Genomic DNA, 252900 nt, shown 5'->3' with positions numbered 1-252900 from the left:
AGTAATAAACACCAAATGTCACAAAGAACTTGAACTTTATCCTGATACTTCTTAGTTACGAAGTGTCCTAAAGGACATAGATCATCGCACAGCTAGATCTCGATAACAAACAACTCAGCTTGGAGTTCCCCACAGCAATACCCTCCGTAGAGCTGCCCCTTCCAGAGGTTCATCACTTGTTCCTGCCCATCCACCAAAGCTTAGAGCTTATATATATCTTTAGAGAATAGTGGATAGAACGTTTGTTCAATTTTACAATTTTTCATTATGGTAGTTTTGTATGGTGAAAAACGTACACAAAAGTTGAGAAAATGTTCACTGAACCTTTACATATAACATCACTCACCTTCAACACTTAGTAACACGTGGTCCATCTTCTTTCACCTAGAACCCAAGCCCTTCCAAAAGCAACGAAACCCTGGATTGTTTCAAAGCAAATGCCACATACAATATAATTTTATTTATAAATAATTCTGTACGTATTTATGGATTCTTTCTTTTTAAAATTTTCATCACTACATAATGATGGTAGGCAGTAAATATAAAAGAACTTAAAAATACAACCATAGCATCATTATCATAAAAAGACAGTATCATCAAATACAGTCACTGTTCAACTTTTTCTGATCAACTCATAACTTTAAAAATGTTTTTATTTTTTGGTTTTAGAGAGGAAAGGAGACAGAGAGAGAAACATCGGTTTGTTGTCCACTTCTTTACACACCCGCTGGTTGTCTCTTGTATGTGCCCTGACTGGGGTATCAGCACAACACAGTGCTCTAACCAACTGAGCTACCCAGCCAGGGCTCATCCACTCATCACTGTAAAGCCTATTTGGTCAAGGCAGACAGTTAAAATGTAAAATTTTAAAAATTAAAAAGATCTTAAAAATTTAATGACAATACTATTGTCTCACCTGAAAGTTAACAGTTCCTTAATATTATCTAATTTGTTATTCCATCCTTATTTACTAACATCATCTAATAACTTCCCAATGTTCAAATTTCCCTAATTATTCCCCAAATATCTCATATGTAGTGGGTTTGTTTAAATCAGGATTCAGAGGAGGTTTACAAATTGCATTTGGTAGAAGTCTCTTTTTAAGTTTAATGGGTTTTTTTCTTCTTTCTTGCCATTTATTTGTGAAAGAAATGGGATCATTTGTCCTGGAAAATTTCCCATATTCTGGACTTGGCTGATTGCACCCCCATGATACCATTTAGTATGTTCCTCTATTCTCTGTATTTCTTATCACGTGGAATTTAGATCTAGCGGCCCGTTGTGATTCAGGGTCTTTTTTTTCTTCATAGGTGATGCTGAGTACATTTTGATTATTCTGTTTCTGATTTAGTATTCTAATATTATGATCTTGGAATGTGTCTGTGCTGGGGGCGTGGGGGAGAGAAGAGGTGAGAAATAATTCCTTTACTGCTATGATTAAAGTCAGTAAGGAAAGGAATAGAGTAGAAAGCTGAACAAAAGGAAATAAAAATTGAGGAGTAAACCTAGTGCTCCACTTATGAATTTAAGTCTAACAGTATATTCCCAAGGGATCAAGTATTCTGGTGTGTGTGTGTGTGTGTGTGTGTGTGTGTTTTAAGGTTTAATAATAACAAGTTTTCCCCTGGCTGGTGTGGCTCCATGGACTGAGTGCCAGCATGCAAAGGGAAAGGTCGCTGGTTCAACTCCCAGTCAGGGCACATGCCGGCTTGCTGGCCAGGCCCCCAGTTAGGGGAGTGCAAGAAGCAACTGATGTATCTCTCACACAGCGATGTTCCTCTTCTTCTCATTCTCCCACCCTTCCCCTCTCTGTAAAAATAAATAAATAACATCTTAAAAAATAATAGTAATACCAAGTTTTAAAAGTGCCCTATATACAACAGCCTTTAAAAACAAGTCATGGGTGGTGAACATATAATATACAGGTGATGTATTATGGAATTGTACACCTGAAACCTACATAATTGTATTACCCAACATCACCCCAATAAACTCAATAAAAAAGAAAAAATAAATCAGTCATGTTTTAAAAAGTTAAAAAATAAAAACAAACTCATAATGCATCTTTATGTATAGAAAAATTTTCTAAGAAAATACACACATCTCATTACAATATATTACAAAAGAGAAAGATATAACATTGTTTTGAAGTTTAGACTGATTTCTGGAACCACCCATAATACATGTATCTTATATAATATATTCTATACAAGGCACTCCCTCTAAACTAGCATTCCCATGAGCAGTTACTGCAAGAGTATTTCCTGTCTTTATCTTAAATACAAAAGTGAGAAAGGCTAGGCAGTGACTTTGGAACGTGTGGTTTCTTGATGACAATAATTAATGTTTGGGATGTTATCAAAGGGAACACAATATCCATCGAAAAAATATAGTTTTAATTTCAGTTCATTTGAAAGGTCATTGGGCAAAATATAATTTATTAAATTATTAGGTAGAAATTTTACTTTGTCAAATATTTAGCTAAACTAGGTCTCAGAAATTCTTTATTCTACACATACACATTATTACTAACTGTTCTCACCTTTTAATAGAAGAAATCATATACATACATATGATACAATAAATAGCATTTAAAATATAGCTTACAGTTCAAATTCACATTGATGGGGGCAGAGTCTTAAAACCGTTTTGCCCAGAAATGATAACAGTTCATGGTTCTGGGAAGATGACAGAATCAAAAGATATTAGTGAGCTGGCTACTGAGAATCTGTTGTAATTTACTGTATTAAAAAACAAATCCTTTATGTTTATACCCCATACTTAAAGCGCTGAAGCCTAGTGAATCAAACCAGTTTATATTTTAATTATAGGTGGAAGCAAAGTAAAAAAACAAATGATCCGGTAAAATGCATTAAAAAGGACCTAAGACTAATCTGACAAGAATAGGTGAAGATTTGCATCTGAAATAATGATTCCTGAAGATGAAGTACCTGAGATCCAGGTAACATCACTTGTCTCAGAGGCCCTTCTTTTCTGGAGGGGCTGAGGCTCACAGCTCTGCCACTCACCAGCTGGGAGCCTGGGCGAGGGGTTTAGCCTTGGCCTGGAGCCCTTGCTCTAACACCGCGCTGGAGGAGGGGGTGACAGAGGTGATTGTGAAGGTCGACTGTAATGATGTATGTAGGGTACTTAGAACAATGCCTGGCACAAAGTAGGTGCTATCCATAAAATTTATTTGTCATTATTTTCTAACTGTGCATAGCTAATGTGGTGATATTTCAATGATCATATAGGAATCAATGACTTGCTAACACATACACTTAAAATTAGGAAAAGAAAAACCACTTTTCTAGGAAACACTGAAAACTGGGAAATAATTTCCCTCTAGCGTTAAAACTTTAAAAAGTACGCTGACTGTAGGGATAACTTCCCAAACAGCAAAGTGGCAAATAAGTTTTTATTTTGAAAAAAAGATTAAATAGTCATATGAAAAGTTTATTGGCAAACACCTGTTTGTACAGATATTGTACAAAGCCTCCAAAAGTCATTTACCTTAATTTGTATTATTTTATACAACTGAACTGTGAACATTTCTGTATCATACCCCGATTTTTCTCTCTCAGAGGCACAATTTTCCTTGTCCAAGAAAGAAAAACAATTATTGTTTTAAACTGTGATCACTAGTTTATCTCAGTAACTCCTGGCAAGGATTAAGGGAATTAGGCAATAAAAGTTATGATTTAATTAGGCCCAGTTGAATTGACTTTTTCTTGGTTTACACAGAAACATCTTATTCTGACTTCGGAAGACGGGGAAGTTTTCTGCAGTAGAATGATCTTGAATAGTTTAAATACTATGGATGTTACTTCATGTAGCTTGTCTGTAGAGGATTTTTCATTTTAAAATGTCGATGCCCATCAAAGTGCAAATCTCAAATTGGTCGAGAGCCAAAGCAGATAACGAAACTATTCCATTTCCTGTGAAGTCACCTTGTGCCTGCAGCTGTGTGATCTTGTCTGAGAAGGAAATTCGTCATCCATTCTGTTTCATTCTTTGGGTCAGTCCTTTTAAACGGAGTCCCAGGAGAGACCTTTGAGATTTACATGAATGTTCTCAAGTATTACGCATGCTCTACGGAGCTGATTGCACTTTGGTGAACTCAACAGAGCACGGGAGCTGTTCAGCTGCAGGAAGAAATGATCTCTGAGGGACACTGAATGGGTTTGGGAAATAGGCTGCAGGAGCATTCAGATGAAGTCCTTTTTCCAAGGCAAGGCTTTCCCTAATCCCCTACCATCCCCTTTGGGCTTTCTTAGGTATCTGAGAGCAGTAAATAATGCTCCACACCCCTTAACCATTACTATGCTTTGGTGTTAATTCATTAGCTACTCCTTTGCAAAGAAGAACGTGGACTTGTATTTTTCTCCAGAGGCTGACAATTTAAAGAAAAGACTAAGGATAGGGTTAAGTCATCTCGAGAGTCAACCAAGAACAGAGAAGAAGCAAATATCCATTTGATAGCTAATCTTTTATAAATGAAAACTGGTTGCTAGTTTTTACTTGATAAGTACATTTAAAATCAGTAATTTAGAATTGAACAGTATTGTAGTTATGTGTTTTCGGAAAAATCTGCTTTGAAGTTCTGTATTAATTTTTGTTTTTGTAAACATCTGTTAAACACTGTACATATCAAAAATGGATGGAACCAATTCTTTGTAAGAACATAGCTTTGGTTATCTTTCTTCATATACAATACATACTCCATAAGCGCTGAACTTAAATTGCACACCACTCCGTACTCGGAAGCAATGCCATTTCGTGTGTTCTCTGTACCAGCCGTGTGGGCATCACCTGGGAGCTCGTCAAAAATGCAGAATCTCGGGCTCCACCCAGACCCTCTGCATCAGCAGGAGCAATGGCTTAGCTCTCTAGGTGATTGGGATACCTGCTTTAAAGCAGTGTTGGGAGTCGGGGACTTGTGTGCTGAGAAGACACCTGCCAGGGCTCTGCCGTGGGTGGTCCACGGGGCCTGGAAGAGGCGGCAGAGGCCTCTGCATTTTAAAGAAGGTTCGTGGTGATGGTGAGGCAAACTTCTGGTTAAAAACCCATTCTTCAGAAAGGCTTTAGCCAAAATCTTTAACATTTTTCCCCTTGTCGTCAATAAACCTTACCCTCATTATTAATCCAACTCATTTCACACTACAGGTGTTTGTACCAGGTTAGAAAAACAGGTAGTCTCACTTTTTCCTAAGAAATGATTTCTGACAATTTGCGAAATTTCTTCTTTATTCAAAAGAATTGACTCTTCACTCCTGCTTTTCAAAACAAATTGCCTTCTTGCTGCGTAAACATTTCCATAGAAATCCAAATGTGTCTGTTTCTTTTCCAATCTGGTGCCATTATTGCCCTCCCCCCATGCTAATTCCTGCCTGTATTCTTAGCGTTAATATTATTTTCCTTTAATTTACATCCAATAATTGTTACTTCTTAAAATACTGGTTGGTAAATAAGACAGAATGAGAATAAGTAGCTTTAAATATATATGCATATACTCTTTCTCTTATTCAAATAAGCTATATGGTATTTGACCTTGTTTTCTCCTTGAAATATAAATTTATGATTTCCATGAGGACTGTACCAGACATGTTAATAAGCAAACATCTTGTAAAATTATGAAGTAAAATTCAGCATATGTCCCTATAAATAAATTCAGCATATGTCCCCATAAATTCAGGTTTGTAATTATTATACTTATAATGTTAAACTAAAATCAAGATTTCAGAGAATATTTTGGGGAGTGATTGTGCTTTGACAGGGGCAACATGAAACACGTAAACCTTTCATATTTAATTAAAAGAAACAAATTGAGGCCTACTTGCTTATTTTATGAAACAGATTTATGTAACAGACTTCTGACTTTACTCATCTGTTAAATGAATTAACCCGTAGCATTTTCCCATACTCTGAATGGCAATGCCATTTTGAGCATTTCTTAAAAAAGATTTTATGTATTTACTTTTAGAGAGAGGAGAAGGGAGGGAGAAAGAGAAGGAGAGAAACATCGATGTCCAAGAGATACATCAATCATTTGCCTCTCATAGGCCCCTACTGGGAACCTGGCCCACAACCCAGGTATGTGCCCTGACTGGGAATCGAACTAGCGATCTTTCGGTTCATAGGCTGGCACTGAATCTACTGAGCCAAATCACCCAGGGCCACTCTGAGCATTCTTAAAAGGCTGAATTATACTCAAAATCACTGTGACTTATTTTCTACCTATAGGTAGAAGAAAAGATTAATCTAAAAACATCCCACTTTTTTCCCTACAGAATATTGTAACATGTCAAGGACTGTGGAAAGAAATGCCAGATAATGTGCGTGCTGATACGTAGCTGTGAATAATTTTTTGTAGTTAGCATTTAAAAATGTTATTCCCTCAAAGCAACTAAGTTAGGCATATATAGAGATAGTACTACTTCTCAAAATGATTTTGGTTTTCCTTTAGAACTCTCCATATGTAAGCCACATAAAAAAACTGGTCTCACTAGCCCATTATCACTCATTTTACCAGGATGAAAAATGACATGAAAATGGACTGATAAAAAAAGATCTGAATACATGTTATTCATCCCCTATTTAGCTCTAAATTAGTTTTGGTGGTTTCAAAAAATTAAATCTGTGTTTAATGGAGAAAGCTGTGTCGCTAATGATATTCGAAGGAATGTCCTGTAGGATCATCCCCAGATTATTTCAAGTATTAGAGCATCACCATTGGAATCAGGGTACCACCTCTCCACTTCACTATGACTCAGATGTGAAACATCGCTAACGTCTTACATATCAGTCATACGTTACGCATTAGGCATCCCACAACCCCTCCTCAGAAGCACCTAGAAAATAAGAAGATAAAAATATGTGTTTCTCCTAATAAACAAAGCTAAATTTCTACCTGGGCAATAAAAAGCATAACTGAAGCAATTAAATTTACCTTTTCACCTTTATTTTACCTTTATTAAATAAAAAAATTACACTGATTTTTATACACTGTTGAAATATTATTTAATTTGTCTAAAGGCAGCAGTAATTCCCATTTCTCTCTCATGAGGCCATAGTTAAGCCTTAATTTAGTCTAACAAATAAATAATAGGGTAGATTTTTCATATTTGGATCTTTATACCACAAAGGAATTTCAGGGCATGAAGAACAAGTAAAAGAACATCTTCGATAGATAATCGGTTCTTAGAATTTGGTTAAATTTGGCTTTTTCTCAAAGTTCTCATCTCCACAGAAGTTTGTACTTTGGTGGCCCTTAGAAGGACAGGCCGAGAGGTTATTACCAACAATAGCAAAGAGCAAACGCTTTGGCAAGTGTGAACAAGAGCACAGGTGAAGACACCTGCAGATACTTGTGTAACGCCCTTCTGACGAAAGCATTACGATGATCTGACAGCAGGGTGCTGGTGGGCACTAACAACGAACTCAACACACCTACCCCATACAGAAGATTCATGGGGAAAAGTCAGTCGAACAACGCAGTGGGGGAGAGGAAAACACGGAGAAAAACCCACAAATTTGAGAACATTATATTTTTTGTCTGAAAAAAGGGGTTCCCTGAAGCCTGGAAAGTAATTGTAGGTGGGCACTTCTATTCGGCTGACGGCGGAGGGCTTGCTGAGGATGCTGGCCATTCGTACACATCTGGAAGCATGGAGTCGTATTCACTTCGCCATATTCGTTCTCTAACGTACTTGGCCTTGTCCTCAGGTTCTGGGTACCGGAAAGCCATTTTATTAGCATACAGGTATTCTGTAACCTGAAAAGAAATTAAGATTACTGTACAGACTCTGAGTATTAACCTATTTGAGAGGAAAAAGTACTATTCAAACACACACAAATGAACTTAAAAGAATGGCGTTTTTCTTTTTTCAAAATAAAACATGACATTACTCTGACTCATTTCAAAACATGTTGAGACTATTGAAAGTTTCTGAAAGATGAAATAGAGATCATCTGCTATTTTACCGTAAGTTTGACGTGTTTAAAGTCACCTCCTCACCCTAAATTACTGGCACTGCCTTAACGGGCCAATCTGACAAACACTGTTCAGCTACCCTCTGTCAGTCAAGTGCGCCTACTTGGGTGACATGTCCCACCCATGTCCCTTCTCCGCAGTGTCCTACTGACACCACGTGTAGGAGACTACTCAAACGCAGCTCACTGCGAATGCAGTGAACCCTAACCAAAGTGCGCCTGATGTTTTTGCTGTCAAATTAGAAGTAAGACACATAGAAACTATTACAGATCAAGTTTGGACACTAGAACTAAAGGTCATGTAAAGCAGGCCCGCAACCCACACATGGCAGCTCACTGCCTCCCCAAGCACGGGGCATGTTCTGTGTGCTTCACAGAAACCAGAAGACGTAAGTGCTACTATTATTCTGCCAGTTTACATGAGGATGCTGAAGTATAAGGAGTTTAAGTAACCTGCCAAAGGTGTTATAGTTACGTGAGCTGTGTTTTAAACCCAAAACATTCTGAATTTAGATCCCAGACCCTAAGCAGTTAAGCTAGGCTCTTTCCCATTTAAATGAAGTTGAATGAATTTCTGATCTTTGCGACCAAGCCGCAGACCACGACAGCCAGTGAGCACAAACCCACTGAGACTCTGCTTTAGTGTAAAATGAGGTGGAAGGAAAAGGCTCCTCACAGGGTAGCACAGTGGCCGTCTGTCATCCAGTAAGTCCTGGTCATGACTTTATTTTAACTTTAACAGTGTAGTCACACGTTGTAAAAATATCCAAACAAGTATGTCTTTCTTCTTCTCCTCCTCCTCCAACTCCCGTTCCAAATGCTGACCACTATTAAAGTTTATTTCAGCTTCTTAAAAGAAAAGCTTAACCAAAAATTGTTGTTATTAAAAATAATCCTTGGTCCTAGGAGCTTAGTCTCACTGTATTTTGTGATGGGAAATGTTTCCATTATTTTCTAGACTACGGCTGGAAATGTATTTGCATCCACCAAAAAGACTGGGGGCAGGCATGAGCTCGGAGTTCTCCTTGGCGATGCAGGTGTGCAGGAGGTGACTGGTGGCTGCCGGAAAATGCTCAGTAGCTGTGGGTTGTGGGGGGGGGGGGGGGATACAAAGCACTGCTTACTCTCCCGATTCCTCGCCCTTACAAAGCAAAGCCTTGAACCAATGGAGAAGGACTCTCTGCCCCGGGAATGGGGAAGAGCCGTGATCCTGGGGCTCCGTGCCTATCCCAGCCCCAAACGCAGATCTCCTTCCTCAGGCATTACCTTTCATTTGGACACACCAGGAAATCTCTGAATGGAATGGTATCTTCTAATCTGTGTTGTGCCTGTAATATCAGTCTCTAAGTCCTAAAGTTGAAGTCCACTTAGGCTAGTTCGGGGCTCTAAAATCTCCAGCTGTTTGGCAACAGTAAGGTATTCAGTCAGACTCTTAAGTCTGGCATTTGGGTGTTTACACAAGTTTAAGATAACATCCAGATCTTATCTGAGGCCATTTTCCTACCTATACTGTTAGACTCCAACTCAACTGGTTTGGTTACTATTTCCTAAATATATCATCCTTTACCCTGTCCCCGTCTTCACTTAGTTTACAAGCGTCAAAACAATGCAATGGGAACATTAAGAGTCAAAGGGATAAAATCTTATGGTCATTGGTATAAAAGCTGAAAATGTACTTGATGAATTTGCCTAATCCTAATGTTTAAGAAAATCTTAGTAAACTAGGAATAATAGCCTACTTCTTTAAAAGATTAAAAATTATCCCTGGCTGGTGTGGCTCAGTGTGCCAGCTTGCAGACTGAAAGGCTGCTGGTTCAATTTCCAATCAGGGCTTATGCCTGGGGTGTGAGCCAGGTCCCCAAGTTGGGGGCACACAAAAGGCAACCAATCAATATTTCTCTCACTCTCCTCTCTCCTTGCCCCCTCTCTAAAAATAAACATATAAAATTTTTTGAAGATATTTATCCAATGAAAGCTAGCATCACATATGGTATTAAGGAATACTCTTATCACCCAATTGCTTAAAACTGCTCAAGTATCAACTAATTTAGTAAGGCAAGGGAAGAAAAGAGCTATACATATTTTTTAATTGATTTTATTTTTAAGAGAGAGAGAGAGAGAGAGAGAGAGAGAAACATCAATTTGTTGTTCCACTTAGAACACATTAAGTGGAAAAAAGCACAGTGAGAAACCAATGACAAAAACAAGTACAGGTGCCCGGTATGTGTGCACTTACTGTATATGTTTACGAAGGAAGAAGACTAGAAGGCAACAAACCCAAAATAATAAGGGGGCTCTATTTTGGTAGAATATGGGTGACCTAAGATTTCTTCTTTGCAACCTCTAGTGTTTCAAATTTTTCTCTAATAAACTTGTGTTACATCAGAAAAGGCCATGAAAACTTACGTGAAGAGGTATAAGCTATTACTTACCTTAATAGCAATGTTAACAGAAACTTCCTGAATATTAGCAAGAGGTGGGTAAAGTCTCCCTTGAGCTAGCTCTTCATCCGTCAATTGATCTGTCAGTGCCTAAAGGGAAATACAGCACTTTTGTTTGTTTATGTAACACAGAATAATGAAGACATAATGAAATGGGAAAAGGGCTGGGGGAGCAGAGAACAATAGAGGTAATACAATTCTCCTCTTTCTAGCAGCAATACACTTAAACTACTGCAAAAATTAATACTGTTCTCACCACTAGACAATAAAGAAATAACCATGTTTAAAGACTTACTGACATTTTACAAACAAATTATATAGTTTGGTATAATTACAACAGTTATATGAAAATGGACATCAATATTTGTATTTATGTGAGTTATCCAAAGCCCACATTGCTAAGTTTGGAGCTCCAATTATTCAAATAAATCAGTAGTTGTCATTAAAAACTCACAAGGAGTTATGCTTTACCTATGATGTCACGATGTTACCGTCACACACATGTAATATAGGTACAGTAGTTGTGTTGCAAATATGAAAGGATTCATAGGTTAGCATCAAACATTTGAAAAAGCAGGATAAAAAATAATTTTATGCAAAAGTACTCAGGCAAATTTAAAAAGTAATGGATAAGTAGCTTCCTTTCCATTCATAAGACAGATTTAACCCATTCTTTTTCTTTCTGCTTTTAATCTTTATAATTCATCTTTTATAAAATAACCAAACAATATTTAAAACATTTACCTTTGCAGCTTCTAGGAAAACATGGTCACTAATATGCCGGGTATTGCAGAGAATAACAGCTAAAGCCACTCCTAGAATACATTTTAAATGGTTTATTTAGCAAGTTAACTTTTCAGATTGTGAAAGGAGCTGAGTAAATTCCCAGACTGAAAGAAAGTCACTGGTAACTCACCCCTACCCCAAACACCACCCCACTAAAACACAAAGCAGCCAAGAAAAAACAGAAGTGTTGTATAAAAGTTATCAACTGCCAGTTTCCTTATTAGTCAAATATGATATAAAAATGGCTTTGTTCAATCAGCAAAAGTATTCTTCCCACGCCCTTATGCCTTTGTGCCAAAGAAATGTTGCTGGGTAGAACAGATCCATTTGAACATTATCAAGGTCTAGAAAGAGACTGTCAGTGACGGAGCAGTTTCTATTACAGATGTTAGGTCTCTGAAGTCCAGCAGGGTAGAACTCTACACAGCCACAACTACATGCAAAAAAGGAGCAAAGCTGACCCAGAAAAGCACTCGGGTATGCACAGGCTAGAATCTTCTCTGACTGCCCTTACACGCTCACCAATGGCAGCCTGCACGGGCTGTGAGTCCACCTGTCCTGGAACCTGAATGGAGCCTGCTGGCGGCTGTTCCAGGACGGGCGGCAAGGAGGAAGGCGCGAGTACAAGGGAAATTTGCATCAGATCCCTGTTTTACTCAACACAGTCTTTCACTCAAACAAGCAACTAAGAATCGCCAGAAATTTATGGGAAATAAACACCACAAAGGAAGAAATACTTCAAAGAATCTTAACTCCTAGGAGACATTTGAAAGAATACTGCAACTTTTAAAAACGATAACAGCTTTTATTAAAAAGAGTGATTCTATGATAAAAAAAAAGGTGTTGGGAATTCAAAAAAAACCCCGCTGAACTGACTGAATTGAAGACATATGATATTAAGCAGTTATTATTAATTTCCTTTGATATGAAACCACTAATATGGTTATGTTTAATAAAAATTACTTTTACAGAGATACATACTGAAGTAGCTTTGAATGAAATTATATGATGTCTCTAATTTGCTTTAAAATAACCTAGAGAAGGTCAAGTGTGGGAGAATATGACAGGCTATATGTTGAAAACTGCTAAAAAGTGGGACATCAGAACACGGGATGTCATCCTTCCCTCTAATTTTGTATATAATTAAAATTTTCCATAATAAAAGAAAAAAAGAACAACTGAAACAAAACACACCTACAAGTGATAAAAAACTGAACAGATACAGATGAGTAAATGAAGACTACAGAAATCCCCCACATTACGTAATAAAGTCAGCAGAGGTGAAACTGTGACATAAAATTTACAAGTCAAGGACAACAGAGGGATTTGATCACAGTCTACCACGTGTTCCACAAGGAAAACACAGAAATAATGGAAGAAATGAGGGGGGACACAAGTTTGAAAGAATCCTTTGGAGAAGAAGACAGAGTACACTGGCCCACCAGAGTACACTGGCCCACCCACAGACACACATGATACCTGGAAAGAAGCCCAAACCTGCATGTATCCCCACTAACCTTTCAGAAATTTAAAGATAAAGACAAAAGTTTTAAACATTATAGGGAGATAAAGCTAGTACGTGTAAAGGGATGAGAATCTCACTGATGCCAGATTTCTCTTTAGCAATACTGGCCACTACAGGTAAAAGGAGGAAATGCTTGTAAAGGTCTGCAGAAAATGACTTTGAAGCTACACGTTTCTATCTAACCAACAGGACAAAATAAAGACATTTTCAGAGAAGTAAAAGCTCACAAAACTTTTTCCATGGTTTTACAAAAAGCTTACACAGAGATGTATCCCAGAAAAAAACCCCAAAACGAGACTAACTCAGAGAGAGGCAGCATCGAGACAGAGCCTAGGGAAGCTGGGACCCGGAAGTACTTTGTTGTGGAGTAACATCCAGAAAAAACGAAGCAAGCTGGCAAGAAATTAAAGAATTCATTCTATTTGACCCTTGAAAGATTAAGTATTAAAATTTTATGATATAGAATCCCATATTCTATAACATTTATCAAGTTACACTCTGGTTTAGATGAATAAAATTTACATAGTCATTTAATTTCAAGGCCAATCCGCAGACGAAGCATGAAAGACAGCGTACACAACACACATGTCTAAAAAGAGCTCTTTACCACGAGTAACCTTAACTGACCAAAAGTGAGGGATGAAATAAGAAACACAATTTTTTTTCATTTTCACTGTGGCAAGCTAATGAAAACTGTCTTGTTAACAAAACCTCTTTAACTATGGCACATAAAGATAAAGGTAACTCCTAGGAAAACTGAAAGCCGTAATAATACAAAATGAGTGGTAGAGAGGAAGCAAAGCATCAGAACATCTGTGATTACTGTTACTTGTATTTCCCCACCAACAGTGGTTATAGCTGAGAGCTGAGATAAGGCGGTACCAAGGGAAAATAAAAAGGGTTATATCCTTTTACGCCATACTGTTCCTTCTGCATTCTTTTGAGCCATGTACTACATTATTTCTATAATAAGAACAAGTTTAACAAATGATCTGAATAAATTTTCAGGGGAAATAGAGCAAGGTGGGTTTGCTGAGCTTCTTGGGCTTCCCTGTACATCATACCAGAATCCTATAAATACTATTGTGCATTCTAACCTTAGATTCTAAAGCATTTCACGAAGTACTTATATGTCATTAATTACTGCTCTGCAACGTACATAATAGTGACATGTACCTGGAAAAATATACACGTTGTTTCCTTGACCTGGCGTAAACAGCTGCCCGTCACTTAGCTTCACTGGCCCAAACGGACTGCCACTGGCAAACAGACACCTTCCCTGTTAAGAAATTATATCACCTTGATTTTGTTACTCTCTGTGGTCTAAAACATGGAGGTTAATGTAAACAAGATTAAATCCTGTAGTAAAGTAGAGCAACGTGTTATTTGCAAACAGGAATGACTTATTATATAACATAATCACATCATGAAAATCCTTATTAGAATGAAGTATATTTTATGCAAGTTGAAAAAAATGTCCATTGATAATTGTTGAAAAACCTTTCACTTCCATTTCCTTTAAAACAACTTTAAAATGTAGATGACCAATGTGTAAGTATCTCTGAATGAAGTGGAAAGCACCCAAAATTAAACTGCTACTGTTTACTGGACATCTGTTGTCTCTGGCTTGGTACCAGGGGCTCTCTGAGTGTTAACTCGGTTCGGTTAGCCTGCATAAAAACCTCGTGAGGTTATTGTTACCTTGATTTCACTGATAAAAATAAAATCAGAAACCTAAGGCTTAGCCATTTCCAAGTACTCCATACAGAGTCACATATCACAGCTGCAGCAGTCAAACTGGAATCTAGAGACTTACAACTTCAAAGCCACGGTCTTTCTCTGTTATGCCCCCATAATGTCCCCAAGTGAGCCAGTTTAGACAAGAGGCCTTGAAACAACCACATTATCAATCCAAGGAAAAAAGGCATGTTGCCTGTTAAAACAAAAAAGTCTCCAGATTTGTTGTAATCATTGATTTCAGTAGTGTGTTCTATAAAGGCCTACAACAAATGTCACCGGCACACTGTAGTTATCAGAGAAGGACAGACCTACGAAAAGAAAAAGTATCTGAACATTATTTTATAAAACAAAACCCTTTATATATAATTGCCCCCCCCAACAAATTTCATCGCCCCTGCCTTTCCCTGGCAAAAAGTAACATAAAGATCAAGAAGAAAACAATAGTTTTCTAACAGGGTAACCTCTTACAATAATATATAACATATACATCATGTTTAAATAGCTTCTCGGATTAAGTTAAAAGGTGATTTACAAATAAAAACTGAACTATGTCCACATGGAAGGATGGACAAACTGCCATGGACACTTGACCATTTGACAGAATTGTCTAATAATCTAAAATACAAGTTATACCAAGAGTGTAATGCCTCAGTATCATTACTTGAAGTGCAGCAACCCTTGGCATTCGTGCATTTAACACTCAAGAATTTGACCTGTGGGATGATCTGAAGGTCCATAATGTACAGTAATTACAACTTTTACAGGACATACTTTCAATTTCGAAATGATACAAGATTTAGGTGTTGAAGCAAGTTAGCAACATGCTTAGTGGTGGGCTCAGGTGACTAGCTTGGAGCAGCAACTATATCATTTTCTACAGACAGCTCTCATCATTCTCTCTCTTTTTTATCCTCCCCCTAGGGCATTCTTTTTTGTTTGTTTGTTTTTAGAGAGAGGGGAGAGAGAGAGGAGAAGACATCAATGTAAGAGAAAAACATCCACTGGTAGCCTTCTTGTGCATGCCCCGACCAAAGATCGAACAGGCAACGGAGGCATGTGCCTTGACCAGGAATCGCATCTGCAACCTTTTGGTCTATAGGACGATGCTCCAACCAACTGAGCTACCTAGCCAGGGCTTATCATTCTCTAGGCATAGCTCTACTTGTGACAAAAATGTTGTTTCTTTGAAGATTAACGTTAGTTCCTGGTTAATGCCATACGTGTTACCACAATAATAATAATGTATAAAATAATATTATTGTGGTCCCATTAATTTTAATAGCTTTATAAAGTGAATTATACAATATAGTACTTCATGGGAAAAGTGATATGTCCCCATGATATCAGTAAATTTGACGATTTAGAAAGATTTTGGGAATGTTCTCTAGAATGGCAATATTCTATAGCAGTTCATCTTCTACAACCTGTTGATTTTTGTTTTGTTTTTTATCATAATCCACCTATTGCTTAGATGTGGCCAGATCTGAATGATAACAGCATCCTCAATCCGAGGGCCAATCAGGCCTGTTTGTTCTCTGGCCACCATGGCTCTCACTGAGCAGGGGAGTGTCAGAGTAACACCAAGGCATCTCTCCGCTGAAAACAGGAGGCTAAAAATGTAAGAGGGCACTGCCAACTCACAAATATGTCATTATCTTATGTAACACTAAGAAAGAAATTACATAAAATTAAACTACGATGAAATGCTTCTTTAAAAATTTAGTCTTTATTGTACTTTTTCCCATTACCATTTAGTCCCCTTATACTCCTTCCCCCAATGAAATGCTTTTTATGACTTTTAAGAGATAACACAATTTCAAAATTATAAAAACTGTGAAAAAAGTTTTATTTCAAAACAGTACATGAAACTCATCTCCTGGGGGGGTTATTCATTCCAATAATGTATGTCTATTAGAATAATATTTATTCTTTAAAAAATAGAATTCTTAAATGGTTGAACAACCTTCTAATGACTTACTACTACTGCTCAAAACATTTATAGTTTTTGTATTTTGGAAATGCCAAAGGCATGCTACATTGAGTGTATTTATCCAACAATCACTGAAGATGTAACTGGGGGAGGGTAGGGGCAGTAACCAGTAGTTCTAAGTAGTAAAGACCAGTGAACAGGATGAGCAATCAAGTTCAAAGTAATGCCATGCTTTGGTAAAAGGTAAGACTATACTAAAGAGACTGATTTTTATTTTAATATCTATATGCTGACTTTGAGGAAGATTTCAAAAGAAAAGATTTCAATAATGATTATAACTGTTGGAAATCAATACTTAAGAGACTTCATTCTGACTAACACAGGGTGGTGATAGAGAAGCAAAGAAATTTAGGGAGAATAGGTGTCAAAATAAAATGTTTAACAGGGAGAAAAAGAGAATGCTAAGGATATCAAGTGCATGAATATTAAGTTTGACAAGTTCTGAGGGTGAGTTCTGCTTTGGAAAGGTCTTCAAGGTTGTTTCACACCAACTCTCCCTCTGGTAACAATGAGACAAACTGAAAAAAATGTATTGAAAATATTTTTCAAAGAAGTGGGAGTGCTATCAGGATAGAGAGAGTCTGGAGGTGGGAGACATTTAAGATCCAAAAGAAGTTAAAAACAAGATGTGAAAGCATAGCATCTGAAGCCTTCCTCTTCAAGGTGACTGCTGATGTTGAAAACAAAATCTGTGGCCGAGAGCATAGGCAACAAAGCTATCAGTAGTCTCATGATGTCAGAGAGAAAGTGAAGGTCAGGGATGACTAGGCCTGAGGGGTGCTGATAAATACCCCAGGGCTTCTGACTCATCCCCGAAGGGGTGCGCATAGGGAGAAAGGGTAAACTGGGAAAACAGACAAGGCCTCCTGGACTGTGTCCTGATGGGACTGGGAGGAACTGTCCCCAACTAACAGCCACCAAAGGAAAAGGTAGAGCCCCTCTAGAGGAAGATAATTTTATTCAGAGACTCAAATTATTGCAACAATTCTTCATTCACACTATCTAGAACTCCATAAAGAAACAAAAAATAGAAATAAAACTAAGCTTACAAAAAGATAAGAACTGGGTAACTCAGAGAAAAAAGAAAGATAATACAAATGAACTCATGGAGAATTGGATATTTATTACTACCAGGCTTTCACTTTAATTATGATTCATATATTTAAGAAATTAAATGACAAGACAGAAAATTTTAGCATGAAACTGCAAGTCAAACAAAAAGACCATGTAAGTTTTAAAAGGTTACTGTTAAAATGTGAGATATGAAAATGATACTGTAGTTATGTTTTTAAAAAATCCTTAACTTTTGGGAGGTATAATATTTATAATGAAATTATCTGATGTCTGTGATCTGCTTCAAAATAATCTGGACTGGGTACAATGTGTAAGAAACAAAATTGTTGAATATTTGATTACTTTTGAAGCTAGGTATTAGTATGAGAGTTAATTATACTATTCTCTCAACTTTTATATGCTTTTGAAATTTTCTATAAAAAAATTTTAATAGGGTGGAGACAAAAACATTTATCACAATTTAGTAATTATTCCCATGGGTATTAGGTAACAATGATTACTACTAGATCATTGTAAATAAGCCTTTAAAAATCACTTCCTAGAGCCACTTAAAGATCACTAACAAGGACAATACAGAAAGTGATTATACTGCAGAGATGACAAACATATTCTACAGAATAGTAGGAAAAAAGCCAACTGTCCTAATGGTACATAGCAGATACTTATACCTGGGATATAACCCAGTGAGTAGGTGTGCCAAAGAATTTAAAAGAACTAAATCTTAAACAACTTGGATGAAAATAAAAAGTAGTTCCAGACAGCTGTTAAATGATGCAAAATAAAAAAAGGCTGTCATAAAGACAAACACTAGTGAATAAGAGGACAGAAAGAATTATTTCATGAAATATGTGGGCAAGAAAGCAGTATTTGTAAATTGATTATTTTTCTAACATGCAATTTTAAGTCTCATTAAATAATTACTATAAAAACAGTGAAATACTAATTCTACAAACAAAAAATACAATAAAATTAAGAACCTAACAACAGATTAGCACAGCTAAGAAGCAAAAATGCAGATTGGAAGGTGAGCACAAAGGAAATCACCAGACTGGGATGCAGTGAGCAAACAGGTTGGAACACAGAGCACACAGGGTAAGAGAGACACGTAACATAAGGCAAAACATTCACACTATTGGATGGAGCGACAAAGAGGAGGGAGAGTGTGGCCAGATCAGAGATGCTGCCAAAGTTAACACTTTCCCCCAAAGGACATTAGGCCACAGATTCAGAAGCTCTACATCCTCAGATGGAATAGAAAGAAAACCCGCCTAGGTCCACTGCACTAAACTGCTTAAACCCAAGACACAGTGATGTATCCCAAAGAAAGCAGAAGTCAGAAAACAATAGAATATCTTCAAAGTGCTGAAATAAAGTATTTACCAGAGTTTACTTCTATGCACACTGAAACTATCCAGCAAAATAAAGACCGTATCGAGAGAATCCATCTTAGACAAACATGAAGGAAAGTTCCACTGGGAGGTTCTTCTGGCTGATGATTGTAGACTGAGGCACAGAAATGCAGGGAAAGCAAATGGCAACAAAAAATATTAAAATACGGGTAAATCTAAATAAATAATTTTTGTTTAAAATGGACAATTACAATGTACAACAACATCACAAAAGGAATAAAGGTGCTAAAAAAGAAGTTATGAGGCGATCACTTTCTGGAATTGTTATAAGCAATAATTAACATCGGAATTTGATGGTTTGTGGACACATGCTGTGATCTCCACAGTAAGTAACCATGAACAGTTTGTAAGAATGTGTAACTAACAGGCTAACAACAGGCTACAAAGACATAACCAATTCATTCTATTATCATTTATTAGTACCTGTGTAAGAGTGTATGCTTCTTCCGCCGTGCACTCAGCCTTTGCTGTAGGGTTACTTAACGCAAATATTATAGGCCTTTCATTGATATCAGCCATGGCTTTGATTACACCAGGAGTGAACAGTCTGCCAGCTCCTGCAACTCCTGTGATAAATAGGGGGAAAGCGAGCCAAGTTCATTAGGAGTAAAATACAGCAATTCTTACCAATAACATTTCTACAATAGATTTAACATAACAAAAGCACAGGTTACCTCCCACTATGAAGACAGATTTTGCATTGCTGAGATAATACTGTAGGAAAACAATCTCAAATGTGAAAAGACCAACAGTCCCAAAACATCAGTTCAAAAGAACTCATGCACCCCTATGTTCACAGCTGCACTACACAACGGCCAAGCATTGGAAATGGCCTCAGTGCCCATCAGTAGATGAGTGGATCAAAAAACTGTGATTTAATCACACAATGGAATACTACGCAGCAGAGAGAAAGAAGGAAATCCTACTTTTTGCAACCGCATGGATGGAACTGGAGACTATTATGCTAAGTGTAAGCTAGCTGGTGTAAGATAAATGACGTATGATCTCACTTATAAGAGGAATCTAATGAACAAAATAAACTAACAAGCAAAACAGAGGCAGAGACATGGAGCAGACTGACAGCAGCCACAGAGGAGAGGGGAGGAGGGAGATGGTGGGAAGACGGGAAAGGGACTAGTCAAAGAACGTGCATAAATGACCCATGGACATGGACTGTGGGGTGGGGACTGACTGTAAGAGTGGGGTGGAGAGGTGGGGGGTTGGGCTGGGCAGAGAAGGGCAAAAGGGGAAAAACTGGGACAACTGTAATGAACAATAAAAATTAATAAAAATATGAAAAGAAAAACAATAAAATGCAAAGTTTTCACTTAAAATATTTATTGTCCACACCAGTCATAGTAAACTGTGAGAGACAAAAAGTGTAAGACTACCTCTATCACTATGTGGAATTAAGCTAGAGCTTGCTACAACATGGATGAAATATAATGCTAAGTAAACGAACCAGTCACAAAAAGACCAACACTGTATAATTCCAATTACATCAAGTACCTAAAACAGTCAAGTTCATAGATACAGAAGGTGGAGCGGGGGGCAGGGGCTGGAGTAAGGTAGCTGCTGTTTACTGGGGTGCAGGGTTGCAGTTTTTCAAGATGCAACGCGTTCTGGAGAAGGCTGCACGACAGTGGGACACACCAAACCCCACTGAACCGCATACTTGGAAACGGTTACGATGGCCAATTTTAAGTTAAGCGTTTTTAACAATTAAAAAATCTTAAAAAGGAGATAAAAAACTTGCAATTCAAATTGTTAAAGTCCGTGGTCCATGGTACAAAATAATAGGAATTCAGAAGTACTGAAGGATCATCGTGACTAAAGCAATCCACTCTCTTGATACAGTTCAATTTAATGTCTTTACTAAGCACCTACAGTGCCTTAGACACTGTATCAGGCCATCAGGACATAAAAATGAGTACAGTGCAGGCAGCTTAGCATTGAGAGAAAAACAACAAAGTAAACAGACAATCAGAAAACCTGTAATGAGCCTAGTACGCAGTGTTAAAGGAAGCACAGAATGCAGGAACGATACTAACCCACGGTGGGAATCTGCTGACGACTCAGTGATGCCTCCACAAAGCTCTGACCCAGTTCATCCAGTAAGAAGACTTGCATCCAACAGTCCAAATAACTAACTTTAATTCTGTTTTACATGTAATATAGAATAACACTGATCTGGCTGGAGACCAGTTTTAGTGCTTGCTGTTACTCTTAGCTTTCTGAAATAGTCACAAACCTTGAGCAACTTGCTTAGTATCTCCATGCCTGCATTTCTTATATAAAAAGGGAATTTACATTCAGTGTTTCTCTACATGGATGTTCACAGACATATTCTTAGAAGTTCATGAGTTCTAAAACAATTAAATTTTTTCTTGATGTTTCCTTGACCCTCCAGAGATGGAGTGAATGGACAGGTTCTCAGACTGGATGACCTTCAACACTTCTTGCTCTAAAAATTATGAGTTCTAATCCATGAAGAAACTAATACTGACATACTTTTTCTGATCATAGAAACTTACTGTTTGTGACTGTTTTGCTATTTAGCGTTCAACAGGGTTCCTACACGAAACAGATAAAAGAAAAATTGTGCATTCAAACCTTACGGCTACACTGGAAATGAAACAGTTCCCCTTGTAAAGACTGTCACATTTTCTGCTGTGAACTTAATGCTATGTCGGCAGAGTCTCACGTCAGCTATGCAACGCCTGGCTCAAAACATACCAAAAGCTTCCAGCTTTGTTGTCAATGAAAACCTCTGACTCTGCATAGAACTTTCTGGGCATGGTACGTCAAATGCGCTTGGTTTTTTTAGGATTTGACCCATCAGTTGTGCCAACTCTAAAAGCAAAGCACGACCCGTCCCACAGCTTCTAGCACTTAAAAACACGAACGACATACATTAACTGAACTCTCTTTACACGCAATAAATAAAAAAGCTAGTGCAAAAATGTCATAAATGCTGAAAGCTAGGTAAAATCTATCACTTCGTTTTTAATAACCTTGCCTGTAAGTTATGACTGGCAACATACAGTTAAGTAAGGTCAGCAACTTTACTTACCGATTATAGCTGAAGGTTTAAGTATATTCACCGCATCTTCAAAAGTATTAGGTATGTTCTCTGGGGCCAAGTGAGCATATGGTTCCTGATGACTCTCTATCTTAGCTTTTCGCCCCTGAATTTTTACATAAAACACAGTGTTTTGGGTAAGTGCACACTGAAAAGTAACTGACAGGACGTCACTGTGAGTCACGGATTGCTTCTACAACAGGAATGCATTTTCATTTACTTTTCTCTTCAACCCACATCTGCTACTCTGCCTCCACTGTGTCCAGAAATCCAAGTATGAAACACAAATCAAATTCCTTTATAACCAGAGACTTCGTAATCCCTCTAAAAACTCTGTGAAGTCCTCCTAAATTCAATGTGACAGGAAGTTCTACAATCCCTTTACTGGGCTTGATGCATTTTGGAATTCAGAATTTCTCCTATTTCAGAAACTATGGCGGCAATACATCAAATATTACAAATAGTTCCCAGTGGGTGCTCCACAACTGAACCAAACCTGTGAAGAGCCACCCCAAGTACAAAAGGTCAGACTGAAAACAGACTCTGGTTTCGTCAGCAGGTAAGCTCAGCTCAGTCACATTTGTTACTGAGTGAACTTCAGAAAACCCTTTTGGACTTCAGAGCTTTTAGAATTTCCGAATTGCACGTATACTACCAAGGATTTGGAAACAAGAGAAACAGGGAAGTCTGGCTCAGTGAAGAAGCATGCTTTCCTCCCCAAATATCAAGCAAAAAACTGTAAAAAAACAAAACAAAACAAATCCTTAATACAAGAGAGGTACCAGTGACAAATTAGAACAATGAAATATTCTCAGCATATTAAATGCAAAAACTAACCAGGCTGAGAAATCCATATCCTTATTTTGGCAAAAGAGAAGCTGTCCCCTGCAAAGGTGAATTTTTCCATCAGAGCTCCAGAATAACCCCAGATAAAAACCCGCAGGGGCTGGGCAAAGCCATGCGCCACCATCGGTTGGCCGGGAAGCTAACTGTGGGACTGAAACACAGCCTCACCAGACTGAGGTTCTCAGAACAACAGCTTCTCGTGCTTGTCTGCAGGAGGACCAACCTGTCCAAATATAGCAGTGGTTCAACAGGAAGATCTCAGAAAGGAGGGCAGTGTTTTGGGTCACCAGGAAAGACTAGAAGCCTAAATCTATAGGCCAAGCTACTTACAGATGAAAAGGAAAATTCACTCTGAACCTGTAGGTAAACGGGATTCTCACTAGTGCTAATACTATATTCATTATAACCTGACTGATTACAAATATCATTAAAAAAATCACAAAACATTTGTGAAAACCAACATCACAAAAAGAAATACCAAACTACTTGTGCACCAATAAAGACACACGCCGTTCCCACGGCCTTTTGAAGTATGTCTCACGGTCTGCGCACCTTGTATACAAATGAACACAGCACTACGGCTTACCTGAGAGGGAACGTGAATAGCACAGGCTTCTCGGCTACGTCGGCATCAGTCCTACCTCCATCACTAAGAAGCTGATAACCTTAGAAAAGTCACCTGACCTTTTTCAACCTCGGTTTCCTCTTTTGTAAAAAGCCATAGGGCTTTTGAGAAGTTTGATGAAATAATAAACGCAAAGTTTTAGCATAATGTCTGGTGTGTTTTAAACAACTATTATTTTAAATCATGTATAATTGAAGCACTCAAAAATTTTCACTCACTTTAACTTTTTTCCTTTATCTTTTGTACTAATAGTGGTACTAATTAGGAAGAAAAGATTTCAGGACTGGAGCAAAGTACGCTTGCTCCAGAGATAACAATGACAAGCAACTGCCATAAAAGATACGCTTATTCCAGAGATGTAAATGACAACGGCTATATTATCCTCTAAGGCAAAACCACAACAGCACCGTGGACAGGGATGGGTCCGGTTATGAAGCAGTTTACCTCGTTCACTGGGTGAGAGTAGAAGTTCTAAGGCATTTCTTAAAGCAATAAAACGGCAATCAGTGGTAGGAACGCAGGCCTGTCCAAAGGACACTAACGCAATCTGAGATAGAAGCTCTTTATTACCCATGAAGGCTTTAGATTCTGTACCCTTTTCTGGAGAAAGTGTGCACAGGTTTCTGTTAGGTTGATAAGAGGATTACGACTGCCGCAAGGATGATGACTGCCAAAGGGTTAACAATGTTTTGCTCAAGTATCTTACGTCCTGGTAACAACTAAGTTCTGAGTTCCCATTAAAAATCTAGTATTAGAAGGGTCAAGGACAATTATCATTTGCATTATTATTTGATCTCTTAACTAACGGTCAAGGATCATAGCAAGAAAGAATAGGTTTGGTGCCAAGACAGAGATTATGATTTGAACGAGAAGAGTTTTTATAAAAGACAGAAGTTCAATGCTGGAAGATTTCCGTCGAGAATATGTAGGAAGGTCACCAGCTAGTACAATTTGGATAGTCCACTGAGAGACCAAAAAATTGATAATGTTTTGAAAATCAAACTAAAAGTATCGTTAAAACAACATACTTTTCCTCTCCCAGTTTTAAACATCTTATTGTGGCCCTGGCTGGTGTAGGTCAGTGTGGGCTGAGAACCAAAGGGTCGCCGGTTCGATTCCCAGTCAGGGCATGTGCCTGGGTTGCAGGCCAGGTCCCCAATGGGAGCCACGTGAGAGGCAACCACACATTGATGTTCCTCTCCCTTTCTTTCTCCCTGCCTTCCTCTCTCTAAAAAAATAAATAAAATCTTAAAAATCTTACCTTAAACAATAAACCAAACTTGTCAACCATCCAAATTTTCTCACGTGCCTCTTCTTCTGAGACGCCATTTTCTACCATAGCCATAACTATAAGATTGGCAATTCCAAGAGCAGCCTGTCCAACAGAACAAAAGTTTAAAAAGACTAGAGTGCACTGCAATGCTTGACTTGCTTTACATGTTCATGTTTGAGGAATTCCCTTACGAACCACACAAAAGTTGATTCTTTGTGATATTCTCTAAGCATATTTTAAACTACTTTACAGCAGAGATCTTGAATTATAAGATCTCCCCATCTATCTCAACAAAATTATAAGCTCATTATGCCCCATTTTCCAATTCTAAAGAAGAGTGGTGGCTTTAAATTCAAAATGCTTATAAAAACTCACCTCTCAAGCCCTGGCAGGCCTGTGAACCACATGATTGCGGTTCGATCCCTAGTCAGGGCACATGCCTGGGTTGCAGGGCAGTTTCCAGCAGGGGACTCATGAGAGGTAACCATACATTGATATTTCTCTCCTTCTTTCCTCCCCTTCCCCTCTAAAGATAAATAAAATCTTAAAAAAAAAAAAACCTCACCTCTCCTGCACCAAGAAATAAGATCTTGTGTTCTGAGATCGAGTTACCAATAACTTTTTGTGCTGCAAGAAGACCCGACAGAGCCACCGCAGCCGTCCCTATAAGAGAAAGAAAGATTTTTAAATAAGAAATGGTCACCTAAAAAGGGTTTAAAAAGTAGAAGTCAAAACCTCTCAAGTTCTCTTTTTACTTTACCTTGAATATCATCATTGAAGGTACAGTACTTTTCTCGATATTTTCTCAAGAACCTGAAGGCATTATGATTTCCAAAGTCTTCAAACTGAATAAGTGTGTTCCGTCCATATCTGGAAAAACAGCAAAATCTATAATGGCTGCATTGAAAAACCGCTACTGAAAAGCGTTCTTGTCTAATATTCCCCATGATAGCATTAAAATATGTATTGTGAGTTCATTTAAGGCCATCTGGCAATTTTCAGAGTCTGTGAAAGACTAAATTAAAAATGTAGAAATCTACTTCTCATTGCAAAAATTCTGAGGGTGCTTAAAATGAATGAATATTTATTCTTATTCAGACCCACCATGGTACCACTGCATAAACTATTTCCATGTGCCTAGGAGGGTGTCCGGCACATATAAACACTGAAGAACTTCCTAAAGAAAAGAAATTGTCTCTGAGTCTCAAAAAAGTATATATTGGCTATGTATATTCTCATTTCATTAGCAGTTAAACAGCAACACATGAAGGACACAAATAAAAGGTTAAAAAATTATTCATGGGCATTAGAATAAGACGTCAATCATCTTGGGGAGATGGGCTAATAAGCAAAGGTTTGAAAAGGAGGCGGGACTTTATTTGAGGCCTGAAAGTAAAACAAAAAGTCAAGAGGTAGGAAGAAAATCAGGGTCTATTTAGGTGACCCTAAATTTTCAATAACCTGGCTATGTATTTCAGAGTGTCTATAAAAAGATAAGGAGAAATGGTTAAGGTAAGTTGGGGTCAGATAAGGGAGATTGTTGAATGGCAATTTAGGGAATGGGGACTTCATTCTGTATCTGATGTAGAATCAGCGAAGGCCTCATAAAATGGAAGAAAGCAGGTAAGACTCCCTTTAGAAACGGTAAGCCTGCCACCGATGCGCAGCACACACTGGTGGGGGGAGAGACGAGAAGGATAGGAGAAGCAGCCAGGTGGCTGCTGCAGCGTGAGGACCACAAGATCGGAAGCGGAAGCTACAGAAGTAAGAGACCATTATGAGACATCAGAATAAATCAACAGAACTTGATGCTGAGGACCAACTGGGAAGTAAGGAAAAAGTTTTTTAAAACACCAAGGCAACCTGAATCACTAAGAAGATACCATGTGACTGTCTACGGTAGAAAGTGGGACCCTGGCCGGTTGGCTCAGTGGATTGAGTGCCAGCCCGTGAACCGAAAGTTCGCTGGTTTGATTCCCAGTCAGGGCATGTGCCTGGGTTGTGGGCCAGGTCCTCCGTTGGGGGCATGTGAGAGGCAAACAACTGATACATCTCCAGCACACCGATGCTTCTCTCTTTCTCCTTCCCTTCCCCTCTCTCTAAAAATCAATAAATAAAATCTTTTTTTAAAAAAGTGGGGGAGAAGGCAAATTCTAGGATGATGAAGAATTTACATATAGATATGTCAACTTGGACTCTGAGAAGAAATTAATTTTTAATTTCTTCTATGTATCAGTAATTTAAGAGTGTAAATTAAATTTACACTCTTAAATAGGGCAGGGCAGGGCTAGGTCATAAAAAGTAGAGTTTGCACTTTACCCCAATGGCAATAGAAAACCAATGAGAGAATTCAAGCAAAAAAAGACATAATGAAGTACATAACATGTTTAAAAAAAACTAATCTGGTGGTAACATGGAGATGAACTGGAGAGGAGAGAAACTGGAGACAGGTTGAGAAAAGTCGAGAGAGGGGAGAATGTGCGGAAAGGCTGTGGAAATAGGAAAGATGTCTATTTCTGAGGCATATAAGTGGTCCCACCAACTGGATCTGAGGACTGGAGAAGGAGGAAGAGTCAAAAATAACACCAAGATCAAAGGTCTGGCAACGGGGTCAATGTTAGTGCCTTAACGGAGGCTGCATGCATGGAAGATAGGCAGTTTAGAAGGGGAAGGAGTTGTTCTGGACGTGAATATGGAAGAGAATGTCATGATGGAGAGTTCCAGGTGTTCGAAAGGCAGGCATCAGAGTGAGTGAGACTGCACAGGCGGGTTTCCATGGGGTTAGGAGTCGCATGCATAAAGGTCGGAGCTTATGTGACGGGAAGAGACGAGAACCACGTACTCATTCCCATTTAACAAAAGTGAGCAAGGCCTATCCACCGAGGATGACTAAAGACAGGGAAAGGTGGGTGGGAAGACCAAGTGAGGAAAATCTCAGTCCTCGAGAGGAGAGGGAATTTCCAGGATGTGGGAGCGGAAAACCTGGTCAGATGCCGCAGACAGATGGAGAGACAGGAGGACCCAGTGGTGAGTGAATTTACAGCACGCGAGCGGCACAAGAGCTTCGCTGGAACGGCAGAGGTGAGCCTGACGCCGAGGGCTGAGCGAACTGGGCAGTGAGGGCGACATGGAAGCAGTGAGCGCGGGCGGGCTGCCCCGAAGATGTCGGACAACTCGGGGCAGCGGGGCAGACCAGCCGGTCACCACGTAGCCGCGCATCTGATCAGCAGGAAAGAACCGAAGTTCTCAAAAATGTAATCTCCTACCTATCTTCAGAAGAGATAAAGGAATAAAACAAAATTGTTATTTTTTTAAAGATTTTGTTTTTATTTATATTTAGAGAGAGAGAGAAAGGGAAGGAGAAAAACACCAATGTGCAGTTGCCTCTCATGTGCCCCCAAGTGGGAACGTGGCCTGCAACTCAGGCATGTGCCCTGACTGGGAATCGAACCAGCGACACTTTGATTTGCAGCCTGCGCTCAACCCACTGAGCTACGCCAGCCAGGGCTCAAAATTGTTATTTGTTATTTAAAAAAAAAATCAATTGGCTGCCTCCCGCATGCCCCCAACCAGGGACCTGGCCCACATCCTGGGCAAGTGCCCTGACCAGGAATCGAACTGTGACCTCTCACGACGTTCAGTCCACTGAGCCACAGCAGCCAGGGCTGTTTTTAAATTAAAGATGCTTTTATGTACTTGAACTTAAAAAAAATACCTGTCAGTAATAGCTTTCATAAACTCGTCAATCAGATCATCGTAACGTTGTGATCGATCTCTTTCCTGATATAAGCCCATGTAAAATGGGTCTTTTAACAGTGCCTATAAAATAGATCAAATGCAGAAATAAAATTATTTTGTTATGCAATCAGTTTAAATCTTTAAAACAAAAATTACAAAATAAAAAAATTACTGATATAGTTTCTTAAACCTTATTGCCCTTCTTCAAGAAATTTTTAATAGGTTTCATTTACTATTATTTATATAAATATTAAAAGCAGAGTTTAAGACAAAGACCAACATGCAATCACAAACATTTCTCTCCTGGTATTATCTTCACAAGAAGAATGTAACACAAAATAAGTTTTTAGTGCTGTTGGAGGACCAGAGTGGGCAACAGCCTTGCTCACCGGATTGTCCGTTCCCACGTCGATGCACACGGGCAGGCACCGGTCGGGCCGTATCCCCGCACAGGCCGTGTACAGACAGAGCTTCCCCACTGGGATGCCCATTCCATAGACACCCAGATCTCCAAGGCCCAGAATCCTCTCTCCATCAGTCACCACCACAGCCTTCATTACAAAAGAAATAAAAATAAAAGTACTCAATTAATTTAAAGTAAAAAATGGGACATTAAAGAAAAGCATTTTATAAAAAGAGTTTCTTGATAGTTTTATTTTCACTCTTAAAAATAAAATTACTCCTTGACTAACTTCCAAAATAAACAAGCCAAGCATACTTAAAATTCTAGGGTTTCTAGAATGTAGATGTCAAAAACAGAATTAACTAGATTTGATTTCCTGTCTTTGGTTTAGGAACAGGATGCTCCTGACTGGAGAATCAACTTAAACATCTCACAAAGAATAAATAGGCGGGCAGAGAACAAACTTTTGATAGAGAGATTAACTATAGGAGAAAAACAGGAGTTTAAACATAAACATGCTACTCCAATGTAATAAATAATATAGGCCAAACAAGAAAAACCTTAGCAATGATGAAAGAGAAAAAGATCTAGAATAAAAAATACACCTACCTACAAGGTTTGAAGATAACACTGAGTTTAATCATCTGACCAAATTTTTTTGAGATTACTAGAACTAATGATTATTCATTAAAGATTACTTAGGTGAGGAAGATGTGATAAAAGCAAGTAAGATTACTGCATGTAGTAAACATTAAAGCCTAACAGAAGACCTTAAGTCATTAGATTTTATTTTATGAAAGACAGCCAGGTTGACCAACATATTTGCTAAATTTGAAATGCCAAGAGTTTTATATTTGCTTAAGGATTTAAATCTATCTTAGATTTAGAAGAAAAAAGGCCCAATGAATCCCCTCCACTGCTCACCAAGTAAAAGTTTTACGTCATTTTAATAATATAGTATTATTCATTGGTTAATATTAATTACAACAGAAAGTATTAATACTAATCAAAGTAAAAAAGAAACATAGAGAAGGCAGGAGATACCAGTGGTAATGACAGTGAGCAGGCTCAGCTTGTGTAGCAGGAGCTCCAATTTCTTTCCCAAAGTCAAACTCTGCACCAGTAACCCAGTTTGTAGTTATTACCATCACGGTCTCAGAGCACTAAGTCTTCATGTATATAAGTGCAAAATACATCAGAGCAACAATGAAAAACTATTCTTGGAAATTTAGAGGTAACTTACAAGGAAAGAAATAACATTGTGAAAAGGAAGGTTGTGCTATTAGTACCTTAACATGATTTTCTGGCCAGTTATCCACAATTGATCTAACATGACCTCTGTCTGAGATTGAAATAAATAATCCCCTGCAACAGAACAAAAACACCTTTGCATTTCACAGGAGTTTTTTTGTTTGTTTGTTTTTCTAAGTCTTTGTCATAACTGGAATAGTTAGATATTTTAATAAAACATCAAGACACAGTATAATTTCCAGGCAGATTTAGCAAAGTCACACTGGTTTATTTTCAAACATTTTCAACTACTTCAAACTGAAATTGCAGTGCTCACACAGTAGTTGCAACAAAGGTTATTAGTAAATGATGTGATTATTTCACACAAGGAAAAATGTATCCGCATGTCATTTTCAAACAAACCCAATATACCCCCAACAAAAAGGCAACATAAAAATTAACACCAATGCAGCATAATAAGGCTAAATAAACTACTGCGAAAACTCACTGAAACTGAAAAATTAAAATCTGAAAGAACAGGAAAAAAAGAAAACTACAGTAGTTTCACATAAAAGTTGTCATCCTTGATGTGTTAGGAAAAAGTGAAGTTATTTTAAACACACAACATACTGTTATCCAACTATAATTGATGCAGATTGCAAAAAAGGAAAAGAGGGAGGGAAACAAAACAAAACACAGGTTCTAAAAAGTAGGTCCGGGTAGAGATGAGGACCAGCAGCCTGCTGAGGGCCTCCAAACTGAGTCTTCACCTACCTTTCCTCATTGGTACCTTAACTCTGGCATCACTCTCCTGGCTCAGATCAGTTTATAAACAGTTTCTGCACAACAGCTGCATCTGATGAGCTTTTTAAAAATGCTGGGGTCCCACCCCCACAGATTCTGACTGAAGTGGCCTAGAGTCTCAGATCAGACTCACTGACCGGCAGAAATTCTGTAATGCAGCAGTGCATTACAGAAATGATACACGACGGTATCTGTCCTCACCCCAAAGCCATGCGCCTTGTGTGTCACATCAGTTCGGGATTCTGGGTGCCCACTGGAGTCACCCGGGGGATTCTGTGAAACACCAGTTCTTGGGCCCAACTCCAGACTAACGGTCTCTGGAAGTGAGGCCCAGGCACCAGTGTGTTTTAGTTTTCCTCTGGCCTTTAGTCTGGATTGAGAACCGCTGCTCTACAGGAAAAAAACTATGAAAGAGCCGAACAGCTGGCTAGTGTCACAGAAATGTTCCAGACACGTCAACTGATGGCAGCACACAGGCCAGAACCGTGTTCTCACAGAGTCTCCGAGAGGATCCCGGCACCACCACTGCCGGTCGTGGTCGCTAAATCCAGACCCCCGACCTTTCTCGTTTCATTGGAATCTTGGGAATGAAAAGGAGATACAGCTGGCAGGGATCGACATTTAAGTGAGTCCCCCAGGCGCTGGATATCTGACAGCCGCTAGACTAGACGAGGGCAGACTGGAGACAAATGCTATCGCACGCTGTTTGAAGTCCTGCATTTGTATCCACAGCAAGGAGGGCATGGGAATGGCATCAGGATTGAGGAAAACAACAGGTTCAGGGAACAAGACAAGGAAACTCAAATTAAGTAAAAATCGCATTTATATAATGCTTGTAACTTTAGAGACAACCAACAGTCACATCGGTGTCCTCAACTGACCTTTGATGGGTACTGGTCTCGCTACCTTATGATGACAAAACAGACTCAGAGGGATTAAGCCACCAAATGCAAAGACTTGAGTCAATGCTCATTTCGGTCTCTTTCTACTTAAAAGATCTGGAGGTGCCAGAACTATGTGAAATTAAAATTTATAAAAGTTCAAAAAATTAACAAACAACAAAAATGAAAGCTGACGAAAAGTGAGAATCAATTTCTTTTCAACATTTAAAATTGATTTTAGAGAGGAATAGGGGGTGTGGGGAGGGAGAGAAAGAGAAACATTAATTTGTTGTTCCACTTATTTATGCATTCATCAGTTGCTTCTTGTATGTGCTGTAATTGGGGATTGAACCTGCAACCTTGGTGTATCATGGCTACCTGGTCATGGCTAGAATCAATCTCTTAATTTGTCCAGATTGTCAAAAATATTAATGGTAATTTTTGAGACTCTGCCACCAGTTTTTAAAAAAAAGAGCAAGTACCTTTACTTTTGGTATAAAAATGCAAATTTCCACCAATGATCATAATTTGACGAAGGTCAGAAAGAATGACGCTTGTCTAACGGAGGTGGCTCAGTGGGATGGGTGTCATTTAGCACGGTGCAGAGTTGCTGGTTTGATGCCCAGTCAGGGCACTGCCTCCTGGGTGGCAGGTTTGGTCCCCAGTCCAGGTGTGTGCAAGAGATAGCTGATCAATGTTTCTCTCTCATACCGATGTTCTCTGCCTCCCTTCCCCTCTCTCTGAAAATTAATAAAGAATGATGCTATTTCTACAAAAATAAAAGATATAAATGTGTTGGGTTTTTATTAATCCCCTTTTGTTCAAATTAAGCTTTTGTGAGGTGGGAAATGTGGTGGAGATAAGACCGCAACAAATAAAATAGAAATGTAATCGATGTCATGGAATGATATTTTTTCCTGCACAATAATCATTTTCAAATATATTTTTTAAAAAAATAAGCCTTACTTAGGTCTTCTAAAGATATGTCCGTACTGGGAGCAGGCCAGACCAACTGTGGGTGTGTATACGATTGGCAGCAGGTTTTCGATATCATCCTGCAGTATTCTATAAAACAGTTTCTCATTTCTTTCTTGTATTCCCATTATATAGATGTATCTGAAATTAAGCACAGTAAATAATGTCTGCATCAGCCAGGATTACAAAGTTTTGTCCTTTGAAAGTTAAATGTAACCATCTAAAATTGAGGACCACCCCTCCTGGAAAGCAAAACCCTCAATTATTATTTAACACCCAGGAGCAAAAAGTAACAAATTAAAATGTACTTAAATGGTAGATAATAATGACAATGATTAAGAGAGTAATACAGAAACCACGGCTAACTTCTGCTGAGTCCTTGCCGTGAGGAGGCTCTGGGCCAGGCACTGGCAATGCAGAGATTACCACCAGCACCCCAACCTCAAGGAACTAACCTTCCAGGTAATTGACATGTAAATAAGGAAGCAAAATACACTGGCATTCACTCAGATATTTACTAAACACTAACTATGTGTCGGGCACTATTTCAACTCCAGGCATGAGGGGAGCGAACCCTGTCCCCATGGAATTTAAACATTATCAGGTCTAGATAGAGCACAGAGGGAGCACAAAGGAGACAGCGGTCAATTCATAAATGTATAAATAACAGCTTCTAAAGAATAAAGGTTAGAAAACAGGGAACTGTTTGCCTGAAAAAGAGATAATCATCTTGAATTAAGTATGTCTATAACTGACTCTTTACTCTTTTCCTTAAACGGGACTCTCCTGCTGTTACCATCTGAACAAATAGGAATTGCAAAGTCCGTTGGGTTTCTTCCCTCCCCTCACCCCCGCCTGCCCTACTCCATCTAGTAAATTGTCAAGTCCTACAGAGTCTTCCTGCTAAATATCTTTCAAATATATCTATTTCCTTCCTCCAACCCCACCCAGTCCAAGCCACCATCATTTCTCAACTAGGCTGCCATAGGAACTTTCTAACTAGTCTTTAGACACACAATCTATTCTTCTCTGATCTAGTCTCTTAAAAACATAACTGTAACATAATTCTAATTATTTCTATTCTCCTTGAATGACTTCTGAACATTAGTTAAATAGGCTTAAGGTCCTAAAATAGTTATCGGGATCTCTGCTTTCCACCCTTATCTTCATAATGAATTTACTTCAATTCCTCTGAGTATCAAAACCCTTGCTTTGCAGTTTCCTCGAGTCTCACCCTATAGTCATGCAGGGTTCTATATTCACGGTCTCCCAAAGCAGCCCGGGTAGAAAGCTCTCTGTCTCCGCCCCCGTCGCTGGGTTCAGCTGCAGCATGTGCTGGCCACTCAGGCAGGAATGTTGCTTTTACTTCTCTACTCAGGGCTACAGAGAGTGCTTGCTGCTACCTGACTCCTCCCCTCTCCCAAGACTCCCAGTGAGCCCAGGGCTGCCTCTAGGGCTCCCTGTCCCACCCCTCACTTTGATGGCCCACCTTCAGATGTTACAACGTGCAGATCTGCCAGATGTGTCTGTGTTGAGAAGGAAATCCTTTGTTGAATTACAGCTGTTCAATTTATAACTTCAAGGGGAGAGACCAGGGCCTGCTCACAGGGCCATGCTTCTGTCCTCACTCCCAACAGGCATTTTAAATCCTGTATTTAAACGGATCCTGCTACCCATGAGACCTTGCCCCTCTTTCTCATTTTGCCGGAGAGCTGTAACATATTATTTAAAACTCAGCTAGGCATCACTTCCTCTGGGAAGTGTTCACTGATTCTCCAAGTTGGATTCAGTGCCCATCTGAGCTTTCGGAACATACTCTGCGTGTAGCTTTTGCTCACTGGCCTGCAAACTGCAGCATTCAGTACAACGACAGACACACAGCACATTCCAGTCTGCCTGGGTCAGGTTCAGTTCTTCCTTGTTCACTTCCCAAAGTGTCCTGGTCTGAATGATACAGTATACGGCCACCCTATTTATTACCCACTTCTATCCTCAGTGGCTAGTATGGGGGCACGCACAAAGTAAGTGACCCATAAAAGGTGTTGAGCTGAATAGATGCAAATTAGACAATAGTTTTTGCTTCTAACATTCCAATAAAACCTGAAATGCTCTGTGATTTTTAGCGTAACAACCTGATTCCCACTAAACCTTACAGGAGGGAAAACAAGTGAAGTATTCCCTGTGGTGAAGAAAACATCATCGTTACAAAATGATGATATAATGAAGAAAACATATTCATTACCAGCTGGCTGGCTGCAGCACAAATTTCATTTGTAATGAAGTTTGATTAAGGCTGTAAGATTCTCAGGTTGTAATAACCACACGCTCCCAATTTTTCTGACCAGAACACCAATGAACAGCAAACATCTAATCAATTCTTACTTTTCCAAAGGGCCACTTAATTTTTTCACGTTTCGATGAAACCGTAAGGCTTGAATGTCTTGGGTCTCGATTTTGGGAGGCAGCAGCCCTTGAAGACCAAGCATCTGCCGTTCTCGTAATGTAAATGCCATTCCCTAAAAAGGAGGGTTAAAAAGATCAAAAAGCGTTAAAGTGTTACTAGGGGCACAGGAGGGACGTCCCAGAAGATGTAATTTAAACATACATTTTTTTTAAAAACCAGAGACCTATCACTTTCGCCCAGACTGTCAAAAACTTGTAAGACTGATCATGTCTAGTATTGGAGAAGGTGTAGTAAAAGAGGTACTTTCACATATCATTTCTGGAAATGTACATTTATTTAGGTCTTCTGGGAAGACAATTCTAAAGTAATCTTAACCTTTTCAATTCACCTGCTCTATCATAAAGCAATGCTGCTCTAGAGAGCCAGCCTAGATAAACACTCATGCACAGAGTAAAGAGGTTTGTACAAAGAAATTTGTCTCAGCACTGTTTCCAGTTCTCCTGGCTACTACGAACTACAAGTCCATCACTTATGGAACCGTTAAGGGACCTATGGTATTTCTATACCACGAAATACCATCACAGCTAAACATCTGTGTGTCATAGAAAGATCTCACAGACACGCAGTTAAGAAAAAAAAAGGCTGGACCCCACCCTGGCCTCTCTTGGAGCCCTGAACCTGTTATGGAAGGAATTGGCTGTGACCTTCACCCCTGGAGAGTGGTTAGGGATTGTGGCAGGGAAAAGGGTTCAGGAGGATCCCAAGGCCTCCTCACAGACAGAATAACAGGTATACCTTCAGTAAATGGTGATTACAGACATAACATTTAAAAGAATTAAGAATTCTGCACCACCTTTAATTACTATTTTATTAATCACAGCAGCAACATGCTCTTAAGACAGTATTTATAAACATTTAAAAAATTGTTAATTTAGTTTACAATGTTTGAAACATGAACCTGACTTCTTTACATCAAAGTCTCCAAGGAGTTCATGACCCTGAAGTTGGGAATCACTGGTCTGTGTTCCTCCTTAAACATACAACTGCAACAAAATGCTTAAGGGATTTCCAGAAGTGGTCCTTCAGTGAGCTAACCATACGGATGCTATTCAACCTTAGAGATTTCAGAAGGCTGGGCATTAGATTATTATTTAACAAAAATACTGTAATGCGGCCCTGGCTGGTGTAGCTCAGTGGATTGAGCGCGGGCCCGTAAACCACATGATCGCGGTTCGATTCCCAGTCAGGGCACATGCCTGGGTTGCAGGCCAGTTCCCAGCAGGGGATGTATAAGAGGCAACCATACATTGATATTTCTCCCCCTCTCTCCTTCCTTTCCTCTCTAAAGATAAATAAATAAAATCTTAAAAGAATACCGTAACGCATCTAGACTATTCTCCTCCTTAAAGATTCATTTCCCACAACATACTTTATAAATTTCTTACAACCCCCACAAAGTAGGCTTTATACAGCTTCCATAATAAAATAAAACCAACATATTTATCGAAGGTCTACTATACCCACAGCATTATAAAAGAGACAAAGAAATTTTGAATGGTCCCTGCCCAAAAGGAATGGGAAATACAGTTAAAGAAAATATCGAATCGTGAAAATGTAAATACTATCAACTATTTCCATGGCAGCTGAAGACAGGAAAAAGAAGCATGAAGCAGCATACAGATTACTTGCCACAGGGAGAGGCAGATAAAAGCTGCTACAGGGTTTCAGAGAAGGGAGCGATTATCCCCCTCCACGGTGGTGTGAACAGGCTCTACAGAACTGGATTTGGAATGAGCTGCAACTTGAAGAGCAGGCAAGATTTATGGAGATGAGGCAGAAATAAGAGAGAATTAGAATACCCCCTCATTCAGCTTCATCTACCTTGCTAACTGCTTGTTGAATTCCCATTCTGACCAGGTACCAAAAATGCAAAGATAGGCTGGTCTGCATGACCCTTCGTCAAATTCCCCTTTCCAGGCCTGAAACCCCTCAAAACACGTCATGTTATCCAATTACTGTATTTTCCCCCGAACCCATAATGGGATAAAGAAATGGGATTGGCACATTTTTTTTTACTGTGGTTTTAAAATAAACCACCTTAATCTGAACGCACCATTCTCAAAAGGCAAATTACTTATACTGCAATAAACCTGTGTATCCTCTTGCAAGCTTCCTGTGAGAAATCTCCAGAACTGTGTTTACTCACTGTTGCTCCTAAAGAATACAGAGGGGCAGCCCACTGAACCCAGCACAGACAAGGAATAAAGGCACAAGCAGATCGTCCATCGCTTCTGCCCCAACACTGCAAAAAGGGTCAGAGGTCTCTCTCTTTTGAAGCAGTAGTATGATTAATGGGCACAATTAACTGCAAGTATTGATTTGTGTCCAAAAAGCTGCGTGGAGGTGCGGTGGGCATCTGATTAAATGTCATTTTAGACTTTTGACCGCATCTTCCAAGGGCCCAACTGATCAGTCTGTGATGAGCAGCTGATCTGAGCAGGGTAAATCGAAACTCTCCAAACCTGGCCAAAAGTCCTGGCCAGAAGTGCTGGCCAGACCGCTTTTCCAGGTTTTACGGAGCTAGAACTAGGAACACAGCCAGCCCTTTCCTGGTGGCAGGCAGTGGTGAGGGGTGAAATTCGAGAGGTGTAAAGCAGCCATGACTCCCGCCACATGGAAAAAGGAAAAGTTCGTACAGAAAAAGCAAACACCACCAAACAGTTTTAGTATAAAGCCACAAAACAGAAAAGGTTACTTCATCGGTCTAAAATACATCAAATCAAACCACTAACAGGACAAGGAAAAGGCGTTTTGGCCATAATGTCGCTAACCTTGTTCGTGCGTGGGTTCAGCATAAGCGGCTTGCCCTTCTCCTTTGTGTGGACGCAGCGGCGCGCCAGAGCGCAGGGGGCGGCCACTGCTCTCAGCCGGGACAGCATCTCTCCTTCCACCTGGAAGAGCAAAGCAAAGAAACAGCTGCTGAGAGACACAACTCAGAACTAATGGCATGGGCATTGGGTGTCAGCTTCCAAAAGCAGATTTAGAAAGCTTAACTTTACACCGTGAGAGATCTTTTCCAAGCGCATCTACGTTTCTGTAGACTGTGATGGTGGCGGAAGGGTGACGACGAAGCAAAGGCAAAGACTGACTTTTCCATACGAGACTCAGGTCCTTGGTAATCAGCACTGCCACTCTGAGGTCTCTGCTGCAGCGCGCTGAACCAACACTTCCCTTCTCCTAATCTGCACAAGTGCGCAGGGTGTGTATCTCCCACCAAAAAGGGAAAGGAATTAAGAAAGGCAACATCCACTAAAGAGGGACCTGAGTTCCAGGCAAGTGACTGTGGGAGTTTCACTTGAAGCTGGCAAAGTAAACAACAGGAAAACCTGGAATCTATACAAGCTGAGGGAGACAAGCTACCCAGATTCTTCCCTAGACTTAGAATGTTAACATACTGTGGTGTAGTTCATGTTCAAATTTAATGTACTCAAGTTTTCCTGTTTTTAGAAAACTTGTTTAGTATTTAAAATATCATTCAAATTTGATAGAAAACATATTTTTGTCTTTTCGCATCCATCCAAAACATGAGAATTTTTCAAAATGGAAAACTATACATAATACATTAAACCTTAAATATTCACTGACGGGAACATAATAGGTTTTTTGGCATATCAATTCTCCCATCAAAAGTCAATTTGAAATTCCTTATAAATCATTGTAATTGTCATACAATAAGTTTATTTTTTTAATATTTTATTTATTTACTTTTAGAGAGAGGATAAGGGAGGGAGAAAGAGTGGGAGAGAAACATCAATGTGTAGTTGCCTCTCGTGTGCCCCCCACTGGGGACCTGGCCTGCAACCCAGGCATGTGTCCTGACTGGGAATTGAACCAGCGACTCTTTTCTTCACAGGCCTGTGCTCAATCCACTGAGCTACACTAGCCAGGGCAATAAGTTTATTTCTAAAGATTTTATTTTTAGAGAGAGGGGAACAGAAGGAGAAAGAGAAGAGGAGAAACATTAATGTGTGGCTGCCTCTCCCACATCCACAATGGGAGACCTGGCCTGCAACCCATGCATGTGCCCTGACTGGGAATCAAACCAGCAACCCCTGAGTTCACAGGCTGGTGCTCAATCCACTGAGCCACACCAGCCACAGTGCAATAAGTTTTTTAATGGAATTTCTACCTGCTGAGAAATCTTTGGTCTGTATGTGGGGGTGTAGCAAGCAAAGACATTTAAACACTGAGATTTTTTAAAGTTAATTATTAGGCAAAATTCATATAACATAAAAATAACTATTTTGAAGTGAAGAATTCAGAGGGATCTAGAAAATCTGCAAGTCAGTTGCACACAACTGTAATGGGGTAGGTCAGAGCAGAGCAGACCAGGCAGATGCCGGGCCCACCGGGGGCTTAGACCCGGTATGGTGGAAGCCCATCCCTGAAGGCAGGGTCCCACGCTGGGCTGCCTGCCTCCCTGGGCCCCAGCCTCTGGGACACTACGCACAGCACACGGTTTTTGTACTACTGCATGGAGACTGGGAGTGGCACACCCAGATCTTGAAAGAGAGCTGCTGAGAGAGGATATGGACTTTGAAGCCCACAAGAGCACCACGTGCCAGAGAGGATGGGGATCTGTTTGCATGACCGGCTTAAAGACAGATAAGGAAATGGGGATCTTCTGGGCCTGGCTGCAGCCTGCAGTCTTTTGGGGAGCAAGGGAAGTTCTGGGTCTTGTGGGAGAGAAAAGCTCTCTGAGCAGGAGTGCTTTCAGCCCCTGAAGGTTGGAACCCTGTTAATAAACACCCGTTTCCTTCAACACAAATTGTTGGGTCATATGGAAGGGCGACAAGGCCCAGTATGTGCGGTTACACAACCACTACCTCTATTAAGTTCCAAAATATTTTCATCATCCCAGGAGCACACACCACACCCATTAAACACTTTGTCTCCCTTACCTAGTGCCCGTGACCACCAATCTTCTTTCTGTCTTTATGGATTTAACCATGCTGAGTATGTCATATAAACGTGGTACCCAAATATGGCCACAAAAACAAGAAATCATAAGCACATGAAGGATCACAAGGGGTGGGGATGGGGGTGAGGAATAATAGGTCAGAAGCGGTTTAAGGGTACAAACTTACACTAAGCAGTAAATCAGTGGTAGAGAGCTAATGCACAGTATAGCAAATGTAGACAACAATATTGTATTGCAATCGTCAAACCTGCTAAGAGACTGTAACTTCATTATTCCAACCATTAAAATGAAATGATAATTATGCAGTGTTACAAAAGTACTAATTATCACTACAATGGTAATTATAATACATAAATGTATTAAAGGTAGCACATCTTATATTTACACAATATTATTTGTCAAATTTATTTCAACAGTAACAATAAAAGAGTCATGAGACATACCACAATGACTGCCTTTCTTCAAAAAATGTTAATGTCATGAAGGACATGCTAAAAAACCAAAAAAATCAACAGAGTAAATCTGAAGATTCTGAATGGCTTCATTAATTGATGCAATAAGGCACCATCCCAACCAGCAAACAGAAAGGCTCTGAGGAGCTGTACAAAGCAGTGGAGGGGGGTTGGGGGGAGTTTAAGGCAGAAAGGGGGTGGGACAAGGAAGTGATAAAGAAAGGCCCTGACTGGTGTGGCTTGGCTGGCTGGGCATTGTTCCTCAAAGTGAAAGGTCACCAGTTCAATTCCAAGGTCGGGCGCATGCCTTCTCCATGGGTTCATTCAGGTCTGGGCCCATACAACAGGCAACTGATTGGTGTTTCTCTGTCCCATGAATGTTTCTTACCCTCTCCTCTTCCCTCACCACCCCTCTCTAAAAATCAATATAATCTAAATAAGAAAAGAAAGGATAGTCTTAGGCAAGGTCACCTTCCTTTGGGGAAAGGGAAGGGGGTCTATCCTGCAGACCACCTCGCTAATGCTAATTGGGAAATGCCATATTGACTGATTAGAGGTCATAATCCCGGGAAAGACTGAAACTGCAATTAAATCTTAGTTTGTTTTCCTGGGGGCAGGTGACTCCATTAAGAGTCTCTTTGTTTATGTATTTTTAAACAATTTCTTCCATTCTGATCAGAGTCTCAGCCTGAGAAATATGATTAAAATTTAAGGGATTTGCACCACTCTCAGTGACCACTCGGAGAGTTCTCAAAGCTTTTACTGGTCCTGGACTTCCAGCCAAGATGGAGGCATAGGTAGACACACTGTGCCTCCTCGCACAACCAAAAGGAGGACAACAATAATTTAAAAACAAAAACCAGAACTGACAGAAAATTGAACTGTATGGAAGTCTGACAACGAAGGAGTTAAAAGAAGACACGTTCATCCTGATCGGTAGGAGGGGCGGAGATGGGCATCTGGGCAAAGAGAACCCACAACAAGGCGTGGGCTGGCGGACCCAGTGAGGTGGCAGATTGTACAGCGGGGCACAGTGAGCAAGGCTGCAGCTGACCCACAAGGCAGCAGCGGGTAGACGGGGCGATCCCACGTTTGCACACAGAAAAACCAAGAGAAACAACTAGGGAGCGAAACAGACTGCGCGACCACAGGCTCCTGCCCAGGGAAATAAAGCCTCAAAACTCTGACTGAAAACACCTGTGGGCTTGAGGCGCCAGGGGAGACTACCAGCTTCACAGGAGAGTTTGTTGGAGATCCACAGGGTCCTAGAATGTACACAAGCCCACTCACCTGGGAACCAGCACCAGAAGGGCCCAATTTGCTAGTGAGAAGTGGGGAAAGTGACTGAAATCCGGCAAAGAGTGGGGCAAGCATCATTGCTCCCTCTCTGACCTCGCCCCCACATACAGCATCACAACCCAGCCACTGGTTCCCGGCAACCTAGTGAGCACCTAAGGCTCCGCCCCTCACTAAGTAACAGGCACAGCAAGACAAAAAATAAAAAAAGGCACAAATGAAAGATGAGATCAAAGCTCCAGAAAAAATACAACTAAGTGATGAAGATATAGTCAACCTACCAGATACACAGTTCAAAACACTAGTAATCAGGATGCTCACATAATTGGTTGAATTCGGCTGCAAATTACATGAAAAAATGAAGGCTATGCTAAGGGAAATGAAGGAAAATATACAGGGTACCAATAGTGATAGGAAGGAAACTGGGACTCAAATCAACAATGTCAACCAGAAGGAAGAAAGAAACATCCAACCAGAAAAGAATGAAGAAACAAGAATTCAAAAAAATGAGGAGAGGCTTAGGAACCTCCAGGACATCTTTAAACGTTCTAAAATCTGAATTATAAGGGTACCAGAAGGAGAAGAGGAAAAGCAACAAGTGGCAAAGTTATTTGAACAAATAATAAAGGAGAACTTCCCCAATCTGGCAAAGGAAATAGACTTCCAGGAAGTCCAGGAAACTCAGAGAGTCCCAAAGAGGTTGGACTCAAGAAGGAACACACCAAGGCACATATCGTAATTACATTAGCCAAGATTAAAATGAAGGAGAGAATCCAAGAAGCAGCAAGAGATAAGGAGACAGTTACATACAAAGGAGCTCCCATCAGACTGTCAGCTGATTTCTCAAAAGAGACCTTACAGGCAAGAAGGGGCTGAAAAGAAGTATTCCAAGTCATGAAATGCAAGGACCTACATCCAAGATTGCTCTATCCAGCAAAGCTTTTTTCATTTACAATTGAAGGGCAGATCAAGTGCTTCTCAGATAGGGCAGATTGACCTGCTCAGAAGGGCAGGTCAAGTTCAAAGAGTTCATCATCACCAAGCCCTTATTTTATGAAATACTAAAAGGACTTATCTAAGAAAAAGAAGATAAAAAATATGAACAGTGAAAGGACAGCAAACTCACAGTTATTAACAACCACACCTAAAACAAAAGCAAACTAAGTGAACAGCTAGATCAGGAGCAGAGCCACAGAAAATGAGATCACATGGAGGGTTAGCAACAGGGGAGTGGGAGAAGGAGAAGGGGGGAGAAGGTACAGAAAATAAGTAGCATAGATGGTAGGTAGAAAATAGACAGGGGGAAAGCAAGAACAGTATAGGAAATATAGAAGCTAGAGAACTTATGACACATGAACATGAACTGAAGGGGGGAATGTAGGTGGGAGGGGATGTGCAGGGTGGAAGGGAGTGAAGGGAAAATGGGACAACTATAATAGCATAAGCAATAAAATATATTTTTAAAAAATTTAAGGCATTTGTACCACTCTCAGTGACCACTCTGAGAGTTCTCAAAGCTTTTATAGTCGTGTGTGTGTGTGTGTGTGTGTGTGTGTGTGTTCTTTTCTTTTTTTGCTGATTCTCTAGCACAGGTGGCTAACACAAGGCCCATAGGCCGAATCCGGACCTTCACCTTTTTTCTACAAGGCAGCAGCGCCAAGCTGCTTGCCCCTAGTTAAGGAGCAGCTACATTTATACAGTCCTAAAATTACATTTGGCCCTTTCAAGGCAACCTCAAGGCTGATGTGGCCACCTGTGAAAATGAGTTGGACACCCATGGTCACGGTCATGACTTCAGGTTCACCATTGTTAAGTCAGTCATTCTCTTCAATCCTTTTCTGATGCTCCAGTCTTAGGAAGATCATCTGCTTGGTGGTGAGCCTCTGAGAACATGCATTAAAGCCTTTTTGGGAATGCACAGTGCCAGGATGGTTACTATGAGCAGAGTAACTCCCACTCTCTGGAGTGCACTTGGGAGCCACATCATAGCCAGATGAAACGAGAAGAATTCAGGATCCAGCCCAGTTTACAGGTATATAACAAAACCTCAAAGATAATCAACAGGACTAGAAACTAGTATCTACAAAGGTGCAAATCTAATTTTTCTTTCTACAAGTACTCCCATTTTTAGCAACGATAATCACAATAAAACTAATTTGTGTGCATTAAACTTGGCTTAAGTAGTTAACACAGTGTAGCAAAAATTGTGATCGACTATATGCCATATTTTGCCATGTATATTGTACTCCTGTGTATAATGTGCACCCAAGGTTTTGTGTTCATTATACACAGGATTATTATACACATGGTATGTAATCATTATACCTACATATAACATGCATCCTTATTTTTCCCTCAAAACTTTGGGCAAAAAGGTGCCCATTATACACAGCAAAATACAGTAATCTCTTCCTAAGACTGCTTTCTGGACCCTTTCGAAAGGAACCTCAGAGTGAACTCTTAAAGCCATCGGACTTTACCTGCGATTCCGTTTCAGTGAAAGCCTTGGTAATGTAGCTACATTTCCTGGATCTCAAATAAATGTTGGTGCTTAGAACTAGTTTTCTAAAATTTTTTGGTGATTTGACACTTTCAAGTTTGCTGGCTAAATTGAACAATGGAAATTTACTGAATGTTTAGATCATTTCCAAAGAAAATAAAGTACTGAAACATTAATTGTGCAATAAAGCCTACCTACTTCTTTGGCTTCTTAGAGAATCTAAAAGATAAATTTGGATTGAAAGACTGTACAATTAAAAAGGGAACATGTTTCTGAAAATAATGAAACATATTTGCAGTAAAAGAACCCATGTTTCTAGAGGTTCTGAAATGTATTAATTTGCCAATCTAAAAAAAATCTGATATAACAGTTTATAAGTACTTTTCAATAGAAATTGGGACTTTTGAGAGTTAAAAATTTCAATATTGAGTCGCCAATTAAAAATACTAGGAATTTTTCTTACTGGAGCCGCCCTGGTCAGGTGGCTCAGCTTGGTTGGGATGTTGTCCGGTTCACCTAAAAGGATGTGGGTTTGCTTCCCGGCTGGGATGCGGTTGGGATACGTACAGGAGGCAACCCACTGGTGTTTCTCTTTCTCTCCTCCCCCGCCCCACACCATTTTCACTTCTGTGGTGCCCGTGTCTGCCTCCCCCTGGTCCCCCCCCCCGCCCGCTAGCTTTTCCCACACTCAGTGTAGGAACCCCCTCCTGCCACCATCTTGGCCAGTGCAGGAGACCCCTCGGGACACTGACCTACTACTTTATAACACATAAAATTAAATTTCAATATTATTTCATCTGCTAAAAAGGACAAAGTTTACCTGTACAACTGGTATGTTAGTAATAAGAGACTATAAAGAGAAAGCAAAAATTCTGTTTTATAAAAATGATTCCCTGTGCTCTTTATTATCAGATCTTTGATTGCTTAGGTGAACCAAGTTTTAAAATTAAAAGAGTAAAACTGCTTACAACTATAACTTTCTATTATTTGCCAGGGAAATCTTTGTCATCATGATAATTACTGTTTCACAGTAACCTATGATGCTACTTGATCAAGTTTGCTAAAACTTTTGTATGTTCAACAAATTCAAAAATTAAAGAGTCTTTTTCTTAACTCCTGCCCCATTTCAAAGGAGCTCGCTCTCTCCCCCTCTCCCTAAGGGGAAATGACTGTTATTACAATAAATGTTTCAGAAATTACATAAAATTTCTGAAAATCCAAAATGTCCTGATATAACGTTTTCATTTATAATTCTAGCTTCTGTTTTAAAATGGCCTTTTAGTTTTAGATTAACAGTTGTTCTTTTATAATAAACTGGTAAACATAAGTAAAGTGTAGCCCTGCATTCTGGGAGCCGTTTTAGCAAATTATCCAACCTGAGGAGGGTACAGTGGGAAGCCCTGACTTGGAGCTGGCTGGTCGGAAGCATAGCTCACAAGTGGGGGCTTGCATTGTGACTGGCATCTGAAGTTGGGGAATCTCTTGGGACTGAGCTCCTAACCTGTAGAATCTGAAGCTATCTCCAGATAGATAGTGTTGGAATTAAGTTTAATTGTAGCGCATCCTGCCAGTGTCTGCTGAGAATCAAAGAATTATTAGATGTGGGAAAAACACCCACATCTGGTGGGTAGGGAGAATTTAAGTAGTTAAATTAAATCAACATTCTGAGATATGAAATCTTTTCTTTTCAGCTCTGCTTAAAATTGTGTTTTGGTCAAATGCTGAATTTAACCTGTATAATAAAGATGACCCTACTTGTCAAATCTACCCCATAACTGTAATAATCAAATGAAAGAATATAGGCAAAAAGTAGCAGAATTAAAGATTTTATTAAAGTAGTTATAGGCATAACTGCTTGTCTGTACTTAGAGAGCACTGTTCTATCATTCAAATTATTACCTTATTAGTAAGTGACAGAAAGTAAACTGAAATATAAAAGTACAGACGATGATTGAACAAACTCATCTAAATCCAGGATGGCTTTTATAACTCGACCCACACGGTTCAAACCTGAGTTGTTCAAGCCAGGGCCAATGTTATTTTTGACTTGTGGTTGAAAATCTGCTCATGTGAAGTCCAACTTAAGTTATACGTGGATACTCAGCTGTGTGGGTGGTCCACCCCCCCCAAGTCATTCGAGGGTTGACTATAATTTTTTAAAGTTATTATTACTTTTTATCCTCACCAGAGGATATGTTCACTGATTTTTAGAGAGGACGAGAGAGGGAGGGAGGAGAGAGAGACAGACAGACATCAATGTGAGAGAGAAATAGCTACCTATCGGTTGCCTCTCATAAGCAGCACGACCAGGGATCGAACGCACCATCTAGGCATGTGCCCTCACCAGGAATCGAACTTGCTACCTTGTGGTGTACCGGACAATGCTCCACCTGATCCACCCAGCCAGGACAGGGTCAACTGTAATTTTAAGTGTCTTTAAAACAAGCAGGCATAACCAAAAACAAATAACTTAAGGCAAAAGCCAATTTCTGCCAAAATCAGAACCAACTCAAGACAGACAGACAGACAGGCTTAAGACTAGATGGAGGCAATAAGATAAAAGATAAAATGGGGGGGAGGAAACTACACCTAACTTCTATGTTATACCGATACATGATGTAAAAAGAACTGTGAAAATAAATGAGGTAAACGCAAGAAACAAAAGAAGTTGGGGCTTCTAATTTTGAATAAATAAGTAAAGTCCAGCTGCTTCCTTGAGCGTTTCTGGGATATCGAGACATGCCTGCGGTTTCTCCCCTCCACGCATCACTCCCAGTGCCCTGCCCAGGGAAGCAGCAGCACTTACTCTCTAGGGGCTGTTTACAAATGGGACTGGGGCTGACTCTGCCAGGCGCCTGTCTGTGGGAGGCTACTCTCCCCTGCCCCCTTGTCTGAGAGTGAAGGAAGAAGGTCAATGCACTGGAGAGCAAAATTAGAGAGGTCATGAACCATTACAATGAGCACGAACTCTGCAGTTGGAAAGACTTGAATCTGAATCTGGACTCAGGTAGTTGCCAGTCTGGAATCAGTTGTGCCACCCAGGCATCCCCAACACTTCCTGAATGGGTGTTCATCTGGAACACGTGTTTTACTGGCCTGTGACCAAATGAGAAAAAAGAGGACAATGGAATATAGTTTTTATAAGACTAAATTTGCCTTTGTTTTCATGTTGTAATTATGATGTTCCTACTTTTCGGTGGTAAAAATGTCCTTTTTTTAAATGAAAGGATGGGGGTGGTAAATTGTTAGTTGTTTTAAAAAAGGTCCTTAACCTTGAACAGAATCAAGTTAGCAATCTTATGTCTGGTCCCAATGGCTCCCTATACGCAGGCTTTTTCTTTTAACTTGCCCATGAAGTCCAACAGTCTGGGCACTACTGACTCAGAAGTCTCACTTTTCTCATCAATAAAATAGCAGAGGGGAAACTCTTTTGCAGAGTTGGTGTGTAGTGCTGATGATACATATAAAGCAAAGCCTCAAGCCTTGCAGGGGTGTCCATATTTCTGGTGTCTCTGGGCCACACTGGAAGAAGAAGAGTTGTCTTGAGCCACACATTAAATACATTGTGACACAGTCACACAAAAATCTCATAATGTTTTAAGTAAATTTACAATTTGGGGTTGGTTGCGTTCACAGTCATCCTGGGCTGCAGGTTGGACACCCCTGCTTACAGCTTTATCATCATCATAGGAAGCCTGACTACTTGACTTGAAGATTCATTCAATAAAATCCATATCCAGGCAGTTCAGCACAATCATTAAAAGCAAACTATGGAATCAGACTGCTGGATTTAAACCCTGGCTTTGCCACTGCCAGCTCTGTGAACTTGAGTAAATCAGAGTCAGTTACAATCTCATCACTCAGTTGAGGATGATAAACAACAGAACTGATTAACTACAGCTTTTTAAAGATTTAAACTAAATAGTCTATGTAAAATACTTATTACAGTGTTCTCTAAATGCTCTATAAATGTTATCTAAGCATTATTGTTATTAGTAATAGACTAAGTGGTCAGAAGTGCATTCAAATGCCTGTTACTTTCTGCATCAACATCTTCTAATGCAAAATACTTATTAAGAGGCAATGAGGATTTATTCAAACTTTCAGATTAAATCTCTAAGTCAAGAATGAGAATTTGGATGACATACCGACCCAGGCACTATCAAATCTCATCCTAATCAATACCTGCAGGATCAATGTTTTTCATTACTTTTGAAATCTGTACATATTGATGAAAAAAGGTATAATATACAGTGATATAATCAAAATAGTGACTTTCAAATTAAAAAGGTAGCTTAGTATTTACCTTTTTATAAAATCAAATGTAATTTTTATATTTAGTATCAATTTATTCCTCCAACACTCATTCTTAGTAAATAAACAAACTATAAGTTTCAGTGTTAATTATGTTTTTAAACTATGGCTGTTAAGTTTTTCTGAAATTCACCAACATAAATTAGAGTTGATTTTAGTTTATATAAATTAATTTACAAAAGAAATTCTCAAATGATAAATGACATTTTCCTTTATGAATATTAATGTGCTTTCATAACAAATATTTAAAAAGACAAAGACATTATTATACATAAACACCTTCTAAGGGTGAAATCCATAAGCAGTTCTTTCTCAGGAATTACTATTGAGCAAAAGTGTGTTTTAATTCTCAAAAGAATAAAGAACTTCTACAAAAGCACAGCCCAACATTTCCTTCCTACTAACGCATGACAAAGATTCTATCAGCATTTCTGGTCTTTATGTCTAACTTTGAAGTCTTTATAACTACCATAAAACTGTCAGATACAGGTCACAAATCAAAACTCACTGATTATTTAAAGTCCAGCATTAGAAGATAAACTATTTTTTCTTTATTCCTGCAAACCATGTAACATAGCAACATGAAATTCAAGTAGTTACACAATAAATGTTTAACTACCTTTTGTGTAACTAGTATGTGTGTATATAAAACTATATATATATATATGAATGTTTTCTCTAACTTACAGAACGCTTGACAAAGAACAGAATTTATGAGTACAACACTGCTATTAGCTTTACGGGGTTAAGAGGGGCTGGGGCTATTTGGATTGCTGGGTCTGAATGCAGGCTTTGCCATTTAAAACCTGTGATCTTGGACAAGTTACTTAACCTTTCTAGGCTTTAGTTTCTTCATTTGTAAACTGGACAGAGTAACAGTACTATCTCCAAGCATAACTTGCAGACGATTTATGCATTGAACAGTGCCCAGCCCATAATTAACAATATGTGCTTCTAATTGTTATCATCATCAATTGCAACACTGGACGTAACAATGCTGTTAAATGCTTTGTTTAAAAGTGATTGATTGTCCCAAGTATTAGGAAGGTATAAATTGGACATGAAATAATTTTCATATGACGGCACTTCTGTTGAGATTTAATATTTTAATAAGCTTCTCATCAAAGGGCAATGCATATTTTCTAGAATTATCTTCGGAACCAAGAAAAAAGTCAAATTCAAGACTTTTGAATGCGACAAGACACAAGCAGAGATGGATGGTTACCATCAGTGCCAAACACCTGCCAATCCTGGTCCACAGATGACATTTCATATGAAAGGACAGAAGCGTTCCTATCTTAGAACTTTCTAGCCTGCAACGAACTTCTTTTAAGCGAAGAACAAACACAAACACACCAAACGCCTCTCGTGATCAATTCATCCCTGCAGAAAAAGAGATCTATTTGCCGAAGGGAGCTGGAGCCACAAAATCGGTCTTTAAAGGGCAGGGGAAAGGGGGAAAGAAGAGATGCTCGCGTTTTGGAGGCCACAGGGCCTCCATCCCGGACTGGAAAGGGGTCGCCCTGGGACTAGCGAGAGGAGAAACGGAGAAGTCACGCCCCAAACAGGACGCCGGGGTACAGGCCTTGAACGGTCGAAATGGGGTTCCGCGACTTGTCCAGCTCCCCGCCCTCAGTGAGCCCCTACCCTTCACTCTGTCGCCCCATCCATCAAGCGAGGAGCTGCCCGGCCGCACGCGCGGACTCCGGTGGCAGGTTTGTGCTCAGAGTCCGGGGCCAAGTGGCAGAAGGCCGACGCAAGCTCTCCTTCCCGAGCTCCCGCCCCGGGCCCAGCAGCAAAGAGCCTTACCCCAGGTCTCGCTCCGGGACAGGTGGTGCTGCTGGCAAAGAGGCCGAGGACCTGCCGCTCTACCAGGCAAAGATCAGCTCCCACCCAGCCAGGCCCTCCCCTTTTTGGAGCTTCTCGGGGCCAGCGCCAGGTCAGGATCGGACTAGCAGGAGCAGCCAGTCACTGGCCACACGGGCAGTAAAGCAACGTAGTGAGAGGGTGGGATCCGAAGGCAGAGGGGTCGCGAGGAAGCCGGGCAGGGCCCTTGGGCGGAGACTGACGGGCACAAGGGCCAATACGGAGGCAGGAAGTTGGCCCTGAGGGGCGGGCTCCACCGCTAAGCTTCGTAGCCCGCGTGTTCTATTCCTGCACCGCAAGACTCTTCCTTCGTCCGGATCTCTCAAGTTACTGTTTCCAGGGCCCACGCGCGCGCTGTGGAGGCGGTTCCCAGGAATGTGAGAGGGGTCAAGCAGAACCAGAGTTGTCTTACAGCGGACCTCGCATCTGGGACTGGAGGGGTTGTCGCTGGTGATGGCTGCACCTTCGCGCGAGAAGCTCTGCGCAGGCGCGGTTGGGGCCGGACCGCAGCGGCGGCGGGTACCAGTCTACCTGCCAAGCTGGAGTAAGGCTGGGAGTTTGGTACCATCTTGAACAGCCAGTGGAGGTTGGGAGAGGATGGCGGAGAGATATAGGAGCTGGATAAGGTCAGGCAATGGAGAGTCAGAAGAGGGAGGACCCAGGAAATACGAGGCTTCCGCCCTTTAGGAACGCTTTCACTTCCTGAGCTATTTTTGTTTGTCTGTGATTGCTCTTCTGCATACTACTTCGCCAGTCTCCACTGCTACTGGCACAGTTACTGGCTGGCAGGGAATTTACTAATGATCCCTAGCATCACAGTCACCATGAATAGGTATTCCGTGGTCTCTGTCAGGAAAGCAATAGAACACTAAATTGTCATCTTCAAAGAAGCGGGGACCTTAACTTAACATTTGGTTAACCAAAAAGTTTGTTTAGTTTTTTTCGAGATGATGGTCTAGTAGTGCTTAGTTGTCATTAACTTCATTTGAAACAATTTTGTTAGATTATATTGTGACAGCTGTTATATCGGCATGCATTTAAAAAATATCAAAATTGGTGAATTTTTGTGCAGCCATTTTAATATTGAAGATGGAAGAAATGTGACATCATCGTTGTATTATGCTTGATTATTTCAAGAAAGGTAAAAATGTAAGTGAAACACAGAAAGATTTGTGCAGTGTATGGAGACTGTGCTGTAACTGATAAAATATGTCAAGAGTGGTTTGTGAACTTTCTTTGTACTGTTGACATTTTGGCCAAATAATTCTTTGCTGTGGGCCTGTCTTATGTGTTGGAAAATGTTTAGCAGCACCCCTGGCCTCCACCCACTAGAAGCTGATAGTGGGAGATAGCCAACATACTCAAAATATACAAATCAATAAAGTTACTGGTGAAAATGAAAACTGTCTCTTTTAAAAATAATTATTTATTTATTTTAGAGAGAGGGGAAGGAAAGGAGAAAGAGAGGGAGAGAAACGTCAATGTGTGGTTGCCTCTCACATGTCCCCCACTGGGAACACAGCCTGCAACCCAGGCATGTGCCCTGACTGGAAATCAAACCAGTGACCCTTTGGTTTGCAAGCTGGCACTCAATCTACTGAGCCACACCAGCCACGGCGAAAAATGTGTCTTTCATTTTATGGAGAAAACTGAACAGACTTTTTGGCCAACCCAATATAATATATCTGTACCCACCCACGGTTATGATATTGGAGGCTATTTCTTTGCTTTTTTTTTTTTTCAGAAAAATATTATCACCAAACATTCTTTAGTCATGTTTGTGTACTCTTAAAGTATGGTGATGATAGTTTAAATATAAACATGTAAAGGATAAAAGAGGTAAAGTAAATGGAATAAGAAAATTGAAAGTGATAGGAATATAAGACAAAACTGAGCAGAGGTAGAGAGAAAATTGCCCCCTCCTAAACACTTTGACAATGATGTAAAATCTGAAGCAACAGTGCTGATCTGAGAATGGAAGGGCAGGGCATGTTGGTGAACACTGTAATTAGATGATAAATGGTAGATATGGCTGCTCTAACCACTGCAGTAAAAGAGGGACTATAAATAAGCATGACCTACAATAACCTTGCAGGCCCGAAATTGTCAAGATGCAGCAGGCTGAGTGGAGGAAACTTCAAACACTATGCTGTAAATGCTTCATTAACAGAGGTAAAAATATTTTGCCTTTGAAAGACAGTTTGTCCTACATTAGAATAATTCCAGGTTGAAGGGTTGTAGAGAGCTATCGTGGATGGAATTTATTTTGGTGAAATTGAGGTCAATTTATTCCCTGAATGAAGTGTCTGTTAATGTCAAGGGGTCAGACACTGCTATTTGGCTGATCCACCCCATTCACTTAATTCTTAGTCACTTTGGTGGTCGGTCTGATTGGTTCAGTAACCAAACCTGATGCCTCTTTCTATCCCTGACCCAGTTTTCTCTGGATTTGGAACTTGGCACCTTGTTTTATGTGATCCCTTCCTTGTAGTTCATCCTTTCAGGAAGAGCTTATGTCTTCTTTCTGGCTCAGCAGTATTTGTATTGTCTGCATGGTGGGGAGCTATTATATACTCTGGGAAGCCAAGAATGGTCCCCCTTTTTCTGAGCCGGTCCAAAGAAGGGCACTAAAGAAGAAGCCTATAAGGAAATCATTGGATCTACAGCTGTTTCAGGGCCATTTACTCCAAAAAAAAAAACCCAACCCAAAAACAAAAAATCAAAACAACAATAACAAAAAACTAGCAATGCACAATGCAAATGGTTTATTTTATAAATTGATTGGGATGGATATAAAATTCGTGCAGTGAGGTGTGCAAAGTACCTCATTCAGCTTGACGAAGTTTTACAGATGCACGCACCTATGTAGTCATTGTCCAGAGGGAGATACAGAAAATTCCTTGTGCCTCTTTTAACCCACCCACTCCCCCTGAACACTAATTACTTTACTAACACTGGTAACTCTGGGGAAGGATGTCAGTATGGATCAGTTTGTTGAGTCCTGCATTGTTGAGAGTTGAGGCTACTATTTCAGGCTTTGTCTACGTTTTGGCCAGTTCACCTGTGAAGTGGGAAGAGCCTCGAATGGAATGCTGCTGGCGCACACCTGGCAACGTGACTTCGCTGTAAAACTCTTCAATGAGCAGAGTTTAAAGTGGTGTGTACGCCAGTTAGCTCCAGTGGACACACATTCACCCACCTTTCTCGAACTCAAAGGAAGATACTTGGAAAAACTTTCATATCAATTGCTATGAAAATAAGGTAGCTTTATACCATCCAAACATCATAATGTTTCCTTAAGGAAAATCCATATTATTGAGCTTCAGAGAATTGTGGGAGGTCATTCTTCTAATGAGAGTGCAAGTGAGTAGGATCATTGGCTTGAGGCCAACACCTCATCTATAGCAAAAGCAGGTGGATTGTGCCAATCACCTGTTTAGATTTATACAGCTCCATCTGCCTGAGAATAGAAAACATTAATAATGAATGCTGACTGCACCAGTGGGAATTGTCCTCTAATAAGTTAGGGTCATTAAAAATGCAAACTCTTTAAAAATACAGGAGAAAGGAAGCAGTGTATCTAAAGGCATTCGTGCTAAATTGCAGAAACAAACTTCCTGTCAGCCTCATGGGGAAGTGAGAAATAAAGGCATTGGTGTAGGTTAGTACTATCATTAAGGAACAATAATGTTTTTGTTCTTCCCAAAATACGATGAAGTGCTAATGATGATAATTACATCCAAAAAAGTACTAACAATTCCTTATATAATTAAAATAAATATAACTTTTCAGGCTATCTAACAGCCTGAAAATAAGATCTAACATCTTATTATGGTAAACTAATACCATAATAAGCCATGTCTTTGTTACCAAATATTTTAAGGAAAGTTCTAGAAATTTTTGTGAAGAACAAAGAAGTTAATATCATAGGTTTAGTAACAATAGAACATTTACTCCCCAAGGAAAACTAACACTTTGGTATTTGTAGATATTATTATACCACACTTGATTTTTCTCTAGGACTTTTAGGTAACCTGGAAAGAGCAAGGCAAACAGCACTCGACCACTGAGCCGCACCAGCCAAGGCAGTGCGGGTCATTTTAAATCTTAGTTTTGGCTCCATCGTTATCTATAAGCCTTTAAGAGAAGGTCCAAGGAATAGCAACACTGGCATCATTAGCAGCAGTGTTGGACTTTGGTTCAAGAGTTGGGCAAAGAAAGAACTTAGAGCCAAGAACTCTATCACAAGGGGAAGTTTATGTAGCAAGAAAAGCAAAAGTACACTCAAAGAGAATATTCAAGTGGGCTGCTTAGAGAGCTGTCTTGGCCTTTTGGAAACTTGAAAAAGAGTTGAGCCGAGGCATAGCTGCCTTGGCTCTTTAGAAAGAAGGTCACGGAGGCAGAAGCCATGAGCCAGCTGGGCTGCATGAACTCAGGAAACAAGTTACAGAGGCAAAAGGAGGGCCTGTGGAGATAGGTTCTTAAAACCTGTGGAGGGCTGCTCCCCTGGTTTTAAGTCTGGGAACCGTTACAGCTTAGGAGAAAGAAAAGCAAGGATAGGCACGGGGGGGAGGCCTAGGTGTGTTCCAGGGAGAGTGTACACTAGGTCCTTTGTCTTAATGCTTAAGGGAGTGGGTCTTGCAGGAGAGAAGAGACAGGTGACACGGCGTGCTGGATGGGGCAGTTTGAATCAGCCACCTGTCGGTTTCCTCCCTCCACTTGCCAAGGCATTTTCTGAGCTTCTTACTGTCTCACCTCAGCATTACCTGGGAGCTTATTAGAAAAATGAAATCTGGATCCCAACCCCAGACCTACTACATTAGAATCCACCATACCCAGGGGTTCCATGTCCATAAACTTTTGAGAACCTTGGAGGAACCCTGAAGTTCTAGATGCTGTGAACTCATGCTTCTGTGAATGGATCTTTGCTTATAGATATAGAATAATAGGAATCCCATGATACTTTGTTTACCTCCAAAAAATCCCTGTGCCAAGGCAAACACAATTGTTCTTTCCTTTCCATGCTTAAACTATGAGCAATAATTTTAGCAGATGTGTCATTATGAACTAGACACTGGATAGAATGTTTGCACCAAATAGAATGGATGCAAAGTCTCTGGCTGATACCTGGAGAAGAAAAACTCCCCAGAATGTTTGCCTTGATCAACCAACTAGAGTTTCTGCTATCTTGAGCGGAACTGAACATACAGATCCTTAACAGACCCTGCGGGGTCCCTAGTTCTCAAACTACATCTTTCTAAGACTGCATAAGCTACCTCTGAGATTCTATCTCTTGGGGGAAGTACAAAGGCATTTTTCTATGAGGGGTTCAAGATTTCTCTGCCAAGAGAATAACTATAATTGATACAGTAATTTAAGGGAACTAAGTTTAAAAAATGGCTTAGATTACCCAACATATTTTCCTACTGAGTAATACATGAGAGGTTCTCTGGTATGCATGAGGTATCCAAATCCTAAAAACAGCTTTGGTTGAAAATTTCAGCTCCTTTACATCAAGGAGACATGGTCTAACCACAAAGGAAATCTCGCAGATGTGCTTTTGCTCCCAATGCTGTTTGACTTTAGACTTGCTAGCATTCTGAAGCACTTTCCAAAGTGAATCAAGTCCCGCACCAAGCTTCACTTCTGGGCTGGGAATTCTTCCAGATGTGCTTTCCGTGGCCATTGGTTTTCTTAGGAATGTCTAGGGACCTCCAGCACCTACCAGGAGGGCTTGTTTGTTTGTTTGTTTGTTTTAGAGAGAAAGGAGGGGAAAGAAACATCAATTTGTTGTTCCACTCACTCATGCATTCTTTGGTTGACTCTTCTACGTGGCCCGACCAGGACTGAACCCACAACCTTGGCGTGTTGGGATGACAATTTGACTGACTCAGCTACACAGCTGGGGCCACCCTGAAAGTTTGACTCAATTCCAGTGGTTCACATGAGGACTTAGCCCTCTTGAAGTCTGTGCCAGCTACAGCAATTAATCAGGAACATTCTGTTTTAAGAGGCATCCAAAAGGAAGTAGAATAGCTTTACTTCCTTATACCTGAAAAAAATTTTATTGCACAAATATGGAATAAATGATTAGTCCTAAACAACACAACCTTGCAAAAATTATATATGGATTCCAACTTATTAAGGGCACCAAATGGTGCAGACTGAATCTGTTATTCATGTGCATATCTTTATGCCTGCAAGTAGAAATGATGAACCATGAGTTTTGTTCATAAAATACCAGATCGAAGCTTCTTCATCTTTGTTGTGCGATGGACACCATTGGCAATCTGGTAAAGACTGCAGGCTGTCTTTTTAAGGGCAGAGAACAGAATACATAGAATACCCAACAAATCCAATTAAAATGAAATGAAATTATCAAAATATTTTTAAACCCCAAACATCTGGATAATAATGCATGTGCTACTTTACAATGCATGAAATCAAATTCTAATGGTGGATATACTAACTAGTACTGATGAGTATAAATGCTATTTCAAAGTTTCTGCCACCACTGTGAGGTGAGACGAAAAATCCGTGATTTCATTAATCCGATATTTTATTAATTCTAGAGGTTTACTGCCTACATTCATGATCAAAGAAAAAGGCTAAATTCCACTTAGAGATTAATGAGTATAAATATGTTTTTCTCAATCCAAGTTCACCTACTCTCTGTACTAGGCTGTTTTTATCTAAGTTCAGATAAGAACCTAGGTCCACCTATTGGCAATTTATGAGTTCAACTTCTGATACTGAAACATTTGGTCAGATCTCTAATTTTAAGGTTATGTGGAGACATTCTCTGGCATCCTGTCTTTTGTGACTCTCAGTAAATTCTACTCTACTTTAAGTTATTGAGCTTTGCTTAGGACAGTGTTACCTGGGCTTTCCTGTCACCAGGTGACTCAGCGTTCTGACGCAAATGCAAGTTCTCGGGATTAGCATTGCAGAGGTTGCTTTTAAGTTGAAAGTGGGTCAAATTCCCCTGCCTCCAAGGTTTATGATTTAGGAAGTCTCTCTTCCTTACCTCTGTTTCTTGTTAAGAGGAATTTGTTGGTGACTTTCCTTGTGCCAGGGGCAGATACTGTTAGACATGGTAAGAAGGTGGTGTCTTACAGCATTCTGACTCTTGAAGTATTTGCTGTAGAATACATTTTTGAAAGCTTACCATGGGGATTTTTTTCAAGTATTTTATTATTATTTTTTGGTAGAATAATGTACAAGATCTGGTACAAATAACAACCCTTTTTATTACAACATCTTTTATTACAAAATCGTAAGCATGTAATTCTGTAACATAACAACATTATACTCAAGCACACCCTATGACATTTTAGGTGAAACGTTCAAATTAAAACCATAAATCATCACACCCATGCTATTACCCTATCAACCACAATCAAGCAGGCTTTACTTCTGCCAGACCCTGTATTTTAACTCATGAAGAAAAATGCCTTTGTATAGTCATATTTCATTTGCATTCTCTGAATAGGCATGAAAAGCAACAGTGATCTTTGTGTAAGTTTGAGGAAGGAATATAGTTTTATTTCATGCCAGCTGTGAAAATTACATTCAAAAAGCATTATGCCAGTGGCGAGAAAATGACAATTGAAGTGTTCCATCATGATTTTAGCCCATTTTGTTTTTATTAGGGCAGAGAGGAGAAGTGAGAAGAAAATACGACAAGAAACATTCTGGGGCTCTTTTCACTCTGTCCAACTGGGGAGCTTGACTCACCTCCCTGTTTACATGCCCTTGGGACACAGAAGCCTGCAGCTCCGCTCTCCCCAGTGAAGCCAGTCCCCTCCTCATCTTGTACGACTTGGCTTCCATCTCCACAACTTCATTAAATCTATGCAAACCTTCCTCTTCGTTGGTGGACTTTAAACCTTTTGTCAGTCCCCAACTTCCTTATTCTTTGAGCAAAATTGTTGCAACTGACCTTCTCCTGCTTCCTGGAGTGCTTCCTGCTGTGTCCCTGCACAACACTTCTCTGGATCCCAGTCCTCGCCTTTGCCGTCTCCTCTCCCTCCTGCTCCACAGTGAAGGGCGATCCCCAAGGTCCAGTCCTAGACGTGATCCATCGAAATGTTTGATAGTCTCTGCCTGTGGTGTAAGCCCTGACGGGCTTTTTTCTTTTTTGTAATGCAAGTGCCTGACTTAAGCCGTGGCATCCACTTCAAGGGTGGCTACCTGGACAAACACATCACCAGCCACACAGCCAGGTGAAGAGCCCAGGCCACCTCTCCGGACAGGGCTGCTTTGTTTTAGAGATCTTGGTTGATTTCAGTGACTGGCCATTTGGGTCATTTATCCGCCTGCCACACCTGACATACCCACTCTTATGTTTTAAATTCTTCAATAAAGAGTGAGCCTGAGAAATCATAGGCTCCCAGCTGCTTTATTTATTCAAAGTTCCTTTGTGGCGATTGCTGAAGGGCATTTCACAATCTCAGTGCAAACCACCAGGGCTGCTGCAGCCACATTGGTTATTCATAGAGGGAGACTGGCACAAAATACTGCACTCAAGGAATGTTCGGGTGGTTCAGTCCGCAGGTAAAGGACTGAAGAGTGAAGAGGGGTGGGAGGCAGACGCTTCTACAAACAGTGAAGTCAGTGCAACTATAGAGGTGAGAACTGCAATGCATCATGGGGCTGTAAGTACAGACATGGAACTGATCTGAGTCGGGAGTGGAGAAAACTCATTAACTGTAATTCAACAAACATTAATGAACATTCATGCAACAAACAGTAGCGAGGACCTATTATGTACCGGTTTTAAGCGAGGCTCTAAGACTGTAAGAGCGCCCAGATGGGCCTTGTTCTTGCCTCCATCGAGCTTACAGTCAGGAGAAACAGGCATTAAATGAGTCATGCAGTTTTGTAATTGTGGTATATGCCACAGAGAGACTTGCACAAAGTGCCAGACAGTGTGCAACAGAGAGATCTCATGGGGCCTAGGAATCACTGAAGGCTTTCCTAAAGAAATGTCACTGAAGCCGAGCTCTGACACTGCGGTAAGAGCAGGCCAAGTGAGGAAAGACCGTGACTCGGAAGAAGGAGCTAACCGGGGCCTGTTTGATTTGTACTAAGATGGGGAGGGGATAGGCAAAAGGTGATTTACAGAGCCTTGTAACTAAATAATTTAGCCTTTATCTTAAAAGCAACGACCAACCCTCCAACAGTTTTTAAACAGGTGGTTAACAAAATCGTACTTCCACTCAGAAAAGGTCAGTTTGGCTACAGGGAGGTGATGGATTGGAGAGTGGGCAGGAGCCAGTGAGGAGAGAGCTACTGCAATCTTCTAGACGAAAGTTAAGGGTGGCTTGGTCTTGGGTGCCATAGAGATGGGAGAAGGGGAAAGACAGGAAATGTGAGGAGGGAGACTCTACAGGGCCTGGTGATTGGATGTTGGTGGTGAGGGAGGGATGTAAATAGAAAATCTCAGAAGCTGCTTTTAGAAGAATGTAGAGGAACAGTGATTGAGAAGTGCCATTGCGGGGTAGAGTGGTGTGTGTTCAGGCTGCACGACTGGACTTTAGGGAGTCCAGTGCTGGCTGTGGCTATGACCGTGGTGGAGGAGCAGCCTGGAGACCAGTGGCTTAAGGGTTGGAGATACTGCTCTGCGTGCCTTGCCACTTGTCCTGTCTGGTAACTTGAGGATCTGTTATCTGAGTGTTGAGAAGATTTGGAGGGGGTAGGCATCTGACCTGAGTCTTGAAGGATGAGTAGGGTTAACTCAGAGTAGGTGTGTAGAAGGAAAGGTTTTCCAGTCAGAGGGAACAGAATATAGAAATAACATAGCTCAAGCAATTCAGAATTGCTGGAGCTGGGGACAGGTCGGGAGGGGCAGGGATGAAACTGGAAAGGAGGCAGGGCCAGGTGAGAGGAGGATGGTAGGAAGCTACTAAAGGGTTTGTTCAAGCCAGGGAGACACGTGGCCATTTCTGCATTTTGAGAAGGTCCCTCAGGCAGCTGTGTGAGTTCAAGGGGGGCAAGAAGAAAGCCCAAGAGAACACTGAGGAGGTTGTGGGGTACACGGGGGAACTGCATGAAGGCCTATATCGGGGTTGTGGGGCAGTGATGGAGCCCGGGGCGGGGACACTGAAGAAATATTTGGGAGGTTGAAGGAGCCAGTGAAATGAGGGGACATCCAGGCTTCTAGATTAGCTAATCGGCATAGCTAAAGCCACCAGCTGAGGTAGAGAACAGAGCAGTAGAAGCAGTTTGAAAAGGAAAGATGGCAGGGGCACTTTGAGGCTTGTTTAATTGAAGGGCCACCAGGGTAGAGATTTCTAGCAGGCAGCTGAAGAAAAAAATGCACCTGAAGTTTGGGTGAGAGGTCTGCATTGGATGGGTGGATGTGGATGTCACAGACGTAAGTCATGGTCAGAACCATAAGGGTTTACTCCTAGAAAACAGACCACCCCAGAAAGGGTGTTCAGTGAGATAGTCGGCCCAGGACAGAGTCCTGCGCGGGTCATTTGCTCAGCGTCTCTCAGCACCGAGCCCACCCTTCTAGGTAGACTCTGCTCTTTGAGGGTACAGCCAGGTTTGCAAACTGCTTTCCTGCCTCCTTTACCACCTGGATTCCTGCTGGCTTCTGCCAACAAGAGCCACTTAAGAGAGATGGGAAGGCGTGACGAAGGCAGAATGGACTTTCTTTCTGCTTCTAATTGTTAAGACTGTCACTCAAGTCACAGAAGATGCCACAGCACCAGTCTTGACCTTCTGCATTCCCTGGTAGCACTGGCCCAGGTACCTCCCTCAGAGCTACCAGCATCAGCCAGCTGAGCACCCTGGGTGAGCGGTGGGCGTCCAAGTAGCGGCTGTGCAGTGGGGGAGGGGCTCTCCCATCACCTGTCACTCCCTAGATCTCACCTCTTCCTTTGTTCCCTAGCCCTGGGGTGGGAATGGATTCCTGTAGTTGTTGATCTGAGCTACCTCAACATTCCCTTTCATAGTTTTTCAGCTTTCTAATGTTGGGATAACCAAGTCTTTGCATCAAACATCCTTTCTTTGATAGGAGGTTTCTGCCCTGGCTGGGTAGTTCAGTTGGTTAAAGCATCGCCTCCATACACCAAGGTTGTGAGTTCAATCCCTGGTCAGGGCACATAGAAGAAGCAACCAATGAATGAATGAATCAGTAAGTAGAACAACAAATTGATGTCTCTCTCAAATCAATAATTTAAAAAAGAACAACAATAAAAAAAGGCGGGTTCTGTCTTTCTTATTGGACCTTGACTGAAGCAGACCCCTAGGGCCAATGGAGGGAGACAGAGAAGGAGGGGCACTGGGAGAGCTGGGAGTGAAAATGAGGGCAGCGTCCCAGGGAACAGTGTAGCAGAGAGCGGAGGAGGAGATGCTAGGCCGCTGAACACTGAGCAGCTGGTATTATCCAGTGATGCTGCTCCTGGGTGTATGTCCGAAAGAGTTGAAAGCAGGGTCTCAACCAGCAGCACTGTTCACAACAACCAAAGGTGGGAGCAACCCACGTGGCCGTCGGCGGACGAATGGATAAACAAAAGGTGGTTTAAACATACAATAAAATATCACTTGGCCGTAAAAAAGGAAACTCTGGCACAGGCCACAGCATGGGTGAACCTCGCAGACATTGTGCTGGGCGAAACACGCCAGGCACCAAAGAGGGCTACTGCATCGTTTCACTTGTAGAAGGTTTCCAGAGTGGCCAGACTCCTGGAAACAGAGAGTGGGGTGCTGCTGTGGTGCTGAGGGGTGTGGGGAGTCGTCCAATGGGCACCAAGGCTCCATTCTGTAAGATGGCGGCACAGCAACGTGAATACACTTAACACTGTTGAACTACAAACACTTATAAATGGCCCAGACAGCACCTTTTACGCGGCGTGTATTTGACGACAATTAAAACGACAAATAGAGCAGAGAGGTCCAGGAAGGTAAGACTTGTGCATGTCCTTTGGAAGGCATTTACGATCTTAGGAATGTGGTTTCAATAGCCAGTTGGAAGGCAGACTGCAGTGGTCAGAGGAGCGAGTGTGAGGTGAGGAAGCAGAGACTGAGTCTCTTCTGAGAAGTTCAGACAAGCAGGGGGAGCAAGTTGGGCAAGGGCTAAGGGGGAAGGGAGGCCCAGGAGGAGGGGCTGGAGCACGTTTTGAGGTGGAAAGAGGAGCCTGAGAGGAGGAGAGATGACCTATTTGCTATGAAGGAACAGAGTCCTGAACAGGCAGAGGATAGTGGGGCCTGGCCTTGGGCGGAAGGGACGCTGATTTTCCATTGTGGGAGGGTGTCAATACTGTTACAGATGGGGGGGTGATGGGGAGAGCGTGCAGGATGATATCAAGATTCTCTCCATGATGTAGGAGCCCAGAGAGACAGACCCCTGAAGGAAAGGATTGAGGGAGGTTCTGAGGGCTTCGTTGAGGTGGGAGATCATGGAATTGTGACTGTTCTCTACAAGGCTGACAAAATTTTCTCTGGCAACTAAGTAAGAATGAGGACAGATTGTAACACTGAGCCAGGCTTGAGGTGTTGTTTGAGTGATGCTACAGAGGGATGGGGTGTGAGGGGAACAAAGGTGCTGGTAAGAGCAGGACTTGATGGTCAGTCAAGGATTCTAGGGTCACTGGGGGAAGTGGAGAAACCTGGAAGAACTAATAAAAAAAATTGGAAGGAAGTAAAAAGATAGAGGGGCCGATATTTCCAAAATATCAAAGGTGAATGAGGTAAGGGGCGTGATGTAAGGGGAGTGAGGGAACTGGAGACCCGGGCGGCCGGGGTGCCGTGGACAGGAAGGAGGGTGCCAGTGAAGGGTTTCCTTGGTGGCAGGACAGTGTGACCCGGAGGAGAAGTGCGCTGCAGGTGAGCTGAGGGTCACAGGCTCTGTGGAGAGGCTGTCATCTCACAAACTGGAATGGGAAGAGACTGTGAGCCAGGTCAGTGCATGTCAGAATGTCAGGACAGGTCAGACGGGACAGGTCAGAATGTGCCCAGGCGGATGTCCCGCCATAGTTCGCATTTGTGGGACCCAAGTGAAACTCAGCACATCTCCCCTTTGTGGGCCACTCCTCCCAAACGTGCGGTTGCTGGACATGCCCCGTCTCCAGATCCACGATATCATGATGAAGACATGGCACTGGGAGTTAGGACACCTGGACTCAAATTCGGCTCAAGGATTCTCTCAATATTTCTTTTTTTCCTCCTAGAAGTTAAATAATAACAAGTACATTGTTATTTTGATGTGAGATATATTATTCCTTAACTATCTCGAAGATTGAAAAGTCTTCTTACAACCAGTTCTGACTCACTGAGCCTAGCAGAAAATGCTACCTGTCTCATTGTCACCGCTGCAATCAAATGACTGCGACAGAAGCGTAACCTGTGTCACAATGTAGCCACGCGACCAATTTCTGGATACCACGTACAAAAACAATGTTCATTTTCATCAATAATTCTTATAAAACTTATCTCTGTGGGTTATTCTGAAGACCAAATTAAGTGAACATGTGAACGCTCCCATGTATATAAGCAGGAATATAGTAACTGCTCAGTACATATTGATGGAATCTGAATGGGATTTTTCCTGTTATTCTCTATACTGAATTTATCGCCAAGTCCTAATTTTTGTTCTGTACATTGGCGAATCTCACTGTACGTTAATCAGCACCTTTGTGGGATGACTCATCAACTCAGAGGACGGGCACCCCGGGGAGCTTGGCTCAAACCTTTCTCTGAACTTTGCAAATCTAATCTCCGCCCTCATTTCCTGGGACCTTGAACATGTTCCTTACTCACCTGGTTTCATTTTTCTCCCCCGATTCACAGGGAATACAAAAGAGTTGGTTCTTGTGTAAAGTGCCAGATAGGTACTGCACTGTTATCACGAATAGAACCCACTTGGATTTACAATTAAATCTCATCCTAAATAGATTAACCTCTGGACTGGGAGTATAGTTACAATATGTGATAAATGATTAACATTACTTCCTGGAAAAATGTACCTCAAAAATTGATAGGCTGAGGTTGAAGTTCTTTAATCAACAAATCTGTTAATTAAGCTTACCACTAGCATATTAATGGATTTCCTAAGAGTGATTGAGGTTTTTTCAACCGAATTTGACTTTGGTGGCAACCGTTGGAGGCAGGGGGTAGCTCCGGCTTCATCCCTGGAGTTTGCAGCAAAGACGGGAGGGGATCCCAGCATCTGAGCTGGCCCAGGGAAGAAAGAGCCCTTGGGGCTGGGCAGTAGAAAGGTCATGCGGATTCCTGAACCTGGGAGGTGGATTACGTTTATCAAGGATTCAGGAACTATACAGAAAAGCAGCCTTGGCCTGTGGAAAGGTGAAGGGCTCCATTTTGAGGTGCTGGCTCTAGGAAGACAGTGTGGTCGTGGGAAGCCAGATCTGGATTGATGGGGCTCAATGGTCAAAACCAACCCAATGTCCAGTGAAAATAACATCTAAGTTGGGAAGGATGGTTGGATAGACAGTATGTGGGTGATAGGACTTTCATCCAATCAGAGGCAGAAGGTTCTGCCCACTGCCCTGCTGACTCAGACTATTTTGTCAGCACAGCGTCCTGGCTTAGGGAGAAACACTCTGGCAGGGTGAGCCCTCAGTTTGGTTTCTTGAAAAAATAGTTTGGCTGAACAAGATATTTCGGTGACTTAGTTCTAGGACCCAATCGGCTCACTTGCAGTGGAGAAATTTCCTCACTTACTCATCTGATTGCGCTCAGAGAGATAGTGCTCACGTTCTAAGAAGGGAATTACTGTAAGTTGGCCCCTTAGAATGTCAGCCTGCCTGTGGTTATCGCCTACGCCTGGCTCTGACTTCTTTAAGGGTAACAAGGGAAGCCATTCAGCTGGACGAGGAGAGTGACAGGTAAGAAAAGGAAAGTCAACTGTGAAGTCAGGTATCACCCATAAAGATAACGTGACCCTTTGTCCTTTTTTAAATTGGATTGTTTATCTTCCTGGTGTTGAGCTTTATAAATTCTTTATATGTTTTGGAGATTAACCCCTTAAGTACATTGCTATTTTGGCAGGTTATCTTGGCAGATGTTTCACTGGCAAATAAGTTCTCCCATATGGTGGATTCCCTTCTCATTTCATCGATGGTTTGTTTTGCAGGCAGAAGCTTTTTAGTTTGATGTTTATTTGTTCCTTCATTGCCATTGCCCTAGGAGACATATTGGCAAAACAACTGCTCTGAAAGGTTTTACTGCCTATGCTTTCTTCCAAGATTTTTTTTGGCTTCGTGACTTACATTTAGGTCTTTCACCCATTTTTAGTTTATTCTTATGTATGGTGTAAGTTGGTGGTCTAGTTTCATTTTTTTTCATGTCTCTGTCCAACTTTCCCAACACCATTGATTGAAGAGACTGTCTTAACCCCATTTTATATTTTTGCCTCCTTTGTCACATATTAATTGACCATACAGGCCTGGATTTACTTCTGGGCTCTCTGTTCTCTTCCAATTATCAACATGCCTGTTCTTATGCCAGTACCAGGCTGTTTTGATTACTGTGGCCTTGTAGTATAGTTTAATATCAGGTATTATAATCCCTTCAACTTTGTTCTTTTTTCTCAAAATTGCTGAGGCTGTTTGGGATCTTTTTTGTTTCCATGTGAATTTTTTGGAATATTTGTCCTATATCTGTGAAATACGTCATTGGTATTTTAATAGGAATTGCATGGAATCTATAGATTGCTTTGGGTAGTATGGACATTTTAACGATGTTTATTCTTCCAATGCATGAACATGGTATATGCTTTCACTTATTTGTATCTTCCTCAATTTATTTCTTCAATGTCCTACAGTTTTCCATCAATAAATCAACAAACAAGAAGTGCTGGTGAAGTTGCAGAGTAAAGAAAACCTTAGTGCCCTATTGGTGAGACTGCAGGCTGGTGCAGCCACTGTGGAAAGCAGTGTGAACGTTTCCTCACAAAATTAAAAGCGGAACTGCCTTTTGACTCAGTGATTCCACTTCTGGGAATATATCCTTAGAACCCCAAAACACTGATTCGAAAGAATATATGCACTCCTATGTTCATAGCAGCGTTATTTACCATAGCCAAGATCTGGAAACAGCCCAGGTGTCCATCAGTACATGATTGGATAAAAAAGCTGTGGTACATTTATTTACACAATGGAATGCTACGTGGCAATAAGAAAGAAGGAAATCATACCTTTTGCAACAGCATGGATGGACCTGGAGATTATTATGCTAAGTGAAATAAGCCAGTCAAATACCATATGATCTCACTTATATGTGGAATCTAATGAACAAAATAAACAAAATATAAACAGAGACATGGATACATGGCACAGACTGACAGCTGTCGGGGGGTGGGGGGGAGGGGACTGGATGAAAGAAGGCGAAGGGCGTACGTATATAGTTCATGGACATGGACAACACTGCGGTGACGGCCAGAGGGAAGGGAGAGCAGGGCCTGGGAGGAGGGGGACAAATGGTGGTGAAATTGGGACATCTGCAATAGTTCCAAAAATAAAAATGAAAAAACAGAAAGAAGACAAACAAAAGATAACATGATCCCAGGCCCATGTTTATCCTCTGTCTGCTCCTTATTTGTTCAGACACAATCCCTTGGCTTTTAACTCATTTCAAGGACTTTTCCTTCCTTTGCTTCAGGACTTTTCCCCGAAGGAAGGCCACTCCTTTATGCAAGAGTCTGCTTTTTCCTCCTGCCCTTGCTTCATCCTCCACTGTACTCACTGAGAACCCAGTTCCTGTGGGATTCTCGGCTAAATGTGTCTGCCTGCATGTGACGTCCCAAGACAGTTCCCGACACCAAGGACTTTACAATCCAGTAAAGGAAATAAGATCTTACATATTTTATTGTAATACAAACATGGAAGAAACCGGAAAGTGCAACAGGATAGAGTCAAACAATACGGAGGAAGTTCAAAAGGAGGCAGATTGCTTTTGGGTAGGCAAGTGAGGAAGACTTCCTGGAGGAAGAAACATTTGCATCGAGCCCTGAATAATGGAGACTATTTAAATATGCAGGTATGGAGCATTATATCAGCATTACATCAAATGTACACACTTAGCCACATGCATGCCTCATTGTAGAGTGCGTAAGGTACTGATATGGGATCTAGAAAGGGAAGCTGGTGGAAAATAAGCGTTTTTAAGCACAGCCAGCTGCTGTTGTTCGAGCTCCCACCTCCAGAATCAGAGATCTGCCCAGTGATGGCTGTCAGTTTGGATAACGGATGGTGAGGTAGGAGAAAGAATGCAAATATCTTTCTGATACCCATGCTTGTATTTAATACGTCTTCCAATGCAGAAATTTTAGATTTCATATTTATAGATAATGAAGTGGTGGTTTTGCTGGTGTCCCTGAGTTGCCTGTGTGGAAGCTGGGTTTGCTGCCTCCTGGCTCACACAGAGGGAAACACAAGTGGTGGCACGACAGCAGATGCTGTCAGCCTATGACCACGTTTACACCAGTCTGGGGAAGAATGAGAAAAACGGGGTGGCTGCAACAATTTTCTACTTTTCTACTAAACTAGTAGAAAAACACTTTTTCTACTAATCTGGTCTTCAAATGGCTTGTTAAAATGACATGGTGGTAATGGTTGGGAAGATGGTGGCATTACAACTAAAACCCTTTTTCCTTTTCAAATTGAAAGCCTTCTAACCCTATGAAGATCCCACAGAAGAACACTGGAGATGAGGAAAGTCCACTGGCCTATGAAAGCTGACAAGTCAGTGCTCAAACTAGTACACTTGGTGCTTTCAGGAGCAGAGGGTAGTTTTTTTGCATACAGAGTAAATTAATGCCAGAATTGAAGGGAACGCAGAGATTACCTGGGTTCCTCATTTTATAGATGAGGAATTTGAGGCCCAGAAATGTCAGGTGCTTGCTCAAAATCACTTATTCTTTTATTTTTATATTTTCAAGTGATCTTATTTATGATGTTTCTGATTTTTGAGTAAGCATACATGATCCCAAAACAAAAATCAATGAGCTGTTATGAGACAGGGTATTCATCATAACCTCAAATTTATGCATTCTTTCTTAAAGCAAACTTTAAGAGAGTTTTATACCAATGCCTCTGAGTCTGTGCTGCTATTTATAAGTTCTCATAAAATAATCGTGTTTCACTGCTTTGCACTCAAGAAGTGTGAGCAGTAAAACAGCACCAGAATGTTACCGGACTTCAGTTCAGCAACCTTGGTACTCGAGTTCAGCAAAGAAAGAATTCAGAGCCAAGGAACTCAATTTATAAGACAAAGTTTATTTAGAAGGTCACAGAGGTAGAATAGGGGAGCAGCTGGGCTGCATGGGCTCAGGAAACAAGTTATGAAAGTAACAGAAGGGCCCCCAGAGCTCAGGAAGGAGCAGTGCAGAAAGGACAAAACTGGGGGAGAAGAAGAAAGGCTCAGTGTGCTCCAGAGAGACACGTCTTGCACCCTGGGGAAAGAAGGGCAGGGAAAGCAAGGGCTTGCTCAGGAGAGAGAAAGAGCGTGCACTGAGCCCTTTGTCTTGAGGGTTTTTATCTGGAGTTCTCAGAGGAGGCTCTCAATAGACTATTCACCAGCTTTCCAGGCATGTCCCTTCAGGGTCTCTACTGACCAGGGCACAGGGTCATTAGTCATTGCGTCTGGTCCTGATGTCAGCCATGTGTGGTGTTGCTCATCTGGTCTGGCTGCTTTTTGGGGCCTGGAGCTAAAACACAGCTGAGGCCTAGATCTCGTCTCTAGTTTGATCAGAACTCTGTCTTTGTGGTCATCAGACCGGAGGCTTTGCTCCTAAGATCATTTGATGCGGGTCAGAACCTCAGTGTCTTGAGGGCTTAATACCTGAGGGAGCGGACATGCAGGGGCTTATGTGGGAGTCACATGAGGCTATTCTCCAGCCCTGTTGCCCTTCCTGTCTGCTGGGGGATGAAAGATCATGCTGGGGGGCGGGGGGGTCCTTGTTTTCCCAGTGTTGCCCATTGCTAGGTACTCGGGACTTTCCGCTCCGGTGGCATTCCATACCAGGTCATTTGCCCCTATTCTGCCCATGCCTGTCCAATGCCTACTACCAAAGGATCTCTTAGACCTTTCGAGATCAGGCAAAGCACTGATGCGTCAAAATACCCTTCTTATGCTCTCACCTGTACAAAAGCAAAACATCCCTACCAGTCTGCTCCGTTCTAGTCCTTGTTACCCAATGGCCATATGAGCTGTTCTGTGGGCTTTAAGGTGTGTCGGTTCATTTGGTGTGAATTTACTCCCTGGCCACTCCATGCTACACACGGTGCTGACTAACAGTTGTGTGTGTGGGGGATCTGCAATACCAGCCTGGCCGTCCAGGAGGTAAAAGTCTAATGGAGGAATCTGGAATTACAGTGGAATATTGATTGATGTCAGGGAGGCTGCCGTTCTGTGTGTCTGCACTGAGGGACGTCTCCCAGGACAGGACATTGCAGAGATATCTGGTGAGGATGTGCCAGGCAGGTGGGGTGCAGGGAAGCCTAGAGTAAGAGCTGTAATAAGCGTGGGGTTACTGACCACCTGCCCTGCCTGAGAACAGAAGAAAGAGGGACCTGAGACTTTTCAAGGACATGAAGCCCAGAAATGGATGAATAAGGGGGCAAAGGAGACAAAAACCGAGAGTGACTCCAAGATGCTCCCCCAAGTTTCCGAATATTAAGTGACTGAGAAATTGGTGATGGCATTAGACAAAGCTAAACTGAGGGAAAGAAACTGTTGGGGTCCCAGTATTTCTGGCTTCTTCTTTAAGATTTTATTTTTTATTTTATTTATTTATCTTTAGAGAGGAAGGGATGGAGAGAGGAAGAGAAACATCAGTGTATGGTTGCCTTTCTTGCATCCCCTGCTGGGAACTGGCCTGCAGGGAACCGGCCTGCAACCCAGGCATGTGCCCTGACTGGGAATCGAACCTCAATCGTGTGGTTCGCAGGCCCGCGCTCAATCCACTGAGCTACACCAACCAAGGCTTGGCTTCTTCTTCTTATTGATAGGAATCTGTCTGTACTTTCAGGGTTCTATATTTCAATGAGTTCATCTGAAAGCCAACTAATGCTGTTTATGGTAGCTTTTTATCTTATTGCTAATAGGTGACTGTATCATAGAGAAGCAAAAATATAAAGTGTATGTAAATTCTGGATTCTTCTTTTAGATCGCTGTCAGGAAGAGACACATTCTGTGTTTGTTTGGGCTGGTGGGAGAGGTGTGCAACCTGGGCAGAGGCCCCTGCCTTTATAGCATTCCTATCTTTTTCTAGAGTCAGGGTGGTTCACATCTTTGGTTCTATTCTTGGATCTTAATAGCTAGAAATTTGGGTGTGGACTGACTTATCAAGCCCGAAGGGGCATGGATTCAAATAGGACTATAAAAACAACTTGTGCTCTGACCTCTGACTCAAGAAGTACTGGGCCTGTTCCCAGATTTCAGGCCTGGAATATTTTCCTTGCACTGCAAAGTAAAGCAAAGTGGAGCTGCAAGCCTATCTCAGGGCTTTGTATTTGACCTTGGTAATTGGACTACAAATTTGAATGCAGCCTCCACACCACAGGTGATTCTGAGTTTACTAGGTTATTCTGCCACCCTTTGATGCGTCTTAAATGTTCTAATAAAGAAAGGACAAAAATACATAGCTGCTTTTATAACATTGCAGAACCTATTGTTCCTAATTTTTGAGGTCATTGAATTTAGTAAACTAGGTTCCTCCCCATAAAAAAAACAATGTTAGTCCAGTTGACAGGGGCCCGCTTTCATTTTCACCAGCATCTAGCCTACCACGATGAGGGGTGAACAGTGTTTTCGGTGTAAGTAAAACTGATTGGCTTGTCTCTTCCAAGTGGGGATACTGTGGAGGCGTTTCTGAATAATTAACCTGATGGTTCCTTGCCAACATTCGTGTTACAGCCTATACCTTAGGGGTGTGAGTAAAGACCTAATGATTTCGACTTGGGCAGCTCTTCATTCCCCAAGAAGGTGCTTTGTGCCTGTTGCCAGGGGGACTGGCATGCTGATGAACCAGAGAAGAAGCAGCAAGTATCTCGCAGCACAATCACACAGTAGGGATAGCCATGGGATGGGTGGATTAACTGATTTTTAGAGAGAGGGGAAGGAAAGGAGAAGGGGAGGGAGAGAAACATCGATCTGTTTGCCTCTTGCACACGCCTGGACTGACCAGGGATGGAGCCCGCAACCCAGGCCCCGGGCCTAGGACCAGGACATCCTGGGAATACGGTGGGACATTGTGACACCACTTACAGGACAAAACACAAGGCAAATCACATCTGCTACAGCGAGAAAATCTCAGCAAATGGTCCAGCTGATGGCGCAGCTGCTGAGGTTGCTCCCTGGTGTTTGTGTTATAAAGGAGCTTCCTTGTCCTACCTACTCGGGTTTTCTGCCATTTTTGGTTATTCTTCCACTCACTCAGCTGGCAAGCTTGCTCCACACACCAGCTATAGCCAAGGTCTGCTCTTAGTACTAGACACTGAAAAACAAACACAACAATCTCACTTCAAACAACCTTGCAAACGATAGTAGGGGCAGCCCTACAGTCCCACGTGACAAGGGCTCCCACAGGGTTTGTGTCCACGGGCAGGGCTGCCAGTCCTCCGGGAGAGGAGGGTGAGAAGAGGCTTTTAAAATCCTCAGCACAATCCTGCAAAGTAATTATTATCCCATTTTACAGAGGAGTAAAGTGAGGTTCAGAGAGGTTCAGTCATTTGCCCAAACATCTCAGGAAGCAGAAGAAAGAGATACAAGCACAGTCTGCCCCGAAGTCTGTGTCCTCCCCACTGTACCGCTATGTTCCTAGTCCACTGTTCTGTGAACAAGCAAACATATGGAAGATGTTGAAATGTGAGCAAAATTTTAAAAATTAATTTTTACTTTGCAGTAAAAACCCAACTCTATAAATGCTATGTCATTTGTCTTTGTCTTAATTACCTTATCTTACTCTCACTAATTCTCATAATTGCTGGTAATAATTATAGTAACAAGTTAACATTTATTGTTTGCTTTACGTCGGATGCTCTATGTTCAGTGCTTACCATACTTTCTCTCAATTGATCCTCATAACAGCCTCACGGGCTGGCTGTGGAATTATCCTCACTTTGTCCATGGAGAAATCGAGGCCTAGACAGTTAGTTATGTGATGTTAAGTGAGATTTGATTCCAGATCTGACTCCAAAGACAAGTTTTTAACCATTTTGTTACAGAGCCAAAACCCAGACCACTAACAGCCTAAAAACTCCTTGTAAGTTCCTGGGGTTTTTTTAATTAAAAGAAAATTCTAGAATGCAATTGATCTTTTCAGTCACCCAGGAATGACCACATATTTCTCTTTAGTTTCTGAGGAAGTGCTCCTTAGCAGCATTTCAGCAATTCTGTTTCATCTGGAAGACTTCTGTGTGCTGTTTACCAGCTGTCCACACCGAGGTGCTGGAGCTCTGGTTTGCTCCTAGAGGCAGACAGACATTGGGATGTTTGGCTTTGGACCACAGCTACCAAGACGGATCCCTTTGCAGACTGGGTAGCATTCCAGCCCACCAGCCACTTGGGCTCTCCACTCTCCCTCCCTGACCACAGAAATCTGGAGGGCCCCCGAAGAGCTGGAGTTTACCAAACAAAACAGGCAGGGTCCACTGGAGAGAGTTTGTAAGGATGGAAAAAAGGGCAAGTTCAGTACCTCCTTGGACAGTTCAGCCCTGGCTGCCTGGTGACTGGGACTCTCTTTGCCTGACTCAGGATCAGAAAGAAGAAGGTCAGGGAGAGGCAGGCAACAGAGGTCCCTGAGGTGCCTGGGGAAGGCCAGGCAGAGAGGAGGAAGGAGAACCAGCCCACAGCCAAAGCTCTGATGGACGGGGAGCAAGGCTGAGAAACACCCACGACTCCACTCACCTTCAGCATAAGGTAGATTAAGTTCAGGACAGAAGGAAAGGTAACTTGTGGAATGTTAATTGCTGAACCTTTGCTTGTTTGTCTGCTGCCTGTTTGAAGTTTGGAAAGCTCGGGAAGAATTTGGTGGAGGTGGTCTGGAGCCCAACTGATCCAGGCTGGATTTTCAAAGGTCACCTGAGCTTTGGAGCTCAGATGCTATGAGCACGTCCCACCTTCAGGGGCTGGGACAGGGACGTGTTAAACCTCTGCTTCAGGAAGCACAGGCACACACACTGCAGCAGACTGTGAAATCCCTCCCAGTCTGGTCCTGCTAATGGGGTCCCCCCAGTGTGCATTCTCTTTGGGAGCAGCGAGGGTGAGAGAGGAGTGGCCTTTTAGAGTCCTGCCCAACCTCCCCTCCCCACCCCAGGGTTGCTCCCATATCTGCAGATCAACACCGTGCCAGGACCTCCACCAGGGCTGCGAGGAGTAGGTCAGAGGCTGTCTTGTGATCACTGTACTGTTGACCAGACGCCCCTGTCACAGGTTGGCCTCCTGGTGCAAGGTCTGCTGAATGCTCAGGAATGTGTTGGAGGATCTGCCGCAAGCAGGCAGGGAGAAGGGGGAACCAACTGTGGAGGCAGCTTCAGGCTGGGCCCAGATCTGGCATGTTGCAGTCCCTCTGGCCCAGCATGGGACCCTCACGGGCATATGTTGGGCACTAAGAACTGTGATGGCTCTGGACAGTGGGGAGCTCTGCGCCCTGAGGGACGGTGACAACCTATGTGGCTTCTAGGAAGAGCAAAGCCCCTGGTGGCCAGGTGATAGGGTGGGGGGTTGTTATGGCCCTGAGAAAGGAGCACTAGGGACTGGGAGCTGTGGTGGCGCCCAGGCTGGAGGCAGGGACACGGTGCGGATCTGCTCTGAGGGCTGTGCCGGTGGGGGGGTGGGTGTTGGGCCAGAGCAGGACTGAAACGGGTCCAGGGCTCTTCTTGCTGACCCTGTGCAACTCACGCCCTCATAAATTTTTTTCTGGATGCCATTTAGCGGTTTTAGGGTCTATTTTATACAGCAGGCGGGAGTTAAGCCAGATTAGAGATTATGAAGCAGTCCAGTAAATGGAATAGTTTATCCATAAAAAGGAACATTTGCTGAATCTATTAAGCTTTTGAGAGCCCACTGGTGTCCTGTGATTTCACGAAATGTAAGTGAGGGGCCGCCCTGGTCATGTACACAGTGAGACTTAATAAATATTTGCTGAGTAAATTCACAAACACATCAGATCCATTCAATTCGACAAATATTTGCTGGAGGGCTAATCAGTGCCCTCATGGGGACAGACAGTCCAGTGGCTTAGCTTTCTCACGGTGGGCAAACTACTGCTTTATTGGGGCATAAACAGCACAACAAGCTGCACACCTCTGAGGTGCAAATGGGCAAGTTTGGACGTAAGTATACACCGTGAGGTTACACATGTGTACACACCACCTGGTGAGGACACACATGTCACTCACCAAAGGCTGCTGGTGCCCATTTATGTTCAGTGTGATAAAAAGGCTGATTAAGTCTCCCTTTCATAGCTACTTGACTTTCTCTCGTTACTTGCAATATTGAAAGGAAGTAACTGTGGTTAGTTTGGCGAAAAATAAATAAGAAGGGTGGTGAAGGACTTCTGGTAAGGATTTTGCTTTCCAGATGAAAGAAATAATGTGGCTGGTGCTACCCTTTCCCGTTCACGCAAACTTGGATGTGGAAAGATACCTGGACAGGTGGTAACAATCTCAGCCAAGCAGGATGAAGTGTTGGTATAATGACAATAGCAGAGGAAGTAAAGAGGGGAGCAGAACAGAGGTCCTTGATGCCACCCCCAAGGGATGGAGCCATGCTAAGTAAACTCTATCTCTGGATTGAATGCCTTGTTACTTGCAGCTAAAAGCATCCCTAATTGCTATGGGATACATGAATGACCAGATCATCTCAGGCCTATCAGCAAAACTTACTAGAACTAATAGAAAAACAATTGGATTTATTTTAATAAAATGCTAATAAGGGGATTTTGGTTTTAAAAAAGTAACTCATACCCAAAATAAAGCTATAATACCAAAATATTAATCTAAAGACATACACAGGCCATCCTTCATGAATCACTGAAAAAGAAAGTAAGGAAAAAGAAACTGATGTTTATTGAGTGTTTTACCAATGGCCTGGTTCTATACTGGATGCCTTCACATTAAATCCTCACAAATCTCACAAGAGGTATTATTTTTTCCATTTGATAGATGACGAACCTGAGCCTTACAGATGTTAAAATAACTTGCCCAAAGTCACACAGTGAACTTCAGAGCCAAGTGTTAGGCATAGAAAATTATTTTAATGATGTCTAAATGAATAGTCCTCAAATGAATAATGTCTTCATTATTATGAAATGAATTTATTTGCACTAATTTGAAGGGGATCTAAATTAAAGAAAAAGTTAAATTATATCATATGTAAAGGAAATGGTTTTTGATTACTTTGAAGTATGTACAGTATCTCAATTAATAAAAATATTAAATTACCTTATAAATCTTGCTTTAATAAATACATAAGATTTGTTTCTAATTAGTACACCAGTCTCCTTTTTGTTTTTGTGAAAAGGATATTCCTAAATACTTGAAGCTGCTTTAAAAGTCTTTGATCTTTTAAGATATTTGAACCTTTCCCCCATTAACTTGTATATATATTAATTGCCGCTTTTTGTCAGAAAAGCCAAACTTCGAATTAACCCTGTCTGCATAAATTCCAAATTATGAGAATCAATAAAGTTTTGCTACTGATGGAAGAAATGTCCCAACCTGAAGGGGTGTCAAACTCATTTTCACCGGGGGCCACATCAGCCTTGCGATTGCTTTCAAAGGGCCGAATGTCATTTCAACTCCTTAACAGTTAAGGAGTAGTTACATTTATACAGTCCTAAAATTATTCTGGCTGAATAAGTCTCTACAGGATTTTTATAAGTTTATTTGAGCCAAACTGATGACACAAGTCCGGGAGCAAGATCTCAGATGCGGCCCGAGAGACTGACACCCACCACGTGCAAAGCTCTGGGCTGATGTCCCTGCCGTGGGGGCGGGTCCCACCGAAACACAGGCTGTGTGTTGTGGGCTCACAGCCTAGGGCTGGAGAGATAGCCTGCTACGGAATAACCGTCGGAATACAAACTGGCTGCTGATCAAGGCCATTGAAGGAGTGCCAAGTGCACAGGGGGACACTGATAAGGCCGCTAGGTCTAGGGAGACCTTTTTGTGTGGGGTGTGAACAAGGCCTGGAAGAAGTGATTACAAGGAGGGTCGCATACTCCCAGGCCTGAAAAAGACACTGAGCATAGATGTTTTTGGAGAAGGGACAGGAGCTGATGGAGATGAGACAGTGCTTTTGTGAGTTGTGAGTGAGGTGGCTGAAGGGAAGAGGAGGCTGTGAGGAGAGGACAGGCAGCAGGGTGGCCAGGCAGCAGGGTGGCCAGGCCAGCCAGGATGAGGGGAAGCTGGAAGCCTGATAGCTCAGCATTGACCATGCTTAGGTGCCGACCCCGCACTGGCACGACTCGGAGAGTGAGTGTCTCCAAGGGATACTCACTCCGTGAGCCGTGAGGAGCCGCTGAAGTGGTGCAGTGGTCTTGGCACTCCTGAAAGAAGGCCCCAGAGGTAATGCGTTGGTGGCTCGGGGAAAAGGGATCAGTCGGGGGATTTCTGCAGGGATGCCCGAGAGCCAGTCCTGGAGCAGAGGCAGGGAGGGGAACAGGCTCCATTCCTGATAGAGGAGGAAAAACACAAAACCAGCAGCAAAGATGAGCAGTGAAGAGCAAGTGGCCTCCGAGCCACACAGCAGAGGTGCTAATGCGTTTGGTACTGCGATGGCTCGGTTTTTTCATCAGCTTGGCTGGGCTGTGGTGCCCAGGTGTTCGGTTAAACACTATCCTGGATGTTCATTATTTGTTTGTTTATGATTAAACTTTGAATGGTGCACTTGGAGTAAGGCGAATTGCCCTCCGAAATGTTGGTGGGCCTCATTCAATCGGCTGAAGGCTGTAACACACAGACGGCAAACGCAAGACACACGGGCCAAATCCAGTCCTCCACCGTGTTTTACTCCGACCAGCACCTTGCTGCTACCCAGCAGCAGCGCTGAGCTCTCTCGCTTAACAGTTAAGGAGTAGTTCCACATACACAGTCCTAAAATCACATTCAGTCCTTTGAAGGCAACCTCGAGGCCGACGTGGCCCCCGGTGAAAACGAGTTGACACCCTTGCACGACAGAACAAGCGCTGACTCCCCCGAGTCAGAAGGAATTCTGCTGGGAGACTGCCCTTGGGTACCAGCCCTCCCCTTGGCCCCCAGTCTGCCAGCCGACCCCACTGGATTTTGAATTCACCAGCCTCCTCCACTGTGAGCCAGCTCCTTAAAATAAATAAATCTCTAACTCTCTCTACACACACACACACACACACACACACACACCCACACACACACACACACCCATGGGTTCTGCTTCTCTGAGTCTAATACACACGGACCCACTATAGAAGCGGGAGCCATTGTCTTAGGCTTAGGGCCAGCTTCTGCCACGTAATGTCCACGTATGTCTAATTAAGTCTCTCTGAGTCTCTGTTTTGTCACGTGTGAAATGACACGGAATGATCTTGCTCTGCCTGTCGTGAAAACTGCCGCACTCAGGGCCAGGGGGAGGGCGGAGCTAGGGGCCTTGGAGATCAGCGCCTCCAAAGACCCTCAGGCCCAGGGCCACCCACGTGGCACGCCTCCTACAGCGTCTCCTAAAATGTTATCCCAGATGTCCCGCAGGTCTTACGTTAGCCGTGGCCCTGACTGCACAGAGTGAACGTGGGGACGCTGGGTAGAGGAGCCCTTGACCTTCCGAGGGCAGGAAACGCGTAGTTTTTATCTGTATTTTTATCTTTATATTCCCAACGCCCTAGCATTTGGCAAAGAGTCTGGCACTGGGGAGATGCAATAAATGTTTATTGAATGAGTGAATATTTGTTTAATGGCACGGTCAGGGCAAGCAAGGCAAATGCGGTCAACAAATAAATAGTGGGGCTCTAAATAATCAGTCTCCGAGCAGAAATTCGGCAAGGTATAAAAGAGCATTTGTTACATTAATGGGTTGAGAGAAGACCTTGCCCAGAAATGAGTTCGCTGCTTGACACCTATTTGCGAGGTGCAGCAGAATGGGATACATGTAACCCGACCAAAATGTGTACGACTTGTCGTCAAAATCTGGGTCCAATGCCCTTGACCCTAGAAAAAATGCCCGATTCAAATTGTGAAACTCCAAGGAGCAAAACATTCTGTAAAATTCATAACATTTAAAATGCTCTCCTCCTACTCCCTTCCTGAAGGGAATTTTTTTTTTAAAGAAAGAAATACAAATAGTTACTTTAAAAAAAAAAGATGTAAAAGTCACTCTATTGCTACATTTTGGGTTGCCATGTTATTTAATTATATTAAATGTCATTTCTCCTCATCCAAGAAAAATCTTTTCATCATCTTATTTTTGAATAATGTATATATAGCCTTAAAAGTGTTCATTTGGGGAAATAAATTATTTGCACAAAATCTGTAATAAGGAATTTAGTTTTACTTTTCTTCTTACAGAGGTTTAAATTTTAGGGACAAATGGAAAGCTAGAATTCTCTTTTCTACCGGGACCAAAATCAAAGAGAGAATGCCAGCTAATCTCTTTCTTCTAGGCCGTTACCCACCCCCACCCCACCCCACCCCCCTCTAATGAAGGAACCGCACAATGACTAGCTTTCTGACAGGCCCCTGGCTTTTAAAATGAAGGCAAAACTCTGGGGGCATGGACTTCCCACTCAAACATGGACTTCCCACTCAAACACTTCATAAAAGTGAAGCTGATGACACTCCTGTTTCGTAATTAAATGTGTTAGTTGCCTAGTAGATACATGGATTTAGTATGTGATTTCAGATGGAACAACTGAGAGGTGAAAATGCTCTAAGAGAACAGAGAGAGAGGACTTGGCCTCTCTGCTTTCCCCTCCCCCTCTGCCTTCCCTGCTCAGCCCCATTGCTATAAAACAAAGCAAAACCAACAAAACATTCTTTAATCTATTATTAAAATAAATTGCATTTTATTGTGCAGGGATGTGCACGGCAGTTAAAAGCACTTCTTAGATCTTTTTTAATGCTTAAAAGTGTAAAAAAAACCAAAGACCTCTAACTGTCTATTATTCCAGTAATCCCTGCTGGTTTTTTGAATTGAAAGCAATAAATGCCTTTGGTAGAAAATTCAAACAATACATAAATGTATGCACTTGAACTAAAAGCTTTCCTCCTCATCCAATTACTCTCCTCAAGGGAAACTCCTTTTAATGATTTCTTGAGATTCTTTTCAGGAAAAAAATTGGCTATCTCAGCATATATTTCTTTAAAAATTTTTACATTCATTGAATTATAATATATTCTCCTTTAAACCCTGCTTTTTCCACCTAATTATATACCTTGAACATCCCTTTGTATCAGCACATCTACTGTATTCTTTTTATCACGTTCCCTGGTATTGATTGTATGAGGGTACTCCAATTTATTTATTTAACCCGTCCCCAGCTGCTGGACATTCGCAACAAGGTTTTGCTGTGGCCAATAGCATTTCAGCGAACACCTCATTACATTTATCTGGATGCAGTCCTTCACATGGGTTCAAAGTTACCTGGGGCCAACCTTCACAGTCGTGCAAGCTGTGCAAGGCACACAGGCGTTTGTCACTGGGTGGGATGCTGCTGGTTAGGTCCAGGGGAAGGAACGTGCTAGGTGATGTCCACCACAAACTTGAACAGAGACGAGGATGGTGGGGGACAGGGGCAAAGATGAGAACAAGGTGAGAAAAGAGAGAGGGGGTAAGAGAAAGGAAGGCCGTGGGGCATAAGTGTGGCCTCTAGAGTGAGTGACAGGACCCACAGAAGAACTCTGGCTGCTCAAAGCAGGAGAGGAAGCAGACCCCAGTCTCGTGAGCTCACTCGGAGACTCTCGGCAAAGTCTCCCCACTCACTCCGCCTGCCCCTCAGCCCCCCTGCTTGTCAGAGAGGCATGGAAGCTGACTAAGCAGCGTGAGAGTGTGTTGGGGTGTCGGAAGCAGGGGCGAGGTGACACAGGGCCCCGTCTGTGGGGTTGGTGCAGTTCTCTTAAACAACGGAGCACGTGTAGCTGCGGGCGCTGCAGAATCAGGAAAGTAACGTGAGAACCTTTAAAGTTGGCAAAGCGGCCGATCTGTAATGTATCTGCAGCTACTATCAGGGACAGATAGCCGGGAACGGTCTTGTTTTGTATTTCCCTCTTGTGATGAAACTAATCTGTTTTATGTTTCATCTTCAAGGACAAAATGCAGCTTGCCACCCTCCCCAGCGCGTTTAAAGGACAGCACCATTCCTGAGGTTAGTCACATGTGCCTTCCTGCAGGATGTATTCTGAGCCTGGAGCCTGCGGGCCGCCCTCCTCTTCGCTTGGCTCAGGTAAGAAAGCCCGCAGCACCTCGGGTTCATCCGATTTCTTTAAACCTTGTAGGTCGAGGCAGTTCATTGGTTGCTATAGATTTAACCAGTGGGGCTGAACATGTTTACATAAGTTTATGACTGTATTGGTGATGGCTGAGAGTAATTAATGTCTCAGGTAGGAAAGGTGTTTAAGCTTGAACTTCCTTTTTGAAAAAAACTTTTATTTGCATTTATTTTATGCTGAGTTTATTCCCAGGCCATATGCTTTTGTTTCTTCAGTTTCTTGGGGGATATCTTTTTCTTCTTGGCAGCAAACTGCTGTTTTTCAGAAAGGATCACCTATTTCGACATGGCAGGAGGGGTTCATGTTAGGGGTTAACCCGACCATGACCTCGATCAGTCTGGAGGCGCATCCCAGGGGCTTTGTTCACCTAGATGAGCTCAAGACGGAAGAGCTGATCTTTAAACTCTTATGCAAAGCATTTCTCTGCATTTTTAAACGGGTGCAGCAACGTCTCTGAACTCCATCCACCTTGGGTCCCGCTGTTTGACTGGGGCTTCCAGCACAGTAAGGATAGATGGCATGCACTGCTTCTGTAAAGTGACATCTTTCAGAGACTTGGTGGCTTTTCAGCTAGCTCAGCATACCTCTGATGGTCTGGGCAGTGTCACGAATGTTCATAAAGTCAACGTGGAAATTTGAACCTCTTGACTTGTGGGGTTTTCTGGGTCAAGTGAGTAGCAAACTCCTCTTAGAGATCATTCCAGGCTGCAAGTGAAAGAACTCAAACTCAGTCTTGCATTCCGGTGCTAATAATAATCGTCAAACAGTAAAGTCAGGAATGGAAGGCAGGACAGCCAGAAGGTGGGTTGGACAACGACAGGGCTGAGAGCAGCTTTTTGTTCAGAGAGTCGGCAGAACTGAGGAGCTTCGGTCCGCTCCCCATCTCGTCTCCTGGGCATCAGGAGGCGAGGCCACAGGAGGCCCCTTCTTCCCCCTGCCAGAGGGTGTCTGGAACCAAGGGGCAAACCAGGTGCTTCTCCACGTGGCATCTCCTTCCTGCAAAGACCGTTGCTTTTATGTGAACATGAGCCAGAGCTGTGTAGCGGAGTGGCAAACACACAGGGCCTGAGAAGGATGTCAGCTTGCAGCAGGCAGCTCTGTGCTCTGCCATCCGTACAGGTGGCTGGTGGAAGAATTTAGGGAGCCTGAGGTTGCTGGCTCACCTGGGCCATCGGCTGGGCCCCGCAGCCGTCCTGTGCCTGCCTCCTCGAGTACCTGTCGTCTCCATGTCTCCCTGCTAAGCTGTCTTTGAAAAGCCCAGGTACAGGTGCTCTTTCCTTCCAGAAGGGTCCCCACCCTCTGTCAGCTCCTCTCTGTGGCACTTGTCGATCCCCATGGGCACATGAGACCACGTCTCAACCCCTGTCTCGGCCAGTTCTGCAGGGGGCACAGCCTGAGTGTTGTCCTACCCAACAAGCGCTCTGCCTTGTTGAAACCTGGATCTCAGTAAACACTGAAAGAATGACAAATGAATGAGCGAGGAGCTGGCACTCCTAACTGGTGGCTGAGGAGGCAGCCGATTTTATTTCTTTTTTGGGAATAAAGATCAAGAGAGGGTATGGCCTGGCCAGGGGGTATACCCAGAACAAAGATGCGAGGGAGAACCTAAAACCATCCCTTTTTGACAAGTTCCCCAGTGAGATGATGCACAATCATGGAAGGAGGGCCTTCTGACGATTCCAATGCGGGAGAGAAACCATTCTGATGGGCGACTGTCATTTGTCTTTCTCTCCCAAGTCTAAATTGAAAGTGAATTATTGATTGGTTGACTTCTGCCATTTTCACAGGGAATGTAAATTAAATCATTGCCCTTCATGACTTTTCCAGTTGCATCAACCACCCTGTACTTCTGACGGAAGGAAAATACTAATTGAAGATGAAAAGAGTTGTTAAACAATCGAATGCGTAATTGTGGTGTGTTGAAGCATGTCACGTCATCTGCATATCAATATGTTGCCATCGAGTTATCCAAGGAACTCCCCTCTTATTCCAGGAAGAATTCCCTAAGGCTACATTAGAAGAGTTTTTGTTGTCTTGGCTGTCAAGTCCTGGTCTGGATGCTTCCCAAGTGTGTGTGGTGTCTGGGAGTCTCTGGGCCGTTAGCTCCATCCACGGCCTTCCTGGGAAGTGTTTAACTGAGGTGAAGCTGGGTCAGAAAGGCTTCCGAGCACCATTTTCTCATTCTGCCTCTGCTTTTCTTTGTGGCTTTAAGCAACACAGGAAGGCTTGTTTGTACTTTAGTTTTCCCATTTGGCAACTGAGAAAAACACTATTTTTCTGTCAAATGCCTTAACGCCAGACTACAAAGAAGCTTCAGACATAAGGAGTGATTCATTGTGAATGTATTACTCCCACTCTTGGCAGAAAATCCACCTCTGGTTTTACTGAAAAGATAAAGACTAATTTGATGACTTGCTCATCTTTCTCAGTTTCTGTTGACACAACTCTATCTCTGTGGTTGTCTGCCGTCTGCAGACAAAAAGGATGCATCAGTCTTCTTCCTCTCCAGAGAGAACCCTTTCTCAGCTCTTTGATCCCTTTCTCAGCTCCTCAACCCCGCCCTTGGCCTCTCCCTGCTTCACTCTTCACTACTCGCCCACCACATCTTAGGCTTCCCTTCAAGTGGGTTTCTAACAGGCCCCAACTGTGTTCTATTTGAGAAAGTACACAAGAAAACCAAAGTGCCTTTTCTTGACCTTGCTGTCTCTTCAAGTCTACTTATTGCTTTCCTTTTGCAGCAAAACATCTCAATTTCCTCTTTCGACACAGCCCCTTAGGTTTGCTAGCTTCCTTTCTCCCTCGATGTTGAAATTGCATTCACAGAGGTCGCGTGGAGGGTGGGGTGGCCTTGTGGGCCCGGTCCAAAAGGGCATTGTTTCGGCCTCATTCTTGTTTTCTCAGGAGCATTAGTTTTCTTTCTGTCCACTTTTTCCCTTCAGCCTTCCCTTCTGATGCACTTGTCTGCTGGTTGGGTTTCCCAAACTTACCCCTGTGTGGCACTGTGGCTAAGGGTCTGAGCTCTGACTTCAGCCAGCCCGTGGGTGTATTCTGACTCTGCAGGTGGCAAAACACATGGCCTGTGGGTCTCGGTTTCCCCATCCTTGAAATGAGGGTCATAATATGTGTGCTTACGTAGGGTTTGTTGTAAGAATCACACAAGGCAGTCTATGTAATATTTATTCTAATGTTTGGCCCTTAGAAATAGTTAATAAATATTATTTATTAGCACAACAACATACTCCAGAGCTTTGAAAATGTAATTTTTTATCCTTTTAGGATATATTTCCTCCTTAACTCAAACAGGGACAAACAATAAATAATTATTGATAAGTGAATTTGTGCACATTGTTGGCATATCCAGAGAAGGAGGAATGATGGGGCGGAGGGAAGTTCCCAAATTCTGCATGTACCATTACCTAAATTCAGGGTTTTTTAGTTTGTTTTGTTTTACCAGTAACTCATTCACATTGTTGAAAGTTTAAATGGGTTCTTTCAGGTCCTGTGTTTGTGAGGAGCAAGGGGCGCCGACAGTTAAAGCTCTAGTTGTTGGTGCTCCAATCAGTCACAATGAGGCCGCCTGGCCCAGAACACAGTGTGCTGTTCTTAGATTAGATGCTGCTCTGACAGGATTAGGGAGACAGCGCACAGCTGCGGCTTTGTGCGCAGGCTGCCTGGAACCCGTCCATTGAGTGATGCCGCCATCTAGTGGCAGCACGGGGGAGCGGTACTGGGCAGAGCCCTTTCCTTTGGGCAAGAGCCTCGGAATTGCCGTCCATTCTTTAGAAAGAGTAGGTGAGACCCGGGACGAGGGAAAGGATATGGGGGGAAACACAGCAAGGGGGAGGAGGAAAACACTTCAGCACAGGTTTGGGGAAGTAAAGGGCACAAAGGACGCCTGTGCCCACCTAGAACAACCTTGTTGATATCACACGGCAATTCCTTCCCCCATCCCAACACCAGCTAAACTTTGATTTTTTTTTTTTTTCTTCTTCACTTTCCAACACTCTGTGCAGACCTGATATCCTGAACAGACCTTGCTTCACCTTCTCATTTCTCTTTTTCTGGGTTAGGAATGGAGGGCTAGGAAAATTGAGCCGAATCATCTCATCTGGCTACCACCCCAGGAGCAGCGGCCCCAGGAGCAGCGCCCCCAGGAGCACCTCCCCACGCGACAGCCGCAGGTAAGGGACAGGCGAGACTGCGGCAGGGAGAGGCTACGGTCCACTGGGGCTCCCCAGTCCTTTCAGGACTGTCATTCTGGTCACTGAAATCAGAGCGAGTTGATGTTCTCTTTGTGAAACTGAAGTGAGCGATGTTGACCATGCAGGCGTCCCCACCTTTCGTTTCTTTTCACAAGCTATTCTAACCCCTAGTGTTATCAATCTGCCTATGATCAATACATGGATTGTATAGGTCATTGTAGTGAGTCAGCACAGCGCTTTAGGGTGGAGGGGACTGGAGGGAAGACACTGACGCTTCCAACTGGAGCGTGTGTAGTGAGTGGGCACACTGGCCGCGTCTTAGAGCGCAGTGATGGAAAGGAGCGACTCCGGGGCTTCGCTCTGCCACCCCCGGCTGGTGGACTTCGGGTGAGTTGTTTACGCTAGTCGAAGCCCCCGCTACCCTTTTCTAAAATGGGCATGATTAAAGCTACTTCTCAAAGTCACCGTGAAGATTATTAAATGGCATACAGAAAAGCCTGCATATTTAAGAGACCAAGACTGTATTTTAGAGCATTCATGGAAGAAGTTGGTTAAAGGAGAGAATGATAAAAGACGATACCTCAAATAATTTATTTTACCTTAAAATATAGAATTTCCCTATCTTTAAAAAACAGTTTATTTATTTATTTATTTTTAGACAGAGGGGAAAGAAGGGAGAGAAACATCAATGTGTGGTTGCTTCTTGCGTGCCCCCCCACTGGGAAACCTGGCCTGCAACCCAGCCATGTGCCCTGACTGGGAATCGAACCAACCAGGTTCCTGGGCCGGCGCTCAACCCACTGAGCCGCACCAGCCAGGGCAGAATTTCCCAATCTTTCATGCAGGGACATAGCCTCTTCTCTGCATATGAATCCGCTCGTTGGTGTGTCCTGAGTTGTCCTTCTTGCACAAGCCACACACGTAATACGTCATTTGTAAGTTCTGGTTCTTTCAGTGTAATGAGAATGTAACGACATCTGGGAAGACGCTGATAAAATCACCTTCTGCAGAATCATTCTAATTCCAATAACCATTCCAGATTATTAAAACTTTTTCTAAACTTTTAGTGTCCATACCTCGTTATATAGCAATTGTTTTAACAGCTTCCCATTGGTGAATCTTCCCAAAACATTCCACCTTGCTTTCATAGAAACAACTTGCTTTGTATGCGCATATGTCATGAGTTTCTGTAGCATTTAAATTTCACAGTTACGATAACAAGTCCGGCTGTCATGAACTGATTCTTGGTAACATGTCAGGATGAGTGCAGCAGAGGTTAGGAGTGAGCACTGTCCACCACAAAGCTTTTGGTGGACCGTTCACAGGTGCCTGGAACCTGGCCTGTTGGTTAGGCAGAGGTCAGCAAAAGCAGCTTCCCCTGCAGCATATGCAAAATGCTACATACAGTACTCAGCATATACAATTGCGCAATAAATGGTGCGATAAATATTGTTGTCACCATCAATATGTTCAGAGTTGAAAGGACTGTTAGAAATTGCAAAGTTCTTCCCCTCCTTTTACAGGTAAGATCAAAGTGTTTTGTAATTTTGACCTTTATAATATACCTTAGGAAAATCTGAAGCATGAGCCAAGATGGTCTATTTGTACGAAAAAGCCACTAGAAAGAGGCAAAGTTGTGGGGGGCAGGGCCTCAGGGAATCACCAGGGTGGAGTGAACAGTGTGAGCCAGGCTGATGGAGTCTCAGATAGAGTGCCTACCTGCTGACTCTGTGGAGGGCTCAGCAAAGGAACAATGGCGTAGCAGCACTTCTGTCTGGGAGAAAGCTGCCCCTCATGTGCTCTCCCTGAAACCAGACAATTCAGTTCTTCCCTGTGGGTCCCTGGTGCCTTTTGAGCTGCTGCCCCAATGCTGGGGCTCAGAGCAAGTGAATCCGAGTACGTCCATGTGCTGGCCCTTTAAGAAGAACACCTGGACTCCAGAAGCCTAGGTCTCAATCAGTCACAGTCCCCTCTGGTTTTTACAGCCAGAAGTTAGGTGGCCTTCTCTTCCCAGCACTGAGACCTTGGGCGGGGGATCCTGGTGTGGGGCTGGGATCACTTGCTTTTCATGGGGCACTTACATCCTTAGTTGTAGGACTTCAGCTAGATTTCAGGCTGTTCCAAATGATGGTTGCTCTGTAGTTTAGTTGTAACTTTGATGTGGTTTGGGGAAGATGTGAGAACCTCATTTACCAACTCTACCATCTGGACCGGAAGCCATTTTGTTTGATTTTTTTTTTTAAAGGAAACTGTTTATTTAAGAATAGCATCCAAGAAGAGTGTATAAATCATAATCTGTACAGCTCGATGTAATTTTCATTTTATTTTGAAAGTGAAATTCACTGTGCTTCACAAATACATGCCTTCAATCCCTTGCTCTCTGCAAAGACCCTGGTGCTCTCCCAGGACTTACCCTGGGTAGGCGGAGCTGCTCCTCTGACTCTGCCCCCTGGCCCCCTTGCCTGGCCTGGGTTCATGGAGTGTGCCAGTTCTGTGGTTATTCCATTTCCAGTGCCGAGGTTCCAGACACCAGCATGTGTGTAGCATCACCAGGCACCTTGTAAAAACATGCATTGTGCAGACCCTGAGCTTCCTGTGATTCAGATCCAATCATTATGAGCCGGGCCTGCAGTTTATAACAAGCACCCCAAGGGCCTCTGGAATAGGAGGTCCAGCCAACTGTGAGAAGTGTGTTCTCTGCACCAAAGATCAAGATGAACCCGACAACCTGTGAGACTGAACCAGATCAGATTTAATCTTATGATGGAGAAGTGGGGAGGTGGGCAGGTGTTTGCTAGCAGAGGTGGTGAGCTAACCACACGCTGAATCTGCCGTGCAGAACGCTCAGCTCTCCTTTACTTTGCCCTGTTTGACAGCTTTTTATGGCATTAAATTCTAGATGTGCCATTAAGAAGCGACAAGGCTGGATGCTTGGTGCCGTCTTCTTTTTCTTCTTTGACTGTCAGTGACATTTTATTTGGGAAATTGCTATGTATTACATAGGTATTAACTTCCTTTCTTTCATCACTTCCCCTAAATCAACCAGAAAGACAAAAAAAAAAACCCCATATAAAGTCTTAGTTTCTCTAAAGTCTTAGGTTTTTAAAAAAAAACTTAAATGGTACTTCTTCTTTATGAGGATGCTGCATTTTAAGGAGGACTCATAGTCTGTCCTTATATTCATAAGCAGGCTTCCTGGGGGGAAAATGGTCAGTGTTCCTGCTTCCTTCTAACAAATCCACTTTGTGATTATGATACATTATCATTCCCCACTGACACCTTCTAAGAAACTTGATTGCTGGATGCATTCTTCATTTGGCAGAAATCCACTGTGGCTTTGCGTGGGTTGCCTAAGTGTCAGAAACAGCAGTGTTGATGTTCTGGTTTTGAGAGGGAAAATATATGAAGATATGTATGGACATGCAGACATTCCTGGGAAGAGCAAATGGAGGAGGGTGAAATATGGTGTGCACAGAGTTCAGAAGGCTGATGGACACTACTTGGTTTTGAATTGTGTGGCCACCAGGCACCAGAGACTGGAGTGTAGGCCAGAAGAGAACTCTTCACGGAAAGAAGTGTATTCAGACCCTGCGGAATGACAGCTTCATTTTGTTCTGAGCAGATGCAGGGAAGAAGGAGCGGCATGGGTTCTCTGCAGTGAGCGGTACCCTGCTCATGGTCACATGTGGGCATTTCTGCAAATGCTCTGTCAGCCTAGGCTCAGGGAGAAGCAAAAAGAAGCATCCTGTTAAAGTACACTTCCACCACTCACTCACCCAAGACCCCAGGCCTCCTTAGCTCTGTGATTTGCAAGGCCAAAGTGAAGTTCAGAGTTCTTTGTCACCGGACTGTCTCAAAAGACCTAGTGTTGCCAAGACAGCAGCAACACCACTCAGAAGGGTGTGTGCCTTGATGATGTTCACATTGTCCACAGGGTGGTCCTGGGAGTTTGCTCTCATTGTTGCTACATGAGTCAGCAATCCTATACCTGGCACTCATGGCCCAAAGTGGTGTGTTTGCTGTCAAGCCACTGGGCGGGAGCTAGGGTTCTAAAGAACTGGCTGCTGTTACTATCTGGCCCTGCATTGCCATTGCAGGAATTCCAGCCCCTGTGAATTTCAAGTCTGGATGAAGTTCATCTTCAAATTGCTTGCCCTACATAGATGTACCACCTTGATCTGTTCCTGTTGGGTCACTTCCCAGGATCATGGAGTCTTAGATGATGCTATGGGGTTTGGTGCCATTGTACTAACCTCAACGCACCAACTCGGCAAAGCGCTTACAGGTCTTTGGAGTGTGCTTGCCCTATAGCCCCAGCACAACGAGCCCATGCTGGGATCCACATGTACCCTGGCCGCTGGCTGCTGGGAGGCCGGAGAGATCGCTGCCGTGCTGAAGATGGAGGGCCCTTTCTTCCTGGATGCTTGGCTTCTGACGTAGGGAAATCTGCCCTGGCTCTGCTGACCCTGTGAGAGGAGTTGAGTATAAAGGACAGGGAACCATGTTCGCTGTCATCCCAAGGGGGACAAGCTTTAAACATGACTTTCTTGTGCCTCAGAACAGAGAGAGGAAGCCCGTGTCCTCCTTGGTGAGCAGCCCTCAGCCTGAGGGAGCTCTGGTGCTTTTATTTTGTTTCTTAAGATTCTTATTTATTTGTTTTTAGAGAAGGGGAGGGAAGGAGAAAGGGAGGAAGAGAAACATCAATGCAGGAGAGAAACATCAACTGGTTGCCTCTTGCAAGCACCCAACTGGGAACCTAGCCTGCAACCCAGGCATGTGCCCTGACCAGGTATCGAACCAGTGACCTTTCAGTTTGTAGTCTGACACTCAGTCCACTGAGCCACACCAGCCAGGGCAGTTCTGCTTCTTTCAAACTTCCCATATTCATTGTCAGGCTCCTGTCAACACTCATCCCGAGCGTTCAGCCTGAAGACTGGCAGGTTCATTTGAAACAGAAGGTTGTGTGCAGGAAACCCCTGGAAAGAAACCTCCAAGCATGCTTTGTTGTTGTTGTTGTATTCTGTTGTTTTGTTTTTGCCCTAGTATAACCTTTTAAGCCCTTGATTCTGGAGCAAAATGGTGTTGCAACACTGGTTTCATCCTCTTCATGTGTTGGTTCTTAAAGTGTGGTCCCGCCTCCCAGCATCCATCACCCAGGAGCTTGTTAGACCGTGAACATCGGGCCCTGCTCCAGATGTGCAGAATCCAGGCCTCCGGGAATCTGTGTTTTCACAAGTCTCCCAGGTGATTCTGATGCACACTCAGATGTGAGAACCACAGGCCGAATGGAGAGCTTATGGGGATGCCTTTACTCAAACAAACAATATATCTTGCAAATTGGTGGGGCTGTAGTCTCCTGGAGTTTTATTTGGGTCCCTCATTGTAGTGGTAAGAGGAGGTCAGCTGACCAGGGAGGAAGGAGAAACAGGGCTGGGGCTGTGGGAGAAGAGGCACTTCTATGGACCTCTCAGTGTCTTCCGCCCGGAGAGCGTTACCAAACCCGGGGGGAGGGGGCAGGGGCGGAGATGATGGAGAAACCAAATCCCTAAGTACCTCCAGGTCAGCCAGGGCCGAAGGCCCAGAGCACAGCTGTGTAGCAGGGCTGGGCTCTACCAGCTACCTGCGTTTACATAAGCTCAAGACTCAGGAACAGTCAGACTCATGGACATGGACAACAGTGTGGTGATTGAGGGGAAGGGCAGTATGAAAAAGATAAATGGTAGTGAAAAAAATACAATAAAAAAAAGAATAATCAGTAGGGTGGCCACACACCATATATAAAAACAGACTCAAAATGGATCAACAATCTGAATATACTCAATACTATAAAAATTCTAGAAGAAAACATAAAAATAAATCTTTATGACCTTGGACTTGGCAATGGATTCTTAGCTATACCACTAAAACCATGAACAACAACACTGAAAATAGATAAATTAGACTTTGTCAAAATGAAAAATGGCTGTGTATCAAAATGAAAAATGGCTGTGTATCAAAAGACATTAAGGAAGTAAAAAGACAACCTACAGAGGGAAAGTGTCTATAGATCACATATTTAATAATGGTCTACTGTCCAGAAACTATAACGAACTCTACAACTCAAAAGCAAAAAGATAAACCATCCACTAAAAAATGGGTGAAGACACTTGAACAGACACTTCTTTGAAAAAGATACACGAGCCACCAACAAGCACACAAAAAGATGCCATTAGTCTTTAGGGAAGTACAGGCCAAACCCACAACGACATGTCACTTCGTACCCACTAGGTTGGATATAATAGTAGTTTACAAGCCTGGAAAACAATGACTGCTGGTGATGTGGAGAAATTGGAATCCTTGCATATTGCTGATTGACGGAAATGTCAACTGGAGCGTTCCCCTGCAGAAAATGGCTTGGTGGTCCCTCATAAAGGTAAACATAGAGTCACCATCTGACTCAGCAAATCCTCTCCCAGGTATACACCCTGAGAACTGAAAGCAGGGACCCAAACAAATCCTTGTATGCCGGTGTTCACAGCAGCTCTACTCACAATAGCCAGCGCATGGAAACAGCCTGAGTGTCTGTCAGCAGATAAATGGATAAACAAAATGTGGTATGTCCATGTACTGGAACATTGTCCAGACATGATAGGGCATGAAGCACCAGTACATGCTCCAACATGGAGGAACCTCAAACAAATTGTGATGAGAAAAAAACCAGACATAAAAGGTCACAATATTAAATGACTCCATTTATAAAGAATACCCAGAACAGGTAAATTCACAGAGACAGAAAACAGATTAATGGTTGCTGGGGAATAACTTCATAATGGGTATGGGGTTTCTTTCCTTGTGGGGCAATAAAAAAGTTTAGGGCTAAATAGAGGTAGTGGTTGTAGGACACTGATAATATAACTGATTGTATGTTATGGGGACTTTACCTCAGTAAAAAAATGAATGGTGTACTCTTATCTACAAAAGACAATTGAAACTAAACTCTGGTGGTCAAAGTCCTTCCCAGCAGGTCTTCCTGAAGCCTTATCTGTTACCATTCTCTGAGTTACTCCTGTTCACGAACCCATGTCAAACACTCTGCGTCTCCTGAAAGCTCACTCTAGTGCCAGGGGAGGCCTCTGCCGGCCACTGCAGCCACAGTCCTCTCTTGATTCTTGCAGCTCTTAACTGCTTATCCTTACACTTGAAGTGTGGTCCTGGGACCAGCAGCCTTGGTGTCCCCTCAGGAGCCTATCAGAAAGGCACCATCTGGCACCCCCACCCTGGACCCACTGAGTCCGAACCTGCATTTTAACAAGACCCTCTGATGATTCAAATGCCCCTTAAAGTCTGAGAAGCGCTGGTTTCTACCAGAAGCCTGCAGTTAGGCTGGAGGCCAGAATCACTTTGTGAGCTGTGTTTATTTATAATACATATTTTAAATAATATATACATTTGGTAGAGTGACAGACTCTAAGTATATATATGTATATATACATAAAGATATATTTTTTAAGTAGTAAAAAACAAACCTCCCTGCTGCTTCAGTTGCTCAGATTTCTTCCCCAGAGGCAATTTTTATTCAAGGTTCTTGGCTACTCTTCCCTGTTCTGCGCACATGCAAGCAAACACGTACCAACTGATTTCCCTCCCCCGCTCTGTGTTTACGCAGATGGCAGTGTGCTTACACACTGAGTTGCCCTTCTCACACTGCCATTCACTACGGAGATCATTTTAGCACGTAGACGGCATAATGCTTTTTAACGGCTGCAAAGTGGCCGTCTGTGGTTGTATAGTTGTCGTGCACATGTGGAAGTTCTCTGTGGTGCAACTGTTAAAGGACATTAGGTTGTTCTTGCAAAGCTTTGCTGCCCCTCCTTCGGGAATATCTTTGAGCACACGACGTGTCAGTGTGTGACAGAGTTGCTGAAAGGTATGTGCATGTTAACATTGTAAGAGACATAAAAATCTCCTCTAAAAGGCAGAAAGAGTTTATCTTCTTGGGGAGACTTAAAGAATGTCTCAGGCTACTTTTTTACTTCGACTGTCTGTAGGAGTATCTGTTTTGTTTCTGGTTTTGTTTTTCGGTGATTTTGATACAGGAAGGCTATGGGGTGGGCTGGAAAGCAGGGGCACGTGTCCCGAACCCTGTACTCTGATTCATCCTGGGCCGCCTAGAATTGCTCTGTAGCTTTTCATGTGGCCACTTAACCTCCTCACCAAGGTGACAGGTTCCTAAGGACAGGCCTTGGGAAGGTTGTTTCTTTATAGTTCTACCTTGTCACAGTGCTTTGTACAATGATGCTGGTTGATGATGAGACTTCAAAGAGTATTAGTGGCTCATATGATAGGGTTTTTTTTTTTCAGCTCCATGCACCAAACACAGAGAAGAATGCTGGGCCAGCGCCTTGCCATCCCCACTGCGCAGCCCAAGAAGAAAAGGACATCAGTGACATCTTTCTTTTCCAAGGTCTGACACAAAATATTCTGAACGAATGTCCCTCCCCAGCAGCCACTTGGTGACCCATGTGCTTGCCTGGTCTAAATTCATCAGCTGGCTGCACTGAGGTTCCTCCTTCTAAACAATGTCTGATAATAGTTCTTTAAACACAGACAGGATGTTTACAGAGTCACAAGAACGTGAGTTGGGATGAATGTAGCTTGCTGTGAAATTCATGAAAAAATATAGATTGAAGGGCAGTGAGTGCTTAGAGATAACAACAAGACTTGGTAATCACTCAAGCACCAAGTGGGGCTATCGCTCCCATCTCCAGCTCCCCACCCTATAACTAAGGATGGTGAAGAGGTGGCTTTTTTTTGAGACGTTGTCTGCCTCTTGCATCATCTGGCTCTGACTCCGGCGCACGTTGCCATGCCCTGAACTGTGCAGAACCCCAGGGCCTTCTGGCCTCAGGGCTCATGAGTGCACAGTGGAAATAACCCAGCTCTTACCCAGCAGTTCTTGGCGTTCAGTCCTCGATGCGTAGGGTTCTGGGTCAGCCACACAGCACTGCCCAATTCTGTGCTCCTTGTGCATTTCTTTTCCTAATCTTAATTAGGAAGTTAATTATGTAGATCAAACTAATATACAGGATGGGGGGAAAGGAGGTGCGCTGTTGTATGCAAAACACAGTTTATTGTTGTATTGTTATTAATTATTGTATTATTTTCCAAACAAACAGCTGTAAACCTACTTTAGCTCCACCCTGTATCCCCAACAAAAAAATCAGGTGACTTTTGATGGAGAAAGAGTGTAGAAGAAATGTGTAAAATTGAGCTGGCCACACAGGATCCTGTCTTGAGGGAGGGATTGAGGTTGGGGCTGGGGATGACTCTGAACACTCCCGAATCAATCCATTTTTGACTCCCCACCCAGGTCTCATGGAAACTGAGGTCCCGGAAGCAGGAGCCTCTGAAGAATGTGTTTTTCATCTTGGCAGAAAGAGCCCGGGACCCCAGTGCTAAAAAGCGTCACATGGCCATGAGAGGCCTGGGGACCATAGCCCGTGAGAAACCCAACAAGGTAGGCTGAGAAGGTGGCCTGCAGTCCCTAGGACTGGGCTCTGGTACCTCAGGTACTAGTCATCATTGCCATGTAACTGCTCACCCCGGACCTGGCAGGAGCCCAGGCACAGCGTAGCTGGGTCCCCTGTTCAGGGTCCTGCAAGGCTACCATCAAGGTGTGGGCCAGATTACATTCCTTCCCGAAGCTTGGGGTCCTCATTCTAGCTAACATGGCTGTTGGAAGAATTCAGTGCTTTCCAGTTGTAGGACCAAGGTCCTTATTTCCTGGCTGGCTGTCAGTCAGGAGCCACTCTTAGCTCCTAGAGGCTGCCCACTCACAATATGGTAACTTACTTCTTCAAGATCAGCAGGAGACTGTCCCCTGCCTCTCTGCTAAGAAAACTTATTCAACATAAGTAACCTTGGGAATGACATCCCATGAATATTGTCATGTTCAATAGGCTGGATGCAAGTCATCGGTTCCTCCCACCCTCAGGGGAAGGAGATTACACAGGACATGACTCATTTGGGGTCATCTTAGGGTCATCACACCTCAGTATTATCTTGGGAATAGAGTTGCTAGCCTTGGGAATAGAGTTGCTGGCATGATTAGTGCACAGTTGGACATAATCCTCTTTGGTAAATTCAATTTATTTTTCTAATAACTTAGGCTTGTTTAGCAAAAATGTTTCCCCCACTTCCTCCTTTAGCATCTGTCAACTTTAGTGACCATTTCATTTTGTCCCCAGTATGTCTCAGAAACCTAGATTATCCAGTTTACCACCCACCTTGACCCACCCTGCCTACCCTTGTCCACCCAAGGGCCATGCTTCCAAATCACTCTCTGCTCTCCCTCTAAGACTGACTTGGGCTCCTGGGTCAGGTTCGTGGAAGCGCTTGTCTTTTGATGGAAGTTGTTGCGGCAGATCCCAAAGAAAACCATAATCTCTCAGTTCAGGTCCTATGTTGTTGGACAATTAGAAGTACAGTTGCTTTTCAACTCATGGGGAGCAATTCCTGTGAAACTCATGTTTTTAAAACCTTGATCCCAGGTGAGAAAGTATAAGAAAATTGTGCTAGACCTGCTGGTCCACGGGTTGTATGATCCCATGAGTTCCGAAGTCATCCATGAGAGCATGAAGTCGCTGACTGTCATCCTGGGCAAGATCCAGGGGAAAGGTTTGGGCTCCTTCTTCATAGACATCACCCTTCAGACCAGGACTCTATTAGATGACGTAAGTGAGACAGCTCAGAAGAATCACTGGTGATGGAAATCCGAGTGGGATTAGAAATGTGAGCCTGGGTGGTGTGGGGCTCAGGGAACAAGATCTCTATTATTCATTTATTTATTAACAAGTCTTTTTAAAAAATTAAATGTATTCAGGTGACATGCTGAAAATGTCCATATCACTCCAAGCAGTGTATAGATTTGGTGCAATCTCCATCAAAATCCCAAAGATATTTTAAAAATAAATAAAATAAAAAATAATCAGATCTTCATGGAACCCCAAATGTTACAGAACAGACCTGGGGGTAGTGAATGATACACTATTACCGAATGGACCCACCCTTGTGCTCCCGGGGTCCCCCACCCTGTATTAGGTTCACCTTGCATGCTGCCGAGGAAAGACATCCCTCAAAGCCAGAGATTGGAGAAAAGGAAAGAGATTACTTATTTACAGAATTATACAAACTTAAGAGTAATGACTTAATGTCTTCATTGAGATCCCAAAGACCCTTAGAATAGCCACAAACTCAGTCCTTCCTTCCCCCTCTGCCCAGTCTGGGGTACCGTATCTCAGAAAAAGAAATAGAAGTCTGTGGTTCTTCTCTGCCCAAGCCATGTGGTCCCCAAAAGATGCCACATGGCTGCTGTGCCTGGGTTTAAACCCCAGTGCCAATCTTCCTCTGCCGCACCATTTCCAACTCCTCCCACAATTGGCCACAGCTGCCAGCATTCTCATATTTTTTCCAGCTTTACTGGGTTGCCATAGTAAGTCAGGGCAGGTGTGGCCCTGTGGTGTAGAGCCAATCATATCCAAGTTCTCACGCAGGCTCTGTAACCAGGAAGAGTTGCCTACTCCCATCCCACCCTGGCTCAAAGCATGGCCACAGCTGTTTAACATATCTATGAAACTAGCTAAAGGTTATAGATATGTTAAACAACCATTCTAGAGGTTAGCTGCAAAACTGTTGCTATTCAAAACAACTCTCAATGGCCCTGCTCCCTGCGTCCCATCCCCCAGCTCAGACTTGTAGGGGTGAGGACATCCTATATATATATTTTTTTTCCTAATATTTCTTGGACACTGAGTTCTGGACCCCATCACAAATCTCTATTTGCCCCCCCCCTTGGCTGCACCCTGTTACACAAAGACCTCAAATAGTCAAAGCAATCCTGAAAAAAAAAAGAATAAAGATGCAGGTATTATACCACCTGACTTCAGATTATGCCACAGAGCAACAATAATCAGAACGGCGTGGTACTGGCAGTACAACAGACGCACCGACCAATGGAACAGAACTGGGAGCCCAGACATAAAACCACATGTATATGGGCAAATAATTTTTGACGAAGGTCTCAAAAACACACAATGGAGAAAAGAAACTCTCTTCAATAGATGGTGCTGGGAAAATTGAAAAGCCATATGCAAAAGAATGAAACTAGACTATAGTTTGTCCCCATATACAAAAAAAATAATTCAAAATCAAAGACCTAAATATAAGATCTAAATAAGTTACATAGAATAAAACATAGGTACTAAACTTATAGCCATTCATCTTAGAGAAGATTTTATGACTTTGACCCCCAGGGCGAGGGAAGTCGAGGCAAAACTAAATGAATAGGACTATATCAAACAGCTCTTACTAAGAGGCTGGGACTGTGCTGAGGGTTACAGAAGACATAAAGAAGGATAGGATTCCAAAAACACCCCTCAAGTTACCATTGTAAGAGAGAAGTGGATATATATACACTGATGATGAGGATGATGGTGCCTCTCTTATAAAGGTAGCAATAACAACAGTGGGTATCTCAGGAGCCTCTACTGTGCGCCAGGCATGGTGCTAGGCAACTGACATGGATTACTCACATAATCTTCACAATGACCCTGGGAGGGGGAATTATTATTATCTTCACTGTGTAAATGAAGAAACTAAGGCAGAGAGGTTAGGTAACTTGTGGAAGGTTCCCAGAGCCAGGGAACCTTCCACAAGTGGATATGAAACCAGGCCTGCTGACTCCAGGGTACTGTACTCTTAACTGCCAGGTGACAAGACAAGCTGAGCAAAAAGGGCACTGATGGAACTGTTAGGGCTCTGAGATACCTTCCTTCTAAACTAACCTGTAAGCCCGCTCCAGTGACATGTATGTACGTACACACACACCCAGAGCAGTGAAGAAAGCACAACACGAAAGCAATTTCTGGATGCATCACATGGGCTAAACAGTGTTTAAAAAACTTCACCAAATCTTCAGTCTCAGGTTGCTCCTTTTGCCCTAGGAGCCTCCTCCCAGCCCTGTCCCCTCTGGTCCACCTGGAGCTGGACAGGACCAGGAAACACTGACATAAAAGCCCTGCACCAAGAGTTAGGTCACTTCTCTGTTCCCTGATAATGTGACCCTGGCCCTCAGTTTCCTCACCGGGGAAGGGAGATACTTTGGAGCAGACAGCTCACCTCGGAGAGGAAGAAGGGGCTGAAAGGGCTGAACCTGCCGACAAGCACTCAGGGACAAACCAGCAGGGTTTGACTAACAGCAGGGAGAGTCGGCTGGGTGTCAGGGAATAAATCTGTTATTTCTACCACCAATGGGAGAAACGCAGACCAAAGATAAGAGAGACGACCTGGCAACAATGCTGTGAGGAGTAAACAGAGAACGGGTCAAATGCATTATGGAGTAGCCAAAAATTTTTTTCTTTATCTATTGACGCAGAAAGAGCTCCCAGCTCTCTCGTTTGATGGGAAAAAATGAAGGTGCAGAACAGTGCCACGGGATGCTTTTACTTTTATAAAAACATTGCAAAGAACTGCCTAACACGTGCTTTTTCTTAGTCTTCTGGAGGGATACACACAAAATTCACCCTATTAGCTTGTGGGGAGGAAAATTTCATGGGTTGAGAGGGGTAGGAAAAAGACTGACTTTTAGAGATAACCCTTTTTGGTTATTTTGAATTGTGAACCACATTAACATATTTTATCACCAAAACAGTAAGTAATGAAGAAAAATGTGGGGATCTGGAAGTAGCACTAGGGATCCCCAAGTCAAATCGTCTTCTCTGCCGGCAAAGAGGTTCATTGAAGACTCAGCCCCTCTCCGCCCCTCCCCCACCCCAGCCAGCCACGTGCTGCGGGCTGGGTCTGAAGCCCCCCCTGTAACCTGCTGTGGTTTCCTCCCATGCAGTTGCCTTTTGGTAACGACCTGGATTTTGTTGTTTTGTTCCCTTGGGAACCGCAGGAGAACGACAGCCTGAGATGCTCAGCCTTTGTCTTGTTTGGGCAACTGGCTGCCTTTGCTGGGCGGAAATGGAAGAAATTTTTCACCTACCAAGTTAAGCAGACGCGGGATTCCCTCCTGATCCATTTACAGGATAGAAATCCCCGGGTTGCCAAGGTAAGTCCCTGACTCTCCAACCAGCCGCAGGAAACCTCTGAGCCATGGACCCAGGGAGCCTCAATGCTCCCTGTCCTGTCGGGTCCAGATGCCAGGCTCTCAGCTCCAGCCAGTTCAGTTACAAACGCTAAGCAGCACACCGCGTGAATCCTGGAAAAAGTGCCCCCTCGCTGCGGGATGGCTCTCGGAGCAGGCGTGTTCTTTCCCACCTGTGCCTGCCCCACCTGCCCAGTCCCAGCCCCTGGTGGTGCTGGAGGAGTTCAGGTCAATGGGGCGGGGTCGGGGGGGGGGGGCAGAGAGGCCTGGGTTTAAGTCAAGGGGCAGCCGTCCACATACTGAGGATATTTATTCAGGCCTGTTAGCTTTTGTCATTGCACCTACTGGAGACTTCCTACTCCTGGCCACTCAATTTCCTATGGAGCCTTCATTTTATTCTTGGAGAAAATATGTCCTAACAGGGTTGGATCAACCTCAGGGCTGCTTGCAACTGGGACTGGGGGGTGGTTTCAAAACCACTGGGAACAAAGGGTTTCACCAAACCAACTGTCTTCTTTAAGTTGGGGAGTTGGGGTGGGGAGAGAGATGGAGATAGAGAGAGAGAGAGAAGGGAAGTTAGCTTTAAGAATCCAGTCCCACTTTGGATGGGACCACAAATGTCCTTCCCACCAGCCCCAAATTATAGACATGGTTCAAGTTTTCAAACTTCCTGTAGACCCTTTCACACTCTCAGTGGCGCCCACGCCGCAGATTGGGTGAGGTCCTCTTCCTTGGTTGGGATTAGAGAACTCTCTAGTAAAGCATATGATTGTCTGACCACTGTGCTGTACACCTGAAAGTAATACTAACTAATATATTGCAAACGTAAACTCTAATTGGAAAAAATAAAGGGAATTCTCTGATATGTTTGACACTAAGATGGTAATACTATTTTTCTCAGGCTTGCAAAACCACGTTTCGAGCCTGTTCTCCCTACCTGAGACAGAGGAGGGAACGCAGCTTTCAGACTGAAGATCAAGGGAACCCCAAGCTCTGCTGGCAGCTGGTGAGTGAGTCAGGGTTGGGGGACCCTCCTGGAGGTCACAGTGTCCTGGTGTTAATGCAGAGGGTGGAAGGGCGCCGGGGAGTTTGCCCCTCCCCCCCATAAAGAACTCAGATCAATTGCTTAGATTGTAATTGACCCATAATGCAACGTGACAAAACACCTGGAAGATTAGGAACAAAATACATTGGCAGTTTCATTCCACATCATCTGATGGACCCAGGCAACGACGCCTCCAACTCTGAGGATGTGCAGATCACAGGTCCTCATGCTCTGCATGGGACAATTGTCTGTGTTCTGTAGTTGAGGAGGTTCCTTGTCTCCCTGCCTCACCTGTACCTCCGCTAATTTCTTTCAGAGCCACTGCCATCCAGAGCTCCTGCAGTACTTCTACGCAAACAAGATTCTGTAAACGCAGAGCCACAGGGAAATGCTTCCACGTGAGCACTTTGCAGGGAGTGGGGGCTGATGTTGCCCTTTTCTAACTTTTCAGCTGTTGCTGCTTGCCTCTGGTGATTGTAACACAAAAGGGGATGTTGGGAGAGCAGTTAATGGCAAAAAATGATACTGCAGAATTGTATGATTACAGCCAAAGTAAGTCTAAATTGTTTTCACACATCAGTTTCTCCCATACAAATTTGATGAGAAGGAACATACTTCCTTTAAAACGTGTAAGGTCTATGTTGTTTCACGGCTTATGTCTCAGCTTTTTTCTCAAGTTCAACACTGTCACTTACCTTCTGTTTTTTTCATTTTATTTTAATTTCTGAGGCTTAGAAGATAACATGTATCTTAAGTAATATTTTAATCAGCTATTGGTACATTGCTATTTGCCACTGATACCTTTTTTTTAAGACCGACCGAAGGGTGGTGAAGGTTCCAAGAAGGTGGTTTGGAGGGGTAGCTTCAGTTTCTCACGATCGTCACCAGCCACTGCCTCTAACATTCCAAACAAGAATTAACGAAGAGGAAAAGTCTCTAAAGCACGTGTTGAAAAACCTCAGGCTGATGCTAACATGTGGAATAATATGAAGTCAACTTTATTGAGAATGTTTATAATTTACTGAGTGCTAAGAGTTGTGAAAGTTTTATTTAATACAACAACATGATGAGAAAGGTGCCCTTATTATCTTCATTTCGTGGATAGAAAACTGATGCGCAGAGAGGGATATGAAAGAACTTGTCCAGGATGACCCAGTAAGTGATGGGGCCAGAATTCAAACCCATGTGGTCTGACTTTTGGAGCCAACATTCAACCGTCATGAGGTACTGCCTTGTTATGGAATAATTGGTGGATGGTTAGAAATGTAACAAAATAAAAATGAATAAAAACACCCCGCGGCTCCTGTGCTTCTCTTTAACTCAGCTAACTTTTTTTTTAATGGACTAAGCATACATTTTTATTAGGTTAATTTGTGAGTTAAGTATATATTTTTGTTAATTACCTCTTAGCTATTATGTCAATATTTTGGTGATCAATCGTAGTTACATGAGAAGTCACAGAACTCTTATAAGAGGTTTCAAGAAAAATCTTTGTCCCTCCCACCTTCCCTCCAACCAGATTGCTCCCAGAACTTCTCCTATAGAAATTCTAGTATTACCACTGAACTTGGCATTCAGGTCATACCCTGGACTATGTCCATTTTGAAAATCAAAAACACAAGAGACTCATAGATGCTACAGGGGATCTTGATGTCGTTCTTGAATGAGGGACTCATAGTTTTGAGCGCCAGTTCTCTAGAGATGGGACTCAGTAACACAGATGAGGGGTGAGGTGTGTCCCAGGAGAGAAAAGAATGTGGGTGGTGACAGAAGGGACAGCAGGAGCCAGGAATGAATGAGTTTTCTTTCTTCTTGTTTTGCACTGGGGGCTCCCAGGTGTAAATCTGGTTTTGCCACTTACCAGTGTGAATCTGGATAAGTTAGCCCACCAAGCCTCAGTTTGTTGATCTGTGAAAGGGACATCATAACCCAACTCATGCACTTGCTCTGCTAAAAAAATTCATTTGATCACACCGAACACGTGGCACAGTACTTGGCACATAGAAGGTACTCACTTTTTCCTCCTCACTTCTAATATGCTTTTCAGAAATTGTTTCTTCTCTTCTTGGAGTTGCCCAGGTCTTCTGAGAGGTCCACTCTAGCTTATGCTATGGGGATTGCAGTATTACCTTAGTTCTCCCCAAGAAATAATTGTATCAATAGTGCTAAGGGAAGCCCTGTATCCTGCTTCCCATCAGAACCCTGAGAGTGTTGCTTTGACTTTATGGGATTGCAAATCAACCCCGGTGCCTTGACCAAGCATGAGTCTGTCTTCTCATAGGTTTGGGAATGACTCAGTGCATTTATTTATTTTTTGATGTTTTAAAATATATTTTATTAATTATGCCATTACAGTTGTTCTATTTCCCCCCTTCATTCCCCTCCACCCTGCACATCCCCTCCCCCACCATTCCCCCCTCCTTTAGTTTATGACCACGTGTCTCAAGTTCTTCAGATTCTATATTTCCCATACTATTCTTGCCCCCCCATCTATTTTCTATCTACTGTCTATGCTACTTATTTTCTGTATCTTTTCCCCCCTTCTTCTTCTCCCACTCCCCTGTCGCTAACCCTCCATGTGACTCAGTACATTTAAATGAGTGTGAAAGTCATAACTGAATGCATATAACAGGTTGTTCTTTCCCACTGGGCTCCTGTAGGGGTGCTGTGAGTGCTCAGGGCAGGAGCGGTGCCTTTTATGCCTTCAAAATTCCCAGAATGGCTCATGAGCTCCATTCATTCTGTCCTGAGGGTCCCAGCAGCTCCAATAATAGTTCTCCTTGGTATCTTTTGTGTGATCTTGTTAACAATTAATGCCCCACCTTCCGTTTTCAAGTGTGACCCCTGCAATCATGTTCCTTTCAAGCTAATGAATTTCCCGCAGCAATGGGTAAATGTTAACCAGGTAATGGACCAAGTGTCCCTCTTCAAGAAGAAAATGTTTTTGAGAAATGTAGATCAGAGAGCTAAAATGTGATTTCCTAAGCCACGCTGCTTGAGGCACGTGCCTCTGTCGTAACAAAAATGTGGTCAGAAATTCAAAGTTCTTCAACATCTCCAGTTGACTGCACCCGCAGATGTAGCCTCCATGGAGGGGAGAAGCTCAGTTTCCAGATATGAACTTGTGCGTGCTGGAAGGACACATGACTTGGCGTAGGACCCTGACATTATCTCTTAACTTGCTGGGTATCGTCAGCAAGTCACATAACCTCTCAGAGCCTCTGTTTTTTCATCCAGGAAATGGGAGGGAAACCCACCACATAAGATACTCTCATGATCGAGTGAGACAGGCTGAGTAAATGGTAAAATGTTACACCAGGAAATGCGTTGTCCTTATTCACTTGGTAGCCACCCATTATTGCAGCCTATTTGTACAAGGCAAAAGGTGAAAAGAATGAAATATAATATGGACACAGACCCCAATTTAAAAGCAGCAATCAACATGTAAGAATCTTAACAATGTAAAAATGGTAGAATTAAGTATACAGTCCATTGTTTTACAGAACGATGTTCCTCTGGACAACAAGGACCCCCGTTACAATGTGGAATAAAATTCAGTTTTCAAACTTAACATGTATCTATTTTGTTAAGTTTGTTACAGTTTAGCGATGCCCAAACTTTCCAATATGCTAGGAAGAGGAACATTCAGAAATTGCGGAAAACCTGGTTCTCTTCCTTGGGATCGCTCTAATACCGAAGTCAAATTTAACTGAAAATACTTACGGTTTTGTTAGGAAAGAGTACGTTTTCCCGTGTTTGGATTTAGAACAGTTTATTTACCAGCCCCGTGTAAGAATGGGCAGAGTGAGCCAGGGATCCCGCACCACGTGCAGAGGCTGGGTTACATTAACCCAAAGCTAGTGAGCTCATTTTACAATTTGAGTGAGCAAATTCAATTTCCTGGACTAAACTTTATGACTTGAGGGGGCAAACACAATGTCTTGTATTAAACATGGTTTGCTTGTTTGCATGGCTAACCTATGTTATTTGTGTTGCTCCTCCTTAACTATCAGTAAACAAAGATAGAATTTTATTATGAAGGCAGCGGAAGATGCACAATTAAATCTGTTTAATCTTAAAAGACCTTTGGCCTACCTGCCTCTGTGTTGGTACCTGGACCTACCTATACATTGATTAACCTCCTTGCTCTTGTCTTTCTCAAGAAAAAGAACGGTTGGCCCAGCATTTTGGATTTCACAAAGCTTTTTATTAAAGTTAATTAATCTAGGAGGTGGGCAAGGGGAAGGGAGATGAGGGACACCTGTAATAGTGTCAACAGTAAAAATTTTTCACGAATAAAGCTCATTTAAATTAACATGTTAATAAATGAAGTTTGCCGGAGAAATCAAAGCCTGTGACTCCTGGTTCCCACAACACTGACGCCAAGGTTGCCCCCAGCTGGCCCCGGAGAGGGTGTGTCCCTCCTCATAGTACAGACTGTCTGGTGGCGGGGGGGGGGGGGATTGGGTTATGTCCTCTTTTGGGCCTTCCTCCAAATTTTACCCTTCTTGAACCAAACTAAAACGGAGTCACTTGTGTCAAAGACAAAATAGAGCTAGTCAGCAGAGGCGCATAAAGGAAACTCGATCTGACCTTACAGAAATTTACAACGATGCTCAGAAACCTGCAGGGGACACCAGCCAGTTCCCAAATACCAAGTCAGTTCACGCCATCTCTGGCCTTCCTTGTTTCCCTGACTCAGCTACCCTGATCCAAATAAGGAAGAAGACCACTAGGTGACCAATCCGCTGAAAAAGTCAAATTACTTTCTTATTTATCCCACAAAAATTCCCTGATCTGTGGGCAACTTGTAACTCATTGCTCCTACAGCCTTGAGTCCCCCAATTTGCAGGTCAAAAGCTTTGCAGTAAACCAGGCAGGTGGGGAGGGGGCTTTGAGCCAGGGATTCCCAGAAAGCAAACTGTTGTGCTCCTCTAAGAATAAGGGTCCCTCTGAAGGGAACTGAGTTAACTTGCAGTCTCCTGTCTGGGAGCAGCAAGGAGGGAGGAGAAGGAGGTAAAGGAGAGAGGTAGCCCTTGGCAGGGCCAGACCTGAACCTGCATGGGACAGTCCTGGCTTATGGGGGCCCTCACGGGCTGGAAGCTTGGGCTGGGCAGGGAGGAGAGGCCCCCAAGGTCAGTTACCGTGCCCCTCTGCCTCTGCCAAGGTCAGTTACCGTGCCCCTCTGCCTCGGAGGAAATGCCAGCTAGGCCAGTTTGGCACCTGGGACAACAGAACTAGGCTGGGGCATTAGTGCCCCGGGCAACAGCTTTGTGACCTTGGGTGAGGCACTGGGCCTCATTTTTCTGATCACAAATGGAGGGAGGCATTCACCCAGGTTCCTCAATTCTGCAGTCATTGTTCTTCTCCCCACTCACAAGTTGAACGCTCTGGATGGTGGTCCCCTCCGGGCACAATGATCAGTCAGCCCAGTTTGCCTGGGCTGGCGGTTTCCTGGGTCACAGGACTTGCAGGGCTGAACAGGGACAGTCCAGTAACTGGGGCGGTCGGTCTCCTTGCCCCCAGGGGCCCAGCTCAGACTAGAAACTGAGTAGCTACTGCAAGGTGAGTGTGTAAGAAGTAAAGGGGGCTTGCCTGGGAGAGGATGACTGGGGGAGCCAAGGGCTGAGACCACCCCTTCGTCTTCTGCCAGCAGCAGCTGACCCTGGAGTGACTGAAGGGCACGGGAGTGGGAGATGTTGTGTAGGTGGAGGTGGAGATGGGTGTGGGGGAGTAGGAAGGCTCTCGCAGGGGCGGCTGAGATCTGCCGGAGCTCCCCACAGTCTCCCGCTCATTCATGTAAGATCACAGGACGTGGAATGTCTGCTCCTGTACCCTCCCTCCCTCAATAGTTTGGGTCCTAGAATCTAAGCTATTTTAGGTAAGTGTGCAAATGGTCATCATCACTGCAAAAAACATGGGCACTCTTCTTCCCTGCCCTCTCTCTTTAAGTAGCAATTTTTTCCTGTGCAGTATCCACAGTTCCCCCTGGGGACGTCCCCCTCACATGTCAATCACTGCAGCTGGATACCGGCTGTGCCTGAGTTCCCGGCGTCACTGGTAGAGCCTGGTCTGGTAAGTAGCTTCCCAGAAGTCACGGGTTCGATTCCTGGTCATGGCGCATGCCTAGGTTTTGGTTCAGTCTCCAGTCGGAGGGCATACGATTGGCAATCGATCAATGTTTCTCTCCTCTCTGTCCCTCTGTTCCCCCCTCTCTGAAACCAGCAAGCATGTTCTTGGGTGAGGATAAAAAACAACTAAGCAAAACCCAGGTATAGGCTGCTCAGCACACCTGACATCAGACTTCCCGGAGGTAAGACCCAGGCATTAGTATGTTTTAAAAAGCCCCCCAGGTGCATTTGAAAGCTATAAAAAGGTATTGATGAGACATTATGCAAAGTGATGTAAGCCAGGGGTGAAAAGGACAGATGCCCTGAGATTCAACTCGTAGGAGGTACCTGGAGCAATGAAATTCCCGGGGGTCAGGGGCTGGGGGGAGGGGCAGTGGGGAGCTAGTGCTGGGTGGGGACGGGGTCTGGTTTGGGAAGATGAGAACTTCCTGCAGGCAGACAGTGGTGACAGGTCCTCAACAGTGTGAATGTGCTTGATGTCATGGGGCCGAATACTCAAAACTGGGTAAAACGGTAAATTTTATATTACGTGTATTTTGCCACAATCAAAAGGGGGGTGTTGAGTAAAATGTGCCTTTCTTCCCTGGCTGTCCTTCCCATAAAAAGCCCATCACCAGTTTATTGAGTCTCCTTCCAGACATTCTCACATTTACAAACACTTATGGATTTATGTCCTTTTCCACAAATGGAAATGTTACGCTGTTCTACATGCTACATTTTCTCCTAAACAATAAACCTTGGAAAAATTTTCCTATTACAACATACAACCTCATTTTACAAAATCTATAGTGTCAGATCGTGTAGTACTACTATGATTTACATAACCAGTCTTCTACTACAGAAAGGGTTTCCCCGTCTTTTGTTATTAAAGCTGTGTTGCAACAAACATTCTTGTCATTTCATCCATGCAGAAGTCCGCCTATAGGATAAATACTTAGGAGTTGGGTAATTGAGTGAAAGCGTCAGTGCATTTAAAGTTTGGACGGGTAGTTCCGAGTGGCTCCCCACAGTGGCTGCACCAGCTGGCACCCCAGTGTGCCGTGAGCAGGAAAGTGCCTGGGCTTCCCACTCGCTCCTGGCACAGTGGGTCTCTGCCAATCTGGTACTGAAAAGTGGCATCTTGTTGCAGTTTTCTTTTGAGTTTCTCATCAGTGGTGAGACTAAGCAACTGTCTGATGGTATTGTGGTTACTTCAAGGCAAAGTGATGAGCTGGTAAGGGAAATGCCTTTGGGTGGCAAGCTCTGCACGATCTTGCCAGTCACCCTGAGCAGGCAGCTCTTTATCCACATAAAAGGCCAGCCCAGCTCAGATACAGCAGGCAGGGTGGAAGTTCCAGTGTGCTGAGCAGCACCCCACCGAGTCCTTATGAATGAAATTGGACCACTCGAGACAAAGGGACACCTGTTCCCAGTCGGATCTTTATCATGGGCCAGGGAAGAGTAGCCTTGGGGTGAGGAGTCCCTCTGTCCCTCACTGTGTCTGGGAAAATTGTAGGGGAGGATGTTGGAGAGGTCCCTCCCCAGGAATGAAAGCTGGTGTAGAAGCCCAGTTTATCCCTTGAAAAGGAGGAAGACTGACATTATAAATGGGGACCATTACTGCTTTGACATTTCTGCAGGTTCTTGGTAGGGTTTGGCAATGAACCTATTGCATGGAAAGGGTATGAACTTGTCTTACAAGAAATGAGCCAAGGGATGTGGGTGTCAGGAGGGTCGTATGGGAGAGAGGGCAGGCTGGGACCCAGGAGCCAGGTGCATGGGAGGAAGGAGGGTGCAGGACACCAGTGTGTGTGAAGGGGGGGGAACAGCGAAGGGTGTGCTACCTTCATGACCCCTGCAGCTCCTGAACCTCTCAAGCCTCCAGTCCAGCACGTGGCAAGGCGAGACTGCCTAGCCAGTCCCGCTCCCTCCGCGGCAGGTGCTCTCGCCTTAGCTAGCAGGAAGGAGAAATAACAAAGCTTCCCAGTGACCAGAGGAGGGCGACAATGTCCTGTCTTTTACCTTCTAACAGCCTTCTCCAGGTAGGGTAAAGAATGGTTTAGGATTTCCAGGCCACACTTGGAATTCTCACGGTGAGAAAAGCTTTATTCTCTGCTTCAGCCGGGAAACACTCTTAAACAGCGAGGGCAGGAATTTTCTCTCATTCCAGTCTCCAGCCTTTCAATGGAAATTGGATGAAGGCTTTTGTGTGCTTAGCTGGTAATCTCTGGAGGGTCACTCTGCCTTGTTCTGTGACCACCTCTGGGCTGTCGGCTGCCCTGCCCTGCCCACTGCCCTTGTCTGGGCTGCCCCAGGGGAAGCGCCTCTGTCTCTTCGTGCTTCCAGACCCCTCTCTTTTGGGGGGCTGGGGTGGCAAAATTCATATAACATAAAACTCACCATTTTAATCATTTGGCATCAAATCAGTGGCGTCTAGTGCACTCACAATGTTGTGCCGTCGTCACCACCACCTAGTTCAGAACTTCTTCATCACTCCAAGAGACACGATGAGTAAACAAGCTGCGGTGCATCCAGACAGCGAAGCACCACCCGGCAGTGAAAAGAAAGGAGCAAGGACGCCACGAGAAAACATGCAAGAAACTTTGATGCACATTACTAAGTGAAAGAAACCCATCTGAAAAGCCATGTACCATATGATTCCAAATATATGACACTCTGGGAAATGCACATCTGTAGGGGCAGCTGTAAGAGGAGGGGCTTGAGGGGAGGGAGGGAGAAGTGAACAGGTGCAACCTGAGGCATCATAGGACGTGAAGCTATTCTGTATGATACTGCAATGGAGGATAAGGGTCATTATACATCATGAAAATCCAGAGAACTGTACAAAACAAGGAGTGAAGCTAATGTAAACTATGGACTTTAGCTAATAAAAATGCTTCAATACTGGTTCATCAACTTTTACTATATGCCACACCGATGCGAGATGTTTATAATAGAGGAGCCTGGGATGGGTGGGGAATATATGGGAACTTTGGGTCCTCTGTAAGCTTAAAACTGCTCTAAGAAACAGTCTGTTAATTTAAAAACCTCACCCCACAAAGCAAAGGTGACGTGGGGCATCTGTGCTAATGTCCCCTTTATGTTTATTTGAATGCTTTTACGTGTGGGTGGAAGGCTGACTATCGTATCTGTCTTAGAACCGCAAAGGCATAAGTCAGAACAACATCCAACATCCCGGAGTGAAGAATTAAAAAAATGAAAATAAAATACTGTCTTTCAAGATATGAAAGGGTAAAATGAACTAACTGTGAAACCATCCTGTCTCCAGATTCCTTGTGGTAGGAAAATTAATCTCTTGTCATTGCTTTTCATTGGTCTTCATTTGTGTGCAGTTAGGAACACCCTAAATCACGTGTGAGGGACAACCAGTCCATTTCATGCATAAGTGAACCGAGAAGAGGGGACACTCAGAGCTGCTTGTCCAGGAGCACGGAGCTGGAAAGCGGCACGGCTGGGATTTGACTGGGTTTCCTAACTCGTAGCCCTCCGCAGGCTTTTGGCTTCACCTGCGCTTCCCTTAAGTGTGGGTGGGACACCTGTTTGTAACCAATAGAACCTGGCAAACGTGTTACAGAGCTCCTCACTGAGGTCTTGATGAGATAAAGTGGCCACATTGGAGAATCGAGAAACCGCCAGGGGTCTCAAGGACCCAAGGGTGGCCTCCAGCGGATAGCAAGCAAAAACATATAGCTCAGGGAAACTAATTTCAGCAACAAATGAACTTGGAGACGAATTCTTCCCAAGTCAAGCCTCTCTGAAAATGCAACCCAGGTAGTAGGCTGATTACAGCCGCGTGACCTTAAGCAGGGGACCCAGCTAAGCTGTGCCTGAACTCCTGACTCCCGACCCATAGAGATGCTGAGATAATAAAGGGGTGATTTGCAAGCTACTGAGTGTGTACTAATCCATTGTGCAGCAATGGAAAAGTAACACACTAGCCCCTCCATGATCCATATTTTGATTCCCCATGATTACCTAAGTTGGATTTTATAAATCTTGACATTGCTACAAATTTAAACTTGTATTTCAGATGGATAAACATTGATTCTGGAATGAAACAAGTTGCTAGCACGAGGTCTTATCTTTTTGTTTTGAATTGCAGGAAAACAAAAAGCAATGTCTGTGGTTTGAGCACAGCATAATTAAATTGTCTTTCTTGAGACCTTGTGTCAATCTGATTAGCAAGCTAAGGATTTTTTTCTTTGACTCCCTGGGTTGTAAATATTCACTAGCTTTTAAGTCCTTTTTTTCCAGAAGGGATTTATGACACTGAATAGCAAAGTCCTTTCAGGCCCAAATGATTTGTTTTATAGATTCTCTTCCAAGGGAAAGCTTATCCCATTTTAAAAAGACCCATGCATCTGATTTTCCTCTACTTCTCTTTCTAAAATAGGGACTTATATATATATCTCAACAACACAGCTCTCATGTACGTAATTTCTGTTAATGGTTCTCTACCAGGCAAAGGATATAGCCTCTTTTCTCATGGACTTGTATCTGAGAGACGCAGCCTCGAGGGGAGGACCATAATTTCCTAGCCTGGTCACCCCCGCTGACAGGCTTGACTTACGAAGATGGGAAGGCTGTTAAACTGAGGAACAGGGGGTGGACAGAACCCCAAGGCCAAGACCAGGCCCACTTCTACACCACAATACCAAAAACAGCCAAGAGCTCCATTGTTGAGTTACTAGCACGTAGGATTGACTAGTCTATTCCATTTTCAGGAAGCTTTATCGCCAAAGTCCCAGAGCCAGCAGACGGTCCCTAGGTCGATCTCAAGTTGCTGATGGAGATTGGGCTGCTGGCCCTGTCAGATCCCCAGAGAAGACGTGCTTTCCAATGCCCACCTGAGGTGTGGCCGTGGAAGACAAGCTCCACGGGAGAGTCCTTCGGGCCCCTGGGTGGGGCTGACACCAGGCAGGGAGCCCCTGCTGTTTCTATTCAGGTGGCCCCCTGTGCGTGGTTCACCGTTCTCCCCTCCTCTAAGCGGGGGTTTGTGTTGCAGTTACGCTGTCTCTTAGCCCCGTTTCGCCCCGGTCTTTGGGTGGGCCAGGCAAACAGTCATTCTACAGCCTTTGATCACAGACCTACTCCACCAAGGCCTTGCGAGAGAGCTCATATCTCAGAGATCCTGGCCTTGGAGGCGGATGAACCAACAAGTTCAGCCTTTACTTGTTCAAGGGCTGTCATATTTATCGGCTTCCCCAGCCCTGGCTCACTCCCGGGCATATAGTCATCCTCATTCCATATTGTTAATTGAGGGAATTGACTGAAGCAATTTTTAATTGTCCAGGTTTTGCAGGGCAGGACACAGGGGCACGAAGAGGATGAGAGGCCCGACCTGAGCTCTGAAGGAGCGTTTCAGACCAGCACTTGCTAAATGGCCACTTGGCCTCCCAATGTCCCCATTTTTCTGTGGGCTGGGCTGGAACAGTGAGGCCCCTGAATCACATTCAAACTGCAGTGGCAACAGAGTGCAACCTTTTAACTCAGCACCTCTCTCGGTCTCTCCCTCTCTCTCCTAAACTGATCGGTTCCTGCTCATTTAATTTCCTCCCTGATTCTGACGGAAGTTTGGCTCCAGCTGCTGGGTCTGCAAGTCGGGGCCTTGGAGGCACAGCGGCTGTTTCTGGCCTCATCGTGCAGGGAAGAGCAGAGACCAGCCCGCTGCAGAAAGCGCTGACGTGGGAGATGATGGGCGCAGATGTCCCCTGCAGGGGCCTCAAGCCAAGGGCATGAAAGGGTCACTCCCACCTCTCTCATGTCCTCTAGTTTTCCCTCTGGGTGGGTGCGTTCTGCACGTGCCCAGATAAATGTCTGTTCTTGGCCTCCAGAAGGACAGGTGGTGCGTTGGGGGAGCTGGCAGGGAGTGAGCTGTTAGAGACGCTCATTAGAACAAATATCGAATGAGGGTAAATACACAAAAACCGAACTGAGTAAGATTCTGATCCGTATGAAAACAAGCCCCTGGGCGACTCATGCCAGATGAGGGAAGTGGAAAAACATGATGTCACCACTCAGGCAGGAGTCTCCCTCTCTGGCCCCACCCTCCCCCACCCCTTCTCTGTGTCTTCTCTCTCTGTCACCTCTTCTTGTCCCCCCTCCACTCCTTTAATCTCAGCGTCAGCTTCCTTCCTTGCCCTCTCTCTCCATCATCTTACACCCTTCCCCTTCTGACAAGACCCATGCAGAGTGTCTCCTGCCTTTAAGGTAAACTTATTAACAGGGAGGTGCCAACAATTGATAAGGCAAGACGTCTTTGGTTTGCAAGGGCTCTGTGTCGGCCTATTGGCAGGTGACAAAGGGGAAGGGGTCTTTAATAGGGGAACTTCCTCCCCTACCCTGGGAGGTGCTTTTTGTGTTTGCGCCTCCTTTGGAGTCCTTGGAATCATATCTTAGACCTACAAGGCTGGCAGATTCAGAATTCAGCTGAACAGAAGCCCTGGAGATGCAGGAAAGGAAGGGGCAAGGTTACCTGGGCTCAGAGCCAGACTGGCTGGTGTTGCAGGCCTGTGGGACACTCCAGGTCCCCTTCCAGGCTGGAACAGGTGGTCGGCAGACACCAGCCAGGTGGCTCCTCCCGCCTGTTCCTTTGTTTCCACACAGTCACATCAGATCTCATTATCCTCTCCTCCAGGGCTTCCCAGCACAGCGGTGCTGCCTGCTTGCTCCTCGATTCTTCCCCGGTTCTGGTCTGCTGCCTCCCCCCTCCCCACACCCCCAATACTCTTTGCACTTCCTGGTAATTCCATCACCAGACATTTGATCCAATTTTGGGTCCACAGCTTCCGAGAGTGGCAGATGGACTGCACGAGTCCCCAAGTGAAAAGCTGGCTTGGGACGACTTCGCCTGAGTCATATGGGCGATGCCAGAGCACAGAGGCAGCCACAAATTGCGGGCTCCACTTGCCTGCCTGTGAGGTCCGTTAGGGCAGCAGTGGGTGGGGCTTATTCGTGCTGCCTGTCCAGCTCTAAGCACAGTGCCTGGCCCACAGCAGACACTTACTTCATCAGTGGTGTTGTGTTAACCTACTCAATCCTACTGGGGCCATGGAGACTCGCCCAAAGGACTGCTCTTATTGGAGCTAGAGCCATTCAGCCAGGTGTATGCCCACCTTAATGCCCCCCTTTTAGATAACCCTTCAGACTGTAGTATGTATGTGCAGAACTTCATAATATGTTGCCCTGCCAGGGCCATTATCTCATCAGGTCATCTCAGTCTTGGGATGCAGTCAGGGCGGGGTCTCCACTGCCCAGGCTGCCTCCTGGACCGGAGACCTTCTCATCCCCCAACCCCCACCTCCAGGCTGGTTAGGAACAGAACAGCAGCTAAGGCAGAGGCTTGTGGCTCCTTTAAACAGTGGTCACTGCTTCCTCCACTAACCCCCTCTTCCTCCCATGCCCAGCAGAAGGGAACTGGGAATCTGGTGGGAAGCGGGGGCAGGTTGCAGGCAGGCTGAGGATGCTCTGGGCAGGGGAGTGCACAGCTCGGACAGGTGCTCCTGGTAGAGGTCTGGAGTGACCACTCGGGGTGAGGGGCTGCTTCATCCCAGGGGTGTTAGCTGAACACTTTTCTCTCTCATTTGCAAAGGAGATCAGACATGCTACCCTCAAGTACTCCACTTTGGCATAAAGATTATTTTGAGCTAAAGGCAAAAGAGAATCAAATGATGCAGAGAGAACCTTCTTGGAGCTTTCCTTATCTGACTAAAAGCAGCAAATTCTGGGAAATGAGGCTGCCATAAATTTCTTTTTCAGGAAAGATGTACCGAGAAGGGAGAATGTAAGTAAAATCTACCCCAGTTCCCTTCTCCAGGCCCCGAAGGATCGGGAAAGTTCACTCATACTGTCCAGGCAAACATTATCATAAACTTTATTTCCTGATTGTTCTAAAAATCCGTTTATTTTTCCTAAAGCTCATAAAAGCATTTTATTTCCCCTCCCTTTTCCCTACTAAGTTAGGAATACAATCTTCTGACTTCAACTCTTTAACAAGCCAGTGACGTTTTTTGTGGGTTCCCATGCATATATAAATAAACCTTTTCTCTTATTAATCTGTCATTTGTGGATGTAATTCCCAGGCCCCAGGTAGAGAACCTAAGAGAGGAAAATTTCCCCTTCCCGATGGTTACATGTCATTATGTGCAGAGTGACGGCCAGCATCCTGGACTCCGGTCTGAGCTACTAGATCTTTGCTCTGGAGTGGGAGTCTTTCCCTGACCCCCACCTTCCTGTAGAGACCCCCCCTCCCACTTTCTGGGCCACTCGCTGCAGATCATGTTAACTCGGCAGAGCGCAATTTGGCTCCGCCGATGATCTCAGCTCCCAAAGTGAACGCACTTCCCTCTCATCTTCAGTGGTCCACAGAGGTGGATTCAGAGAGAACACAAAACAGTCTTCCTGCTTTATAACCTTCTCACACGACAGTGCATACTCACAATCATTATTTCCCCCAGCATCCCTAAACCGGAAGCAGAGCTGTTAAAATCGAGGCCTCTGACCAGTGAGAGTTTGTCACCAAATCCCGCTATGATGGTTCATAACCCGTCACTGGTTCAGTTCTCATTAAACCTCTGTAGTGCTGCGAGGCATGTTGGCAGACAGTTGGAAGGAAGCGTCACGCGTCATGCAGAAGGTCAAGGGCTGGCCTCTCCATGGTGGAGTGGGGGTGGCCTTGGGAGGGTGAGGTGCTGGGGCAGTGGGCAACCTCTGGCTCCTGACTCTTTCCTGTGTCGCTCTGCTTCTTGCCTTTGGTTCAAGAAAGACCATTCGCAGTGCAAAGCAGGGGCCTGGGAAGTAGCACAGTGTGGCGGGATCCCTCCAGGACTAGTGACCAAATAGTAAACTCCCTCGGATGGAAATCCCTGCAGGGTGCTTGGGTTCTGATCTCGCCCCAGGCACACCCCCGCGGCAGTCCTCCTGGGCCCTGGATCTCGTCGGTGGTACTAAATCCACAGTGAAAGCCCCAGCGATCCTGGGGAAGTCGGCCAAACCCGGGCACCTGCCAGGACTGGCAGGTGAAACTGGTTTGAAGAACATAGGGCTGAGTCAGCACTTCTGAGCTTGATTCTCATCCGTCAGCCCCGCTACCCAGGAGCCTTCCCCCTAGAAGAGTCAATTCCTGAGATTTCAGACCGAGATTATTGATGGCCCATCTGTCATCCCTGCTGGTTTGCACAAACAAAATGTCTCCCTTCCCCAGGCTGGGCTGAAGCAGGTGAGAGAGTAAGTGATAGGAAAAAAATGAGGTGACTGATTTGGGCCAGTGGCCCCACATGAGGGAAGGGAAAACAAAAACCAACACAAAGCAACTGGGAGGTGTTACCAGTGACAGTTCTCTGCTGGGAACGGCCTCCGGCATGAAGACCGGGCTCCTGTTTGATCTTTCCCAGGCTCAGTGGTGGTGGGGGAGGGGAGGCTGGAGCTGGTGGGAAACAGCTGGTGGGCTGCGGGATAATGGACCTCACAGCCAGGCCCATGTTCATAAAACTTTAACAGTGGTTCACAGAGCCTAACCCTATAACCCTAACACGGTCCCCCACCCCCGACTCTTGTAAGTCAATAGACTTTCTCTCCAGAAAAGAGGAACCATGGTGTGACCTGTTTGTCATTCACACAGCAGAGTCTCTCTCTGGCTAGAGCCTGAGAGAGGGAGGCAGGTCTGCACCTGCTCAGAGGCTGGTGGCATGGGCCAGGCTAGGAGTCTGCTGCTTCGGGGAGCTGCGCTCTCTCCTGCCCCCCTCCCTCCCTCTGAGGAAGGGAATCTTGAAGCAGGAGGAAGAGGAAGCCACAGGAAGGGGCTTTGAGTAGGGCTTTGCCGTAAGTTCCCTGAAGCTTCTGTTGCCCTGGCAGCTGCTGCCTGGATGTTAGGTCCCTTTGGTCTTAAGAGTAAACCTGGCCTTTCGGAGCCTGTGCTGAAGAGGCAGGTCACAGTAGGTGTCACGGGGGGCCAAGATGGTTTCCTTGGTGCACACGTGGGGAAGAAACTGGCTAAGGCTGCGAGTCCTGCATTGTCAGGCTAGAGAAGAGACTAAGAAATGTCCCTGTTGTTCTCGCTGCCGCGAGGCTAGTTCAGCTCTCAGGCTACTTGAACTGGGAAATGTGGTAATACAGTTTTTAGAAGGAGAAATGATCAACTAAGGCTTCGCTACCAAGGAGAGAGCCACGATAGGGCTTTAGATTGGTAACCAGGCCAACCAAGGCAGGTGACCCCTGCAATACTAAATGCTCCGGCTGTGGACGAAATGAAAGTCAAGCTCTAGGGCTCCGTGACTCTTGGGGTTTCGGATCTGAAGGCTCCTCCTTCCTCAGCCCCTCCTGTTCATATTCTCTGTCTCCTGTGAGGTTCTGCCTTGAGGCAGGGCCTGCTCCTGGCCTGACTTGGTTTTCCCTTCTCTGGGAGGGATTTCAGATGATCTGTCCAGAGCAAAGCTTCTCCCAGAGAGCCTTTCTCTCCCCTCCTCCGTGGCATTCCCCTGCCAGTCTCAGTCCACTTCAACCTCCCGCTCCTTCACCCCATGGCAATGATTCTTCTACCTGGTTTTCAGCTCTCTTCCTTTGAAGGTTCTCATAGAGGAAGCAAAAATTCACCTCTACCCAATCTCAGGTTTTCCGATGGGACTTTACCAGAAAGACAGATTAACATGAGAAAAACAAACAGTTTACTACCGTGTGCAGCACACCCTCCAGGGAAAACCAGCACAAGGAGTAACTCGAAGTGGTGACTTAGAACTCTGGCTTGATTTCAACAGAGGACACAATACATCTGTAGAGAAACGACAGGACAGAGGAAAGCAGGTTCAGGCAAACTGTGGGGAGGTAAATGTATGGGAGGGAACTAGAGAGTACGGTTTGTTCACAGATTCCTCTGGTGCTCTCTCTGAGCTGTTAAGAGCCTGTCTCCAGGAAGAGGGACATTTGTATTCCTGACTTAAAAAAGAAAAGAGGAAAGGTAGTGAGAGTACTTCCTGCATTTGTTGCTTCTTTTTTTTAATTAGAGGGGAGGGGGGGGGGAGGGGACTGGGAATTGACGTGGGGGGCTTATGGCCTTCAGCTCAAAATAACTTTTATGCCAAAGTGGCTTACACTGGGGTGGCATATCCTACTACCCTTTATTCTGTTGCCGGCTCACACCTTTCCCGCCCACCTCATTTAAACTGCTATAACTTCTGTCCCTTTCTCTTGGGCCTTGCTCTCAGTCTAGCTAAGCTGGTGAAGGACCTCATGCTAGTGCAAGGTGGTGTTCCTTCCAGGTTGCACTCAATAATGGAATGGCTGTGATGCAAGAGATGCTGGCACCTGGGACAGACTGGAGTAGGGGAGGGGGGAGGGGTCTTCTCCGTGGGGCTTGGTTCACTCCATTTGGGGGGCAGTGGCCACTGTCATGAGAGATCTAGCCATGGCTGCTTTTTTTTTATCTGACCAGGTTCTGTGAGTTTTTTTAAGGGGTTAAATTTTGTTTCCACAGTCCTCCATGTATGCAGATCTTTGTAATTATGAGTTATTGTAAAGGTTTCCCATCTTTTGACCTAATTTTGCAAGCAGAAAACTGAGCTCCCTGAGACTAAGGAGGCTCACCCCCCTTTCAATCAGTGGCCATCTTTGGAAGCAGCTCCTTCCACTTTCAGATTCAGACTGAAATTTCTTCTGCATGCACAAGGCAGACTCGTCTCATTGTCAAGTCTAATGAATAAACTCCAGCTGAGAGGCATGGGACCCAAACATAAAATGCAGTGCCTGGCACCAGTGGAAGTAAAATAAATGACCTGTAATCTGGTGAGCAGGTCACCTTGATCCTCTACTCTGTTATGGTGACTTCAGTGATTGATTTTACTAAATTCAGATGAAGCAGAAGGATGTCCAGGTTCAGGGCTTCAAGCAACACGAGAGCAGTGGGGCCAACATGAGATAATAAAACCCTTTGTGGAGGGAGGTAAAGAGAAGAAAAATCTCATTTCTCGGCTTCTCGAGGGCTTCATGTTTGGTCCTTCTCGAGGCTTGAGTCTGCTTCTTGCCTTCAGATTTTGAAAGACTCTGTTGAATCTGCTTAATAAACACTTCTTTTTTTGTGTAGTGCAGTTTAAGTGGGCTTGCAAATAATCTTTAAGGCAAGAGGCACATGCTTTTATTACTTTATTTGACTTGGAAGATGCTTGCTCCACAAAGACTACATGGATCCTGGAGTTCTCCTGTGAAGGTCACGTTTTTTACTTTGAGAAGATGAAGACCTTGCTAAAATAAAATATTACAATAAAAATAATCAGCTCATAGCATTCCAGAACTGTGCTGACAAATAGAAGTGTAATGTGAGTTGCCTATGTAATTTAAAACTTTTATATTAGCCAGGCACACTAAAAAAAAAGTAAAAAGAGATGGATGAAGTTTTTAAAATATATTTTACTTAATATAAGATATAAAAGTGTTATAATTTTACTATGTAATCAATATAAATAATGATGAATAAGATATTTTACATTCTTTTTGGGGGGTACTAAGTCTTTGCAATCTGGTATGTATTTGACACAGGCCATTTCGATTCTGACTAGCCACATTTCAAGTTCTCAGGGTTTCAGCCTCTAGGATGGGAGCTAGACAAGGGAAGAGCTATTGGAAATGGCCTTTGAATAGTCAACCACAGTGAATGCCTCTGGTCCCAAGGTAAGACATCCTGCTGTTCAAAGAAGAGCAGTAGATTATGAGCCAGGAGCCACCAGCTTGCCGCCTGACCTCTGAGTTTATACAACCTTATTTCTAGGGCGGGGGGTTGAGTGCATTAGAATGTCTTTTTCTGCTCTAATACCTGTGGTTGTATTTAAACTCCTTGAGGGCATTGAATGAGCTGTCCAGTGGCAATGTAATTAATTTAATGTGATCCATTTGGTAAAAACAGCTGTGGCTCTTCTCATTCCTATGGTCAGGGGACATTTGTTGGCTGGATAAACCCTCATGTTCACAGATTTTGATGGAAGTCTAATTATACCAATAACCCGGTGTCCTTGGTCTCCGGATGTCTGTTCCCAGTGAGAATGTCAGACGTGCTAAGCTAAAGGGACTTCTCCTGGCGCTGACTGACCTCTGCCCTGCCCAGATCGGGTCAACCCCAGGCAGAACTGTGGAGGAGAGGAGGTTGGCCCTCTGAGGTCCCTCCATACCCTCCCCTCCCACCCGGCATTCATTTCTTTCCCATGGTTGGGTTCATCCATCTCTGGCCCAGATGTGGCTTTTGTCTAAACCCTTCCGAGAGCCCTTCACCTCATGGAACTACTCAGCTTCCTCCCTTTCCTCAAAGCACTGCTCACAGGGGCTGCTGTGCTGAGCTGCCTGTGCAAAGTGTCCCTGTGTGGTGTGGGGGCAGGGTGGGGGGATGTAAGCTCCTCCCCCATCCAGGTCAGGTATGAGCGTGCAGCACGGGGCTCCTGCTGGCCAGGCCAGGCCACAGGTCAGCAGCTGAGTCAGGCTCTGCTCGGTTGCAAGTAACAGAGTCCACTGAAGGGAGATGCACATAAAGGGGAGTTATAGTAAGGTCAGCGGGTATCTGATGAGCACTAGGGGCTGGAGCAACAAATTAAAACAGAAAAAAACCCGTCCAGGAGCACTAGGGCAGTCTCCCTCTCTCTCTGTCTCTCTCTCTCCCTTTTATTTTCCTCCCTGTGTGAATCAGGACACAATAAACTTGGTCACTCCACAGTTCTGAAGTTGGCTTGTCCTCAGTGCAAGCAATAGCAAAGACTGGCAAGCATCGCTGCATTATAAGCCTAAATTCCTGGGAGAGAGAATTCTTGTGATCAGCCTAACTTGGGGCAGGTGTCCATCCTGGTCCAGCCACTCAGGTGGGGTGAGAGGCGTGAGGGACGAAGGCTGCCCTGTCACAAACCTGGGCACAAGGGCCTTGCCTGTGGGAGAGAGAACATACCTCTCAGAGAAGGGATGGTGGGGGCTGGGCAAGTCCTCCAAAGGCTGGTATTTTTGTTGTTGGTTTGGGAAGGGCGTTTTCCACATTTCTGATGCAGAGAAATGTAAAAACCCCAGAGAACACAATGTTAAAAGTGTTAGTAGGTCTGCATTCTGGATCCATTATTTACTATTAGTATAATCTTGTTTATTTTAATTATTTATCAGATCTTACAGTGTAGCATTTTCTTTTTTTTTAAAGATAATGCTCCTTTTTTATTGAAGATTTTATTTATTTATTTTTAGAGAAAAGATAAGGGAGGGGAAAGAGAGTGAGAGAAACATCGATGTGAGAGAGAATGGTCGCCTCTCGTATGCTCCCAGATGGGGACCAAACCCGCAACCCAGGCATGTGCCCTGACCGGGAATTGTACTGGTGACCTTTCATTTCACGGACTGATGCTCAAGCAACTGAGCCACATGCACTGGCCAGGGCGCCCCAGGATTAACCACGCCGACAAAATGAGCAGTGAGCTAGGTTGCAAATCTGTCGACAAGCTTGGCTTTCATGGGCAGACCATGATTAAATAAGAAAAGGTGTCTCAGGTGTGAGATTGCCTAACCCTGCCTCAGCAGGTATGCTTTTATTATTTTTATTGTTATATTTTAAGAATGCTGCATGTTCCTAAAAATATGTAGGCATATTCTCCCAAATAACAAAGCTGTGTTGCCTCAGCTTTGCTGTAATGTTCACGCGAGACACAACTTTGCACACAGCTGTGGGATTACAGGAGACACAACGGTATTCAAAGTCAGTGGAGCATTATCTCAGCAGGCCCCCCTTCCTAAACCTTGGACATTCTGAAGGAAGGCTGGCATTCAGAGGCCTGGCCCTCCTCTGGCTCCCAGGAGATAACCTCTGGGCCCCTGTAACATCCTGCCTGGTAAGTGTTTTTGCAAGTGCGAGGCCCTGGGCCCTCCTGGATCACTTTGATCTCTGAGGGGCTGCAGAGCCAAGTAACACAGATCAACTCAGAGTCCGACATGGCTGATCCCCAGAACAAATTCTGGATGCCAGAGCTCAGGTGAGGTCCCCTGGTTGATAGCACCTGTCGTCACATGTTGCTGCTGGGAGAACTGTGACCCTGGGCAACTGTGTCCTATGGGGGGGGCACTTTTTGGTGCTGTTTGCGGTTGGGACTTCTCAACTCCTTCTCCCTCAAACCCTATTTCCTACATTCTAGCAACCCCAGGACTGAGGGCTGCTCAAATGTAAAATTTCACCAGGACTCTGCCCTGGCCCAGGGCCACTCTGCATTCACATCTTCCCAGCTGGGAGAGAGTTACTCTCAGCTGACACTTTGGAGGGAATCCCAACTGGCTCACAGGATGCTCCTCTTGGCTTAGATGCACTTCCACAGTCGAAAGTTCCTTTAGTCAAAAGGTCTTTCAGAAAAGTCGAACTAAACAGAAACAGAATTTTAAAACCCTCTCTATTGTTTATATCTACATTTGCAGAATAACAAACGAAGTTTGGGCTAACGTTTGGACATAGGTATTACAAAAGGGTGAACTTCAGATGGGTGGAATCCAGGGCCTCTGTAAGGTGTGGCTCAGGCAGTTATTTTTGGGTCGTTGGCTCCCCCAAATCTCACGATGTTGGCACCTTCTACGACCGGAGGAAAGGATAGCCTTGGTCGGAAGGGTTGGAGTTGGCTTCTAGATATGGTTTGAAATCTATAGTATAAACACCAGGCCAGACCCAGATGATTTTGCAGTCACTTTCCTGACCACCAGTCTGGGTAGATTCTCCTCTCCCCTCCCCTCCAGCTGCCGTCCCTCACACCGCTGGCCTTCATGGGTGCTGCGAGAAGCCAGCCGGGTTCTGATCAATCACCCGCTGTTAAAGACAAGGTCAGATGATGCATAAACAAATAACATAATAAGTAAGTGAACAAATGAATCCATGTTCCAATAAAACTTTATTTGGCCCGTCCAGATCAAGTTTAATAATGCTTAATAGATTTTTTTAAAATATGAGTAGTAATAGCAATTCCTCTGTAATAACAATTATATATGAACTTCCGGGCAAGGCCAGCAGCTTGTTCCTTCACTAAAAATGTAAAGCCGCCCTCTGAGGACGAATGGCACATGAGGAGCAGTGTACATTTCCTTTTCTTTAAAATAAAAACCGAACCAAATACTTCATATTTACATATTCTCCATTTAAAAATCGGTCAGTGTGATTAATTCTGTTTTTAAATAGAAGTTTCTAATCTGTTGCAGGTTCCGATGTACAAATCCTAGTTAGCTGATTAGATTTAAGGTGCCGTTGCAGTGAAAGTGGACACAGCTAAGACCAAGACCGGGGCATCCTCCGCCTGGCGTGCCTAGACTCCCCGTGGGTATCTTTGGGTGTGTTGGGGTGGGGGTGGGGCTGAACACCAGCGGTGGAAATCGCACAGCCTTCCAGGCGCCTGCACTATGCTTCTGCAGAGGGGCTGCTGTGTCCACACACCATCCCCCCAGGCTCTGCGTGGGGGTGCCCCTCTGGGTGTGAGTGTTCCACACTCATCCTGGCCTAAATTAGGAGGGGTGTGGTTGCTTGGAGCCCCTTCTGTTGTCATGAGGTCTCCATGCTGCTGCCTGACCCCTGAGTGCCCTCACTGTTGGCACCTCACTTCTCACATCTTCCTACCTTCCTGGACTCCTTGTCCCCCAGGCCACTTGCTCTCCAATGCATTTCTTTGGGGCCTGCTCTTTGCCAAGGCTAAACAGATGATCAAAATCAAGGGCGATATTCATGATGCCTGATAGGGCCCTTCTGAACTCTTCCCTCCTCACACACGTGCTCTATGGTAAGCACTTCAGTAGGTGTGGGGAGCTCTGAAGGGGTTCGTGGCATTGCTACCTCCCAGCTCACTCATGTATGACACCCCTTGGGGAGCTAGGGCTGTCGCCGTGTCTGTGCCTGTGTCAGGAAAGTGTGCAAGAAGTGTGGAGGAGGTGGGTGCACAGGCCTAGGAGGATGAGCTCTCTTACCCACAGACCCCAAACTGGCCTGACCCAAACAAAGATCTCAGCTCATGCAGCGGGGAGGCAAACGCAGGGGCGTGACAAATGAGAATGTTTATGCACTGGAGGCACCAGAAAAAATGTGCTTGCGGAGGGAAAAGACTCTGGCCCAGTTTTCAGATTTGGAACACGGGAAACACTGTTCCGAATCAAGGAACATGGCATGGGTCAGGTGGTCGCGGACAGGGAAGATGCTCTCGGACTAACTTCTCTGACTGAAATGCCAGTGCGACCCAGCAGAGGGAGGTGCTCCATGAGGACAGACACAGGCTGAGGGCCGGGAGACTGGGGTTCAAGGCTCGCCCAGGCACTGGCCAGACTTTGCTTCTCTGCTTCTCACTGTCTTCCCTCATCTGTCAGTGGAGGCTGACGGTTTAAACGCCAGGCCTGCAAGGTTCCTGTCTCCACCCACCCAGACAGGACCTGCGGACTGGGTCTAAGACCTGTTTCTTTCCTGCACGCCACTACTTAGAAAATGCAAGGGCCTCCTCTTCGCTGGGACACTGATCAACCCAAACTAGGCTCCTGTTCAAACCCGTTCCCAGAGGTTAAAGGCTAGTTATTAAGGCAGTTTAAGAAATGGACATTCCTCTCGCTCCTTGGATCCTTCCTATGTTCTGCTAACCCCCAGGCAGCAGAGAGGGGAGGATGGGGTGGTGGGGGTGCCGGGGAGCTGGCCGCCTCCTGCCAGGCCCGACTTTCCCAGGTGGCCCTTCTGGGTGGGAGTGGGGGTTGTGCTGGAGCGCCCCCTCGGCCCTCACCACCTTTCTTTGGAGAAAGCCTCGGTCTGCACGAGATCTCCAGGGTGCTCGGAGATGCATGTGCCATTGAGGTCGCCCAGTTTGTTGTCTGGTAGGTCTTCGGGCTTGGTGCAGAGTTTCAGCGCGCGGGAGATGAACACGTCCAGGTCGAACTGAGGGCTAGTGCTACCGTCTTTGGCGGCAGGGTGGCTGGGCGGGGAGGCAGACAATCGGTGCTCAGGACCCTCGGGGGGCGGGCTGGCGCGCTCTGGGCCACCCTGAGTGCTCTTGACCCACTGCGCGATCTCCAGGAAGAGGCTGGCCTGCTCGTCCTCGCGCACCCCAGCGTCCGCGGCCACTGCAGCGGCAGTCGGGGGCGCGCCGGCCGCCTGTTTCCAGTGCGACAGGTCCAGGATGAGCTTGGGCTCCGAGTAGTGGTGCGGCTTGTTGTCGCGCCACAGCAGCTTGTCCAGGTAGGACGGCGACCCCACCTTGTAGTCGCAGGAGCGCCCGTAGTCGGCCTCGAAGGCGCGCTCCATCGAGGAGTGTGACTGCTCCAGGAAGCGCTCGGAGCTGCTCTGTGAGTCCTTGCGTGGATCCACCTGCACGTCCTCCGCCAGCGGAGCTGAGCCGGCGCGCGGGTCGCGCTGCACTTCGCTGGCGTCCAGGCAGCGGTCTGACCGCCACTCCAGGTCGGATGACAGGCTTACGGGGTACCTGCAAGGATACAGAGGGAACAGTGATTGGATCCCCAGCCTAGTCCCTTCAGCTCCTGTCCCCACCTCGCTCCAAGGTGGAAGGGTGATGGGACAAGGTGATGGTGAGCTTCCAGGGCTCAGGTAGAGGGACTGTTCGACTTAACCCTTGTATCCTTTTATATTCATTCGATACCCTACAAATATTTCTCAGTGGCTGCTCTGTACCAGGCACTGTTCTAACCATTACCAGACATCGCAGTGAACAACACAACAAAATCCCTGTTCTCATGGAAGTTACTTTCTGGTGAATGCACCGAGGCAGTGCCCCTTAACCTTTGCTGTGCAGGTAAATGGCCGTGTTAACGTTTCCATGCAGCAGGTCTCCGTGCAGTAGATCTGAGCTGGGGCCTTGGGCTCTGAGTTCTAGTAGGCTCCCAGTGATCTGGGGGTCTGGGGACCACACTTAGAGTAGCAGGGCCCTAATGAGTGCGTCTCAGCCCTGGCTCAGATTAGAACACCTGCGGGAATACCAAATGACATCCCGTGGCTGCCCTACACCCCCAATTTTGATCCAGTAGGTCTAGGGTGGGGTCCTGCATCAGCATGGTTTTCAAACCTCCCCACGTGATTCTAAGGCACAGCCAGGGCTGAGAACCCCCGCCCTAATGGACTGTGTTCGATGCCCCGCAGCGCCGTGCCTGGATGCAGAGCAGGTGGGGCCTACGGAAAGGTTATGGGCTCCTCCGGAAAGGCCAGCCATCCATCCTTGGAACTCTGCCCTCTGTTAACTGCTCTGCAGCCACAGAAAGTGAAGGCAGCCAGCCAAGAGCAAATGAAGGGCAGGCGGGCAGGAGAGCCAGCTGTCAGCTCAGGCTGAGCCCTCCCTTCCCTGGGCCAGGTGCTCTCTGCAGAACCTTTGCGGGGAGGGGTGGGTAAGGCAGGGAGCACAGAGGAGGCATCGGCCAGCTGCCAGCTGCCCCTGAAACAAGGGACCTACTGCTCACACAGGAAAACCCAACGCACCAAGGGCAAGCAGGTTGGCTGTGTGAAAGTACAGATTGCAGTCCATTTGGTTTGAGAGGCACGGGAAGGCCCCAATACTGCCTGCCCTCCCAGTGACACCAGTAGGGTCAGGGTCACTCCCAGTGGTGAACACAGCCTCCTCCCACAAGGGTCCTCGAAATTGCGAATATTTCCAGTAGGAAGAATTGATGAAGACCCTAAACCAAGAGCCAAATGGAAGTTGTAGCCCTCATAGCAGCCTGGACTGTGGACTCAGTGTTATCACCACCTCAGATAAGGACACAGGTGTCCAGAGGTTAGCAGTTTGTCCAGAGCAGCTGGGCCTGTAGGAGGGGGTTTGCCCCCACCTTTGTTGTTCACCTCCCCCCACCACAGGTATGATGGGAAAGGTTGGGAGCAGAAGTGTACCAGGTTTAGAAGTGGTCAGAGTTGATGGGCAGAAACCCTGCTACAGTTTTTTCCTGGCACCAACCCCCTGCCAGAGCCATGATTAGCATGGGATGAACCTCGCTGAGCCCCACTGCTGCGGAGTGGAGGGGGAGGGGCTGCAGGGACCAGAGCCAAGGGCAGGCCTAGCACCAGGGGTGGCAGGAGAGAGAGTCTTCACTAATCTCCATTTGTTGGCAACTCTTGATAACAACAATCGATGTGGACAAACTGTCCAGTAATAGCAACGTGGCCCTGACCAGCCATTAGTGGTGCCTTCTTAATCCAAAACCCACTGAATGACTAAAAAGGAGGAATTGCTCGTCTGTCACATATGTAACTAGCCGTTACATCCCCACAACAGCAGGGCTCCCCCTTAGGCCCCTCAGAGTCCTAGCTGCTAAGCCCTTGACTTTATTTCTAAATTGAGCAGCTAGGCTGTCCCTCCCAGGAGTAGCAGATGGTGATTCCCAAACGTTTAGCTTCGTGCTCTAAGAGGAAAGGGCCTAAGAGAGCATGTGTGCCTTGCCCAGGTGGAGGCTGTTAAAAGTATCTTCTTTAAAAGTATCTTCTACCCAACTCTGATTCATTGGTAGCGATGTCTGGACACTCTGTGCTGAGAGGGATTCTGATGCCCAGCCCACTTTAGCAGGAGAGAGTCCCGTGATTGCTTAGCAGCGTCTGACATGGGTGCAGACTGGGGAGGACCCGGATGGGCCAGATACAGGCTGTATGACACAATACCACCCCCAACCTCTCTGAGCTGCAGCCGCCTCAGGTGCCGATGGGCAATACCAATAACGGCACCTCCCCTAGAGGCACTCTGTGGGCGTGCGAACGATGTGAACACGCCAGGGTGGCGCAGTGGTAAATTTTGCATTGTTCTTTTGCCTTGCGTTACTACAGTTTACTTTTCCAGGGCAAATGCCCAGCCTTCCAGAAGTCAGCTGATGGCTTACTAATGCTCATGGAACATTGCACTGAGCCCCGTGTACACCACGTGAAGAGCAGAGCTGGCGGTGCCACGCTACACAAAGGAAAGCCCTCGACCTGTGCACAGGTGAGCGACAGGCTGCATGTGTCAGGGGACAGGAGAGACGAAGGCAGGAAGGTAAGTTGGAAAAAGCGCCCCTGGGCTATACAATGTGGAAAATGGGGAAAGGTCACAAAGGATCACAGGAATGTGGGCTCTAGACTCCAGGGCTGGAAACTTCTGGAAACACACCTGTCCCAGTTGGAGAGCTGGCTCTGGCTGGCGGCCATCAGCAGGATGTCGTCAATCTCGTCCTCAATGTGGAAGGGGTGCTGGGAGGTGGGCTCGTCCTCAGGGCATGAGTATGGGCTCATGTAGGGGTGCTGCAGCCCCATCTCAGCGGTCAGGCGATCCATGGGGTTAAAGGTCAGGATCTTCTCCAGAAAGTCGATGGCTGTGGGGAGCAGAACAGAACAGGAAGGTCATTTGTTGCTGCTGCCACCCCGAGGAGGAGACCCCTCCGCATGGTGGTGTTCCCAGGGGTTTGTACTTTTCCATTTGTAGAAAAAAGGTTTTCAGCCATTTTCTTTCTCACGATCCTCACCACAATCCAGTGACAAATTCAGAGCCGATGCTGCTTTTTTGACTTCACACATCCAAGAAATAGAGGTTGGTGAGGGTGGTAGGGAGAGGGACTTGCTCAGGGTCATGGTTAGTTACAGGAGGTCTAGGGCTAGAACTCTGCCTCAGGCTGCCAGAGACAAGGATTGAGGTGCAGGTGGTCATGTGGCGGTGGTCCCTGAAAGTGCACCGGGTGGGGTGGGGTGGGGGGAAGAAGCCAGCTGAGGACGTGCTAATGAGCAGGTTCCTCCTGTGGGCACCTGGGGCTCAGTGCCACGGGGGTCCCCCAGGAGACAGCGTGGGACGAACCTCGGAGGCGGCTTTGCTTAGGGGACGCTGGCAGGGCATCATCACTAGTATTATTGTTATTTAAAAAGCACTCATGAACCCTGAAGTTGGGCAGCACCTACCCCAAAGGCCACTCCACCGACTACCAAGGACCAGTCTCCTCTTTCCTCCCCGTGGCAGCTGGTCCTCTAGCAAGTGCCCAGATACTTCTAGGAAGCCCTAATCCTAGAAATCCTTCCTCTGTCCAACATGCGTCTGTTGCCTTTAACCTCCACCCCTGCGCCTACCTCTGCCCTTTGTGGTCCCCTGATATCAGCATGGTCTCTCTTCCCCGTGCCTGCCTGGGACACACTGGCCTGTATCTTCCAGCTGCTCCTGTGGTTAGATGTGGCTGTGTGACAGGGGCCATGGAATGGGGTAGAACTGACGTGTGTACCCCAGTTCCAGGCCTGGCCCACAGAAACCTCCTGCTCTAAGAGAGAGCCCTTGGCTTCAGCTCGAAGTTGGTGCCCTGGGGCGCGTTGAAAGCTGTGCATTGAAGATGGCGGCTGACAGCTGCCCTGACAGCCAAGGTCCCAGCAGAGCGTCCAGGCTCCCCCAGTCTGTCAGATCAGTAGTGAACCCACTACCGTGGGTTAAGCCGTAGAGATTTCAGATTTTCTGCTACAGTGCTAGCTTACCTTTAACTCATGAACCACCGTATCCTCCCTCCCCCAACTCCTTTTTTTCCTGGGCTCAACTTCCCCAGGTGTTTTTAAGGTACGTCTAATATAGATGAGGCTTATGTACCATCCTGTAACCCTCTGTGGCCCCGTGGCTTCTCAGCTAGACTTCTCGGAAGCCCGAGGTTCTGAAAGATTCTCAGGGGTGTCTCTGGTGATCGAGAGTCAAGCGGGCAAGGCTCGGAGGCCCTCGACCCTAATTCATCCAGAACCTTCCTTCCACCTGTTTTGTGTATTCGGTTTTCTAGTCTGATTTGTCACTTGTGGGGTATTTACTTCTGGTAGTAAATGCAGAACCATGGGCTCTCGGGGCCTGCCTTCCTTGTGCTGCATCCGTGGCATGACGGCTGCATCGGCTGCTGGGGGACATGGACACCTAGACTGTGTCCTTTGAGCCCCTGGGGGCTATAGCAGAAAGACCCCTGCCTCTTCCCACATCTGCAGGGCCTCAGAAGCACAGCAGAGGGGGTGAACCAAGGGTCACCAACTGGCTGTCCTAGCCATATGGGCTTGAGTCCCCTTCCTGCCACCGATATTCCATATTCCACGCCGGTGCTACCTCATTACCTGAGGTCCAGAGGCTGAACTGGGTTACTTTTCAAGGCCAGAGGCAAATGCGAGAATTTTGGATGAAGTTGGCATGATGGGACAGCGCAGCAAGCCTGGCTTTAAGGGACATCTGTTCAGCTGCAGGACTGAGTCCAAATCCATCAGCTGGGCATTCAAAGCCCCGTGGCTCTCAGTCCTTTTCACCTCTTCAGTTCTATGGTTTGCAACTCATCCTACTGATCTAGGCCCTCACCACTCTTCTGGGCCAGCCTCTGTCCCTCTCAGCACTTGGTGGCTCTTTCCCCCTTCCCAAGTGCCCGGAGCTCTCACTTGCCCTGTAGAATGTGCCCCTTAAGTCTCCATCCTCATCTCTAATGGGATTCCCTGTCTCCCCAGCTAGACCAGCTCTTGTGTCTGTTTGCATTTCCATCCGTGGCAGTGCTCCAGCCACAGTGGGTCAATCAATGTGGGCGGAGGCTGCTGATGACAGTGAGGAGCTTCATCATATTCGATCAGGCACCAGTTCTGACTTCGCTGAGACCAGGCCCACCACTCTCAGAGCCAGGTCACCAAGGGCTGCAGTGTGTGTTGTTGCTTGGGGGAGGGGACCTGGGTGACACATTCCTGATCCAGAATTCGTGAGAGGTGAATGCACCTCTTGACACTTGGTGGGGTTTCTACAGCAGGCTCAGAATCAAAATAAATAGGGATGGCCGAGCCTTAATTTGTGGTGAATCAAATAATCCCTTCTCCCTTTTAGTGACAGGGAAACTGAGGCAATTCACTGATTGAATGGGAATCATGGCCAAAGACATTGTGAGTCCAAGTTCTTGGTTTCTTGATGGGGAGGAGTACAGCAGAGACTGCTGGTTTGTACCCTGTGTCTGTTCTCCTCTTTCCTAATTTTGGACACAAAGTATCATGGAGTAAAATACCCACTTCACAGTCTCCACTGCAGAGAGGTGGGGCCCTGTGACTCAGCTCTGGCCAACGAGGCATGAATGAAGGTGAGGTGTGTAAATTCTGGCTCATGACCTGAAGGGCCAGGGGACCCAACCCCCTTCCTCTCCCTCCTCCAGGGACTAAGGGCAGCACCGTACAGTGGCAGAACAAGACAGAAGGGCCGTGTGCCCCTGGGTGACTATGGGGAGGGTCCACCTAGTGGCCTTGGACTGCCTGCTTTTGGATTACTAAATAAAAGGGAAATAAACGTCTTAATTTCTTTTTTCTTAAAGAAGCATGAACTCAATGGAGCCATTGCGAATTTGGGTCTCTCTCACGATTGGCTGAACCTGTATCCTACTTATACAGGAGCTTCCTAAGGAAGCCTCTGACAGGGATGGGGCCCAGTGAGAATGTAATGTCTGAGATGACACTCTCCTTTGCCCAGGGTGTTACAAATTCTATGTTACTGACTTGTCACAACCACCTGTCTAATATATATTAGGAGGTAAGGAAACAGAGATGCAGAGAAGTCAAGAAACTTACCAGGGCCAAAGAGCTGGGCACTGGTGGAGCTAGGAGTTGAACCCGGCTTTGGCTCGCAAGCAGATAAAGCTCATGTTCTCTGCACCGTATCATACCCTCCAACGAGGAAGAAGTAAAGGGGATGAAGGAGGGAGGCAAGCAGGAAAGACAAGAAGGAAAAGCAAACCAGGGCCAGAATGTGGAGGACCACTGAGGACTGTGGTGAGGGGTGCCTGCTGGCCAGACTCCAGAGCGCCATCCTTCCCAGTCTGGAAGGAGCCAGGGCACAGGCTGCCTGCTGGGGGGCTCGCTTGTATGGCTAGGGACTATGCGTGGTCCTTTGGAAGGAGACCACCTGCCTCTGCCCTCAAGATGATGCCCCCAAGATGCTGGCCTGGATGTCTGGCTCAAGTACCTTCACTGTTCACTTCAGGGAGCAGCTTGCGCAGGGGCCTCTTCACCTCCCAGGTGCTGTTGACGAAGGAAGGCATCACCCTGAGCAGTTCGTCCTTGTCCTCCTCCCGGATCACAGGGATGGTGTCTAGTATGAGCTGCATCTGCTCTAGCTCGTGAGCCCCTGGGAAGGCAAATGCCAGGTGGTTAAGTGAGCTGCCCAAGTGGTGGGTGTGCAGAAGCACCATAGCAGCTCCAGAAGGCCTGGGAAGGGCAACACAGGACAGTGGGAACAGCACCAGGCTGGGAGCCAGGTGTCCTGGGCTCTGGCCTTCATTCCGCCGCTAACATGCTATTGACTACAAGCAGATTGCCTGCTGTCTCTGGGGCTCGGCTTTGTGAAATGTCTCTGCCTCTTAATGGAGCAGTCTGATCCAGACTGAGTCAGCCAACACTAAAGGGACGGGAGCAGCCTGGCCCAGGGCCTTCCAAGTGCTCCTTTCCATATACCTCTCCACATGGTCTTTACCAGGCTGGGGAAGGAAGTGATTTCGAGTCTAGAACTGAGCCTTAGCCTTTGGCTTCCAATTAGAAGGACTCCAGTTAGGAGGGAAAAAGAATCAGGAATAACAAATTGGGTTTGGGGTGTGTCCTGAGAGCACTGCCCCTGTGCTCCTTGGGGAGAGGGAGGAAGACAGGCTCTGCCCCTCCGTGGTCAGGATGGAGTCAAGCATTCATTCACTCATTCAACAAGTCATTATTTATTGAGTACCTTCTCTCTGCCAGGCACCATGCCAGATGCTGGGAATGAATACCTTTCTCATCTGTAAGGAGCATCAGTCTTTATGCATCTCAGAAACTTGCCTTCTACACCCAGGCAACATGGCGCCTGCATCGGAGCTTTGGCACTGCTGGTGTGGGTCGGGTCTGTCTCCCTGCGGTCCTGCTCTGACCTCCAGGCTGCAGTTACTTTCATCATTTCCACTTTCCCTTTTTGCATGAGTAGCCTTTCCACTTCCTCTACTAGGGTGAATCCTCAACCAAGCCTCTCTTTCCTGGAGGAGTCCCCCCACCACCCGCTCGTCCCCACTGCACAGTGGGCCCCCCCTTACCATTGGTTCCCATGGGATTTCAGAATGCCAGAGGCTGGTGGCCCAGGATGGGCTCTTCCGTGTTCCCCCACGATGCCCTGGGTGGCACTAATCATATGCAAATGCTTTCAATGCCCACCCAGAAACTGCCCACAGCATCAGGGTCTGCTCCCAAGGAGACCCTTTGGCCTCTCCAGGGGGCTCATGGAGGGTGGGTTCAGGGACTCTGGGAGCCCCGTGTGGGGTGCCCTTTCCAAATGAGCAATCCAGGCTAACAACTGCCCAGAGTGGCAGGGAGACATGAGGAAGGGATTGAAAATGGAGGGCAGGTGTTTCCAGCAGTCAATCTCAAGGTGTTTGAATACAAGTGGTTACTTGATTCTGAAAGTTCTGTCCTCAGAGATTATTTTGAGTCTAGTATTTTGCCTGAAATGATAGTAAGGCACCTCCAAGTAGTGCCATAAAAGCTACAGAGATTATTTCAAAGAGAAAGTTACCATGTTTTGTGCACTCAGTTCTTTCTTTTTCTAGAATATCACCGAAAGAAAAAAAAAAGGGGGAGAGAAACAAGCAAGCAAAAATTTAAAAAGGAGAAGAAAAGGGAAAAATATAAGCAGAATGACACCGGAGGAGCAGGAAGGTGGCGTGGTTAGCAGCTTACCTGCAAAGAGCATTCTCCCCGTGAGCATCTCGGCCAGGATGCAGCCTGCGGCCCACATGTCGATGGCTTTGGTGTAGTTGTTCGGGGAGAGGAGCAGGCGTGGTGAGCGGTACCACTTCGTTACCAAGCCTTCTGACAGATAACCCTGCAAGACAAAATCACTGGCCCTATTCATCCGTCACGCATATTCCCACGCCTCTTCTTGTTTTTCTTCACCTGGACACAGGACCCCCTTCAGGATCCTCTAGCCGTCTACTCTTTCCTGTTATCTGGAGTGAGCATTAAAGAACAGGGGTCTGATTATAGGGGTTCAGGTTAGTTTGTGGGGCTCAAGTGTGGAAGAATCTCAGGAGGCCCTGGAGTTCTCCTGTGTAGAAAGGGATTCAGGGTACCATTATTTTAGAAGTATCCTACACCAGCCTGATGTAACTGTGCAAAACAAATCTGCCCTCATCCAGTAAGAAGATGGGTAAATAAGAACCATATTCAAGTTCATTACCACTACTACCGGAACAACAATGAGATGATGAAATTTCATTTATCTAGTGGCTAAATCTCAGAAACAGCCATACATTTGAAATCAAGCCCACTGCTTTGGTGCTAGAGATTACAATTAATGCAGCTACAATGCCAGAGCCAAACTCCTGCTGAGCATGGGTGAGGCGAGCTTCATAATGGATGCTGATGAAGGGCCTATGAAAGCAGACCTAAATGGCAAAGTGGACACAGCTTTTTCCCAGAGGACTCTGTGATTAGATAGTGTTCTTTGGGGGGAATAGACAGTCTAGCTGATTTTAGCCATTGCTCAATAATTCGCAGTCTGGGATGGAATCCCTCCCTACAAGGTACAATGATGATCTACGTGGTTTTAGCACAGATAAAAAAAAAATAGCCAGGAAATTTGAAAGTTTTTCTCTACATAATTCAGAAGGCTGGCCCAACAGCAAAACATGGGAAATGTCCATCTGGATTAACTAAACAATCTCTCTAAAGTGGGCAAATGGACTCATTTTGGATTCAAGGTGAGACCATTCAGATCGAGGGGCTCCAATGAGAGATTCTAGGGGTGGTCTTGTTATTTGATGATGTCATGCCCCGTTTGGCATTTGAATTTGTCTTTTTACTGATGTAAAAGTATCACAGACAGACCCAAGTGAAAATGTATGAAAAGTTTGGAAGCCCAAGTACCCAGGCACTTCTGATCAGTTAAATCTGAAAATTTTTCAGTTGTTGAGCAAAGATTTGTTGTTTAAAAACCTTTTCAGGGCCCTGAAAAATGACAGCAACTTTCTCTCCTCTGCGGCACAAATTTCTTCAGAGTAGGGCTCAAACTGGTGGGGGAAAGAGGAGAACACCCCTGAGCCGGAAATGACTAGAGCAAAGCCGTCCTCTGGACTCAAAGCTCCCGTCAGAATGAACTCCTTCCAATTTGTTAATAATGTATCCCACTTTCTCTCCCTGGGCACCTCCCCGTGTGCATTCCACCAGCGGAGGTCCTCGCACCCACTGCCCTCCCTGGCTGACTCACGCTTGGGCTGGCTTCCTCTCAGAAGCTTCCCAATTTGCTGGGATGATGTGGATGCCCCTCCCAGGAGCTCCATGGTCCCTGTTTGGCTACTTTTTCTCCACTTCCATCAAGTCCCTCATTCTCCGACCACTAGACTGTATGCACCTCATGAGCAGAAGCTGTATCGTGTTCCACAGACATTTCCTCATTGCCTAGCCCCCAAGTCGGCCTCTTAAGAAGTGTGCAATCAACGCTGTTGAACAAAGGAATGAATAAATGAATGAATCAATAAGGAATGCCTCCTATGATCCGATCTTGTTTTGAATCCCCTTCAAAACAAGGCACATTTTGTGGGGATCACTGACCCTTTTCTTCGACATACCTGACCTTCCAGAGAGTTACAGTTCCCATTTTCAAAGGTGAATGAGATGTTCACAAAAGTTGGCAGCTATTTGTGCCTCACCTTGTTTCAAAAAGGATTGGCAAATATAAGACACTTTTTAAAAGTCAGGTGTATTGAAGTATGATTTACATACATTAAGTAAAATTTGCCCTGTTTAGTGTATAGTTCTATGAGTTTTGACAAAAGCCTAGAATCACATAACCACCATCACAATCAAGATACTATAACAATTTCATCATCTCAGACAAGTCCCTGTGTCCCTTCCTTGTCCCTCCAGTCTTGCCTTGGTTCTGAATGTCATGCAAAGGGAATCACAGTCATTTGAGTCTGAATTCCTCCACTTGACATTTAGACTCATCCAGGTTGTGTGCACAGTACTTTGTTAGGGGCTGAGGTTTGAGTCTAAAAATTACAGAGGCAAGCCAAACTGTCTGTACGAGGTCACTTCCGAGTGGGTGGGTTATAAGGAAAGGATGGTCTGATTTTATTTTCTAGTCAGAGGTGTGACTGTCAGAGGAAGACTATAAAGTAGGGATCGCCCGGGGGGCGGGGGGACAACTTAAGGAAAGTTTTCCTTGATATGCAGGTAAATAGTCTTTTAGAGAATGGATTCCCTAGAATGAGCTCCTACCTCTCTGCAGCACTGGGGCTGAAGTGGGGATGTGGGGTGGGAGGGGCTTCCTTCTGAAACACCTGCTCTCAAGTAAAGGAAAGATGTTCTTTTAGGCAAAGCTGCCCGTGGGCCAGAATTGTGGGCCTGGGCCTTGATAGCAGGGTGGGAAAGTTAACCCCTGCTTCTTGCTTACCTTTGAATGACAACCAAAAGCCGGCTGGATTTTTGTTAACTATTAGCTACTTCTTGATGTCTACTTGTCCCTCAAGCCCTTTGCAGACACAGAGTATTCACTGATGTGTTTCTGGAGCCACGAGACAGAGAAGAATCTGGGAAAGCACAGTGTCTTCTCCCTGGCTCTGAAGCAAGAGGACCCTGGGGAAGGGGGGATGAGAACAGGGGCTCCCTCCCCAGGGTAGGGGAGTGGGCGGACCCAGGAGGCCCCATGAGCCCCGGGCATCTGAGCAGGAGAGGCACTGGGGGGGGGGGGTCCACAACGTGATACTGGTGATCTAAATTCAAGAGAGGAGTTTCAGCTGAGTAGATGGGATGAAAGTCAGAATTTTCTAGAATAAAAAACATTCTTTAACGAATACTAAGGAGTGGAGACTCAATTTTATCAGAAGGGCTCATAAATCAGTAAGTATGTTGGCTCATGGAAATCCCTAAGCGGTTTTCCTGCTGAGCCTGCAGAGAGGAGAGGGTGGGCTCCCCTTGATGTAGGGGTCCCTGTCCTCAGTGACCAGACGTGGTCTCCAGGTGGCTCCCCCGTGGGCAGGCTGGCTGAGGAGGGACCGAGTGGGACACCAGGCACACACATCACACACTGTCCTGTGAGCTATTAGATATCTCCACTCTGAGGAGACACGGAGCTCATGTTCTGTAATTGTCCATGGTCCCCTCTCAGCAGACAACAGGCAAGACCGGAACAGGGCTGTCGCTTTCCTTCTGCCACCTGGTCCCTTGGCGTTCCTGGTGAGAGGCTGGCTCTGGGGGCGGCACTGGGAGGCAGTCGGATAGTTTCCTACCACGGGGCCTTCAGGTTTCCTCCAGCTGTTGCTCCCACCAGCCCACTTCACTGTCCTTTTAGAGTCCTGGACAGCCAGGAGGCTTTGACTTTGAAAGCTTCAGAGGTGTTTGAAAAATAACACTCCAGCAGCAGCTGCCCCGAGCGAGGCTAATGAGGGGCCTGCAACCGACCCAGAGGGAAGGTGCCCTTAGAGCTCTGAGCATGCCTTCGTCAGAAGCAGGTGTGTGGACTCAGTCCCAGATGTCTGCCAGGAAATTCAGTACAGTCTTGCTCAAACTCACCCTAGAAGGGTGGGCACCCATCTCCTGCCCTGACCAGCCAGCGCTGGGTGGACTCCTGTTCTGTGTGGCTTGCCCTATGTCTCCATCGCCTGGGGCCTGAGCTCGTGGATCTGGGTGTGGGAAGGCTGGGGGAGAAGCTCTGATCCCATAAGCCTCCGACTTCATGCATTAACGACAATGTAACTCCCGGCCTCTCACAAGGGTGGGGAGAATTCAAATGGAGACAACATTTTCCTGGGAAATAAAACCCAGTCAACTCTTCCTCTCCCTCTCTGAATGTAGTGGTGGGGTGACAGGGTGGGAAGAGGCGCCCCCCAATACTGAATGGATGCTTCTGGCCAGGATGGCGAGGGCCCCCAAGAGCCTCGCTTCCCCAACTTGCATCATCCTCCAGCACGTGTCCTGGGAGTGTGTGTCCCTCCCTATGACCCAGAAGTGAAGACGATTAGGAACCTCCCTGACCTCAAAGAGCATAAAACATGGTTAGAGGGACGAAAAGATGACCGGAAGGACCAGGAAGTGCACTCGGTCAACATTAAGGTAGGACTTGCTCTGTACTGGACGCTGTTTGCATTTTACATGAACTCGTTCAGCAGTCCTTCCATTGGCTTCCTGATGCAGGCTCTCCATGGGGAAGGAAGGCAACATGCCCAAGTCCAGAGCCCGTACTCTACTCTGTACACTGCTGGACCTCACCACCATGCACACTAGGTAGGGGTGATGATAAGCAGCAAGGGCCAGAGGTATGCTCAGAGTGCAGAGGGGTCATACTTTGTCCTGAGGCAGGTCAGGGAAGGCTTCGGGGACGTGAGGTTTGAGTTGGTCTTGATGGATGGGGACATCTTAGATAGCTGTACTAGGGAACCTTCCAGGTGGTGATGGGGAACCCGTGTGAATACAGGTGATGGGGTGGGAAGACCTAGAATGTGCTCAGGGGCCAGAGAAACTTCTGGACAAATGGGACACAGGGCAGGGGCTTAGAGTCAGTGGCCCCTCAGGCCTCCTCACATCAGAATCAGGGGAGTTGCTTGTGAGATGCGCAGATGGCCTGAAGCTACTGATCTCCACTTAAATGAGCCCCCTCCCAGTTTGAGAACCCCAAGAAGAACAAAGGGAGCGGGGAGGGTTGCAGAGTGGGAGGAAGGAGGGGTGGTGGGCATGTCGGGAGTTTCAGTGCTGGCTGTGTAGGGCCCTTGCTGCCTTAACTGTGGGAGGGGGCACCCAAGCAGAGAGCCGCTACCAAAGATGCTGCTTTCTGGATAGCAGGGGATTAATGGGCTCAGGACTGCCCCTGGGCACCACGTTTCCTTGGAAGGGGTTAGGAATGCACACACACCCCTGTCTGATCTAGAAGAAACTAGGTCAAGTAAAAAAGAAATCAGCTATGGAGAAGTAGACCCCGTAGCCTTAGGGGTAAGTGGGGGCTGTTCCACAGGCTGTAATTCTTGCGGCGAGCTCCTGGTGGATGTGTCATGGCAGATAAGGACACATTACACAGAGAATGCTTAAGACTGGACACTTTCACCCTGGAGAACATAGGTGGGGGCCAGGAGAGCTGCCTTTAGCCGTCTGCAAGGCTGTCATGCAGACAAGAGTTAAGTTTGCTCTGGAAGGCTCGGGGACAGACAAAGGCAAAGTAGGAGATGGATAGCTTTGCATTAGAATACTAACAGCTAACGTTTACTGAGCTTCTCAAACTGCTTTAACTGCTTTGTATGGGCTGACTCACGTCATCTCTGCAGCAACCCCCGAGGCAGAGACCTCTCATTACAGTCATTTCACTGTGAGAAAGCGGAGGAACGGAGAGGAGGAGGAACGGAGAGGATAAGCAACCTATCCACGGTCACACAGTGGACCCCAGGCTACGTGGATGTTGCACCTTTGATCTGAATATGGGGCTGTACCCCCTTTCACCTAAGAGAGCCCTCTAAAGCCATCAGGGCTGTCCAAGGTGGGGACTGGCCCTAGACGAAGACATCCAATCACAGAATGGATAACCTTGTGGGGAGGGGTGCCAACACCCACCCTCCAGGTGGATGCCAGAGCACAGGTGCTCAAACTCAGGGACTTGGATTAAGTGCAGATTGCACTTCATCTGACAAACAATGTGATAGGTTTGTACCAGCAGAGCCCCAGGCGATCTGTAATGCCCTGCCCCATGGATTTGTGATTGGCTGGGATGATTCCTCTAACCCAGCAGTAGCCTGACCTGTAACAGGTTCTTTGTGTAACAGACAATCATCAAAATATCACCAAGAAAAACACCACCATCCCAGAGGCCCAGCTGAAGGAGAACTACCTGGCCTCCCTTTCCACGGTCTTCTCCCTCTGAAGGTATAATTCTTATTTGTGCCGGTATCCATATCAGGCATGTTTAGAAGCCTTTTTAAAAAGAAAGAACACCACAGCCAAACAGCCTTTCTAATTGCTGACTCCAAACGCATTCTATTAAACTCATTTCCGTGAAAATATGCAGCAGGGATTCTCAAGCCGAGGGAAAGAATGCACAATCTCGAAAGCCCAGCACAGGCATTTGTAAGTCATCTGGTACATTCTGTTTATGCAGCTAAAATACACGCAGGTGAAGAAACAGCACAGTCAAATCAGCGGCACTGACTTTTCATTAACTTTTAAGAGGCCCCAAATGCTGATCACCTGCCCCTCCCCTGAAACGCACCAGCTCCCAGGTTTCCATGGAAATCAACCACAGGGCCAGTTCCTGCAGCCCCCTTGCGTTCGTTTTTGCTTAAAAAAATGATAGCATTGCTTTTTAAAAACTAATTTATTTTTAAACGTGGTAAAATACACAGAACACAGCATTCACCATCTCAACCGTTTCCCAGTGTGCAGCTCCATGACAGGAAGCACACTCACATGCTGCACAACCACCACCACCGTCTCCAGACTCTTCACCTCGCAAAACGGAGTCTGTACCCACAAAACAACACCCCACAGTCCTTGCCCTCCGGCCCTTGGCACGTGCCCTGTGACTCTCTGTCTCTATGAATCTCATTATCCTAGGTACCTCATGTAAGTGGGATCACACAGTATTTATTTGTCCTTTGGTGACAGGCTTATGTCACTCAGCATAACACACCACTCCTTACTTTTCAACAGCAGGAAGGTGGGAGCCATGGAGTTGGGCCACTTTCTAAAAAGCGCTTTCTTGAAATGTGGTGGTTTTCTGATTCACCTAGAGCTCACCGTTACAGATAGAAGTTTTGACATTGACCTCATGGGGTCCAAATCATGAACTCTGAGTTCTATTACAGTTCAAAGACAGGACAATATGTTCTGTTTCCTTGGAGCTGTACCAGGATCGCCAGCTTTGACCCCCCACCATCCTTGCCAGGACCAGCTGCTGGGTTGATTCGAGGGGAGGGTGAAGGGGAGGCTTGGTTCAGCTGCTTCAGCCTCCGTTTCCCCATCTGCTTGTGCTGCTGGTCTCCCAGCTGTCCTCTGTGGGACACGAGAGTCCCAGGAAGCTGCATTGCACTCAACAGCCATCTTTAAGCAAAGGCCCTGCTGGGCTAAAGTGATTAATTTTTAATGGGCCGGTCAGTTTGTGAGCAAATGGCTCCTTTTAGGAGGATGCATTAACTGCCAGGCTGTATGTAAGTAGACATGCGTCTCGCTGACTTTCAAGGGGGAAATTTGGCGGCACATGGAGCAGCGGCTCTCAGCCCTGCTACACCATGGAAGCACCTGGGGAACTTAAAACAATTCTGATGCTCAGGAAGCCTGCTGTGAAAATTACATTAGAATCTCTGAGGCACGGGCAGGCATCGGTAATGTTTGAAAGTCCCCACATGATCCCAATGTGTAGCCCATTTAGGAATCAGGGTCCTAGAGGTCTTTAGTTCACCTGCTTTGCAAAGGCACGCCATATTTTCACAGTCCCCCAATTAGTGCAGGCTTCTATTTCTAGCTCCATTCAAAATGAGATACACCCTTGAATAGGCAGAGGACTTCCCCAGATGGCCGACCCACGGGAAGTAAAAATTTACTGGAATATAACCAATAGTAACAATAGCCGGCATTTACTGAGTATGATACGCCAGGCACTGTGCCAACCGCTGCTTTATTATGAGTGCATTTAATGATCAAAATGACCTGATAAAAAAAATAGGCCAAATCAGGTTATTCGTTGGCAGGGCTGAGATTTGATCCCGACAAATCTAGTGAACAAAACCAGGTGCCTGTCGCCATGGGGCATAGCGCTTAGTGGGGAAAACAGCTGACCGTCTACATGTAACAGTATGTCTGGTGGAGACAGTGCTAGGAATAAAAATGAAGGGGGCGAGGAGACAGAGTGATGGATTGGGTGGGGGTCCCGAAGGCCTCTCCGACAAGGGGACATGAGCAGAGTGAACCAAGGGAGCGATCTGTGTGTAGGAACATCAGAGGAGCTGACCTCTGAGCCCCAAGTCCTCCTGCCCCCGCCCCAGGTGACAGCAGCACTCCCCTCTTCCTCCTCCTTCCTGGCAAGCCTTCCTCTCCGATCCCTCATCAACATTCAGGTATAAACAACTGAGAACACCTTCGAGTGGAGGCAGGAATCCAATATTGGATGAGCATTATGCACAAGAGATTTTGCCAGCTTTTACTCAGCTGACCTCATGACAAGCCTGGACGATGGGTATTTTTTTATTGTAAATTTAGAGAGATTAATGCAGACCCCTTCCCTCTGCCTGGTTTAGCTGATGAGCACCCCTGTGTTCCTAGATCCCTTCATTTCCAAATTCACAGCTCTGCAGTGGGGGAGGCCCTGCAGTCAGGGACCATCTGTTTTACTTCTACCTACAGTAAGCAGGTAGGTGCTCACTTTAAATGTGGGGCGCAAATGGGATAAAAACCTGAAGCTAAAGGAATGAGCAATATGCCCATGGTGTAATTTCAGGAACTGACCACCAGTCAAGAGAAAATGATTTTAAAGTCTCTTGGCTATGCTAAAATCGCAGGACAAAGGTAGTCACCGTGTTCAAGTCTAGCCCTTGGAAATCTAGGAGTGCCCTCAGGGGGGAGTAGCTGTGGATTTCTATTTGACATTACACCTTGATGCTGTGGTGGGGTAGCTGGGCCCCTTGGCCTGCTAATCTGGCCAGGAGCCAGCCTGGAAGTTGGAAGCAGCACTTCAGAAAAGAAAGAGTATTAACCCCACAGCACTTGGGAGTAACTTGTGTAATAATAATGTGTAGTTGTCAGCGCTGACCATGCACGAGGCACCGGCCTGAGCTCACTCAGCGTTCTCTCATTTGGTTCCCATGACACTCTCGCAAGGCAGGCACTGTTACTACCTCTGCTCTAGGAGAGGCCTGCGGGGGGTGGGGGTGGCGGGTGAGCTGAGACAGAAAGGTCAAAGACATAGTAGCAAGGTCGCCAAGTCCCCCAGCAGACAGTTCAGTCCCCAAAGTTCTTCTCCTGCCACCATCCACCCTATTTGTGCTCTTCCTCCCCAGCTACTTGCACCCCCTCCCTACACCAGAAGATAAGCGTCCCCCCAACCCCCGCTTTCACTTTGAAGAGCATGCTCAGAAAAATAAAAGGAACTTCCTTGGGCTCTCCTTTCTCCGAAGGCTCTGGGGTCTAAACCACCAGCTTCGTTGAAGGTAACCAAGATGGAATTAATAGACTAAGGACAGAAAGTAGGAGATACATTGGCAGGGTCTTGCTCCTTCCCATCCACGCAGGATCAGGTGGAACTTAGAAGGTGGGGCTGATTTTAGAGCCTCCAGGTGGCTTAAGTGCTTAAATAAACACAGACGGCTGTGGGACGGGCCTGGCATTGGGCCCAAAAGAGCTTACACACAGGTGTTGGAAGTTCTTCTCTCACTGGGTCCTGCAAAGAGAAGGGGCCAGGCCAGTGCCAGGCCTGTGTGTGGGAAGGAAGTAGCTACTTGTGGATTGTGGCCAAAGGAGCCAGAAATGACCTGTTACCTCTGAATTTGGCTACCTGCCTGTCCTGGTGTTGAAAAGTCTGTCTATAGCGATAGAAGTCACTGCTGTTATTCAGAATGGGGTTTCCCAAAATGGGCTCACACCCCAAAGATGCTAATGGGGAAAGGTTAAAGCATGTGGCCAGATGCCCTTAAGACAGGTTGGCAACACCCAGGAAGTTTATTTATAGAGTCTCAGGACCTCCTAGAAGGGGATTTAGGATGCAACACTGGCCAGACCTCTTTGTCCACATAACCACGTTTTTTTAGGTGCCTCTCGGGGACCAGTCTTTCTCGGGACACTCAGGAAATACCGAGTCAGGTCCCCACGAGCACGTTTACCTGGAAGAGAAAACATACTGACCCATTAGCCCCCGTCTTCCACTGCACCAGCAAGACTGACATTAACTTGGCTCCTGCCGAATGGGCTCTGCCCGAATGGAAACTCACATTGCCTCCCCCACTTACCTCTGAGCCCCTGTGGGCAGGGACCCTGGGACTTGCTGTGCCTTCTGGCACCTAAAGGCAAGGTGGCTGCAGGTTACAAAAGCCACGAGAGATGTGGGGAGTGCAGGCCTGACAGGGGAGAAGCATGGAGCGCCCCCACCCCTTGCAGGGAGGAAGCACAGGCTGCAGGAGACAGGGGGGCTGTGGGGAGGGGCAGGAAGGTGGCAGAAAGGCCCTGAGATCCACTCCAGCCCCTTCCCCAACACTGCTTCTGTCAGGGTCCAAAGACAGCTGTCTGACCCTGACCTTTAGAAGGGGCTTTTCTCCGTGGTGATGAGTCAGCCTACACAGATCACATTATCAACCAGGGACCACATCTTCTCTCAGCAGAAACAGTTCTCTTCCTAGAAATGCTGCAGGTCCCAGAGCTCATTCCACTTTGGAAGTTGCCCCAGGTGCTGAAAGGATGCCCAGGCCCTCTGCTCCAAGGACCTTGGGTCCAGCCCCATTTCAGAGGCTTTGTTGACAGGTGTTTAGTAAGTGTTTCCAGTGGGTCTGGCCCCGTGTGCGGCGCTATGAGTCCAGAGACTGTCCTCAGGGAGCCGTTCCCCTGGTATGGGCAGAGTTTGCTGGTTCAACTGCAAAGTCGATCTTTAAATCAGGGGCAGTCACCCCTGGGTGAGGGAGGGAGGGCGGAGTGGTCGTATGTGAAGATGAAGCAGAGAGAGGGCCAGGGCACACCCAGGTCTGGCGTGGCTTCTTAAAAACTACAAAATTGTGAACGCAAAATTAGGTACAAAAGTGGCATTTATTGTTTAGCTGGAAAATTGCAGCAAGTTTTAAAAAGCTGGCAAATACCACAAACTTCACAAAATTTGTAAAAATAACTTTTTTTTTACTAATTAACTCCTTGGCAAACTGCAGGTAGCAAACACATGAACATCTTGCATAGTCTCTAATCATATCTCCTGTGACAATTTTGTAATATGATTTTCAGAGGCAGAATTGAAAGCTAATTGAGTCTTTGAATGATAACTGAAAAGATAACTTAGTCTTTCCTGTAATATGGTTGATACTTTAGTACAGTTGGTATTCTAGAAACTTCTTCAAAACTAGTTATTGGCAATGTCATATAAATTTGCAAGGTTATTGTCAAATTTGAGGAAACTCTAGTACGTGTTCTTTTATATAGTATGTGAGGTGTAAGTAAGATTTGGGGGCCTTTCCTGTTTCCTTAGGTGATGGCTGAACTTATTCTTTGAACTGGTGATACTCATTCACCAGGCTGTCCATGGTGCCCTAGTTGGGGTCTTAGGAGCCGTAGGGTGGGCCAAAGACAGATTTCTAGAAGTTGTTCCTACAGCGAGACAGCTGGCAATGACTTCGTTGTATGTAGCAGTAACTGCAAACCATATAAAGATAACCCATTAAACCTGAACTAAATGTATCCTTAGCTCAACCTCTGCTTAGTTGGACCCGCCCCAGGTGCAGCTGCACCACTGCCCCGCAACACAAGGGGAAGCGTGGGGGTGGGCCAGTCAGGATGGAAACGGACTACTCCCTACCAAACTGCTGCCAAAATATCATACTTGGAAAATACTGCAACAATACTTGACCACGTGCACACAGGTCCCCCCCAAGGGCGTCGGGAGGGGTCAGGCAAGCGAGGGGCCCTGAGTTGGCTTTATGAACTCCCTGCTCGATGGGGTCTCTCCAGGAGCACAGAGGGTCAAAGAACAGGTGACTGGCCAAGGAAGACAGGGAAGCATCTCTTCAGGACTTTCAAGGTGGAGAAGCAGGGACGCATTCTAGAAACCCTCCCGGAGGCAAACCAAGGCAAGGCCTATCTTCTCACAGAAAAGCTGTATGGGGAGGGGCCATCCCGGCGAGTGTGTGCAGCGCCCAGGGAGGGGCATGCGTGCAGGGCGTGTGCACAGAGGAAGCCAGCGTGGTCCTGAAGGATGTTTCTCTCCTTCCACACACCAACAAGCTCACAGGATTTCGGCCACTAGAAAAGGTCTCTCCGTCCCTTCCCTGTGCCACCTTGCTTCCTTCAGTTCCTTCACCACGGACCCAAATCCTTAGTTTCATTTTGAGAGAAACGGCTGAAAAAGCAAATTTCTTGCCTCCCTCAAGAGAATTGCAGTGATTGTATTCTCTACACTCAGCAACGCACCTTCAAAGTTCTGGGGGCACCCAGGGAGGCAGGAGAATGCAAGAGCCCAGGACACTTAGAAGGAGACAGGGCTCCGAGGCGGGGAAGGCGTGTGAGAGGCGGGAGTGGGCCCCGAAGATCAAGGTTGCCTTCCTCACAAGTCCCATCACCCCATGCGGTGGTCCTGCCCACCCTTGGCAGATGGCTCTGCAGAAGAGTGGTGGTCTCGGCTTCACTCTTCATGACAAAGCAAGTGAATTTGATTTTCAGAACTGCAGTGCATGTGCGAACCTATTGTTTATTCATTTTCACAGCTGTGTGGCCTTTCAGTGTGGTTAGAGGGAGTGTGTGAAGAGGTGCCGGGCGGCCTTCTGTGAGATTTACTCCTAGCTATATAGTGTATAATAAAGAATACGGCTGGTCGTTGTTCCTGGTTCCTGGGAGGGGGCCCCTTGGAAATCCCTGAATGATATGAGTGTCTTTGATAATCACGGTGGGTTCCTGCACAGTTTTGAGATGGGTCCCGCCATGTCCCAAGGCCAACTATGGGATTCGAGGGCTAGAAGCTGACTTCATTTAGGTGGTCAAGGACTCACTCAACCCTGCCTACAGAAGGAAGTCCCAATAAAGACCCTGGACCCTGAAGGCTGAGTGAGTGTCCCTGGCTGGTACACATCAATGCGCTGAGAGGGTGAAAAGGAAGCTCACATTTGGGTCCCACCCAGACTTTGCCGTGTGGGTCTTTTCTTGTGGCTGGTCACGATTTGTATCCTTCATAATAACACTGCCGGCCCTCTTAAGTATACAGCTTTCCTGAGTTCTATAAATTGTTCCAGTGGAGGGGTATGGGAACCCCAAATTTGTAGCCAGTTGGTGAAACAGGCAGGTGGCCCGGGGACCCCTTAAGCTTACAACTGATAGGTAAAGTGAGGCAAGTCCTGTCGAGGGAATGCCCTTAACCTGTAAAGTTTGTCCTAACTCCGGGTCAGACCTGAATCGCCAATGACCAAATACTGTTTCGTTTATACTATAAATGACGTATTATTTTAAATTATGTTTTCATCCAGTGTACAAAAATGAAATTGATGTTTGTGTGCTGATCTTATCTTTGGCAACACTGCTAAAGTCTTTCTACTACATCTGTTAATTTTCCCGTAAATTGAGGTTTTGTTTAGGCAATCAAACTACCTGTGAGAAGTAACTTTGTCTTACTTTGCTTGCTGGGACTGACGCAATCGAGAACACAGGTGAGGGTGGTGGGCAACTGGGGCGCTTTCCTGGTTTGAAAGAACAAGCTTTTAATATTTCACTGTTGAGTATAACATTGTTAAGGATTTTTGGTAGAAACCACTTTTGAGATCATTACTATGAGTGTTTCACAGATAGCTAATTTCCTAGACTGCTTTTTGGCATCTACTGAGATGATCATAAGGTCTTTTTTTCCTCCTTTAATTGGTTTCTGGTGATTCAAAATCATAGATTTTTCTAATGTTAAGCCAACTTCAAATTTGGGGGGGTGAATTCAATTTTGACACCATACATGTTTTACATATTGCTGAATTTGGTTTGCTCAGGATTTTCATAACTATGTTCATAAATGAAATGAGTCTTTAATTTTCCTTTCCCCTAATATACTTGTCTTGTTTGGGTAGCAAGGTTATAACATACAGGAGTACTCTTTCTTTTTCTATTCTCTAAAAGAGTTTGATAAGATCAGATTTGATATTTAAAAGTTGGGTGGGACTTGTCTATGAAGCTATTGGGTCTGAGGTTTTCATTGCAAGAAGACTTTAAACTACTGATTCTGTTTCTTTCTAGTTTTTGTATTATTCAGGGATTCTATTTCTTTTTGAGTCAAATTTCATAAGATTATATTTTTCCAAGAATTTATTCATTGAGATAATTATTTCATAAAAATAGAAGCACATTTATTATATATATTATTTAATGAATAAATTTAAGGTATATATTAGTGCACTATCTAATAAATATTTATTTATTGTATATAATCATACATTTAATAAATGAACATCTGTGGGCACAAGCCTCACAGTACTCTCCTAGTTTTGACTCTTCTTTGCACCTGTGGCTACGTTCCTTGGTGACACAGGACTGCCCGAATGGCCTCGTCCGGAGGCCAGCTGGCATCTCTGTGCAAGGCTGACACTCCGAAGCTTGCTGACTTCACTGCTGGTCCGATTCAACTTCATGCTGATCAAAGAGACACCACCAGTAGGAGTGTGCAGGGCAAGGCCCAAGAAACGTCACCTGGGCCAGGACTGTTTCTTCGTGAGAATGGAAACCCCGAGCAGCTGTCATTTTAATTCCCGCGAGAAAGGGGTTCACTGTTGTTTCAGGGGCTGATGTGTGTGCTCTTCCTACAGGATAATGTTGTTTAGAGTGACAGGGGAACGTGGGTGGTCTCCTTTAACCGAAGCGAGTAAAGGGGCCTTGACAAGCCAACCCCACAAGGCAGCTCTGGAAGATGGCCTCCTGGCACGGCCCACCAGCCCCTGAACTGCAGGCTGTCTGCCCCGGAAGGGCCTCCTGCTGAGGGATTAGGACTCAGCTGATAGGAATAACTCAGGCCTGTGAAGCAGCCCACCTGCTCAGGGGACCCTCAGTCACTCTCTAGATGACTAAGGGTGGCTCTATACTTCGTGGGTCCCAGGCCCAGAGGTGACCGATATTATCCTGCTTCCTCTGTTCCCCTCTGCAGACCCCCATTTTGACATATTCACAGAGGCTGTGGATCTGATCTTCTGTCTCCTCCTTTAAAAGACATTATAAGTAATTTCAATCAAGTCTCTCTCTTGTAGAAGAGGAACTCCTCATCACCCTCACCATTATCAATAACCAGCCATGATTACAAGTACTCACTACATGCCTGCCAAGCACTGTATCAATACTTCACATAGAGAACTTCAATGAGTGCTGCACAATAGCCCCATTAAATTATTAATATAGCAAATATCTACCAAGCTTCTGCTACGCTGCAGCTACTTCTCTGGGTGCCAGGGCAGAGCAGTGAGCAAGCTCCCACCCCACAGCATCTATGTGCTATGCCTACAGAGTGTTTTTCTTCCTATTTTACACAGGAGTAAAGTAAGACTCAGAAAAAGATATGGTGACCCAGCTAGTTAATTGCTGCAGCTGTGAATGCCCCCAGGTCTTGTTTTGAACAGCTATACTTCACTCTACATCAGCAATTCTCACACTGAGGCCCACAGCAGCCACCTGGAGAGCTTGTTAAAACTCAGATGGCTGAGCCCCATCCTCAGAGCTTCTGATTCAGTAAGTCTGGGCTGGGGCCAGATAATTTGCATGTCTAATAAGTTCCCAGGTGACAGTGCTGGTCTGGGGACCACACTTTGAGAACCAGTGCTCTGTGGAGAGAACCAAGTGTTGGAGCCCTGAGTAAGGTCAGTGCGTTTGTCTTTCACACCCTCTCTTTGCCAAATCTCTCCTCCGTGTGTGTGCAAGGGACCCTGCACCAGGCCAACTCCCTGCATGACCCCAAGACTCTGCCCCAGCCCTACCAGCAAGCGCTGATGTTCTCTGCCGTCACCATCTGTGTCTACTTGTATAATTACCCTAATTAAACAGGCTCTCACTTATAATCCATGTAAACAAGTTTTGCTGCTAAAAAGGCACCTGATATGGGGGGCTGTTAGGACAACACATAGAACTCACACCAGCAGGGGCTGGCTGCTTTGGCTCTCAGCCAGGTGATGACGGAGTTCCCGGGTTCTAGAAAAGACCCAACACAGTCTTCCAGGGTGGGTGTGTCCTGATCACTCAGGTCTGTGGGTGCTGCTGAATGTCTCCTGTGTCTGCCCTGGGGAGCCCCTCCATTGCTCATTAAGCACCACTCTGGTTGGATAGCGGGGTTCAATGTCAGGGAGCATCATCCCATAACCCTCTCTCGGCTCTCAGGAGTCTGAGCCTCCTTCTGTCTCACTGTTGGGACCTCACCAGCTGTGTCCCCAACCTGCTCTGCTTGCCAAGTCCAAGGAGACAGGCCAAGCCCCCTAGAGGCCCTTAGGACTGGCACCATCATGGTGCTCCCTTCTATTTTCGATTCAAATAAAACCCATATGAACTCTAAAATAACTGCAAGAACATCTGTTTTGGGTTGAATTCTGTCCTCCAAAATTTGTATGTTGAAGTCTCAACCCCCAGTACCTTAGAATGTGAGCTTATTTGGAAATAGGGTCATTGCAGATATAAAAAGGGAAGATGAGGTCATGAGGATGGATCTTAATCCAGCCTGACTGGCATCCTTGTGAAAAGGGAAAATTTGGACACAGATGCACACGTAGAGAACGCCATGGGTAGATGTGGGCAGAGATCAGAGTGACGCACCTGCGAGACAAGGGTCAGCACACCAGAGAAGCCCAAAGGAAGGCAGGAGCACACGCTCCCGCACAGCCCTCAGAAGAAATGAAGCCCGGTGACCTCTTGATCTTGGACTTCCCCGCCTCCAGGACTGCGAGGCTGTAGGTTTCTAACAGGTGTCTGTGGTTTAAGGCCCTCGGTTCCCAGTGCTTTGTTACAGCAGCCCTAGTGGACTAATTCAAAGTCCCATTGAGGTCTATTTTTCTTCCCGCAGTAATTACTTTTAATTTTTTTTAAATAGCAAAAATCAAGCTCTTTACAACACTTTCGGGTGTCCCTGCTCTGCTGGTGTCCTCCCTCTCAGGGTGCCCTGAAACACTGTTGGGTTTTCTTAGCGGGAGGACCTGGCTCTGCTCTTACCCGGGGCAGCCTGCAATCCCCCGCCAAAGATTCCTCCAGGCTGTGTATCCATGTTGAAAACATGACCTTTCCTTCTAGGCCAGCGACTTACTTGCTGGTGACTTGGAGCTACTTTCCTGACCTCTCTGAGCCTCGGGTTCCTCATCTGCAAGATGGAGATAATACTTCATAAGGTTCCCGTCAGGATTAAACCGAAAACCAGCCAGGAGCACCCTACCCTGAACAGATGCTACTCTGCCCTCCCTCTCTGTATCTCCATTTTGAGGGAGACCTTAATGCTTCCCTTGGGCTTGTTATTAGGTCCAAACGCACCGGTCTAATTTCCGAGGTTCTTCCTGCCCTCCTCTTGCTCCCAGTCGCCTCACTCTCGTCTTCCCTGAGGCCATGCTGGACTGTGTGGGACATGCCCATCACTTTGCCTGGCCTCAACACCTCCTCCCTCCCTTCCAGTCTGGATCTCAACACCCCACAAGGCTCACTGCGTGCCTCGCCTTTGCAGGATGTCATCTTTCCGAATGACTCCTAACTCAGAGAAGAAAATGGGACCAGAGAAGGAGGCAAGGAAAGGACAGAGGCCCCATCTGCATCACCCATTCCCACGGGTGTACGGCAGCTCGTCTGGTTTGCGGAGGTTTTAGTCTGTGTTCCGTCTTCCCGGGCTGGTCACCCCCGGCAGGCAGGGAGCAGCAGAGTAGTAAACACTGCCACCTGTCCAGCATGCGGGACTCAGACTGACCGCTCAGGGTGGCCAGAAGAAGTAGTGCAATTTCCCTCCCACAATGTTCAACCAAGAGTTTCACCTTCGGTCAGTGTCTGGTAATGCTGACGGTGGTGATGTTAATGACTGACATGTGGATGCCACTTTCACCCTCTTCCTCATCTCTCAGTGAGGCGGGGTGTGGGTATGGAGTGAAGGAGGGAGCAGAGCCCGAGGTTGGCAATGAGGAGAGAAGAGCCAGATCTTTCTGGGTGACTTAGGAGCCACCTATAGGCTACACCAAAACCATCTGTGTGCAAATAACTCTTCCTGGGAATCTGTGGTGGGGCCCGATTTCCCACCGTCAGCATAAATTCTGTGGGGTGATACTCTGGGTGTGCAGGAGGCCACTGTTAAAATGCAGAAAGACACCTGTCATTCGTTCAGTGAGTACGCAGTGTTCACGGTTGGGGGCACACAAACAAAGTGGTGGGGCCACTTTAGAGTTTATTATAACAGGGCTCTGTCAGATCGAGAGGCCACCCTCCATGTGAAATGTGCTTTTTTAGTGGCATGTCATTCAAGAGCTAGCCAGTTGTCTGTCCTTAGGACTTTGAGGAAATAGGACACCAGAGGTGTGGAGGAGGAACGTGATTGGCCTGTGGAAGAGAGATGGTAAAGGGCATCGGTGGCCCTGGGTGGCCTGCGGACCTGGAGTCCATGGGGTGCGGGGACCTCCAGGGAACTCAACTGGAAAACGTCAGTGATGGAAAGAGCACTGGACCTCAAGTCCTGGAGTAAAGCCCAGATTTACCACTCACTAGTCATACAAGCGCCTTAGTTTCCCCATCTAGAAAATGGAGACAATAATACGAGCCCTACCTATATCACAGGACTATCATGGAGTCAAATGATGAACAGTCAAACCCACGGAAAGCAAATGCAGGGGAAGGATATGCACACTTAAAAGAATGACAATGGAACCCTGTCATTCACGTGACACACACAACTGCCTCCTTAAAATGCACTGAAGGTGACTTCCCGTCCTTCTGCGGGGTCTGGAACTGGAGCATCGTGATTCTGAGTCATCACACGCTCAGCTCCCAGAAATGAAAGGGACGCAGACTCCTCTCCAGAGGCCGATGGCCGTGACTCTCCATTAATTCGCTGTCTGCCTTTATGTTTTCTATCTCCTCCTTGTCAGACTGCAGCTGTCACTTCCCTCTGCTCGAAGACGGCCTGTCTTGTCCCTTTGTGGATTTGACAACCTGATAATATAGTCTGTGAGCGTCCTGTGTAAAGTGAGGGCCCCCTGGCTCAGGTAGGACACAGACACGTCGCCCTTGGGCTGCACGCCTCTGCTTCCCAGCAGACGCTCTTTTCGACTTCGGCTCACCTGGGGCTCAGATGGATGCGGCTGTAAATCAGAGGGACTGCTGTCCTCATGAGTGCAAAACGTGAGGTCGCTTGGGAGTCACCAGCCAACCCTACGACTCAGTGGTGTCCCACTGAGGGCTTTCCCAGACAACAAGGAAAGGCCCCCTCTGGAGAGCAGAGGGCAGTCCCCTGGGCGTGGGGGAGGCCCTGCCCCGAGGCTGCAGGTGAGAATACCCAAGCCCTGGGCGACAGGTGGTGCGACATAGGGAGCAATAGGAAGGTGCTTGAAAAATATTGCCTCCACCTGCTGGTAAAGCCTGAAAAACTCTTCTTGGAAACCAAACCAAGAGAAATGAAGATCTACATCCACATAAAAACGTGTAGGTGAATGTTCATACCATGCACTGATGTTCCTTTCCCTCTCTTTCTCCCTGCCCTCCCTTCTGCTGAAAATAAATAAATAAAATATTTAAAATATTTTAATTTATTTTTAGAGAGAAGGGAAGGAAGGGAGGAGAGGGTGAGAAACATCGATGTGTGAGAGATTCATCAATCGGCTGCCTCTCACACACCCCTGCCTGGGGACCCGGCCCACATTCCAGGCATGTGCCCTGACCTGGATTCAAAGCAGCGACCTTTGGGTTCACAGGCTGTCACTCAGTCCACTGAGTGACACCAGCCAGGGCAAAATTGTTTTTTTAAAAAAAGAGTTTAAGGCAAATGTAAACCATTTTTCTACTGAAAAGAATCCCTTAGCTGGTAACCTTTTCCCAATCAACTGTGCATTGAGGTAGCAGCTCTTGGCCCCTCAGCAGGAATCTGTGTCCCTGGGAAGAAGGCCCTGGGCCCCAGTAAGTTTCCAGTGGGCAGGATGGACGGAGCGGGATGTGTGTGCAGGAGTGATGGAAAGGACAGTGGGAGGGACGCGGGAGGGCGGGGGCACTGCGGGAAGGTGCGAGACTGTGTGGGCACCCACAGAGAGACGGAAGGGCCCAGGACACAGAGACCATACTTTCCTGTCCTGGGCCCAGGGGGCCAGGAAAGGTCACAGAAGGCCTCTGTTCTCCAGCTTTCCTCGTGACTCTCTCCCCTTCTCATCACAAAAGGCACCAGGGAGTCCTCCAGGCCTGGAGCCGAGCCCAGTTCTGTCAGCTGCTCCCGGCCCCTGGGATGCAGCTCTGGTCTCGCTCGGCCCCTCTCATTAGCAGCGGGGCCTTAGCTGAGCTCTTTAATCCCAGGGGCTCCCTAGTCTTCAGCTATTGAGTGAGGACAATCAGTAACCCACCCTGCCACCTTCAGAGGGTTCGTGTGAGGATCCAGAGTTAGCATGAGTGGGAAGAACTCTCAGGGTACATTATTGCGAACTGAAGGAAAAATGTCAGGGTAGACATGATGGTGTTGATCCCCCACCTATGGGAATTACCGGCTGTTCACGCTCTCTTGTTAGCTTCTGACCCACACAGCATTTGTGGATTGGTTGGGGTCAGGGTTGAAGGCAGCCAGTGACCACAGAACAAAGCTAATACCTCATAGGCCTTCAGAGAACCAGATGCACAACTCAGTCCTCCTGCCTCGGGCTCCTCCGAGCTCAGCTTGTGAGCTACTGAGCACCTCCTCCCCACACGGTGATCCCTCAGGCCTGTGATGCCAGGCCAGGCAGGCCATTCTGTGCTCCTGGGCTTGTCCTCCTGCACAAGGAACTGCGACTCAAATTCCAAAACAAAAGGTGTGGGGATTAAAAATGAAAAAAATCCACCCCCAAGAAGACGAGTCCTACAAATCCGAGCTCGATACTGGGAGGATGCATGGTTTCTACAGACGGCTCCTGTGTGGAAGATACCAGGGTGATATCTGCATGACCACACCCTAAGGTGCCCACACCCCAGAAACCTGCCATCTGGGTCACCTGGGGGCTCAGGAGGGGTGGCATGGTGCAGGAGGGGAACGAGGATGGCTCCTCTTTTCCTGCTGACACAGACAACAGTGGGTTTTGTCGGGTCTGTGATGGACAGTCAAGGGCAAACATGCTGTCACGGAAAAGAGGAGAAGGAAGTAAGGATAAGAGCACCGGGGCAGCTGTGGGGCCAGAGCCTGCCTCTTCCCAGCGCAGGCCCCTGGGTGCTGCACCATGCGCCTGGACGTGGAAGTGGCTGGCGGACTTCGGCTTCCATCCAGGAGGATGTCTAAATGAGCACCACTGGGGAGCCCAGGCCCTGCTGGCTCTCCAGCCTTTGCAGGGTGAAGGGGCAGGAGAGGAGTGGTGGGTGCTCAAATGGACTCATTCTGATTGGTCACCACTGATGTCTATTCTGTTGGCTGGTCCCAAAGCTTACCAACTGTTCAATACTTTGAATTGCATCCCTAATGTGTAACCTCAGTACCAGAACTAGTCATTCCAAATGGCAAAAGGGTCAAAATTTAGTGGGCCTCCCTATTCTGGTTTCCTTTGGGTTAAACACACTCCCCCAAGCCCCGTGCTTCTGGATAAATTCATTTTGACAAGTTCGTTCAAATAAAGGTTTTCTAATTTGGTCCCACGCTTCTTCATGCCTTCAGTTTGTCCCTTAGAAGAGAAACTAAAACGTGGCCAACTGCCTCAATAAAATTTACTGCTAGAGGTAGAATTTCAGAACAGAGACAGTCCCCCCAACAGTGACTGAGAACCGTAAAAAAAAAAAAAAAGCTAATATTTACCAAGTGCCTCCCAGATGCTGGACACAGTGGTAAGCATTTCATACATGTGCCATCTACTCCTCACACAGCCCTCTGAGGTAGGATCTATCATGATGAGTGGACAGAGGCAGCCCAAGGCAGGCTAAGTAACTTCACGGGGGTCTCATGACCCCAGTCAGCACCTGCCCACCTCTGTGAAGACAGGGCACAGCACACCCAGGTAAGCCCATCCCACGGTCCCCATGGAGGCAGCAGCTAAGGTGGGACTGCCACTCTGGGGGGGAGGTGAGACCCACATCAACACAGTGGACACTGCTGGGGAGGACACAGTCAAGGGGCAGTGGGCACAGCTCCTGGCCCAGATGCAGCTGCGCCCAACCCTCGTCTTGCAGGAGCGGGTAGCTCAGGCTCGGCGCGCTTCACTTTGTCACAAACACGTTCTCGGTGAACTCTCCTCACAGCACCTTCCCCAAGGAAGCTCACTGTGATAAAACAGCGCAAGTTCATGTTGCACATTTTCAGGAATTATAAAAAAATAAAAAGAAGGGGGAAAAGTCATGCATTGTCCAATCACCGTTCACATTGTACAGTTCTTCCCTTCTGATCTATTTTTATAGGTCATTTTTTCCTCCTTGTTTTAAATTGTTATGATCATACCATTTATATAATTCTGTATCTTGCTTTTTAAATCCAATTACTATTACATACACATTTTCTGTTACTGTAAACTCTTCAAAAACGCCACTGAAAGTAGTCACATACCACTCTTTTTAGTGGATGAGCCATAGTCTCGTTTATGCCCTAAATTCCAACATGAATTCATCAAGTTCAGATCCTCATGTATCAGCTTTTCTGCTGGTAAAGTGCTGGTGTTTGCCAATATCTGAGTTCTGTGTATCTAGGAATTATGGTGTCACAGCTGGTCAAGCGGTTTGAATTGGGCTTTTTAAACTTCAGGATGATTTTAAAATTGTATCCGGGTAGAATAAGAGGATTCTATAGACAAGGTCCCTGAATCTCAATAAGGTGTTTAGCTAAATCTCTTGGAACATCTGTGAAGACAATGAAGAAACACGGGCCAGACAACTGTATAATTATATAAACTCACAACTGGTTAAACAAATAAACCAGAAGAACGCTAGCTTCGGGTCAGTGTCACCCTGGAAGGAGGTGTCCAGTAACCACAAGGCTAAGCCTTTCATCTAATCTCTTTACACAACTTTTTAATCAGTGATATGGGGGAAGTCCTAGAAGACAAGCTTAGAAGTAGAAAGCTGTCAGGGATAAGATTAGGCAATACAACAAAGACCAAAAAGATCTCATCGGGTTGGAATATTTGCCTGGAGTCAGGAAGATGAAATCTATCAGGGAGAAGCACAGAGCCTTGTACTTGGAGGAAAAAAAGTTAACCAAGAAAATGTAAAATAGAGAATACTGAGCTTCACGGAAGTCAACTGGCTACTGGCACAATAGCAGCTAGTGGTGTGAGGTGCCCGCAGCATGAACAGAGGTCATGTACAGAGCGGAGAGGCCACACTTCCCACCAGTCTACGAGTTCAATTACATGGCCTCTGTTCTGGAAGGCACATTTTAAGAAAGGGTCTGACAAGCAGGAGGAGGCGAATGGAAGGACAGTCAGGGTAGTGTGGCTCTGGAAACACTGTCCTCTGAATATCCACAAGGCAGTGGAGCTCAGCGGCTAGAAGTGTAGCCCCTGAAGAGACTGCTGGGCTTTGAAACCCAACTCTGCTGTTTACTAGCTGGGTGACCTTGGACGAGTTACTCTCTATGCCTCAGTGTCTTCCTCTGTGAAATGGGACAACACAGCACCTATTAAGTCAGGTTTGTTATGAGGATTAGGTAGGCCAATACCTGTCAAACACTTGGAACAGTGCCTGAATATTACTGTGTAAAGATGGAGGGGTTTTGCACTACAGAGATTGAAAAGGGCATGATAGGTGGTTTTCAGTATTTGAAAGTTTTACCCTGAGAAGCTCTTTCTGCTCTTAAGTATCACTCTCTCTCAGTACAAAGTCAGAGGCTCAGCTTCTTCACTCAATAAGCATTTAATGAGCACACATTATGGGTCAGCTACTGTGCTAGGTGCTAGGAATAGCGATGAATAAAATATAAACTCTTTCCTTAAGGACCCCACTGTCTATCGGGGACAAGGCATGTAAAGAGAAAATCACAACAGTGTAAGGATACCTGCTTTGGGCAACCAGAGGGAGATGTAATTAACTCTCCCCCGGGGAGCTGGGTGAAGCTGCGCAGAGGCGGGGCTTTTGAGCAGGATCTGCAGGGATAAGTAGGAATTTATGTGGGAGCAGCAAGATCAATGTGTGGGACCAGAGCTGTCAGGGAGTGCGTTTTCTAGGGAATGGTAATAAGTCAGTGACTTCACAGCACAAGATGAGTGACACGGTAGCAGATGAAGCTGGAGATAAGAGCTGGTCTCTCCCGGCTCAGAGTGTAGCACTGATGTGGAAGGTGGCCAGTAAAGTCAGAATAATCATAGCAATCTGATACTCTCCCCGAGCCTTCTATTCCTACATCACTCCTATCTTCTCAACAGGCAATACAGCAAAGGATGAATCAAGAAACCACATTTCAGGAGAAACTTGGAAAGGATTTGATTTAATTTTTTAATCATCCTTCTTCAGCATAAACACAGAAATATCTGTCTGTAGAATGAGACAGTGTCGTGTTCCTGAGACATTTACGACCTGGAGGACATCTGAGCAGAGATTCTGTGGAGTAAGGACTAAAGGCTGGGACTCTTCCCATCAAGATTGGAGATATTATCTAAAAGGGAATTCCCTTACCAGCAAATACTGTTGGTACAAAGGGAAGGAAAAATACATTATTCAACATTTATCCCCCAGACTCTCCCACTTAATTCCACTTAATAGTATTCATTAAGGATGCTACAAGGGATATACAGATAAGTTATTAACACTTCCTTCAAGATGCTTAAAATCTAGCAATAAAGGGAATTAGCTACATAGAGCACTAGCTCTTTAGCTGTAAGGGTTGGCTACTTCTGGTCATGATGGAGTAACTGGTACTGGATTTGCCCTCCTGTTATGAGCTACTATAAAACTGGACAGTCACACATAGCAGGTATTTTCAGGCATTGCACAATGGGCTATGCAGGATCCCTGACATAAAGGAAGGGAACACATAACGTGAACTTCACATCTACCTGGCACTCTGTGTGGGTTGTCTTCCCAACCACAGCACAGTGTGGTGGAGCAAAGTAGAACTTTATTGTCTACTGAGCTGAGGAAGTAAAGACCAGAGTCCGGGGCTGCTAAAGCATCTGGAGCTGGTAGAAGATATTGGAAAAGAGGGAGCTTCATCATCCCAGAAGTTTGTTGCCATTGAGGGGTGGGTTCCTCCTGAGATCTCTGGCTGAAGGCTGTGCTACACATACACAGGATGAGATTCTGGCAAGGTCCAGCAAAGAACAACTGTTTGAGAACTAAGAGAAAAACAGGGATATTAAAGGTTGCAAATGCATTGGATCCATAGAAGTTCCAGACCCACCAGAGGGGAAGAACCTTGTTAACATTTCAGGCATTCAGGTAAGACAAGAGAAAGGCCATGCTCTGAGAGCAAGGACCATGCTGACATTAGAGTTAGACCTGCCCTATCAAAGACTGAAAACAAGCCTTAACAGGATCATGGAGAACCATCAGTAAACTCACTGCTTGCCAGAACAAACTTCAACGCTCATTCAAGGATGACAATATAATGCAAAATCCTTTTAGAGCAGAGCTGTGCAAACTTTTGGTGTCTCTGGGCAACACTGGAAGAAGAAGAGTTGTCTTGGGCTACACATTAAATACACTGTGACATGTAATCACAAAGAAATCTCATAATGTTTTCAGTACATTTATGATTTTTGTGTTGGGCTGCATTCATAGCCACCCCAGGCCACACGCGGCCCGAGGACCACAGTTTTGACACCCCTGTTTTACAGTTTCAACTTCAGTGTCCACAAACAATCAAACATTGCTGGAAATGAGGAGGAGCAAAAAAATGTGACCCCAATTCAAGAAAAAAAAGTAGTCAATAGACAGACACAGTCAATAGACTCTGAGGTGTCCCAGATGTTGGGATTACCAAAGACTTTAAAGCAGCTGTTATAAATATGCTCAGATATTTAAAGGAAAATATGTTCTCAATGAATGAAGAGATGGGGAATTTCAGCACATAAATGAAAACTCTAAAAAAGAACCAAATAAAGGACAAATGGATGGACAATAAACATATGAAAAGATGCTCAATGTCACTAATCATCAGAGAAATGCAAATTAAAATCACAATAATATATCACCTCACACCTGTCAGAATGGCCATCATCAATAAATCAATAAGCAACAAGGGCTGGCAAGGATGTGGAGTGAAGGGAACCCTGGTGCACTGTTGGTGGGAATGCAGACTGATCCACTCATTGTGGAAAGCAGTACAGAGTGTCTTCAGTAAGTAAAAAATGGAACTGCCTTATGACCCAGCAATTCCACTTCTGGGAATATATTCCAAGAAAACCAAAACACTAATTCAAAAGAACACATGCACCCTATGTTCACAGCAGCAATATTTACAATAGTTGAGATTTAGAAATAGCCCAAGTGCCCATCAGTAGATGAGAGGGGAAAAAAGCTGTGGACACTTACCCAGTGGAATTCTATGTAGGTGTAAAAAAGAAGGAAATCTGACCTTTTGTGACAGCATGGATGGGCTTGGAGAATATTGTGCTAAGTGAAATAAGCCAGTCAGAGAAAGACAAATACCATATAATTTCACTTATATGTGGAATCTAATGAACAAAATTAATAAACAAACACAATAGAAATAGACTTATAGATACAGAAAACAGACTGACAACTGTCAGAGGGGAAGGGAGTTGGGGAGCTGGATGAAAAAGGTGAAGAAATTAAGCAAAAAAAAAAATCCTTAAAGACACAGACAACAGCATGGTGATTAATCACCAGAGAGAAAGGGGGGCTGGCGGGGGAGACAAGGGTAAAGGGGAGATAAATGGTGACAGATGGTGAACACATAATACAATATATAGATGATGTATTATAGAACTGTAGACTTGAAACCTACATAATTTTATTAAACAATGTCACCCCTATGAATTCAATAAAAATTAAACACACACACAGAACCAAATAAAAATTCTAGGGATGGAAAAGTATATTATCCAAAATCAAAAATGCACCTAATGGGAACAAATTAGACACATAAGAAGAAAGCATCAGTGAAACTGAAGACAGAGCTACAGAATTTATTCATTCTGGAGAGAATGAATTCAAAAGGAGAGAAAAAAGGTTGGATGATCTTTTGTGTCGATACCAAGCTGAGTTCATATACATGTAATCAGAGTCCAGAGGAGAAGAGAGAGAAAGTGAGGCAGGAAAAGGTAACTGTCCTTGCTCCAGTCACTTTACCTAGATGCTCCCAAGGTGGGAATATCTCAGGAACATGACACTGTCTTACTCTATAGGTAGATATTCCTGTGTTTATACTCTAATTTGATGAAGGGCAAAAAATCAACTTACAGATCTAAGAAACTCAGTGAACCCCAAGGATGACACATACAGAGAAAACCACCCCCGGGCACTGCACAGTCAAGCTGCTAAAGTTAAAGATCTACTTCATCAACCACTCCCTCCAAGTACAGAACCAGATCCACAGGCACATTCAAAGGGCAAGCTCTGATCCGGAGAAGAAGGCAGAAAAAGCATGGCTGGTGAATAGCCACTGCTCCAAACCCCTGCTTTCCTCACTCCTCACTTTGGCTTCCTTCCCAGATACTCCCAGACTTCCCGATGATCTGGCAATAAAGGGTCAATTACTGACAAGCAGGGCACCCGCAGGATGCTGCCTTAGGACTCTGGCTGGTGCCTGGGCTATGCTGGTTGTTAAAGTCCTATGATATGCCCCTGACACTAAGTGGGGTTGCTTCCAACAAAGGGAGGCCTGGATGCTGTGTTCTTGGAGTGGACAGCAGCGGCAGATGCCTGGAGGCCAAGGGACGGCATGAAAACCTCGCTCCTGGCGATGGGGCTACACCGAGAAGGGGAGGGGAGGCACTGAAAGCCAACAGAATTAGCTTTCCAAGTCCACCTGAGGGTTCAGGGACACTTGATCTCCAGTACAACCTCTGTTCTAATCCCTTAGGTCAAATTTTCTCTTTTAAAAAGGGATATTTCATAGCCATTTAAATAAATCTTTTCGGCTCCACTGATTTGGAATAACACGCTTAGCAGCTTAAGGACTTCTAACTGGGCCCCCAGCAGGTTGTCCTTCCACAAGTCCATTTTCTCATGAATCCCTGAGCTCTGAGCATGGCTGGCCCCTTTCCAGTGCCAGCACTGTGGGCTCCAGTCCTGTCCTAGGATCCTGGGAAGCCCTTTCTCACTCCATTGTGGAGACCATCTAAAATATCAGCACATAGCCCTGGCTGGTGTGGCTCAGTGGGTTGAGTGCTCGCCTGAGAACCAAAAGGTCACTGGTTCTACTCCCTGTCAGGGCACATGCCTGGGTCATAGGCCAGGTCCCTGGTTGGGGGCATGCAAGAGGCAACTGATCGATGTCTCTCTCACCCATCAATGTTTCTCTCCCTCTCCTTCTCTCTCCCTTCCCCCCTCTATAGGAATAAATAAATAAAATCTTTTTTTAAAATAAGCATATAGAACACCAAATGGACACTACATTGACCACTAACAAAGATCCTATTTCAGCAGCAGAAAAGAGCACTCCTCCCTTTGGGTTCAGTGTCAAGGCTGAGTGGTCAGGAGAGGGAGGAAGGAGGTAAGGTTGCTCAGCTCAACATAATGAAACCAGCATAAAGGCTGCCAACCAAAACTCCATACCAAGCACCAAGCCTTCGGAAGCTGGCTGTATGTGTTCAGCATCATGTACCACTTTGCCTCCTGTGGGACCTTGAAGTGAATCACAAGCCTTCACAAACTACAGTGTCTCGCTGAGCCCTCAATCAAATACTCAGTCTCACTAAACTGTGAAAGCCAATGCCTCTGTTTTTAAATAACATCTAGTGAAGTAGTTTACAGCAGAATCAATAGTATACGTTTTCTAAAATAACTGTTTATATCACCTAACTCTTGTTAAAATCATACCCAGATGGAACAACCTCTCCCTTTGGTTTAGGTTCCTGGCATGTGTAGCTTCCCACCAAACTCGAGCGGTGGCTGACCAGCCCAGCAGTTTGCAGTGTAATCGGAGTCCTAAAAGTCATTCTACCCCAAACAACCTTCACAGCTCCCTGTCATAGCGCCTGAGAGCCCCACCTTTGACTACCCCTTTTAGTTAAGGTTCCTGTGTCATCTAGGGGGGGCGGTGTTCTTAGCCTTCCTCATTGCACAAAAGTTTGAGAGCCACAGCTTTAAGCACCAGCAAACACCCCAGGGGCACCAGCTTTCTGTCCACCCACAGCCTGCTCCGTGTCTTCAGAGCCGTAGTTCTGAAAAGTTCAGCATTGGAATCACACAGCTTGCAGGGCCTGCCCTGAGCTCCTGATTCAGCAGGTCTCTGACGGAGCCTGAGGGTGTGAATCTTGAACAACTTCCCAGGTGAAGCAGGTACCACTCGCCCAGCACCCACTTTGACAACCCTGCCCTGGTTAGTTTCTAAGGAATCTTCATGAGACACGAAGGCACAGTGAGAAAGCATTCTCAACATGACTGATGTAAGAAAGTAGAGGGCTCTGAAGCAGGGACGGGTCAGGGTCAGGATGCTGCCAAGGCAGGCCAGCCAGGCAGGAAACTTAGATTCTGTGGAATGATCCACCAAAATGCAAGAGCCTGTGGTTGCCCAACTTCTGATGAGCCTCCTATCTTCCTTCCTTCCCTGGGTATTTTCTGTCTACCGCCCCCAGGAAGGGCAAGTCTGCTGGCAGCCTCCCGGCCCCCACCACAAGGGCAAAAGGCGGCGCCCTCCCGTGGCAGACGGTGGCCCCTCTGGAGGGGAGCTAATCAGGCTGTCAATGTGCTACTGAGCCCTCTGCAGTTTCCCGGGGGGCTCCTGACATTTCTTAGAATTTACACAGGGCTCAGTGAAGTCTCAAACAACATTCTCTCCTCTCTTTCGAGATCATCGACTTCCTAATAGGATAAATTCAAAGGACAACATGCTCCGTGGGAGGCCACCCTTCACACAGGGCCCCTTCTGACTTTGGAACCAGGAGCTGGTTCCATATTTCAGTCGGGGGGGGGGGTCAGGGGGCGGGGTCCAGGGCTGGAGAGAACTGACATCTGATGTCTGTCATTTCCCCATCCTGTAACGTGGCATTTATTGGGCAAATAGATCTGTTAGTGATTTAGCTTCCATCTGAGAGCACTTTGACATCCGCACTTGCATTCGACTCCAACATGAGTCCCATGAAGTCATCTGAAAGGCAGTGAGGACCCTGTTTGGTCCACAAGGCCACGGAGAAGAGGGGCTCAGGAAAGTCGGTGGACACGGAGCTGAAACACGGGCATCGCACTCCTGGCCAAGCCATTTATCATGTGACCTTGAGCAGGTCTCTCTTCCTTTCTAGGTCTCAGTTTTATTGTCTGTGAAGTGAAGGAAATGCCTACGATGACTGGGAGGTCTTACTTTCCTCTTATTCTAAGGATAAGCTACACAAATAAAAGGACTTGCCTGGAGTCATGCAGGTGGTGAGGTGAGCACTAACGACACAAACAAGACCAGTGCTCCCCCAGCTGCCTCTGGTGAGAGACAGCCACCAGAGCACCCCCACTGCACTGTCACCACTACCATCTCGCTCACAGTGTGAGCTTCTGGGGCCTCTAGTTACCCTGTGGACCTCGAGAAGACCAAGACCGCCAGGGGTAGTGTGGTGGGGGACACGAGCCCAAACTTGGATTGGAGCCTGGTGCTCCCAGCTGCTCCTTAAAGAAGACAACTTTCACCAGCATCTCCGTCAGCAGACAAACACAACAGCCCCCTGCCCTGTGCCGGACTTCGTGTTAGAGGAGGGGATGTAAAGGTTTAGGAGATGTACTGTCCACCCATGGGAAAGGCCTGGTGTGGATGCTGAGGTCCCAGCTGCTGCTTAGTGCTAGGTGGGTTGTGCTGGGTTGGGGGCTCAGTCCAGCCCCCGGTTGCATCACGAAGCCTGTCCCTGGCACTGAGTTCAATCAGTCTGGAAAAACGGTCACCTTTTTTGTAACTTAAACCAAGGCACTTGCTGCATCCCAGGTGGGCATAGGCTCTTCAAAACGGAATCCAAAAAGGTTTAGGAGAGGGTCAAATTCAGAGCAGTTCACATGTAAACAACGTCCTCCACACACACCAGTGAGAGCAGATGCACAAATCTGACCCCAAGCAATCCACCAGCTGGAAGAATTATGTGCTCTTTGTTTTCTTCCTCCTCTGATTCCATTAGAATTGTTTTATATATTAGCTCTCATTATGCATGTACAAATTGTACATTAATTTTCATCTATTTAAGTTTTGAAGGTATACATTTTATTTTGTTTATGGATTTGAGAGAAACACTGATTTGTTGTTCCACTAATTTATGCATTCATTGGTTGATTCTTGTATGTGTCCTCTCCAGGGGTGGAACCGGCAACCTGGGCCTAGAGGGACGATGATGCCCTAACTAACTGAGCTACCTGGCCAGGGCAAAGGTGTACATTTTAATGTCTCTCCCTGTATGTGCTCTTTGTCAAAGCTTCTAACCACGTGGGATCAGTAAACTCTACCAGCTTCCTGTATGAATGAGTTGGTAAGTGACTAGTCTTCCACCTGCTTCAGACAGCCAACCAGATCAACTGGGCCAGGTCTCAGGTACAGTGATTAGACTCTCTGGAGGAAACCAACACAAACATAAAGACAACCTTCAAGGAACCAAGGGGCTCCCAGCCTAGGAGAGCACAAGAGGCACATGCCCACAAGACAGAGCAGAGCATGGTCGTCAGTGCTAGAAGATCCAGGTTGCAGAATGGGGGAAAAGTGACACGGAAGCCCAGAGGAAGGAAAGACTAATTCCAACTGCAGATTCAGAAAGCCTTCCTGAAGCAGATGGGGCACTGGAAGGCCATCCACCAAGACCCACGAAGGCCAAGTTCCAGTGCCCCTTTGGCCACCATCGGTCGAGTAATCTGGAGAAAGCCAGTTCTCTGTTTCAGAATGGACCATCTTCCCTAAGTGCCTCCCAGCATTATGAGGATTTAATGAGAACTGATTTCAGTGCACTTTGGATAAAGAAAAGCACCAAATATAACCCTTCCGTCATCACTCAGGGAAGAGAAGAGAGGAAGCTAAAAGCAGAAGGTAGATGAGAAAAAGAGTGGGCAAGGCGGGTGGCGCCTGCCGAACACAGGGATCATGTGCACACCTACTGGGCTTGTGACTGGCTCCAGTGATTTTTTTTTTAACCTCCAAGAGCTATTATTGAAGAGAGCCCAAGGAGAGTAAGTCAGAACACTGAAATTCCTCTGGATCATGACAGTGAAAGTCCCCTTCAAAGAAGCGGCTTCCTGCCCTGAGTAAGGGGGTAACAGCTGCTTATAGTGGGTGGTCAGTGAACCTCCTAGGCTCCCAGCACTTGGCCTGAGCCTGGCATGCACTCAAAAAAACTCTCAAGAAATGAATGGATGGGGGCCTCACTACTGTCCAAGGGGCTTTACATTCATGCTCCATTTTGACACATAACCACAGCCAGTAGGACAGACAGAGCATGTGTTATCATCCCTGTCAAAGGAGGGGAAAAAGGGTCCCAGCTGGGGAGAGTCCGTGTCCCAAGCTAGCACCAGCAGAAGGCCTCTGCCTCCTCACACCACTCACCTCCTAGGATTTATTTCTACAGCCAATCCTTGCCCCAGAAGTCACCTTTGCTGACTTTCCTGAACAACTGTTCTGAGCATTTTCCCTATAATACAAAACTTCACCAATTAGACTCTGTAATCAAGGACGGTCCTGTTATTGTTCCCAGTGTACTAGTTTAATCCAATTCAGAAGGCGGTTTTGTGCATCCCAGAAATAAGAGTGTCATGGGCTCTCTTAAGATTACCAAATAAAAACTGGTTTGAGTTAAAATTTTGGTTCAATTGCTTGGAGTCATTGCTCCTTAGAGGAAAGAGAAGGTAGAAACAGCACAGAGCATTCGGACGACAGGAAACCTTGCGGGTATGTGTGTTTACATGGATGTGTTTTTGTTTGTTTGCCATAGACATTCCTGCCCAAGGAGTCAGCTGTCAGTTCTGACAGATGTGGCCTGGGAGGCAGAGGGCAATCTCACGGGGAAGGTGGCACCAAGGAGCTAGAGCCAGTTGAGCTGATTTGGGCTCTGAAATCTGGGCTGGAGTCCAAGTTCCAGCCAGTGAAGGTGGGACAGGGAGTGCTGCCTCCCTCTCCCCTGCACGCCCTCCCGCTGCAGCTGCACCAGAGAGGTCGGCGCCTTTCTGTACATCTGTGATCTTCTGGCTGTAGGCAAACAGTGTGCTGGGGCATGTTCAAGATCCAAGCTAGCCTTCCCTTTCATAACCCACACTAGCTCCTTGGCTGATAATAGTTTACGGTACACGTACTTCCTAGGGAATGTTTACATTCTAATAAAAATTTGTGGCACAAAGGTTTTGGCAGGAGGCTGGAAGTGACATCCACCCCCCAGCTCTGGTCAAGGGTACCTGGTGACATGCATTCAGGCTGAGCTACTGAAAGGCTCCCCCAAGTAGCCAGAACCATGGGGTAAAGGGAACAGACTTCCAAAGGACTCCCAGCTCCTGAGAGGAGCAGTGTACTTAGGTAAGAAGTGGTCTGGGGGTATGCCACTATCTCCACAAGTATACTGGGGGTCAGCTCTGACCCCTGAGCACTCTGGTGGGGCATTTAGCCACCCACCACATGGGGTCTCAGTAGTACCATCCAGACCCCTGTAGCTTTATCTCACTCAGGGGCAGGGGCATCGTGGGACCTAAAACACCTGAACCATTTGCTGGATAATGAACTCTGAGGATGAGTTGATCAGATTTATTGTTTGTGGCCCTTGCCCACTGACAGAGAGAATGGGACAGAGAGTGGGTAATCTTTGATGGAAGGGGGAGGCAAGACGAACCACAGCATGTGTGGTGAGAAGCCTCATCAGGAGGCCTGAGCAGGCAATACGGGGAAGGGGGGGTTGGAGGATCCTATAGGCAAATTCACCAGCTGCACAATTTTAAAGCCATAGAGTTTGGAGCTGGAAGAAATCTTAGAAGCAATCTAGTCCAATCCCCTCTTGCACAGCCAGGAGTTATTATTCAAGGCCATTGGGCAGAGCCAAGATCAAGAACCCAAACCTCCCCCCTACCACATCTTTTCAGGCCAGTGGTCTTTCCAGCACCCTCCCACTACCCCCAGAAACAGTCCCCAGCCCCGACTCCCATGGAACTAGCAATGCACTCTCAGGACACTCCAAAACATCGAGAGCAGGCTGGAGGACTCCACGGGCTCCCCCATCAGCCATTCCAGCCAGACGTACCTTGTGCGAATAGTGCTGATCAACGATCCTCGCCAACCCAAAGTCCCCGATCTTGAGCACGAGGTCCTCCGTGCTGATGAAGATGTTGGCGGGCTTCAGGTCCCTGTGCAGCACGTTGGCGGAGTGGATGTACTTGAGTCCGCGGAGCAGCTGGTACATGAATAGCTTTGCGTGCTCCTCTGTCAGGGTGCCCTGCTCCAGCAGACGGGCCAGGTCGGTCTCCATGTACTCCTGCACAATGTAGGCCACGCTGAACTTGAACAGCTCGCCCTGTAGGCTGGTGCCCTTGGGCCCCAGCACCTCGTATACCTTCACGATGTTGTCGTGGTCCAGGCGCCGGATGATTTTGATCTCCCGGAGCGCATGCTTCATGCTGCGGGCGTCGCTCAGGGTGATCTTCTTCACGGCCACCTTCCGGCAGGCCCTGCTGTCCATGGCCGACAGCACCAGCCCATTGACGCCAAAGCCCAGGGGCCGGAAGTCAACGAAGCGCCCACCGAGGTCATACCCGTAGACACTGGCAATGCAGTCACCCTTCTCGGCCATCGTTGGCTCAGTGGTGGTCAGGGGCTGCCCGTGTGATGGAGGGGCAGTCAGGAAAGGCCAAGCCCCGGCCAGTGGCTTCCCCAGCACACCTCATTCTGTCAAGTTCCAAAGCGGAGGGATGCTTTTTCTTATGGTGATGTCACTGCCACCAACTCTCCAGAGACCAGAGTGGCACATGTCCATGCTTGCCGAGTTGCAGAAGCCGGAGGCTCACACTGCTTTGTTAACCTGCCCTGGGAGGGCTGTCCACCAACTCCTGTGGATCCCAAGCCCTCCTCCACACTTACAATGGCTCATGTTTCTTTCTGTGTGTCAAGTTATCAGAATGGACCACAAAGTAAAAGTGCAGAAACTCTCCCCTTTAAATCCGTTGTTAAAAGAGATTCCTTGGGGCTGCAATGCCTTTGCTGAACTGTGTTCCTTTACTGCTGATGGTCCAAAGCTCGGTGGTATCACAGCCCCAGGCAGCTTCGTGCGTGGCTGCTCTCTGTGTCCTCAGCAGAATGAAGGTATCCCAACAATGGATTCTGGAGACTTCTAGGGGCTTCTTTCCACCTTTACCAGCTCTCCTTTCTACCAGCTCACCTTGGATTCTGCAACCCAAACCAGCCTGGTGAGTGCCAGTGAAGAAAGCTGGAGGAACTCAAGCACTGTGAGTGTGAGCTCTACACCAAGTTACACCTAAGTCCCGAATCCCAGGGGCGTTCAGCTGCCAGGCCAGGCTCCTCCGGAGGCTTCAGCGGGGGCAGCATCCTCTGTCACCCCCTCACCCACGCCACCTCGAACGAGACTGTGCTCTGCAGGGCTCGGCGTGGCTGCAGGAACACGGCATCTTTCAGAGTCTCCTTCCCTGTCACAGAAAAACGTTGGGTAAATTTCCACACTCTGGCTTCCAACACCTTCCCACTTGCCTGCCTTTTGTTAACCAGCCCTAGTGTTATTTGATCTGTCCAGCCAGCTGAAACACTGCTTGCTCAGGGGATTCCAGGCTCTGCACGGCCCAGCCACCCCTCCTGCTGTGTGCAGCACTCCCCTGGAAGAGAGAAGACGGACTGATTTGATAAGATCATCAAATGGTGTGCCTTTTATGTAAATACTTGCTTCCCTAAGGTTAACATACATGAATTGCAGGTGGGAGTGATGGGCTCTGACCTTTGCAGAATTCATTCTCTAAGCTCTCCAAACACCCAACAGCACCAGCTGGGAAGGCTGAGAGTAAAAAGTAACGGGTTGCAGATAGAAAAATAAAGAATCAATAAATTTGTTTTCCACTTGGATCCCCTTTCTTCCTTCTTTTGCTAATGTCTTTGCATATTTTAATAACTTAATATTCAAATTAGAAATTTAATTACAATTGCATCTCTTGATTCCCACGTAAGTGGCATAAGCACACACACCAAATTAAAAGGAAATTATGTTGCCACTCTAATCAAGGGATTCTGCCCAGGAAACCAGGGCACAGACTTTTTTTTAAATCTTCACCTGAGGATATGTTTTTATTGATTTTAGAGAGAGAGGAAAGAGGAGAGGAAGAAAGAAACATGAGGGATTGCCTCCTGTACATGCCCTGACCAGGAATTGGACCCGTAATCTTTTGGTGCATGGATAATGCTCCAACCAACTGAGCCACCCGGCCAGGGCACCAGGGCACAGACGTCTTAGCATGACACCAGGACTAGCACAGTATTCTTTTTGATGATGGGGACCTAGCTCTTCAAAGCAATGGGTCATATCCAGTCTTGACTGCTCCCTGGTGGCTGCCCCCTCCAATTACAGGCCTACGACCCAAGGTGGGGGGGGAAACCTGCAAAACTATCCATGTAAATTCAGACCTCTGAGGTAAAGGCAATAATATTATAGCTTCTAAGGAAGTGGCAGGTTTCATAAGTTTATTAAGTCCATGCACACACGAAGAACAAACACTGCATCCAGAACAAAAGAGTGAATCTAGCTAGGGCTCCTTCTTTATTCCCATCACACTGCAGGGTCCCCTGCAGGGAATACTTTCATATCTGTACTCTGCACATTTCTGGAAATGACAAATGGAGCAAAACAACAGTCGATGCTCTGACATTAAGAAGGCAAATTAGAGGACACAGATGACATGAAATAGTGAGTAATCAGATCCCCTCTAAAAACTTCTAGTGAAAGAAATTTGCCAAGGGTCTGGAACATAGCACTTGCCCAAAAGATGTCACCTATTGTTGCTACTGTTGGAAATTCCCTTACACTTAAATAAGATGCACCCACTATTCTGGTTTTTCATCAGATCTTCAGCAATTTCACTTTGTATGTTTGTATTGGGCCCAGCAGCAAAATAATCATAGACTGGCAGAATTTCAGACTGGGGAGCAATTGTGGCAAACAAACCCAATCGTCCTTAACTGGGGATGGCTTGCCCTCCCCAGCTCATTTGAGGAGGGGTCACTGCTGACCTTTGATGGGCAGGGTCAGATTGGCTTACCATCTGGCCAAGCTCCTTCGTCAGTGAATAGCCGATACCCACCCCCAAATGCCAGCGCCTCCACTGAAAGACAAAGTTCTCACCTTGCACACGAGGGCACGAAGCTCAGCGAATACCAGCTCAGTGCTTCTAGCACAGACAGGGTCGATAAACACTTGATGAAGTGATAAATGAAGACCATTCGCTCTGTTTGGGGATTCCTGGCCAATGGCAGTCAATGCTGGGCCACAACAGAGGTGCCCCGGGGTCCCGTTCCATCCCTCCTCTGGCTCCTGCTGTCCAAGTCAGGTAGCAGAAAGCCACTTGGAGCTCCTGTCACTTTCTACCCACGGGCCCCGTCTGGTTTTCAAGGGCACAGCCACCAGAGGCAACGATCTGTTTTGCTTTTCGAGGCGAGACCTAAGCCTTCTTCCTTTCCAGCACTCACTGGGTTGTAAACAGAGACGGGAACACGCACCTAAGCAGCGAGGAGATGACATCACCAGCTGGCTGAAAGCAGGGTTTGTTCGAGATCAGCTGCAATGCAGATAATCTGTGAATAATTAAGAGGTGCTTTATTTATTTTTGAAAACTCTTTCCTTTCCCTCTCACAGGGTGGAGGGACTATCTGCCCTGCATGTATCTGCCCGTGTCTGAGTGGGTATGTGTGGTCTTCCCAACACGCTGTCACCTTCAGTGGGCTGGCACCACGTCACCTGGCACAGCTTCGCCACCTTCCTCGTGGGCCTCTAAATATACTCTGCCAATCCCTGCCTTGCTTCTCTGCGTGCACCTTCGCGGGCCCTGAAATGTTCTCCTGCTTCCTCCCCACTTGTTGAAATCCTGCCCAGCCCATCACTCAGGATCCAGACGAGGTCTCGCTTCCTTGGAGATGCATCCACCCTGGTCCTCAGGGACATGTCTCTGCTTCCCAAACTCCTATAGTGTCCGTGTGCATATCATTCGGAGTGTGTTGCACACCCTGTGCCAAGACAAACTGGCCCCCTACAAGAGTGTTAGTTAAATTTCATACATGTCCACCACTCGATTAGACTTCAAGCTTAAGTCCAGGGCTTGAAGTATAGAAAACAATGGTGGACTGGGGTCCCCAAGGAGCCTCAGCTACGTCCCCACCATCATGATGCCCACAGCCCTAGACAGCCAGCCTGGCCTGGCTGCACGTGCCACTGCAGGGCGGCGTGTTTGGCGGGCTCTGCCCACAGCAGGCCCCGACCGCTCAGATGAACAGTTATCCCTGAACTTCCACCCACTCCTCATCATCTTCTGCTTTGATGCTGCCTCTCTGAGTTTCAGCACCAACCAGGTGGCCCTTGTCTGACCCCCTCTGTTCCCATTTGAGTTTGCTGTGATGCATCTTGAACCAAATCTCTTTATTTTCTATGTTTCTCTCTATAACTTCTCTACAATTTCTACTGTCAAAGCTTTGTCTTTTTCCACAGGTAGACTGATTACAAACACCTATTACCTAAGAAGTCTCAGATTAGTGGTTCGTTGCTTGTGTGACATACCAAGAAGTACGGGCCCATCGGCCCTGGAGAGGGGCAGACCTGGCATCGGATGTGCCCAGCCAGGCAGAAGACTGAGTGTGGCAGCCCTTGGCACAACGCAGCTTCAGGGGGCGGCACATCCAGCCTCCAAGTGGAGCTGGTGGCTCAGAGCTGCTCTGAATCACAACTGTGACTTCAAACCAGGGACCTGGCATTCACCTTGAGAGGAAGGAAGGTCATGGGTTCAGCTGTGCTCCAATAACACCCAGCTAGAAGAAGGTACGTAATTCTTTCCAGGGTACCCCAGACTCCCACAGTTTCATGGTGACTATCGTAAGCAAACACAGGAGAATAAATATCTACCCCGGGTCTCCTGACAATGGAGCTTCATCTCTCCACCGACTCTACCCTGACTCTCCTGAAACATCTTATTTAAGGCCAATTAATTATCCTCTCATGCATTCAACCTTCAAACGTGTGGAGGCAAACCAGAGATGAGATGGTGTGTGCCAACTGCCCCTTTCTGGGCTTCCTGGGGCTCCGGTTTACAAAGCAGCTCTGTGGAAAGTCTAAATTTAGACTCACCTCCTCTGCCTGCTCAGATCCCCCCAAACTTCATGCTGTTGACTCCCAGCAGGAGCTATGGCCTCTGGTGAGGTGCTGACATTTCCAAGACGCTGCTTTCTTCCCTCTTCGGAGCACCCCAAAACTGGCAGGAAACCCTCCTCAGGCAGGGCGGGAACTGTTTGCGGTAGAACAGCCTGCGCACTGCGCAATTCTAGGTGACACCCTGCATCTCACGGTCAAGCCGGTCTGACTCTAAGGTTCGTGACCCTAGTCACTGCCGTCCATGTGAATGAAGCCCTCTAGACCAGAGAGCAGCAACTTTTTTCTATGAAGGGCCAGAGGATAAAATAGCTTAGGCTTTGCAGGATATACATTCTCTTTTTTCGACTAGTCAACCCAGACACTCAACCCTGCCTTTGTAGCACAAAAGCAGCCACAGACAATACCCAAGGGAAGGGCATGGCTGCGTTTTAACAAAATGTTATTTACAAAAATAGGCAGGGGGCTGGATTTGGCCCGGGGCTGCAGTTTGCCCACCCCTGTTCTAGATTGTGTAGGAACTTCCGCTAGTTTATTCCTGAGTAGATGCTGCAGTGTGTCATAACCCAGACCCCTTCCAGTCTCACTGCCTCCCCCCTGGACTCAGTCTTCCTGTCGCCCCTCATGGTGGCACTATCCCAGGACTTTCCCTCCAGGATGTACCCTGCGCTCGGGCCCCCAGACTTAGTGAAGGTTTCCTGTGCTCAGGGCCCAGCTCTCTGCCCTTCACAAGCTACCTTCTAGTCCTGTAATTTGATGGTACCAAGGATGCACCTCACCCCTAAACCGTACTTGGACTTCAACAGAGGCTTTCTGGAGAGGTGGCGAAGACGACATGCTGGCGGATGAGGTGAGCACACTAACTGGGAGTTTACCATGGGCCAAGGGCTGTCTGATTGTTTCAGCTGGGTCTCACACGAACCCCATGAGTTGTTGTCATTCTCCCATGAAGGCTTCAGTGGGAAGCTACCTGCCCAAAGTCCCGCCACTAGCTGGGATGTAAACTCAGGTGTGTCTGACGCCAAAGCCCACACTTCTCATCATCCTAACACATGATCTGAGCCCACGTGAGTGACTCTCACCATGAGCCTTCGAGGCCCAGTGTGACTTCCCAGGCCTAGCATAGGACAGTTGGGGTGGGCAGGCCTTGTGGTACCACTCAAATTAAAGCAAGAAACATGTAGCTTTCAGCATGTATTCAGCTCCAGGGTGGAGGCCACGGTTATGAAGCTCACTTTATGGAAAGAAACTGAGATATAGAACATTGAAATAAGAGTAAGAGTTGAGAAAAAATAAAACAGATAACACCAAGTTCAAACACCCATAACCTTGCCTTCCACCCATTTCTTGACCTCCCTGGCTGCCAACACCTCAGGTACACAGGAGGCCATTTCGGACGTGAGCTGAGCTGAGCATTTGCCCAGCTGGCCGATGAACAGGGGCTTAAGGCTGACACTAGCCACCGGCCCAGGAACCTTCCCCCTTCCTCTGAACAAAGACCAGGTCCGGGTTTGCCACTGAGCCGCTGAGCCCAACTCAGAGATGACTCTGATGGGTCTGAACCAGGGTGTTTCAGCCTCAGCATGATTGACAGTTTGAGCAAGGTTGCTCTCAGCTGCAGGGCTAGAATGTGCACCGTAGAACCTTCAGCAGCCTCCCTGGCCTCAACCTAGTAGGTGCCAGTAGCAACCCCTAGTTGTGACGACCAAAACATCTCAAACTCTGAAAACCGCCACCAGTGGAGGGGGCGCTGCACCATCCTTGGTTGAGAACCACTGATCTAAGTCAGCAGCTTCCAGCAAAGACAATATTGACCTCCGAGCAGAAGAACAACTGGTTTTGTGGAGCTGCCTAGTGCATGCTTGTTGAAAGTTTAAGCAGCCGGGTCCCGACCTGCTAAATGCCAACGGCCCTTCCTGGATGCTGTGACAGCCTCACACTTTCCAAAATCCTAGAGGCCAACGGTACCTCCCACACCCATCTCTACTGAGGGCTGTGAGTCGAAGCCAATCACAGTAATTGGATTCCTGGCTGGCAGAGGATGGTGTAGGGACGGTCGATTCAGTTCTGAACAATGAGTCTGAAGGGACCAGGCCCTGGGAGGCTCAGGGGAAAGTTTTCCTCCTCTACTTCCGGTCTCCGGGGGAGGAGGTGGTGTTGGTGCTACAGCGTGACCTTGAGTCCAAGCAGGGACAATCCGGGGGACAAAGGCCAGCACAGTGGGTTGGCAGGTGAGCCTGGGGCCTGGTTGGCATCGTTGAGTAGCGGAGTGGAGCCTGGAAATGCCTACCTCCAAATCTCTTGTTAAGGGAGATCATCAAGCCCAACTGTTGAGACATTTTTACTGTCATACAGTTTTATTTTTAACTTGAGGCTGAATTATCTAATGATAGAAACTAGTGAGGGTGCAAGGATGGTTTAAGGGAGAAATAAAGAGATGTAGAGCACGTGACTCCCAACCTCTAGGAGCTTGCGTTCCTACAGGGAGAGAAAAACCAGACCAATCCCAATTACAGAAGCAAGAATATTCGGGAGCTGCAGCACGACCCCTGCTGCAGGTGGGGCAGAGTGAGGGTGAGGTGAGCCAGTCAGGGAAGCACCTGCAGGCCGGGGAAGGCGGCTTCTAGGATGCCCACCAGTGGTTGTGGCTCCGGACAGGGGTGGGTTCTTCCCCTTAAGGAATGCTGGACTTAGTGACTCACCTCTAAGGAACAGAATATGCAGAAGTGATGGGGTATCACTTCTGAAATGGGGTTATTACAGAACCGTGGCTTCCATCTTGGGTGACCCCTTTCAGGAAAGCTGGTGGCCCTGTCATGAGGCAGCCCCACGGGAAGACCTGTGGGAGTCCTTGGAAGTAGATCTTACGAGCCACCACAGGGGTGAGCTCGCAAGCAGATCCTGGGCCTTGAGAGGACTAGAGCCCTGGCCACAGCCCGACCGAAGTCTCACAAGAGACCTTACATCAGTCACAGCCACCTGGCAAAGCTGTGCCCAGATTCCTGGCCCATGGAAATGATGTGACAATAAGGGCTGTTTAAGCCATTGAATTGGGGGTTACATAGCAGTAGATAACCAATGGGGAGGAAGGGCTCAGAGACCTGTAGTTTTTGATGGCTCCAAAATGGCAAAGTGGCAAACTAGGACTGAGACTTTGGAAAGTTGTTGGGCTGGGTCCTGGGTCCTACCTGGCTTAGGTCTCATCAGATTCCACAGTGAGACAGAACCTCCAGAAGGGGAGGACCCTTACCTTTCTTCTTCTCACGGATGCCGTCCCAGGGTCTAGCCCGTAGAATGGCTGTGTGTCTGCAGTAACATTTCAGTTATGACAAAGTGTGAGCCAAATGGAGGAGGCTTTGCAATGTGTTCCTGCAGTCTAGAACGGAGAGCTTTTGACTCTCCCAGGGTGGGTGGAGGTTGGAGGGGGTTCCAAAAGGATGCCACACAGGCCCCCCCAAAAGCATAGTGACTGGAGGTGTTTCCTCACCCATCAAGGAACTGCTGGTCCTGAGGCCATTTTCTTGTGTTAGGTCTGATTTTTAGTATTGATACCCAGAAATAACAGCTCTTCCTGGTCTTCTAGCTTTTGAAAGGAAGTACCACCCCCTCCACCCAGGAGGGGAGCCGGCTGAAGGTCATGCAGAGTGACCTGCCGTGCCTGGGAGCCCTTTCTTTTTGTGAAAACCCAGGCGCACAGGCAGACGGCTGCTCCTTCTGTGCTCAGATGGCACTGCCTGTGCCCCGTGCCTCTGATGCCCAGCACCCCTCCCGGCAGAGGTCCCGGGTGACCCTTCACACACCAGCCAGGAGGACAGCAACACACCAGAGCCCAAAGCACTGCTTAGCCGCAGACAAATGTCTCGAGCAGGCAGCCACTGACAGGCACCGATCCCCAAGGCCCATGCAAGCGTCCTCCCCCAGGATGTGCCAACGTCTTAACATCCCTGCCAGGCAGCGATACCAGCCACCCCAGCTTGTTTTCCTTCTATGTTTCCTCCAGAACATGCTGGCGGGATGATGCCTCGGGGCAAGAAACCGGAGGCAACCCTGTTGCTTTGATCTCACAGTGAGGGGCTGAGAGGAGAGGTACTGAAAGCAGAAAGAAAACGTGAGCAGAAGGAACATCAGGCCCTGGAGAGGGGGTGTTAACTCCTCCCCCAAAAGCAAACTCTGGGAGCCTTCACTTCAGACTTTGCTCTGCCTTTTTTCTTGAAAATTACATAACCAGCCAGGGAGAACAAAGACTTCCCAGGCTTCCCGACAGTACTGAAATAGCACAGAGAAATTCCGGCAGCCTTATTGGAGCTCCACGCGCACGGCAGTGCAGAGCTGGGGAGACAGGGCAGTGTGGGTCCCTGCATGTGAAGTATGGGTGCTTGTTGCCACGGGAACAGCACAGGCTGTAGAGGCTGCACCTGCCCAGGCTGGAGCCTGGGTGTCAGACCTCCAGATGGCAGGTGTGCAAGGGAGTTTGTGCCTCTGAGTTCAGACAACTCCTGTGTTTGACCTTTGTGGGTTCAAGGGAACACTTCTCATTCTCTCTTTTTTTTAAGGAAGGAAACCTGGGGTCGCAGAAAATGTTGGTTTCTTTCAAAATCCAAATCAGGACAGTTATGACTTTATTGGCTAAATAAGGTAGGGTTTGCTGTGTATGGACTGTGTTCTGAAGGGCAAAGATCGTGGCCAGGGGCCAAATGTCTCAAAAGCAGAGCTCACACCTCTCATTTCTCCCTGTTGGATGGTGCCCAAGGGCCCCTGTGCCCGCCTTGGATTTGGAGGTTCCTCTCTGTGAGCCCAGATTTAATAATCTCTCATGGGAAAGCACATAGCAGCTGACCCTTGAGGAGCTCCATGTTTAGACCTGATCTTTCCTGCCAAACTTTGGGGTCCTTACATGGGACCACTTACTCCTACCTGCAAAGTAATCCCATGGCAGAGATGCTAAAAGATCCCAGCTTTGTAGCTAAAGGACACAGCATTAAGTTATCTTGCTTGTAGACCATAAGTACTACTATTGACCCACCTTGCACCCATGGCAGACATTGATAATTAATCTTCACCCTTACCTTCCTGGTGAACAGGAAAACCAGAAGCCTTTGCAAACGGCAACCCCAGAGCCTCTGGCAATCACCTGGAGCTGGCACTCAGGGCAAAGCCTATTCGCATCCACAGCCTGGCTCTCGCTAACCCTACATTTCCCATGCCACAACTGGGGTCTTGCCTGGTTTCAGAACTGGGCTCTTGCCTGGCTTCAGGGACCAAGCACCCACTTTTTTATAGGCACAAGTCCAACTCAGCTGGCACTTACTGAGGGCCTACTGTGTGGCTGGGCATGGTCACAAATGCTCAACGATATTTGACTTAAACTTCACGACACTGAAAGGCAGGGGTAACTATTCCTCCCTATGAATAAACACAGCACTGTGAATGGTAGGTGCCTGCTTCCTCCTTGTGCTTCCATTTTGCAGAATTGAAGCGACTTCCTCAAGGTCATACACAAGAAGAGGTAGAGCCAGGTCCTAATCCAGCCTTGGTTCCAGCACCAGTTCACTCTTTGTCACCTCCTATGGGGGCTTCCTGTTGTAGACCCCACCCCCTCTCACACTTGTGTGCCAGCTTTTGTTTTCTTGAGTTTTCCCAGTTCTTTGGAGAAGGATTTACTTTCCTCCCTTAAGTCATCTTAGGAACTGACATCCCTTCTAAACTCCTGCAGCCTTCGATCTCATGGTTTCCTAGACTCTACTCACCAGCCATGCAAAACGTCTCTCAGCCACTGAAAATGTCATGTTCTCCCTTGCCTCTGGGCCTCGCCACATGCTGTTCCCTCTCCTCTTCCCCTGGCTAGTTCTGACTTATCCTTTAGATCTAAGTTTAAATGCCCCTTCACCCAGGAAGGCTTCCTTGAGGGTCCTTTCCCTTGCCAGACTAGCTTGTCTGTCAGGCTGTGTCTCCCTGTTCTCCCATCTCACGTCCCTTTCCTCCCTTTTTGATCAGCTTTAATTGCTTGTCTCAGTGTTTGACTTGGAAGGGACTCCAGTAGGGACAGGGATTCCTTCACTGTCTACATTACTACAGACCCAGGGCCTAATCCCTAAGCTACTCAATAATAAGTAATAATCTTTAGGCAGAACAAATGCATTCTGAGAAGTACCGTGCTCCAGACCATTGTTCACAAATCCAGATTTGTAACACACTGGCCCTGGCCAGTGTAGCTCACTTGGTTGGAGCATCGTTCTATAAACCGAAAAAGCAAAGGTTCAATTCCCAGTCAGGACACATGCCTCAGTTGAGGGTTCATCCCCAGTCTGGGCACCTACAAGAGGCAACCAATCGATGTTTCTTCCTCACAAAAATGCTTCTTTTCCTCTCTCTCTCCCTCTCTTCTCCTCTCTCTAAACTCAATGAGTATGTCCTTGGGTGAGGATTAAAAAACAAACAAACAAAAAGCAAGGTGTAATACACTGTACTTGCTTCTTTCCTCCCTTTGAGAGATGCCAACCACATGTGAGAATTTCACGGATCTTGCCGGGGTCCAATCTGGCACTCAGTCTCTTTAAATTTCATGGAGCCCTGGACTTGATTTCTTTTCAGCAGCCCTGCTTCTCACCATCGCCTGGCCCATTACCTGGTGAACGTGTGCCCAGCTCCCTCCTACTATTCCCATGGAGGCTAATCATTTACAGGGGCTGTGCTCGGAGGCATAAAGAAATCATTTGCAGTGCAGGGGAAAAAGTAAGAGTCCCTCTCTGGGCAACTGCATCTCCCTGCTCATAAGTGACAGAAGTGGTATTTTAACAGCTCAGGTGACAGAAACAATCCCTGGACCTCATGGGTCTGTCACAGCCAGGGAAGAAAGCCTTGGGCTTGGAGTCAGGAGGCCTGGGTTCTAGTCCTGCCACTGCCTGTGAGCCCTTGGGCAAGAAGTGTCAAGTCTGGGAAGTGGGAATAACCACCCTGGCCCAATTACCCATGGGATCAACAGACAGAGACTGGTGTTACAGACACACTTGAAAAAGTGTAAAGCTCAGATGTGACATAAGTCATGACCACAACCCAATTATACTAAAATTAGCCATTTTAAAATTAACATAGTGGCGTTAGCTAAGCTCTAGGGGGTTGGCAGTGTCACCCTCTCTCATCTCTCAGGCTCGTCCCTTTCCATCCCTCTGAGTGGCCTCCCCTCGGAAGGGGAGTATTGGCCCACCAGCCATTACACATAAATTTTTTAGTGGGGGGGGAGGAGGGGCAGAGGGAAAGAGCGGGGGAAGGTCAGGCTAAATCGTCCCTGTCTGATTAGTGATGAGGCTGGGGCTCTCCTGAGTGACATCAATGCCCTGTAACGGTGACACCAGATGGCTCGTGCCCTCTTTCCACCCTGTGAGGACACAATGAGAAGCCAGCCATCTGCAACCCAGAAGAGAGCCCTCACTGGAACCTGACCACGCTGGCACCCTGACCTTCGACTTTCCAGCCTTCAGAACCAAAAGGAATGGGTTTCTGTCATTTATGTAGCACCCGGTCTACTCTTTTAGCACCGCCCAAACTAACTAAGACACTGACCATGCCCGTCACGGCAAGGCCATCACCTGATCTGACTTTCTGAACTCCGCTGCCACGTGTCCAACACCCCCTCTCTTCTGCTCACCCCAAGGGTGACTCCTTCAGCAAAGGCATAATACCTGATCCACTGGAGAGGCAATGCGGGCTGTTGGGGGGTTGCTTTTTCACTTTCATTCCTGCTCTAGGAGAGATACAGGGAGAGATAGAGAGAGAGATACAGGCAAGACTGTGAGGGATTCCACACACAAATAAGTTTCTTATGTCTTGATGGTCAGGGCCCCGTGGGAGGGCACCAAACACCAATGGACATGGAAGGGGGAGGAAGGAAGTGATCAGCCTATGAGATGCCTAGAGAAGAAGACTGATGGCCCCACTGCCTGGGAGGGCAGTGCAGGAAGACTGGGAAAGAAGGCAACAAGAGCAACGAAGGAAGAGGAACCAGGGAGGTGGGCAATGAACTGAGGAACCTGCCCCTCTCCCACCCTGGAATGCTTAGATAAATGAGAACCAGAGCCTCTATGGAGACAGATGCTGGGTTTCCACCAGCTGGCAGGTGCGCTCTTAGCTGGTTTTGATTCCCTTTGGAGAGAGGTGACCATCCTGGCCTTCAGGTGGCAGATGAGTCCCAGGTCCATTCATACTAATTGCAATAGTAACTGACACTTCCTCCACTGCCAAATGGGGAAACTGAGGCCCAGAAAAGGGAACTGACTCCTCCAAGGTCACAGAGAGGCAGGGACCAGGCCTTGTAGAGTGCCCAGGATGCCGTTTGTTGTACTGTGGCTGTTTTGTTTCATTTTGTTTTGGAACAGGCCCTTCCAGGTGCTTCCTGGGCCTCAGGAGGACCTTGTGGATTGCCCAGCCTCCCTCCCTCAAATGAGCAAGAGGGTCCTGACTCAGCTTGCAAAGGAGCAGCTCTTCCTCCTCAAATAATTAGGAAATTGTTCTGTATCAGGAACAAAATGTCACATATGGACCATGTGGCAGCAGCTACCAGCCTTCCCAGCTGGAATGCTGTCCCTTCACTGAGAGCGGAGCTGGGAGCCAGGCTGCCTGGGGGCTGGAGAAAGGAGTGGGTGGCTAATCGGTCCCTGTCCCCACTGAGGACACGTGGAGCTGGTGCCTAGTGCCGTGCCTGCCCCCTGAGGGGCTGAGCCAGCATTTGCTGCACAAGGAAAGCTGCAGTTTCATTTAGTCTGAGGAGAGCCAGGCCCCTCCAGGGCCAGGAGCAAGAGCCACCTCTATCCATTCAGGTGCAACAGAGATGATAAATGAATCATAGGGATGTGGACAGTTTTATGCTTATGCTCAGTGGGAAACCAAACACTCAGGATCCCGAGGGTACAAGGCAAGGTCTGGGCCCCCGCTAGGGGAGCAGGGTTGAAGAGGAGGAGCTGGGGGGAGAGACAGAGAGTCAGGGGAAGAAAGACGAACCTCACCTTCACTCCCAGAGGCGACTCCCTCCTGCCTTGATCTTTGAGCTGCTCAGCTATTGTTAGCACTTGGCCCACACATACCAACCAGCCTCATTGCCCGAGAGCCTTAGCCACATGCATCGATAAAGTCCTCATTGCAGAAAATGCTGGAACCTTGACAATAGCAGCTGCATGACCAACACAATACAGTGCATTAGCCTGACAAATGTAATTGTGCTGGCAGCCAAGAACTCCACAGTTCTCCCAGGCACGGGGAGTCCTGGGTCGGTTACTGGATTTTACCTGCACAGAGTAGTTCGCTGGAATCTTGGATCGGGGCTGGAGCCCCAGCCAACACAGTGGGATGCAGTACACATTCCTTTGCCTCTCCTCTTCTCTACACACTCCAGAATAGGGGACCTCCGGGTTTAAAGAGCTCTGAAAAAACCAGCTGGAACCAGGCTCTGTCACCTTTTTGTGACCTGAGTCAATGGGTCTGGACAGAGGGCTGCCTGGGAAGGTCTCAGCCACTCCCAGGCTTATATGCAGGCCAGTCTCCAAGTCAGGCTTTGGGATGAAGGCTACCTGATAGATAGTGCTATCAGTATCTATCAATGCCACGGGGCCCGGGCAAGTTGGGGCTCAAGGGAGTAGTAGGTAAGGCAGTGGAGTGGCTATGCATCGTGGACAGAGCTGCCCTCTAGAACATGCAGGAGAGGTAAAGGCCAGATACTAAGAAGGGGTGGATGGGAAGAGCTGCCTCGTCCTGACTGGTCACCTCCCACTCGGAGTAAGCTGAGAGAGACTGCTGCTCACCAAGGGTGGTGGAAGGGACATACATCCCAGTGGAGTGGAGAACCTTGGCTTATGAAAACACTCTGGGTTCAAGTCTGACCCCTGGCAGGAACAGGTTATGTGAACATGCGCCTCAATTTCCACATCTGTTAACCGGAATAGTCATGCCCTTCATAATGATCTTACAGGGTTTTTGTGAGAGTTCAAACCAGCAGACAGGGAGACAGTGTGAAAAGCGAAAGTATCACACAAAGACTGCTCAAATAATGATCACATCAGTGTTATTTACCTTTCCACACTAACTAATAGCAGGTAATGATGCACTTTATCTCATTTAATTCCACAACGACATTCCTAGGAACGTATCAGTATTACGTCCTCTCACAAGTGGGAGATGCACGCACAGCCTGGTGAAGGGACTGGCCCAAGCCTACCCGGCTGGGAAGCGCCAGAGCTGGGCCTCAAACCCCAGCAGCCTGCCTCCAAACCCCATGCCCTTCCCATCAGGCAGCCTCAGTGAATTAAATGCCCAGGACACTTCACGCCAGGAGCTGTCCCAGTCATCAGACTATGGAGCTGGTGTGCTGAGTGACACCACTCAATTGTCAGTAGCTCGCCAAGTGCCCCATTAACAAGGGACTGCCTTTCTCTTGCTTCTGGTTCCTTCTGTGACCCCCCAGGACAGCAACTGGGCTGATGGGCTCATCGTAGGAGACCCCGGGAAAGAGACCTAGCTCCTGCTGCTCACACCAGCTGTCTGCATACACACAGTGTTTAACAATCGCACACCACAGGATTCTGTGTGGGTTCTCTCCTCCAAGCTGGCACAAGCTTCTGCCAACTTCGAAAGCATGCAGTGCTCTGCCGGGTTCGAGGACCATTTTGAATGGGGTATCGGCCTTCTTCCCTCACATTTAATTTCGTAGCTTCAAATCTTCTCTGCAGAAAGCTCACTAACCTTTTGGACTTGGGGGGAGGGTTGTTTGTTTTGGGGTTTTTTTGCCATATCCCACCATCCCTCCTCTCTCTCTCCCACTCTTTCCCAGGCACCCCATTTCGTCCGCTAGCACCCTTCCCTCCTGATGCCCCCTCACCCTGTCTTTTCTCTCCAGATGGTTCTCCCTGCTGACCCTCAGGGGGACTGCTGATCCCTGCAGTCCCCTTCCCTCCACTGCAACTCCAACAGAGTTGGAGTTGTCCAGCCCCGCAGAACAGTCCATCTACACAACTGGCAGAGAAACCTCTGGTTCAGTGGTTCCAAAGCCACTTCCTGTTCCCATTCATTCCCGACAGGGTCCTCTCTGCCTTTGCAAACACTCGTACTCTTCCCTGTTAGCACCTGTGTGAGAACCTGACTCCAGCTGTTTATCTACATGTCTGTGTGACCAAGACCCTGGATTCCTTCTCCTAGGGATCTGTACTCAAGGTTTATCTCTAACTGTGGAATGACAGCCTGTGCCCTGGGTAGGCAGCACCTTGGCTATTTTAGGAAATTGTACATTGACACAATGGAGATCGTCTCCTGGGATGCTGAGAAAAGGAGAAGAGAGGGTCAAGGAGGCCCTTGAAGCAGGGGGTGGAGAGGGTGTCAAGGGTAATGTACCTAAAGCAGTGCCCCACCCCCAAAAGCACTGCTGTCTGTTCTCCCTGCTCAAGTAACTCCCAAGTCCTCTGCTTGCATGACTGAACAGGTTTGGGGCCCTCCAGAGATCACCGACAAGGGTGACTTTGTTCCCAGCCACCTAGCTGATCCTAGCCACTGAACAGTTCCAATCTGGTGACTACCTTCCCTTTGACCATCAGCCCCCGGTCAGACCAGCTGATAGCAGCTCCCTGCCCCTCACCCTCCTCGGGTGCTACTTACAGTGGGAGGCTGTTACCCAGGAGTCCATGTGGACATTATTTTACACTATCGTATTCTGTCCGCCCCTTCCCTCTCCCCAACTGCCCAGATGAAAAGGTAGCTAAGCAAGTTCTCCTCCCCTATGCAAAAACCCCAAATCTTCGTGCATTCAAGTCTTACTGGGAGGCAGCTGCCAAAGAGAAGGGGAGGCGAATCAGATGCTGTACTAAGGTGCAGACCAAGCAGGCTTCTTCTTAGACAGCATTAAAAGGAGAGCAAGGGGGCCTCTGACCTGACATGAGCCCACAGCAATGAAGGGAACAGGAGGGGAACAACTGGCAGACAAGGATTTCAACATGTCTCTGAAAGGTTGAGACTGTGGAAGCCTCAGCCCAGGATGCACAGTGAAGATGGGGGTCAAGAGCAGGAGGCAGCTGAGGAGGGCCCTTGTGGCTTCACTGACACCTGGAGAGGCCCCAGGGTGGGTCAAAAAGCACGTGGGAAGGGAATGACTTGAAGGTTTACATGGGAAACCACTGGGCACCCTTCTCCACCGCCGCCACCACACATACAACAGCAGGCAGTTCCTGCCTCTCTCACCTTCCCCTCCTCTTTTTTAACCCCAAGTTCTTAAACCCTTAAACCTCTTCCTAACCCCAAGTTCTGAAGGGGCATGGTGAGAGTTGCAATGGAAAACAAGGGACAGGATGAGAGTTAGTGAGCAGGGGAAAGTTTTGGGGGCTTTTTTCCCTTGTTTTGTTTTTCACAAATTCATTAAGTTAGTGCTGTTAAGTCATTTTCAACTTTTAGAATCAATCGATAGAAAAATATGTCACAAACAAAATGTCAATGCCATCTACTCTGACATGTCAAAGAAAAGATCTGGTAGAAATAAAACTGTTGGGGAGGTGGAAGAGAAGACAGAGGGAATGAAAAGGGACAATATTCTCGTACAGAGCTGAGAGCTGCTGCTGAAAGTGGGTGGAACAAGAAGAAAGTTAAAGATGAAGATAAGCGCTTGAGGCTAAAGGAGAGTAAATATAAGCTCTTTAAAAAGTGATAATTACTATTAAAGTAAATAAAGATACTGACCACGATGCTCACATCCTAGTGAAAGAGGTATTACAGAGTCACCAAAAAATACATAACATGACATCAGATGGTTTAATGGGCAGGCAAGCAGATCTGCCCTTTCTGATCAAATCATTCATGTCTCTCTCTCGTTCTTTTTTTCTTAACAACAAAAACAAATGACAACACAAAGCACTAATAAGCAGGTAAGGAATATTATTTAGAGATATGGAACTGACCAATAAAACCACTAAGGAAAGAAATGCTTGAAAGTTTAGGAGCAGGGATGGGAAAGGGGTGGTAGATTTTCATTATAAGCCTCTTATGAGCCCCTTTCAAAACCATGGCTTGCACTGATTAAAATTAGAAAGACCTGCAAGTCAACCTCTTGGTCACCAGGGCAAAGTGGGAAGGCTGCTCCAGAGACAGGAGGCTGACTCTGTCCCATGGAACAAGATGCTGGGAGGGACCCAGTTCAAGTCTGGCTGCTGGGGAAGAGAGAAGAAGGCACACAGTGACGGCTGCCTGGAGACCAGCTTCGCGGAGCCTGTGGCTCAGGTCAGTGACTGGGCTTCCCCCTCAGGGACTGAGCCATCCCCATCCTTACCTCCTTCAGGTGCCCTTGATATTTTAGCCCATTGATTGGTAAACTCAGTGGCCATCAAAAACACTTGCGAAGTTTTAAAATAGCAATGCCTAAAAAGAATAAGCCAGGGACTGGAAGAAAATACTTGCAAGACATCTCTGAAAAAGGACTATTGTCCGAAGTATTCGAAGAACTCTTAAACCTCAACAATAAGAAAACAAATAACTCAATTTAAAAATGAGCCAAAGACTTTAACAGCCACCTCACCAGAGAAGATACACAGATGGAAAATTAGGGAATGTTGGTGACGGGGAAGGCTGTGCATGTATTGGCGGCTGAGGGCATGTGGGGAATCTCTGTACCTTCCTCCCAATTTTGCTATAAACCTAAAACTGCTCTAAAAAAATCTTAAATAATCCCAGTGCACAGGCTGCACTCTGATCATCAAATCAGAATTTCCAGGGAGTGGGGATCCCCAGGCCATTCCAATGTGTAGCCAAGTTCAAAGACCACAGCAGAGGATGAAGACTGGCTCGCAAAACGGCTACCCTCCCAAAAAGCACATGGTGAGAGGAACTATCCTTTCACTGTCGTAAACAATCAGAGAGTGCCCTGATCGATGCACCTGTGTCCATGTGTGCACACGCATGTGCGTGTGTGTAAGGCTCCTTTGGCAAGATTGCCCAAATCATTTTTTGAAGCAGAAAGAAGACTGTACAGAACCAGACCCAAATTAAGTGAGAGTCTAAACTCAAGTGTCCAGTTAGCATGACATGACAGAAGTCCTTGAACCAGGGCCCTGAATGGCCACTCTGTGCATTGGAGTCGCAGGGAGCAGTGCTCAAACTTGGGTGAGCAGCAGGATTACCTGGGAGGCTCATTCACACACAGAAGATTGGCTCCACCCCCTGAGGGGCCCATTCAGGAGGTTTGGGGTGAGATTTGAAATCGGATTTCTGCCAGTTTCTCAGGTCATGCTGATGCCACAGACGCTAAGACCAGCATCTGTACCACTGGAGAACCACTGGCCTAGAGAGACTTGAAGGAAAGGTGGGTGCAGGCACCCCCCTTCCCAAGGCACAAGTGCAGCCACCAAGGGGACAATGGCACCACAGCCCCTCTAGTCTCACTGGCAAGGGTCAACACTGAGGTTGACGGATTACCAACAACCCCCTGCAGTGTGTTAATCCCAGAGGGACGGCTGGGCTTTAAACACTGTATGTTGGACCCAGTTACAATGTTCTCTGTTCAGATAATGTGATGTTAGATCACATGCCCGCAATCATTTGACTGCAAAAATAGGTAACCGTCTGAGGGGCATCTGTTTAGTGCAGAGGTGCCATCCTTAAAAAGGAATCTACTTAACGCTTCCCTGTATTGATAGTGGTTAGAATGGAGCACAAAGGTGCTCTTGAAAACAACTTCCTGATAGTCCTGACTGCTCGGGGTGAGGCAATTTCTTGAAGGTTTTTTTCACTAAATATGACGGGTGGTTGTTTTATAAAATAAGATAAAAGAAGGAAGGCAAAATGCATATACCAGCAAACTTGATCTTTATAAACCAACATTTGGAGTCAGTACTTTGCAATTTAATTTAGAATGAGCAACTGAGCAATCAACCCAAACATGTTCCCCCCAATCCTCTGGGTGGAATTCTTGCGATCTGGCGCTAGCCTTGTAGGCTTCAGATAAATTTCCTCTCTCCAGACACGCAACACTGTGTGTGGTTCCACTGATGACCAAACAGCAGCCTAACAGTAGGGGAAATCATTAGCAAATTCATTTATTAGGACACTGCTTACACTTCTTTGGTACCAGTTATCACATTAACTACATTTTAATGAACTATCCTAATCCCCTGCCATCTACTAAAACCATTAAAGGTCATTAGTAGATACTATTACATTTGGGGTGGGGGGCGCAAGTATATTTCGTTTTATGGGTACAAATGTAGTTGGTATAGAATGTCTGGTCTGAAGTGTTCTCAGAGGTAATGCTGCAGAACATTTAGAACAAAATCTTACAGGAAACCAGATACATGCAATGGAGAACCGAGAACAGTGGCTGGACACTTACTACAAGACAGGCACTGGGCAAAGCTACTTAAGTTGTTCAGTTTTAGTGCAAATTCTAACCGCTTAATTACAGACAGTGAAAACATTAAACCTGATTCTTATATAATGTTTCAGGTTACTTTTAAATTTTAACTGTATATTATTGAGAAAATCCTGATTCCTACAGATAAGCTATAGAAAATATGTAAGGGCTTTTAAAAATAGTTCACGTATTTTTTGTTCTAATTCTTAAAAGAAATTAAAAACATATTTTAAAAGAGGTTCAAATCGAACACCAAATGGAACACCGAAGCACCGGTCTAACACAAGTTAAAAATGACTACAAGTCTGTATGAACTGTTTTTTTATAGATGAGGAAATCGAGGCCCAAGAAAGGTGGGAAGGCTCAGCCAAAGCCCACAGTTAGTGCGGATTTAGGGACAGGGTGAGAGTCACACCAACTCCTCCTGGCCACATATACAGGCCACTTTCTATGTTCCATGTTTCAGAGAGGGGACACTGTAAGTTTTTTTTTTTTTTTTTTAATGAAAAGTCGCTCCTCTAGGTCTTCAGTGAACTAGTGAGAAGCCAGAGAATGGAGCCCGGTTTTGTGTGCCACAAACGCCACATGTCAGCCAACCGACATCAGCTTTCAGGGGGCTGCTTGCATGGGGGCCCGAAATGGGCAAAGAATGATCTCGGGCCATTGCCGAGGTAACAAACACAGAACTGATCCGTGAATTTGCGAATCATTCTTGTCCGCTACAGAACATGAGTGTGTCTTCTTGGTTTTTTAGATACATTCATAGAAGGCTGCTCCCTCATTCTGTAACTTGTCCCGTCTTCTCCTCCGTGGCTGCTCAGCCACTAGCACGTCTGTGTGTGTGTGTGTGTGTGTGTGTGTGTGTGTGTGTGTGTGTGTGTGTTAAGGCCAATGAATGGGATGAAGATAGCCACATTCCTGCTCCTATGGCGAGATCATTCATGTGACTTTTCTGTAGGTAAAAAGAAAAATGTCCTGGGACGAGAATCAATGGAGATTGGGTACAAACCCAAGTTTCCCTGGTGCAACAGCCCTGAAAGGCCACGCTGCCGACGTGGAGCCCAAGGGGGTAGAAGCCCATGGTGTAGTACGTCTCCGATTGTCCACGTCCTTCAAAACACCTCCTTTCTACAGGAGCCGTTCTGTTCCCGGTGTGGTGGGTTCGGCTACTTGCCCTTTAGTTCTTACACACACACATATGTAAAGGTCATGCATGTGTGTGAATGCATATAAATGACACGGGGCTGTGGCTGGCGTTCCCAAGGCGAATCCTCTTTCTCTAATATTTCCCTCTGGGAATAAAAGGCTTGTGACACATTTAAGCTGTTTCTGTTGGGAGGAAGAGAGAATGTGAGGTGGCTACAAATACTACATACAAACACTAGTCTGAACTAGTGATCTGATCACTGTTAGTTGATATTAGATGTAATTATTAACAGAGTGAACTATATATAAATAGCACGGATTTCCCAACATAGACACCCTGTTTTGCTGTTGGGAGGTTCCTAATGAGGGTGTCCCACCAGGCAAGCTAATCAAGGCAGGGAACACTTGACCATTCCCAGGCCCAACAGGGAAGGATTAATTACTTTTTAGTACAGCACCCAGTCAAGGAGAGAAAGTTTGGTTTGAAAAGGACATTTAAAGATACCGGGAAACATGCACGATATAGATGAAGAGATAAAAGTTATGAAGTGATGAAAATTGTGATCTTGTTTTGTTTTCAAATGAGATAGAAAAGAGACTGGGAGGCTAGTCTATTAAAATTTTGATGGGTATCTTCAAGTGGTAGATTACAGAAATTTTTTCCTTTATAATTTGTGTTTTCCTTCCAAATTTTCTACAATGACCACAACTATACAACCAGAAAAAAATTTGAATAAAGCAAGAGTGGTTTGACATTAAGGTTACAGCTTTTTCCCAATCCCTCCCCACCTCCCTTACTAGAACACCAAACGCTCGGAGTGAGCAACTGTGGAATAGAGAGCATTCTTTCAGGGTACAAACCACACACAGAAAAAGCAGATGACAAATTTGTCTTAGAACTTAGCTAATTTGGCTCTACTATAAAGATTTCTGCTTTCCAGGTTCATTCCCATTCCCAGTCCTTGTGCTTGGCACCAGCCCTAAGAAAATTAATTTCTCCAAGGCTGCTCACTTCTGCCCATAGGCGGAGGTTGAGGTGTTGTTTTACTCCATTCCCTGACATCTGAAGGGCAAGGTCGTGTGAGGTCTAGGCACCAGGACACTCTTTTCTGATTTAAGTGTCCGCTGTTCTCCCCCATGCACCTGTGTCACCTACATGGCTTTCCCAGGTTGTGCCCATGGGAGCCTCTGGGTGGTGAGTTGTGCAGCATCACTGAGCCTTAGTTCCCCTCTGAAGACAGGGCTCATTAAACCTGCTCTGAGGGCAGTATAAAGGTTGGAGATAGAGTACCGACAGCGCTCTGCCTAGTGCCTGGCATTTAACAGACACATGGTCAACAGCAGCTCCTATTAGGGTAACAGCATGGCTGCTGACTCTCGGTTCTCCCTCCCAGAATTTGATCTTTCTCTAAAGAGGCTCCGCATTTCTTTCCATGTTCACCTCACCATGCTAGAGCATCCTCCTGAGCCCGAGCACTAAATTATATTTCCACTCTCCTGGCTCCTGTCGGGAAGTCCACCTGTAACCTGCTGTGACTTTGGACAGGTGGGCTCCCAGGAGGGAAGGTGAGGCCAGAAGTAGACACAGGAGCATTCGGGGCACAGCAGCCCTTGGCAGCTCCGAGACGCCTGTTGTTGTTGGTATGAAAAGTGCTAATGCCTCAGCTATGCATCTGGGAGGAGAGGGAGAGACACTGCCTTTCTTGGGGCAGAAGGATAAATCAACATCTGAAAGGCAAGCTAACATCGTTGGATAAAATGCCGTGCAAGTTGGAAGGACTGGGGTTCATCATAATATTTTTCTAAGACTTCAAGGTCTCCAGTGTTAACTCTGGGACTGTGAACCATGCCATAAAGGATATAAAATGAAGGAGAGGATTTTTTCCACTCTAGAAATAGCTGCCAAACAGATTCTACCCAATGCGCACTCGCATGCTGCCCACAGAGCATCGGACCTCATAGTGACCCAGGGGGAAGGGGCTGGATATGGAGCCAGGACCAGCAGAGAGAGGGGGTGGACCCAGCATTACCTGAGTGCCCACGCTAGGTCAGGCACTTCGCCCAACACGATGTCCTTGGCGGTGCCCCAAACTCCCTTATTATGGGCTGAATTGTGTCTGCCCACCTCCAGTTTATAAGTTGAAGTCCTAACTCCCAGTACCTCAGAACGTGCCTATTTTGGAGTTAATGGTAGATAAGTCTTTAAAGAGTTGATTAAGACAAAATGAGATGCTATGGGGGGGGGGCTAATGCACCATGACAACGTCCTTGTAAGAAGAGACTGGGACGCAGACATGTATGAGCACCGAGGAAGGACCCCGAGAGGACAACAGTGAGAAGTCATTTGCAAGCCAAGGGGAGAAACCAACCCTACTGATATTTTGATCTTAAACTTCAAGCCTCCAAATCTGTGAGAGAAAAAAAGTCTCTTGTTTAAGCCCCCCATTCTGTGGTATTTTGTTATAGCAGCCCTAGCAAACTGATACACCCTGATGCAGGTATTATCCCGATTTCACGAATGGGTGAACAGGTGCACAGAAGTAGCCTGGCCAGGGTCAGGTAGCTGGTAATTGGTAGAGTCAGTCCTGAAGCCAGGTCTGTTAGACTCCAAAGTCCAGTCTCTGTCTTCTACACTAGCTGGCAAAGAGTGGGGGCTCTGGGGCCGGTGTCCCTGGGTTTGAAGTCCAGCTCTGTCACTTCCTGGCTCTGTAGCCTTGAGCAAGTTGCTTAATTTCACTCGCCCGAGTTTCCACAGCTGTAAAATGGAGCCACAGAAATTCCTACTTTATCTGCTTGTAAAGGGGATTAATGAATTTACAAATGAGCCAATATGTGTGTGTGTGTGTATATATATATATATATATATATATATATATATATAAAGTATACACTTGAGCCTTGAATAATGCGTGTATTCAGGGTACCAATCCCCCACACAGTCAAAAATCCTGGCATAACTTAAGTTGGCACCTTGCATAGGTGGATTCCCAATTGGGAACTAAAATACTATATGGTGTGTGGTTCCTGATAACATTTGGTCTTTGATCCTGGTTCGTGAGAGAGAACTCCTAGAAGCCTGCGGGTTCCCGAGTGAGAGGGGTGTCTGACACAGCTGCTGGTCATTTGGAATTTCCTGGGTGACAGGAACATCTTTTGTTGTAAGGAGGGGACTCTTGGTGGGCTCCTGGAAGGGGGCTGGTCACCAGCCAGACGGAGCCACGGTTAGAAGCTTGGGACTTCCAGCCCCACCTCCCTTTCTCTGGAGAAAAAAGAGGGACTAGTAGTGGAGTTAACCATTGATCACATCTACCATCTACGTGATTAAGCCTCCACAAAGATCTCAAAAATACAGATGAAGTTTGGAGAGCTCCAAGTTGGAGAACAAGAACATATCCATGTATTGGTGGGGGCATTGCACCCCAAACTCCAAGGGACAAAGTTCCTGTGCTCAGGACCCTTCTGGACCTCACTCTGTGTATCTCTTCTTCTGGTTATTCACTCATATCCTTCAATATCCTTTGTAATATGCAGGTAATTTAGTGAGTAAGTTGTTTTCCTGGATTCCATGAGCTCCTGTAGCAAGTTAATTAAACCTGAGTAGCGGGTGGTGAGAACCTTTGATTTACAGCCAGAGAGAAGCACAGGTGACAAGCTGGATTCACCACTGGCACCCGAGGTGGAGACGGGTGCCAGTTTTGCGGGACTGAGCCCTTGACCTGATGCTAGCTTCAGGTAGATAGGGTTAGAACTGAATCAAACTGTAGGGCACTCGATTCTGTGTCACAGAAATGGTCAGCGTGAGGCAAGAGCCCCCAGGCATTTGGTGTTGGAAGTGATGTGGGTAAAAATAGAGGAACACACTGCATTTTCACGGACAATGTAAAGTACTTTGTGCCTGGTCCACGGTGAGTGCCCAATAGATGCTAACTAGTATTCTTACCGCTTGTTACTAGTTCTATCATTATTATTCCTGAGGATCCTGAATAATCCGGTCCGAACATCTCATTTTTCCAGAGGGGGGAAATGTTTTAGAAGGTCTGCAAACCAGGTCATTAAGGTCTGGTCCGAAGTTCTGTCTTGTTTTGGGGAGGCTCAAAGACAGCAAGGTGTGAATGCGGAGTTTTGTTTCTGGTGGCTTTTAAGACGAGGGGAGGGTGTGCAGTGAAGTCAAGTTGGGAGCCGGGAGAGGAGCGGCTGGACCTTCGTCCTCACACTCCCCACCCAGCCATCCCTGTGAGGCCACAGATGCTGGTGCACAAACACACCTGGATGACATAGGAGGACATTGTGCCATGGCCTTCAAAACAAAAAAGAACAGGTCTCAAAAATCCTTGTGTGCCAAAGGGCCGAATATGGGATAGCTGTACAGGATACCTTGACCTCAGGTCAAGACCCAAAAGATTAAAATTCAGGAACATCCTAAGGAGATTAAGAAACATCAAAAGATTCCCCTAAGAAAGCAACCGATGGATGTGGATATTAATAGGTCTTTAGGAGGCTGCTGAAAATAGGGCAAAGCAGACACGTCATGTGGGATGTTTTATATAACTATGCTGTTAGAAACCGGCACAGGGGTCTCAGACCAGAGAGGCAGCCCCTGCCTGAGAAGAGGGGAAAAGAGAGGCCCGCAGCTGCCCCTGCTCGTGGAGCTCCAGAACCAAAGAGGTCTGCAGCCGGTTGGCAAAGCCATCTGGTCCACAAGTATTTATTGAGCACTTTCTGGGTTGAGCACTTTCTGGGTGCTCTGCCTTTGCTCAGCACTGGGGACAAAATGAGTAAATGAGATACAGCCCTGCCCTCTGGGACCTCAGGCAGGCAGAGAGACGTGGGGCAAACAATCCCCCAGTTGGAAGGGCAGCCACGGACTAAGGCAACCCCCTACAGAGAAGCAGGCCTGATACGAAAAGAGCACAGGACAAGAGTTTTTGAATGGGGCCTGAGAAGCCTTCACCAAATAAGGGCGCTTAAGCAGAGAACTAAAGGATCAACAGCAATTAATGAGGCAAAGAGAAAGAGGGAGATGGGGAGAGTATTTCAAACCAAGGGAAACTCATATGCAAAGGCCCCAAGGCTAGAGGGGGCATGGAAGCCAAGGAAATGAAAGAAAGCTAGAGGGGCTGGAGTGCAAAAAATGTGGCAGAGAGTAGAGTGGATTAAGACTGAGAAAGTAGGTCAGGCCACAGAGCCTGTGGACCAGACCACAGGGCCTTGTCAGCCAGATTAAGAAGTCTGGTCTCCTAACAGCAGTGGGAGGTCACTGAAGGGTTTTAATCAATGGATCCTGAGATCATGTTTGTATTTATAAAGGTGATTCTGACTGTGGTGCAGACGATGGGTTGGTGGAGCAGGGCTGCACAGAGGCAGCCTGGCCAGAGGGCTTGTGAGGAAGTTCTGGGGATTAATGACAGTAGTTTAAATGAGGATGATGCTGGTGAGTATGGAAACAAGTGCCCAGATTTGAGAGATATTTATATGTAAAGTCACCACACATAGTGAAGGCCTGGCCCTGGATGGTTGCTCAGTGGACCGAGCACCAGCCTGCGACCCAAAGGGTTGCTGGTTCAATTCCCAGTCAGGGCACAAGCCTGGGATGCAACCTAGGTCTCCAGCTGGGGGCATGCAAGAGGCAATCAATCAATGTTTCTTCATCTATTGCTCTCTCCCTCTTTTACCTTCTCAAAAAAAAATCAATAAGCACAGTGAAGGCCTAAAGTGCAGAGAAGGGAGGGAGGGAAAGAACAGATTGAAGATGAGTCCTGAGCCTGACAGAAATGCAAACACTGAGGCAGGGGCCCTGGGAGAGAGATAGATAGGCTCCGGGCTCCATCTGAGAATCACGTTGTGCTAAGTTACGTGATATCCACGAGGAGGCGTTGATAGGAGGCACAGACATTTGCTGAATATTCACTCTGTGCCAAGTACTCTACGAGGCCCTGGAGAGAAATGATTAATAAAACAGATTCCCTGTCCTCAAATAGCTCATGCTCAGCCTTGGCTGCATATGGGAATCACCTGGGAATCTGACAGCTACTGACGCCTGTGTCCCACCCACAGGGAGTCTCAGTTAATTGGGCATCAGGGTGTTTAGGGGCTCCCCAGGCGATTCTAAGTGCAGCCAGGGTGGAGAATCACAGCTTCAGAGCATTCAAGACCCTGCGTGTAATCACACAGAAAGACAAAGTAGTAAAACGACTCATGCTCTTAGGCTTTAAGGATTTAGAACAGAAATACTAAAGCACATGGGTGTAATGGGAATAATATTATTTGGATATTAAACCAATATATTTTCATCCTCAGTAGTTCCTGATTCCTAGTCGTCCCTGGCTCCCTTATTAAGAACAGAGCTTGGCTGTCTCAGATTGTAGTTTCTCTGTGACATATAGAAATGCCTCGTATGCCGATAGGGGAATGGAAACTAGATGACAGCTGACCCCTCCTCTAAAAGTTGATGCTCCAATACAAGTTGTAAGTCCAATATAACACCAGTAGGATATGACCCCTGCCAAGGACCAAGGAACAAAACCAAACTACAATGGACCACTCGGGTTTCTCATTCCTGGAACTGAACTCACCTCGCCCTTGAACTCACTCTGACAGCACACATTTCTCAGTTTTCCTGGAAAGAAAGAAACCTGACAGCCAGGCTGAAAAAAAAGGCTGCATGTGCCAGGCAAACAACACTCTGACTATACTGTGCCAGGTGCTTGCATTGCGCCTGGCGCTGCTCCCCATCACGTTCTCTGTGGGCTGATGGGAAGGGAGTCGCCGGTTTTCATTAAGCCCATTTGGAAAGGGGAGAGATGAAGCGCTTGGGAGATATAAAACGTTGTATCTGGGAGCGGCAGGGACCTGGTAAAAAAGAATCCTGAACTTTAACCTCTGACTAAACTACGGCTCTCCCGCCTTCTGCCCAAAACTCAAACTGTATGTTTACTGCCCCGTGTTCCCCAAATTCTTCTGAACACCCCTCCCCTAATTATCAGCAATGAAATAGCCAGGATGTGGTAGACTGTGCTTCCTACCTGAGGGTGTAGAACTGGCTGACAACACTGTAGTCTCACAATTCTCCGGAAGTGGCCACAGATAAAAATCAAACCAACTCTTTGCATTTCATCCCTGGCCGTATCAGCTGTCCCGAGGAGAGCAGTAAGGAGTATCAGATGGAGATTCTGACCTCAGGGACTGCGGAGTAAGACTGAAGGAGTTTGGGTTTTGTCCTTTGTCAGTATAAGCCACCTAGGGTTTCAGGGTGATGGGATCAAGGTGTCGTAGTGATGTTAATCTGGCAGCATCCTGCCCAGATGCTTGGCCTGGTAAGCCACTAAACAAAGGAAGGTCACCGATAAGAATCAAACCTCCAGAAGCCCAGACTGTTGTCAAATATGCTGGAGATGCACTAGAACATTCCCTGAGCCAGTGTTATGTTTAACTCAATGAGGATGCCTGCTCAGAGCTACAGGAAGCAGGACCTCCCGGGGCTTTTTCTGCCACAAGAGCTCAGGCCAGACTCCGAAGGGGCCCGGCCACGGCTGCAGGAGGACAGGCAGGCCCTTGTTTCCAGGCAACCATTCTAGACAGATGGAGGCCACTCTCTCCTCAAGATTCCCAGTGAAAGGGATCCCCAGGGCCCTCGAGGAACTTCCGGACTCGAGGAGGACCTTCCTGTGTTCTTCCCACCTCTGTCCTGCCACAACCAGCCTCTTCGCTCGCCACAGAATGGAGAATCGCTGGACAATTCTTCCCTGTCACACAGACACCTGGGACAGGTGAGGACTGTAAGTCAGACACACCCATCTCCTTATTGCCCCTGGGACCCAGATGTGGAACCTTAACCTTCCTTAAGGCTTTCATTAAATTACTCCATCAGTTCAACAGATCATAACAATACATCTATGACATTCTGGGCACAGTGGTACATATAGAAGGACAATCCTGACAGAGCCTCAGTCTTCAAGGGATGATTAAAGGCCAGAGGTGCTTAACACCATTCACAAAGATCCATAATGAGAGACAGAATATAACAGAATGTGAAAGAACCCAAGAGAAACAGTTGAGAAAAATGCCATAGGCAGCCAGGACACTGAAGGGACACATCCAAAAGGGAAAGACTGGGGGTGGAAGATTCTGATGACACACAAAGAAGAACCTTGCCAATCTATCCAGAAGCGAAGAGAGGAAACACAGGCGCATGTGCTCTGCAGCCCACCCCCACCGTGGCCACCTACTGTGTCACGAGTGCCCTCGCAGTAACTGGGCAGCAGAGCCCCTCACCACTCGGAACTGTATGAGGGCGGACTGAAATATACATGGCCAGTGCCTGAGGGGAGGCAGTCCCAGCAGGCAGATGCCAGAGGACATCTGATTAAGGGTCATTTGAAATCACGTTCTTCCCTCACAGAGTGAACTCCTTGGCAGGTTTGATGGGTTGGGGTCCTGGCCTCGAAAGAGCCGAGTAAGCCTTTCCCAGCCGTGCTGGACCCCTCGGCCTAGAGGGCGTGAGCAGCCCACCTGGGGATCCCTCCCCCAGGGCCACCCACGGATGTCAACAGCGAAGAACACCTAATGCTCACGTGGCACCTTCAAAGTTCACTTCGTGCTTTTGCAAACCTTTCTGATCCTCACAACATCCCTGAGGGGTAGGCTCTCTGGAGTTTTTCTTGTTGGTAAAGGTTCTGTTGTATTATTTCCTACTGTGTCTAGTATCTATCCACCAGCACATTCCATTCAAATGATTGCTTTGGCTTCAGTACTCCTTCATGGTCCACCTCCACAGGAAGGACGCTTGTGAGGGCCAGTGGTGTTTTGCCCTAAGAGGACTGGCTGTCCATTTGGGGGTCACACCTGGAGAGTTAAAATAACAATCAAGGAGCATCAGAAGGCAACATTTAAGTGTGCATCAAATAACAGGCAGACACTGATGGAAAATGAGCTCACAGAATAGAAAAGCAGTGGCCTGGACCAAGCAGGGAGCCCCAGAGCCCCAGAGGGGTTTGTCTGATGTCCAACACTTAGTAGAAACCAACTTTTTTTTAGGGGGGGGTACAGCTGATCCTCAATATCTGTGGGAGATATATTCTATAAACTCGCCATGAACACTGAATCAGTGACTACCGAACCATGGCTCCCAGGGGAAATACAAGGTTAGGTTCCTTCCAGCTTGTGGTCAAAACAATGGAGTAGCCTCACATACATTTTGATGAATTCCCTCTTTGCTGGGATGTACCAGATTGTTGATTCATTAACACCAAACTCATGGTCAACAGCACTATAACCCATGCCTGGTTGAAGCTTTTCTAACACTCCTGTTTCCCCACCAGGCATATCACAGACTTCTTGTGCTCAGGAACACTAGACAGCACTTCAGCCCTACACTTGGGGGGATTTTCAACAAAGAAATCATCAGCAAAAAACACTAAAAGGCACAGAAGTGGCATTAAATAAGACTCCAGAAAGGATGCTTGTTCATAGTATGACAGCTGAAACCAGAAGCAGAGCGTGGCCTCCTTGGGTCTTGGCTGGGAATGTGCAAGTGGGGTGACTCAATTTTTTGGCTATTCCGCCTGCACATGTCAGTGAATAGCAGTGAAAACACCACGAGGGTTGGTTGGGGAGTTAAAAATAAATATTAGTGGGCAGGCAAATTGGCAAAGATGGAAGACGTCGATAATGAGAATTGACTGTACTTTGCTCCAGAAGGGGTTTAAGAAGAAGCACCCAGGCCACATCTGTGGAATTGAACTGAAACTTAGAGACAGGTGGAGAAAATGAATGTGGAGGCTGGCAGGGTCAGGGTGAGATGCTGGTTATGTGTAACAAAGTGATGGAGGCGGCCTGGTTGGCAAGGAAGGTGTAGGAAGATGGGGGAAGGCTGTGGATATCAGGATAAGGGAGTATGAGCTTCACCCAGCATTTTACTGAGAACCTCACAAGTGCAGAAACAGAGAAAAGTATCATTTTAGGACCTTGAAGCATGGGTCAGGAGAGGACACTACGGATAGAGAGGTCCCTGCATGCAGAGCAATCCTACATCCCCAGGATGGAGATAAGAGGCTGGCGTATAGGGAGCAAGAAGAGGGAATGGCTTTGTGGTATAAGAGTCCCAAGTCTCAGTATCCATCCATGAGGAACAGAGCCAGGATCCAGGCAGAATGAATGCTCCAAGGGCATTCTCCACTCCATTCACTGGCTCCCTCCAGTGCGCCACAGGGCAATTTACTTGCTTCTTTACTAGCATTCACTGAAGCCCTTGATGTACCCACACTTGCACATGCTTATAATGTGCTTAGTCCTCATAAAAGAGGTGGGCGTTATTTACAGATAGGAAAGAGACAAGGTTAGGTGGAGCTCTTAAAGTTCTCTGGGAGCTGAGAGTCTGAGGCCTGAGCCTTCAGCCACAACCACGAACCAGGCAGCTCCTGATTGCTCACTGCTGAATCCCTGCCCTTAGAACAGAGTTGGGCATCTAAGTGACTCCAAAATATAAGCCAAATGACTTTTAGCTCTTACCTTCCAGGCAAGTGGCATTTGGTGCAACAAAAACCCCATAGAACTAAGCTTATATCCTCCTTTCTACCATAGCTGCAACCAGGGCCAACTTCAAGGGCATATGAACTATGCAGTCCCAACAGCACCCCACCATGCTCGGAAAGACTTTGCACTTGGTAATGCCCTGCTATGGCCATCCTGAAATTCTTCATAATTTTCAAACAAGGGGCCCACATCTTCATCTTGCACTGGGCCTCTCAAATTCAGCAGCCAGTCCTGCTCCTGACTCCCCAATCTCCTCTCCCACAGAGTGCTTTGCCGTTGGCCAACCCTGAGGACCGGAGACAAGTCTGTGCAAGCAGCCACTGCTTTGTTGAAAACTTTCCATCCCAAATTAACACATACATTTCTATTCTGGTTATGGAGCCAACTAATGGGCGTAACTTAATCACACTGTTATTTGCTCATTCTCGCTGTAAACCATGTAAACACCATGTAAACACCATCCTCCCAGGAGCTTTCGCTGCTGGTAGGGAAATTAACAGCACACATCCAGCGCCTGTGTGGCTCTCTCAGGGTTCTGCTCCAGTTTCTGCTCTCGGATGTCTAACGCTGAGCATGCTGCCTTCAGCTCTGGGTGATGCTCTGCCTTAAATTATCGAAGGTAAGGACCTACTCTGAAAAGTCCCCACAGATCAAAAAGAACAAAGCCAAACCATGAAACTCTAATCACATATTAGAGTGTCTACCCTTCCACAGCAGACTTAGTCCTAAAAATCTCCTTCTATAAAGTGTTTCCAGAGAGATTTTTTTTAAAAAACAGATCCTTTCACCTCTCTAGTTTAATCTGAATATAAAATGAAATCGAAATCAGCAGAGAACTATCTGTAAGCCTTAGTTTACCAATCAGACAAATGGGTTGACCAACTTACCTACATTTAATTCCATGGAAAACAAAACAGCAGGTGGCTGTCAGCCATGAGAATCGTGAGATACAAATGTCTAGCACTGTTGAGAAACACGGCGGGGTCCAAAGGAAGAATGTGGGTGGGAGAGGGGTTGGAGGGATTGTAGGGAGACCCTGGCTCTCGCCTTAGTTCTGCTATTCATTAGCTTTTAGAATTGGGTTTATATCAATTCACTCTCTGGGCTTTGGTTTCCTCCTTTGAAAAAAAATGCTTACAAAACTATTTGGAGATAGTGAGATTAAATAAGGCCATAAATAAATTTAAAAAACCACTTTCTTCTAAGATATAAGTTTTAGAAGTTTTCTTACAAAGTTTTCTTCTAAAATATAAGATGCCCCATGTTCCATGTACTTAATGGGCCTTCAGAAGGTCCAGGTTCGATTCCAGCAGCTTCCACAGAAACTGCCAGGACCCTGGAAGGGTTTTAGGAGCCCAGGCGCCAGGGAGGCAAAATCACAACGCAATGGAAAGAATTTCCACTCCCCATGGCCTGCCAGCCCTCGGCCTCCTAAAGCGATCAGATGCTGGATTTGGAAACGGCCAACCCGATCAAATTCTTCACACTTCTAATTATTTCATGATTTGTACACATTTTGGCGGTTGCTTCAAGGCTGTTTTATTAATTCACAGATTTTCACTATTTTTGCCTCTCTTTTTCTTGCCAATTAGCTGAGCTAGCTGCAACCTGGCATCTGGGGAGAGCTACAGTGGGGACCGGCCCTCCCTCCCCCCCAGCCCCCACCACCGGGGACCTTCCCTCAGGGTGAGACTCAGCAATCACCACGGGAGACAGATGGATGGGGGTGGCCTGGGGGAAGCTTATTCCCCGGTGACTAAATGTCTGTTTGCTCTGCTCGGAGAAAACACCCTGGATCACCTCTCCCGTGTCGAATGCTGACACCGCACATACTCACAGCCCTGTAGCTCACACTCAGAATCTGACCCCTCAGGGAGAATGCTGCTGTCCCCAGACTTGGTTCACTAACCCAGCGAAGATTCTTCCATGAAGCCTCAAAAGATCGGAAGAGAAACCCAGTGCAGCCAGGTCTCTGATGTGGCCTGTAAACACCATCCAAACTCACGGCCCAGTCAGCCGCCACCCTTCCAAACTGGCAAGGATCGGGTTCAAGTGCTGGCACTCGCGGGCCGCACCTCACCTCTCTAGAATGGGGATGATGACCTGGTCTGTCCTCCTCGTCAGGTTACACGACAAAGAGGGATAAATGCTCTAAGTGCTACATACAGGCAAGGGACCATGGCAAGCAGGCAAATTTGGTGTGAATACACCCTCGTAGTATGGTGTTTTGGCTCCATTTTCAAATCAAAAGGATCTCAAGTACATGGAGTAGAAAACATAGCTAAAGCCTTTCCTTTCCTCAGGCCGAGGCTGACCCAGAAGCTAGTAGTAGGAAGCAGTAAGGAATGTTCTGGAAGGGAGTGTCTGTGGCCTTACTAGGCCATTGCTATCCATTGTATCCCCCTCAGATGATTTTTGTCAGCTTGTTGCTTTCAGAATCTCCCTGCAGAGGGAGGTCCGGGTGGGATCCAGCCAAGGAAACGAAACAGGAACTGAAATGGAAGCCATTTGGCCAAGGCTAGGGCAGAAAATGCTTAAGTGCCGAGCTGGGATAGTAATGTTCTGCTTCCCTCCCTTAGTTACAGGGCTAATGAAAACACCCATTTGTCTGACAGATTAATGGGAGCCTGGGAATGGCCAGGAGGCTGGTTTCCCTGTGCACGGAGTGTGGAGAAGGTCCTTCAGAGTATAAATTATACCTACATGATGAACGACATCACACGCTGAGTAACATTAGCAAAGAGCGGCTGGGGCCCGGGGGCAGGGAAGACAGGGAAGGACAGGACAAAGCCTCTTCCTGAGCATCGCTGAGACCCGATGCATGAGCAGCGCCATGGACTGAGGCTGTGGCTCATTCTGCGGGTTCGGAACGAAGCGCCTTTTCTGGAGTCTCTTGGGACCTCCAGCGAGACAGACAGACCTTGTCCGGCCTGATGTTTAAACTGATGGAGGGGGGCAAAGACAGGGAAAGTATGGGGAGGAGAAAAGGGAGCGGAAAGAGGACAAGAAAAAGGAAAATGGGCTCCCATGGTGAGGCCGTATGGGGACAAGCAGGCTGAAAGTAACGGCCTGATGTCTGCTTGGAATAAAGACTGTCGACCCATTCGCCATCCCGGAATCCTGCCAGCTTCTAGTGAGGGCATTGGGGCACGGGCTCTGCAGTCTCTCTTGTGGCTTAATATGCAAGAACGGTGGGCACCACGAAGCCCAATCCATCCGCCAACACTGGTTCAAGCCCACCTGTCACAAGAAGCCTTCTCTGACTACTTGGTCTACTCACTAACCTCGTGTTCAGAGGAGGATTTACCAGGTGTGATGGTTAATTTTGTACCAACTTGGCTTAGGCATGGTCCCTAGATATTTGGTTAAACATTATTCTGGATATTTCAGTGAGGATGTTTTGGGGTGAGGTTTTAAATCAGTAGACTTTAAGTAAGGCAGATTGCCCTCCACAATGTGGGTGGGCCTTATCCAATCAGTTGAAGACTTGAATAGAACAGGCTGATCTCTGAGCAAGAGAAAATTCTGCCAGGAGATAGCCTTTAGACTTCAACTACAATACTGGTTCTTCTCAGGGTTCCAGCCTACCAGACCCCCTGCAGATTGTGAAGTTGCCAGCTTCTATAATTCTGTGAGCCAATTCTTTAAAACGAATTCTATTTCTTCCAGAATCCTTGGAGGGGCCCTAGCTGTTCTGTATTTCTTCTTTTTAAGAGGGCTTCCAATACGCTGTAAACTTCAGGCCTCATCAGTCCTGGATGCAGCTCCATGCCTACCCTGGTGTCTCTGCCTTATACTTGTCTTGCCCTCAACAGCCCACCTCCCTGCTCTAATTCAAATAGGAGCTCTATGAAGGAGGAGACTACCCTTCTACTCCTAGGCCTCTTCTGCCATCTCCACTGCACATCTGTCCACAGAATGTTGCCTCTTGACTCCTGAGGGTCTTGGGGAAAGGAAGCTACATAGGGGCTCTCTAAGAAGAATGCTGGGGGCCCAGGAAAGGTAGAAAATTGGAAACAAGGACAAAGCAAGGAAGGAGGAAAAAACTAGCCACATTGCATGCCCAGCATCTTTGCTCTCCCTTAGCATCTGGGATTCTGCTCATCTGAGGCTTGGGGTTCTGAGGTCCCAGAGGCCAGCCGCCCCTGATGCAGACCCTGCTCCCTCTCCAGCATCTTCCCCATGCCCTAGCTCAGGAAAGCACTAAGCGGGTTGAGTTTTCAGGGCGGCCAATTTCACCTTCTCATGCTGGTGTGCTGGGGCAAGTACAAATCAGCCAGAATGTGAATCTCAGTTCCAGATATCTCCCATCTTCCAGGGATGCCAGAGAGTGATTCAGATAGAATCCAGTGCCACAGACCAAGGGAGACTCGGCTGTCTGGCTCGGCCCAGTGCTTTGACAAGGCATAGAGCTGATTCAATGCTCTTGAAGTGGACTAGCGGGTACTCCAGGGCCAATTTCTGAACACAGCAAGTTCTCTGAAGACCCCAAGGCAGCCAAAACTTCCCAGGAGGCTGTACCGGGACGGCACACGTGGCAGAGGCCTTCAGGAAGGACACCTGCATATCTTGGAAGAGATTTGTCTTAAAACAGTATTGCCACCAATGCCACCACAGCCACCTTCTCCGCCACTGCCGCCACCTCCACAAACTCCTAACTCAGAGCTTATTTTGAAAAAGCAACTAAAACCAAGGTATAAAAAGTTAGATTTAGGCAAAGGTCAAAGATGGTACTTAGTCTTTACCTCATAAAAGGTAATATTTAAAAAGAAAAAAACAATTGCTGCTTTGAAAAAAATTACAAATCTACTGTATCAAAATTGGATAATAAAAATAAGAAAAACAAACCAGAAAGAATAACCCTAACATCCCACATAATCCTCACTAACACTTCGGTAACACCGTTCCAGCTTCTGCTGAATGTATATAAAAACACGTTGTAGAAGGAAAAATAGGACCATGCAGTATATACTGTTTTATACGTGATATGCTATAAAAAAGCCTGTGAATGAGAAGACTGCCACACCATTTACTAGCTCCATGGCATCACTACCATTTACTCATGTGCTGACTTCCTTTAAAGAGTGTATTCTTCTAGAACCTTCAATAAAATCTTTGCACATTAAAAAAAAAAAAACAACAATGTACCAATCTCTAGGATTGTAATTAAGAAATGGTGACTTGGCTGGTGCTCTTTGTATTGTTTTCACTTGTACAATAGGCCCGTAAAAGCCCGTATACTCATTACAATCATTCATTCTTCCACCATATCCTGGTTACGTGCCTACTACGTCCCCATCATTGTGTTAGCTCTGGGATGGAACAGAAACCTGGGGCACAGACAGGTCTCTGCTGTGGTGGAACAGGGAGAGGAGAGAGATAATACTTAAGAAAATGGAGATAAAATAAAATCAGACTTTGATAAGGTCCATGAAGGAGATAAAGACATGAATGATGTGACCATGAGCATATACATCTCTCAGGGTAGAGGATCAATTCAGCTAGAAACCCTCTCTGAAAAGATGTCATCTGGGTTTGGACCTGAAAGATAAGAAGGAGCCATCCTTATAAACTGCTGGAGGAAGAGTGAGCCAGGCAGAGAAAACAGCAAGTGCAAAGGCCCTGGGGCAGGAAAGAGCTCGATATATTCAAGAAAGAGACTAGTGGGGCTGAAGCAAGAAGAGCAGTGAGGAAGGAGGCTGAACAGGCAAATCACACAGAGTCTGGTATGGAGCAGTAAGGAGTTTGAATTTGATTCCAGTCTACTGGGGAGCCATAAAGTGTTCCCTGTAGGGGAGTGAAGTGATCCAATTAGCATGTTTACAAGTTTCCTCTGGTGGATTCCTGACGTGTGAAGAACGTATGGGGGTGGGGGCGGGGGGAGCAAGAGTGAAAACAGGGAGATCAGTAGGAAGGCTTTTTCACAGTGATCCAGGTGGGTGAGATGGTAGCTTGAACTTGGATGTTGGGGTCAAGGGAGAAGGGTGGAGAGAGATATGAAATGCCTTCTGGAAGTGGAACTAATAAGATTTCTGACAGATCAGCTGTAAGGAATGAGGGCAGGAAAAATTAAAGGAAGATTCCACTTCTTTAGCTTAACTGACTCGGTATTTCCAGTCCTGTGTACACAGGCAGGAAAGTCCAGGGCACAGGCAGATTTAGGAGGAGTCTAACTGAGTTTGTTAAAACTCTACACTGCAGCACAATCTCTAATCCTTTTGAGGTCTATCCCCCCTTGTTCCCCCCACACCAAGGATCTTCGTACTTTAACCACTGAGATACGCTGGTCCAGGGATTACCCACTTCCTGACCTGAGACTCAGAGAACTGACCCACTCTGTGGAGATTCTCCCTATCTCTGACCAAATAAATAGAATAAATGCCCCTTCTTAACTCCTACAGCTCTCTCGAAGCTGGGAAATGATGCCCACAGAGCTATTTCAGCTCCTGGGAAGGAGGCATGCTATAAATTATTCTGTTTCCTTAGCTATCTCCCAAATGAACTAAGAGTTGTGTACACGGGAGATATTTATCTCACTCCAAAGGTTTTGTCTCTGATAGAAATCTTCAGGGAACAGCATCTGAAATGATAGCGTTTATCTGACTGTACAGGTCACTGATTCCTCGCCAGTGATCATTAATTGACTTGAGGACTGACATTCACGCTCTTACAAATGACACACCTATTGGAAAGCCCAAACCCATCTACTTGACAATTTGTGGTGGTGGCTGCCTGACCATTCCCAAAATGGTCTTTCTTGGCCTGGAAAATGACTGTTCTTTAAACAAATTCTGCCATTCCAAACCCACTCTGCCTGTGTCGAAGCCACTAGTCAGGAGCCCGGTGCCATCTGAGAGTGAGCTATCCTCAGTGACGCGTCAGCCTTTCACGAGCTGCCCGTGTCCCCCTTCAGAAATGAAGGACTCGTTGCCATGGACACAAGGGTGCCACCCTCACTAAGAAGTGCCTTGGTGAAATAGAGGTGACATCCAGGGACGAAGTGACCTGAAGGTATAAAGGCAAGTTGGAGCAACTCTGAAGGCCCATTTTAGCTGCCAAAGGCCCCAGAGTGTCAGCCAAAGCTATTGCTGGGACAGCCTCACGGCCCGAGTGTATCCTCAATGCCACTTCCTTCTTTCTTCTTTCCCGAGAGGCCTCTCTAAAAATGCTCTTTACACTGACCTTGTCACAGAGCGGGCTTCCCAGGGAGCCCCACTGGCCACTGCCTCTGCTGTGTGATGTGTGGGATAGGCCCCCATGGGAGATGGGGTTGGATCCTGCAGTTGGACCCTTGGCCCCTCCCAGGGGCTACGGTGTAGGCAGAGAGAGACTGGTTTTAAGCATCTACACTACCCCACCTTGCATAACTCCAGTCCTCCTAGCAAAGCTTGCTTTTAGGGCCTATCTGCTCTAAAAAACAAGTCCCTCACACCCCAGGCCATACCCAGGACTCATGGCCTCTCCCCCCTCCTACTCTTTGGCTCACGTTTGATCTGTCTTTTTAATCTGTGGCCTCCCCTTATAGGAAAGTCCATTGAGATCACAGAGAACTAGAAGGGCTGTTAATTAGTATTATGGATGAGGCTTGTCTCTCCAAAAAGGCTGTAAAGACCAATGGCAGAGGCTGAAATATCTCTCATGCCTTGCCCAGCACAGGGCATAAGACTTAAATGTCAGTTGCCATCCATAATGGTGATGAGAGCACGTGAAACACTGGCATGTGTGCGCACTAAGTGCCAAATGAATGGTACCAAGTATCACAAAAACTTGGAAAAGGAAGAGACGGAAGAAACTTCAGGGAAATCATAGCAAACTTTTGTAATAACTAACTCACCAGGGATGATGGAGATTTCATTTCTGGGGGAAATTGTGTTCTTGATAGCACCTCTACTCTGCCTTATTAACAGCTCAGTTTTCCAGCTCATCATTCCCTTTTCCTACCATTTGTGGTCCTCTCTGTGCTAATTAATGGCTCTGGAGAGATAGAAGAGTGAAATCTCAACTCTTAGTGGAAAGTCGGCCAAAGCCGATAGCTTCATGGCCGATCTGGGCTCTCTGTGACTTCCCATTCCACTGAGTTCCTCCCTTGCCCCAGGCCTACACCGGCTGCCTCTGCCACTGGGATAAAGCCCCGTTTTTGTCCCTTGCATTAAAGGCTTCCAGCTCACACGGATGTTTCCCTACTCTTACTCCCTACAGCACCATCTCTTTTTGACACCCGTTTTAGAACTTGAGGACACATTATTTTTGTCCTCCAGACGTGTCCTGTTTACATCCCTTCCTTCATAGAGGTGAGGACCTGAAAGACAGACATCTTCTGTTTTTTGTTTCCATGTCTGGAAGGCAGTGTGATGAGGAAGAACATAAACGTTAAAGTTAGAGGGTTTGAATCTCAGCTTTACTGCTTACGAACTGGGGAACTTGGTTCAAGATACTTAGCCTTTCCAAGTCTCAGTTTTCTCATCGAGAAAGTGAGGATAATAGGACTTTCCTCATAAGGTCGATGTGATTCAGTGGGTGAATGTGTGTAAAACACTGAACATAGGGCCCAATGATGTAACCATTATTATGAAATACTACTAAATAATGTTTTTCCTCTTTCATGGTTTTTGAGGGCCCTGTTTCCTAGCAAATCAAATAATAAAGAGGCTACTTGGCTCCAAAGAAATAAAAATAAGGTCAAGTAATTATCAGGTTGATAGTTACCCAAATAGGTGGGCAACCTCTCCAAAGACAGAAGAGAAGGTAAACAGATGGCTTGATGGGGGCTGGGCACTGGCAACATATTTTTCTTTCTGTGTATTATTGTGATGTTCTTTGTGCTGTAATTTTTTAAATAAGCGTATTCAATGATCTGCATACTTAACTGCGTAGCCTCACTTCTTTCCCTCGGTGATTATAAGCAGATGGAAAGTATCGATTACCCAGAATGATCCAATAAATGCAGGAATGCCAGATCCTGGGCCACCGGGAAGTGCAAGTTCAACAGGCAGGTTTCACATCAGACTCGAGAAAGAAGACCTACAACTCTGCATTTTATTAACCAGCTCTTCAAGTGATGATATGCTCCCAAAAGTATGAGAAGTTCTAGAAAGAACCCCAGATTTGGAATCAGAAGGTACAAGTTCTAGTCTTAGCTCCGTGACTATCTTTTAGCAAGCCATGTGTCCCCTGGGTCCCATTTGGCTTTTCGACTATAATACTTCCAACTGGATGATGGTTAAGGCCCCTTCTGAAAGGAGAAGGGGTCATTCGCATTCCCCACTGGGAACCCCTGCCAAAGGGAAAAAGTTGGCCAGAGAGCCTGGATTCCTGAGGATAACTAAATAATCTTTGGGACAAATAAATATTCAGCAAGTGATTGGGCTCAGCAAAAGTGAAGGGCATGACTCCGGTTGCCAACCCAAATAAAGATGCTGCCCAGTCTTCATTTCCTGGGGAGAGTCAACACCCCGTTTCTGTTTGGGGGCGGTAACTCTAAAGCACAGTCTGGGGTCCCTGCTCACTCCAAGCTCCCCGTGGTCGGCCTGGCCCAAGGTTGTGCCTCCTCTGTCACCAACAATGCAGACAGAAAGGACTGCAGAGGGGACAGGGAGAGACCTATCGATCTGATTTATGGGTCTCAGCTTGGCTAAAAGGATGAAGTAGTTAAAAGTAAAGCCTAAAGGAGGTTTCCTTGAGTCTGAGTACATCACTGCCTGGGGAAGGAAGGGTTACAGAACACACCCGAGAAGATGGGACATTCATCAGTGACAATTGAGATTTGCTTGTCTTATTGGATGAGACAAGGATTGTAGGTCCATTTTAATGCAAACTCCTGAATTTTGATGAGGCAGCTCATGTGCTGGGTAAATATCATAATGATTCATGGAAAAACAAATCATGGCTGGTCATGTCATTTTTCTGATGAAGGAGTGTCAGACATCGGGACTGCAGCCTAATTAGTATATGATACAGGATCTCACACACCTCTAGCTAGGAATCTCTGGCTGGATCATGTTCATCCAGGTTCACAGAAATTGGAGTCTTCACATTAGATCCTTCAAATGATTCTTTCTTTTGCAGAGAGATGGCCAGGCAGGTCAGAGGCACCATGGCACATGAAGGATGATGAGCGAACTGAGAATGTTCAGACTGGAGTTGGAGGTGAGTTGGCTTCAAATATTTCAAAGGCTGCTGTGGAAGAGGGGTCAAATTGGCATGGGGTTGATCTGAAGGGTAAAAATGGGATATATATATATATAATTATCTCAGAAAAGCTGGTTTCAAGGCACAAGAGGGAAGTTATCAGGTATGTTGGCACCTTCCTCCAAAGGAAGGGCCAACTCCTAATAAAGCAGGCAGCTCCCTGTGTTAGAGAAGGAATAGCGACAATGGGTCAAGGATGACATGAGGAAGTCTGGCACTGGATGACATCTGAGCGTCACTTCAGCATGAGTATGCGAGGATTCTATAAACAAGGGCAGTTACAGAGCTAGAAAACAAGACGAGTGAGGGGTGGTTAAAAGTCTAGGGTTACCCATTGGAGTGAAGACAACAGGACTAGTCTAGAGAGGATGTTAAATCAAAAGATGAGCGAGTGGATCAGAAGTCCTGTCCCATTTCTTCCATTTGATTCTTGGTCTAAGTACAAACTGAGCCAGAAGGACACTGCAGTCAATGATCCCTAAGCCTTCTCAGCACCAGGACCATACAGTTTGGCAAGATAACTTCATTGGCTCTGCACTGAGCTTTGTAATAATAAGACCCCCCTACACAGAACCACTGAGAGAAACTGCCTGGAGTTTGTCAAGGGTTTAACAAACTGGAATAAGTTGGAGTCTAAAATCAAAGGCACTTTAATCCCTGGAAAGTCAAGTTTGACAAAAAGTAATATCATGGGGTTTTCCATGGGCTTGTCCCTCTCCTTAACTGTTTAAAGGGCTTTCAACTCTGTATTTTATTTCCTACCATGTACAGTATAAAAAACTGAATCATTTTTCTCCTTGATTTAAAAGAATAAAGCTGTTTTCTCTGTGAGAAATTAGTTCTTTCAATGTTGCCTCTGAAATTACAGAAGCTACATATTAGTTATGTTTAAATTGTTTTACCCAGAATGAGCTAACTCTAATGTGCCTGGTTTTGAGAGAACCTGCAAAAATCTGAGAGGGAAGAGAAAAACCCACTGATAAGTATTCACCTGATAAAAGAGCCCTTCATCTGGCACATGCACAGAAACACAAAGCCTAGGAGCTGAAGCCTTGGAGTTGAGCTTGTTGGTGGGGATGACGATAGCAATCATCCCCACTTATAAACTTGCCTTTCATGCTACACTTGCCAATACAAGACTTCTCAACTGTATTATCTCATTTCAGCCTGAAGACAATCCCAAGAGGTAAATAATCATAGCAATATTTTAAAAGAGGGAACAATATTCTAAAGATGAGGCTCAGGAAGGCTAAGTACCTTAGCCCAAGTCATCACAGGGGGTAAGCAACAGAGCTGAGGTTCAAAGCCAGGCAGTCTGACTCCATGTGCTGTGACCTCCATGAGGCACCACAGTGTCCAGGCACTTTCAGACTTTCTATTTAGCTGTGACAGTCCTCTCCTGCCCCATGTCCCACAACCAGTAAAAATAGAGATGGTATGACTAGTACATAGGCAAGAAGAGTTCACAGCCAACCCTTACCCCCTGAAATGACCCTACGGAACCCTAAGGATCCTTGGAACCCACTTCGTAAACCAGCAGTCGATTAGTCCAAAGCCTCATTTAATAAAAGTGAACTGAAACCGAGAGAATAATGTCACTGACTCAAGCTCGCTTTACTAGGTTGTGGCTGGTTGTGGATCTGACCCCAGGTCAGTTTCCCAACCACCTCTGCCAGGTGTCTTGAAAGACTTAGCAACCTCAGCTAAATCTTTCAGGTAGCATATGGCCTGCGATGTGCTTTAAACCATCCAAAGCTTTTTCCTACATGTCTGTTGTTTTGATGAATGACAGCTAAATGTGGGCAACCTTGTATCCTTGAGTCTATATCCATGAATCTAAGCTGTCATCCCTCCTTCCAAACTTGTGTAAAAAATATACACCTGTGGCCAAGACGACTGGTTCCAACCCAAGTTAGGTTCTCCCTTTTTCTCAGAGAAATGTCGTTTTTAGTTGGATGCGAAGACACCGAGGGGAAGAGTACATTTCTCAGCCACCCGTGGACAGTGGGACGTGCACAGAATTGATGTGTGCAATCTCATGGTCAGACGCTTCAAAAGAGGGGCATTCCCTGCTTGCAACCTTTCCCCCTTCCTTCTGGCTGATGTGCAAATATGGCGGGCACCATCCCGAACCATTCAGATGAGAGCAACATCTTAGGGCAGGGGAGCGACAAGACAGAGGGAGCCTGGGCCACTGGCTGGGGAGCTGGCATGACTTCATGGACTACTTAGGCTTGCAAGGTCACGTGAGAGGGAAATAAACTTCTACATTGTTTAAGCCATTAATATTTGGGGCAGCAACCACCCCTTAGACTCAGGCTAGAAGGATATATGCATGCAGCCCCACTTCAGAAAGCCCTGGATGCTCACACATACACAATTGTTAAAGGATATTTGGGTCCGCCAGTCACTCAGGACCCGGGGCTAGGCGCCAACGCAGTGCTACAGTACCTCGAACATTACCTAGCGTCACTTAAGCCCCAGGGAAACCTTTCTCAGCTCTTGCCTTAGTCCTCAAAGCAAAAGGTCACTGTGTCCAAATGCTGCGAAAGACCGGGGACTTTGCCATGGGTGGGATCGGAGAAAGGTGTAGCTTCACGGAGAAGGGAGCATGGGGGGAAGGTGAGCAGTGCCTGCGCTTGCATATTAACTCATCAAATCCTTCTTGTCAGGTAGCATCAGTGTGACAGATTTCTGCATAATGAAGAAGCATTATCTCCCAGAAGGGTGGGATATCCTTTTATTATTATTATTATTATTATTTATTATTATTATTATTATTATTATTATTGTCCTTCTCTTCCTTTTCCAGCTCCTGACTCCAGAGGTACCACTGGATTAGTGTGGTACTTACAAGAGCTGCATATGGAAGTGGAGAAACACTTTGCAATATTAAACAATTCATATAGAAGGCTCATTTATATACATTTATGCAGGTCTAGAAGTAATATATGTGAATTGTGATCCTGATTCTTTACATTGGCAATTAGATGGACTTTAAAAGCTACGACTACAAATAGTTTTATTTTTATAACAATGTTTAATAAGACTTTGAATTAAATGTTCAAGAAATTAAGTAACATTTTAGCCTTATTTAAATTAAATTCAAAATGTGGGAGACTATAGTTTATCTGGTCACATAGTGTATACATATGTAAAAAATCCACCGAGCCGTGCATTTAAGATTCATGAGCTTTACTTTAGGTAACATGCTTCAATCTTTAAAAATCTAAATTAAAAAGAGAGGATGAGCCCGTCCAGGTGGCTCAGTTGACTGGAGCATTGTCCTGTGGGACAAAGGCTGCAGGATCCCTGGTCAGGACATATACCTAGGTCATGAGTTCAATTCCCATTGAGGGCACACACTGGAGGCAACCAAATGACATTTCCCACATCAATGTTTTTCTCTCTCTCTCTCTCTTTTTCTCTCATCCATAAACATATGAGTAGTTGGGTGAAGATTTTTTAGAAAAGGAGAGGTTGAGGGGGTTGTGCAGAGGGCTCCATGTAAAGAGCCCGGCCCCGTTCCTGCATAAGGAGTCAGTATTCTTATTGGGGAAAGTGAGGTCAACCCTGCGATCGTCTCGAAGGGTCCAGCACCAGAGTCCTCCCCCTGGCTTGCCGCCGAGGAACCCTACCATTCCTCTGGCCACTTTCTCCTTCTCTGCAGACCTTGAAGTTAAGGTGCTGCTTTACGAAAAGGTGTCCCGACGTCTTCTTTGAGGGCAGGGAACCAAGCCCCAGCTGTCAGAGAGATGTGCAGCTGTGTCTAAGGTCACATCTGCCAGGTTACACCCTGGCCTAGGCCTGCATGAGGAGCTCAGTGACAGCTGCCCGCAAAAGGTGAGCTCCGTTCGCTCACCTGGCGGAGGTGTGCGCGGATGCACCGGCGGCTGCTCCCGAGGGAGATGCTCTGTTGCAGACTTTCTGCAGCCACGAACAAGCAACTCTGCTGGGTGCTCTCTTATCTCTACGTTCATTTTCTAAATGTAGGACATTGCACATTATTGCTCCCACTGTGGGAAAATGATGCTGAGGAAAAGCACCACGTCGGAGATGCCAGGTGCCAGAGAGGGCAGAACACACAGCTTCTCGCAAGCACACAAGCCGTTGGAGAAACTGGGTCTCCCGGTCAGTGCACAGAGACTGGTAAGAAGCCCCTCCTCCGGAAAGCCTCCTACTCCACGTAGTGTGGGTTTCTCTCCTGTCCCTGAACTCAGACAGGGAAGCATCAGTAAAAGGGGAAACAAAACTGCTTATGTAATTTTTACTTACTTACTTGCCTATTTATTTATTTAATTCTCACCTGAGGACATGCTTATCCATTTTAGAGAGAGGGGGGTAAGGAGAGAGAGAAAGGAACATCGATGTGAGAAAGAATCATTGATTGGTTGCTGTCTCGTAAGCAACCAGACTGGGGACCAAACCTGCAACCTCAGTATGTGCCTTGACCGGGAATCAAACCTACGAGCTTTCAGTTTACAGGACGGTGTTCCAACCAACTGGTCACCCTGGCCAGGGCTGTGATTCTCATTTTTTGATTAGGAAGAGGCATCATTTTGATGAGAAAGTTCCCAGGACACTAAATAAAGAAACATAATTAAGTGGGACTACGGAATGATGCAATGGACAGTATCTGCAGGGGTAGCTCTTCAGAAGTCACAAGAACGCATTATGTGGCTTCTTGTTAGTGGGTCAAATAGAGTTGGGCCACTGCAACTCGAGAACAGTCGATGATCTGCGAAGCCATCCCAGATGACAGGCATAGCTTGTTCGGTGCTTTGCCAGGCCAGGAAGGGGAGTGACACGATTTCTCCAGACAGTTCCAGAATGTCAGTGATTCCTCCCCTCCAGAGAATGTGGCTGCGAGTGGAAAGACAATAACATGCCTAGGAGACAACTAATGGAAACACGCAAAACCACCACGGAGAGTGACTTCGGAGGTCCGCCTCCCTCCAGAGTGGCCATCTTCCTGTGTGTGTCCGACCTGCCAACCCAATCCATCCCTCCGGCTACTCCCATCGACCTCCTCCCTGGCTCAGACCAGCACTTGTCTGGAAGCAGCACTCTGTTCTCACCCTGCTGACAGGGCCATGGGGGTCATGTCAAAACAGCACACATGGCCAGGAGCAGCAATCAAAGAGGAGAAGGGATAAAAGAAAAACACAATCCAAAGACCTGAGCCCAAGACGGTAGCGAAGCTTTAGAACTCACGGTTCAGAATTAGAAGACCTGGGCTCTGGTGCCGGTTCCAGCATTTAATTCTTCGTGAGATCGTGGATGAGCCATCTCACCTCTCTAAACTTCCTCCCCTGTTTCTGGAAAAACTGGCTGTAATGACAGTACTCTGGCCCCGTGGTTGTGGGAAGGAGTTATTGAAACGAAGTCGGTAAAGGCCTCCGCAGAGTGCTCAGCACAGAGTAAGTGTTGAGCAAATGTTTACTGTGGTGATGAGGACGAAGAGAATGCAGAGAGTGAAGCTTTATCTGCGTCCATGGCGCAGTCTCGTTGTTCAGCAAAGAGAGGTTCTGCTGCGGGAGGAAATGGCGTCAAAATCTCAGTGGCTTAACACTACCAGGTTTATATCTGATTCATGCCTGTGCTCACTTGGGGTCCCGCGCTGGCAGAGGCTTCCCTTCCACACGTGCCTCCATGGTCACCACACACCATGATCAGAGGTTGTCTAAAAGTGTCACTTGTGCTCACAATGCATTGGCCCGGAGTTCAGCAAACGATCACCTGCGGGCCAGCCACCCATTTTACTAAATGAAGCTTTACTGGCACATGGCTGCACTTTCTCTTCTTTGGGTCTCAACTTCAGCTCCTTCCGTGGTGAGCTGTGTGGTTTGGGATAAGTCACTTAACCTCTCTGAGTCTTGATCTTCCCATTATATAAAGTATCTACCTGGTAGGGTTGATAGCATCTGAGCTGAAGTGTTCGTGTGTGCACACTACCTGGTACACAGTAAGAGCTTAATAAATGGCAACGCCATGGCAGTAATGCCAGGCTGTAATTACCATCCTCCCCCTTAATGGGGAAGCACGGGCAGGAATCCAAGGCCCTGGCTCTTGTCAGATCACTTGTCACAGACCTTCAAACCCATTACCCATTTCCCAACTATGTGTCGCTGAGAAAGACACAAATCAAAACCCAGGCTGGGTCATGCCTGAGTCACTGGTGGGGCAAAGCCCCTGCTCCAGGCCACTGTCCCCTCAAGTCTGGCTGCTGCTGAAAAGCCAAGGCAAGCCTGAACAAAGACCTCTGTGACAGTCTTTGCCACCCAAAGTGAGATAGTCCACAAGCCTTTCCCTGGAACCCCTAAAACACATCTGCTCCCCACTTAGCAAAACATAACAGTGGCTGAGGCCTTCTAGGGCAAGACAAGAAGAAGTTAAAAACAGAAGTCAGAGAGGGCTCTTTCTTGATTGGCATCAGTCCCTTGCCTGGCTCCATTGTCCTCCAGGCTCTGTGTGTGCTCAGGTGTGTCTGCAACCCTCCTTCGGCTCCAGCAGGGGGCAGTCGTGGGAGCTGTTTCCAACAGTGTGAGTGAGCGTGCCTCTCATGCACTGGGGGTATTTTACAAACATTAACTTCCGTAACCCTGTGAGGTGATGCCTCATTTATCCAGTACAGTCTGGGTGCTGGGCATGTTAGATAAATTGTCTTAACAGATGACAGAAGGATACTTTATCGCTCCCAGCACCGAGACTTTCACATCCGCCACATCGTGGGAAGTTCTAAAGCTCATCACACACTGTCCTGCCTCATTCACCCAAGCATGCTACAAACCATTTAATCATCTCTCGGTAACTCGGGGCCATTATTAGAAGCATCAGCCATTACACCAGGCTTTTAGAACAATGTTACTATTCAAGAACTACTGAGGTATGGGACTATTTTTGTCTTTTTTTTTCCTTACCCAAATGGCCCAAGAAGTTAGAAGTTCTCTTGCCTGATTTTTACACTTTTATGACTTCCGTCACTATCAGCAGTCACTTCCTGCTGCTTCGATTATGTTGACACAGATTCTTTTTAATTTGGTGTTGCTAATCTTCCGTGAAGTAAGAAAGCAAATTGATCTTATTAGAACTCCATGTAAACCAAGAGCAAGTAACCCTTACAGAAGGATTAATGAGACTGTTTTATGAGTAAAAAACTGACTAAAGCACCCGTGTGATGAACCTGACTATTAGAACAAAGCTTCAACATGAGAGAGCCCTGGCTGGTGCGGCTCAGTGGATTGAGCACTGGCCTGCAGGCCAGGTCCCCAGTAGGGAGCGCCTGAGAGCAACCACACACTGATGTTTCTCTCCCTTTCTTTCTCCCTCTCTTTCCTTCTCTCTAAATAAATAAAATCTTTTAAAAAATTAAAAAATAATGAGAGAGGGAAACAATGAACACTTAGTGCTCACATGGTGCTGGGCAGTGTTCTGGGGCCTCTGCGTGTAAACAAGTCTCCTCCACAACAGGACCATGGAAGGGACACTACCCTCAGACCCACTCTGCAGGCCAGTCCCTGGGGCACGGAGAAGGGAGGACTAACCACAAGGGGCTGGAGTGGAAGGCTTGGGTTCTGGAGGAGCAACAGCATGGCATTTGCTGGTACAGTCATGGGTCACGGCTCCTGCAAGAACCCTGGCAATGGAGGCAGCGGGGGGAGCAGGAGGAGGAGGAGGAGGAGGAAGAGGCAGGACACTGGCAGAACACTGGCATGTGTTTGCCTAGCACCAAGGTCCCCTCTTTTCAGTGGCTCCAGGAGGAGGGCAGATGTGGGAGTCCCTTCACTGAGGACCTTAGTTGCCCAAAAGTCCCCAGTGCAGCCACTTTTATTCCATGGAACAGAGAGGAGACAATAAATGAAAGCCCATGGAGCTGTCAGACCTCTGGGTGGCTGACAACTCGCTGCCTTGGTCAGCATCACTGTGAGAACAGGGGGGACCAGGGTGAGGATCGATCCTGCTGACACTGCCTGCGAGAGGTGGGGAAGGGGGGTTGCGGGTGGCCCTTGATCCCTCTGCTTTGAGGCCAAATTGTCCCTGTGGTTCTTATCAGCAGCCTCGGGTTTAGCAGAGGACTGACAGCCCCTCCCTGTGACCTCCCTGCCCACAGGTGTGTGACAGGATTTAAGCAATTCTTACATGAACTGCAGCCAACTGTCGAATGTTTATTAGCGAGCCTGCAAACACAGTCACAGGAGCGGTTCCTGTAGCTCGGGAAAGTCCCGACCCTCCCACACCTCAGCCAGCACCTATTTCCGCTTCCAACACAGGCAGCAAGGGGTCCCAGGAACCCCAGGGCACCCAGCTGCCAGAGCTTGCAGATTCTTCTACCTGCTTCACACAGGAGGTGTCACCTGGACAATTGTCCTAACTGATCACTGACCACCACTCATTACACAAGGAAAAGTCATTTCTCACATACCTTATGCTAAATAAGCCTTGGGTGCAGACTTCAAGGACACCTGCAAGGCTGAGTGACTGTCTCAGGAATGTTGGTTCCTGATGAGGCTAAATCAAACGCTAAGCACTTACCCTGGGGCATAAAGTGAAGTTAGGTTGTGTCTACCATTCCACTCCAACTTCTTATATGGAACTATTTTTAAAGATTTTATTTATTTATTTTTAGAGAGAGGGGAAGGGAAGGTGAAAGAGAGGGAGAGAAACATCAGTGTGTGAGAAACACTTATCAGTTGGCTCTGGCACCCAACCAGGGACAGAACCCACAAACCAGGGCACGTGCCCTGCCTGATAATCGAACCTGTGGACTTCTGTTTTGCAGAATGACCCCCAACCAACTGAGCCACACTGATCAGGACTTTACAGAATTACAGTAAACTATCACACAGATACTCCTGGGCACTAAGCTCAGGGGCAGGGCTGGCCATTACGGTACAAAAACGGGGAGTGGAGTTCCGGATGAGTCCCAACATGGGACTTAGAAGTGGCAAAGTTCAAACACGAGTTCAGGGAAGTTTAAGTTCTCCCAGATGGGTTTCAGGCTACTGAGTAGACCTTGGGGCAAGGACAGCAGAAGTGGAGGGAGAGCAGAGGTGGGGGCAGTTAGGGTCAAATAAGTTAAACAGTTGTCTTGTCTTTGCACAGGGTTGTCAGGACCTGCATAACGTGCTAAAAGGCAGCATTTTCCCAATGACATAGTCTATGGAATCCTTTTTCTGCAGAGTACCTTAAGGGACTCTATTAAGAGAAAGATAATTGAAGAAACACAGTATTAAAAAATAGGGGATAAAGCTACATCATACCAGCTAAGAAATATTGGGCTGTTGGCTGGAGAGAGAAAAAAATTTTTTTTCTTACTAGGCTGAGGTTTAAGATTCTAAAATATTGGGTCTTTTCCTCAGGATGGAGGGAAAACTAACTGAAGTGTGTCGGAAATGAAGAGAATGTTCTCCATAAACCCTTCACACTGAGTGTCTGTGGGGGCAGCAGGGAGATGAGAAGGGTGTAGACCATGCCCGGTGATCAAGGGAGTGAAGGGGAAAGGCAAGAAATCATACTCCTGGGCTTGAATTCCCACAGCTGTCAGCACGCAGTCTTGCTGAGAAACAAAATCACCCTGCACTCATGTCATGAAGCAGTAAACAGGATCTCTGAGAAACGGGGGGAGCTCAAGGATAGACTCCAGCAGTGAAGGGGGTCGTCCTGTTCTGAAGACTCAGAGGCAGGCTGGGGCAGAGTGAAGCCTGCATCTGGGAAGCCAGCTCGGTGCACACCTACCCATATCACACGAAGACACCCAGAAGGAAGAGGAAGAGGCCCTGCCAGGTAGTGCCACTGGCTGGAGGGCCGTCCTATCCACCAAAAGTTGTGAGTGCGATCCTCCAGCGGGGTGCAGCTGGGAACCAATGGATTGGTCTCTGTCTGTCTGTCTCTTTCTCTCCCTTCCTCTCTCTCTTAAATCAATTAGTATATTTTCGGGTATGAATTTTTTTTAAAAAAAGGAAGAGGAAGAGAAGGGGCGCAGCAGTGGAAGGGCAGAAAGAACTGAGACTCGGGAGGTGAGAGTGGTATGTGTTTCAGAAGAGGGGACGATCTGGACGGCTTCGTGGCCCCAGGGTCCATGCTATCGGCACACCAGACCAGCCTACTGCACCCTGATATTTTAATCTTGTATCCTCCAACCATGAACAGCACCAAACCTTAAAATAACATTTAGCAAATACATTGATTAAAAAGTATACAGGAATAAAAATAAACTATATATGCTTTAAAGTTTTCCAACTGGTATGAAATTGCTTTCCAAATCAAAGTGAACTAGAGCTTTTAGTTCAATTTTAATCTCTCCTTCCAAAGAAGTCCTTTGGCACTAATATCAATCAAAAATGCTTGATGGCAACTCTGTCCTTCAGGATGCCTTTGGCTGCAGGTAACCAGACACTTACCTCAAGTACATGTATTGCTTTAAACTGGAAGTACACTTACTGCTCCCATACCTGGAAGCCACAGCCATTGCCCTGAGATTCTCTGGGCTTCATGCTCCACTGGAGATGGGGACCTCCTGCAGCTGCAAATGACAAAGTCCATAGGCAAAGAAACCACCTCACCTCTCCCTGTTGTTTTTTAAGATAAAGGGCACTTTTCTCAGAAGCTCCCAGCAAGGCCCCTCTCAGATGGACTATCAGGGGTTCTCTGCACAGTCCTCCGCTGATCATAAGCAAGGGTGAGTGCCCTTAGACCAACCAGATCCATCCCTACAGCTAAGGGGGGAGCAGTTTCTCCTGAGATACCCGGTAGAGGTGGGGAAGAAGGTTTCTGAATAAATTGGAATTAGTTGAATAGAAGGGAAGATGCAGATGAATGTAGGATAGACAACCAGCAACAAATACTACAAATGCCACAAGCTAGTCACTGCAGGAGACAAAACTGAAAGTCACAGACTATTCTCTCAAAAATAATTGGAGTGTGGTTGGGGAAAAGCACATCAATGGAAAATGACTACAACATACAAAGCAGTGTATATCAAGTACCAAATACAATGCAGGCCACTGGACAGAATCCAAGACAGAGTCATCTTAAACCAAACTCTGTTCTATTGGAAACCGAGTCGTACGGGCAGACGCTGGAGTTTTTGAGAATGCAGACATTTCCTAATTAAATATCATAATCGGCTTTGCAGTCCTTAGAGAAATGTGTTCCAATTAGAGGTTGTATTGCAATATAATAAATAGATTAAAATCCAAGGCCATTTTTACCAAACATATTCTTTGAAATAACTTAGGATTACGTTCCACAGGAAAGCAGAAAATACAAAGTAAAATATCTGTGGAGAGTTACTCGAGCTGAGGCTCTGTAGATAGGCTCTTTAGAAACACAACCGTAGGGGACAGACTTCACTGATACCTCCACTCGCAGCTATACAAATTTCAGCTTAGAAGTGAAGTGAAGACTGATGGGTTTTTAGACAGACTTCTATTTACAGATCAGTGAAGTGAGAATTAGTGAGATTCAGCTGTAATGTCTAATTAGGATTAATTAGCTAGTGTTCTCAAAGCACGAAGCAAGGATGAAATGTAGCACCAAGTTGGATTGTACTGTAGTACAGAGGCTGAATATTAATTCTGTTCAAAAAAAGATTCATCCGAATAAGATATGTAGATACATTTAGGGTGTGCCCAACAGTGGAAAAATCTAGAAATCGCCTCCTTAATGAAGTGGTCAAGGATTAACATAATCAGTGATGTCTGTGGATGTCTTATATCCCTGAGAGGATATCAAGAGAAGACCTCAATTCTATGTTCTTTCTAAAAACCCCAGTCTGATCATGAGAACACCATCAGGGACACCCAGCTCAGGCAACGTGCTACAGGACTAGACTGCCAAGGGCATGACTAAACAAAGAAAGACCAAGAAACTGTCACAGACCACAGGAGGCTGAGGAGACATGACAACTGAGTATGGTGTCATGCCCAGGAATGAATCCTGGAATAGAATAAGGACATTAAGTAAAATCCAAATAAATGGTGGCATTTGTTTTTAAAACAGTCAGCTTTTAAGGCAAGAATTATGAAGATAAATGGGTATGGCAATTTTTAAAACAAAAGCCATCCATAAATTGAGAACACAATATCAAGTTTGCCTATGACTCTTTCAAAAAATGCAGCAATTGATTTTTTTTGTCCCATCTGAGGAAGTCATAAAAGAATTCTTTCCTGGCTGGGCCACTATTCACTGTGAGAGGAAACTCGGGAAGGCATTATTAAATGTGTGAGAGAGGGCAGAGACTGGCCAAACTGAGATGACCTGGGAAGAAGACCAGTAGTGGCGGTTAGGGAATGGAACAGGGAGGCACAGTTTGTGCGGGATTCTTGTCCTGAAGGCATCTGACCCAGGTGTGAATTCCCGGAGGGCAGGAGCTATTTCTTACTCATTTTTATAACCTCCACAGTGCTTGACATGCAGTAGATGTTTAACACTGAAGTCAGTTAACTCGATTTAGAAGCTCAAGTTTCAAGGTCTAACATTTTTCAGGCGGTTTCAGCCAGGAGGGGAGGGACCATGAAGAATGGATGACTAAAGGTGAATTTTCTAACACAGAGGGACTGAAAAGGTTGCTCTGTGGTCCCAAACTCTACTATACTTTTCTTTCTTCCCCATGAGCTCAATTTCTCCAAGAAGTCATAGGACGGCCTTAACTAGCAATGCTTTCTAACGTCATACCACTTGTATACATTTTCATAGCTCTATTTAATATCTCATTCAACATTATCAATAATCTTGAAATAGAAAAACATCATTAATCTAAATTTTCAGATGAGGACGTCATGGCCCAAAGAAGTGTCTATACAGAGTCGGGCTCAGATGGAGTCCCAGGGCGACCTAGGTACGCCTTCTCAAACAAGTGTCTGTCTTAGGGTTTAGATGGCATCTTCATTAGTATTTAACAGCTAAGTCGAATCGACACAGATCTTAAGTATCTGACGTAAAGACCATGTCCACCTATATAACCATCACCCCAATCAAGATACAGAATGTTTCTGTTACCCTAGAATGTCTTCTCATGCCCCCTTTCAGTCCATTCTCATCCACTACTCACAAAGGCAACCACTGCTCTGGTTTCTATCACCATATGTTAGTTTTGTCTGTTCTTGAACTTCATATGCATAGAATCACTTAGGAAGTATTCTTTTTTTTCCTGGATTTTTTTCACTGGCTAATATGTTTTCGAGATTCTATTGCATGGGTCAGCATTTCATTCCTTCTTTATTGCTGAGTACTCTTCCATCTTCCATGATCATATGACAATATACTTACCACTCCCAGTTGACGGGGTTGATTCCAGGTTAGGACTGTCATGAATAAAGCTGCTATGCACATTCTCATATGAGTCTTTTTATGGGCATGTTTACCCTTCTCTTGTGTAAGGAACTAAGAGTGAAATAGTGTGGTGATAAGGCAGAGGTATGCCTGAGTCAGAACTGCCAACAGTTCTCCAAGATGGCTGTATAACTTTACAATCCATCAGTACTGTATGAGTGTCCCGGAATATTCCATATTCTTGCCAACATTTGGTATTGCCAGTCTTTCTGATTTTAGATATTCTAGTGATTGTACATAGTTTCTCACTGTTCTTTTAACTTGCATTTCCCTTATGATAAATGATGTAAATCCCTTACTGGTAATTTGTATATTTTCTTTTGTCAAATATCTATTCACGTCTTTTTCCCATGGTTTCCACTGGGTTGTTTGTGTTTTATTATTGATTTGTTGTAGGAGTTCTTTAACTATTACATTTCAAGTCTTATTTAATCTCATGTTGCAGATATTTTCTTGCAGTCTGTAGACCGCCTACTCATTTTCTTCATCAACAAACAGCGTCTCTTCATGAATAGAAAGATCCAATTTTGATAAAGTCAAATATATCCTTTTTTGGTCAGTACTTTTTGTATCCTAATCTCTGACTAACCCAAAGTCTTCTATGTTTTCTTTTTGAAATTTTATGTTTTACTTTCACATTACATCTATGATGTAACTCCGAGTAGTTTTGATGTGTACAGCAGAGCTGAGATGGAGGACTATCTTATTTGCAAACAGATATTCATGTTTTTCTAGCACCATCTGTTCAAAACTCTTTCTTGTTGAATTAACTTCACATCTTTGTCAAAAAAGCACTTAACTGTACACGTGTGGGTCTATTTCTAGATTCAGTTCTGTTTCATTGATCTATTTGCCTGTCTTTATGCCAGTATCATGCTATCTTTGTTCCTATAGTTTTAAAGTAAATCTTGAAATCAGATAGTATGAGTCCTCTAACTTGGTTTCTCATTTTCAATATTGTTTTTGCTATTTTACAACCTTTAAATTAGCATTTTATTTCTAGATCACCTTGTCAATTTCTTCAAATTAACCTGCTATGGTTTTGATTGAGATTTTTAAAGGTACAGGTCAATTTGGAGGGAATGAATACGGTTGTCATTGTAGCTAGTTACACAGTTAAAACAAGAATAATAGTTAACCTTTATGGAGTTCACACTATGAATCTTGCCATTTGCTCATCTTTACAATGACCCAAGAAGCTTAGAATTAGTCCCATTTCACAAACATAGGGTCCTCTTCTTGGAAGACTGATGAAGTATCTGCTCAAGTATATATAGCTAGTAAGTAAAGGGGCTGAGATGCCAGCCCAGTTGGGTTTGACCTCAAATCTCGGGCACTTTTCACCAGGCTATCTGAACTTGACACACAGCCAGGGGAAGCACCAGGAGCATGGAAATCACACCATGTGAGAAATGTGTGAGTGAACTAAAGACTGCCATCCTAGGGAAGAAAAGTGACAGGAAGACATGACACTGTGTCTGAAAATACTTGATGAATCATTGTGTGAAGGACACCAGGGCAGAAACTGTAAGGGGACAATTTTGATGCAAAATGAGAAAAAAACACATTAATTACTAGAGATGTTTTCACAGAAAGGTAGCAAAGCTGGTGATTAAATGCACTGACTATAGAGTCACGCTGCCTGGGTTCCAATCCCATCTCTGTCACTTACCAGCTCTGTGGCTGTGGGCAGGTTACTTAACCTCTCTGTGTCTGAATTTCTTCATCTGTAAAATAGGAATCAAGGTCATGCTGGATCAATGACTCGTAACTGTAAAGGATTCACACAATGTATGTCTGGAACATAGCAGGTGCCATGTAAGGATTAATAGGTTAAAAAAATTAGAAAAGGACTGAGCAGTCTTGTGAGTAAGTAAATTCCTTTTTTTGAAAGTGTTTCGAAAATGTCTGAACTGCCATCTCTGCATGTAGCTGCGGAGAAGATTCCTGCCTCAAATGAAAAGTTGGACTGCACAGTCTCTGAAGTTCCTTTGTTCAGCTTGAAGATCCAATGATTCTAAGTCAGCTCCTTCAGAAGTTATGCAGAAAATAACAGGCACGGCAGCCTTCTTGCCTCAATGAATCGATCTACATTCTCACTTCCTTCAATCAATAAATCCCCAACCTGCTTGGAAACAAAAGTCTCTAAGTGATGTAAGGAAACCTAAACCAGTCTGTGCCCCATTCATACAAGAGTGATGGGGGAAAAAAGAGAGAGAAAGAAAGAAGAAAGACACCAAGAGGAGTTAACGATTAATTTGCTCACAACATGAGCTGGTTGCTTCCCCATCTGTGGGATCCAGTGTTCAATTCCCCTGAGATCCATCAAAGGAGGAATGGCATTATTCTGCCTCAAAGAAGGTGGGTATTTTTTTTAACATTTTACTTATCTTTAGAAGGGAAGGGAAGGGGAGAGGGAGAGAAATATCAATGTATGGTTGCCTCTCGTGCGTCCCCTGCTGGGAACTGGACTGCAACCCAGGCATGTGCCCTGACTGGGAATCAAACCTCGATCCTTTGGTTCACAGGCCCACACTCAATCCACTGAGCTACACCAGCCAGGGCGAAGATGGGTATTTTTGTCCTTAGTTCCACATCAGGGACTGTTTCTTCTCCAGCTCTGGTCTTCATGGATTTGTACTTGTCTAAAACTTCTTATCCCTCAAACCCTTCTTGCTCCAAATAAAGAAGAGAACACAGCTTCCCTATAGACGGAGCCACTTGCCACGTCTGTTTGACCCTCTGCTGGGCCTCCCGGCAAACACTGCTAGTTTTCCCAGCAGCATTTCTTATTCATGACAGGCGGGGCCTGCAAACCTTAAAAAAACGTTCATTCCTAAGTCCTTTGCCCTTCTCTCAGTGCCTTCTGTCCACTTAGCCCCAAATGGAAATGAGCTGCTTAATTAACTTCCCAGGCCCTTTGGGTCAATTAAAATCAGTCATGCCCTACAAGAGGCTGCTGCATTTCTCACCACGGTCATGATCAGAGATTGTACTTCTCTCTCTTCACAGAGGAGAATCAATCCCAGCATCTCGTGAGGTGCTCATTAGGAACCCTCTGCCCTAGAATGAAAACCTGTCTCCCAAGTTTGGTAACTTGCTGGAGAAACTCTGAAATCAGGAATGAGGGGCCAGTGAGGGGTCACATGTCAGAAATACTTGGGCACTCAGTCACACACGGCTGATGTGTCACCTTGAACAACCCACTTAATCTTTCTGAGCTTTTTATCCTCTGTTAGGAAAAAAAATGGTAACACCAAGACCTCTAACAGGTACCTGTGCCTTATGCTTCCCATCCATCAAAGAGATGCTGCAAACAGATAAAGTACTTTATAGACCAGAAAAGCACTAAACAAATAAAAGGCTTGTTTAATGGGGCAGCTCCTTGGACACACTGAATGAAGAAACTAGGAACAATGCACATCTTCGAGTAATTGAATTCTACATTGTCACCTAGGTCAGCATGCTACATCTTCATCAGTTTGCACCCTAAATGTTACTAGGTATTAAAAGAAACATCCTAAATGGGCATGGCTTTGGCCAGATACAGCTGTTGGGATCACATACAAGAGGTAGGATTAGGGAAGTATGTAGAATCAGAAGGTGGGAAGCCTAGGTTCCAGTTTCTGTAGTCTTATTAATGAGCTGTGAGATTCTCTCTGTCTATCTTGTTCCCCAGACTCTCCCACTGATCGGGGTTGCTATGAGATAAAGTCATACATGAGAAATGATTTGCGAACTTATAAATACAGTGGACAATATTATTGGGAAGATTTTACTGATTCAACTATCAAGAACCAAGGGCTTCTTTCCCTATGAGCTACACCAAATCCAAAGCCAGCAGAAGTCAGGCCACTGAGGGTGCCAATATGAATTTGAATAACCATCATTACTTTAAAAAAAAAAGCTTACTCAAGGAAAAGGTCCTGATTTGGATCTCTACTGTCAAGAGTAAGTTTGTTAAAAGCATAAAACATAGTCCGTGTGCTTATTTCTCTGCAGATGAGAAATAACCTGCTTAGCGCCCACTCAGTGCTGAGCTCCATGCTCTGAGGGACCATGTAACTTTCCATCTAAACCTGGACATTTATGACAGTAAAAGGAGACTTTAATGATTATGCAAGGACCACAAACTATACTGAGACTGCCCCCCACAAACCAGAACACATCGTCCAAGAACTCCAAGGGCAACAGTATGGCCAGTCCACACTAGAATTTTCCCACCTGATGCAACATTATCATTCCACTCCAGTGACATACCTGTGTTTGCCTGTCTGCTCTAATTTCAGCACAGCAAGAAAGCCCATTAGTTGCAATTGAGGAAATTTCCTCCTTAACTTCTGTGAGGTGCTCCGAGTTGGATTTACAGGTCCATATGACTGCTAACAGGACCCTACACTGCCCCATATCCCTCCTACATAATGCTCAGGTCCATGAATGAATGAACTCAAATGCCCTACAAAGAGAAAGCCACTGCCAGGGCTAGGCAAAAACACATTTCCTGGTGGTCCTGCCACTGGCTGCAAACAGCAAGTTTTTATACCACTAACTGGAATTCAAGTTAAAAAATGCGTATCTTTGCATCTTAACTTCAAGACCAAGGCCATTCGTAAGCTATTAACAGGTGCTTTAGTTCCAAGAATTGCTCCTTTCTCATCACAGCGAGGCACCCTTCCGTGGGCATTAGGGTAAGCATTTTACAAGCTGGAAGTGTGCAAAGGCAAAAACACTGCTACAGAGGACTTAAGTTCTGGCTTTGCCACTGCTTGACCAAATTCTTAACATTCCTGGATTTCCGGTTCCTTCTTTCTACAAGAGAGCAATCTTACTCAGTGTTGTCTTAAGGAGTTGCCATGAAAATGAAATGTAATAATGCATCTGAAAGCTCTCTGAAAAAACAAAGAGCTCTACAAATATGTTGGCAATGCAAATTTGCAGGTGAGAGGACAACCACACAGAAAAATAGAAGCTCCAGCTGGGAGTTCTCGGTCAATTGCAATTTGAATGCCTGTGTACCCAATTCTCTCAATGCGTGCACGAGCTAACAAAAGCTTGTTCAGGAAAGAAGAATGTGGTTGAGTGGATGGACAGAAACTAAAAGAGAAAACCATTTTCTAGCCACAAGCAACTGAAGAAGTGCCTATTTGACCATATTATTTGAATTTGAAACACATTTGGCTCCAAAAGGCTTTGGACACATCATTATTATAAAATTTAGAATTCATATGTTTCTATCATCTAATGGGCTAACTCTTGGGCCATATCTTGAATTTGTTCTTCTCCATCCATAAATGTCTGTCTGAATTGAGTTTGGGTTGGATGCATAAAGTCATCTTCTGCACCAAGGCCATGGTTCCTGGAGCTATGGACCATCCCAGAGAGGACCCCAAACAGGGTCTGGACTGTCAACAGGCAGAGGTCCCACATTCCGGGACTGTTCCTCTGGCTTACACTCACACTGGACTGAATGTTCTGTTCCTGAATTTTCGCAAATGTTTCATGCGTGTTAAGTGGATTTAACAAATAGTCTTCTTTGTATCTATAGATTGGGCTTACTAGTAAAAATGTCTGAGTTTCACCCTGGCTGGGTGGTTCAATTTGTTGGAGCATTATCCCATATGCTAAAAGGTTGCAGGTTCAATCCTTCATCAGGACACATACCTAGGTTGTGTGTTCAATCCCCCATCAGGGCACGTACAGGAGACAACCAATCAAAGTTCCTCTGTCACATTGATGTTTCTGTCTCTCAAATCAATAAACACATTCTCAGGTGAGGATTTTTTAAAAAAATACCTGAGTTTCTCTCAGCAAGTAGACACGTGAACGTTATTGTAGTGGGCAGACTCCACATTTGGCCACCACCAACTCCTCCCATTGCACAGGCAAGCCACCCCCCACATCCAGAAGTGGAGTCTGTGCTGCCTGTCAGTCTGGGCTGGCCTGTGACTCGCTTTGACCCAGAGAAGGTGGTGGAGATGACGTTCATTCTGAGACTTCTGAGTCTGGGTCTTAAGAGAGCTGACAACTTCTGCTTACTCCCTCAGATGCCAGTCTCTACCTAAGAAGTCCACCTACCCTGAGACCACCACGCTGTAAGGAAGCCCGAGCCAGACACAGAGAGAGACCACACATTGGCGAGAGGCACGTGAGCAAAGCCTGGGACCTTCTGGCTGGCCCGGCCCAGTCAGCAGCCAAGAGCAGCCACATGAGGAGTCCCGTTTGATGCCGCACAGAGCAGGAGAATCACCCAGCCAAGCACGGCCCAGATGACATGATTATGAGAAATAATCAGTCATTGTTGAGTTAAGACACCATATTTTGGGGTGGTTTGTTATGCAGCAGTAAGTAACTGGGATAGCTGTGACTCTTCATCTACCACCAAAGAGAACTCAGAAATACTGGTGTAATGGTATCATCAGCCATCTAGACAGAGAATTCCAAACCCTTCTGTGTAGAAAATAGCCCAAATCCTGCATTCAGTAGTTGTCTAGGAAAGTTCAGTAGTCTCCGTGTGCTCCTACTTCCCACTGCTCCTGACAAACACTCTTTGAAAGCATCTACCGCACCTTCAAGTAGGGGCCACACCTAGTGGGATGGGAGAGGAGCTCCGGTGCAGACCCGGAGGCCTACACTCCAGCTCTCTCTCACGCCCTTTTGACTTACTCCAGACTTTGGGCAAGACAGTCAGTCTCTTCTGCCTGTAAGATGGAAATAAAATCACCCTATTGACTGAAAAGAACACTGCAATTTAAGGATGCCACCACCAGATGGCTACAGTCTATAAACAGAGTCGCCAAAATCCCAAAAGTAAAGATTAAATTAAAAATGAAGGTAAGTTTCTATTTCCACAAATATACAGAAGTACTTGCCTGGAGTAACTGTACTGAACATTATGAGGCCTTTATAACATCCTGGCCAATAACAGTTGTCAGACTAAATTCTGTAACTGGGGATCCTTTTCCACCCTCAACCCATAGGCTAGTAGAGTTTCCCAGGGAGACCCCAAGGCCACGTGAGAAAGTGAGTCCTTAGCAGAGGGGGACTCAGCCATCTCTGCTCATCCATTTGGTCAGACCCAGGAGCCATACTTTAAGTGATGTTTAAAATATGTTCACAATTTATCTGATACTCCTTTCCCTTTGAGTGTGGGCTGGACCTCATGACTCACTTCTAATAAACAGGGGTAAAAGGGACTGATCACACGCGGCTTCAGAGTCTAGGTCATCAAAGGCCCTGTAAAGTCCTGGTTGCTGTCTCTTGGGTCACTTGCTCTGGGGGAGGCCAGGTGCTGTGTCGTGTGGCCCTCTGGAGACGGGGCCACACAGAAAGGAACTGAGGCCTATCACCAATAGCCATAAGAGTGAACTTGGAAGCAGACTCTTCTGCCCAAGGCAAGCCTTCTGAGATCTCTACCCCTAACCAACATCATGGCCACGACTTCATGAGAGACCTTAAGCTAGAACCACCCAGCCGAGCTGCTTCCAAATCCCAGACCCATAGAAACTATAAGACAACAGATGTTTACTGGTTTAAGCTTTTAAAGTGTAGAACAGTTTGTAACACAGGGATAGTTAATTATTGTAATGCATCTTATTTCCTCACTTTTTAAGGAGAGACACTAATATAGTTTTGGAACATTGGGAGGACCCAGAGTGAATATGCAAAGTATAACCCTTATTGCCCATGAGTGAATGATGAATAATAAATGCATCTAATTTCCCTACTGGGTGAGGATGAGGCAAAAGGCCCACGAGCAGTACTTGATGGATACTGGAAAGGTAGATGTGTTCAGATAATGAGTTGACTCAAAGCCAAGGGAAATTTTGGCACCTCAATCAAGCATCCAGTTATACAACAGCTACTGCACAACAGTAAGCAAAATGGAAAGTCAGAGGGTGATACAAAAGAAGTTCTGTAACCAGTTTCTCTTCCTGCTCTTAAGGTTTACTATGCATCCAAAGAGACAAGACTAGCACAGTCAACGCCATTAGAGAATAAGACAGTTTCTATTCCAGTGCTGATCCGCGGAGCAGGGCTGACAGTAAACACCATGCAAGAGAGGGACAGACAAGGGAGAGTCCCCCTCAAATGATCCAAGAACAGACTTCCGAGATGGTACCCACCCTACAGCGCGCTTCATTCAGAGACAAACGGCAGGCAGAATCAGGAGACAGGCACCTCTGCGAGGCCAGCCACAGGCCAATACAAATTTCCTTGGACGTCTGGCCAAACACTGTTTGAGACTCTCTAGCAAGAGAATCCCAACTGAATCATTAGCCAAATCCCTGGACAGTCCTCAGTGAGTCATTTAGGCTGTGTCTCTTGGGACAGCATCTCTCCTGCCCTGACCAGCCACTAGGGCAAACATTGACAATGGATTATGCCCATTACTTTCTGCTCTTACCCACCCTTCCCACCGGAGGCAGACGGCCGGCTCCCCCTCCTGCCCTCTCCTCCCACACCTGCGGTGCTGGTTTGAAGCAACAAAGCCACCTTGACATAGCTGACCTATCCATCTTGCTGCCACGGCCTCACGGCACAAACTGCTCACGGACGCTGGTCATCAGCCTGTTCAGGGCCACGCCTGCCTCTCTAGCAGCAGCCCACTCAGGCTTCGGAGGAAGCCCCTACCTCGACCACTGGTGCAACCCCATGGCCTGAAGGAGGAAGGGGTGCGACAGGCGACATGGAGCCTACAAAAATCCCCAGGAGGCTCTCTGGGTACAGCCGAGAACTGTAAGAATTGAATTCCTCAAGAGTCGCTTGTTGGAAATGTATCAATTACAGTGTGATGAAGAGCCCTTGAAGGGGAAACCACAAATCACATTCCCATTATTAGGTGAAGTGAGATGCACCACAAGTGAAATCCATCACTGTTGGGGTTTGTTTTTTTTTTAAAGATGGACCAGGGACAGAGGAGAACTCACTCCCCCAACTCCTTCTGCATTTGCCCCATGTACCATTAGTTCACCTCAGCTTTCTCTGTCATTTTCTCCATGCATGACTCGCTTACAACTGACAGCAAAGGGCTTTATCTGCTTCGGACATCCCTGTCCATCCATAATGCCCAGCATCAGAGCCATCTTGAGGGCACCGTGAACTTAGGAGACTGCCCTGGGCAGCAACGCCCCCCACGCTGAAGGGCTGGAGGGCAGGGAGATGGGGCTGCCAGCAAGTGGCTGGACTATGACTCGGGAGAAACAGGAGAGAAAAGCATGGCTCTCAGGAAGAAGTCAAAAATAAAAATAAATAAATGTTAAAAATCAGAGCAATACAATAGATACACAACATGCAAAGAACATCCCTCCCCAACCTCATCCAGGCTGAGTAGGTGGGCCAGCCCCCCTCCCTCCTACACAGGCCCCTCTTATAGTTGCCTTTTTTAGGTTTGCCTGCTTCAAGGTTACCCTTGACATTCATCTTCTCTTAATTATTCCTGAAAAATAATATCTGCGTAGGAAAAGCACAGGAGTAATTGCCTGGTTCCACTCTGAAAGCACACACTGTAGATGCTCCAAAAGCTAGTCAACGCACCATTGGAGATGGCTTTGAAAAGTTTGCAACGCTGAGCAGAGACAGAGGGTGATGCAAGGACAAGATGACGTGAAGGCCACATCCCCCGTGGCCTCATCACTTCCCAAGGGGCCTCCAGGAACAGTCTACGGTGTCTCCTGTAGGAACACGCTCCCTCTAGGCAAATCCAATCACACTCCTCACCTGCCATAAATCCCTTAATGACTCTTCTTGCCTTTCAGATCAGTTCAGACACCTCTTTGTGGAGAACGGTCCCCCAAGATCCTGCTCTGCCTGTCTGTCCACACTAAGCTCACTCTCCCCATCAAACTCTTCATCCATCACCCTAAACCATGAGTGGCTCCCTGCACCAGGCTTGTTCATGGTATGTTCTGTCACCCTCATCCATGCTACTCCTGGGGCACTGACCACTTTCCTCAACTGGCAAACCCCCAGTCATTCTGCAAGATTCTGCCCTGGCACCGCCTGCTCCTGGAAGCCTCCTCAGAGCCACCCTCCCTCCTGCCCATGTGTGTCCCATGGAATGATGGGCATTCCCTCTGCAGAGCACTAGGGACTGGCATGGTGACTGTCTTACTGGTCCATTGCCCATCCAGCCCCAGACTAGCCGCTTAGTGAGAAACTGTGTTTTCCTCCTCTTTACAGTAACAAAGCTTATACAACCCCTAGTATGTAACAGGCGTTTCATAACTTTTTTAAAAAATCAATCTATCAGTATAGTTGGGGGGGGAGTCATTTCAGTTCCTGGCCTTGTGACCATTAGGTAGATTTGCAGCAGTCAGATAATGTCTTTTTCCCTAAACAACATGGGAATCATCTGCATCCTTCCTCCTTGAGCAGTGGTTCCAGAGGACGGTCTCTGGACCATGAGCAACAAGCATCACCCAGGACAGTGTTAGACATGCAAATTTAGGGGCCCCATCCAATCCTACTGAATCAGAATTCTGGGCACTGCCCCAGCAAGCTGTAGTTTAACACACCTCCAGGGGGTTCTGGGGCACACTCAGGTTTGAGGACCAGTGCCCTAGGGCCTTCAAAGACCATTAGAAACAGTTCAGATCCTGCTCTGAAAGCAGCTGCTGTGAACTCTCTGCCTGGCAATTTCCCCTTTCCAGGCTGGTGGAGCCTCCCCACAGCTGAAAGCAGCTGCCTTCACTGGGCCAGATGCGGAAATGCTTCCCCTACCAGTACCCCTTGGAATAAACAAGAATCACCTAGGGAACAAAGGAAACTAGGCAACACACTCGTGCTTCGTGCTCTAGGGAGTTCTTACTAACCCTGGGCAGTGGGAGGACTCTTGCAGAGGCTTGCTGCATAGGACGGAGTTCAGTGCATGCTAAAGCCATCTCCTGATCTTACAGAAGCAGGTTTCTTTTTCTCCAAAGAACTATGTTGCACACATCAGAACTGTGACGGCCAGATCTGCCACCCCTGCCACAGGTAGATGTTGTACAAAGGAACAGAGCAACAGCCGAGGAAGATCTCAGCCGTCAGGTCCACTGCAAGTTCCCCTGGGAGCCAGAGCTAAGGCAATGGTAGTGAGCCAAATTCATTAGGTTTTTGCAGCGCACCCCACCCCAAATCCCAGCATATTTTCTGGCCAATGGAAGTGCACAAAGAACAAGCAATGTGCAACTTTTTAACACTGACATTTCTTAGAAACACTTCCATCTATCTTTCATTCCACACTTAATTTTTATTGAGCACCTACCTACTATATGCAAGATAAGCCAGGTTTCACTCACTTACCTTATGGATTACATAAGGCTGCGTATTAGAATCACATAAAGAGCTTTGAAAAAATTCTGATGCCCAGACCAGATCTCAAACTAATTAAACCAGAATTTCTGGAGTGGGACCCTGGCATCAGTATTCTTTAAACTCTCCAGATAACCCCAATGTGCAACCAATTTTGGAAACAATGGTTTTAAATAATATTGATGTCTGAACCCCATCCCAAATGCCATAGATCAGTCTCTAGGACTAGAGCCTGGGCATATGTGTATAACACATACACACATGCATGTGATGTACATATGTGTGTATGTATGTGTACATGCATATACATGCATAGACGCATGAAAATATATACATATGCATATATTTATCTATATTATATAAAGCCTCCAGGTGATGCTAATACAAATTTAGCAAAACCACTCCATACAGAATTGGTTTCCAAATTCATCTGCACTTTGGAATCATCTCTAAAAATTCCAAAGCTCAGGCCATATGTAAACCAATCAGCTCTGGGATGGTAGTATGGGCACAGACATCAGTACATGTTTTTTCTGACGCTCCCTTGATGAGTCCAATGTGCAGAAAAGCGTGGAAAGCACTGCACAGATGCCAAACTCCAGGACAGTCTTCTGCTCTTTTACTTGTAAGCGTCCTCTAGCACCTACCTTACACATTTATTAAACCGAATATGCAGACACCCTTTACCACAATGTCCTTTACAACCATGCCTACTGGATCCACCAGGGGTTGGTCCAAAAGGTACTTAATTCATGACACTGCATTCTGCCTTCTCACCTATGAATCCGATCCAGGGCTCCCGCTGTCCCCACACTTTGGGGACTGACTTCTTCTTTGAAATTTCTTCTGTTGCTCTTTTGGGCGGCTTCAGACAAAACTATCTTCCCAGCTCCCTTCTCATCATGTTTGAAAAGTGGAAGTGATATTGGGGCACTCAGGTGCCCAGGAGTGGATTTAGAAATTGGAGGACTCTCCACTCCCCGCTGAAGAGGGAGGTACTGGCTCCTTCACCTGACCAGACAGGGCTGACGTTTTAAGAAGCCAGAGTATAAAATAGAAAACACTGTTGATTCCTCATTGCACAGCTGTGATGCTGTGTGACTTGCCTTACCCAACAAGTGAGGATAATTTTACTCTATATCTAAAGTACATGGTTGAGATACTTCTCATCTAAAGGATTCCTGCTATCTGCCCCTTGGCAGAAATGCTGACACAAGTTTGCTTTAAAAAGAGGTACACCAGAAAAACCACTCATTAAAACTTGGAGAAATAAGCACAATACCTCTTCTTCCCACGGTTGGGGTTTCAATTCAGTGCGACCTAGTCTTTGGCAGCACCAGCCATTTGTCTAAAGGTCTGATGACCCAGAGACTCGTTCTCTGCAATGGTTGTTGCAGCAGGAGGAGGGATGGGCTGGAAGTTAGGGGAACTGGGCTCTCTGCACCAACACCAATTCCCTGTGTGATCCTGAGCACGTTATTTGATCTGTGGGTTCCTCGTTTATAAAACAAGAGAATAAACACTTGCAAAGATGGTTTTCTTCCAGCTCAAACATCATGTGGTTCCAATTCTCTCATGGGCAATGGCATTAGTCTTGTGGAAATGGCTAAGTTTATTAGTTTGTTTTTCCTAAAAATGGATAATTATTTGGGAGAAAGTCTCCAGTTTCATAAAACAAAGATTAAGTAACTAATATATGCACCATCACGTGCTAGACACAGTAAGGACACAAAGAGAAGAGAGAAAGCCTATGCTGATAAAATTAATGAGGGAAACAATTATATAGCTAACCATGATTTAAGACAGAATGAAACAGATGCTATGGCATGAAACCAGAGAGAAGGCAGCTTGGAGTGTTTAAAAAAGAATGTCCAGAATAAATAGTAAATTTCTTTCTATCAGGGCTAAAAGAGTCCAACTTGGAATTGAACTTGGGTTGTAGTTCTGGATATCCTAGGTAGTGACTACGTCATCTTGGACAAGCCACCTATCTTCCCCACGCTTAAGTGACCCCCAACTTCCTGCAAAATGAGAATCATCTAGCATATTGGACAATGCCACTGGGAGGCTCAAAGAGGTCGTTGGCATCCTGCATAAGTTACATAAAACCATGGAGGATACACATAACGTATGCTAAACATGTGTTCCTATAGGTTTTGATCTGAGGATTTATAAAAACCAGAATTTCCACTGAGGAAGACATCCAGAAGTTAAATTCGGAGCTTCGGGACCTCATACAAAGTGGTTTCATTTCTTCTTCTTCCACCTTCTTAATTTTCCCCCTTACTTATTAAATACAAGTATGTGCTTCTTTTAAAAATAAGATAGTATAGAAAGGTATAAAATATAAAAATCTTTTCCCTCGCCTCAATAACCAGCTACTTCTTATTTTACCATTACTAACAATGTCCTGTGTCCTTCCAGAAAAAAAAAAGCTGATGATTACCCAAGAATCATAACTGTACATGTATATGCTCCTCTATCTATAGCCCCACAACCTTCTTCTCCAGGTGTCTGTTACTGGAGAGGGAAGATCTTATTTCAAATAATCTCAGTTTAAGGCAGTATAGGTTTAGATTACTGAAATCTGACATTGCTTTCAGTGGCGATAGTTAAATAATAATGCTCTCATTATTTCTTACCAATAGGAAAGGTAGAACGGAAAACAAGAGGTTATTTAATGTGTTGTGGAAACCAAATCTGAATTCAGGGGTGTAGAGCAAAACACTGTGTTGTTTGTTGGTTAAATAAGAGGAAAGTGGCTGTTAAAGGATGGATAGATCTTTGGTTCTGGGGATCTGCTTCTGAATAAATTGAAGAAAGAAGCCAAAGGATTTGGCTGCCTCTCGTTCCATAAATGCATTTCAAATTCACTTTCAAAGACTGCTCATAAAAACGGGGGATTTTCAGGACTGACAAATTCACTCAGTGACTTCTGAAAAATGAAAGCATGCACAACCATTTGGAAACAAGACTTAACTCTTTGAACTGAAATACTTTAATAAACTAAGAGCATTTTCATGTTGGGATCTCGCTCCCTATCATCCTTCACTCGGGGACCACACAAAATTAAGGATCTCAGTCTTTTACTTGCCTTTAGTCTCTATTCAGCTGAAGAACATGGTCAAGTATAGAAAAATGAACAGTTCTCTAGGTCACAACCTGCCCAGAACTATTTACCAGACATATTCTCACTCACAGTATTAAAAAATTTGTCTCTCTCCTTACTCCGTATGTCCTAGCGTACTCTCTGAACTCCTGATGGCAGAAATTTCACTGGCTTTATTACACAGATGGGTGTCCGTTATCAAAGCCCTCTTTGAGTCCTCTATAGTGGATATTAGAACGCTGTTATAATCGGCCAAAACTTTTTCATTTTCTCTCCTCCAGTCTGGAAAGCTCAAAGCAGCTCACTGCAGTTACTCCCTTGTGCTTCTTGCCTCCTCTCCCTCAGTGCTTTGCTGCAGCTTCCTTATTTCCCTCTTCCGCACATAATCACACCAGATTTCTGAACCTTGCTGTCCCCTTTCTTCTTCTGTTGAATGAGCTGTAGTACTTGACTGTTCTCAGTTCTCTAAGAAGTTCTGTAGACTTGGTAAAGAGTCTCATTACTGCCCCATGCTGAAAGCAAAGTCCTGGTCTCTAAGTACAGGCATTAGCTCAGCTAACGTGGTCTGAATTTTCTGTGGCTCTCACACATTACCAAAATCACAGCACATTATATCTTATTAGCAGACAAAGTGGCCCCAAAAGGACTGGAAAAACTTCAAATTCAAATTAATGGAAAATTTGCCAGTAGAAATATATAAATGGGCTTGATCTCAAAATAACTACACCTCTTTAGAAAAATCAGCATAAGAGTCTAAGTTACTGATAAAGAAATATGACTTACACCTCAAGTGAATCATGCTGGAGGAATTAATTGTCTTTCTTTCAGGCTGAATAGTTTTTAGACATCACTGTCCATAAATTTTCATGGCTGCTGGGACTTTCTAGTAATTCAGCCTCCAAAAATACTCACATATTCTGGGAGAATAAAAAATTTGCTTCTTCAAAATTCACTAAGTCGCTTATCAGTTTATCATTTCTTCCAAAGGGATTGATCACAATCTAGAACTACCTGGAGTGAAGGGGGAGAGAGGTGCCTTTCAGAAGACTATTTAAAACCTAACTGGCAGATTTCCATTTCCAGTGTACAAAGTTACATATGGTCTTTCCTATGTGTGCAATACTGTAAAATTAAACAGAAGCGGGATAAATCATTGAGGAATACACAGAAGTTTCTATGACATGAGGAGGTCTCCAAACAGTTGGGGGGATGCCCCCCAAAACAAGCCCCCTCCAGGGGGCAGATCCATGCTGCCCACACCTTCTTTCCCTTTACCCGATGACTACACACCCAAAGGGTGACAGAAGACCTATGGCTTCCCTGTGCAGACAGCAATTTTCTGAGACGGCAGCTCTGAGGTTTCCAGGGAGCAAGGTACTCTGAAATAAAAGGAAGAACCCCCCCCTCCAAAAAGCCAATGAAGGCTCTTGTAAGGTGGTGGAGGAGGGCTCCCCACCACTCCACACCCTTTTCCCAGCCTCTTCAAACTCAGCAAGTACATTTTTCTCATTGTAAATTTTTCTGGCTTTGTAACAATTTGGGGAGAACACCTCTGAGAGCTGGAGCAAGGTAGGAGTCAGTACATTTGGCTGATGATCCTGAAGACACCTGGATGGGCACGTGCCTTCTAAAAGCGGGGACGGATCAGAAAGCTTCTTCTGAAACATTTAATTCAAGAAGAGTTCTCTAGAAAGGCAACCCTGATTCCTGAGCCCAGACACAATGGTTCCATTTCCACAAGGGCTAGCCTTGGCCGTGGGTGAGAACTTTGCATTCAAAATGAGAAGATTAGGGGCCATCATGAGAACAAGAACAGAAGATAGAAGAAATGGACATGTAATATTCCAGATAGAAAATTTACCAGACACAAAATGTAAAACAACTACATTTATTATGCTCCAGAAGATACAAATGGGGCTTAAAATTTTCAAAACAAGAAACCAGGAACTATATAAAGTAACATTAAAGATTTGAAAAAGAACTGGAAATTCTAGAAGTGAAATTAAGAATGCAACAACAGATGGATTTAACTGCAGATCAGATACAGCTGAAGAGACACAGAGTGACTTAGAAGACAGGCCAAAAGAAACTACCAGACTGTAGCTATAGAAGGGGTGGGAAATCCAAAAGAGAGGGTAAGAGAAATAGGAGATACAGAGCGGTAGTTCAAGATAGTAAAATTAGCCCTGGCTAGTGCGGCTCAGTTGGTTGGAGTGTCATCCTGAAACCAAAAGGTTGTGGGTTGGATTCCCGGTCAGGGCGCATACCTAGGTTGTAGGTTTGATCCCTGGTCTGGGCATGTACAGGATGCAACGGATAGATACTTCTCTGTTACATCAATGTTTCTCTCTCTCCCTCCTTTCCTTCCTCTCTCTAAAAACAATGAAAGAATGTCCTCGGGTGAGGAATAAAAGAAAAACATCGTAAAATTACCTACCACCACAGAGTTCTCCCAGGAATGAGCAATATGGTTAGGAGGAAGATGCTAACACCCCTAAGCCCAGCTCCCTCAAAGACTGACTACACAACCAAGGCAGGTCATGTTAATGACTATCTAGGGGCGGTACAACAGTTAAAATTGTCATATTGGGATTTATGAGAAATATGCATGTGGCCATTCAGATGAACAACATATATTTCTCATACATATTTGGTCTCCATCCATGACCACAGTCCCTGGCTCACAGCTCCCAAAATTCTTGGAATTTCCTGAGCGATAAGAGCAATTGGAGCATCTTTCATCAAAATATTTGCTCTCTTATCCCCACTTCCTAAAACCACCTCAGAGCCAAAAAGGTGAAATGGGTGTCTTATTATTCTTAACAAAGTCCACCCCACCACAAGTGGGTTTCATTCATGAAGGTGACTTTTGGAAAGCGCCTATGAATCGGTGCTGGTTGCAAGAGGAACCAAATCTGAATGGAGGGATGGAACTTTTGGTCCCCCGCCCTGATTTCCAGGAAGGGGAGAGGGGCTGGAGGTTAAAATCAATCACCAATGGCTAATGAGTTCATTAATCACGCCTATGTAGTGAAGCCGACCTAAAAACCCAAAAGGAGGGTGTTAAAGAGCTCCCAGGTTGGGGAACTAGACATTTCTACACGCTGGGACCCAAACTCTACCAGGACAGAAGCTCCTTTGTTAGGGACTAAATATTTCTTCACCTCACTATTGATTTGAATCCTTTAGCATCCTTTGTAATAAATTGACAATTGACTGAGTACACGGGTCTTCCTGAGTTCTGTGAGCCATTCTAGCAATTCCATCAAACCCACAGAGGAGGCTGTGGGCACCTGATTTTCAGCCAGTGAGTCAGAAACACAGGTGACAGCATGGGCTTGTGATTGGCATCTAAAGTGAAGGGTCGGCTGTCTGGTGGCACTGACCCTTAAACCTGTGGAAACCGGTGCTGTCTCTGGGTAAATGGTAGCAGAACTGAGTTGACTTCCAGGACATCCAGCTGGTGTCCAAGAATCATGTTGGCATTGGTGACCAGAACCCTTTAAAAAGTATATATGACTTTGGTGATGTCACCTTGCTGCGCATCCCTGTCCTGAAATGTAGATGGATATAGTAAAACAGTACCCACTTCACAATGTGAAGCACTGAATGAGTGGTCACTGTGGGGTCATGCTCCCTCCCCCACTAAACTCGCCTTGGGGACTGAAGAGGCAGTTCCACTACTCTGAACAAAAGAAGTTCAGCCTGAAACATAGTAGTGGAAATGCTCCATAGTGCATGGAACATTAGGGTTGGATGGAACGCTTCATAAAATATCCGTGAGAGCAGACATTTACTGTTTTTTCTTTTTTTTAAAAAAAAATGAGTTGTCTACATATAGATCATTTTTTCAAAAACACTTAAATAGAAAAATAGATAATGAACAAAAAAATCTAAACAGAACAACCCTATAGAGAAATGTTTGGCTCTACTGGTAACCAAAAGGCAATTGAAAGCAACAATGATCTACTTTTCACCTTATCAAATTTTTTTAAAAAGAAAATACCCTGTGCTATGAATGATGTGGTGAAATCATTTTCAGTTTTGGAACCAGTTTGTTAACATGGTTCACCCTACCCTTGGGTGAGTAATTTCACTATCCGAGGATGTAGACTAAGAAATAATCCAAATTGTAGAGAACGTGGATCCAAACTTGCTCGTTGCAATGACACAGCCAAGAGAAATCGGGAGAAAACAATATCCACTAACACCAGAATGTTGTTGTATTGTTGTTGTAAGTTAACAGGTTTCCAAAGTATTGCGTTATGCAGTCATTACAAATTATGTTTACAGCCCTGGCCGTTGTGGTTCAGTAGGTTGCACATTGTCCCGCAAAGCAAAAGGTTGCCAGTTTGATTCCAAGTTGGGGCACATGCCTGGGTTGAGGGCCTGGTCCCCCAAAGTTTATCTCTCACATTGATACTTCTCTCCTTCTCTTTCTCCCTATCTTCCTCTCTCTCTCTCTCTCTCTCTAAACAAATAAAATCTTGTAAAAAAATTTTAATGTGTTTACAAAGAATTTGTAGCAACATGGAAATTGTCATAATATTAACTGAAAAAAGCAAGATAAAACTTAATTAAATTGTGTTTTAAATGAGCTGAGAAAAAACACTAAAAATAAACATAGCAAAATATGATTGGGTCAACCAATCACAGATAGAATTTTTAAATTCTTCTTTCTACTTTTCATAATGAATATGTATTGCTTTCCCAAATAGAGAAATAAATGTTTTCATTCTAATTATTTAATGTAAAGACAATATAAAAGAGCATCAAAGAAAAGGGTTTTTTTTCCATTTTTTATTGGGACATAATTGATGAATAACACTATGTTAGTTTCAGGTGTACAACACAGTGGTTTGATATTTGTACATACAGAGTGGGTTCTGTGTTTCATGTACTCACAACTGTAAATCTACTCTTGTCCCACCCTGTATTGCAAAATAATCCCCACAACTAGTCTAGTTAGCATCCACCGCCACACACAGTTATAGTTTTTTTCCTTGAGATGAGCAGTTTTAAGATCTACTCTCTTAGCAAATTTCAAATATACAGTACAGTATTATTAGATATAGTCACCATGCTGTACATGGGAAGTTTTATAAAACAATCTCATTCCACTAATCCAATTGTTTGTTTTCCCATGGCTCTTTTCAGTACCACGCGTGGGCACACATACTCCTGGCGTAGATGTAATCAGTTTGAATTAGTGATTAGTTCTATCAGGATTAGGTGACCTAGAAATGAGTTATTTTATCAAACCCCATTCTTGCCTGGACCTCCACCAACAAGCACTGGGAAGATGGACAGGCACTCGGGGAGTAGGGAGGGAAGGAGACAGACTCCTGAGGCCTAGCCCCACCTGCGCACAGACCTTTGTGTAGCCCTGGCAAGCCAGCTAACTTCCCTCAGCCTCGGTTTCCCCGTTTATACAATGAGGCAAGGAAAGCCGCTAGCTAATCTCCGAGATCCCTTGCAGGTCTCATCTCTGAGACTGGGTATCGATTTGTCCCCACATCTCCAAACTGCTCTCAACTCTTGACAAGTTTTACAAAAATCAAACTGGTTTAAACAAAAATGGAAAAGTAGTTATTTTTTAAATCCTACCTATAGCAAATCTTGTAGAGTCTTTTCATTTATGTTCAATCTACACATTGATGTATTGACAGATCAGTCTCAGGCACAGCCAGACACATTTAGAATCTAAAGCAATAATCATAGCGCTTTTCTTCATTGCAGATACACCAATTTAGATTGAGGAAACAGACTGTGAATGAACGAAACATCTGACAAATAAGGTGTTTTTTTTTTAAGTTTTATTACTTTAAGTGTTTAAGTACTGGAATTACTTGCCCAACCCCCAACCTCAACCCCAAAGGTATTTCTTATCTGGCTGACTTCAATGCAAGGAAAACAATCTCATCCCAGGCTCGGGTGTTCCAAAACAGAAATTTGAATCAATGAAATCTTATTGGAAACTTTTCAAATACCATTATAATGACCTAAATAAAGAATTTCTTCACTTTCTGGAGCAATAATGTGGGCATGGGGCCAATCTTACCTACTGTGCATTCAGTTGCTCTGTCCACTGGGGGCCTCTCAGATGCCCTAGTGGCATCTTCAAGAAGAACTTGAACTAACCTCGCTCCACATTCCATCCTTCAAAGATACCACTGACATGGACGCTGATCTGGAGTTGCTGAAGATCCGGAAGTTCTTACTGTTGATGGCACATATTCACAGAAGTACAGACTACCCTGCATTTAACTATTCTACTTTGATCCATGCTCTCTATTTAAGTTAAGCCTTTGGGGAGCTTCTCTTAGTTCTTGTGAGAAGACCCTACTTTCTTCTTCCTATTTTCCTATTCCTGAAGCCACAGCTGCCCCCCTCACCCCTCAAAACCTCTCCAAGAGGCAGCTTTCCTTGAAGCTAATAAAAACTGAAAGCTCAGAGCCCCTCTCAGGACTCTTTCCTGAAAGAGTGCACAGGACTCTTTCAGGCTGGGAAGGAGCACCAGCAATGGGTTCACCTGGTCATTTTGTTTTTTTCTTAAAAAGGACCTCAAGTCACAGAGCATCCTGTCCCACCAGGACTGGATGTTCCCGTGCCACCTCCCTCACTCGCTCCTGCCCACCAGCCCCCGCCAAAGCAGCAGGCCGAGATCACCCTGTGTTATACACATCAGCCACATGTTAGGGGAAGACGTCAAGAATTTTTTGTCTCAATAGACTGTCTTAATATGATGACCACATTAAAATATATGACCCCCCAAAAATGTTTATTCTGATTTAAAAAGTTATTCCTATGGAAAGTTTTACAATGTTAATAACACATTTAGTACATCAACTTCATTAAAAAGAACCAAGTTGTTTTAAATAAGACCTCCCCCAGTAAACTGAGACTAGTTGTATAGCACAATAAATAACCAATACCCCTGAGAAGCGTGGGTCTCAATCGGCAGTGATTTTGCTCCCCAGGGGACACTTGGCAATAACTGGACACAGTTTTGATTGTCATAACGTGGGAAGGGGGTGTGGGATGCTACGGGCATCTAGTGGGCAGAGGCTGGGGATGCTGCTAAACATTCTACAATGCACAGGACAGCTCCCCATGACAAAAAATTACTCAGCCCACAACATCCATAGGGCCCATGTTGAGAATCCCTGCCTTAAAATAATGGACACGTGCAGGTAAAGATGCTGGGATTCTGTGTGGAAACCCATTTGCCTTTAGAGAGCAGAAGGCCAGCTTAACAGGTAGCTCATGCTGAGCTGCTGTGTCACACATCAACCACCACACCAGGCTGGAAAGCAACAAAGGTCCCTGACTTTCATGGGTCACGGGACTGCACGGACCCTTGTCAAGGGTAGCTATGTGAGGAGGTGGCAGCATAATTTCAGGAGCACTAGGAAAGGCACCCTGCCTCCCCAATTACCTCCAGCACCCACTTGTCTGTGCCTGAAATCCTCACCTGATGGACAAAGCCCTTCATTCCATATTGAGGCTTAAAGTGCAAAGGCACCCCAATGCCCCCATCATCCCCGGAGAAGAGAACAGTGACCTACTGTTATATTCGAGAGGGAGTGACTGACAACAGATGGTTTTTCCCTGAGTTTTCATACAGTGAGAATGTCTGGGCAGCTGAAAGTGGAGAGGAAGAGAGGACAGGCGCCAGTGAGGTAGGGAAAGGGGGAAGAAATGGACAATACAGGGTTCTGGAATAAACGTCACCTACTCCACAGACTACACCTGAGCCTGCAGGGAAGGAAGGATGCAGAGAGGGAGGGAAAAAGTCACATTCTTGTCCTTCAAGGAAGTTCAAATCAAGCTCAGCTCAGGTGAAAAAACTCCAAGAAGGCTTGAAAGAACGGTAGGGACATGGTGCTATCATTACGGCTGGAACAGGAGACAAGGGTCCTTACCAGCTGTGAGGATCACAGTGAACCCTAAACTGTGCTGGATGAAACCCCCACCTGACACCTAAAAAGTCATGGACACAGTAAAAGGCTCAGGCAGGGCCTCTTAGTTGAATGAATGGCAGCTATTCCAGATGAAGCGCTTTAAAGATGATCTGTGTCCTCCTTCACACCTCTGTTTCTACCATTTCTCTCCACTTGGGAAGGAGGCCTTTGTGGCCTTCTTTGACTAGCTGAATCCCATTCCCTCTTGAAAGGCTAGCTCATTGTTTCTCTGCATATTTGGGCCTCTGTTGTTTTTTTCTTCCCTCATAGAAGTAAAGAGCCACCAAGTCATTCATCTGGTGCCATTTCCTACGTAACAGGCCAACTTCCAGAAAAGATTTGAGGGGGGATTTCAAGTTCATAACAATAATAATATAAAGAGTAAGAAGAAGAAGAAGAAGCTTTAAAAGAACTTAAAAAGGGAGACCAGAAATAATTTCAGGGGAAAAAAAATCATTGTACCAAGAAGCTAGGATTAAATGGTTACCAGGAATTGTTGGAGGCCACACTAGACATTTAGCATGTTCTCACTCTCTGATACAAGGAAAACCACAATTCCATGACGACAGAAATTTCTTTCTGACACTAAATTCTAGGAGGAACTTGCTCCTGGCTTTTTATGTATGCTGTGTGGTCACCGTATGTGTTTATCTCAAGAACTCTGTTAGATCCTTTGGAACAAAGCCCATATCTCTGATGATATACCCTTGATAACAGCCTATATATAACATTCTAAGTGCTTAAATATTTGCCGATAGACTAAAGACCTCAGTTCTCTTGCCAATCTGGATATTCCACTGTATCTCAGGATCATAAGATTCTTAGAACAATAGAGTCGTCAAATCTTTTAGCAGGAAGAAGCCTCAGACCACTTCACTTTGCCTCCAGGTCCCCGGTCATTTTAACCATGAGATTTCTAAAATATTCTTGCCCCAATTGCTGTCACTGGTTTGCAGTGAGGGGCTGAGAGGTCTTTGCTGGCCCTGTCCTCACACTTCCCCCTCTCCCCTCCTGATTTAGGTGACTGTCCTTTGCCTATATTTTTGTCCTCACCACAGATTCTCCATTCCTTTGAGTGGCCGAGCTTTGCCTCGCTAACCTTGGGTTCCCTGCAGTGCTAGCACGGTGCTTTTTGCAGAATTGCCTCTTTGTTAAGCTTTTTATTTATTTATTTTTAGAGAGAGGAGAAGGGAGCGAGACATTGATGTGAGAGAGAAACATCATCAATCAGCTGCCACCTGCACACCACCAACTGGGGACCTGGTCCACAACCCAGACACGTGCCCTGACTGGGAATCGAACCAGTGACCTTTTGGGTTACAGGATAACACTCAGTCCACTGAGCCACACCAGCCAAGGTTAAACTACCTTCTTTTTTTTTCAATGTAAGGAAATTGAATTGGAAAGAGGTCAAAGAGGTCCCAGAGTAGGCCTTTCATTATTCTGCCCTGATCCCCTCTGACAAACCCCAGCACTAGAGTAGAAACTCTTGCTATACCACATCAGCAGTCTAGAAAGGTTACAATGCAGGTCACTAGCTCAGTTGGTTAGAGTATCCTCGCCATTTGCCACGGTTGCGGGTTCCATCCCCATCAGAGCACATATAAGAAACAACCAATAAATGCACAAATAACTGGGATAACAAAGTGACGTTTTTCTCTCTCTCTCTTTAAAAATCAGTAAATGAAAATGATTTTTAAAAGAAATGCAGGTCACTAAAGGAACTGAAGATTCAAGGGTCCAGAGATATATTCTCTCACTCTTGTCTCCATATGGCCCCCAAAAGTGCACTAGGTGACCCTTCAGAGAAAAAAAAAAAAAAACACCTGTACTCAGTAGGTGCTGTTAAAAAAAAAAAGTAACAGGAAAGCTAGTTTGAACACAGCACATATTCAATAAATGCCTTTTAAATGGAAAAGCTTGTAACATCCACTTTGCACATAGTAGGCGCTCGATACATATCTTTTAAATTCAGATGATCACAGGGCTGCTGCCTTGCACATTTTAGGCCCTCTGTAAATGCCTGTTAAGTCAAAGTGCAGCAGGCACTGTCTCCTTAGAGAACCCGGGCAGAGGTGACATTAATCAAGTCCCAGGCACAGATCCATGAATGGAAATGCGCGTCTGGAGCTAGCGCTTTCGAGAGTGGAGAGGCGCGTGACAGTACGCAGCGGAGGTGGACACAGCGCTCTACCTGAGCCTCACACCGCTGCCAGATCCCGGCATTGATTAGCTATAGGGATCCATTCCCCACCCGGGTGGGAAACGGTCGCTGCCTCCAAATGTCACTTCGGGGACCCCACCTGGAGCTCCAGCCACGGCCCCCTCCTGGGGCAACCGCCCACTCTGGCTTCTCCTGGGATTCCGAAGAGTTGCGGGCAGAACAAAAGCAAAAGCCAGCCGGGCTTCTACCTGATGGAGAGCAGCAGGGGCAGAAGCTCGAGAAGACGGCCGGGACCCAGCAGTGATGTCAAACCAGATCCTCTGCGGGCGGCCACCAGCCTTCCCCAGCAGATTCCGGCTCTGGGTTGCCCAGCCCGGGAAAGCGCTGGGGCTCCCTCCCTCCCTACTCTTTGGGGCCCCCGCCCCGAGCCCCCGCCCTGGGTCTGAGGAGGGGCCGAGTGGAAGACTCCGTCGGGTGGGGCGTGGGCGCGCTGCATAAACCCTTGAACGAGACAGGATGGAGGTTGGAGGGAAGGAGTGGGGCAGACCCCACAACCGAGATCCAAATCTGAAATCGCAGGGCGAACCGCCCCTCGGCGCCCCCGAAACGCACCGAGCTGTCCCCGGGGTGGGGTTCCCTCGTGGCGCCTCATCCCTACATTCCCCTCCACCAAACACTCCTCCAGGGAGCCCAGCGGCAACCTTCCATCCAAGCCGCGGACCCAGGGACAGCACCCGCGCGCGGTCGCGGAACAAGGGGTCACAGAGGGCGGCCTGGGCAGTCCCGCGGGAGAAACCCACTGCTCGAAAACTCGCCACTTTAGTATTTGCTTGGTTTTTGTTTTTGTTTTTGTTTAAGATGGGGTGGAGGTTGCAGAAAGCGGGGAACTCCCCGGTTTCCCCGGAGCCGGTGGAACTCCAAGAGGGGCAGGCAGAGCGAAGAAGAAAGAAAGCGCAGGGGGAGCCACTTACCCGGGCAGAGCTGCAGAGCGCGGCTGCCGGACGTGAGCGGCGCCTTTGTCTGAGGTCGCGGCGCCGGCGCGCTCGGCCAGGCGGGTCCCAGCGCCGGGGCGCGACGAGCTCCCGCGGGCTTTCGGACGGCCCCGCTCGCCGCCGGCGCTCCCGCTGCGGCTCTGGCTCCGGCCCCCGCCCGCACCGCCCCGCGCGTGCCGCGGCCGCGGCTCCGCCCCGAGCTCGGCCCCGCCCCCGGGCCTCCGGGCCCCCCACCTGCTGCGGCGGCGGGCGCGGGGTTGCCCAGCCCAGGGTGGCCGTTTTCCTCGCGCGCGCCCCGCTCCCCCTTCCCACAGCCCCCAGGCCGCTCAGCTGCGTGGTTCCGGGGCGGAGCGCCCGCAGTGTAGACAGGCTTCCCGACCCAGCCCCTCGGAGTCAGCCTCACCTGTTTTCCGAGTGGAGCCCCCAGTCCCGGGAAGCCTCGCTTTCCTGCCTGCGGGCACGCTTCCCAGAGACCTCGGTCACCTTAGAAGCCCGTGCGCACTGCAGCCGGAAGAAGGAGACCCCTCGGGCTCAGTCCCGCCGGGATTGGGGGCGGGGTTGGGGGAGCGGGAGTCCCCGCTTCAGTCCCCTGACTGAAACGGCCTCCCGCCGGGTCAGCACCGCGCTGCTTCAGCGGCCGGGGACGGAGGGCTCGGGAAGGAGAAGGAGCTGGCGGGGACTGTATGGCGGGTTTGGAACCAAGCCATCCCCCGCCGGTGTCCCGCGGAGAAAGACTCGGGTGGGCCGGAGGCTCGCACTGGGCGGAAGGGTTGAGTGGGCGCAGAACCCAAGTGCATGGGCCCAGAGCCCTTCGCCTGGGCTGTGAATCCGTGATTATTTGTATGGCCAGGATAATCCTGACAGGAGGGAACCAACACTTTAGAAGCCAGAGAAAAGGAAAGCAGAAGCCACCGGCTCCGAAACACAGGCAATACCTGGTGTTTAGGGGGTGACTTCCAGCAAATCGAAAGTGGTCCACACGGATTAGCTGCGTGCACCCCAGTGGAATGGTTTTCTAGGCAGAGAAACATATGACAACCTAAATATCGTGTAATGAGGTCATTAGTGGGTTTAGCTACGCATGAGCCCTACTTTCTCCCAACTCTGGAAACATTGGATGAGAACCTCACTTTGACACTTCACAGGGTCTGCCGTGTACTATGGTTATTTCTGCTTCATCTCCCACCACCAACCACAACCTCCAGAGCCTCGTACAATTCCAGGTGCATAATAGGTGCTTGTTAACTGTCGAGAAAATTACCTGTGAATCCTATTACTGTGCTGATTATAACGTGGGCAAAAACATAAAAATTTTCAATTGTGGAATCATATACTTCGAGTGGGTATTGTAGACCAGTAATGGCTAATATGAATGGCAATGAGTGTTAACTGTAATTATTACGTAAATACAATTGCTATTAATCATATCATGTGGGTAGTGGTTTAAAGATTACATGCTAACTTAGAGATAGTTACCCAAACCTTCCTGGGCCTGCAAGAATGTGTAGGGATAAGGAGAGGGTGGGTGACAAGCAAATGCGTGTGCATCTGTGACAAAGGCATTCCGGTGCCTCTTTCCCGAAGAGAATATTTTAACATTCTGCTTCTTTAATTTTCATTACAAATAAGTATTATCAATTCAGTGGGTATGCATACATATGAAATGCTCTGTGTTGATTTATTCTTTTTTATCACATCTTTTCTAGGACGAATAAGAGGTTTTATCACATCTTTTCTAGGAAGGAAGAATAAGAGGCTCCAAGAATGATCATTTTGTCCAAAAAAGCCAGAAAGTCAAATGTCCCACCACAGGAAGGTGGGAGTGCAGGTCTGGAGACTCGAGTGGAGGACACCCCGAAAGCTCTGTCTCCCCGCTGGGTGTTTTAGATCAGTGTCTTGGGTCTGTGAAGCTGCTCTTAGGAACAATGTGCTTGTCCACGTGAGATCACTTATCTCTTCCATTTGGCAACTGGGAAAACATAATTCCACCCCCCCCCCCCCCCGTGATGAACGTGAGTGAATGGCTCATGCGCGGTGAATGGCCCTCCTCTAAATTGTGGGACAAGGCTGTGAAACGTGCATTCGGACACTGGCGTCCATTCCTGCACAACGCCAGGGCGATGAACAGGCACCCTCCATCATTCGTGCAACGCATGGGGTTGGTCTCCTGTGGGTGCTACTGTCCAGAAACAAGCAGCTTATTTCTTATTTTTATCCCAAGGGAAGATTCTTAAAGAAACAGCTGGCCTAGGTAGGGGTCAGTCAGCAGAAAATGACCACACAGAGCCCAGAGGTTGGGAAGGTCACCAGGTCATTTTAGGACTTCTTTTTTCTTTTTTCTGAGGGGGAAAATGTACCAGCATTTCCCCATTGGGGTGACTTGATACCACAAGCTGTACCTCAGTGGCGAGGCCAGGGGTGCCAACAACTGCGGTGGTCCTGGAGGGCACTGGGGCAGGGAGCCGCTGCACTGAGCAGTGAAGTGCCATGCCTGCCTTGCTTGGGGTATTTAGATATAATTTTTTTAATATTGGTAAAATATTTGTGTCTCCCCAAAACTCATATGTTGAAACCTAACCCCCAATTGTGCCTTTGGGAGGTGAGTATATTATTGGGGTACAGCTCTCGATAATGGGATTGGTGCCTCAGGACAGGGCACAGTTGAAGACAGTGGTGTAAGAACCAGGAGTCAGCTTTCACCAGACACCAAACCTGCTAGCACCTTGAGCTTGAACTTCCTAGCCTTCAAAACTATGAGAAATAAAAATGTGTGGCTCTGGGAATGCCTTTACTCACCAGCAGGGAGATGAGATCTAAGATGCAGGAATAGACTTGGGGGAAGGAAGCAACAGGACCTTTGGGTTGTTTAGATTTAACTACAGGCCAGTGACTCCAGACCTAGATGTTCACTCGAATCACCTCATGTAACTGAAAGCAGGTCCAGCTGCCTGCCACTGCAAGAGGCAGGTGCTGATGTAAAGGGAAGTGTTTTATTTTCAGGTTCTGGCCACCTGGAAGATGGGGGATTCATGTCTCAAAGCCCATCTCTACCTCTCAGTGGAGGCAGAGGTTTTACAGGGAGGTAAAGGGGAACAGAAAAAGGTCAAGGGAGGGGGTTGAAAAGTTCTCTATGTGCAGGTGAGCACAGTCCATTCCGATAAGGCAAGTGATGGTCCAGTGTGCAGCATCCTGGCTTAGTCGTCCTGGATTCATGTCATCTTGGCTTCCCATCATCCTTGATCTATGGTTGAAATTCAGCAAATCTCCCAGAGCTGGGGTTCCTGAAGGTTGGGGTTTGTATCCTTAGAAGGTAGTTCCTAGGATTCTTACACAATCATGCTGTTCATCTACAAGCCATATGTTAATTAGAGTTAGCACTTAAAGAAACAATATCAAAAGAATAGTGGGATGGGTTACAATTTCCCACCATACAATTTTCCACTGTTACGCTAGGAAATCTTTAATTACACTGGGAAAAGGAAGCAATAGTTGATGACAATGACTTGCTTACCAACATCTGTACCCATTTACCATATTCTGCCTTTCCTCCTCCTATGGTAGATAAACCGTCCCTGCTCTATTGGAAGTCACCCTCCACTTGTGTACAAGATCCCATCCCCTCTCACTTATTCGAAGACATCATTCTGTAAGTGCTCTCCTTTCTCTTTGCTCATTAGTTTTTCCTCTTACTGAGTCATAAGCAGCAACTTTCAAATATGGTTTAATGTCTCTTCTCTTTAAAAAACAAGACAAAACCAATAAGGGGGATATATGGTCATGGAAAAAATACAATAAAAATAAGTTAAAAAGAAAAAGCCCCCAAAACTCTTGACTCCTTTGTCTCCAGCTTCTCTCCCAATTCTCTTCTCCTTTTTACTACAAACCTACAAAACAAAACTTGCCTTTTCTCACTGTCTCCAATTCCCCTCCTCCATTCTCTCTGTAACCCATTCTAATAATCTCTCCATGGAAACTGTTCTTGTTAAGGTCATTAGTGACCTCCGTGTTCTTCAGACTTTTCTAACTTGACCTATCCAGCATTTGACATAGTTAACCACTCTTGTCTTTTTGAAATACTTTTTTTCACTTGGATCCCAGGACACTTCTGGCTTTTATTAAACCCTTCTGGCTCCTAGGAAGCAATATAAAT

General features: G+C 45.8%; 3 protein-coding genes and 2 long non-coding RNA genes across 12 annotated transcripts; 3 read left to right on the top strand and 2 right to left on the bottom strand.

The window, feature by feature from the left end:
- Positions 1-6939: 6939 nt before the first annotated feature.
- ME2 (malic enzyme 2) lies at positions 6940-50811 on the bottom strand. Its single transcript, XM_037165081.2, has 16 exons — positions 50571-50811; positions 38050-38169; positions 35197-35330; positions 32806-32955; positions 30214-30289; positions 28911-29072; positions 28499-28602; positions 25544-25653; positions 25349-25446; positions 24772-24885; positions 22031-22145; positions 19381-19523; positions 13921-14023; positions 11178-11248; positions 10425-10523; positions 6940-7774 (listed from the first exon to the last, which is right to left on the bottom strand). The coding sequence occupies exons 2-16, from the start codon at positions 38155-38157 to the stop codon at positions 7607-7609; spliced, it is 1755 nt and encodes a 584-aa protein (XP_037020976.1). The 5' UTR covers positions 38158-38169; positions 50571-50811; the 3' UTR covers positions 6940-7606.
- A 273-nt stretch (positions 50812-51084) lies between these two features.
- On the top strand, positions 51085-58953 carry LOC128627251 (uncharacterized). Its single transcript, XR_008391412.1, has 3 exons — positions 51085-51171; positions 52723-52799; positions 58280-58953. It is a non-coding gene; the product is annotated as an uncharacterized LOC128627251 (long non-coding RNA).
- Positions 58954-84778: 25825 nt separating this feature from the next.
- MRO (maestro) lies at positions 84779-101692 on the top strand. Of its 3 annotated transcripts, none has more exons than XM_037165087.2 (8): positions 84779-84850; positions 85129-85239; positions 93601-93703; positions 94610-94756; positions 95790-95972; positions 99194-99349; positions 100287-100391; positions 100882-101692. In XM_037165087.2, exons 3-8 carry the CDS (start codon positions 93605-93607, stop codon positions 100951-100953), a joined length of 762 nt encoding a protein of 253 aa, XP_037020982.2. In that variant the 5' UTR covers positions 84779-84850; positions 85129-85239; positions 93601-93604; the 3' UTR covers positions 100954-101692. The 3 variants fall into 3 exon arrangements, with proteins under 3 accessions (XP_037020982.2, XP_037020983.2, XP_053520263.1); XM_037165088.2 differs by having other exon boundaries at positions 100747-100971; XM_053664288.1 differs by having other exon boundaries at positions 84809-84846.
- A 20722-nt stretch (positions 101693-122414) lies between these two features.
- MAPK4 (mitogen-activated protein kinase 4) lies at positions 122415-248895 on the bottom strand. 5 transcript variants are annotated; one of them, XM_037165097.2, is made up of 7 exons: positions 248730-248895; positions 171031-171105; positions 167564-168959; positions 133179-133323; positions 131449-131610; positions 127639-127840; positions 122415-124983 (listed from the first exon to the last, which is right to left on the bottom strand). In XM_037165097.2, the coding sequence occupies exons 3-7, from the start codon at positions 168107-168109 to the stop codon at positions 124284-124286; spliced, it is 1755 nt and encodes a 584-aa protein (XP_037020992.2). In that variant the 5' UTR covers positions 168110-168959; positions 171031-171105; positions 248730-248895; the 3' UTR covers positions 122415-124283. The 5 variants fall into 5 exon arrangements, with proteins under 5 accessions (XP_037020992.2, XP_053520333.1, XP_037020994.2 ...); XM_053664358.1 differs by lacking the exon at positions 171031-171105; XM_037165099.2 differs by lacking the exons at positions 171031-171105; positions 248730-248895 and adding an exon at positions 170657-170783.
- Positions 220492-233448, top strand: LOC128627275 (uncharacterized). Of its 2 annotated transcripts, none has more exons than XR_008391429.1 (4): positions 220492-220575; positions 225124-225590; positions 229274-230060; positions 232985-233448. It is a non-coding gene; the product is annotated as an uncharacterized LOC128627275 (long non-coding RNA). The 2 variants fall into 2 exon arrangements; XR_008391428.1 differs by lacking the exon at positions 232985-233448 and adding an exon at positions 231172-232441.
- Positions 248896-252900: the final 4005 nt, after the last annotated feature.

Source organism: Artibeus jamaicensis, unplaced genomic scaffold, assembly GCF_021234435.1.
Source record: "Artibeus jamaicensis isolate MK-2021 breed Jamaican fruit bat unplaced genomic scaffold, CSHL_Jam_final contig_354, whole genome shotgun sequence".
NCBI classification, from domain to species: Eukaryota; Metazoa; Chordata; class Mammalia; order Chiroptera; family Phyllostomidae; genus Artibeus; species Artibeus jamaicensis.
Note: the sequence above shows the minus strand (reverse complement) of the source record. Positions and strands in the feature narration are given on the sequence as shown.

What these genes read in the sequence shown, in the direction of transcription:
- MAPK4 (XM_037165097.2), bottom strand. Translation starts at nt 168,109, where the DNA reads ATGGCCGAGAAGGGTGACTGCATTGCCAGTGTCTACGGGTATGACCTC. An exon ending in CCCTGAAGTGAACAGTGAAG is followed by an intron (nt 127,841 to 131,448) that starts GTACTTGAGCCA and finishes TGCTCCCCACAG; the next exon opens with CCATCGACTTTCTGGAGAAG. An exon ending in CAGCTCTCCAACTGGGACAG is followed by an intron (nt 124,984 to 127,638) that starts GTGTGTTTCCAG and finishes GTATCCTTGCAG; the next exon opens with GTACCCCGTAAGCCTGTCAT.
- ME2 (XM_037165081.2), bottom strand. Translation starts at nt 38,157, where the DNA reads ATGCTGTCCCGGCTGAGAGCAGTGGCCGCCCCCTGCGCTCTGGCGCGC. An exon ending in TATTTCTTGGTGCAGGAGAG is followed by an intron (nt 24,886 to 25,348) that starts GTGAGGTTTTTT and finishes TCTGTTGGACAG; the next exon opens with GCTGCTCTTGGAATTGCCAA. An exon ending in CTGTTAACATTGCTATTAAG is followed by an intron (nt 7,775 to 10,424) that starts GTAAGTAATAGC and finishes ATTTCTTTTCAG; the next exon opens with GTTACAGAATACCTGTATGC.
- MRO (XM_037165087.2), top strand. Translation starts at nt 93,605, where the DNA reads ATGCACCAAACACAGAGAAGAATGCTGGGCCAGCGCCTTGCCATCCCC. An exon ending in CCCGTGAGAAACCCAACAAG is followed by an intron (nt 94,757 to 95,789) that starts GTAGGCTGAGAA and finishes CCTTGATCCCAG; the next exon opens with GTGAGAAAGTATAAGAAAAT. An exon ending in CCAAGCTCTGCTGGCAGCTG is followed by an intron (nt 100,392 to 100,881) that starts GTGAGTGAGTCA and finishes CTAACTTTTCAG; the next exon opens with CTGTTGCTGCTTGCCTCTGG.